The sequence below is a fragment of the Loxodonta africana genome, chromosome 25 (genome assembly GCF_030014295.1).
Source record: "Loxodonta africana isolate mLoxAfr1 chromosome 25, mLoxAfr1.hap2, whole genome shotgun sequence".
Classification (NCBI taxonomy): Eukaryota; Metazoa; Chordata; class Mammalia; order Proboscidea; family Elephantidae; genus Loxodonta; species Loxodonta africana.
The window spans coordinates 52,691,195-52,963,358 of NC_087366.1; the positions used below are offsets into that span (position 1 = coordinate 52,691,195).

Here is a 272,164-nt window from a genome sequence, read left to right on the forward strand (position 1 = left end):
TGAGAAATAATATGAGAAGCTGGACTATATGATGAAGAGCAGGGCATCAGGATTGGAGGAAGACTCATTAACAACCTGCGTTATGCAGATGACACAACCTTGCTTGCTGAAAGTGAAAAGGACTTGAAACACTAATGAAGATCAAGGACCACAGGTTTCAGTATGGATTGCACCTCAACTTAAAGAAAACAAAAATCCTCACAACTGGACCAATGAGCAACATCATGATAAAGATTGAAGTTGTCAAAGATTTCATTTTACTTGAATGCACAATCAACACCCATGGAAGCAGCAGTCAAGAAATCAAGAGATGCATTTCATTGGGTAAATCTGCTGCAAAGGACCTCTTTAAAGTGTTGAAGAGCAAAGATGTCGCCTTGAACACTAAGGTGAGCCTGACCCAAGCCAAGGTGTTTTCAGTCGCATCATATGCATGTGAAAGCTGGACAATGAATAAGAAAGACCGAAAAAAAATTGACGCCTTCGAATTGTGGTGTTGGCAAAGAATATTGAATATACCATGGACTGCCAAAAGAACTAACAAATCTGTCTTAGAAGAAATACAAGCAGAATCCTCCTCAGAAGCAAGGATGGCGATAGTACATCTTACATACTTTGGACGTGTTGTCAGGAGGGATCAGTCCCTGGAGAAGGACATCATGCTTTGCAAAATACAGGGTCAGTGGGAAAGAGGAAGGCCCTCAATGAGGTGGATTGATACAGTGGCTGCAACAATGAGCTCAAGCATAACAACGATTGTGAGGATGGCTCAGGACTGGGCAGTGTTCCGTTCTGTTGTGCATAGTGTTGCTGTGAGTCGGAACCGACTCGACAGCACCTAACAACAACGACAACAAGAACATCTTGGGCCCTAGGAGCCCTGGTGGCCCAATGCTTAAAGTAATCAACTGCTAACCAAAAGGTCAGTGGTTCGAAGCCACCAGTGGCTCCACAGAAGAAAGGTGTGACAATCTGCTTCCATAGAGATTTATAGCCTTGGAACCGACTCAATGGCAGTGGGTTTGGTTTTTGTGTATCTTGGGCCCTAGAGTGAGTGGTAGGGTCTAACTGTGGAAAATAGCAGGTAGGGCAATTAGTGTTAAATCGCTGAATGATCTCTCACAGCTGGCAATGGAAACTGCAATGGCCAACAGCAGCTGCTAATTGGTGTCCACCTCAAGTGGTGCCCAGGGCATGCACCCTATCTACCCCCCTCCACCCCAAGTTAGGCCTCTGGGGTGGCTCTGAGGGACTTTAGGGCAGGCTCTGAGGCCTCTGTCCCTGCTTTACCCAGAGCACCTCCAGTGGATCTGCTTTCTATATTGTGGCTCCTTATAACACCTCACTGAGAAAATTCAGGGTTCTTCTACTACACAAACGAGTTGAAATCCACTGTGTAGATAATAGCGGGGAGTCAACAAAAGTCTTCTAAATCAAACAAGATGTTAAGTGTTTTTTTTTTTTCTTGTTCATTTTTATTTTGGATAAACAATTTTAAATGCACTCATTTTTTGTTTGTTCTGTTTGGGCCAGTGATTGGTTTTATCACGTGTGGCTCAAAATACAATGGAAGAGATCAGCTTATGTGATATGCCAAACTTAAAAAAAATTTTTTTTGAACTAAAAAAGTGAATCGATTGGTCTATAATTTAGAAAGCTCCCCCTGGCAGAAATGTGGAAGATAAACTGGAGAGTGAGAGGAGGGAAATTGGAGGTGGGAGGCCAACTAGGAGGCTGGTTCAGCAATCTGTTGCTGTCGAGTCTATCATGACTCACAATGACCCCAAGTGTCACAGAATAAAACTGCTCCATAGAGTTTTCTTAGCTGTAATCTTTACAGAAGGAGAATGTGAGGCGTTTCTTCCACAACACTACTGGGTGGGCTTGAACCACCAACCTTTATGTTAGTTGAGTGCAAATCATGTGCACCACTGGAAGACCTTTGGATAGGAGGTGTAAATCAGAACAATGACAATGGGACAGGAAAGATTTTGGATTCAAGGAATAGTTGAAACGTAGAGGGACTGTGAACTGAAGGTTGATTATGGAGAAAGTTTCTAGTGAGTGGCAGCAACAAAAGGTCTTCAGGCTGAGTGACCTTAACCTTGAGTGACCTTGAAAACGGTGATCCTGGAAATTGGGTGGAAGAACCTATAGTAACTACTGAGCCCCACACAGATTAGCAAACAGAATGTCTGGAACAGACTGACAAAAATTGGAAGAGAAACCTTCTCCCCAGAGGGGCCTCGTGAGGAGACTCTAGGCCATATTGTACAGCAGTGCGCAGCAGACAACGCTCCTTCCTGCATCTTTAGCATCTGATTAAGACCCTTGGAGGGTCACAGGTGTGGATGCCACAGTCGGCTTTTCCACAGGGCAGAGGAAAGAAATGTTTGCAAATGTTAAGCTGCCAAGCATTCCCTTGATGCTAAGAACAATCAGGCTCATTTTTATTTGGCAGAAAAAGTCCTGAATGTACTTCACTGGATGCCTGAGAACATGGGCCTTCTGCCAAATGAAGACCCGGGCCTCTTTTCCTAATTTGTTGGAGACTTGGGAAAAAAATGGCAACAAGTGCTGTGTCCCCACAATCAAAATTAATCTACGGACTGAAAATTGTACGGTATGTCCTTCGTCAGAACATACAGTTAGTTGTGTTGTTATTGTTGTTGTTAGGTGCCATTGAGTTGGTTCCAACTCATAGTGACTGTATATACAACAGGACGAAACACTCATAATTGTTGCTATGTTTGAGCTCACTGTTGCAGCCATTTCATCAATCCATCTCATTCAGGGTCTTCCTCTTTTTCCCTGACCCTCTACTTTTCCAAGCATGATGCCCTTCTCCAGGGACTGGTCTTTCCTGGTAACATGTCCAAAGTATGTGAGACAAAGTCTCGCCACCCTCACTTCTAAGGAGCATTCTGGCTGTACTTCTTCCAAGACAGATGGATTTGTTCTTCTGGCAGTCTATGGTATGTTCAATATTCTTTGCTAACACCATAATTCAAATGCATCTGTTCTTCTTTGGTCTTCCCTTTTCATTGTCCAGCTTTCACATGCCTATGAGGCCATTGAAAATACCATGGCTTGGGTCAGGCGCAACTTAGTCCTCAAAGAGACATCTTTGCTAGTTGTGGCGACCTCAAATTCAATCTCTTAGCAAAGCTCCTCCATCTTGGATGGGTTAAAGGGGAGAAAGGCTACAGCTGCTTTGTTCAATATGGCAGCCAGTCGCCATGTACTGGTACGGGCGCTTGAAAGGTGAGTAGTTCAGATTGACATGTGCACTAAATGTGAACTACAGGCTGGATGTCAACAACTTAGCATGAAAAAAGAATGTAAAATAGCTGAATATTTTTTATATTGGCTACATATTGGGATGATGGTATTTCAAATACATTGGGCCAGATAAAATAGATGATGAAAATTAATTTCATGTTTCTTGTTACTTGTTTAATGTGGCTACTAGTGAATTTAAAATTGCCTATGTGGCTTGCAGTGTATTTCTGTAGGATAGCGCTGCTCTAGATAATTGAAGTTCCCCAATACCCATGCAGTTAGTGAAAGCTTTTAACATCTAGGTAATTCTCATTTGTATATAAATTTATTACCTTGCAACCACCTTTTCTAGGAAGATAATATTTGGATCAGAGGTTTTTTTCTCAATGGCTGGATGACAGGGTAAATGATTAATTTTCATAATTCAGCTTTGCAGTGCATTTTCACAAGATTTCAGCTCTTTCACACCCACCCCCATTTTTTCCTTACTACACAGGAAAACAGCTGCCCCTAAGTAACAGTGTCTGAGAATGTAGAACATGGCCACTCTCTCCATGTGCCTATGAGATATGGACTCATTAAAAATACCAGATCTACAAAACATTAAAAAAGAAAAAAAAAAAAAGGTAGGCAAACACCCAGAGCAGTACATGGAAAACTTACGTTAATGCAGTGCTAATCACGAAAATTGTAGCCTACAAACTTCGTTTAAAAAGGGGGAAAATGCCCCGGAATACGAAAGTTAAGTTTCCACGGAAACAGTAATCTACCCATTATGCATATATTCCATGTGGATGAGAGGTTAGAAGTGTGAAAATGGTGGCTGACACATATCGAGTATGTCTCAGGAACGTCGCTGCAAGTGCTTTATACGTAAACCTTATCACAACAACGTGAAGTCACAACAAAGTGAAGTAGGGACTGTTTTTTCCCGAGGCACAGAGAGGGAATTGCCCAAGATCATAAAGCTAGTCAGGGGGGAGTCCAGCCTGGATCTCAAGCTCTCACCCCTACCCTTTACACTCTAACATCTTCCATGTTAACCAGTTGTCTTCAAGTTGATTCTGAGTCATGGCAACCCCGTGTGTGTCAGAGGAGAACCGTGTTCCATAAGGTTTCCAATGGCTGATTCTTCAGAAGTGTATAGCCACGCCTTTCTTCCAAGGTGCTTCTGGGTGGAATCGAACCTCTAACCTTTTGGTTAGCAGCCGAATGTGTTAACCATTTGCGCAGCCCAGGGACTGTTCTTCCATGGTAGCAGTGCATAATTATAACCAGAGAAAACTGTGTGTGGACAAAGGAGCAATAGAGAATTTTAAAAATTTCTAGTTTTTTGCGTCTTAGGGTTTGAATGCTTTTCACATTTTTTACCTTAACGCAATTAAAAGCAGGAGATAGAAATTAACCGATTATTTTGAAGAAAGGGAGGACTGGAAATAAGCACTTTTTCAGAGCTGAAAATAAGTTCACTTCTACAGTAAGATACTGCACTGAGCAAAGTTACTGGGTCACTCAGCCGTGACACGGAAATACAAAGCTGATATTTGTTTTCGAAATGTCATCACAAATAGTTTTTAATTTTGAACATATGAGAGAGTTTTCCCAGGGGAAACTAGTTGCACTTAATAACTTATCCAATTTAGATTTACCTCTTTATTCCCAACATAATATAGGCATTATATCGAAGAATTTTTAAAAGAGAGAATGCGCTTTGTTGAAAAATTTTTTAATGTAATTTTTTGTTTTTTTAAGTTCTCTTTTGCTAAAATCGAGCCTGGGATTTTTAAGTTCAGAGGAAATTTGATTTGTAGAAGGTAGTAAGTGAATGAAGATAGCACCACAGTAGAAGGCGGGGACAGATGGCTTGTTGGGCCTGCTGACTGTGCCTGTATTGTAATGCAGTGTGTGCACTGTGAATCCTTCCTGAAGTCATCAGCAGAGTAGGGCGCCCTCAGCCCCTTAAGATTGCAGCCTCCTCATCCAGAGGCTTAGCACACTATGGAAGAATTGTCAGCGGGCAGTTCACAGTGTTCTTTTTGCTCAAAGCCACCCACTCATGGGCTGGAGCAGAAACTCAGCAACTATGGGTGGCTCTGTCTGTATACTCAGCAACCACTTATGTCCACAGGAACCTTACAAAGCTTCCTTTGTCCGCTTGCCTGGGTCTCTGCATAGCCACACTTCTGGAGAAAATTATTAACTGTCCTGCTCTCTGTAAGGAATGGCGCTCATTTAAGTCTCTGCTCAACAGAAGCCTTCCCTGGCCTCCCCGACTACATGAAAAAAAAAAAAAACATGAAATCCCCCCATTATACACTCTCATGGCCCCTTTATAGCACCGGTCTCTCTCCTTGATGGTATGTGTCCACTGCAGGGCTGCATTGGAGGGCTCTGTGAATGTAAGATTGACGAAGTCCTCCACCAGTGGACAGTAAGTTCCATGAGAGAATGGACCTTGTTTGCTTTTGTCTCTAGTGCTCACCAATGTATCTCCAGTGCCTGGCATATTGTGGGCGCTCAGTAAGTATTCGTTGAATGAATGAAATAAATGACTGACTGCACTAAAAATTCACAGTGTGTACCACAGCGGAGCCCTCACTGGTGGGCACCAATCCCTCTGTTCCTGCATAAGCAGCCACTGCACCTACTGCAGTGGTAATTTCCAATCTTTCCTACTCAGGAGTCCTTGGGTGGCACAAACAACTAAGTGCTCAACTACTAGCCAAAAGGTTGGTGATTCAAACCTACCCAGAGGCATCTCAGAAGACAGGCCTGGTGATCTGCATCTGAAACGTCACAGCCTTGACAACTCCAGGGAGCAGTTCTACTCCGCACGCATAGGGTCATCAGGAGCCAGAGTCAACTGGGGGCAGGTAACAACAACGGCAGTTTAGCTCAAGCCCCTGACCACATCTTTGCCCACTCTTTGTTTCTCTTCTCAGTCCCTGCGTTGTAGACAAGATCAAGGTCATCAAAGTGAACACTCCTAACTTGCCATTCCTCTGTACCTTCACTCATTTTCTCATTTCTTTCTGACTCAGAACAGAGATTGTTCCTGTCCCTTGACAAAGTCAAATCTCCCTACTCCGATTCTGCCTCTCCACCCTCCCCCAGGTCACTGTTCCCCAGGTCACTGTTCTAGCCTGTGTCCTCTATCTTGAATCTTCAGTCTTTCCATCTCCATTGGCTCCTTCCTCTACCTTAGAACCATCCTCAGGTCTCTCCCATATTCCCAGTACATTGACTCTAGACTAGCACTGCTCAGTAGAACGTTCTGTGATGAAAGCAATACTCTATATCTGCACTGTCCAATAGAGAGGTCACTAGCCACATGTAGCTGTTGAGCACCTGAAATGTGGTGAGTGTGACCAAAGAAATGATTTTTAAATTAATTTTTTTTCACTTTTCATTGTGGTAAGTATATATGTAATAAATCATTTGCTAAGTTTAGTTTAATTTAAATTTAATAGGCACATGTGTCTAGTGGACTTCACAATGGACAGTATAGCTCTAAAATAAGAGCCCTGGGGCCATATTGCAAAAAAAAAAAAAGATATTGCATAGGCCAAAATAAATGACAGCCTTACTACCTCCTAAACATGCAACCTTGAACAAGGTACTTAAGTTCTTTAAGGACTCAATTTTTTTCATCTGAAATTGGGATGAAGTACTGAACTGTGGGGTTGTTATGATGATTAACTGATGATTAAACGACATTACACTTAGGACAGGACCTGGTCCGTATAAACACTCAGTACGTGCAGGTTGTCATCATCATCACCACCATCATCATCAACATCTTCATGGTTACCCCGTTCTATTTAAATTAGTTTTTCAAACTTCAGGTCAAGATTCTCTAAGACCAACAAAATCAGCTTAGTGGGCTGTCTGAGGCTGGGTTCTCTGGAGAAGCAAAATCAGTGAAGTGTATATGCAGATACATACGTGTGTTTGTGCAGAAAGAGAGAGAGAGATTCATATCAAGGAAATGGCTCACAAGGTTGTAGGGGCTGGAAAGTCCCAGATCCGTGGGTCAGGCTTCAGGCTGGAGGATTCTGACTTAACATAGCTGCCGGGGTGATGAACCCAAGACTGGCAGGCCAGACGGAAGGCTGCAGGCTCAAGTCCCAGGAACCACAAGTCAGATGATGATGTGCCGAATATAGGATTCAGAGTAGAGCAAAACCCAGCGAGCTTTGCCAGAAACTCTACATATATTGGATGCAGGCCACACTCCCAAGGAAAAACCCTTTCAACTGCCTGGCTGCTCATGGCAGATCTCATCATGGAGGTGATTACATCATTACGTAACTGCCAAACCACTGAGAATCATGGCCCAGCCAAGCTGTCACACAACCTTAACCACCACAAGGGCCTTGATTAGATTTTTTTTTAAAAAGAAATAAACTAGACCAGAATAAAAAATGCCTCCTATGTAGTAGAAGTAGAATTAATTCACGGAACACCTGTTTCCATCTATGGATATATTGTGTACTGGGTGGTGACATAAAATGTATCTCTTACCATGGTGTCTCAGCCATCTAGTGCTGCTATAACAGAAATACAGGTGGATGGTCTCAACAAACAAGTTTATTCTCTCACAGTCTAGTAGGCTAGAAGTCCAAATTCAGGGTGTCAGTGCCAGGGGAAGACCCTCTCTCTGTCGGCTCTGGAGAAAGGTCCTTGTCATGAATCTTCTCTTGGTCTAGAAGCTTCTCAGTGCAAGAACCTTGGGTCCAAAAGATGCACTCTGCTCCTGGTGTTGCCTTCTTGGTGGTATGATGACCTCCTGTCTCTCTGCTCACCTCTGTCTTCGATATTCCAAAAGAGATTGGCTCAAAACACAATTCAATCTTATAGATTGAGTCCTGCCTCATTAACATAATTGCCACTAATCCCATCTGTTTAACATGATAGAGATAGGATTTACAACACAGGAAAATCACATCAGATGACAAAATTGTGGACAATCACACATTACTGGGAATCATAACCTAGCCAAATTGATACTCATATTTTTGGGGGACACAATTCAATACATGACACATGGGTTGCATCAGAAGGATCTGATAGTGTTGGTTTAGAGTTCAGAAGGTCAAGACTGATATCCAGAGGCCAAATCCAATGGCTCTTCTCAGCCTTATCTCAATTTCTCTGTTCTGTTGGACACTGAAGTCCACCTTCTGTTTGACTGACTTTCTCTCCTCCTTTGGCTTCCTCTATTTACCTTTTCTCTTTTCCATCCAGAGTTTCTCTGAGGGCCATTTGCATCAAAATCACTCTAAAGATATGGCCGCTACAATTTTGTCTCCTGTCACCTTGTGAACTTCCTCCTATATTGAATAGGACTCACCTGTGTAATGAATAGGATTTTGCAGAAATGACAAGTGTGACTTCTGAGACTGGGTCATAAAAGCTATTGCAGTTTTTGCCTTTGTTCTTCTGGATCACTCACTCATTCTGAGGGAACTGTGCTCCATAGGATCGCCAGGCTTGTCTTCTGTGGTACTGCTGGATGGGTTCGAACTGCCAAACTTTAGATTAGTAGTCGAGTGTAAACCGTTTGTGACCCCTAGGGACCAAACCATATGGGGCAGTTCTCTGTCCTATAGGGTCACTATGAGTTGGAATCAACTCGACGGAAATGAGCTTGGTTTGGTTTTTGGATTAGGGACCTCGCCTACAGTACAGCTCCCCAAAGTCCTGTCTGGGGCCTCTTTTTTTGTTATTGTATACTTGCTGAACGCGTGCCTCTACTCTGTGGCTTTAATGGACAGCCAGGGAGCAACTTGTGGGCCCCCTGTCCCACTTTGAACCCTCTTCAAAGCTCCCCGGCCCTAATTTCCAGCTGCCTCCTGGGTTTCCCCATACGGATTGCCCTCCAGCAGCTGGAACTCAACAAGTCCAAAACTGAATTTATCACCATTCTCACAAAACTGTCTTTTCATTTGTGTTCCCTGTTTTGGTTGGCGGTTTATAGCATAGCCTCCTAGACTCTAAGTCTTGGTGCCATCTTTGCATCCTCCTTCTCCCTCACCCTCAACACATACTGGTGCCTGAGTTCTGACAACCACCCTTCCTTGGAGACTCCCATGGCCACTGCCATCACCCTTGTTACCTGGCCTCATTAGGTCTATAATGTCTCAATCACACCTTACAGTTTTCTGTATCTCTTCTTATATGTTACCACTCCTATAACTCTCTCCCTTAAGAATGCGAAATCGTACTAGAAAGCCCACTGCAAAATACACTTGTGAGGCATTCTGCAGTCGTAAATGTAGTAGATTTCCCACCCTTCCATCCTAAGTCCCAAGCCAAGTGGGGAGGGTAGGGCTGTGGATGTAAGCCTCACTAAGCATCTGGGTTCTTTATTGATTCAGATAATGGAAGTGAAAAAAGCACTTTTGGCTTTCAGTGGTCTTCACCTGCTTAAGCTACCTTGGTTTGTGCTTTGTGAAAAGACACATTCATTCACTGAGCCAATAAGCATTTATTAGCCCTCTCCTAAGGAGCCCTGGTGGCTCAATGGTTAAGCACTTGGCTGCTATCCAAAAGGTTCGTGGTTGGAGCCCACCAGTGACTCCTCAGAAGAAAGACCCAGTGATTACAGCCTAGAAAACCCTATGGGACAGTTCTACTCTGTCTCATGGGGTCGATATGCGTCAGAATCACTTGACAGTATCTAACAACACCAACAGGGGAAGCGAAAATTAATACCTAGTCTCTGCTCTTCATCAACTTGATATACCTAGTAGACAGTAGCAATTGCCAAAAGAAAGGTTCTAAAATCTCAAGGGTTTTCCCAGTTAAAAGAAATCAATTGTAGGTTGGAGAGATTGGGAGCAGGGGTACGTTATGCCTGTCTCCCTCCACTTGAATATAACCTCCAGGAGGATGGCAGTCTTGTCTGTTTTGCCCAGTTCAGTTCTCAGCACCTAGAGCAGTGCTCGGCACAGAGTAGGTGCTCAGTACATATTTGTTTGGATGAAGGGGTGGCTGAATTAAAAAACTGTGTATAAGAAGTGGAGGTCTGGGCTTAGAGCTGTGAGCTCCTTAAAGGCTGAGATGAAGTCTATTTGCATTTTTATGGATTTGTTTTGTGTTCGCCTATCTCGGGCACTCAGTAATGCTGAGTGAACGTTGGATAGGCGATTCCATGGCTGAGGTTTTATTCTCTCCCACCCCTTCCTCTGGTGTCACTATATATTAGCCATCCTAAAGAAAATGTTCATGCCACACTGACAAGGGCTTTAAAGTCTTTAAGAAACAAAGAAAAAAAGGCAAGATGATAGAAGATGAGACAAAATAAAAAGGTCAGGAAAATAAAACTTCTCGTGTAATTAGCTACCGGAAGTGTTTCAGAAAGCACTAGGTTACCTTTACCTGGTAGTAACTGAAATGGAAATGTTGACTGTAAGTGGTGACATCGTTACACCTTCTCATTAACAACACTTGTCTGATTTAATCCAAGAACCAAATATTGCTATAAAGGCCAAGTCTTAAAGTTAATGAAAATTTATCCATTTCAAAATTCAATAAATGGGCTAAAGGCCCAGAAAATATTTCTGCTGCTGTTCCCCCTACCCCGCCTCCCCCAGTGTTCTAAATTTAACCACCTGCAGTTATATTCTAAGTATCAGATATTGACGCCAGACTCTGCACTGGCAGCTATCTTTGTATATTGAGCCTTATTTTAGTGACAGGCTCATTCATTAAGGATCCCGCTGGATGCAGGATTAATTGCTGGGGAAAGAATCAAAAGCAAGAGAACACCATGGTCCTTGCCCTGAAGGAGCTTACCATCTAAGCAATGAACACATATGGAAAAAACAGAAAAAAAAAAAAAGCGAAGAACTTCGTTAAGTGTACGTTCATTTATAACCTTGTGGCAGAGCCTGCTGGAAACCCTGGCAGTGTAGTGGTTAAGTGTTATAGCTGCTAACCAAAAGGTCAGCAGTTCAAATCCACCAGGTGCTCCTTGGAAACTCTTTGGGGCAGTTCTACTCTGTCCTATAGGGTTGCTATGAGCCAGAATCAACTGGAAGGCAATGGGAAAAAATGGGAAATGGCAGAGCCTGCTAGTTGCCCGTGGAAATCTGAGCTTCCCATCTCCCCCAGGAATAGAGTTGTCCCTGGGACTACATTTCCCAGCCACCTTTGCATCTATGTGTGACCATGTGACTAGTTAGCCAGGTGACTTGTTCTGGCCAATGACATAGGTGCAGAAGAGATGTGGGCCACTTCCAGGCCTGGCCCGTACACACTTTTCCCTTCTTCCTTTGTGGGCTGAAATGGCAAAGACCAGAGACTTTTGGAAGCCATGTGTTGAAGACACATGGTCCCTGCCTGAGTCCTTCAATGTCTGCAGTGGAAGATGTAGTTAGTTTCTCACCTTTCTATCCTAATTCCCAAACTAAGTGGGGAGAAGGCAGGGTGGGGGTGTGGGTGCAAGAATTGTGTGAGGTAAGTATTGTGATCATCTCCATTTAATAGATGAAGTGTCTGAGGCAAATACACCAGTGTTTCTTTAGGGTTGGATACCGAGTGGAGGCCTGGTGGCCTAATGGTTAAAGAGCTTGGCTGCCAACCAAAAGGTTAGCAGTTCGATTCCACCAGCCACTCCTTGGAAACCCTATGGGGCAGTTCTACTTTGTCCTATAGGGTTGCTATGAGTTAGAATTGACTCTACACCAATGGGCATACTGAGTGGTACAATTTTAAGGTTAAGGGGTAACCCCCCACCAAAAAAAAAAAAAAACCCAAACCAGGCACTGTCAATTTACCTTCCATTTAGTGGTAGTGAAGAACCCTGGTGGTACAATAGCTAACCAAAAGGTCAGTGGTTCAAATCCACCAGCAGCTCCACAGGAGAAAGACCTGGTGATCTCTTCCTGTAAAGGTTACAGCCTAGGAAACACTATGGGGCAGTTATCTGTCCCATAGAGTTGCTAGGAGTTGGAATTGACTCAATGGCATCTAACACCACCAACAAGATTACAACACACTGGTAGCAATTTACACTCCTACCTACCAACAGGGTATGGGAATTTTCTTTTTGTCCATCATCACCAAAACCAAACCAAACCCAATGCTGTTGAATCTCTTCCAACTTACAGTGACCCTATAAGACTGAGTAGAACTACCCTATAGGGTTTCCTAGGCTATAATCCTTATGGTAGCAGATTGCCACATCTTTCTCCCATGGAGTGGCTGGTGGATTCAAATCACCAACCTTTTGGTTAGCAGCCAAGCACTTATCCACTATGTCACTGGGGCTCCTTTTCGGTCATTGCCAAGCACTTGATATTATCAGACTTTTATGCATAGTCCATCTGATGGGTGAAAATGATGTTTGCTGTTTTAATTGTCCTGCTCCAATTAATTAATGATGTTGAGCACCTTTCATGTATCTATGGGATGATGATAAACAGTGCATTCCAGGCTCCGCTATCCAATTACTCCCCAGTTCTTGAGAGTCTTCTCCCTTTATTTGCAGACACAAGCCAGACTTCCCTGCGTGACTTTTTCCTCAGATCTCCTTGATATGGCCCAGCTTCTCAGAAGCTTTACATCTTAGCATTTCCCAACTCATGTTCATTAATAATTAATACACATATTGTTTCGTGACATTGGTTCCCAGCCCCACGACATGTGAACACTCTTCCCTTCTTGACCCTGGGTTCCCCATTGCCAGCTTTCCCGTCCCCTCCGGCCCCCTTGTATTTGCCCCTGGGCTGGTGTGCTCCTTTAGTCTCATTTTGTTTTATGGGCCTCTCTAATCTTTGGCTGAAGGGCGAACCTCAGGAGTGACTTCATTACTGAGCTAAAAGTCTGTCCCGGGGCCATACTCTCGGGGTTTCTCCAGTTTCTGTCAGGCCAGTAAGTCTGGTCTTTTTTGTGTGTTTGTGTGAGTTAAAATTTTGTTCTATGTTTTCTCCAGTTCTATCTGGTCCCTCTATTGTGATCCCTGTCAGAGCAGTCAATGGTGGTAGCTGGGCACCATCTAATTGTACTAGACTCAGTCTGGTGGAGGCTGTGGTCCATTATCCTTTGGACTAGTCTTTCCCTGTGTCTTTCTTTGGTTTTCTTCATTCTCCCTTGTTCCAGATGGGGTGGGATTAGTGGAGTATCTTAGATGGCCGCTCACAAGTTTTAAGACCCCAGACACTACTCAACAGAGCAGGATGTAGAACATTTTGTTTATAAAATATGTTATGCCAGTTGAGCTAGATGTCCCCTAAGACCATGGTCCTTAGCCCAGTAACTCTGTCCCTCAGGGAGTTTGGTTGTGTCCATGAAGCTTCTATGACTTTGCCTTGGTCTAGCTGTGCTGATTTCCCCAGCATTGTGTACTGTCTTATCCTTCACCAAAGTTACCACTTACCTATTGTCTAGTTAGTGTTTTTCTCTCCCCACCCTTCCCCTCCCTCATAACCATCAAAGGTTGTTTCTTTATGTGTGTAAACCTTTTCATGAATTTTTATAGCAGTGGTCCTATACACTATTTGTCCTTTTGTGATTGACTTATTTCACTCAGCGTAATGCCCTCCGGATTCATCCATGTTGTGAGATGTTTCTCAGATGCATCATTGCTCTTTATTCTTGCATAGTATTCCATTGTGTGTATGTAGCATAGTTTGCTCATCCATTCGTCTGTTGATGGGCACTTAGGTTGTTTCCATCTTTTTGCTATTGTGAACAATGCTGCAATGAACATGGGTGTGCATATGTCTATTTGTGTGATGGCTCTTATTTCCAACTCACATTCTAAATTCCATCCTTGGTCTCTGTCCATGCCTAGGTCAACAGCCCCTGTGGTCTTTGCACAGGTTGTTGCCTCTGCCTAGAAAACTCACCGCACTTTATTCCACACACATACACACACACTCTCTCTCTCTCTCCACTCACCCCCTCCTATGTGATTGCCAGTCTTAGCACTTATCCCCTGACACTGTAATTGCAGGTTTATTATTCAGTGCTTCCCATAGATTACAAACTTTTCGGAGACAAAGATTTTTTTCATTTTTTTTTGTTTTGTTTTTAATCCTCCATACCTAACACAATGACTGAAACACGTCAGGTACCCAGTAAGTGCACTTTGAATGGATGGAAGAATGGGTGAATGCATGAATGAATGAGCACATTTATCCTGTTCTTCACTCCAGCCCTTGAAGCTTGTCTCCTCACGGAGTGTGTAGTCCCTCTGGGGCGGATCAGGTGAGACAAGTGAAATAGTTTTGAGGATTCTAAATCTGCACCCAAACACAGCATCCAGTACATTGCTAGCATGTCCTGCACTTATTAGATGGTTTGTGGTTCACTGTATGTGTTTCCAGATGTGCAGGATTGAGGAAACCAACAGAGAAGAGAGAAGATGATCAGTTGGCTCCAGTCTCTAGCTTCCAGTCTCAGGGAGGGATTGGTGGGGAAGCTGTCCTTTCCTCTAGTATTTATTAATTCAGAAAAATAATTATTGATTGCTCTACTGTGTTCCAGGCATGGAGCTCAGCAATAGGGGGACTGAGTAGATAAGCACTGTCCTTGCTCTCAGAGAACTCACCATCTATTCAGAGGCATGGGCAGGCAAGCACCCCACTGCAATAGTCTGTGCTACATGAGATCATGGAAGGGTGAAGGCAAACATGTGGAGTGGTGGAGATGCTTCACAGATGTGATGTTTAGGCATTTAGGTTTGAGTAAGCTTGTGAAGCAGTGTGGCATCAAAGCTGAACAGCAGGCTCTGGGTATCAGGGGCACAGGAGCTAAGAGGTGCTTGGGTGGGAGGAAGAACGGGCCACAGGTCACACAGACATGGTGGAGTGTAGTCGATGTGATGCTAGACATACATTCTTTTCAGTGGCTTCCTGTTCACATCCCATCATTCCCTTTTCTGCTCACAAACCTCCTGTAGTTTCTCTTCTAACTCTGAGTAAGAGTTAGATCAGTGCTAAGGCCTCTAAGGTTCATCTTAACCCGCCTCCCTTGACTTCTCCGACCTCATCCCCTCTGGGTCTCCCTGTTCTACTCCAGCCATGCTGACCTACTTCCTGTTTCCTGTACATACTGAGCAGGCTCCTACCTTTTTGCTCTCCACTCTACCTGGAATGCTCTTACCTCAAGAAGCTGCACGACTCACTCCTTCACCTCCTGTGGGCTTTACTTAGAAAGTCATCTCCTCAGTGAGAGCTTCACGGTCCACTTTATTAAAAACTGCAACCTCTCTCCTTGCATAGGCAGAGAACCTGTCACAGGCTGCTAGTTTCCCTTGCGCCTCCATGCCATTCTTCTCTTCTTCCCAGTCACCTGGCTGCCCAATAAAAACTATATTTCCTTTTGGGAACCATACATCTGATAAGGGTCTAATATCCAAAATTTATAAAATACTTGCAGTGCAATGAATTCCTTAATATGGCCCTTCTTGCCATAGTCTGTGTAACTCCCACCAAATGATTGGGTGGTACCATGCTAATAAGGTATGTGTGTTATTGGTTGGAAACCCCAGGTTTTTGCTTGGCATGACTCATATTGGCCAATAAATGAGAGACCAAGGTGGGAGAACAGGAAAGCCACCTTTATTTAATTGTACAAGGGAAAGGAGTCAGTTGGAGCTGCCACTGCTAAGACTGCTCGCCAAGGGTGGGCAGGCAAGTTACTTTTAAAGTAGGGAGTTGATACGAGTTACACCAGCAACATTCTTAACCATCTGTGCAGGTGCAACGGGGTTTACAGAAGTAGGATTCAAATGCAAAGCTGGGGGAACCCAGCAAAGGAAACGATTTTTCAATATAACACTGTAGGAGAGGAAGCCAGGTATAGAATAGAGCACTGTGGGGGCTATGTCTCATATGGAACCCTAATGAGGGAGTTGGTCAGTTTTGCCATTCAGCTAGGCTTAAAATGAGCCATCCCAGAGGCAGGAGGGGAGGATCTCACTACCACCAAGGAAGAAGAGCAAGGAGTGGAGTGTGTCTTTGGACCTGGGATCCCTGTGCTGAGAAACTCCTGGAACCAGATCGAGAGAGAGAGAAAGAGAGAGAAAGAAAAACCGTGACACTGAAGACTGTAAGAGGCAGCAGCAGAGAAATAGCAGCAGCAGAGGCAGAGAGAAAGAGAGAGAGAGAACTGTAACACTGAAGACTGCAAGAGGCAGTGGCAGAGGAATGGCAGCAAAAGAGGCAGGAGATCGGCAGGAGGTGGTGCATCCTGGTCCACAGAACGAGAAAGCTGAGAGTCTCCAGGCAAGAGGTGGAGTGGGGTGCCTCCGGGCACATGGTGGAGCTAGGTTTGCTGACCTACAGGGCTAGAGCTGAGCGTCTTTGGGCTGAGGCTTACTGGCAGAGTGGGGTGCCTCGGGGCACTTATCGGTAGAGCTAAAAGAGCTTTGTAACACTTGCCTGGGCAGAGCAGAGGCCGAGGACTAGAGAGAGGTGTGCCTGTGGGCAAGGCTGAAAAGAGGCTGTCCTGATCGAATAATTGGATCCTAAGCATTCCTGAACCCTAATTGTACCCTACTTCCCTAATAAACTCCGTAATCGTGAGTACGTTCTTTGAGTTCTGTGTGGCCATTGCAATGAATTATTGAGCTCAGCAGAGAAGTACAGAGTGCTGTGGGAGGGACAGTTGGTGTCAGAACTGGTAAAGATGGCAGAGAGAGGAGGCATGTCTGACCTCCGCCTCGTAGGAATCAGCCTCAGGATGTTGATTTTGATTCTCCTTCCTCTTTGTGAAGTTAGGGGCGGTCAGACGCCTCTGCCATGCCATTTTTACAACAGTTGTACAACTTAACGATCAAAAGACAAAAAAAAACAGTAAAAAAAATGGGCAAAGGACTTGAACAGACATGTCATCGAAGAGCAGATTCAAATAGCCGATAAGCACATTAAAAGACACTCAAAGTCATTAGCCATTAAAACCAAAACCCACTGCTGTCAAGTCACTTCCTGCTCATAGCCACCCCAAAGTGTTTTCCAAGGCTGTAAATCTCTACGGAAGCAGATTACCACATCTGTTCCCCTCGGAGCCACTGGTGGTTTTGACCTTTTGGCTACCAGTTGATTGCTTTGACCACTGCACCACCAGGGCTACTGTCATTAGCCATTAGGGAAATGAAAATCAGAACCACAATGAGACGCCATGTCTTCCCCATTAGAATGGCAGTGATCAGAAAACGTTAGGCATTGTTGAGTCTGTGGAGCAATAGGAACCCTCATCCATTGCTGGGGGGAATGTAAATTGGTGCAGCCACTGTGCAAAACAGTTTGGTGGTTTTTCAAAAAATGGAACATAGAACAGGCCCATAAAACAAAAGGAGACAAAAGGGGCACACCAGCCCAGGGGCAAGGACTAGAAGGCAGGAGGGGACAGGAAAGCTGGTAATAGGGAGCCCAAAGTTGAGAAGAGAGAGTGTTGACATGTCGTGGGGTTGGTAACCAATGTCACAAAACAATATGTGTACTAATTGTTTAATGAGAAGCTAGTTCTGTAAACTCATCTAAAGTACAATAATTAAAAAAAAAATTGAACATAGAATTACCATATAACCCAGCAATTTCACTCTAAAGTATATTCCTCAAACACCGGAAAGCAGCTATGGGAAGAGACATACTTACCAATACTGACTCAGCTAGTCATAATAGCCAAAAGGTGGAAACAACCAAAAATGTCCATCAACTGATGAATGGATAAACAAAACGTGGTATACACATGCAATGAATATCCCATAAATACAACGCGGTATGCACAATGAATGAGCCATAAAGAGGAACAAAGTCCCGATGCATGCCACGACACGGATGAAACGAAAACATTATGCTGAGTGAAATCAGCCAGTCATAAAAAGAGAAGTACTGTATGATCTCATTTACAGGGAATAAGCAAATATATAAACCAAAACCAGACTCATGGCCATCGAGTCAATTCCAACTCACAGCAACCCTACAGGACAGAGTAGAGCTGCCCTATAGGGTTCCAAGGAGCATCTGGTGGAGTCGAACTGTCGACCTATTGGTTAGCAGTCGATCTCTTAATCACTGTGCCGCGAGGGCTCCAAGCAAATATGTAGAAACCAAAAATTATTTGTGTTTACCAGGGGCGGGAGGGCAAGGGAAAGGAGTAATTCCTCAGGGTGTTTTGAATGTATGGTCCTGGTAGGGGGATAATTTGTGAAAAGGTAGCAAGAATGCTTTCACAACTTGAAGAATGTAATCAATTTCACTGAATTTCACAAGAAGAAATTGTTGAATTGCTATAGGTTGTTGTATATAGAGGAGCCCTGGTAGCGCAGTGGCTAAGTGCTCGGCTGCTAACCTAAAGGTCAACAGTTCGAACCCACCAGCTGCTCTACGAGAGAAAGTTGTGGCAGTCTGTTTCCGTAGAGTACAACCTTGGAAACCTATGGGACGGTTCTACTCTGTCCTATAGGGTCACTGAGTCAGAATTGACTCAACAGCAAACGGTTTGTTTTTTTTTGGTTGTTGTGTATATTTTTGGAGCACCGGTGGCACAGTGGTTAAGAGTTACAGCTGCTAACTAAAAGGTTGGCAGTTCGAATCCACCAGCCACTCCTTGGAAAACCTATGGGGCAGTTCCTACTCTGTCCTATAGAGCTACTGTAAGTCAGAAAACTCTGACCGCAATGGGTTTGGTTTTTTTGGTTTGGTGTGTATTTTCGCCACACACACACACAAAAAAAGACTGCATTTCCCAGCTTCTCTTGCAGGTAGATATGACCATGTGACTTGTTGTTGTTGTTAGGTGCCCTTGAGTCAGTTCCAACTCATAGTGACCCTTTTTACAACAGAATGAAACGCTGCCCGTTCCTACATCATCCTCACAATTACTTTTATGCTTGAACCCCTTGTTGCAGCCACCATGTCAGTCCATCTCATTGAGGGTCTTCCTCTTTTTTGCTGACCCTCTACTTTACCAAGCATGACATCCTTCTCCAGGGACTGGTCCCTCCTGCTAACTTGTCCAAAGTATGTGATATGAAGTCTTGCCATCCTTGCTTCTAAGAAGCATTCTGGCTGTACTTCTTCCAAGACCGATTGGATTGTTCTTCTGGCAGTCCCTGGTATATTGAATATTCTTCACTGAAACCATTAATTCAGAGGCATCAGTTCTTCTTCGGTCTTCCTTATTCATTGTCCAGCTTTCACGTGCATATGAGGCGACTGAAAATACCATGGCTTGGGTCAGGCACACCTTAGTCCTCAAAGTGACTTCTTTGCTTTTCAACACTTTAAAGAGGTCTCTTGCAGCAGATTTGCCCAATGCAACGCGTCCTTTGATTTCTTGACTGCTGCTTCCAGGGATGTTTATTGTGAATCCAATTAAATGAAATCCTTGAGAACTCCAATCTTTTCTCCATTTATCATGATGTTGCTTATTGGTCCAGTTGTGAGGATTTTTGTTTTCTTTATGTTAAGGTAGGAAACCCTGGTGGCATGGTGGTTAAGAGCTATGGCTGCTTACCAAAAGCTCGGCAATTCGAATCCACCAGATGCTCCTTGGTTACCCTACGGGGCAGTTCTACTCTGTCCTATAGGGTCGCTATGAGTCTGAATCGACTCAACGGCAGTGGGTTTGGGTTATGTTAAGGTGTAATCCATACTGAAGGATCTTCATCAGCAAGTGCTTCAAATCCTCTTCACTTTCAGCAAGCAAGATTGTGTCATCTGCGTATCGCAGATTGGAGTCTTCCTCCAATCCCGATGCTGCATTCTTTTTCATGTAATCCAGCTTTTCTGATTATTTGCTCAGTGTACAGATTGAATAAGCATGGTAGAAGGATTCAACCCTGACGTACACCCTTCCTGATTTTAAACCACGTACTATCCCCTTGTTCTGTTCGAACAACTGCCTCTTGGTCTAAGTACAGGTTTCTTATGGGTACAATTAAGTATTCTGGAATTCTCATTTTTTGTAATGTTATCCGTAATTCATTATGATTCACACCATCAAATGCCTTTCCTTAGTAAATAAAACATAGGTAGGCATCTTTCTGGTATTCTCTGTTTTCAGCCAAGATCCATCTGACATCAGTGATGATATCCCTGGTTCCATGTCCTCCTCGGAGTTCGGCTTGAATTTCTGGCAGTTCCCTGTTGATGTACTGCTGCAACCGCTTTTGAATGATCTTCAACAAGATTTTACTTGTGTGTAATAGTCTTAGTCATCTAGTGCTGCTGTAACAGAAATACCATAAGTGGATGGCTTTAACAAAGAGAAATTTATCTTCTCACAGTCTAGTAGGCTACAAGTTCAAATTTAGGGCATCAGCTCCAGGGGAAGTCTTTCTCTCTCTCTCGGCTCTGGAGGAAGGCCCTTGTCTTCAATCTTCCCTTAGTCTGGGAGCTTCTCAGCACAGGAACCTCCAGTCCAAAGGGAGCACTCTGCTCTTGGCGCTGCTTTCTTGGTGGTATGAGGTCCTCCTGTCTCTTTGCTTGCTTCTCTCTTTTATGTCTCAAAAGAGATTGGCTCAAGACACAATCTAATCTTATAGATTGATTTCTGCCTTGTTAACATAACTGCTTCTTGTCCCGCCTCATTAACATTGTAGAGGTAGGATTTATAACACATAGGAAAATCACATCAGATGACAAAATGGTGGACAGTCACACAATACTGGGAATCACGGTCTAGCCAAATTGGTACACGTATTTTGGGGGGGGGGGCACAATTCAATCAGTGACAGAGATTAATGATGTTGTTCAATAATTTTTGCATTCTGTTGGATCACCTTTATTTGGAATGGGCATAAATGTGGATCCCCTTCAGTTGGTTGGCCAGGTAGCTAACTGTCTTCCAAATTTCTTGGCATAGACGAGCAAGCGTTTCCACTGCTGCATCCTTTGTTGAACCATCTCAACTGATATTCCGTCAATTCCTGGAGGCTTGTTTTTCGCCAGTGCCTTCACACAGCTTGGACTTCTTCCTTCAGTACCATAGGTTTTTGATCATATGCTTCCACATTACTAGGTTCTCACTAATGATGTGTGAGAGAGCTAGTTTGTGTAGCATTCGCATCACTTGCCTGAAAGGAAATTGTTGGCCTTGGACTTCCTCTCTTTTCCACTTTCCCTCAAGCTGAACTCCAGACATGCCAGTGACCCAGCTTCCACTGTACAGATGAAGACAGTGCCTTTGTGAATGGCAGAGCAATGAGAAGGAAGGAACCTGGGTCTCTGAATGACTCTGTGGAGCAAAGATGCCCCATCTGGCTAGAATGGTCAGGCAGTTAAATGAGAGAAACTAAGTTCCTGAGTGTTTGGGTCACTTTGTTACAACTGCTTAGCTAACTTACATATCTGCTGTACCTCTTCTTCAATCTGTTTATTTACTTTGCCTGTCACCTGACACCATTTGACATACTAAACGTTTTCCTTATTTTGTTTAATCATTTGTCTTTCTTAACTAGAATGTAAGCTCTTTAAGGGCAGAGAATTTTGTCACTTTGTTCACTGTGGCATCCCCAATCTTAAGAACAGTTTTTGGTTGATAATAAATGCTCAGTTAATGTATTTTGAATGAAATCCTTTGCCACAGAAAATGCAATTACAGACTCTATGCCACAATGAAAGAGCTTCAGTAAGCTTTAAGAAATAATCCTAACGTAGAGTGAGCAGGGAGAGGCTGGGGGATGGGAAGTGGAAAATGAGTGAAAAGCATTGCTGACAAGTGGATTCTGACTCCGAGTGTAGAACTGCCCCCATAGGGTTTCCAAGGAGCAGCTGGTGGATTTGAACTGCTGACCTTTTGGTTGCAGCTGAGCTTTTAACTGCTTCGCCAGCCCTGACACACACAGGGCTGCTGTAAGTCAGAGTCAACTCAGTGGCATTTAGTTCTTCTGGTTTGGTTAGCTACTGGCAAATCAACAGGCTTCCTCAAAAGGTGTTCAAAAAGACCGGATGACCACTTACAGAAATGTCAGACAGGGGCCTCAAGCAAAGATTGGGTGTTTGGACCAGACAACCTTGGATCTGCCTTTCAGTCCTGACATTCTCTGTACAAATGGATTGTGCTCCAGCTGAAGAAGAGATTTCAAAAGTACTTAGATCTCTGACCATCGTAAAAATATGTGCATGGCCACAGATACTTTTGAGCTTCGTTAATTTGATGGCTGTAAGAAAGTTTTTAGAATATTCACCGAGAAAAAGTGGAATAAATATTTTAACTGTAGAGGGCAGTCATATGACCTTGGAAATGTGGAAGGGTGGTTTACCAAGAACCTGGTGCCCCAAGATACAAGTTTTAGCAGGAACAAACTTATCCTGTGCTAAGCTGCCATCTCAATTTTACAAAGCAAAAACATACTGAACTTAATTTATCCCCTATAAGCTGATCTACCCTGACAAAATTTATTAAAATTATTCCCAGTAAGAGTCGACACAGTAAAAGCTGTAATTTCCGGGCTGCCATCCGTATGTGAGATTTTGGGAAAGCGGAAAGAAGCAAGGGATATGATTTGGTAGCAGTATCAGAAACGTGGTTTTCACATCCACAAATTGCTACAGAATAATGGAGTGCGGCTGGTTCTGAAGTGCTGCCTGCTGCTATCGCCTCATCAGCTCACGCCGCTTAACCGCCATGGCTGTCCCTTGGAGCCCGACAAGCTGAGGGGCCAATCCTGGGGAGAGCCTGCGGAGGCCAGAGCCCGTGGGGCGTGAGAAAGGCCCCCGCTGAGGGACGCGCTTGGGCACCAGAAACCGCGCAGGGAGACGGACTCTCTTCCCTGGACACCTGTCCCTACAGGGGCGGACTCTTCGGGTTTCGACCCCCGATCCCTTTTCACACGCCCCGCCCCGCCCCCAACCCTCGGCAGGGGCTCCGATCGCCCCTTGATTCCTGTCCCCGGGCTCCCTTCCCCGCCGAGGCTCCGAGGGGTCTGTGCACCTCCGGGATGGGGTAAGCGTGCTCTCGCACAACGCCAGCGGCTCGCAAACAGGAAAATGCCAAAGGTGGGGGTGGGGGGCAGCCTCCTGGGGACGGCTTTCCGGCGCCAGGGGAAGGAGCCGAGCCTTGGCAGGGGCGCGGGCTGTTACCGCGGGAAAACGGGAGACTTTCGCTATTGCTACCCCACCCCGCCCCGTCAGTAGCGAGGGTGCGGTGGGCAGGCGGCCGGGCCGCGCGCTCTCTCCGCCCCGATGGGGCCGCCTGCGCGGCAGCAGTCCCAGGAGGAGCCCTTCGCGCGCCGCGCCGGCAAGTGCCCAGGCCGGGGCATCCGCGGTCGTGCGCGCGCGTGCGTGCCGGAGCGGGCGCAGGACGCTGGGCGCCCCGACAGGTGCAGGCGCGCGGGCTTCCCATTGGTCGCGGCGGCGGCGCGGGTCCCTGCCCCTCCCCGCCCTCGCGGGCCCTCCTCCCTGCTGCCGCGCCGGCTGGGTCGGCGGAGGCGCGTGCCCGCGCGCGCTCCCGGGACTCCGCGCCCCGCCCCGCCCCTTTCCGCGCCGCCGCCGCCGCGCGCGCTCGCCAGCTCAGGTGCCGGGCGCGCGGGCGCCTCCTCGGGGGCGCGCGGCCGGGCTGCTGTCCTCCGCCCGCACCCGCCGGCTCGCCCGCCGGAGCCGGGGAGGGAGAGCGCGGGCGGGGGGGCGGGAGCCGGGCGCCGCCGCCGCCGCCGCCGCCGCCGCCGCCGCCGCCGCCGAGGCTTCCGTCTCGCTGGCTGGCTCGCGCCGCGGCGGCAGCAGAGGTCGCGCACAGATGCGGGTGAGACTGGCGGGGGGAGGAGGCGGAGGAGGACAGGAAGCTGCCTGCATGAGACCCACAGGTAAGCCCGGGAGCCCGGGAGCCCGGGAAGGGGCTTTCCCTCCCGGGGAGGCGCGCGCAGGCCGGGGGCCGGGAGTTGCTGCCTGCTTTGGCTCCCCAAGGAAGGGATTTTGGGACCGCGCAGAGAAATCCCTTTGGGGACTGGAGCAATAGGACCCATCCCGATCCCGGGGAAAGCCAGAGAAGTAGCTGGGGGCGAGGGGGCCCGGTGCCGCACGGGGAGATTGGCAAGAGTGAAATGCGTAGGCCCAGGGAAAAGTGGTCGCTCAGCCCCGAGATGCGGGAGGGCTGTAGACTTTCCTGTCATGTCACAACCGCCGAATTGCGGGGACCGGCGCAGAGCCAGTGTGCGCGAACCCCTGCCCTCCTCCCCTCCTCCATTCCTCCGGCGCGCGCAGCATCCCACGGCGGCTGTTACTCAGTGTCCTCCGCGCGGGGGGCGGGGAGCTCGCCGTGGAAAAGGGGGCGGGGGCCGCGCGGGGGAGGAGCGGGGATGGGGCCCCGGGCGGAGGAGGGGGAGCGTGGCTCCGGGCACCCGGCAGCCTGGGGCATTGTCGTGTTCCGCGCCTGGTTGCAGACTCTTGCAAGCCGGATGCCCTCTGTGGATGAAAGATGTATCATGGAATGAACCCGAGCCATGGAGATGGATTTCTAGAGCAGCAGCAGCAACAGCCTCAGTCCCCCCAGAGACTCTTGGCCGTGATCCTGTGGTTTCAGCTGGCGCTGTGCTTCGGCCCTGCACAGCTCACGGGCGGTGAGTGACACCAATGGGACGCGGGGGGGCGGGGGCGGGACAGCCCCGGCGGGGAGGGGAAGCCGCGCTGCCCAGAGAGCCCTGCCCCACTCACACACACCCAGACTTTAGGAGTACCTGAGAGCCCGAGGGTCGCTGTGTGCCAGCCTGAGACTACCCTCTTCAGAACCCGCGGAGTTCCTTGAGATTCCTCCGTGGGCGCACATATTCGCCCACCCACAGTCTGACTGTGACTTTCCGCCAGCCGCCCACCCTGGCTTCTTGGAAGGAAAAAAAACAAAAAACAAAGCCTGGCTCGTTATTCTCACTTCGGCCGAGAGAAAGGGGAGAAGAGTGGTGTGTCTGTGGTTCACGTGTGTTTGTGGACCTCTGACCCTTGCCAGTGCCCTCAGCAGACAGGGGCCAGGTTTCCCCACCTGGATTTAGGCGAGAGTTGCAGGAGCCACGTTTGTGAACGAGAAGGGTCTGACAACATGGCTGGTTGGAAGGACAGGTTTATTTGAAAGTTAACTTTCTCTTCATTTTCCCTTTACTTGGAAGGTGGTGTGTGCCAGCATGTCTGCGCATGTTGGGGGTGGGGAGGGAAACCAGAGGTTTTCCTTCAGTTGTGTGTCTGGAAAATTGCGTTGCCTATCTAGGTCTGATATACACGGGGGAAAAAAGTCAAGTGCTCGCCTGTGAAGGGGAAGTTAGCTGAAATAAAATTGATAGCCTCAGCCACTGAAGGCGTCTAATCTACAACATACTTGGTCTGGGGCAGGGGGCTACCTTCTGGTTTGGTAAAGGAGGACACATGGAGTTTCTATGGGAATTTCAGAGGCTGAGTGTCTCCTTACCCCACGCCTGGCTTCCATTCATCGTTGCTGTCCGTGGGTCTTGCAAATGTGGACCTGTTAAAAAGACAGAACCATGTTTCAGGAGCTGAACTACTACTGTTGATATTCAAGTAATTTATAAATGGTGGAAAAACAAGTATTGATTTATATAAATAAACCATTTTTAAAGTTTTAAAATATTGCTGTTTCAGGGAATTCGAAGGTGAAGATGGAAAAGTTGAAGAATTAGCGGGGGGAGGGGGGTGAATAACAAGTTGGGCTTTAACACTGAGTAATCAGTACCACAGGCCTTCCATTTAGAGATCTGTCCATAGTACAGAGATGTTGTGATGCCCACACCTGTCGGAATTAGTGGAAAAAACACTTGCCTGGGGACCTGGTGTTTGTTTTGTTTTATAGCAAGCGGTAGCTTTTTTGGTACTCTTATTTTCAGAGAAATGTTCCTAAGCCAGGCTTTCTCCTTATAAAAAAAAAACACGGTCAAATGTGAAGCTTACCGGGGCTCTGTTCTGCACTAGATGTTAGCTCTGCTTCATGGATGGGGGGGCACAGGTGGGCAGGGCAGGGTTCAGTAGGGCTGGGCCGTTTCCTCCCCCCTTCTCTTCTTTTGTCTCCCAGTTCTAGCTTTCATTCCCTCAAGCCAGGCGCATATGATTTTCCATCCTCTTGATCCATGTTTCCCATGTAGATGACAGGCTCATCCCCCTAGGACTTGGCAGTTCTTATTGGCCGTGTGAGGTCTGAGTAGAGCCCTGCAGGATTTGAAGGCTGTGCTCTGGGCTCCTCCCGCTTGTGTTTACGGAGCATCCTCTTAAAGGATCTCAGCGTTTGGTGCACAGCACAACCCCCTCCCTCTCATGTCAGTCACCCGTGAGGTTCAGACTATAAAACCCAAACCCTTTGCTGTCAAGTCCATCTCGACTCGTAGCGACCCTATAGCACAGACTAGAACTGCCCCATAGGGTTTCCAGGAGTGGCTGGTATATTCCAACTGCTGACCTTTTGGTTAGCAGTTGAGCTCTTAACCATTGTGCCACCAGGGCTCGGTGAGCTTCTTGCAGCACATGTTTTATCCCTCTCTTCTCAGAGGGGTACACATCAAACAATAAGGCCCGGAGCCTTGAAGAGGAGGGCCGAAGTGAGAGCTGCCTCTCGCCCCTCAGTTTCAGCGCTTTTTCTTTTTAGGTTCTCATCCACCGAAGAAAGACTTTCAGGCTGAGAGTGTTCTTTCTAGAAGAATATTGATCGTTTCAGAATTCCTCTATGAATAAACAGTTTGGCCAGAGAAGGGTGGAGGAGAGTGTCCTATGGAGTTTATTATACAAAGATTTTCATTATTCTGGGGAAAAAAACCCACGTGGAAGCTCCAGGATGGAATAAAAGCAGATTCACCTTCGCGTTCTCTAGACTTGTGCCTCTAAAACTTTTAACGTGCACGCAGGTCACCTGGGGATCTTGTGAAAAGGCAGATGGCGATTCCCTTCTGCCGTGAGGCCTGAGACTGCGTTTCTACCCAGCACCAGGTGAGGCTTTTGCCAGTGGTCCACAGACCATACTTTGATCAGGAAAGCTTTAGACTGAGGCATTCTTTAAAATAAGTTGGTTCTTATTCCGGATTTTCTGCCATCACTCTCAATTACCAAACTCAAATGGCATACGGGGGACAGGTCTCGCCAGTATCCAATCTTTGGGTGAGACGCAGAGCTGAAAACCAGCCGTCGGAGGGCACTTTCTTTTTTCCATCCACAAAAAGGTGCGTATTTAATAGACCTTTCTGAAATGTGGATTTTCATTTTTGATTGCTTTCAGTGGGAAAGGAACAGCACAATAGCAAGATACAATAGTCTCAGCTGGGAGAAAAATAGCATGTGCCCAATACAAGGATTATAGAAAAAGTCTGCACTAGAAAGGGGAAAATTGAGAAAATGATCAGACGAAGAAAAGGGGAAAAAGAATTCCTATCAAAAACAAAATGTGATGTCCTAGAAAACCAGAGATTTAGTTCCATTCTTGGAGCCCTTCCAGAGCTTTCGTGAGCCTGAGGTAGCCTGAGGTGACTTGTGGGTGGCTCTCTCCAGGTTGTCTTTGTAAATTAGGAAAAAGCGCTCTCATTTGGGGCCTCTGAGACCAAATAACCTGAGAGGACTAATGCCAGGTCTTTAGGGAGGCCCAGGACCCACTGTTCCCAGAGTCTGCATGGAGCATGGTTTCAGCTACTTCTTCCCTTTTCCACCCTGATACTGGTTACCAGAGGCTGGCTGGGTATTTGAGCGCTTGCAGGAAGAGAGCCAAGTTTGCTGTACAAGTAGGTCCTTGAAGGTGAACTCATTGGCGTATCCCTAAATTATCAGAGGCTCAAGGGCCGAATTTGAGGCCTGGCTCTGCCGCCTTGATAGCTTCAGGGCCTTGGAAGCCTCAGCTTCCTCATCTGTGAAATGAGGATGAAGAAGAACTCGGGTGGGTTAAATGTAGGCTGTAGTAGCAGGGAGGGGGCTGAGACAATGCCTGAATCTTGGGCCCTTTGCTTCATTCCCTCTGGGAATATTACTGAGTGTCCATCTTCACCGTGTGCCCAGTTCTGTTGGATATAATAGTCCTTTTACTTAGAGCTATCGTTTACTCTGCATTTTTTGCCCAATGAAATAATTTCTTTTCAAAACCTGACATAATCTCTTTTATATTTCCCTGGTCAGTAAGTTCTCCCTTCACCTGGGGCTCCTCTCACCCTAGGTATAACCTTCCATCATAGCATTGGCTCATTGACTAGACTGTAAACCCACTGAGGGCAAGGACCTTCACTTTATTCATTTTCATGCCTCAGGCACCCAGCACAGGGTCAGACCATAGATGCTACTAGTAGATGCTTAGCTAATGTTGGCTGAGAGGAAGAAAAAAGATACTCAAATTACTGCCATGTTTTGTTGTTAGCTGCTCTCGAGTTGGCCCCCAACTCACGGCGACCCCAAGCATAATGGGGTTGGACCGTGGTAAAATAAGATTTTCAGTGGCTGATTTTCAAAAGTAGTTCTATAGCCCTTTCTTCCTAGTCTGTCTTAGTCTGGAAGCTCTGCTGAAACTTGTTCAGCATGAGAGCAACACAAAATCCCCCACCGACAAGTGGTGGCTGTGCTTGAGGTGCACTGGCTGGGAATCGAACCTGAGTTTCCTGCATGGAAGGCAAGATTCCTTCCACTGAACTACCAGTGTCCTGTAATTATGGCTGTACCATCTGGAAAACAAGTGCCTTGGGTGAGCTGTAAAAGTGCAAGTGTTTTGTGGCAATTGCAGTCACATTCAATTAGAAGCGGTCCAGGAGGTTGGAGGAAGACTCAGGGAAGGCTCCAGGGAAGAGCACTTAGCTGGGACCTGAGGAAAGCAGGAGTTGGGACATCTCAGAGGGAGAGACACCTTGTATAAGGACCTGGGGGTAACACACGGTTGGACCGTTTTGAGATCGGAGGATCATCTGGTTAGCGTAGAACATGGTATACCTGCAGTGGACCAAGTAGGGTAAGAGGACAAATAGGTTAGAACCTTATCATAAGGGTCCTTGGAAGCCCCCATGAGGAGTCACACAGGAGGCAGCGGGGGCGCCCTGAACGGCGTGGAGCAGGAATGTAGTATCATTGAGTTATGCTGCATTTCCTTCCTCTGCTTCCAAGTCCCTGACTGAGGACAACCCCCCCAGTCTGGCTGCCCTCTCTGCACACCCAAGTTATGGCATTAGTCATGTATGGGCCATGTGGCTGCAGCCTTGGGCTGTGTGCCATTGGGCAGGAACAAATACCTTCCGGATGATTCACTGATTTGGAGATGCTAGTCTCTTGGAGTTTTATTAAGAAAAGTTTTCTTACGTGGTAGAGTGTAAGCTTTTCATGCAATACTGTGCATAAAAGCATGATTTCAAACTGTATTGAACTCAGTCTGTAAGCAGAGTCCCAACTCCTCAAACTTTTATGTTTCTTCCACAAAAGGCCACCTTAAAATAAGCGCATGGAAAGACTTTTGATCTAATTACAAGGCGAAATCTGAAAGCTTTTGGATTTCACGAGAAGGATTTCACACAGCAAGAAGCAAAGCTCTTGTCTTAGAGGCCTGAAGAAGCAAGTTGGAGAGAGAACCAGTGATTCCTGAACTCCGGAGAGTGTGGACGAGTGTAGGTGAAAATCTCTCTCCGGTAGATATTGATTGTATACATGAAGAAAATCACCTAAATTATACTCTGCTCCTACTGTCAGAGGCATATTTCAAAAACTTCCAAGAGACCAAGGAGGCTTGCCCTTAGACGGGAAGCTATGGTATGGCATTAAGACCTTGAGTTCTTTATTGGGTTGACTGAGTTCAAGTTCAGCCTCTGCCATGAATAGCTACGTGGCTTTGGGCGAGTTGACTTCTTCTTGACTCAGTGCCTTCTGTCTCACTAACATTGTTTGACAAGGCAGTGGTAGCATTCTCACCTTCCATACAGGAGACTCGTGTTCTTTTCCCAGCCAGCGCACCCCATGTACAGCCACCACCTGTCTGTCAGGTTTCAGTGGAGCTTCCAGACAAAGCTATAGACTAGAAAGAAAGGCCTGGTGAACTACTTCCAAAAAATCAGCTGATGCAAGGCCTCTGGGTGGGGCCATCCAATCTCCGACCAATCGTGGGGATGGCACAGGACCAAGCAGTGTTTCATTTGGTTGTGCGGGGGGTCACCGTGAGTCAGGGGCCGACTTGATGGCAACAAAACAATAACAACATTGTTTGATTGTGTGATTTTAGGAGTTCAATGTCTTCTGCATTCTGGGTAAGGCAGGCTCTGTTTTTTCTATCCATCTGTCCTTTGTGGGAGGAGACCTGTTGACGCAGTGGTTAAAGAGATCAACTGCTAACCGAAAGGTCAGCAGTTCAAAACCACCAGCAGCTCTGTGGGAGGAAGATGTGGCAGTCTACTTCTGTAGAGATTACAGCCTCGGAAACCCTGTGGGTTCGCTGCGTGAGCTGGAATTGACTGGATGGCTGTGGGTTTGGGTTTTGGGTCTTCCGTGGAGTGTCTGTTGCATGCTCTCGGGATACATGTATAAGTGGTTGCAGTCCTTGCTCATGAGTAAGTATGTAAGTAAGGGCCAGGTTCTTCTCCAAAGTTGGAATACAGGAAACTTGCATAAAATTATTTTTTCACATACATTTTTAATTTAGTTTAAAATTTAGTTTTATTTAGTGATACTGATGAGAAAAGTGATTTTCCAGGCTGCTTCTTGTTATCCTTGCCTTATTTTGAAAGCACATTGGTATTTTATAATTGAAAATACCCACATATAACAATAATGTATCTAAATACGTAATTGGGACCACAGCCTGTGATATGAGGGAAAGGGTCAGAAGAATGGGCTTTCTTACTTGTTTACCTGGCCCCAAAACTAGCCATAGTATCTAGGACAGACAGTAAGGTGTGTGTTCCCATGCATCAGATACATTTTCCCTGGATGTTTAAGAAAGGGAGCTAACCTCATGACTGTAATATCTTTATGAGGTTGAGGTGACATTGGTTTATTGGTCCGTTCTCACAGGAACAAGTGCTTCACCTGTTCCTAACCCTGGGTGATTGAAAAAAGATAGGGAGTTTTAAAATGGCCAGCGTCTGAGTGATTGATACAGATTTTCAAATGGCTGGTAATAATCATAAACAGAGAGTGTCACCGAGTGCCCACACTCTTCTCCCTGCTGTACCTCCGCGAACTCGTTTAACCTTTGCAGCACCTGTAGGAGGTAGGTATGCTGTTTATCCTCCTTGTATAGAAGAGAATCTTAGACACAGAAAGATTACGCAACTTGTACGGGGCCGCCCAGCTAGTACGTGAGGCGTGGTGACCCAGATTATCCTTCTTTTAATTAAAAGCCCTTCCCGGATCATGCCAAGGAGTGGAAATAGCATTGATCCCTAAATGCATTTTTTTTTTTTCCTTTCCATTTATTTCCATCCAGACATTTCCCTTTAAGCTGCAATTATCAAATGTCTCGGAACCTTGGTTCTCCCCACCCTGATATAAGGAAATTCTTTTGTGTTGTGACCAAAAATAAGAAACAAACAGACAAGCAAGCAAATCACAAGAAGAAAAAAAATCCCCCAAACCCAAGACAAAGCGAAGGCAGAGCTCTGGAAGCTGGTGATCTGAGTGAGGAAAGGTCAGGGGCCGGGACCCCGGGACCCTGCTCAGGTGGTAGCCCTTTGAGGAAGGTGGTCAGAACTGGACTTTCCCTGCTCCCAGTCCACCCTGCACTGCAGGGCAAGGTGTGAGTAAAGACATGGCTGGTCTCCGGGACGCTCTGAGAGTGAGAGTGACAGCCGCCACCATGACCGTCCCCTTGTGATGGTCCTCTGAACCGTTCATTCCCGTGGTGATCGCCTTTGTTGGAGTGGCTCTTTTCTGTGTAATTTGGACAAGCAGGGTAATAACTTCTGCTGATGCGTGCTGGGGTGCCACAGCTGGCACGGTGTTTTTACGTGTATCACCACCTTTAGTTTTCTTAACAACCCAATAAGGAAGATGATGTTTCCCTCCTTTTTTTTCGGTCTCACTGAGATTGATCTCGCAGGGTTCCACAAACAGTTAGAGAGCAAGGACAAGAGCGAGGCCTGTTGAGTCCGTTCTGTCATCTTGATCACTCTGGGCCAGACTTGAAGCCTGTCTTTTCAGTTGTATGATGGAGATGACACCCTAGTTAGTGTGTACCTGAAGCTAAGAGAGAGGATCGTATCTGAGGACCGTGAACTAAAGTAAACCATCGGTTGCTGGAGAGTTGATGCCGATTCATGGAGATCCTGTTTGTATCAGAGTAGAACTCTGTTCCCTAAGGTTTTCAATGGCTGGTTTTTCTAAAGTAGATAGCCAGGCCTTTCTTTGGAGGTGCCTGTGGGCAGATTCGAATCGCCAGTCTTTGGGTTAGCAGCTGAGCACTTAACCATTTGCACCATTCAGGAACTCCTCAGCACAAGTAGAAATTCCTTCGAAAAGCTTCAGTTTGAAGTAAGAGCAACTGATTTGATGGCTTATGACGCTGGGAGTCGCTTATTCTGCTCTTTAGGAAAATGGTGTTTGCTGGTGAGAACTTACGATGCTGTGCCTTAGGGAAGAATTTGCCCCACTGTTTCTCCTCCTTTAAGAAAAGGATGGCTGCGTTGCTATGAGAGAGAAGAAATTATCCACTCAAGAAGAAAAACAAATAGAAATAATTAAGTGAGTTGCTCATAAATTGGAATTAAAAGTGCATTTTAAAGTAGCTTCTTAATTGAGAGTGTTGTAATTGCTTTACTATTAATCTTAAACGAGGTAATCTGGGAACACCAGAGAAGTAAAAGAAAATAATTCTTAACATTGTTTGAAAGTGACAGTGAACTTGGGAGCACCGTGGTGGAGGAGCCTCTGTGCTGTGCTGAGCAGAGAGGGACCGGCAAGCCCGAGGAGGGTGGGGCTGTAGGCAGACCCAGGTGTGAATCTCCGTCAAGTGTCCGCTCAGTCTCCAGGAATGGGTTTTGGTTCTGAGAGGTAAGAGGAGTTGCAGAGCCTAGTAAACTTCATCAATGATCATTTCATCATTATCTCAGTAGACTGGCCTTGGAAAGAGAGAGGATGAGTAAGAATGAGCTTCTTTGGAAATGAAGGTTCTACCTGGTTATCTCCTGTTTCTGTTAGAAATTGGTGACTCTTATCTCCTGGAATTAGCAGGTGAGAGTGGAGCTGAACAAGGAGGTTCTCTCATGCTCTGCGTTGCTTTTCCTCAGAATAACAAAATACACAAAGACCTTATTTCTTGGGCCTGATTACATTTATAAGAGATAGATGTAGTTGAATTGGGGGAACAGGTAAGAGGAAGGTTCTTTTAAGGAAGAAAGAAATGCCTTCTTAAGGGGATTCTTTAAGTCCTGTGTGCTTATGGCATCGTTACTGATCCTGCTGGTTTTCACATTCTCAGTATGTGGAGGGAGAATCCTTTGGGCTTCCTCAAACACTTCAAGTCAGAAGATTCTGATTTTTCTTCAGGTGGGAAACAACAGGATCTGCTTGTTTTGCAGAAATTTGATAGGTTTAAAGGGTTAATCCGGTGAGAGGCTCTCAGTTCAATTAGACTGCTGTTAACGAACTCCGTGTCTTGATGTTAGCATCGATTCAGGGATGCATTTTAAGTTAGCAGTTTCTTTTTGGGGATGCATCTGCATATTTGGGTTGTCATATGACAGCATGTACTCGATGGCTGACTGAGGCCGCCGCTATGTTTAAATTATACTTACACATTTCAGCTGGAGCAGTGATATTTTAGAAACTTGGAATTCATCTGGTTTAGAACAATACAGCTCGAATCCCTATGTGACCTTGCCTGGAGACTTTTCCCTTCAGATTGTCAAGGGGAAATCAGGTTTTTTTCCTATCACCCTTCTGTCTGCCCTGCTCCTCTGTAGATGAAAGGTGCTCATTTGCTTTCTCCCCCTAAATTTTATTTATTTTGTTGCTGAGAATGTACACAGCAAAACATACATCAATTCAGTAGTTTCTCTGTGTACAATTTAGTGACGTGATTACATTCTTTGAGTTGTGCAGCCATTCTCACCCTCCTTCTCTGAGTTGTTCCTCTGCCATTAACGTAAACTCACTGCCCCTAAGGTTCCTATCTAATCTTTCGAGTTGCTGTTGTCAATTCGATCCCATAGAGATAAGTTCTTAAAAGAGCGTAATGTTGAAGGCAGATCTTACTGGTTAAGCTAAACTATTGTTCGGTCTTTGAGGTGACTTCAGGTGATGTTTTTGATCTAAAGTTTAAAGAGTATCTCACGGCAATAGTTTCAGGGGTTCATCCATCCTCTGTGACTCCAGAAAGTCTAGAGTCCGTGTGAATTTGAAATTCTGTTCTCCATTTTCCCCCTTTTGATCAGGATTCTTCTATGGAACCTTTGATCAAAATGTTCAGTAATGGTAGCGGGGCACCGTCCAGTTCTGGTCTCATGGCAAAGGAGACAGTTGTTCATGGAGGAAGTTAGCCACACATTTCATATCCTCCTCCTGTTCCTGACTTTTCTCCTTCCTCTGTTGCTCCAGGTGAATAGAGACCAATTGTTGTGTCTTGGATGGCTGCCTGCAAGTTTTTAAGACCCCGGGCACTACTCAGCGAACTAGGGGGCAGAACAGAAGCACTAAACACGTTATTAGGCCAGTTAACTGGGATGTCCCGTGAAACCATGACCCTTAACCTCCAAACCAAGGAAAAAAATCCCATGAGGTGTTCAGTTGTACGTAAGCAGCCTCGGCAGCTACTCTTTTATTTTTATCTTTGTTGTAAATATATCATAGAACTTCTGCCAGTTCAACTTTTTACAAGTGTGCAGCTTATTGATAGCACTTAAAATAATCGTCTGTGTGATCCTACCCTTAATCAGTGCAATCCTTCCATCACTGTTAACTACCCCCCCTTTCCCCTCCCTCCCACCTCTGGTAACAACTAATAAACTTTGGTCTTGATACATGTGTCTTTTCTTTTTTAAAAAAATTTTTTTTATGTAAGTGAAGTCATTCAATAGTTATCCTTTTGTGACTGCCTTATTTCACTCAGCATAATGTCTTCAAGCTCCGGCCGTACTGTAGCGTGTATCGGGACTTCATTTCTCCCGCTGGCTAAGAGGCAGTCCGTTGTACTATGGACCACATTTTGTTTGTCCATTCATCTGTTGGTGGGCATTTAGGTTGTTTCCACCTTTTGGCTATTGCGAATAGTACTGCGGTGAACATTGGTATACAAATTTCTGTTTGAGTCTCTGCTTTTAGGCCTTTGGGTATATGCCTTGGAGAGGAATTGCTGGGTCATGTGGTAGTTCTATTTTTTGTTCAAACCAAAACCAAACCAAACTCTTTGCCCTCGAGTCGATTCCTGCTCATAGTAACCCTATAGGACAGAGTAGAACTGCCCCATGTGGTTTCCAAGGAGTGTCTGGTGGATTCGAACTGCCAGCCTTTTGGTTAGCAGCCATAGCTCTTAACCACAATGCCACCAGGGTTTTCACATTTTAGTTCATTTGCTTTTAGTAATGACTTGGTGGATATGTTTTCATTTCTCAAGGTAAAGAGCTGGAGAGCTGTAGGATCCAGTAGAAAGTACGCAGGGCCAGTTTTCCTGGCTGAGTGACACTTAATTGATGCCTCAGTTTCATTATCTGTGAAGTGGTGCTAATCCTTGGCCCATCTGCCTCTCATGGTTGTTACAAGAAGCAAATACATTAATGGGGGGATGTTCCATAACTGTTTGAGGTAGCATCATCTTTACCAACAAACTTGATAATGAATGGTTGCGACATTGACTGTGCCCGGGTTAGCTCTTCTAAGAACTTCCTTTGTCCTAAAGGACATAGCATAGTGAATACATAATAATACAGACTGGCACAGGCTGAGGGAGAGGTGTGGTATAGACATTCAGTAGGTAGCCACTGATGTTTGAGCCCAGTAGCCCCATAGAACTAATTGGCCGTAATATGCTATGGTTGGTGGAGATTTATCACAGAGAAGCTAGGAGGGAGGAGGAGTAGGGGAAGTGAATAAGATGACGTTTGAACTACATCTTGAACAATAAACTAATTTTCTAGACAGAGAAGCTTTTGGGAGGTGATTTTTTTCAGAAGAGAAGATAGCATAAGCAAAGACTCACAATGAGAAAGCGTATGCATCGATGACAAGGAGTAGTTCAGGGCAGCCTACTGTGGAGCTGACCCCAACTCATGGTGACCCCATGCTTAGCGGAAGGAAATGCTGCCAGGTCCTGCGCCATCCCCATGATCCATTAGGGATCGGACCCTTGTGATCATTGATTTTCAGAAGTAGATCACCAGTCCTTTCTTCCTAGTCAGTCTGGATGGTCTGCTGAAACCTGTTCAGTATCACAGCACCACACACGTCTCCACTGACATACGGGTGGTGGCTACATGTGAGATGCATTGGCTGGGAATTGAACCTGGGTCTCCTGCATGGAAGGTGAGAATTCTACCCCTGAATCATTCCTGCCCTCAGGGCAGCCTTAAAAAAAAAAAAAAGCCAAACTCGTTGCCGTTGCATTGATTCCAACTCATGGCGACTCTATAGGACAGAGTAGAATTGCCCCATAGGGTTTCCAAGGAGCACCTGGTGGATTCGAACCGTCAACCTCTTGGTTAGCAGCTGTAGCTCTTAACCACTACACCACCAGGGTTCCTCATGGCAACCTTAGCAAGGTCAAGTACGTTGAGAAGAGACAAGAGAAGAGGCTGGAAGTGTAAGTTGAGCCCATATGCCCAGCTAACTATGATGCTTAGGAATTCGAACATTACACTGGAGGCAACTGGGAGCCTACAAAAGATGTTTCCAGGGGCATGCATGGTCTGACCTTGGTTTTAGAAAAGAACTTAGCAAAATGGAGAAGAGGGAGAGAGACCTTTACTTACTGAGTTTTTGCTGAGCTTTTATGAGGTGCTGGGGGAGAAGATGCAGCAGGCAGCAAGAAGACCCTGCCCACATGGAATTTATATTCTAGTGGGCCCGGTTAGGAAACCATTGTGTTGGCCCAGGAGGGACATGATGAGGGCTTTAACTAGAGAGGAAGAAATGGAAGGAGAAGACATGAAAGAAGGAGAATTAACTGAGGCCAGGCAGCTGAGTGGACGTGCGGATGGTGGAAAAGGAAGAGCGGTGCGGCTCCACGGCAGCGGTCACTTGGAGGCGAAGCTGGTGAGTTTGTTTTGGATCAGGAGGCTCCTGATGCCTGCAGGACATCCATTTGGTCACCATCTGTCCACCAGGCAGTTGAAAATTTGGTTAGGTGCTCAGGAGCGAGATTAAGGCTAGAGGCTCAGGTTCGTGTGTCATCTGCCTTGAGAGGGCTGCGGGAGCTGCGGCAGGGTTGGGCTTCCCCAGGGAGAGCTTGTGGAGGGAGCAGAGGGTTCCTGGGTGCAGCCCAGGAAACAGCCACATTTCAGTGGCAATGGGAGAAGCCAGTAGGGAGGCTGAGGAGTCATGGTGATAATCAGTATTGGAAATTAAAGCAAATACTTGATACCTGGCTATTGATTGCCCACTCCAGTTTGGGAGCAGGGTTTCACTTGCTTAATTTGTTGTTATTTGGATCTTGTCCAAGTAGTTTGAATTCTGGATGTACCTATTGTTGGCTGCTATCGGGTCGGCCCCCGACTCATGGTAACTCCATGTGTTCCAGAGTAGGACTGCCCCATAGGGCTTTCTTGGCTGTAATCTTTATGGAAGCAGATCCCCAGGCCTTTCTTCCGTGGACCACCGGGTGGATTTGAACTGCCAGCCTTTAGCAGCCGATCTCAAACGGCTTCTGGCACCCAGCCTCTTTTGGATGTACTTGCCAACTGGAAGGAAAGGACAACAGGGCCAGGAGAGGGGAAGGCTGTGGCCAGGCAGTGGAGAATCTCCACAGAGCTGTTGGAGGCTTGACTGCAGGAGAGTCGGAATGTTTTTTTAGCCCTCACTGGGAGGACAGGGCTAACAGGCAGAACCAGAGCTTGTCAAGGTCACAAGGTAGCCGAGGGAATTGAGTGTTTCCCGAACTGGGGATGCTGAGCCGAAGGGACTGGGTACCTGAGGACAGTGGTGGTGGCTGTGGGACTCCTCCCCTGCTGAGGCCCCTTATTTCCTACGCCTGGGGATGCCGGGAGTTCTGTGTGCTCAGTGCTTCGGAGGCATCTCCTTTCTGCACAAATCCTGTGGTAGCCCTATCCTTGAGTCCTTCAAAGGTTCGGTCTTCTCAGGTTGTCGGTTAATCTTCAAAGATGTGATTGTCGGGCAGTGTTCCTGTGTCACCCCCACCCCCGTGACCATCTCTGTCACCTCTGAAACAAGCCATGTAACCTCCACATGCTTTGGTTTCTTCGTCTGTAAATCAGGGCCATTAAGGGTCATTCCTCTACACTTCCCAGGGGCGCCGGAGGATACAGGGTACAGGAGGCACTGTCAGGAGATGAGGCATTTTATAAATACAAAGCAGAGTTATTAGTGCCTGTCTAGAAGGCGTCATCTCTCCGCAGCATCTAGGGCCATTTGTGCTTTTTGCCTCCCTAAGAACCAAACGAGGGAGGGGATGCTCTCTGCAGTACGTAGACGCCTCCCCGCGCGGGTTCTGACCCCTGTGGAAGCTCGTTCTGTGTGGATATGATGTCAGGCAGCTGCAACAGCTGTTCTGCGGCAACATGGGATATGCCAGTCTGTACCCGTCCCTGCTGCTGGCGTGATCAGAGAACAGTCGCATACGGAGGTGGAGAAGGTCCTTGTGCCGTTGATGGTGCGCTCAGCAGTCACATATGTACATGGAGAAGGTCCTCGTGCCATTGAGAAGGACTTCTCGATAGCTGTTGGCCCAAGCCCAGTCGGCCCCTTTCATGTGCCTCTGGAAAAAGAAATGACACACATGTGGCCGACAAATGATGTATTTTGGGTGCTTCCGAAGCCCACGCGGGAGGCCATCGCTCCATGTGGCCCTCCCTCTGCCTCCCCCCAACCTGCATGCCATTTATGGTGCTGGAAGTGGTGGGCACAGTGGACCAGCATCTTCAGGCTTAGGTAGGGCGGCAGGATGAGTCACTAACTGCCTTTGCATCCAGAGAGTCACTAAGTGCTTTATCCTTGCCGAATGCCTCCTCTCCCTTCCAGCTGCATGCTGTCTCTAATTCTTGGGAATCTCTTTATAGCTTTGCAGGTGGGATGTTGCTTCTGAGTGCCTGTGGGCTAGAGAGCTGGGATTCCTGGTCCTCTGGGGGAATGCCTGGAAATCCTCCGTCTGCGTTCCAGCAGCCTAAGAGCCCTTCAGGACAACAGCCTGTTTGCCTGCCCAGGGCACCTCACTCAGGGTCCTTCTGGCCCCTGGCTGTCCTCAGACCTTGGCATGAGTGGATTCCTGGAACAATGGGATCTGACTGGGGGGAAGGGTCCTTAAAGTGCAGTCTGATCAATGGGCTTTGCATTAATCGAGGAGGGTCTTGTATGGTTTTATTAGGTAGCAAGGCGTTTATCCCCTGGAGAGTGGCTTTGCTGCAAATCTGCTGCAGTTTTCATTTACATGGTAATGAGCACACAGAGCTGTTGCCTTCTGTCATCTCCAGATGAAGGAAGACCCAATTCTTTGGGGGCCCTCCAGACACGCCCAACCAAACCAAACCCAAACCCGCTGCCATGGAGTTGATTCCGACTCATAGCCACCCTGTAGGATGGAGTAGAACTGCCCCATAGGGTTTCCAAGGCTGTAAATCTTTACGGAGGCACACTGCCACATCTTTCTCCCACAGAGCAGCTGGTGGGTTTGAACCAACCTCTCGGTTAACAGCAGAGTGCTTTAACCACTGCACCACCAAGGCTCCTTTCCAGACACAAGAATATCTGAAAATGGGATTGAACCTGCTCTATCTTTGTAGCTGTTACCGTTGCACCTTGGATAGAGATCTGCAGCCGCAGTCAAGGGCTGGTCCTGTTGGTCTGTTGTTACTGCTGCTGTTAAAATTGTTCTTTTTCAGTCTATTCCATGCAGTGTGGTTACCAGGGTCTTTAATCAAAAGTAGAGACGGTTGCTAGTCTCTACCTTGACTTTGCTATGTGGTTCGTGTGCATGTTACCTCCTGTGTGCCTTGGTCTTCTAATACTTGGCATTTGCTTCAATGCCTGCTGTGTTGACGTTGTTGCTAAACTGGGTCATGTTCTCGGTGATGTAGCATAAACCAGCTTCCCCTGAAATTAAAAAGATTGTACCAAGCCCATTTCTTGTTAGGTCTTAAACTTAAATTTAAACTTTACTTTTTCAGTACTGTTACTGGGTTAAGATGCATACCCTGTCCCAAAGCTGAAGAACTAGGTGGCCAGAAGAAAGAGGATGTGCTGATGATAGCCTATTGAGAAAGCCATTCAACCCTTGTTATTAATTCTTTCTAGCCACACCAACATCTGAAGCTAATGAATGCCCCCGCCCCCGCTAGAACAAGAGGGACCACCTGGGGGTCCAATGTCAAATAGCCTTAGAGGCCGTGTTGTAATCTTCTCTGATCACTCAGTGAGGCCAATAATGATGCTGAGCACAGAGACTCAGAGGAGCTTCCTGGTTGGTGACCTTGCATGGGAGTGGGTAGCACATTCCTTCTTGGGACATGGAAGCTTCATGCTGTGACCCCTCTCAGACCTCATCCTCTGTGTTCCTTCATTTACAACCCTTTTTGTTATATTAAAGCTGTTATCTCAGGTATGGTATTTCCCCTGAGCTCTGTGTGTTGTTCCAGTGAATTATTGGACCCAAATGAGCAGGGGGAGCCAGGTAGGCAGAAGTGGAGAAAGTTGTATGGATTCCTGGGCTTGTGGCTGGTACCTTGAGGGAGTTAAAGGAAAACTTTAGGTTTGGGGTCCCTGGTCTGAAGTGGAAGGAGTCATGTGGACTTGCGAACTTGTGGCTGGTATCCGTGGTTGAGAGAGCGGAGGGCTGCGTGGGCAGCTGGCATCTGAACTGAACAGGGAAGGGAAGCTGAGATTCCCACAGGACACAGCTGGCATGTGGAGTGGGATTTGTTATTCACCACACAATTCGGTGTCAGAAGTGAGTGATTTTAGTCCCCCTGGACCAGTTTGCACAATTGGCACAGTCAGCAGGATTCGCTGGAGTGAACCTGATGTCACTCCGATTAACCTGGAAAAATGACTATGGAGCAAAATTCAAATAAGACCTGCTGAACCCACTCATTCGTTCGCCCCAAGCTACTCTCCTCTGATCTCCAGCTGGCCTTACACAGCTGTTCCTGGGCCTGGACCCCCCTCTGTTTCATTTCTACCACCACAGATCCTTCCTGTGATATACGAGGCAGCTTAGCTGTCACCTCCACAACCTTCTCTAACCTCTCAGATGGCCCCCGTCTCCCACGCTGGAAGCAGCCTCTCTGCTTAGACCTCTCAGATCTCTGGACTCATGGTGTGTTGAGCTGCAGAGAACCGTGAAGATGATCCGGTCTAGGGGGTTACATGGAGCCCTTGGCACCCCCACAGGGTCTTTCTGGGCAGAGTAGGGACTGAGAGGACCTTGAGGAAGCTTGCACCTGGGTCCCCACCGGCTTCCTCCTGAGCGTGCACCTGCTTTACGTGCTGTGTCCCCTTATGTCTTTTCACCAGCCTGTGGACGCACCGCATCCAGCCCAGCTACACTGTTCTAGCAGTGAGGAAGAAGAAGGTCTCTGTCATCCATTTGGCACTTAAAGGTAGTGACTAAGGACAAGGGGCCTGGAGACAGATCACTTGGGATCGAATCCCATTCTATGGCTTAGTTGCATCATATGTGGGGCAAGCTTCATAAGCTGTCTGTGCCTCAGTTTCTTCATCTGTAAAATGGTGATAAAGATAATACCCACGTCCTAGGTCTGCAGTGGGGGCTTGAATGCGTTAATACGTGGGAAGCACATAGTACAGTGCCCGGCACACAGTCAGACTTCAGCAGGTGTTGACCATCAGTCTGTGAAAAAACAGCCGGCGATCCATGTGTGTCAGAGTAGAACTGTGCACCGTAGGGTTTTTTTGAAATAGATCTCCAGGCCTTTCCTCTGAGGCACCTCTGAATGGGACTGAACTTTCAACCTTCGGGTTAGCAGCCAAGCGTGTTAACTGTTCACACCACCCAGGGACTCCATCAGTACATCATTACCCTTATTATCTTCATCATTATTATTGTTGTGTTTTTAGTAACGTAAGTTTCTTAAAGCTAGAGTCTAATTTTGTCTTTTTTTTCTTGACTACACTGTATGTGTTCTAGATATTCAATAAACACTTGTCTAGTGACTAATGAAAAAAGAGGAAGACCCTCAATGAGATGGATTGACACGGTGGCTGCAGCAGTGGGCTCGAGTATGACAACGATTGCGGGCATGGCGTGGGACCGGGCAGTGTTTCGTTCTGTTGTGCATAGGGTCACTATGAGTTAGGGCTGACTTGACGGCTCCTAATAACAACAGCAGCTGATTAATGAATGTGTGAAGGACTGAGGGAGTAAAACCTCCTGTCAGACCTCTGCAGCCAGATTGTAAATTCCTTGGGGGCAGGGGCTAGGCTTCCCTCTTGTTTCTTTTTATTTCTCAGAGCACAGTACACACGCGTAAACGCACATCCCCATTGCCGAGAGTCAATTCCAACTCGTAGTGGCCCTATAGGATAGAGTAGAACTGTCCCATAGGGTTTCTATTGTAAACTGTAAACTTCATGGAAGCAGACTGCCACATCTTTCTCCCACAGAGCAGCTTGTGTGTTTGAACTGCTGACCTTTCAAAACCCTATGGAGGCAGTTCTACTCTGTCCTATAGGGTTGCTATAAGTAGGAATTGACTTGATAGCAGTGGGCTTTTTCTTTTTTTTTTTTTACTGTTCTTGTAAGATTTTATCATCAAGGTCATGCTAACTCATACATGAGTTGGATAATGTTCCCCCTTTTTTTATATACTCTGGAATATTTTATATAAGAACAGAAGTAGTTGATCCTTAATTATTTGATACAACTTAAGCTTACCTGTAAAACTGGACCTTAAACTACCAATTGAATGCGTTTAATGTTCATAGGACTAGTCAGGTTTCCTAGTTCTTCTTGAGAGCGTTTTGATACAGGGACTAGGCTTTCCACTTGTTTGTTATCTCTCAAAGCATAGCACACACACAAAGACGAACATTCCCATTGCCATTGTGTTGATTCTGACTCATAACGACCGTATAGGACAGAGCAGAACTGCCCCGTAGGATTTCCAAGGCTGTGAACTTTATGGAAGCAAACTGCCACATCTTTCTCCTGTGGAGTGGCTGGTGGGTTTGAACCGCTGACCTTTTTGTTAGCAGCTGGGTGGGTCACCACTGTGCCACCAGGGCTCCTTAGGTGTACATAAACCCGATGCCATCGAGTCAGTTCCAACTCATAGCGACCCTGTAGGACAGAGTAGAACTGCCCTGTACGGCTTCCAAGGAGCGGGCGGTGGATTTGAACTGCTGACCTTTTGTTTTTTTTCCCTAGCACAAATAGAAGACTTTATTATTTTGTTTTTGAGTGTTTAAAATATATGTTTACAGTTTAAAGAGGGATAATAAAATGAAGTCTGTGTATGCACCATCTAGTTTATCAAGTGGAACCCTTAGAAGCTGCTGTGTACCCCTCCCCCATCATGTTCCCCTCCCTCCTCACCAGAGGTAATGATTATCCTGACTTTTATGTTGCTCATTCCCTTGCTTTTCTTTTTGTCTTTTTAATTGAATTTTCAGTGAAAGTTTACAGTTTAAGTCAGTTTCTTATATAAAAATCTATACACACATTGTTATGTGACCCTAGTTGCTCTCTCTACCATGTGACAGCACACTCCGCCTCTCTACCCCTGATTTCCCGTGTCCATTCAACCAGCTCCTGTCCCCCTCTGCCTTCTCATCTCGCCTCCAGACAGGAGCTGCGCACTTAGTCTCATGTATCTACTTGAACTGAGAAGCACACTCTCTACCAGTATCATTTTATCTCTTAGAGTCCGGTCTAATCTTTGTCTGAAGAGTTGGCTTCAGGAATGGTTTCATTTCTGGGCTAACAGAGAGTCTGGGGGCCATGCCTTCTGGGATCCCTCCAGTATCAGTCAGACCATTAAGTCTAGTCTTTTTACTAGAGTTTGAGATCTGCACCCCACTTTTCTTTGGTCCGTTAGGGCCTCTCTGTTGTGTTCCTTGTCAGAACGATCATTGGTGGTAGCCAGGCACCATCTAGGTCTTCTGGTCTCAGGCTGATGGAGTCTCTGGTTTATGTGGCCCTTTCTGTTTCTTGGGCTAATATTTTCCTTGTGTCTTTGGTGTTCTTCATTCTCCTTTCCGCCAGGTGGGTTAAGACCAATTGATGCATCTTAGATGGCTGCTCGCTAGATTTGAAGACCCCACACACAACTTACCAAAGTGGGATGCAGAACATTTTCTTAATAAGCTTTGTTATGCCAGTTGACATAGATGTCCCCCGAAACCATGGTCTCCAGACCCCCATCCCTGCTGTTCTATCCCTTGAAGTGTTTGGTTGCGTTCAGGAAACTTCTTAGCTTTTGATTTAGTCCAGTTGTGCTGACTTCCCCCCTCTATTGTGTATTGTCCTTCCCTTCACCTAAGATAATTCTTACGTACTGCCTAGTTAGTGAATACCCCTTTCCCTGCCTCCACACCCCCTGTAACCATCAAAGAATGTTTTCTTCTGTGTTTAAACCTTCTCTTTAGTTCTTATAATAGTGGTCTCATACAGTATTTGTCCTTTTGTGACTGACCAATTTCACTCAACATAATGCCTTCCAGATTCATCCATGTTATGAGATGTTTCAAGGATTCGTTGTTCTTTATCGTTGTGTAGTATCCCATTGTGTGAATATACCATAAGTTGTTTATCCATTTGTCCGTTGATGGGCACCTAGGTTGTTTTTATCCTTTTGCTGTTGTGAACAGTGCTGCGTTGAACATGGGTGATCATATATCTATTCGTGTGATGGCTCTTATTTCTCCAGGATATATTCCAAGGAGTGGGTTTGCTGGATCATATGGCGAACTGCTGACCTTTTGGTTAGCAGTTGTGGCCCTTAACCACTGTGCCATCAGGGCTCCTAGTTGTACACAGTCTCAGTCAAGTGCTCATAGCTTGATCAGGGATTTGAAGGACTCCACAGCCAGGTTCGCCTGCCAAGACCTGCTACTATCTGAATAACAGATATTGTCGAGCCAAGCATTTTATCATTTCTAAACCCCTTACCCTCTTGCTTTTGACACCTGGGTGAGGTGTCAACAACCGTACCAGGAATGGGCTGGGAGGTCAATGAGAGGGTTGATGTCTGGCACTGACTTAAATCTCACCCTTGGTGAGTGGTGGTACCTGGAGTGTCTGACCTTTTCACTTAGGCTGAAGGGGATTCCAACGTGGCCTTGCACTCCTCAGGTGAGAAAGTGATGCAGCCTTTCCAGCTTTTTATCTTCATTCACTCTAACATTTACTCACCACAAATATATTAGGCACTTACTATGTGCAAAGGATTGTGTTAGGCGCTAAGAGTAGAAATACAAACAAGACAGAACCCCACCCCTCAAGGAGCTCCATCTACATGGGATACCAAAGGAAGACAGATGTCAGTTCCAATGACAAGATGCTATGGGGACCCAAAGGTGAGTTCTTACTCCAGCCAGGTTAGGTCAGGGAAGGCTTCCAGGAGGATATGAGGCCAGGGCTGAGACCTGAAGGAAGAGTGGGAATTTATGAAGAAGGGGAGGAAGGAACAGCCATAGCTGCATGAAACCACTGTTGTGTGTGTGTATGATGTGTGTGTGTGAGGTGGCTGAGAAAAACCAGTTGCTGCTGAGTATGTTACGACTCATGGCGACCCCATGTGTCTCAGAGTAGAGCTGTGCTCCATACAGTTTTCAAGAACTGTGATCTTTTGGAAGTAGATTGCCAGGCTTTTCTTCTAAGGCACCTCTCGTGGACTTGAACCAACGACCTTTCAGTTAGTAGCTGAAGACTTAACCATTTGCACCTCCCAGGGATTTCAGTGGGAGGCAACTACAAGTTGTTTATTTACTTATTTATGTATTTCATTAAGTCATTCAACATACGTTTCCCAAGGTTTGCTGTGCTCAGACTACATGCAGATATTGATGGTGGGGTCCAAAGAAGACCTGGAGACTCAAAATTGCAGAGTCTTCCAAATTACAGAGCTATCACGTTGTTCTAACCTGATCAGCCTCCTGCTAGACACGCTCATTATTCCATTATAGCAGCTAGCCACTAAAAATCAATTGCAAGTCTGCTCCCCAGGCCACCCAGGGGGCCCAACCCCGGTTTAGGTCACATAAATATTAAATTATTATGGTGAGTTATCCTGCAGAGAAGTGACGGGCTGGTATCTGTAGTAATAGGAGATCATCTTGGATTTTATTTTGTAGTTAACGTCACATTTATTTTTTACTGGGCAATTTCTTCTCTCCTATTTGAAACATTTCCTTTGTTCTTTTTCTTCTTCTTCCAATATTTTAAGCTAAAATAGAGGCGTTTGTGAGTGACTTACGTGCCTAGGTTTAGTTGTGCTGTCATTCTGAGGGGTCTGTTAGGAGACCTGCAGCCCTTTTTGGTCAAGAAGAGACTCATCCAGACCGACAGAGAAGGCAGTGGCCAAGTCAAGTGTGAGCTAGCCCCCCTTCCTTAACCTTTCTCTGTTCAGTGCATCTTAAAGGTTCTCGGCCTAGTGCCCATTGGGATGAGCTTTGGGAGATCTGTGAACCAGCCTCCCACGCCCACTGCATCACCTCTGGGAATTCATGAGACTTGTGTGTACATTTCTGTGAAGAGGGTTGTCTTAGGCTGGGTTTTCTAGAGAAGCAAAACCAGTGAAGTGTGTGTATGTATGTGTGTGTGTATATATATGTATGGAGAGAGAGAGAGATTTATCTCAAGGAAATGGCTCACACAGTTGATGTAGAGGCTGGCAAGTCTGATGTAGAGGCCGGCAAGTCTGATGTAGAGGCTGGCAAGTCTGATGTAGAGGCTGGCAAGTCTGAAGTCCACGGGTCAGGCGTCAGGCTGGAGGTATCTCCTGACTCACGTAGCTTCAGGGGCTGATGAACCCAAGATCAGCAGGTGAGGTGGTGAGCAATGCAGCAGGCCGCTGGCTCAAGTCCCAGGAACCCAAGGTCAGATGATGGCCGGTGGTATGCGGGATCCAGAGCAAAACCCAGCGAGCTTTGCCTGAATGTCCATGTAGACTGGATGCAGGCCACATCCTGGAGGAAACTCCCCTTACAACTGATTGGCTGATCACATCAGGTCATAGCATGGAAGTGATGATATCAGATCACAAAATGGAGGATGACTACCTCACTATATAACTGCCAAATTACATCACCACACAACTTCCAAACTACATCATAACTGCCAAACCACTGAGAGTCATGGCCCAGCCAAGTCGACACACATCCTTAACTATCACCAGGGTCTCTGGCTTCCAGTAGGTTCTCAGGTGGGCTCATTACCCAGAAAAGGATTAAACATCACAGGCTCAGAACAAATTGCATGGAGTGAGCCCATGGTAAAGCTACTGAGAGATCATGCAGAAAAGGAAATTGTTTTCAGAAGATGGGGAGATTATTTTGCATGTTTACGATTTCCTTTCTCTTGAGGTTTTGGGTTTAAATATTGTTGATATAGGGTTCAAAGCTTACTGGGGAAAGAGGATCTAAAGACAAAAAGCAGAGTGTTGGCTCGCGAGTCATTAGTTCTGACAGCCATTGGCCAGCTGGCCCTTTAATTTAACCCTGTGTCTACCTTGGCAATTGTAAACATTGTGCAGTTTATCAGTGAAGAGTCATGTCTTTAGCCTCCATTGTGAGCAAGGCGCCGTGCTAGGCAGGGTGAGAGAATCAGGATGACTGATGGACGGGACCCTAGAGCTCGTGTTATGATAGAAGATTATGTGGGGAAAATATGCATCTTTATTTTTTTATCCCTTGAAAATGTGAGCAGAATGAGGAATATTCCAATAAACAGGCAAAAGCGATGCTTTTGTCTCAGTTTTCTCTGTAATTCAGCATGTTGTTATGACATATTGAAGCATTACAGACTTTATAACTGTGATTATGCTACAGTTTCCAGTGTTATAAACGGATGGCTTAGTAGTATATGAAAAGGGTTTTTTTTTTTTTTTTCGCCATAACGAATATTAGAAACATAATAAATGTCCCCTGTTGTTTAGATGGATGGTGCACCCAGTCTGGGCTCTGGGTGTGTTGTATTAGAGCTAGAAGGGGGTGGAGTCCCTGGGTGGCGCAAATGTTCAACATTCAACTACTAACTGAAAGGTTGGCAGTTCAAACTCACCCAGAGGTGCCTCAGAAGAAAGGCCTGGCGATCTGCTTCTGAAAGGTCACAGTCTTCAAAACCCTATGAAGCGTAGTTCTCCTTTGTGACCTGTGGGGGTTGCCGTGAGTTGGAATCAACTCAATGGCAACTGGTTTGGGGTTTTTTTTTTTTTTTAAGAGGTGCCTTATATTACTGGTGAGGAAGCGAAAGCTCAGAGAGGGGAGTGAGTTGCTGGTTTCACAGCTGGTTAATGGCAGAGGGGGGACAGGGATCCTCTATCCTTCTTTCAGGTGGGGCTTCGCTATAACATCATTTACCTTCCTTCAGACAACTAGGGGTTAAAACAATAGGACTCACTAATGGGGTGTATGAGGATTAAATGAGCTAATATGGAAAAGCACTCACAGCAAGATGTGGCACGGAACACACGTTCACGAAGGTTAGCCGTTATTACTTGCATTATTCTTTACCGCCGGTGGATCTTGTCCTCCATAAATTCATTTAAACCCTTCTTAAATAGGTTCTCCCCCCGGCCTCTCATGTCACCTCTTGGGTAATGTATCTCACAAGCTTGTGAATTGTTAAGTTGCTGTTCCCATTGAGTGCCATTGAGTCGCTTCCAACTTACAGCGACCCCATGTGACAGAGGGTTTTCTTGGCAGTACTTCATGGAAGTGGATTGCCAGTCTTTCTCTCTTGGACCTGCTGGGTGGGTTTGAACTGTCCACCTTTCAGTTAGCAGCCGAGCACTTAATCCTTGTGCCACCAGGGCTCCTGAGCTATTAAGTAGTTTTTTTAATTCCCCTTACCCCCCAATACATTTACCTCCGTTCTGGCTTCAGAAGGTGCCCCCAAATTATAGGGGATACTCAGAAAAGCCTTTCACTTTTTTGTAGACTATTGAGTATGCGGAAACCCTGGTGGCGTAGTGGTTAAGAGCTACCACTACTAACCGAAAAGTCGGCAGTTCAAATCCGTCAGGTGCTACTTGGAAACTTTATGGGCAGTTCTACTCTGTCCTTATAGGGTCGCTGGGCTTTTTTGGTTTATTACGTATGCTGTTTTCCTTCAGGTTACACCTTTCTGGGAAGATCACCCTCTGTTTGGCCTCCGTATCTCCTCATTTTTCCGTGGGCCTGATTCTCCCTCATCTGGGACCCTCCACTCCCTCTGAGGCTTGGCCGAGGGGCACTAGTGGTTAGTCTGCATGTGGGCTAGCCCAAGGCCAGACTGACAGGTTCCTTTGCAATGACGTCTAGCTCAGCGTTGGCAGCTCTGTTTCCGGCAACACACTGGTGATGTTATCTCCAGGGACCAGAAGGCCCAGGCCCTTTTCTGTGGTATGCTGATAGCTTGGAGCTCATTGTTTCATGAACACTGTACAGTGTGAATTGTTTTTCCTGATCCACATGGCAGAACCCAGGAGCAGACGTAATGAGAAAGCCTTCTCATTGAGAACTTCACACTCGTGAACATCAACGGTGAGGCTTCGCTATGCCTTAAAAAAAGAAGGATGGTGAAATCATCAAAGCCAATGCAGAGCCACAGCTAGGATGAAGAAATTAATGATTTAGTATTTCTCGTTTATTTGAGAATATTAATTCAGCCTCAACACGCTAAAAAAAAGTGGAAAAATGGTATTCATCATGATTAAGATCTTGTAACTAAGAACTGTGACTGTGTGAACACTTTCCTGTTATAGGTACGTGTTAGCAAGTGTACCCAGCCCAGTTCAGTGGAGACTGAGTATTCAGATGCCTTAAAATGCGTGCCTCATGCAGTGCGGTGGATTGCTTTTATATGGCCTTTCTAGCTATGGTCTTGTAATTCCCACAGAATGATTAGCTATGCAAATTGAGTGACTTACGGTCCACCAAGGGGATTAATCAGTTTACTATGCAAATTGAGTGATTTGTGGTCACACTGAGGAAGTTGACAAGAAGAGGCTTACACAAGGGCCAATTGCACAGAGGTTTGGGAGGACTTCACTACTGTCAAGAAGAAGAGTCTGGAGTGGAGCGTGTCCTTTGGACTCAGGGTCCCTGCTCCGAGAAACTCCTAGACCCAAGAGAGAGAGCTGTATCGTGGAAGATGGAGCTAGATGCCGACAGACAACTATGGTGGGCTTGCTGGGCCACGGGCCATGGTCCTAGGTGGCTGTGGTGGGCTTGCTGGCCCACGGAGGGAGAGCTGAGTGCCTTCAGGCAAGAGGCTTGCTAGTGTAGCTATAAGGGCTGTTAACACTTGTCAGTGCAGGGCAGAGGCCTGAGTGCGCCCCGTGTAGGGGCTGCCTCGGAGGATCCTGTGCAGGCGTCTTCCTGTAGCAGGACAGAGCTGGACGCCTCGAGGCAGGAGACTAACTAGTGGAGCTTAAAGGGCTGTAACACTTGTCTGTGCAGGGCAGAGGCCTGAGTGTGCCTGGTGCAGGGGATCCATGCCTCCCATCTGGGCAGCAGTGCCCTGGGTAGCATGGCAGCAAGAGAGCCCCGCAGGCCTGGGAAGCTTTGTGGGCGTGGCTGCAGAGGCCAGCAAGGCCCAGCAGCAGAGCAGAAGCCTTGAAAGCTGCGTAGGCCTCTCGAGCTGCATAGTGATAGCTGGAGGCGGTGGTGATGTGGGCACAGCATGTGAGAACCACAGAGTGCCTGCCCAGCAATGGAAGAATGGACATGGGTCATTTGGGGAGGGTTAGCATTCTTCCTTTGGGAAACTCTATGAGGCAGTTCTACTCTGTGATAGTGACCCTATAGGACAGAGCAGAACTTCCCCATAGGGTTTCCAAGGCTGTAATCTTTATGGAAGCAGACCGCCACATCTTTCACCTGTGGAGCAGCTGGTGGGTTTGAATTGCTGACCTTTTGGTTAGCAGCTGAATGCTTAACGACAGTGCCACCAAGGCTCCTTCAAAAGGAAGCCTAAGGTCCTAGAATGGCGGAGTGGTGGAGTTGGGATCCAAGTCCAAGCAGTCTTCCCCACTGCTTGCTTGGCTACCTCCAGGGCTTGGGTGCTCAGCCATGGCAGCCTCAAATGTCAGAGCAACTGACCTGGACACCACTGATGAGCCACTGAGGGCTTCTGAAAGGCAGCGTTCTCAGTCGGTGTGGCTTTGCCCCCAGGAGACATTGGGCAACGTCAGGATGCATGTTGGTTGTCGTGACTTGGGGTGTGGGGGACTGGGGGTACTACTGGCATCTAGTGGGTAGCAGTAAAGGATGCTGCTAAACACCCTACAATGCCCAGGACAGCCCCCCAAATGTCCGTAGTTCTGAGGCTGGGAAGCCCTGTTCGAGGGTGACTTGTTCAGCTGCGGCAGGCAGGGTAACCTGGAGAGGAGACACCTGGAGCAGGTGACCCACAGGGTGTTCCAGGTGAGAGATACTGAGGGCCCAGCGGAGGTATCGGCAGCAGGAAGAGAAAGGCTTTTCGAAGAATAAATTCAAGAATATAGAGGTGAAGACCAAGGCAGGAATTGCAGCCAGAGGTCTCTTGACTGGGAGCTAGAGAGAAGAGTGTAGTCATTAACTGAATGGAGATGTCAGCAAAGAAGGCTTCTTTTAGAAAGAGGATGAGTTTGGTCTTAAGATATTTAAATTTTGATGTGAGGTGATACTGCCCAGCAGGCATTTGAGAATGAGCGTTGGAAAGTGAGAAGTTGGGGCTATAAATGTGGGATTTAGGAGTCGTCTCACAGGAAGTGGTAATTAAGAGCAGTGCTCAGTGGTCTAGAGAGGAGATGAGGGACAGAGGGCTTGTGAGTGACCCCTCTGAGTGTGAGGAAGGGAGAATTAGGATGCTTGGATGTGGCTCTTGGCTCCATTTCTTAATAACCTCACAATCTGGGATGTTTCCTTTTACCTCTTTGTGCCTCAGTTTCCTCACAGGAGACAGGACATTCAGAGAGATGGCTGGGGAGCCAGGACAGTGCAATGATGCAGAAACCACCCACCACCAGTGTGTCTGCTTGTCATACGTGGTGGCTTCCATGGTGCTGTGATACTGGAAGCTATGCTACTGCTATTTCAAGTACCAGCAGGGTCACCCATGGTAGACAGGTTTCAGTGGAGCTTCCAGACTAAAAGTAGGAAGAAAGGCCTGGTGATTTACTTCCTAAAATTTACCGGTGAAACTCTATGGATCACAACAGAATATCGTCCCATGTAGCGCTGGACGATGAGCCTCCTCCGATGAAAGGCACTCGAAATACATAGTGGCTGCAACAGTGGACTTGAGCATACCAATGATCACAAGAGTAGTGCAGGACTGGGCAATTTGTTGTTCCGTACACAGGGTCACCATGAGTCGGAGCTGCCTTCACAGCAACTAAGAACCACAACTGAAAGCAGGGACAAGACGGTTTCAAAAAGAAGTTGGTCAGCAGTGTGAACTTCTGCAGAGGTCAGGGGGACGGATGAATGAGAGCTAAAAACAGCCCCTGCGTTAAGTGCTTATTAGAGACTCTGGGGGTTGCCTCTTTAGTTGGCAAGCTCCACTTTGATATAAGTTAAACTCAGTGGTGTTACCACAGTGGGTGACAAGAGTTGTATATATGAAGATTTAATATCAAATTACCAGTATTTTTATTTCTCCTTAAGAGGGATAACTAAAGAAGAGGAGAAAGAGAAGATAAATAAAGGAGAAGTTATAAACGAGAGGAGAGACAGCAGAGAGGAAGTTGTGATTATTTCCCCAGAATCTTTCTCCTAGCCCTCAGACTTCCCGAGTACAAGAAACAGTGCTAAATGTTCTGAACTCAGGAAAATGGTCCAGACGGCTTCAAGGAAGCAGTCTGCCTGCTGGCCATGAGTACATATCAAACTCCTCCTGGACAGCAAGACAGGCCTGCTTGTATGTGGAAGGGGAGTGCACCCAGCGCCAGATGGGAAACGTCCATCCTGACTAAACGAGGGCCATGGGGTCTGGAAGGAGCCCTGGTGGTGCAGTGGTTAAGAGCTTGGCTGCTAACCAAAAGGTCAGCAGTTTGAATCCACCAGCTGCTGTTTGGAAACCCTATGGGGCGGTTGTACACTGTCCTGTAGAATCACTGTGAGCTGGAATGGACCCGACGGCGTTTCCCCCCAACCCCCCGGTTGGCTCTTCCCTTAACCACAAATAAGTAGGCTCGTTTTATTCTCAAGAAAGGAAACCCACAGCAAAGTGGTCAGTGCAGCCTCACTGTGTTCAGAACGCTGGGCAATGGGGGTACTTGAACTCGTATGGAATTTATTTTTTAATTGTCTGAGACTCTGACCTGGGAAGCTAGGTCCCATGTCTATCCCTACCTGACCCCTGGCAGTGACACTTTGCCCTCCCCGGAACTTACTTATGTACAATACATATGAGACACATAAAATAGACCAATCTCTTTAAAATTATTGCCAGAATGACTTCTGGTGTTCCATTACTAAAACCTGCGCATGTTGCTTCCTCCATTTCATTAGGTGGTCAGTCAGTCCATGTGTATTTACTGAGCAGACACAGTCTTGAGGCTAAGCATAGACAGATTTCCAAAAAGCTGTCCCTCACATTTCATATTACCTCTTCTTATCTAGAGGAGATCTAAGGTTTCTTTTGGGAGCATTGGTGGTTTAGTGGTAGAATTCTCACCTTCCTTACAGGAGACCCGGGTTCAATTCCTGGCCATTGTACCTCATGCGCGGCCAGCACCCATCAGTGGAGGCTTCTTGTATGTTGCTATGATGTTGGACAGGTTTCGGCAGAACTTCCAGACTAAGATGGACTAGGAAGAAAGACCTGGCGAGCTACTTCTGAAAACCAGCCAGTGAAAACCCTGTGGGTCACAGTGCTGTGATCTGCAGCCGATCGTGGGGGTGGCACGGGGACCGGGCAGCATTTTGTTCTGTTGTGCATGGGGGTCATCATGAGTCAGGGAGCAACTCGATGGCCGCTAACAACAACAACAACGTTTTCTTGAAGTGCAGTGTGTTCATATGTTTAGTTTCTTATTTTTTCAGGATGGGCAACCTGAGCTTGGAGGTGGCTAGCAGAGTTCTATGTAGGGGCTTGGAGGGAAGAGATGCAGTCTTTCTCTTTCCCTGTTGGTGGAAATAGAGCTGGAGGGTGGAGGAGGAGGGTTGGGGAGCCTTCGTGTAAAGGGAGACCGCCATGGCTCCTGTGGCGATTGCACAGGGACCCCATGGATTTAGGGGAAAACCCGTAACTAGTTTTAAAGCAGTGCACATGCACGCATATTTACTGTTGGATTTTTCTAGAAAATATCGATCCGCAAAACTAAGGAACTAAACGTCACGCTAACCCTCTGATAACTTTGTGGTTGTATGTAACCACAGAACTGATGTTTTCTCTGTGTGTCCATCTTTTCCCCAAAACGGTGTTATACAAACTATTTTGTAACCTGCTCTTGTCACTTACCAATACATGGTGATACCCCTTTATAATCTTTTGGAGATAACATTTTATAACCTTATTTTAAATCACTGCAGTGTTTCATTTTGTGGACACCCTATAGTTTATGTAACCATTCTGCTGCAGTTAAAATGGTCAGCAAAAACAGAGGCAGTGTGCCCAGTGGGGGAGACAGACAGTGTGAAAATCACAGAAGTAGATGTATGATTACAAATGGTAAAAAAGTGCCCTGAAGAGAATGACTTGGTGTTGAAAGTGCTTTTAAGGAGGGAGAGGGAAGACTCTCACTTGGTCTGGGTTGAGGGAGAGTTCAGGGAAGACTTTCCAGGAAAGATAGCTTTGAGCAGTGTTGAAGGATTCAACTGGGTGGAGATAAAGGGAGAGAGGGTGTTCCCAGTGGAGGGACAGCTTGTGCAAAGATTCTGTGTCAGGAGGTAATATAGAATGTTCGAGAACCTCAGAAAAGGCCTGTGTGGGTTGGAGTGCTGAGAGCACGCCATGCTTTATTGGCTGTTTGTATTTATTCTTTTAAATTGTTGGCTCATGTTGTTTGTCAACTTTTTTATTATTCATTTGTAAAAATTTCTTACAGATACTTACACTTTCAGATGCATTGTGATTATTTTTCTTGTGGCTTTCACTTGCCTTTCAGTTTTACTTATGGTATTTTTATCAACCTTTTTTTCTTTTTTTCCTGGCTCCTGCCATTTGGTGTCATGCACAGAAAGTTTTTTGCCATCCCAAGGTTATTTATTCACCTGTATTTTCTACATTTTATTTGTCATATTTAAATTTTTAATCAATCTGGAAATTTATCTTTGTTTATTGAAAGAAGCGGGGATATCGTTTATTTTTATTGAAAGTGGTCAGCCAATTGTACCAACACTGTGTCTTGAACAGTTCATCCTTTTCCTGTTTTTGAAGCACCATGATGTGGTATACTAACTTCTTACAGATATTGGGATCTGTTTCTGGGCCTTCCATTATAATCCACTGATTTGATGTCTCTTCTATGGCAGTCCGGCACTGTTTTACTACTTCTATCTTTTAAAGTTTGATAGAGCAAATCCCCTACTCATTACCCTTCCTTTCCAGAGTGTTCTCAGCTCCTTTCCATGAAATTATTTTTCCAGATAAATTTGAGAATCATTTTGTTAATTGTATAGATTAATTTGGGGACAAATGACATCTTTTCAATACTAATAGTCTCAGAAAAATGGCAAGCCTCTCCATTATTTTAAATCTCCTTTTTGGGTTATTGGGTAGAACATTTTACAAACCACATCAGCTCTGAGGACATTGCAGTTTCACCTAGAATATGTCACCGACCTGGAGAACTTCCCTGAAATGAAAACTAGACAAATACCAGGGCCCTGAGCACCCTGCAGTGCTTTCCTGTGCCCCCTGTGCCACGGGCCCCCACGTATGGCCTCCCCATGGTTTCACTGAGGATGGTGTCCACCAGGGCAAACCCTCAGCTGTGACTGTTAGGGAGCTATGAAAGGGTAAGAGAAGTTTCTTTATCAAGACTTAAGTGTGCTGGACACCCTTCTCAGTACTTGGCACGTCACTTCATTCACTCTTCACAAAACCAGCAAATTAGCGATCTTTAGCTCTGTTTGACAATCATAAGACTCCGAGGCCCTGAGAAGTTACATAATTTGGCACTGCAGGAGAGGCCAGGGGACCAGCAGGAGGCACGGTGGTGTCTGCTGGCACTGGTTGAAACTGGGTTGAATTTAGGTCTCTCTGAAAACAAAGGCTTGGCTCTTTCTATTAAATCATGTTTGCTCTTCCTCCTTCAGGTCAAGTACTGTGTCTCCTGGGGTACTTAGCTGGGGGAGGGGGCGTTGTTGGGAGCACCCCCCAGGGGTGTAGCTGCACATGCCGTTGTTATCCTGCTTGGGACACCGAGGGGTGGGGGAAAGGGAGAATGTTACTTGTCCCCATGTTTGTGTATTTAAAAAATAGAACCCCATCCAGCGAACGCTGGGGGGCTCTGTCAGTGTTGTCCTGCGTGGGGAGCTGGGTGGGAGCCGGCCCCTTCTGCTTCCCCCGTGGTCCTAGCGCGGTGGCTCCGGGGAGGGCCTGAGGAGTGGCTGGGTGGGCGGACCCTCCCCAGGCTCAGCTCCTGGCGCTGCGATTCCTCGATGCCTGATTCCTCGGCTGGCAAGATGCAGCGGCAGCTTTGCTATTTTTAAGCCGTCCGCTGTGCTCCGGTGGAGGCTGCCGGTCTGATGCCGAACCATGATCCAACTTGCTAATTGCAGCAGCGCCTGTGGCCTGCCAACTACCCCGACAGACATCGAGCTCGGCGTTTTGGGTTCCCCTGACATAGTGGAGGCCAAGTAGGGTGACGAATGCTTCCCGCGACAGGTGTACCAGGCAGGTCCAGTACCACTGTGGTTTAGATACCTTTGGCCTTTGTAAATTTAGGACAACACTACTTCCTCAAGAACACCAGGTTATTATAGTATCTGGCTCAAAACGAGGACGCAATTTCAGGACTTTACACATCAAACGTGTATTTTAGCAATCAAAGTTGGTTTTATTCCCTCTTAGAAAAGTTTGCACCTACATACAAAGCAGATTAAAAGAATATATGTAACACACAGGGGTTAGATGTGTGAGGTCAAGTATGTCTTTTTTGAGACGTCAGTATTGGCTGGGGGCTCATTATATTTCTGAAACAATGGAGGTTTAAGAAATGTCTCTGTGGGAATTCTGGTGGCCTTTGACATCGTCTCTTTCACTCAAGGGCTTGTTCCACATGTTCTCTCTTTCTACCTACCTACCTTCCTAGTTCACAGAACTGAGAAGAGCCACATTCGCTGCCTGTAAAAGAGAGGTCAAGGTCTCTACCCTGATCTTTTGGCTGAAACCTCTTAGACCCAGCTGCCCAGCAGCCAAAGCAGGTTGAGCGTTGTGACCTCTGGACCAAAGCCCCTTTGGATTAGTAGGGATTTAAAGGGTGAGTGTCAACACCTCCTCCCTCACCTTTGAAGGTGGCACATCTACTTTTGAAGCCTTCTGAACACCACCATACTTTTCCAGCCTCTTCTGTAACATGAAACTGACAGCTGTTCTGAATCGCAGCTGCAGCGTGGTGTGTCCCCCCAGCTCTGCACCCCAAGAGGAGGCCTCATGGGGCTAGGGGATCCCCGTGTGTCTGCAGAGACCCCACATGTTCCCTCTGACCCCTCAGAAGGACTGACAAGCCTGTGGCTCTTCCAGGCTTCCGGAGCCTAAATTCTTATCAGTTTCGGGAGGCTGGACGAATGTCACAATTGATGAGCTGACTTGGGGAAGGGGTGATGGGCATACGTGCGGCTCCCCTGGTTCTCACACAAACAGGATGTGTAACTTTTTGACATTGTCAAGTCTTTTCTTGCGGTGCTGGACATAGCGCTGAGGGCCACATCACAATCCAGAATGTTCTTCCAGGATTTGTCTGTATGTAGTCATCGTCAGGGAATGTGATTTGAGCCGGGGAACCTTCTGAGAGAGCAGGATGATTGTGGGCTGTCACTTCTACCTGCAATTCTTCCTTGCCCTGTTGAGTGGAGGAAGACAGCTGGAAGGAGATGAAGGCTTCCTGTGTCATTGCTCTGCTGGAGAAGCGTTGCTGGAGCATCGGCCCCATTTCCTGCACCTGAGCAAATTAGTGTCTGCTTCTCTCAGCTCTGTCGGGAAAAGCCTTGAACAGTGTGAGGCAGAGGTGTCGGGCAGGCTGTTGCGGGAGAGAAATGGGATGAGGCCTCAGCCTCCTTTGGGGCCTTAAGAGTACAGCTTAAGAGGCTTGTTAAATTAGCTGTCTCCATGTGCGTCAGAAACCACTAGAGAATTTCTACAAATGAGATGCAGAGAAAGTCTGGGTGGAGCTTGTTTTTGTTCCCTGCTGTGAAGTAGGACCGTGACTCCTGGGCACCCTACGTACAACAGGACAAAATGCTGACTGGTCCTGCACCATCCGCATGATTGGTTGTGGATTGGGCCATGTGATCCACAAGGTTTTTGTTGGCTAATTTTTGGAATTAGACCACCAGACCTTTCTTCCTAGTCTGTCTTAGACTGGAAGCTCCACTGAAACAGTTCAGCATCGTAGCAACACACAAGGCTCCACTGACGGATGAGTGGTGGCCACACGTGAGGTGCATTGGCCGGGAATAGAACCCAGGTCTTCCACATGGGAGGTGAGAATTCTACCACTGAACCACCAATATGCGTCACTGAGTGGAGCATAGGAATATATGTATTTAAAAGTTGCCCGTGAGACTGTGATGGATAGCTAGCTAGGTTTGGTAAACCCTGCTTTACTGTCTTCCCTAATAACACACCAGATCCGGGAGGATTTGCCCTTCCCAAGGGAAGGTAACTGCATCTACCTGAATACAGAGAAGCACTGACCAGCAAGAGATGCCACAGACCCTTGGAGGACTGGCAGGCAGGGGTTCAGGAGATGGCATGGTGGAGAGTATGGGGAGAGGGGTCCCTCTGTTCCACCTCAGTACTGCCCCTCCTGTCTCCTTCCTCTTAGCTGACAAACAGATCCATCCCCAACCCTTTTGAATAAAAACCCTTCCTTGATCCTGGTCCTGCCTTACCCCTCCACAGCCGAGCTCCTAGGGATACTAGCCCATATTTAGTCTCTTTCCTCACCTCCAACTCAATCCTCAACCTACATCAATATGGTTCCCACCCCCATCACTGCACTGAAATGATCCTGGTAAATGTCGCCATCAAAAGACATGCTAACGCCAAATCCATGTACACGATGGAGTCTTAACTGATATTCATATTTCTCAAGCTCTTTGCAGCATTTGACTACTTTTTCTTGAAACAGTCTCTTCCCACGAGTGCTAGGACATTGTTCTTCTGTTTCTCTTCCATTCACCATTCCTTGCTAGTCTCCTTTGCTTTGAGCTCCCACTCTCTCTTCCAGAGTTCTGCTCTGGCCTTCTTCTCTTCTTACTTTGCACATTCTGCCTGTGTCAACTCACCCACCCTCGTGATCGAGTTACCACCTACAGCAGAGAAATCCTGGATGTATTTATGTCTCTCGCATTTTTTTCCTCCTTGAACTCCAGTAAGGATAGCCAGCTGCCTACTGGACATCTCTATTGAGTTGTGCCCCACATGCCCTTACATGTCTAAAACTGAATTATATTCTTCCCCAAACTGTTTGTCATGGATTGAATTGTGTCCCCCCCCCCCGCCCCCCAAATATCTGTCACCTTGGCTAGGTCATGATTCCCAGTATTGTGTGATTGTCTACACTTTTGTCATCTGATGGGATTTCCCTATGTGTTGTAAATCCTATGACTATTATGCTAATGAGATGGACTAGCAGCAGTTGTATTGATGAGATCTACAGGATTAGATAATGTCTTAAGCCAATCTCTTTTGAGATATAAAAGAGAGAAGCTAGCAGAGAGCCGTGGGGATCTCATACCACCAAGAAAGCAGTGCCGGGAGCTGAGCATGTCCTTCGAACCTGAGGTTCTTGCACTGAGATGCTCCCAGACCAAGGGAAGACTGATGACAAGGACCATCCTCTAGAGCCAGCATAGAAAAGAGAAAGCCTTCCCCTGGAGCCAGCACCCTAAATTCAGACTTCTAGCCTACTGGACTGTGAGAGCATAAACTTCTCTTTGTTAAAGCCATCTACTTGTGGTATTTCTGTTATAGCTGCACTAGATGACCAAGACACTGTTTCTCTCTCCAAGTTCCCCATTTCAGTGAGTGGCATTACTATCTGCCTAGTTGTCTTAGTGACCTAGTGCTGCTGTAACAAAAAATACCACAAATGAATGGCTTTAAAGAATGGAAATTTATTTCCTTAGAGTTCTAGAGGCTAAAATTCCAAATTAGGATCTTGGCTATATCAGCTCTTTCTGTGGTCTCCTAGTTTCTGGTGTCTGCTGGCAGTCCTCGGCCTTCCTTTGCTTGTAGACCAGTCCCCAGCTGGCACCTGTGTCCCCCTGTGTTTGTTGTTGTTGTTAGGTGCCGTCGAGTTGGTTCCGACTCATAGCGACCCTCTCTACGATGAAACGCTGCCTGGTCCTGTACAATCTTCACAATCGTTGCTATGTTTGGGCCCATTGTTGCAGCCAGTGTGTCAGTCCATCTTGTTGAGGGTCTTCCTATTATTCACTGACCATCTGCAAAGCATGATGTCCTCCAGCGACTAGTCCTCCTGATAAAAACCAAAAAACCAAACCCATTGCCATCAAGTGAATTCTGACTCATAGCGACCCTATAGGACAGAGTAGAACTGCCCCATCAGGTTTCCAAGGAGCACCTGGTGGATTTGAACTGCTCACCTTTTGGTTAGCAGCCATAGCACTTAACCGTTACGCCACCAGGGTTTCCACCTGGTAGCATGTCCAAAGTACATGAGAGGAAGTCTCGCCATTGTCGTTTCCAAGTTGCACTCTGGCTGTACATTTTCCAGGACAGATTTGTTTGTTCTTCTGGCAGTCCATGGTATCGTCAATATTCTTCACCAACACCATAATTCAAAGGCATCAGTTCTTCTTCGGTCTTGCTTATTCATGGTCCAGCTTTTGCATGCATACGAGGCAATTGCAAACACCAAGGCCTGGGTCAGGTGCACCTTAGTCTCTGTGTCTATTCTGCGCTTTGTATAAGACACCACACCAAGTGATGAGGTTTAGAACGCATACTCTCTGGTATGGCCTTATTAACATAACAAAACAATCCCACCTATTTCCAAACAAGGCCATGCTTCCACATACAGGGGTTAGGACTCCCACATTTCTTTTTGGGGGACACAGTGCAAGCTTTAACACCAGTCATCCAAATCAGAGGCCTAGGAGTCACCTCTGTGTCCACATCCAGAGTCTGTCCTGGCCACTCCCCACCAGAAATGCCTCCTTCCCATCTCCACTGCTCTCATTCAGACTCTTTTCCGGTTGCTCCTGGACCACTGGAAAAGCTTTCTAGCTGGCATCTCTGCCTCCAGGCTTGCCCCTTCTAATCCGTCCTCCCTGCTGCTGACAGAGCTACTCTGAAACACACATTTGAGTGTTATTTTGCTGCTCCAGTCCTTACTAGCTCCCTCTCGCTGCCGGGGAAAGCACAAACCCCAAAGCTTGGTACACAAGGCCCTTGCTTCTCCAGCCTCAGCTTTTGCCACTTACGCTGTGTGTGTCTCTCTCTCCGTCTCAACTTCATGAAATGACTGAGGTTTTTTGGAGCCCCTCTGCAGCCCTGCTGGCCCTGATTACAATGCAGAGGACCCAAGTCTCTGTCTCACAACAGTGGCTCCCAGCCTTCACGCATCTGCCTTCCTTTATTACTTTCAATCCAGTGACCTTCTGCTTTCAAAGATTCTGACTGCCTTTACTAAGCCATAGTTACTTCATTTCTCCCTTTGTGAATAAAACCTATTGCTGTCGAGTCGATTTCAACTCACAGCGACCCTATAGGACAGAGTAGAACTGCGCCATAGGCTTTCCAAGGAGTGGCTGGTGGATTTGAACTGCTGACCTTTTGGTTAACAGCCTGAGCTCTTAATCACTGTGCCACGCTACCAGGGTTCCAATCAAAAGCAACAAAACCTAAATTTTCACATTAGCCTGTGCAGATTTGTCCTGGATAAATGTACCATTTCCATTCACCTGTTTAAAGAAGTGAAAAATAGTTCACGTATCCCTTGAAGTCCAGGGACCTTGGTGGAGTGGATCTACCCCTGATTGAGAAAGAGACTTGGCCCAGAGGGCTGGGCGGCCTCCAGTTGGGCAGCGCGCCATAGGGCTCTCGATAACTCTCTTAAGGGAGTCGGTGCATTTGGCCTCATTTCCTCACGCTGAGCCTCCTTTGTTTTTGCCTCTGTGTGCTAAAAACAACAGTCCTTCCTCTTGGGGACAAGAACAGCCCTGAGTAGTGGCTCTGTAAGCTGATCATGTAGCAGGTAACTGCAGCTGACACAGACGAGGGGATAAGTGTGTCCTGACAATTTTATACTCAGCTCGCAGACGCGGGCACGTGGCTCTGGGCTTTGGGGCTGCGGTGCCCTAGTTGCCGTCTTCTGAGCAGATAGCTTCGTCCCTGGCTGCTTGGGTTGCAGTGGAGCTCTTCTGGCCCCCACCCAGTTGCAGCGAGAGCGTCCATGCCTTCCCGCCCGCATTTTCAGTAGTTCGTTGCTTGGATCCCTTCAGCTCTCCCTCACACCTTGAGCCAAATTTAAGGGTGTCGTTGTCTTAGCACAGCCTGTGGGTAGGTTCTGTGAAGTGTCATTCATTCACTCATTCATTCATTCATGCATTCTACTAATATCTGAGCACTGAGGGAGCCGTGGTGAGTAAGACAAGCACAGCCCCGCCTCATGGAGTTTACAGTCTAGATGGAAGATGGACAATAAAACAAGTTAATGCCAAGGAAGTCTGAGGAATCCTTTTAGGAAAGCACCTTTGCTGCCAAATGGAGACTCCATTGGCTGGAGCAGGACTGGAAGAGGGAGACCTGTTGGAAAGCTGGTGGTGGTGGCCTTTCCTACCATCTTGGTGGCAGCTCTCAAGGGTCCAGGCCCTTCAGGGGGTGTTTCTGGGCCATGCAAGGTGGAGTCATGATGTTATGGGGCATAATAAGCCACTCCTTCAACAAATACTCTCTGAATATCTCTAATGTGGCAGGAGAGCCTTGGTGGCACAGTGGTTAAGAGCTCAGCTGGCATCCAAAAAGGTCAGCAGATCAATCCATCAGCTACTCCTTGGAAACCCTATGGGGCAGTTCTGCTCTGTCCTATAGGATCACTATGAGTCGGAATCAACTCAGTGGCAACGAGTGTGTGTGTGTGTGTGTTTAATGTGGCAGCTACTGTGCTAGGAGTAGGTGAGATAGAATTCGCTTTAGATTCGGAATCAGAAGAGCTGAGTCCCAAGCCCACCTGGAACATTGGCTCTATGAACTTTGGCAAGTCCCTTCTGTATCTTTAGAAAGGGGATGATGAGACTAATGCAAGGGAAAGCATTAATTAAAAGGCTACGTAAGTATAAATACGGTAGTAGTGGCTACGATTATTATTGCTAGTTGCCAGCTTTGCCCATCAGGAAGGTTTTCTTCTTGGTGAGACAGTTATAACTGAGCCTTGATAAGAATTAAGGCCAACCCGTTATTTTACAGAACCACTTTAGCAATGTCATTGACATGCAAACACTGCCATACTTGTTACCGATTAATCTAATCTCTTTGCTAATGCTTTGAGTAGGTTCTTTAAGACCTTTATCACAACTTTTCATTTCCTAAAAGCAGATTTACCTTCAGTAGTTGAAAGTAGCTTTCTTATATGTCTTTAACAAGGTATTTTGCTGTTGTTGTTGGGTGCCCTTGAGTGGATTCCAACTTGTAGCGACCCTATATGACAAAGTAGAACTGCCCCGTAGGGTTTCCTAGGCTGTGATCTTTAAGGGAGTACTTCTCCAGGCCTTTTCTCCTTTGGAGTCGCTGGTGTGTTCGAATCCCCAACCATTTGCTTAGCAAAGTGCTTAAGCATTGTGCCACCCACAAGGGCTCCTTAGGTATTTTGCTAACTCAGACTAAATTTCTCTGTTACAAACACCCAGGTGCTACTGCATAAATGAATGAGATTCATACAAGTCTGTAGGTCCATTCACCAAATTCTTACCTGTTAAATAATACACGGGCAAGAATTTTATCAAGCACAGGACACTGACCTCTCGGCGAGGCCTATAGAACTGCAAGGCTTAACAGTCCCCAGCACCGCCACCTTCCAGTCCTGTGTCTCCTCCACAGAGGCAGCCACTTTTAACACTTCTGGCTGTTCATGTGGCTATCTTTATATTTCTAAGTAATTTGCTTATATTGATATTTCTTGATTTGTAAATTTTAGATATTATCTATTGACTCCTTACGTATGGAAGATGATGACAGTTCCCTTCCTTGATTCGCGTTCTTCCTTCTTCCAAGAGAGTTGTCTCCCAACTTTGGTTTAAATCAATAGTCACTTTACAGTATGATGACTTTTTAAGTACTGTTCACTACTGAACCGAGAAGTGTACTAAGGTGATACTTTCTTAATTTTTTTTCTGACTTTTTGTTTTTCCAGGAGTCAATAATCATTTGGTTTTTTTGGTAGTGTTTTCTGTGTCTGTATAAATAATTCTTGCCAAAATCCCCAAAAGAACTCTAAATCTTTCTTAATTACTATTTCCCATATGGTCAAATAGGCTATCAATTACATTTTTTTTTTTTTTCATGGAATCGTCATTCCTTAAGCCCTCTGACCACCATTCCAGTTTGGGCTGACTTTTATCTAGGTTTGCTGCCTAGTTATCTTGGAACTTCACTGCTCTTCTGTATTGGATTTCCTGTTTCCTAAATCCATATCTTCCTGTTTCTTGGATTACCTCCCTTGTTTTGATGGAGCACATCCTGTGGTAATTTCCTTAGTAAAGGGGTGTGAGAGGTAAATATTTCAAGATTTGACTGTTTAAAAGCATTCTTTTTTTCTACTCTAATACTTAACTGATGGTTTGATGAGGCATAGAATTTAAGGTTAAAGATAATTTCCCTCAGAATTTTGAAGACATCAGTCCATAGTCTTCCAGCTTCTAATGTTGTTGATGAGAAGTCTGATGTCATTCTGATTCCAAGCCCTCTGTATGTGACCTGTGCACACACCCTCTTCTCCTCAAAGAAGCTTAGGGTCTTCTCTTTATCTCGGGTTTTCTGAAATTGTACAATGGTGTACGTAGTAAGAGGGTCTATTCATTTATTGTGGCCTTTTTGGTTTGGAGACTCATTTCTGGGAAATTTTCTTATGTTACTTCTTGATAATTTTCACCTCTTCATTTTCTCTCTTCTTTCTGAATTTCCTGTAAGTTAGATGCTTGAATTCCTAGATTGATCTTTGTCTTAGTTACCTAATGCTGCCATAATAAAAAAACACCAGAGATAAGTAGCTTTAAAGAACAGGAATTTATCATCTCATAGTTTTGGAGGCTAGAAGTCTAAATCAGGGCATTGGCTCTAGGAAGTGTCCTTCTTGTTAGTAGCCCCAGGAGTTCGTTGGCATTTCTTGGTGTTCCTTGGTGTTCTTTGGTCTTCCTTGGTGTTCCTTGGCATTTGTCTTCCCTCTGTGTGTATGTCTCTTTGTCTGTTCTGCTCTTTTTATAACTCAGATGTGATTAGATTTAGGACTCATCCCTCTACTCTGATATGACTTCATTAACATAACAAAAGAAAACCCTGTTTCCAGACAGGATCACATCCATAGGTACAGAAGCCAAGACTTCAGTACATAATTTTGGGGGAACACAATTCAATCTACAACAATCCTTAAGTGTTCTTATCTTTTCTCTCCAACTTTTAATCTATTTTACATTTTGTTCTTTCTTCTGAGAGAGCTCTACAACTTTTCTTCCATATTTTCTGTTGAATTTTTTCAGCTACCGTATTTTAATTACTAAGAATTCTTTCTTTTTCTTTGATTGTTTCTTTTTAAAATAATCTGTACTTGTTTCATAGGTGCATTATATTCTATGAGAATATTATAGTTTTTTTTCTTTTTGTACTGTTTAATATTTCTTTATGTTCTGCCTTTCAAATTGGAGGCTGCTTTGACGATTCAAAATTAAGACTGAGACAGGAAGGGGTGCTCTGTGTGCTTGGGTGGGACTTGCCAACACTTGGGCATTACTGAAGATTGGGTTGAAATTTTAGCCATTTCACTGGGGGGAGGTGGTGCCTGGCTGTCTACATCTGTAGGTCTTTTATCTGAGCTTGTTTATTTTCTACAGAGGAGAGATCTCTAATTTCTTCCTGGGATGGGGAGTGAGGGAACACACCTGGATACCACCTTGGAGAGGGTGGAAGGGTTAGGCAAGTTTGCATTTAAACTTTTACTGAAGCTCCCTGTTTTGCGTAAGGTGCTTTTCCCTTGAGCTGTGCTGTGCCTGGTGTCCCCAAATCTACAAGCCTGGGGCTTTCCTGGTTCATTCCTTCACACAGTGAACCTCTCCTTTTCTGTGATAGGGGAGGGGTGGCCACATGGAGGCCCCAGACAGGAGAGAGGACTGGGGTCTAATTGCTCCTTACACACAGGCCTACCGGTCCCTCGGCTTTCAGCCCCAGGCCCACCCTACCTTCTGGCACCCCAGCCTTTCTGGGGTTCTGCGGTCCAGTATGGGTGCCCCTTACTTTACCTGTCTCAGCTTTGGTAACTCCTCTATCCACTTTCTGTTTTCCACAAAATCAGAGACATCTCATGTATTGTTGCTTCTCCCACTTGCCATGTTGTTGGGAGTTTACAGCTTTGCTTAGTCCTTTATTCTCATTGACTGGAGTTTTGGGAAAGAGAAAAATTATCCTGATGTCTGATCTGCCATGTTCAACAAGAAGCCCTAACTTCATTTCCATTTGTTTCCCAATATACTTAGTTGCGTGTACTGTGGGCCTGGTACTGTTCTAAGTGGTTCACATGTCTAATCTCAATGAATCATTGCAGCCACTCTAAAACCAAACCAAAAACCCAGTGCTTTCGAGTTGATTCCAACTTATAGAGACCCTACAGGACAGAGTAGAACTGCCCCATAGAGTTTCCAAGGAGCACCTGGCGGATTCGAACTGCCGACCCTTTGGTTGGCAGCCGTAGCACTTAACCACTACGCCACCACTCTATAAGGAGGTGCCAAGATCCCTGTTAACACCTGTGGAAGCCTAGGCAAGGAGAGCTTTAGTAACTGCCCAAGTGGCGAGTGGTGGAGTCTGGATTCAAGCGCAGTAGGTTCTAAGCTTCGACCACTGATGCACAGCATGTTTGGTGAAGTAGAGGGTCAGTGAGAATGAGGGAAGCCCTCCATGAGATGGATGGACACAATGGCCACAACAACGGACTGAAACATATCAACGATCGTGAACATGGCACAGGACCAAGCAGTGTTTTGTGCTCTTGTACTTAAGGCGGCTGTGAGTTGGAGCTGACCTGATGGCGGCTAACAACTGCAACAATGCAGTGCTGCCCCGCAGTACTGAGGGCACGTGCCCGTGTGCACGTATGAACCAGCATGTATTCACAGGGGAGGTGACTGTCGGTACCGGGGATGGAAGGGTTTTTCTTTGGAGCCAGAGAAGAAAGGCTGTACCAGTCTCTGGCTGTGGAAGGAGAGGCCCCAGGAAGTTGAGTTGGCTGGGAGGCTTTGAGCATCCCTGTACCTGGCACAGGCCAATTTCCCCAGGCTGGTGTACTGGCCAGGTGGTGATGGTGACACAGGCGGGCACTGTAGAGCAGTGGGTGGCAGAGGGGCAGTGGTCACCTGGGTGCCAGGAGCACATGGCCAGGGGTGGTCATGCCATTGATCAGGAATCCAAGGATGGTCCCCACCCTCCCCAGTGCCCTTTAGCCAGAGGGAGGTATTAAAGGCAGAGGGCAGAGGAGTGAGGGATCCAGATTCAAACCATCAGGCCGTGGGAGGAAGTTGTAACCCCAGGTTCTGTCTCCCTCTGGCCTGAAGAAATCACTGGTTCCCGCACACTGAAGGAGAGGCTTGTCTGTGGCAGCTGCCATCTTCCTACACGTACTCCCAGTCAGAGAATTGCAGAGTAATTCACTCCAGTGAGGTCGGGCCATGTTTCAGCACCTGGGATGTGTACTTTAAAGCCCTGAATCCAAATTACAGCATTAAAAATAACTAATGACCTCTAGTTTAAATGGACAGTTCCTAAGTAACTTTATATACCTTAGTGCAGGGAGCTAGGAAGGCTGGTGGTAGGTAATGCTAGTGCCTGAAAATTGTTAGAGATACCAGCAGCAGTAAATATTCCATTTTTGCAGGAGAGCTCACCAAAGTAATTTAATCCCTTTGATGCTTGTTGAAATTCAGGTGCCATGTCTGAACATAGATCTGCCATTTATACATATACTGTCATATTTTCTGTAGATGCGTGTATGTGATCACGTATAAAACAAGTTGCCTTGAGGTAGCCTAGTCGTGCTTCCTAACAGCATCCTCCAAATATTTTATGAACCACATCTTAGGTATTTTATGGCCACACATAGCGTTTCTGACACGCCACCCTGACTGTTGCTTCACTTAGCAATTGGCATTTGACCAGGAGGACTAGAATTCAGAAGATGGAAAGTAGGGGGCCTGTAAGGAGCCACATAGGTTCCTCAGTTCCCATAGCTCAGCCCTCTCTGAGTGGGTTCAAGGAAGCCTCTAGAATAGTGAGTGGGTGGGAAGCTAGAATTTCAAAATGTCCCTTTAGCTGATGGAAAAATCTGAGGACAGATAAGGCTGCATAACAGGATGAACATAACCACCAAACTCTACATGTGAAGGCTGGTGAGATGGCAGACGTTTTGTTACATGTATACATTTACCGCAGTCGTTGTTGTAAGTTGCTGTCGATCCGTGGCGACCCCATGCATGCAGAGTACATCTGCTCTACGAGGTTTTCAAGCTGTGACCTTTCAGAAGCAGATCACCAGGCCTGTCTTCTGAGGTGCCTCTGGGTGGATTCGAACTGCTAACCTTTCTTTCAGCTAGTTGTTGAGCACTTAACTTGCACCACCCAGGGATGGGTGTGGGGCTCTTGGGCTCCTTAGCCTCCAGCCTGCTTGGGGGAGCAGGTGGCCTGATCAGAGTATTTCCGGCCCGGCTAAAAAAGGCAGAAAGGTCACACAAATCAAGCACCGGCACGGCGTGTGAATTAGTCAGACAAGTTGCTGTCTAACAATCCTAGGTCCCAAGAACCCCACTTCCTGCCTTGTGCCTCGGGAATAAACCACGGCTTTTAGGTACCCAGTGCCGTCAAGTTGATTCCAACTCATAGCGACCCTATAGGACAGGGTATAAGTGCCCCGTAGAGCTTCCAAGGAGCGCCTGGCAGATTTGAACTGCCAGCCTTTTGGTTAGCAGCCATAGCACTTAACCACTGCGCCACCGGGGTTTCCGGCTTCTAAGTAGGCAGTGCGAAATTACTGTCATTTCCAGGCCATGTTTGCGTTTCCTTGAGGCCTTTTTCGTCGTGCTCTGCTCCAGCCGCGTGGTGACAGGTTCAGCTGTGTTTTTGCTGGAAATGACAGAGCACACAAGGTTTCGCAGCTGGCTTGAAAAGAGAAGAATAAGAAAAAAAGGGAAAGCTTGCATCTGGGACCTCAGGGGCCCAAGGGATGGTTCTGTGCTAGGGAGGTGGGTTTTCTGTCCTTGAGAAGTGCAGGCACCTAGTGAACACTGAAGTGCCTCCAAGCTGACCTACCACACTGGTTGTCGCCCAGTGAATTCTGATTCGTGGTGCCCCAAGAGTGTCAGAGTAGAACTGTGCTCTGTAGGGTTTTCAATGGCTGATTTTTTCAAAGAAATAGATTGCCAGGCCTTTCTTTCAGGACATCTCTGGGTGGACTTGAACCTCTAGATGTTTGGTTAGCAACCAAGTACATTAATGGTTTGCATCACCCAGGGACTCCAATCTAATCTAAGTTGTTGTTCTTATTAGTCTTTTAATTATTGGCAGTTGTCACCTGTCTGAGCAGTTGTACTTGCTAATGCCATTAGAGAAAATAGTTCAAATCTGATTTGAGGTATAAGTTTAGTAAGTGACCTCTGAGTGGATTCTTGTTAAAGGGTCTGAGGGACCCACCAGCCAACGTGCATGGGAGCCATGGAGAAACGCCTTCACCTGCAGTCAGTCAGACCATAAGTGCACCGTTAGCAGTGGTTGGGATGGGTGGGGGGGAGGAGGTGAGGGGTGCCGTGAACCACTGCAGTCGGTCAGACCATGAGTGCACCGTTAGCAGTGGTTGGGGTGGGTGGGGGGGAGGAGGTGAGGGGTGCCGTGAACCAGCGTATAGGTATAAGGTATTTTTACTGGAACAAAGATTCCAGATCACTGCTTAGCAGCACTCCTCACTCCATTCCTCTCTGCCGTTTTTACATCCCTTATTTCTGGTGAGTAAATACTTCTGTGATGTGTAGGAGCGAGCTGGCTACACGGGGCTCACCATCCATTTCCACTTGCTGTTGAGTCGACTCCGACTCATGGTGAGCCCGTGTGTATCAGAGTAGAATTGTGCTCCATAGGGTTTCTAGTGGCTGATTTTTCAGAAGTAGGTAGCCAGGCCTTTCTTCCAAGGCACCTCTGGGTAGACTTGAACCTCCAACCTTTCAGTTAGCGGGTGAGCACGTTAAATGTTTACACCACCCAGGGACTCCACCATAGGACTCCCGTGCTTTTACGTGAAGCCCACCAACTATAGTGAATTGTACCATGAGACTAAATGCTACAGTCAGCTATGTCTGCAATCTGCTTACTTGAACTTGTCTTCACTGTACTTCAACTGTGACTCCTATTGCCTGGGGTGCTAACTGTACGTTAGCTGCATGAGGCTGGAGACATGCACTTTTATTTCTATTAATGCCAGGAGAGAGAGAGAGTTAAAAGCAGTAACTGAGACAAATGGTGTTGTTATTGGCACATATTCCTCTTGCTGTCGACTAACCTATTTTATTTTTCTTAGCGTGGAGTTTATTTCCTCATTTGTCATTTTCTGAATCTCCTTGTTTAAGACTTAAAATTTGATGGGGGGGTCGGTGGGGAAGACAATGAGGGTCTTAGGCAAGAATGGAGATACTCCAGGAGAACTCGGAAGGCATATTAAGCAGGTGAGAGAAGAAAGGCCTGGGGAATTTTCTGAACAGATAACTTTTATTTCTTAAATATGAAATGCTATGTGGGTTCTGTTTTGGTCAGAAATCTAGCCTTTCAGGTTTTGGACCTTTGGTGGCTTTTCCCTGCTACAATGTGCCAATGTGCTTTTAATTTAGGGGTGGGAATAGAGAAATTGCAAAATCTCCTTAACTGAGAACATGCTTGGGAATCAAATGGTTGTGAAAATGAGGATGAATGTGAGTGGCTTATCCAAAGAAATGTGAAATGAGAACAAGTTGAAGTAACATGCATGACGGAAGAGTCTCCCTTCTTTCCTGTCTCCTTCCTTCTGCCCATCTGCCCATTCACTGAACAACTTTCATGTCCATGGGAAAGGGCCAGTGGTAAGAACTTTTGGAACTCAAAGTTAAAGCTGGAGTGTGTGCCTTCTAGGAGTTTGGAGTAAGACATGAGCACAAAATGCACACGGAGAATAGAGAGAAGAAATCCCCAAAAGGAATATGTAGAGGAAGCATGTGGTGGAGGGAGAGTTACAATCTTAGGGAAAATGACATTGAATTTGGACTCAGAGTGTGAACACATGGGGAAGGTCAAGTCCATTTCAGGCAAAGGCATTTCAGGCTCTTTGGAATGAGATTATAAAATTATGAAGTCAAAACAGACAGCCTGCCGTTATCCTTGTTCATCTGTTGGTTGAGAAAAGGGTAACTTGGGTAAATGAAGGCCATTGATAATCCCGAAACTTTACCTGCATGTGAGTTTCAGTCTTCCCCCTGATTTTAAGAAGGAAACCGGACTTAAAACCCCTTTTTCCCACTTGTCTCTGTATCCATTGGTAGGGCTGCTGAATTAAAGCAAAAGCCACTTCCAGAAAGTTCAGTGAGCTGGAGGGGAAACAGGGATGCTGGTGGACAGAGGGACACCGCCAAGTACTGGGACAGGACCATCAGCCTTCATACAACCGGAAGTCGGTGGTCACTAGTCAGGATCGAACTCAGAGGCTGATGTTGGCTTTCTTGGCACTTAGCTGTCCAGTGATGCATGCATCTGGAAGCCTGGTGGTCAGAGCGGAGTGCTGATGGTCGTCAAACTCTAGGCCAAGGTGAAAGTTTGTGGAACAGAGAAAAGAGCCAGATATTTCCATAGCTAGGACTTGCTTCCACCTGATACCACATCAGGATTTTTGAATAAATTGAATCTCACCTTCTAGAAGCCAGATTTGACCCTGAAATGGCAGAATCCTTGAAGGATTGTGAGGGTCAACTGGTCTACAAGTCAAGGCAGCGGGGGCTGTCCTGGAGGTACAGCTGTGACATGTGGGCTTGACAGCACTGGCTACCCAGCGAGCCTTGGTGACATGCCTGGAGCCAGGACTTGGGGGAATAATGAGGGCTTTGGGATGAGATTGATGAATGGCAGAGACAGCAGGACTCGTTGGTCTCCCTTTCCCTGGATAAATGGAAAAGGTAAACCTGTAAACCCAGAGGTACGTTTTGATCAGCTAAGGGGACCCTGATATTTCACCAGAGGAGTTGGGGACTCTTCCGGAACAGAATAGGTGAATTCTCATTCAGAGCAATTTAGATAACCCTGCCCCGGATATCGGATAGCCAGAGTGGTACGGGGACTGTGTAGGGGCTCAGTCCTGGCTCTGCCGCCGACTGTGAGACCTTAAGCAAGTCACTTAACCTCTCAGACCTCTGCTTCCTTATCTACAAAACAGAGCATATGAGGACTGAGCTGGGAGGACCAAGTAAAACACTGACCCGAGAGCCCTTTGTAAAACATGGAATGTCAAACAACTGTAAGATGTTAACAATAGCCATACTCAGACGTTTTGACACTGGGATTATTTTGTCCAGTTGCAGAGGTGAAAAACACAGATTTTCTTAAAAAAAAAACTTTAGCAAGCGCTGATTGCGTTACTTAAGACAAATGGCGTCACTCCCATCGTGTTCTCTCCCTTCAGTCTTGAGTGCAGAGGGAGAGATTGCCTTTGTGGACAAAGAGATTGGAGGCAGCTGTTGAGAACTGTCTTCTCTATACTGCAGTCTTCCTGGTGGTCCAGACCCAAACAAGAAATTACCCTTCAGTAAGATACATATTCAGCAAACTGGTATTTTCTGAATGGATGGTTTGATCAACGAGGCTATGTATGTGAGATGCCGTATCTTATTGAATCTTTGGGGCTGGTGACAACTCCCTGTGATAGGGTTGTGCAGGTGGCATCCTGCCCAAGAATGCTGGGCAAGGAGACAGCTTTGCTCATCAGGCATAGGCTCTGGCCTGAAGTCACATCTGCCCCTTTTTTAAAGACGCAAAGTCTTCAGAAGCCCCGCCTCGCTTGTTGGATTAGAGGAGCCCCAGAGTGAGCAGAATCTGGGCACTGTTCTCTAAGGGCACGCTCAGCCTGGTGAGCCCAAGCGTGGAGGGGCCACACAGTTAGGTTTTAACCATATAACAGGAAAATCATTTTCTCTTGTTCTCTGGGGCAAATGGGTGAAATCATAGGATGAGTTAAACCCAGTTTACAGGAAATTGCACGCATTAGTGAAATTTGGTATGAATTATGAATGGTCTTTCTTAGAACTCTGTAGAACTGCTGTAATTTCCAAAATTAATCTTCCCTGTCACCCTCAATGCAGTTTTGTGGCAGTCATGACTTTTCTGAGTTCTTTCTCATGGCTAACTTCAATCAAACGTTGGCATTATTTGGGAATTCTTTATTTTTTTTTTAATAAAGACCTTGGCTCTTGGGAAGGCTTCTCTCACTTTCCAGGGGAGACAGGAGAGAAGGGAAACTGATGCTGAGCCACCTAATGACAGCTGGTTTTAATTCCAGTCCTAGAAGAGCTCAGGGATGACCTAGCCAGGTCACTGAAACTTCCAGATGCTGCGGTTCCTTTCTGCCTTTGCAGAATGAAATCAAAGGAGTTATAGGCTCATCTCAACTGTATTGTGGGAGTGGATGTCACAGAGACACCCACGAATGAACTGCACGCTGGAGTCTGGTGTGTTGATCTTGGTGGGCATGAGTATGTGTTTATAAATAAAAACCCTGCTGGTGAAAACAGCAAATGTAACGAACTTGTTGTTGGTGCTAGCTGCTGTCATCGGCCCTCAATTCATGGGAACCCCACGCACAGTAGAACAGCATGCTGCCAGGAACCCCATGATTGGTTTTGGATTGGACCCTTGTGATCCATAGGGTTTTCACTGACTTATTTTCACAAGTAGTCACCAGGCCTTTCTTCCTAGTCTGTCTTAGTTTGAAAGCTCCGCTGACACCTGTTTAGCATCATAGCAACACACAAGCTTCTACCAACACACATGCAGCTGCGTGTGAGGTTCATTGGCTGGGAATTGAACCTGGGTCTTCCACATGGAAGGGGAGAAGTCTACCGCTGAGCCACCCGTGCTTGATAGTTCTACCTGGGGGTGCCCATCACCTCCTCATTACTTGTTTATGCAGACACCAGGTTCAGGCCTACCTTTACCAAGTGCTGATTTGGGTTGTATCTCATCAGCCTAAAATAATCCTTTGGGCCACTTTTTAAAAGTTTGTTGCCGTAGTGATGCAATGGTTAAGGACGTAGCTGCTAATCGAAAGGTTGGTGGTTCAAACCAACCACGTGGCTGCACAAGAGAAAGACCTGGAGATCTGCTCTGTAAAGATTACAGCTAAGAAAACCCTATGGGGCAGTTCTTCTCTGTACGCCTGGGGTTGCTATGAATCGGAATTGCCTGGATGGTGCCCGAAAACTACAGCTGCCATAGTAGAGTTGGATATCCTTCAAAGGTAACATCAAAGTGAATCCTGGAAAGGGAAATAACTATTTCTTGACTAATCTTGAGAGAAGGGAGGGTCAAAGCAAAGTGCCAAACCAAAACCCAAACCCATTGCCATTAAGTTGATTCCAACTCATAGTGACCCTTTAGGACAGAATAGAATTTCCCTGTAGAGTTTCCAAGTAGAGGCTGGTGAATTCGAACTGCTGACCCCTTGGTTAGCAGCTGAACACTTAACCATTTAGGGGAGTGGTAAGTTCCATGGAAATTAATTTTTCACTAGCTGAATCTTATTCCTTGTTCCTTTAGGATACACTAAAAAAAATAACCATTCGAATGGGAATCCTTCTAAAATATAGTATGTAACATATTTTTCCTATCTTCTTCAATAGAGAAAATTTTGTGTCTTGGGTCTTCATTGTGAACAGTCACTATTGTGTGATTCCCTAAGCCAGTGACAGCCTCAGCAGCCATTTGCCCAGACACCACATGGCCCCAGGAAGCTCTTAGAGCTTGGATTCTGTGCTTCGCTTTCCTCTTTCTCCGTGGCTGTCTGTGAGTTGTCACTTGGCACTGCTTCCTGAGCCCCTGTCTTCAGTTCACTGTCGTGAGCATTGACTGTGTGTTCATTGTGTGTCAGACACTGTACTGGACACTGAAAATGCTCATGGGAGATGTACGGACAGGGGAATGTGTAAAAACAAATGTTGTGTCCTTTATTTTCTGTAGTTTTTTACGTAGCAGCAAAGCCCTGCTTCCGCGGATGGTGAAAGACCCTAGAAGTTTATCTCTCTTAGGCTAAATTAGCTGCTTCAGTTTAGCTCAGTCTTTCTGATAAGTACTTGGGCAAATTAATTCAGGGTTTAAGCTTTCTACTTGGGCTGTTTCCCCCTTCTCAGAGGTTCTCCCTTCCCCTTTCTCTCTGAATGGCATCTGGCTGTAGGGGAAGCCTGGGTGGTCTCATGGCCGAGCGCAGTGCCATGCTGGGCCTTGAGCTCTTCTCCCAGAGACCCTGCCCTCTGACCACAGGCGCCTCCTGGCATCCGGCTGGAGTGCACACCGGGTGTAACTTTAGGTCTTGAGGTCTCTTGGCACAGCCGCCTGCTGACTGGCCCCTAGTCTCTGGGACTTGGCCTCATTCTCCATCTTGTCCATTGCCTGGGTGGCCCACTCTGCAATTGTGCTGTGAAGCCCCTCACCCCTTTCCAGAGCTGCCTCAGGGCAGGCTGGTGGCTCCCAGCGTCCCTTACCCATCCTCCACTGCAGCCCTTCATGCCAAGTGGAAGCTGAGGACTCCCCGGGGTGCTCTCTTGCGCCCCTTTTCTACCAAAAACCTACACACCACATTTCCTTTCTGTTGTAGCATCTTGTGTTGATTCTGAGGCATCTTGCAAGGTGGTCTTCTTTACACAGAGTCTCAGAAAGGAGGCAGGAAACAAAGGCCCTCAGCTTTTAGCTTCTTCCCCTCAACCTGTTTCTTTCTCCCTTCCCCTCCCCCTTCCCTCCCCCTCTCCTCCCCTCCCCTCCCCTCCCCTTCTTTCCTTTGCCCTCCCCTCCCCTCCCCTTCTTTCCTTTGCCCTCCCACACCTTGAGGATCAGCCCCCAAGATGTGGTGCTACCCCTCAGCCCCTCCCCTCCCCTCTCCCCGCAGCTCTCTCTGGGAGGCAAAGGGCTGTCTGCTTCATCTTCCTTTTGGGGTCAGTGGCAGCCTTCTCTGTCATTCCCTCCTCTTTCCCCCTCTGTGGCCTTCCTTGGTGCTTGCCCCTTTTCCCTAGGGAAGAGCTTAGCTGTAACTGTGAAGGCTGCAGTGATTGTAAGGGAGTGAAAAATACGTCAGTTTAATATTTCCAAAAGCATTCCTGTTACACAAACATAAATAAAACTTAGTCTTTGTCCATGAAAAGCTTGCTCTAATCTGGGAGATAGATTCATAACTTAAAATTTCCAAGTAATTTGATAAGTGCAAAGTCCCACTCAGTCCTCCATCACACACACACGTACACACACACAGTCACACTCACACACTCACAGTCACACATGCACACACACAGAGTCACACTCATGCACCCACACAGTCACATTCGCAAGCATGCACGCATACACACATGCATGCACACACACATACACCCATGCGCACACACACATATGTGCACACACGCACACATGCTCACACAGTTGCACACACATTCACACACATGCACTCGCACGTACGCACACACACATACACCCACATACATGCACACACACACTCGCAAACACACATACACTTCACACCCACATACATGCGCACAGACACACTCACACACACCCCCCAGGCCACCTACCCTTCTAATCTCCTACATTATGACATTTGCCAGCTTTTAACTTGTATCACAGTGACTTGTGTGTGTATTTTAGCTTCTAGAGGGCAGGAGCTTTATCTGTTTTGTAGCACTTGGCCCAGTGTCTTAAATTCATTAGTTAAAAAAAAAACAAAACAGTGTGTTTAGCCCTTCCTGCGTAACAAGCTTTATTCAAGGCACTGACGTTACGAAGATAAATAGAACAATGAACTGTTCGAAACTCACAGTCTAGGTCACGGTTCTCAACAGAATTCAAGGGGTACGTGGGCTTAGGTGAGAAAAAAAATGATCTTTTCATTTTCACTAATCTCTAGCTGAAGTTGGACGTTCCCTTTAATTATGAGCGCAGGGGATTGATCGGGATAACCTCGGCAGTGCCTGTGGCTTTGTCACCTGTAGAAATCACAGCCGTTTTCATGTCACTTGCAATTATTGTAGATATCTCAAAATACCATTTATGTTCATTACTCCTTCAAAATGAGGGTAATTATTAGACCCAGCAGTAAATCTTGTTATTTAATGTGTTACTGAAAAGGCTCATGTTTTAACATATCAGAGTTTTAAAAAAAAATTTTATTGTGCTTTAAGTGAAAGTTTACATATCACATCAGTCTCTCATACAAAAATTTATATACACCTTGCTCTCCCCCTAATGAGACAGCATACTCCTCCTCTCCACCCTGTATTTCCGTGTCCATTCAGCCAGCTTCTGTCCCCCTCTGCCTTCTCATCTCCCCTCCAGCCAGGAGCTGCCCACATAGTCTCATGTGTCTACTTGATCCAAGAAGCTCACTCCTCACCAGTATCATTTTCTGTCTTATAATCCAGTCCAGTCCCTGTCGGAAGAGTTGGCTTTGGGAATGGTTCCTGTCTTGGGCTAATAGAAGGTCTGGGGACTATGACCTCCAGGGTCCTTCTAGTCTCAGACAATTAAGTCTGGGCTTTTTACGAGAATTTGAGGTCTGCATCCCACTGCTCTCCTGCTGCTCCCTCGGGTGTTCTCTGTTGTGTTCCCTGTCAGGACAGTCATCAGTTGTAGCCGGGCACCATCTAGTTCTTCTGGTCTCAGGCTGATGTCGTCTCTCATTTATGTGGCTCATTCTGACTCTTGGGCTCATACTTACCTTCATATCAGAGATTTTTAAAAAATGTTTTGATAACTATATTTCAGTATGGTCAGTTTCCTTTATAATCCTATACATTTTATTTTATGCATTTAAAAACACTGTTTTGAGAAGGAGCCCATGAGCTTTACCAGATTGCTGGAGGGACCCCAGGTACAAAAAGATTTAGAACACCTGATCCAGCTGGATCAACAAACGCGTGTTTAAATAATCACAGCGACACGTAAGCACCAGGCTTGTGGGGTGAACACGGCGTTAGGGAGGTACAACGGAAGAAACGCATGTGCTGCCCAGAGAAGTCAAAAAGTCTTCCAGGAAGAGATGACATGTGCTTAGTAATGATGATGATAAAAATAGCTGGTATATGTTGATTACTTTTGCCCGGCAGAGTTCGAAGTGCTTTGTGTATAATACCTCCTTTACGCCTCATAACAGCCCAGGGAGATAAGTGCTTTGTTGCCCCCATTTTACAGTTGAGGGAACTGAGACCTAAAGAGGCTAGTTAAAGGTCATCCACTTAGGAAGTGGCTGATTCAAGGGTGAACACAGGTGGTCAGATTCCTGTGTCTCTGCCACATAGAAACTGTCTCGAAAAATGTTGAAGAAAAGCTGGAACGAAGACCTGAGCCTGAAGTCATGGCTGAAATCGATGAAATCCTGAAAGACGTGGAATGAGAGGGTATTAGAATAACGTGGAACCTTTGCCACTTGGAAGAAGTAAATCGGAAAAATTTAAAGGAAATACAGCTTCACACAGAAGCTTGTGTGTCATTTAACCAGTTCACCCAGTTGCCGTCGAGCCAACTCCAACTCGTGAGACCCCATGTGCGTTGGAATAGAGCTGGGCTCTGTAGGATTTTCAGTAGCTGATTTTTTGGGAAGTAGATTGCCAGGCCTTTCTTCCGAGACACCTCTGGGTGGACTTCGGCCTCCAGCCTTTTGGTTAGCAGCTGAGTGCGTTAACTATTTGTACCACCCAGGGACTCCGTGTGTCGCTTAAATGGTTTCAAAAACATTTAGGGCAAATTTGTGAATGACGGAGCAGTTAGTGGTGTGGGGCCGTAGTCCTGGGGTACAGGCCTGTGGACAACTGTCCATGAGCCCAGGGGCATTAAGGAAGAAAAGGTATCTTTATAACAGCCAACGTTATCCCCAGTCTCGGGCTTCGTGGACTGATGGGCAGCTTTTGATAGATTGGCGTGCAGAGCTGCAATGCCCTGAGACCTTCAGACTCAAAAGGCTGTTTTGCTCTTCCTGGGTTCCTGGCCAGGAGCTAAGGGCTGCGTTTCAGCAGCCTCCCATTTTCTAGAACTCTCAGCGGCCTGCTGCTCCATTGCTCTGTTCCACTCCAGGAAAACGTTAATGTAAGCAAGCAAACCCACCGCACCTTCCCCCATACCAGTCTATTTGATGCCCCAGGGCACTCAGGGTCACAGTGCCCTCGGCGTCCCTCTGTGTGGGCAGAGAGCAGGCCGCTCTGGCCAGGAGGGGGCCTGTCTTGTTCTGTGAGTGCTGAGCCTACCTCAGCTCATAAGCACCTGGCTGCCGTGGGTGGGGGTCTTTCTGCCTTCCTTAATCCCTCAATTAGGGTTTCTTACGGACCCCGCCCCCCACTTCCACCTTCCCTCCCCTCCCCTCACCAGGGCATTAAGCGCCGCCTTTGCCCTCTAACAGGGCAGCAGCCCAGGAGGCCCTGCCTGCTCTTTCGTACGTGAGATGTCTATTTAGTGGTGCGGACAGAGAGAGATGAAATGTCAGCAACTTTTCCTGTTTTTGTCCTACTTTAAGAACAAAACTGGGACTCCTAGAAGAAACAAACAAACAAAAATTTAAAAAACAACAGAAAGTCTCTTTCCTGGCTGAGGAAGGGCAAAGGGACGCCCTGTTGAGGGTTTCTGACGCGTCCGCCATCGTGCTGACCCTTAGGCAGGAGACTTCGTTGAACCCTCACCACAGCCCGGTTTAACTGACGAGCAGATGCAGCCATAACCACCTCGCTGGTAAGTGGCAGCTGGATTTCAGACCCAGATCTACTTGACCTCAAGGCCTTGCCTTTCCCTTTTCCTACCCATCCCACACTTCTGCGATGAGAAATGAAAGGCGGCGGGGGTGGGGGGAGGGGTGTTTCTGAACACATTTGCACCTTTATTTTCTGTGCTAGTTGGAAGTGTTCGTTACCATGAAGCTTTTGACTCTTTTGGAAAACGTTAAGAACAGTAGATTAAAATTCAGCAAGAAGAAACCTGCCCCTAAAAAAGAAGGTGACCCCGTTAAAGAACGGTGTTTTCCCTACTTCCGATGGAAGCCAGAGTGCAGTGTGCTCCCTGAATGTAAAAGCAGAATCTTCCAGAACCAGGTTGAGATCCGAGAAGTTCCAAAAGTCCTCTTGGGGCTTTATAACTGTGTGTTACTGAGTTGGGAACCATGTTCTCTCAAGTTTTATTTTTGTAGGGACCAACATTCCAGACGTTTGTGATGTCATACAACAGCAGTCAGACACACACACACCTTCCACGGGACCTTTGCACAGACCCATTGGGACTCTGCTGGACTCTGGGAATGCACGGCTGGCATCCCTGCAGCAGACCCTTCACTAGACGGTGACTTGGGTCCTTCTTCTCCCTGGCCACCTTGGTATTGTAGGATGTGGGAGAGAAGCCATGACAGATGTTTACGTAATGCCTACCGTGTGCCAGGAATAGTGCTGGAGAATCAGAAATGGCCCAGACATTATCATTGCTCTTAGGAGCTAAGGGAGACCTGGTGGCATAGTGGTTAAGAACTCAGCTGCTAACTAAAAGGTCGACAGTTCAAATCCACCAGGCGCTCCTTGGCAACCTTCTGGAGCAGTTCTGCTCTGTCCTGGAGGGTCCTCATGAGTCAGAATCGACTTGATGGCAATGGGTTTGGTTTTTTTTTCCCACATTCTTCGGACATGTTATCAGGAGGGACCAATCACTGGAGAAGGACAACATGCTTGGTCAGTGAAAAAGAGGAAGACCCTCAGTGAGATGGATTGACATAGTGACTGCAACAGCGGGCTTAAGCATAACTATGGTGAGGATGGTGCAGGACCACGCAGTGTTTCGTTCAGTTGTACGTGGGGTCACTGAGTCAGAACCCACTTGACGACACCTAACTATGAGGCAGACCAATAGCCAACGAGTCTACTATGGTGGGGGAAGGCCAGGAGGGTACCGACTTAGGTGTGGAATAGGCAGAACATAGGGACTGCTTCCCAGAAGAGGCAGTACCTTACCTGAGCCAGGCTCTCAGCACATGACCAGAAATCCCACCTCCCTGAGACCCCTCTATCTTTATTCTCATCCACCGGCACACTTGCTGCTTCTGCACCCACCACCTCATTGTTATGCACTGACGTGGTAGAAGAGCCTCCCTCCCCTCCCTCTGGGCTCTGGGTTTATGCTCTCAGGGACTCACCCCATCGATCTTTCTCTTTCATAAAACTCCTCTCCTTACTCTCTTTATGTGTATACACTTAATAAAAGTGTAAAAACTATTTTAAAAAGCAAACGAACAAACCCCTCGCTTGGCCCTGCATTCCCCTCTCGCTGTCATCTGAGTCCTCTGCCTCGTTTCTTGGCTGCCTTTCTGGAAAGATCCATCACTGGGACCATGTTTTCACTTTCCATTTGCTCTACAGTGCTTCCTCAGTCCCGCTTCCACCACTGCACAGACGCTCTTCTCAAGCCAGTGATGCTCTGTTAGTGCCATGGCCACCCTCTCAATCTCCTTGGTCTTCGTGTGTTCCCTGGCCCTGTTCCTCTTCTCTTCTTGAGAACACCTTTCCCTCTTCCCTGGGACTCAGCTTCTGGCGTTCCTTCTCTGTCTGTGGTTGTGTCGTCTTCTTAGACCACCTCATGGACATCTTTGCTTCTGATTGTCCCAGCTTTTCATTTTTAGTTTCTTCTTTACTCACTCTCTATTCTTTTCCTGCAGCGATGGGCTCAAACAGCCAAGATTGTGAGGATGGTGTGGGACTGGGCAGTCTCAAGTTCTGTTGTACATAGGGTTGCTATGAGTTGGAACTGACTCGAAAGCACCTAATAACAACAAAACCAGTAAAGCATATAAATATATATCAAGAGAGACTTATATCAAGGAACTGTCTCACACAGTTGTAGAGGCTGGAATATCTCAAGTCCGTGGGTCAGGATAGAGGCATCTCCTGATTCACATAGTTACAGGGCTGGCGAACCCCAGGTCAGCAGGTCAGGGAATGGGGCTCTTGCTCACAGGCTTCAAAGATGGACAAATCCCAAAATTGGCAGGCAAGACCACAGGTAAACTTCTAACTCAGGTCCCGTGAGCAGGAGATCAGACAAACAGGAGCCAGCTGCAGGATCCAGCGCGAGCAAAAGCCCCCCAGCCTTGCCAGAATGTCCACCTATATTCTATACCGGCCACACCCCCAAGGAAGCCCCCTTTCAACTGATTGGCTACTCACAGCAGATCCCATCATGGAGGCGATCACATCATAATCAAATCTCATCATGAAAGTGATCACAACATCACGCGACTGCCGAACTACACCATAACTGCCAAACCAGTGAGAATCGTGGCCCAGCCAAGTTGACATACAGCCTTAACCATCACAGTCGCAATGAGTCAGAACCAACTTGATGGCACCTAACAACAATAACGACATTCTTTTCCTAGGCGGTCTCACAAAACTGTGACCTCAGCCACCTCTTGGGTCACTCCCAAAACTCTGTCTCCAACCTGGATCTTGTCTTATGAATTCCAGACCCATACAGCCAAGTGCCTACTAGATACCAGCAGGTTCCTCACACTACAGCATGTGCCAAATTAAACTCTCCTTCCAACCCAAAAATGGTTGACTTCTTTGTAGACACGGCATCAGGCTTGAGCCCTTCACTGCCACACTCCACCTTTCATCAGTAGTAAAGTCCTGTAGATTCTGCCTGTTGGAAATCTCCACTCCCTGTTGTGATCCCTTCACCACTGCCACTGCCAGCATGCAGGTGCTAATAATTCCTGCCCTCCTGTCATCTCGCTGGCCTTCCTGCCTCCACACCTCCCTCTGATCTGTTCCTGGAGTGTGCCTGTGCAGTAGAGGGTTGGCCAGGTCATTCCCCTGCTCCCAGCCTTTAGTGAGTCCCCATGGCTTCCCTTGGTTTCTCACATATGGACCTTGGAGCTTGACCCCTGCGTCTCACACTAGCCACCTGAACCATCTCCTCATCGTCTTCCCTTTCTCCAGCCATGTTACTCAGTCTACTTCCCATGATGCTCGATGAGTATAAACTCCTTTGTGGCTTTTCCTATGCTGTTCCTTCTGCCTGGAATTCCCTTCCCTCCTTCTTTCCCTGGTCAACCCCTATTTATTAAGACTCAGTTCAAGCATTAGCTCCTCCGGAGTCCATGTCTCTGACTCTCTAGGCTGATGTAGATGCCTCTGAAGGCCCCTTTGCATACCTTATCACAGCACTTGTCACATCACGTTAATGGCTGAGGTCTCCTTCATGAGCTCCCAAGGCCAGGGATGAGCACTACTTATCTCCCCAGGGTCATTCATAGCATGATGATTTGGTATAATTCCCACATGTCTCACCTGGGTGACTAGGTAGATGGTGATGCCGTTAACCCAGATAAGGACAACAGGGGAAGGAGCCGGTTAGTTTTGGATAAGATGATGAGCTGTGTTTGGCTGTATTTGAAGGGACACAATGCAGGTGAAGCAGGCCAACCTCCCACAGAGTACACTGACCCTGGGCAATGCACTTCTGGAAGTTGAGGGGCAGCAGCCAGGGGCCCCATTTTTACCAGAACCTCCCCCATCCTTGAAATACGAAGAACTGAGAATCAAAGGACTGACTATTGGGAGTTAGGAGAGAAACTGGAGTTGACTATTTTAGCAGGCTGGACCTGGCTCTGCACATCCTGTGTCAAAGCCAGACTCTGTTGCTTCACTTGAGTCCCCCTGTCTGTTACTGCTCCACAAGATCCTCTCTGCCAGTCCATCTCTTCGGCCTTCACCTGCCCACCTGTGTGTTGTTGTTAGGTGCCATCTAGTCGGTTCCAAATCATAGTGGCCCTGTGTACAGCAGAACGGAACACTGCCCGGGCCTGCACTATCCTCAGATTCTTGTGCTTGAGCCCATTGTTGCAGCCACTGTGTAAGTCCATCTCGTTGAGGGCCTTCCTCTTTTTCGCTGACCCTCTATTTTACCAAGTATGATGTCCTTCTCCAGGGACCAATCCCTCCTGATAACATGACCAAAGTATGTGAGACCAACTCTCGTCATCCTTGTTTCTAAGGAGCATTCTGGTTGTACTTCTTCCAAGATAGATTTGTTTGTTCTTTTGGCAGTCCGTGGTGTATTCAATATTCTTCACCAACACCACAATTCAAAGGCATCAGTTCTTCAGTCTTTCTTATTCATTGTCTAGCTTTCACGTGCATATGATGCGACTGAAAACACCATGGCTTGGGTCAGGCACACCTTAGTCCTCAAGGTGACATCTTTGCTTTTCAACACTTTGAAGAGGTCTTTTGCCGCAGATTTGCCCGATGCAATCTGTTTGTTGAAACATCTCAATTGATATTCCATCAATTCCTGGAGACTTGTTTTTCATCAGTGCCTTCAGTGCAGCTTGGACTTCTTCCTTCAGTACCATCGGTTCCTGATCGTGTTAACTCCTGAAATGGTTGAACGTCAACCAATTCTTTTTGGTATAGTGACTCTGCATATTCCTTCCATCTGCTTTTGATGCTTCCTGTGTCATTTAATGTTTTCCCCGTGGAATCCTTCAGTATTGCAACTCGAGGCTTGAATTTTTTCTTCAGGTCCTTCAGCTTGAGAAATGCTGAGTGTGTTCTTCCTTTTTGGTTTTGTATCTCCAGGTCTTTGCACGTGCCATTATAATACTTTACTTTGTCTTCTCAGTTGGCCCTTTGAAATCTTCCGTTCAGCTCTTTTACTTCATGGTTTATTTTGCTTTAGCTAATCGACATTCAAGAGCAAGTTTCAGAGTCTCTTCTTTTTTTTTTTTTTTAGAGGCTTTAAACAATGCACATGTATTATCTCACAGTTTCTGTGGGCCAGGAGCCTGGGCATGGCTTTACTGTATCCTCTGCTTAGTGTCTCACAAGGCTGTACTTCAAGTGTCTATCAGACTCATCTGCAAGCTCTACTGGGGAAAAACTCACTTCCAAACTCAGGTTGTTGGCAGGATTCATTTTCTTATGCAGAATGACTGAGGGCCTTGGTTTTTTGCTGGATATCAGCTGGAGGTTGCCCTTAGGTTCTGGAGATCACTCACAGTTGCTAGAGTCTGTCCACAGTTCCTTGCCAAGTGGGCTTCACCAGCATAGCTGCCTACTTCATCAAGTTAGCAAGGAGAGTCTCTAGCTCCAATAAGCTAAGATATAGTCTTATATAAGGTAAGGTAATCACAGGGGTAACATCCCATCATCTTTTCTGTATAACATAAGTTAATCACAGAAGGATTTGAATGTAAATCCTTCACTTTTGCCATACTCTCTTGGTTAGAAGCAAGTCACAGGTTCTACCCTCACTCCAGGGCTAGGGATTATACAAGATACGATGTAGTGAATTACTTAATTTGGCCGTTTTAGTCATGCATGATCTCGTAACTCCCACACAATGATTGGGAAGGACCTATGCAAATAAGGTGTTTGTGGCCCACCAAGCGGATTGGACAGCTTGCAAACTATGCAGATAAGGTGCATGGAACCCTTGGGGTGGGGGTAGGACCATGCAAAGAAGGTGTATGGAACCCTAAAGGGGGGATTGGTCAGTTTATTGGACAGAGTCTCTTCTGACATCCATTTTAGTCTTTTTCTTTCCTGTTTTTTTTTAATAACGTCTTTCTTCATGTATGATGTCCTTGATGTCATTCTTCAGCTCGTCTGGTCTTCAGTCATTAGTGTTCAACATGTCAAGTCTGTTCTTGAGATGGTCTCTAAATTCAGGTGGGATATACTCAAGGTTGTACTTCGGCTGTCATTGACTTGTTCTAATTTTCTTCAGGTTCAACTTGAACTTGCATATGAACAGCTAATGGTTTATTTTGCAGTTGGCCCCTGGCTGATGATATTGAGCTTTTCCATTGTGTCTTTCCACAAATGGCAGTCAGTTTGATTCCTGTGTATTCCATTTGGCGAGGTTCATGTGTAGAGTTGCCATTTATGTTGGTGAAGAAAGATGTTTGCAATGAAGGAGCTATTGGTTTTGCAAAATTCTATCATGCGATCTCCTGCATCATTTCTGTCATCAAGGCCATATCTTCCAACTACCAATCCTTCTTCTTTGTTTCCAACTTTTGCATTCCAGTCACCTGTCACCAGTACCCTGTCCATTACTGCGCCACCAGATCTGCTCTGTTAGTCCATCTCCCAGGCCTCCTGCCCCGCCATGGGTGGATCTCCCTGCCTCCAATGCCCTCCCTTGCCTTCTCTGACCAACCAGATTCTACCATTCAGGGTCCTCTAGAGGCAGAGTTGAGCAGGAAGAAAGAGCAGTCCAGCCAAACCTGAGTTTAGATCCCGGCTGCCTGTGACCTACTAACTCAGTGACCTTGAGCAAGTTACTTGGCGTCTCTGAACCTCAATTCCCTCAGGTGTGAAATGGGTGTAAGGTGAGAGTCCCAGCTCAAGCCTAGCTTTTTGCCCTATACTGGGCATGTTGCTGATGTGGTAGGTGGGTCCTGGACCTTGCTGTGGTTGTGTGCCAATGAGTTGATTTTCGACTCAGTGACCCCATATGACAGAGTAGAACTGCTCCGTAGGGTTTCCTAGGCTATAATCTTTATGGAAGCAGAGCAATAAGTCTTTCTCCTCTGAAGCCAATGGGTGCATTAGAACTGCCAACCTTTGTGCCACCAGGGATCCTTGGTTCTGGACCAAGAGGAAGCCTTTTTGAATGAGAAACTGAAGTGCTTCAGGGACAGGCTAATCTTAAGGAAGTCAAGCAGGCAGACAGGCTTGACCCAGTGGCAGTTATGGGGTAAGGAGAGAGTCCTAGTGCTTTGCAGTGTTTGTCACAGCTTTCCTCCTTCCCCTTCTCAGGGTTCATTCTGGCCAGGGTCAGGGGAGGACATGGAAAGAGCTCTAAGTGAAGACTGCAGGAGATGCTTACAGTGAGACCTCTGGAAGCCATAAGGTCCATCCTCCTGGCCTAATACTGGCAGCCCCATTGGAGTGATGTAAAAATAAAGGCAGTCCCCCTTCCTTCTCCCCAGGGCACTGGCCTCGTACCTCCTTACTGAGTGCTGGATAAATGCTTGAATAGAGTCATTCTGCTGGTGCAGTCATTAAGAGCTCGGCTGCTAGCCAAAAGGTCGGCAGTTTGAATCCACCAGTCGCTCCTTGGAAACCCTATGGGGCAGTTCTACGCTGTCCTATAGGGTCGCTATGAGTTGGAATCTACTTGACAGCAACAGGTTTGGTTTTTTGGGTTTTTAGAGTCACTCTCCATCCCTAATCCCTTACCATTTTGGTCCTTAAGATTTTTGCAAGTCATTTGGGGTTTGCTCTCTTGTCACTCTTCTTCCAAGGCTGTACCACACCTCTGTTTTTGTTGGGGAGAATAATTTTTTCCTTTTTTAAAAATTGTACTTTAGATGAAGGTTTACAGAACAAAGTAGCTTCTAATTGAACAATTGATACAATATTGTTTTGTGACATTGGTCGCCAAATCTATGACATGGCAACACTCTCCCCTTCTCAACCTTGGGTTTCCTATTACCAGCTTTCCTGTTCCCGCCCGCCTTCTAGTCCTTGCCCCTGGGCTGGTGTGCTGGTTTAGTCTCGTTTTGTTTTACGGGCCTGTCTAATCTTTGGCTGAAGGTGAACCTCAGGAGTCACTTCATTACTGAGCTAAAAGGGTGTCTGGGGGCCATAATTTCAGGGTTTCTCCAGTGTCTGTCAGCCCAGTAAGTCTGGTCTTTCTTTGTGAGTTAGAATTTTTTTCTACGTTTTTCTCCAGCTCTTTCCTGGACCCTCTATTGTGGTCTCTGTCAGAGCAGTCAGTGGTGGTAGCTGGGCACCATCTAGTTGTGCTGAACTCAGTCTGGTGGAGGCTGTGCTAGTTGTGGTCCATTAGTCCTTTGGACTAGTCTTTCCCTTGTGTCTTTGGTTTTCTTCATTCTCCCATGTTCCAGATGGGTTGAGACCAGTGTACCACACCTCTTATATGCATCCTTGGCCACCTTGGTGCCTTCCTGCCAGCCTTTGTACACAGGTTTTAACACCTGAGCTCACTGAAACCACGTAGATTTCCCACTTTCTCAACACTTCTGAGCCATCTTTTCTTCTAGAGTCTCACTATGAAATTGGCCCTATTCGCTGACCTTTTGAAAGCCTGCTATTCTACGCGTAGGCTTTTAAGGCAGGCTTTATAAGTCTGCCATCCCTTCCCTTGCAATCAGGATTTCAGCCCTGATCCTCCCACTGTGCTGAATATTTCCACTCACTGAGTATTTGTCCAAGACTTGGTGTGGTATTTCATTCAATCCTTGTAACATGACATACAGATACTATTTCCCCCATTTTGCCAGTTAAGAGGCTGAGTATCAGGGAAATTAAATGTCTCGTAACCTGCCTAAAGTCACAGAGATGAGTGATGATGAAGCCAGAACTGACCTCCAAGTTTTCTGATCCCAATCTGGACCTTGATCGTTCACCGTGTCCACCACTATCTTACTACCACCCTTGGCTCTGAGGGCTCTGTCTGTTCTTTGTGTCTTGCCCACCTCTCAGACTCCACCTTCTCTGCATGGTCTTTGCACTTCCATCAGCAGGTTATCAAGAATTGTCACCAGGTAATGTCTTCCTGTTCCAAGGTTGAAAATCACCTCAGAAACACACTGGCTTTCACCTTTTCTTTCTCCACCTGCCTCACTGGCTGATGGATGACGCTGTAAGTAGAGATGGGGAAGGTACCTGGATGGTGCAGGTGGTTTGATCTCAACTACTGACTGAAGGGTTGGTGTTTAGAATCCACCCAGCAGTGCTATGGAAGAAAGGCCTGGTGACCTACTTCCATAAAATTGCTGTTGTTATTGTTGGGTACTGTCGAGTCAGTTCTGACTCAGCGTCCCCATGTGAGTAGAACTGCCGCACAGGGTTTTCATGGTGTGATCTTTACAGAAGCAGATCACCAGGTCTTTTGAGCCACCAACCTTTCAGTTAGCTTGACTGTTTTTGCACCACCAGGGCTCCTTTTTCTAGAAGATTACAGCCATTGAAAACCCTGTGGCGCACAGTTCTACTCTGAAACACCTGGGGTCTCCACGAGTCACAGTTGACTCAATAGCAGCAGGTTTAGAGACAGAGACCCCAGTGGGGTTGTGTCCACCCTGAATCTTGGAGACCCCGTGTGTACCAGAGCAGAACTCTGTGCCCTAGAGGGTTTTCAGTGGCTGATTTTTCACAGTATGTCATCAGATCTTTCTGTGCCTCCGAATGAACCCGAACCTCCAACATTTTGGTCATTGTCAGATTACATTTGAAACACCTTACAGAGTTTTCAAAGCACTGTGGATCCTTGGCTCCCTGGGTGCCCCATACCTCTTAGATAAGGTGACTAGGCTCTGGAATGCTCTGAGTGAGCCCGAGTGAGTGATTTGATATGGCCCACTTTTTTTCTGTCATGCAGAGCCGGGGCCCAGGCTGGTTTTAGTTCCCAGCCTATCCTATTTGCCAGCTAATGAGACAAATTGCAGGCTCCATAAAAAATTAAATAGCAGCTGGTTCATTTTCTTCCTGTCGAACTTTGAAATTATGACGGTCTCATTTGCATGGCAGCTCAAGGTATGAATATCTGGGCCTGCAGGATCCAGGAGTCCTTAAATTTAACCAGAATCATATGGTTTTTTTCAGATTGGCTGGCATAAAATATTTTGAGCACCACCATTCGTGAACCGAACCATTAGCCTTGCAATGGAGCACCTGACTCCTGCTCACCCTGCTGGCTGCTAATTAATAATAGCTTACAGGTGGAGGCACTACCTGAGGCTTCTCACTGGACTAATACCAAAGGGATGAAATTAGAAAATGGATTAAGCTTAGAGAAAATGAGCAAATGGCTGATTCGTAGAGCGTAAAGCTCCGTGTCGTTCTCCAGCAATAAGGGGAAGCAGACAGAGATGCTGTGTGGTCTAAAACTTACGTGCAGACTTTTCTGTTTTTTTGTTTTGTTTTGTTTTTCCTGGCCAGTAAGGATAGTACAGGCTGCATTGTGACTAAATTGAGGCAGATCTATCTGCTTCTGTGTCGTGGAGGTTTGGGGATTTTCTAAGATTTTGCAAAGAAAACAAACAGGAAAAAAAAAATGAGTATTTCTGAGTAAACAAGTATCTGTTTGCCATATTTTCCTTGCATTCATTTAAAATTAATTGATTCCCATATGTGACTGCTCACTGACACCCTCTGCTTCAGTCACCGCTGTAACATGACGTTTTCAGGGAACATTTACAAACCCTAGAAATCTGAGGGTAAAAGGTTCCAGGCTTTGGTGCCCTTTAGTGACTATGGTTTTTTTTTTTCCTGAAGCAAAGCTGTTCACCAGCAGCACAAGGCTGCCTGGAGGACACCTTACGTCATTTGTAGTGTCTGCCTTTATCCTTCAGGTAGCATTTAGGCTCAGATCAGAGAGAAGGATATTTGTTATGGGAACTGGTGGCATTTTATCAAACCGTTCCTGAGTCACCTCCCGCCTTCACAAACCGAAGAACTCCACTGACAACACATTTTTAATACAGTGCTTGGGAAATTAAGTCATTTCAGATAGGATGTAACGGTTCATTATCAATCCCAGCCAGGCGGCAGGCTTTTCCGCGACACCCATCTGTTTTGTTTCGCGCCCAGTCTCGTGGCGCCTGCCCGCGTGAGCACCACTGATTTTCAGTATTGAGACCCTCCTGGGGGAGGAGAAGCTATAAAGCAAACCCACAGCTTTCTAGATGTCAACAGCCCTTGGGTGCTTATGGCAGACCTGCTGAGGCTCGGGCGTCTCAGGGTTAACGCCACCCCGCACCCAGGGAAATGATTTAGGGGAGCCACTAAGGGGACGCTGTGTTATTTGCAGACGTCTCTGTGGAATTTAATACCCACCAGAGCAGAGCTGGTGCTCCGTGCCACGTTCCAGCGGAAACTTAATGTCTATGTGTGTGTGTTTGTTTGTTTTTAATCTTTGGGACTGTGGGTCTGTAGAGAGTCACACCGGCCATTTCTCAGCCCCCAATTTAACACTCCCTTGCCATCAGGGCTCATATTTAAAAAAAAATAACATTTGTTTCTTGATTATACATGTTCATTTTAGAGAACTTGGAGAAAACACAAACGTATAAAGAAAAATACAAAGATTACTCGTAACTCACAACCCCAGTAACACAGTTAATATTTAGGTATATTGCTTTTCAGTCTTTTTTTCTATGCACATGCGTACTTTTTCTATGTTTTACAAAAAATCACGCTGTATGCACGGTTTTGTATTTTGGTTTTCTAGGTACTTTCAAATGGAGGGCACTGTCCCATGTTTATTAACATTTAACGATTAGATAATCTTCAAAAGCATAGTTTTAACAATACTTTTTCAGAGTATTTGATCAGGTGAGTAGATCATTAGGGGTTGTGTTGGAACCGAACAATAGGGGGACCCGGTTCAGCGCTCCTGGGAAGGTGCTGCATGGCCAGTTTCCAGATCGGGTGCCACGAGGTTTCATTCAGGGGCCCCAGGGGAAGGATAACAGGAGTCCACACCCGTGCTGCAGGTCAAGGTCATGTCACACCACTTGTGCTTACAGAAGAATCACGCCAGTAACTGGTTGCCGTGGAGTCAATTCCAACTCATGGCGATCCCACGTGTGTCAGAGGAGAACTGTGCACCACAGGGTTTTCAGTGGCTGGTGGATGTTTCAGATGTAGATTGCCGGACCTTTCTTCCGAGTGCCTCTGGGTGGACTCTAGCCTCCGACCTTTAGGTTAGCAGTGGACATGTTAACCCTCGCACACTGGGGCTCTGTAAGAGTCACACAGCAGGCTTCAGAGGCTGACCCTGACATGGAGAACCCTGACTGGAGTCGTTTTCCTCTCTGCTTGGAACTCAGGGAGCTGCAGCCCAAGGGGAGACAGCTGTGCAGCACCACGAGAGCAGGAAAAAGCTGAAATGTGCAGTGCTCTTCGGCCTGCTCTCTAGGACCTCTGTCTCTGACTGACACAGTGAGCCACCAGTGAGGGCCACCTTCAGTCCAGCACGCCCTGGTGCCATCAGCCTTGTCCAGGGCTTGTGCTGGCCACCTGTTAGGTATAGAAACAGAACTTGGTGCCCTTGGTGTGGCACTTTATAAGCAACATAGAGCAAATGGAAAAACCAAATTACCCGTTTTGTGGATGATAAAATAAGGGCAGAAAACTCTCTACTAACCAAAGTTCTGCCAGGGCTTCTCCAAAAAGACAAGTCCTTTGGTAGATGTGTTTTGTCCTCAGGAAGGACTGTCATCTAGGCCTTGCACATTCTGGAACAGCTGCCACCACGGTAGCTCCACCTGTTAACACCACACGTACCAGGACTGAGGCTTAGCGTGGAGACGAGGCAGCAGGAATGCCGCCTTCCTGTATTTCTCCAAATCAAATGTAATCTGCTTTGAGCCCCCAACTACCTGGCTGATGAGTTCAGTTGTGTGTCTGTGTGTGTGCCTGTATGTCTGTGTGTATGTATCAGTGTGTGTCTGCGTGTCTGTATGTGTGTGTCTGCATGTCTCTGTGTGTCTGTGAGCGTATGTATGTGATTGTGTGTCTGTAAGTACCTATGTGTCTGCATGTCTGTATGTGAGTGTAAGTGAATGTGTGACTATGTGAGTGTGTGTATGTGTCTGTGTGTCTGCATGTGAGTGTGTGTCTGTATGTGTGTATCTGTGTCTGTGTGTCTGTGTATATCTGAGTGTCTGTGTGCCGGTATGTGAGTGTGTGTCTGTGTCTTTGTGTCTGTATGTGTCTGTATGGGAGGGACTGTGGGAGGAGAGGGCATGGACAGTTCTTTCACAGGGTCAGACAGGAATTCCAGGGATCTGGTGCCAGGCAGGGAAAGAACCAGGCCCTTAGTCCTTGGCAGCTGCCTTCACCATTGCGTCTTCCGCTGCACGGGGCGGCTCTCCAGGCAGCGTCTTGGGTACTGCTCTTGTGGGAGGGCTCAGGTTGTGTCTCCGAGCCTTACTCTGCTTATGCAGCAGCCCACGTCCCTGGGCAACAGTGCAGGCCCTGGTCTCTGTCCCCGAGTGGTCCCTAAGCAGCACTGCAGGCCCTGCTCTCTGTCCCCAAGTGGTCCCCGAGAAGCACTGCAGGCCCTGCTCTCTGTCCCTGAGTGGTCCCCAAGCAGCACTGCAGGCCCCGCTTTGTCTCTGAGTGGTCTCCAAGCAGCACCGCAGGCCCCGCTCTTTGTCCCCAAGTGGTCCCTGAGCAGCACTGCAGGACCCCGCTCTCTGTCTCCAAGTGGTCCTCGAGTAGCACTGCAGGCCCTGCTCTCTGTCCTGTCCTCTCCCACACTGGCCACTTTCTACTTCCTCAGTCTAAGTGAGTTTTCTTCCAACAGAAACCAAAAAATAAACCTATTGCCATTAAGTCAATTCTGACTCACAACGACTGTATGGAATCTGGGCCCAGGCCACCTTTCTGCCCTCTTTCTGCTGCTTCTCTGCATACACCCCCACGTCCTTGTTACACAAACCACACGTGGCTGCAAACGTGCCAGGCCCTCTGAGCCTCCATGCTGCGGCTCATGCAGCTTCCCCCGCCTAGTGTGTCCTGCTCATCTCCATCTTGTGATGTCCCAGTTGTCCTCTAAGGGTGAGCCCTAATGTCATCCTGCGGGGGACCTTCCCTCATGCACAACCCAGACAGAGCCAACCCCTCCCTCCTCTAGGAGCTCTGTGAAGGCTGCTGCTTGACCACTCCCACCCTGCATTTACCTGGGGCTGTGTCTCCTAGGGATGTTGTGACAAGGGCCTCGCAGTACCTTCCTATATTATCCTGGCCCAGATTTTCAACAAATGTTGGTGAAGACCGCGTCCTTTATCCATCACCAGCAGAAGGGGCTGAGATACACTTGTTCCACAGTGAATCCTGAGAACCTTAGAGGAAGCCCGAGGCCAGGGGCCCTGATGGAAAGCTGAGCCCTTGGTTCCAGTTCTGGCTCTGCCCCCCACCCACCCCCCAGCTCTCTGCTGTTTCCGTGCCCCTGCACAGTGATGGTAATGATCCCAATGGCTAATATTTATAGGGCAGCTGCCACGTGCCAGGCGCCACTGTAAGCGGGTTTCACGGGCTAACTCATTTCATTTTATGGACTGAAGGCTGAACCATCTATTAGATGGAATCCCTCTCTAGTTACATTTGGTCTGGGAGACCTTACGGATCACCTCCCACAGCACTGCCATTTCACAGGTGAGGAAATGGAGACTTGGAAGTGAAATGATTGCTCGGGGTAACTTGGCTGCTGGCAGAGCTGGCTGGTGGCAGGGCTGGCTGGTGGCAAGGATCCTAGCTCTTTGGCAGCTGAGCTTTCTCCCACATGACACTGCTTCTGTGGCAGGTACTGGCCTGGGTACTGGCCAGAGCCACACTTGTCTGAGCAAAATGCCTTACGAAGCTTCAACAGAGAGACGAAACTTTGGTATCAGCACAGCCTGACTCGTGGTTACCCCATAGAACAGAGCAGGACTGTCCCATAGGGTTTCCAAGGCTGTAAATCTTCACAGAAGCAGACTGCCACATCTTTCTCTCTCGGAGCAGCTGGTGGGTTTGAACCGCCAACCTGTTGGTTAGAAGCTGAGTACTTAACCACCGTACCTCCAGGGCTCCTTTCTACTAACAATGACAACTAGTAATGAGTTGATGGACAACACTTACCTATATCAATGGGATGCGTTGCAGCCACCGGAAAGCAGGAGGCTGGTCTGCAGGCAGCGGTACGCAGCCACCGGAAAGCAGGAGGCTGGTCTGCAGGCAGCGGTACGCAGGGACGTTTAGGACGCTCGGGGCAGTGTGGTGATTAGTTGCTGTTGAGTCAGCTTCGACTCACGGCGACCTGATGTACAACAGAAGGGAACGTTGCCCCATCGTCATGACCACTGGTGTGCCATTTTCTTTACGTTGAGGTGTAATCCATACTGAAGGCTGTAGTCTTTGATCTTCACCATTAAGGCTTCAAGTCCTCTTCACCTTCAGCAGGCAATGTTGTGTCATCTGCATATTGCAGGTTGTTAATAAGTCTTCCTCCAATCCTGATCCCCAGCTCTTCTTCATATGGTCCAGCTTCTCAGATTATTTGCTCAGCATACAGACTGAGTAAGTAAGGTGAAAAGATACATCCCTGCCGCACACATTTTCCAATTCTGAATCACGCAGTGTCCCCTTGTTTTGTTTGAAAGGCAGCCTCTTGATCCAGGTACAGGCTCCACATGAGCACAACGAAGTGTTCTGGAATCCCCGTTCTTCATGATGTTACCCTATAATTTGTCATGATCCACACAGTGAAATGCCTTCTCTTGCACTGTGCTACCTCTTTATTTTTAGCTTTATTTTGAATCCCTATTAGTCTGTTGCAGCCAGTTTTTTAATGTCCTACCCTGCTATGCTTTGAGTGCGTTTGTTGGCAGAGGGAGGAAAAACAAGTCTTTTATGCATAAGAAGAATGTCTCTCAAATATTTATAGACAGAAAAGAACTATATAGTCTATAAAAGTCTATTTGAATAAATTCACATAGTTATCCTTATTTAGAGGAAATCCTTTATATTTAAAGATCTCTGTACATTTTTCCAAAGCTCCCCGGCTGGCACAAAGGGTTCGTACTCGGTTGCTGTGAATTGGAGTCCACTCAACGGCACACAACAACGACAGCGCTAACAATAAGTTTGGCAGTTTGAACCCAATCAGTGGCATCATGAAAGAAAGACCTGGCAATCTGCTTCCATAAAAGATTATAGCCAAGTGTTAAGGACTGAATTGTGTCCCCCTCAAAAGAATTTATGTCAACTTGGCTAGTCCATGATTCCCAATATGGTGTGCTTGTCCACCACTTTGTCATCTGATGTGATTTTCCTATGCATTGTAAATCCTACCTCCATGATGTTAATGAGGTGGGATTAGGGGCAGTTATGTTAATAAGGCAGGACTCAACCTACAAGATTAGGTTGTGTCTTAAGTCAGTCTCTTTTGAGATATAAAAGAGAGAAGTGAGCAGAGAGACATAGGGACCTCATACCACTAAGAAACAAGAGCTAGGAGAATAACACATCCTTTGGACCCAGGTTCCTGTGCTGAGAAACTTCTAGACCAGGGGAAGATTGATGACAAGGACCTTCCCCAAAGCCAATACAGAGAGAAAAAGCCTTCCCCTGGAGCTGGCACCCTGAATTTGGACTTCGAGCCTACTAGACTGTGAGAGAATAAAATTCTGATTGTTAAAGTCATCTGCTTGTGGTATTTCCGTTATAGCAGCACTAGATAACTATAACATCAAGCGAACCCTATTGAGCAGTTCTACTCAGCAACGCATAGTGTCACCATGAATCAAAATCGACTTGACAGCAACGAATTTGGTTTGTTAGGGTTTTTTTTCTTTCTTTTGTACATTTGTCCAGAGATAAACTGTAGGGGCTCAAGGTATAAGTGCTCTCCTGTCAAGGTGCGTATTCCAGTAGGGGACGAAATACCATAACCCCTCTCTGAGGTTTGCTTTGCTGCCTTAGAGTAGGAAGAAGCCTGGAGTAGGGACCTGGATCCTGATGTTCTACACCCCTCAGAGCTCTGTGAGCTTGGACAGCGTCTTGGGCTGTGTTCTCTAGAGAAGCAAAACCAGTAAAGTATATAAATATCTGTAGAGAGAGATTTGTATCAAGGAAATGGCTCGTGTGGTTGTAGAGGCTGGAACGTCTCAAGTCCGTGGGTCAGGGTTGAGTCATCTCCTGATTCATGTAGCCTTAGGGGCTGGCAAACCCAAGATCGACAGGTCAGAGAACAGAGTTCTTGCTCACAGGCTGTGAGGATCCAGGAATCCCAAGATCAGCAGGCAAGATGTCAGGTAAGCTGCTCACTCACGTCCCATGAGCAGCAAGCAGGTCACATGATCAGGAGCCAGCTGCACGATCCAGGGTGAGCAAGAGCCCATGAACCTTGCCAGAAAGTCCACTTATATTGGATGCAGGCCACACCCCCAGGGAAAAGCTCTTTCAGCTGATTGGCTACTCACAGCATATTCCATCGCGAAGGTGATCACATTCCATCAGAACTCATTATGGAGGTGATTACATCATTAGGTGACTGCCAAACTGCGTCCTAACTGCCACAGCAGGAGACTCACGGCCCAGTCAAGTTGACACACAACCTTAACAATCACAGTCGCTTAAACTCTTTGGTCTCGGATTTTTCAGCTATGAAACAAGAGAAATTATTTGGATGATTCCTTCCAGGAATAAAGTTCTGTAATTTTTACGTTCCTAAAAAGTTTCAGTTTATATACTTGCATATTATTTTGTTTTCCCAAAATGTTTTTGTAAAAATCTCATTTGATTTAAATAACCCTGTAAGGGGTATAGGTAATAACATTTTGAAATTGCTATTTAAATAAATTATCCTGCCACATTCAGACAGAGGACCCGGGGCACAGTTACCAACTGTTTTGATCAGTGAGTGGCTGTTGTGGCTTTGCCCGAGAACTGCTGATTCGTATGGGGACAGAACGGGAATAGTGGTCACTGGAATATCTGGGCAGGTTGTTTATGGTGAATTTATATTGATGATGGAGGCATGATTGTTCTAAGCTAATCATCTTAAAAACAAACAAAAAACCCAGAGCCCTCATCTCTGTTATTCGACTAAGCATGTACTGAAATTCATCTGTCAATAAGACACACATAGACACACACAGTCACACACACGGACACGCAGACAGACACATAGACACACATAGACATGCAGATACGCACGAACAGGCAGACACACTCAAACACTCAAACATGCAGACCTGCAGACATAGACATGCAGACACACACACAGACACACAGACATATAGACACAAGTGTAGAATCATACGTGCAGACACAGACGTACAGACACACAGACATACACACAGACATGCAGGCACACACACAGACCTGTAGACACACACAGATGTGCAGACACAGACATGCAGACACACACACAGACGCACAGACATACACACAGACATGCAGACACACAAACACACATAGACGTGCAAACACATACACACGGACATGCACAGACATACAGACACATAGATGTGCAGACACACAGACAGAGAAACACATACAGACGTGCAGACACACAGACGTGCAGACACACACAGAGTGCTTGCATGCTACTTCCCTAAGTCACCCGGTAGTTTCTGTCCCACCCTTCTGTTTTGCGTAGTGTCCTGCTCTTTCTCCCCACTCCCCCACTCCCGGCCTTCCCCCCAACAAAGCCTGTTAGGCTTGCCCCGTGGTACCCGGAGATGTGGGTAGGGATTACCACCTCACAGCTGACCGGGACTCTAGTCTGTGTGTCAGCCACCGCGGAGGCACTGAACAGTACTTCTGAAAAGGTGGTTTTAAAGTTGTTACTTTTAACAGTTGGATTTTCATAAAGTGACTATGAAAACTAATCCTGTCAGTCGGTTGGGTTGCTCTCACAGAGTTGTTGTGTGGACAAAATGAGATCGTGTGTGTGAAACACTTGGTGAGCTGACGTTCTGTGCGTGTGGAACGTGGTTGTAGTACCGCTCTGACGCTGCTGCTCATGGAAAAGAGGAAATTTGATTTTGAAAAAAACTCGACAAATGGCTGTAGGCATTTTGAGAATGCATTTCGGAAATTATATTTGTGTTTTGAAACCACCCATGAATTGTCTTTTGGGCTGCTTCAGTCTAGATGCTTTGGGAGGTTGTTAATAATTTTTTTTTTATCAAAAACTGATTACGAATCATGGAATTCAGAAGCGGAAGGAACATGAGAAGCCATCCAACTGCCTCATTAACAAGAAATTAAAATCGGGGAAGATCAGGTTACTTGTCCAGAGTCAGCGACCCAGCTAGACAGGCCACCCGAAGTCTACTCAGTGATCTGCTTTAGAAAAGAGCCACGTCTTAAATTTGTCCCTGCTTCATTCAAATGCTTTGACAATTACTAATTCTAAAATCTATACGGACGGTAAGACTTCCTTGCCGCTCATCTTCCTGTTGAAGGAAGGAGTCGTCTGATTTTTCGGATGCGTGGTTTTCTGAGCTTGCTTTCTTTCAGATAGACCAGGGTTGCTTCTGCTTGTCCACGTAATGATGACAATCTGGAGTCATTGTGCCGTGTTAATGGGCACGCTGTCACGGAGCAGTATGGTGAGACTGGAGCCAAAACCACATTGTGAGAGCGCTTCGTGATCGGTTTTATTGGAGTTGAAACTAAGTGAAAGGATTTAGGAATAATTGGGTAATCAAAGCGAATTCAATCCAGAGAGGAAGCTATCGGCTCTGGCATTGAATGGGGAGCGCTGTGACTTCCGCATCTGTGGTCTGTATCTGTTTTAATCAACTCTAGATTATGCTATTAAGACTTATTTTTGCTACATGTACTTGCTCAGACGTAGCAGATTTTATTATTCATCTCTGGATATGTCCTGAAACATTAAAACACTCTCAATGTTCCGAGGGAAAGTTACCTCACTCAGTTACCATCCAAATAGTTGACGTTGCTATTGTGTGTATAACGTCGGGTCCACTGCTCCATGTGGATTCTGGGTGATGGAACCCCGATATGATGGAGCCTTCAGTCCTCATAGATAAATCCTGTGTGCCTCAACTCATTGTTGTGTCTTCCGATAGCTGGGTTTAAGTGAGGTCTCCTTAGTTTAAATTGGTAGTAATAAATAATACAGCATGCTATTGGTATTGCAGAAATATTACTACGTTAACTAGCTCAGTCTTGCCTCCTGGCCTTCCTTAGCTGTATTCCCTAAGAATCTTAGCCTAATGCATGGTAACAGTAATCAGCTTCCCTTCCCCCCGCCCATACCTCTTAAATATGTAACTGATAATGCACTGAATTATGGAATGACAGAACACTAAATTCGAAAACAAGAGAATTAATTTTAATTAACGTTAAATTTGTTGAGTTTTTGGTGTTGTTTCTCATTGGGACATTTGTCTTCAGCTTCCTCTTCTGCTCTGAGCTTTTTCTCCCTAGACCTTAGACTCCTCGGTGTGTGTGTGTTTGTGGCTTTGTTTTGACTCAGGGTGCCCAGGCACGTACACACATCCCACTGGCTGACTGAGGAGAGTGTTGTAGCTGGATGGCTCACCCCAAGAGGAAGCACTTGAGAGGTTTCTACCAGGAACCAGTCGTCTCTTAGAACAAAGGACAGAACTGCCTGAGCACTGAATGCTGCTGTCCCGTGATTCCCCCTCCTGGCTTGGCTCTTCATTTCAAGATGTCAGAGTTTAGGTCTCTGGAGCTTTGTGTTAACCATTGAGTACTTTATGACCTAACTGGTTGGCCAGAAGAGGACTCTGTTTGGAAGTGTGCGTTGTTCTTTCAGAGTTCAATGGTTGGTTTCAAAGACACTCCTAGAGTGAGTTAGGAAAGAGGATAACCCATTGCCGTGGAGTTGATTCTGACTCAGTGACCCTATGGGACGGAATAGAACTTCCCCATATGGTTTCCAAGGAGCGACTGGTGGATTCGAACTGCTGACTTTCTGGTTAGCAGCTGTAGCTGTAACTGCTGTGCCACCAGGGCTCCAGGAAAGAGGATAGGCTTGAATATTTTTGGAAATTAAGGTGGCCGTAGGAAATTAAGACGAAGTTCCTGGGTGGTGCAAACTGTTAACGCACTCGGCTGCCAACTGAAAAGGTTGGAGGTTGGGGTCCACCCAGAGGCTCCTTGGAAGAAAGGCCCAGTGATCTACTTCAGGAAAGTCAGTCATCGAAAACCCTACAGAGCACAGTTCTGCTCTGACACACATGGGGTCACATTGGCCAGACAGCGACTGGTTAGGAAACCAGGAGGCTGCCTCCCTGTGAAGGGATATGTAGCTGCTCTGTAGGGAGCTGGCTGGATATTAATGAATGGCAGCTTCCACGGACTCACCGTACACCTGCCGTGTCCTAGTCGCTGCTTCACATGTATGGACATCTCACTTAAACCCCACAGTAATCCTAGAAATAAATTAAAAAAGAAAACCCAAACGAAACATGTTTGCAAGGAGCACCTGGTGGATTTGAACTGCTGACGTTTTGGTTAGCAGCCTTGGCTCTTAACTGCTGTGCCACCAGGGTTTCCATCCTAGAAAGAGGCACTGTGATTTTACCCATTTTACATGTAAAGAGGAGCCCTGGTGGCACCACGGTTAAGAGTTCGGCTGCTAACCAAAAAAAAACGTTGGCAGTTTGAATCCACCAGCCACTCCTAGGAAACCCTATGGAGCAGTTCTTCTCTGTCCTGTAGGGTCACTATGAGCCAGGATTGACTCGACGGCAGTGGGTTTTGTGATATATAAAGAAACTTGAGACACATGCAGGTTAAGTAACCTTCCTCAGCTTACCCAGCTAGAAGGTTGCAGCAGAGTCAGGATTCAACAAAGCAGCTCATCTCACTCCGGAACCTGTGCCCTTTAAGCACCAACTACAGTATTTGAAGTAAAATATGTTTTCACATATCCTGACAGTGTATATATATTTAAAGCAGTGTATTTCAAACTTTTTGACTGTGAAACATACTTTACATTGCAAAGCAGTGCACGTGCACAGAGAACTAATAAAAACCACCCGAAACAACTCACCTTGACATGTGGGATGCACTCCGGCTTTTTTCTCTACTTGGTTTCTGAAAAAGGGCTGGTTGTGACCCTTAAAATTGATTTCAGGACCTACTATAGAGTCAAAATCTGCCAATGAAGAGCTACGGAAAGTTCTAGATGCAACTGGGTGCCTCAGGAGGTCCAGGTGCACGTTGTTTGCTGAAAGAATGGCTGTTGTCAGCACCTTTCCCCAGGGCCCAGCACCGTGCCTGTTTGTTGACTGAGTCAACGTGTAAACAGATTATAATTTTTCTTTCTGCATCTCTGTTTTTTTAAACGCCATTCTTCCCTTTTCTTTTTGAAAACAAAATCTGAAATATTGCTAAATTTGGAGGTGATTTAGACTGGGAACAGAGAAGATCAAGAATCCACTTAGTAACGATCTTGTTGTGGAAATACGTGTTACCAAGTGAATTTTTATAAAGCTAGTCACATTCTCCCGTGGATTTTAATTGTAATTTTAACAGTGTGTCTGTATCTCCTGCTATGTCTGGCACATGCTTGTTCTGGGACCTCCTCTTGTGCCTGCAGGGGTCGTCTCTGGCCCACACGGACATCTCTTTTAGGGGCAGGCTAGTTAGGGATGGGCTTGCCTCCTGTCCCACTCTATAAGATTGAAGGCATCCAGGGCAACCGTAGGGCCTGATTTAGTTCAGTTCTAGCATCTTCTGGAAGTGCTATAGATAGGGATGGATAGATAACCAGCTAGCTAGCTGCCTGTGTCCAGTCAACTCCGACTGTGGTGACCTTATGTACAACAGAACAAAATGTTGCCCAGTCCCGCGTCATCCTCATTGTGACCGGCATGTTCAAGTCCATTATTGCGGCTGTTGTGCCAGTCCATATTACTGAGGGTCTCCCTTGCCCTTCCTGACCCTCTACTTCACCAGACATGATATCCTCCTCCAGCAATTGACCCCTCCTGATGACACATTCAGAGTACCTGAGTTGGACAGTGTTCTATAAGGTTTTCATTGGCTAATTTTCAGACGTAAATCTCCAGGTCTTTCTTCCTAGTCTGTCTTAGTCTATAAACTCTGGTGAAACCCATCCACCGTGGGTGACCCTGCTGGTATTTGAAATACTGATGGCATGGCTTCCAGCATCATAGCAACGTGGAAGCCACCACAGTATGACACACTAACAGACGGGTGGTGGTGGAAGTTGTGCACCCCCCCAAAAAAAAAAAAAACCCATTGCTGTTGAGTGGATTCCTACTCATAGCAACCCTATAGGATAGAGTAGAACTGCCCCATAGGGTTTCCAAGGCTGTAATCTCTATGGAAGCAGACTGCCATGTCTTTCTCCCACAGAATGGCAGATGGGTTCAAACCGCTGACCTTTCCATTAGCAGCCGAGTGCTTAACCACTGTGCCACCTGGGCTCCTTGGAAGTTGTGCAAGAGCCCCTAAACTATCTATCATGGGTGGGGGTCCTCCGAATGGTTGAGCCTGGCCTTGGCTCAGGGCATAGGTCCAGAATATACAGAACTTCTCTAGAATCTCAGGCTCAGAAGGAACACTCCATCTGCTATTTGTGGAGAAATCTCGGATGGGCTGGTGAGCAGGTCATGAACCAGCCCAAATGTGTGGTTGGCTACAAGGTGGCTGGTAACTTCCAGATGCCAGGTCGTTCTGTGTTAGCAGACACCAAAGGCCAGGAGTATCGTGTTTTAAAATGTTGGCGTTAGAGAATTGGTTTACTAGGTTTCACCTAATATGATTCTTTAATGTTGCCTCTCTCTTCCTTTTCTTTTCCTTCCTTATGCCTTATTACATGTACGACACTAGCTCAAATAGTTTCGGGAATAAGACAGAGTAACAGAACATAGGTGCCCTGGTGGTGCAGCAGTTAAGCAGCTTGGCTGATAACCGAAAGGTTGGTGGTTCGAACTTACCAGCTGTCCCATAGGAGAAGGACCTGGCGATCTTTTTCCATAAGGGTTACAGCCTAGAAAACCCTACGGGATGGATCAGTTATCCTCTGTCACATGGGGTCACCATGAGTCAAAAATCAACTTGACGGTGTGTAACAACAATATGTCTGTTCATTAAAAATAAGGCAAGGTGGTTCTGCAAGCAACGGCTTTTTGAAGTGGTAGAGAAGCCCACAGGTGTAAGGTGAGGTGTGTGCTGGCAGTAAGGAGATGGTCTTAGTCATCTAGTGCTGCTGTAACAGAAGCAGCCCAGGTGAGTGGCTCTAACAAACATAAATTTATTCTCTCACAGCCTAGGAGGCTAGAAGTCTGAATTCAAGGAGCCAGCTCCAGGGAAGCTGGGGGAAGGTCCTTGTCATAAATCTTCCCTGGTGTAAGAGCTTCTCAGCACAGGGACCCTGGGTCCAAAGAATGCACCCCACTCCCGGCTCCTTTCATGGTGGTATGAGGTCCCTCTCCTCTCTTCTCGATTCTCTCTTTTATATCTCAAAAGGGATTGACTCAAGATAACAACCTAATCCTGTAGATTGAGTCTTGCCTCATTAACATAATTGCCTCTGATTCTTCCTCTTTAATATCATAAAGGTTAGGATTTACAACACATAGGATAATCACATCAGATCACAAAATGGTGGACAACCACACAATACTGGGAATCATGGCCTAGTCAAGTTGACACACGTTTTGGGGGAACACAATTTAATCCATAATAGGGAGTATCTCATCAGTAGATCCTCAGGACCTATGCAATTCATTTTAGTTTATGCTTGTTATCACTCAGTGAGTCCAGGTGACTAAACTTTCAGAGTCCTTAAAAATGAGAAAGGGTTTTTGAAGATTTTTTTCTTTCCCTTGCTGGTATAAAGGCTTATTGAAGCACAGTGACATTTTACTAGTTAAATGGTGGTTTAAAGGAAACTTTATCTGTGTGGCTGATGATGAAATAAAGGCAGATGTCAGCCCATGGGCCCATGGGAAGCTGGAGTTAGAATGCATCCCATGGAGGAAAGCCCTTCAGTGGTCGGGAAGGACTTCCTCAAGTGCATCACATCTTTCTCCTTATATTCTTTCACTACTGAGGGCAATACGCATTCCCGTCTCTAGGACCAACTCTAGCCCATGGAACCACTGTCTGGGGTTAGGTTGTCATGGCCTCAAGGGCATCTTTCATCACCAGAAACACAGAACAGAACCATGCTTTGATCAGCAGATGCTTGGTGATTGACAGGCTGCATTCGTAAATGTTTTAGGTGACGAGTCAGGCTCTGTAGCCCTAGCATACTGAGCTTATGCTGAGAGGTCTTGGCTTTGGGGGGACCCATGAGGATTGTTTTACCTTTAATTGTTAAACATTTGATCATTACTATTTGCTCAACCCTGTTTTAACAGATAGAGGGGCTCAACAACGGCTAGAATGGTTTTTCTCTCCAAGAGTTTACAATGCCATTCATGGGCCATTCACAATCTAGGTGGGAGTCAGAAGACGAGGGTTTCAGCTCCAGCCCCGCAGTTAGCAGTCAGAGTGAGGGTGGGCCAGTCTGGAACCTCCCCAGTCCTCAGGGTCCTCCTCTAGAAGACAAAAGATGACCTGTAAGGTGATTTTAACCCCAGCTGTCTGAGGCTGACAGTAAGTGTCGTGGGAGGTAGGATGGGGTTGCTCATGATTCCGGTTACGATTTGCAAATATTCCTCTTTAAGCTGTAGCAGGGACGCCCTTTCCCCCTAGCTCGAGGACCCTTTCGCTAGCTAAATGCATACAGAATCAATTTTTGGGTCTATATCCTGTTTCTTCCCTAAAGACCCATACAGCAGTTTATAGAGAAATGGAAACCCAGCATTAGTTCTAAATTGATTTAGCTTCATTTGATACACTCTTCCTTTCTAGAATATGACTTTTCAGTGATAATAACCCAAAAGATTGCTTTTCACACCTCTTTCATTTTTATGATTCCTTTTCCAAAAGATGTCTCAAGTAGCTCACAGTAAAACTGCCTGATAGGTTTCAGCAGGCTCAGAAGTAACTAAACGAGAAGTGTCAAGGCCTCGTAATGAGACTGGGGTTGAGGCGTTTCTTTGTGTGGGAAGATAGAGTGCTCTCAGTTCCCGTGACTAGCACAAGTTCCGGTCAGGAGAAAAGGATTGTGCCCTCCACTGAGAACCAGATCCACATGACACTCTGACGTGTTTCTGGGTCACAATGCTGGGCCGGTGATGGTGATGCCAGTACCAGTAGGGTGGCGCAGGCCAAGAGAAGCGGCTCGTTCCTGTTAGTGCCAGAGAGCACTGCCGCCTGGAGTTTGAACCCCAAGGTCCCACCCCACAGTCATTAGCGTTCTTAAAGTACCCAGTGCCTTTAGGAAGGCTCTCCTTTGTCTACAGGGGCTGCACACCAAATTGAATTTAGGAGGAACTGCTGTTACTTGCCCTTGACTGTGCTCCGACTCATGGCGACAGAATGAAACACTGCCCAATCCTACGCCGTATTCACAATCGTTGCTGTGTTTGAGTCCATTGTCGCGGCTGTCATGTCAGTCCATCTCATTTAGGGTTTCCCTCATTTTCGCTGTCTGCTTTTACCAACCATGATGTCCTTTTCTAGCACTTGGTTTTTCCTGATGACGTGTCCAAAGTAAGCAAGCTGAAGTCTCGCCGTCTTCCCTTCTAAGGAGCACTCTGGTCATCTTTCTTCTAAGGCTTGTTCTAGGGGACGCCACTTCCAAGAACTTACTACAACAGAATGTTCTCTTTTCCTCCCACTCCCCTCAAAAGCAAACACCTTGGAAATCATCCTGTGAGTTTTCTCTAAGCTGAGGCTCCTTATTTCCAAAGCATAATTAGAATTTGAAGAATGGGAGGGGGATGGGTTGAGACTTCAAGAATGTAGGTTCCTAGGGCAAGATTATGTGACCAGGCCCCCACACAGCCGGTTTCCCTCCTTTGCGCTAGCGTGTAAGGCAGCCCACCCCTTAATGGATGTGTCGTCTGACGGGGCTGATTATCGTCATTATGGACGGGTACGACAGAAGAGCTCTGCCCAGGCTGGGACTTGATCCGGAAGGGGGTAATTTGAAAAGTGGAACCCGAAGCTCTGGCAGACCCTAGAAAATTACAATCTTACTCAGTGAGATTAGTTGTCCAAGATGAAGAATATTTTCTTTTTGTACCATCCAGTCTTCAGATTGCTGTTCTCACCACTTGTTCTTCTTCCTTCTTTCTATTCCAATGCCGATCCCGCAGCCAGCAGCGTTCCCGTGAGTCACTACTGTCCCCGGCATGGACACAGAAGGCTAACTATGGTTATGTGAAAGCAGAGAAAGGGGGCGGAATTTTTTTTTTTAAAGGAAGGAATGAGCAAAGAAAAACTATAGAATTGGATTTATGAGGAAATCCCTCGGCTCTCTGTTCGTAGTTGTCGTGAGGCTCTCATCACTTATTTATTAGAGCAGGACTCGCTTTTCTGATGGATTCAGGGCTGGACCTTCAGTCCTTGATTGAATAATCTGTCCTCGTCTAAGGGAACAGCCAGTTGAGGGGGCAGTGGGCGGAGGGCCTGTGCCTAGGACACGGCAGTGAGCAAAGCTTGTTTGGTAGCAGAGGGTGACTTGGCAAGAAGGGTGTGTACGTGTGCATGCATGTGTGTGTGTGAGACGTGCGTGCGTGCGTGTGTGTGTGTAGGGGGGAGGTTGCAGTTGTCCCAGCCACGTGCCTACTATAGGTCTACCCCTGGCCCCCATGTTGGAGAGGGAGGAGGAGGGCCAAGGCGTTTGGGGCTGTGGATTGGGAGGGCCAACCAGTAACGAGGTGCCATGGAGTTGGCTTTGTCTCATGGTGACCCCGTGGGTGTCAGAATAGAACTGTGCTCCATGGGGTTTCCAGTGGTGCATTTTTAAGAGGTAGATTGCCAGGCCTTTCTTCCAGGGTCTTCCTAGGTGGACTTGAACTGCCGGCCTTTCGGTTAGTGAATGAGTACTTAATCATTTGTACCACCCAGGGTCTCCGGATTGGGAGAGGGTTGTGAAACGTTTTAGGGAATGCAGTCCACTCAGATTGGGAGAAGAGAGGAAGGTGAAAGGCTGACGACAGTGTGTCCTTTCCTTGTCTGTGGAATGCACAAGTTTCTGGAAACACTGGGGCAAGAGGTGTCACTGCGTGGTACGGCGGGTTGAGATGGCTGCCTGGCGAGTGGGTGGCACCCTCTCTCCTCACCTGTCCGCCTTCAGTGGCAGCAATGGAATGCCCACCGTGTGCACCATGCCAGGTGCTGAGGAGAGAAAGAACAAGACCTGGTCTCTCCCTCCAGGAGTTGACAGCCAAGTAAACCAGCGCCGACAGAGTGAGGAGCCCGGGGGGCCTTGTGGGACGAGAGGCCTCCTGCTCAGGCTCTGAAGGGTGAGGGAGAGCTTTCTGGAAGGGAAGAGGTGCTATTGAAGCCAAGTCCTGGAGGATGAGTGTGTTATGGGGAACATCCTTCTCTCAGTGGAGGCTCCAGCATAACTTCCCTTCCTGCCTCAGTGGAAGGCAAGTCCCAGCTGCAGGCTTTGGGTCTCTTCATGGCCAACCTCTGGGGGTGCTTTCCCGCCTGCCCCTCCGTCACTCACTCTCATCTGCAGCCTTTCTTTCTCTGCTGCTCTTCTTCCGACTGTGTAGAGACATTCCAATCTATTTCATCTTAAAATTAACACACACACACACACACACACACACACGACCCTAATCCATGTATAAACCAGTTGCTGTTGAGTAGATCCCAACTCGTGACAGCCCAAGTGTGTCAGAGTTGGACTGTGTTTCACGGGGTTTGCAATGGCCCTGACCTTTCAGCAGCAGATCACCAGGCCTTTCTCCTGAGGTTCCTCTGGGTAAACCTCCAACCATTTTGTTAATAGTTGGGCTCATTAACCATCAGCCCCACCCAGAGCCTTCTAATCCACATATACTTACGGCCCTAGCTCCTTCTGGTCACACTAAGTGTCTTAGAAGAGGAGTCCACACTCACTGCCACACTTCCCTCCTCACACATCTGCAGACAGGCTTCCGCCCCCAACTTTCCCTGAAACCTCTGGGGCAGGGTCCCAGCGTTCTTCAGCCGGTGGGTGCTTCCTGCTTAGCTGACCTGTATGTGACGCCTGACACTTTTGCCCATTCCCTCATTCCAGAAACCCTTTCCCTTGGCTTCAGTGATACATCCTCATCTTCCTTTGTGGTGGCTCTTTATTCTCGAAGTCTTTTGTAGTGCCTCTGTCTTTGTCAGCTCCTCAAATGTGTGTGTGTCTTCAGCCCTCCACAGACAGCTCCTGTCAATGTGTGCCATGGTCCCAGGAGAGTGCATCCACCATGCCTTCAGCAGTTGGCTGTGTGCAGATGCCCAGCTCAGAGCACTGTCGAGCTTCAGACTCAATTCTCCAGGTGACTGCCAGGCATCTCTGCCTGGGTGTCCCCCAGAATTCCCACCCACCATATCCCACACTGAACATGGCATTGTTCTCCTGGGCCCACTCTTTGTCTCATCCTGTCAGTCTAGGAGGATGGTACTACCATCAAGTCAGTCATCTAAGTCAGAACCCAGGATTTACCTTGGACCCCTCTCTTTTCCCTCATTTCTCCACATCCCAACCCCCATCCAGTTGGTCGCCAAGTTTTGTGATCCTATGTCCTTAATGTCTCTTGTTGTGTTCTGTTGAGTCGATTTCCAACTCACAGCGACCCTACAGGGCAGAGTAGAACTGCCCCATAGGGTTTCCAAGGCTATAATCTTTACAGAAGCCAATCACCAGGTCTTTCTCCTAAGGAGCAGCTGGTGAATTTGAACCACCAACCTTTTAGTCAGCAGCCCAGAGCTTAACCTCTGCACCACCAGGGCTCCTTAATATCTCCTGAAGCCCTCTCCATTCCACTGCCTTTGCCTTATTTCAGACTTATTTCTTACTCGGGTTACTGCCACAGACTTGAAATTGTACAGTTCTCAAATGCTAGTCCTCAGACAGGCGCTGGGTCTGGCTGTCTAAGTCATTCCGACAGCTTTGTAGGCGTACAGACCTCCGGTTCTGCACCACCCAGAGAGAGGCTGGGTCAGTTGGTCTGTATTTTTAAAAAGCTGCCCCCATGGCCCTGAGGTGCAGCCTGTGGGTGCGGGGGGCCATTTCTGGTGATCTTCCTGCCTCCTGCCAGGTCTGCACCAGCCAGCTCCCCACAAGAGAACTGTTCTCAAATGCAGACCAGATCCCAGTCACTTCCATGTTCAAATCCTGGGTTCCCTCTCCCCCACCCCCATTCAGGAGCAAGCCCAGTGACTTACATACATAGCTGATGTGCTGCTGGCCTTAGCTGACACAGACAACTTCATGATTGGCCTCCCCTTTCCTTTCTGCATCCCCAGAGCTCCACCTCCAGCAGGCACCAGTCCTCTAGCCTCTCAGAACTACCTCTTCCCTCAGACCCATTGTTCCCTCTAGGATCCCTGGTGGCACAAAGGTTAAGCTCTTGGCTGCTAACCAAAAGGTTGGCAGTTTGAACCTACCAGGCTCTCCTTGGGAGAAAGACCTGGCGATCTGCTACCGTAAAGATTACAGCCCAGGAAACACTGTGGGGCAGTTCTACTCTGTCCTATAGAGTTGGTTCCCCCTGCACGCAGTGCCCGCCCCCTCCTGGGTGGCCAGCGTCTGCACATTCATGTCCATAGGGATTGAGTGTGGGGCTTTCCCCGGAGGCTGACCCATCCTCTATGACAGCATATATCTTACCCTCCGTGTTCACCCGTTGTCTGACGCAGATACCCCTTCCCCAATATCATTAGAGCAGACACTGGTTTTATTTAACTCAGTAGCCCGTGTGTGTGTGTGTGTGTGTGTGTGTGTGTGTGTGTGTGTGTGTTCACCTACAACGTGCCAGAAATGTCCCCCCTCAGGCTTCAGTGGTGATGAAGTCAGGGACTCCATTGCTCCTGTTCTGCCCCGTCAATACCATAATGGATCCATGCTTAGAAAGCGCCTCCCGTGAGACTGCTCAGCCTTTCAGCTCTCCGAAGGAAGTGATTGACACTCGTCACTTTGGAAGCACTTGACGAACCACAGTACTTTCCCTCAAAATAAAACCATGAAGCGTCAATGGATGACATTCCGATAATTTACACCTCTCCTTCTCCCCGACCCCGGCATTAATCATCACTGCTGGGCTGGAGAGCAGCTCGCGCTGTCGGGGAGAAGGGGCCGGGCGGACATGCAGGAGCCGCTGTGGCCACGTGTGACAGGAGGGCTGAGAAGGCTGCGAGACGTCTCCTTTGTAAAGGCGGCGGTGGTTTGGTAGAACATCAGACCTGCTCCTAGGTAATAAGGGGAAAAAAAACAAAAAACCAAGCCAGCTGCCGTTGTGTTGCCTCTTACTCAGGGTGACCCCGTGTGTCAGAGTAGAACTATGCTCCACAGGGTTTTCAGTGGCTGATTTTTCAGAAGTAGATTGCCAGGCCTTACTACTAAGGCACCACTGGGTGAACTCAAGCCTCCAACCTTTCATTTAGTAACTGAGCACGTTAACCGTTTGCACCACCCAGGGGCTTCTGGTAATAATAAGTGGGGGTGTCAGATTTGGATGTGGTCTCTTCCCCCTGCTTTTCCTTTTGGCTTTTCCCCCACAACACAATCCCTCCTGATTTCTGTGTAAAGCAAGCACGGGAGCCTCACTGCCTTCTTTCTGCTTTGACTTCCAGCACACTGATTTGATTTTCAGCACAGTGGCTCTGGCAGAATGTCCGGGGTCTAGAGACCAGTTGAGGGGAGCAGCAAAGGAATCCTGCATGCACACACAAAAGTTGGGTGGGGGTGCATCCACCTACCAGCTGAGAATATCTTGCAAGCCCAGCATGTTAGAGAGGATCAGATACGTTTAGTCTGATATCTGGGCATCACCTAGAAACCAGGTAAATCCTGCAAGAGCTCCAGTGCTACTACTTTCTAGGTCTGGGCTGAGATCATTCAAGATGGCAAGGGCTGTTTCCACCCCTCTGCCATGTCCTGACGGCGGTCAGCAGACCTGGCACCAGCAGGCTGTGCTAGGGGAGGGGGTGATGGGCACACCATCCCTGACCAGGTAGAGTTCTTCATGTTTGCATAACTCTTCAGTAAGGACTTGTCGGATGACTGTGTGAGTAATAAAACTAGGCAGAGTGCCTTTGTAGCCCCCTGGTGTTTCCGGTTCTCTGGGAAGTTTGTACTCCTTCCCTGTGATGGTCCCCTTGGACCATTGTTCACACAGGATCCTTTCCTTACTCCTGGCCACCCCCCCCCCCGCCCCGAATCAGCTCCTGGCATCCACGTTTCTGTCAGAGATCTTGCTTCATTCCAACCCAGGGTACAAAATCCCACAGGCATCTCCTCACCCCAACATCCAGGCAGTTGACAGGGGGTCCTGGAATGCAGCGTCTCACACTTACTCCTTACAGTCTCCACCACTGTCAAGCCTTCAGGCTCCATCACCCTTTACCTGCTCTGGTCTCCTTGTGGGCTTCTGGGCTCACTGTCCTTCAGTTCACCCCTCAAGCTGAGGTACTCCCTGCCCAGCCCTGTGGCTCCACACTGGCCACCTCGCTTAGCCTGGCTTCCTAGGCTCACCCCAGTATGTCTCCAACCCGCTTTTCCAGCTGTCTTGATTCATTCACACACATCTGTGCAGCACTTTCTATGCTGGAACTGTGATAGATTCTGGGGACAAAGATGAAAAAGTCACAGGACCTGTCCTTTGAAGGGCTCGCAGGCTGGTATGGGAGGCAGCCATTCTACTAACTCAGTGCAGAGCCCTGCTCACAGACTGGTAGGGTAGGCGGCCATTCTACCAGTAACTCAGTACAGAGCCGTGCTCACAGACTGGTAGGGGGGGTGACCATTCTACCAGTAACTCAGTGCAGAGCCGTGATCACAGACTGGTAGGGGAGGTGACCATTCTACCAGTAACTCAGTGCAGAGCCGTGCTCACAGGCTGATGGGGAGGCGGCCATTGTACCAGTAACTCAGTGCAAAGCCATGCTCGCAGGCTGGTAGGGTAGGTGGCCATTCTACCAGTAACTCAAGACAGAGCTGTGCTCACAGGCTGGTAGGGAATGCAGCCATTCTACCAATAACTCAGTGCAGAGCTGTGCTCACGGGCTGGTAGGGGAGGTGGCCATTCTACCAGTAACTCAGTGCAGAACTGTGCTCACGGGCTGGTAAGGGACGCGGCCATTCTACCAGTAACTCAGTGCAGAGCTATGCTCACGGGCTGGTAGGGGAGGCAGCCATTCTACCAGTAACTCAGTACAGAGCCATGCTAACAGGCTGATGGGGAGGCGGCCATTGTACCAGTAACTCAGTGCAGAGCCATGCTAACAGGCTGATGGGGAGGCGGCCATTGTACCAGTAACTCAGTGCAGAGCCATGCTCACAGGCTGGTAGGGTAGGTGGCAATTCGACTAGTAACTCAGTGCAGAGCCATGCTTCCAGGTTGGTAGGGGAGACGACCATTCTACCAGTAACTCAAGACAGAGCTGTGCTCACAGACTGGTAGGGTAGGTGGCCATTCTACCAGTAACTCAAGACAGAGCTGTGCTCACAGGCTGGTAGGGGAGGTGGCCATTCTACCAGTAACTCAAGACAGAGCCATGCTCACAGGCTGGTAGGGGAGGTGGCCATTCTACCAGTAACTCAGTGCAGAACTGTGCTCACGGGCTGGTAAGGGACACGGCCATTCTACCAGTAACTCAGTGCAGAGCCATGCTCACAGGCTGGTAGAGTAGGTGGCCATTCTACCAGTAACTCAGTGCAGAGCCATGCTCACAGGCTGGTAGAGTAGGTGGCCATTCTACCAGTAACTCAGTGCAGAGCCATGCTCACAGGCTGGTAGGGTAGGTGGCCATTCTACCAGTAACTCAGTGCAGAGCTGTGCTCAGGGGCTGGTAGGGGAGGCAGCCATTCTACCATTAACTCAGTACAGAACTGTGCCCGCAGGCTGATGGGGAGGCGGCCATTCTACCAGTAACTCAGTGCAGAACTGTGCTCACGGGCTGGTAGGGGAGGCAACCATTCTACCAGTAACTCAATGCAGAGCTGTGCTCAGGGGCTGGTAGGGGAGGCGGCCATTCTACCATTAACTCAGTGCAGAACTGTGCCCGCAGGCTGATGGGAAGGCGGCCATTCTACCAGTAACTCAGGACAGAACTGTGCTCACGGGCTGGTAGGGGAGGTGGCCATTCTACCAGTAACTCAGTGCAGAACTGTGCTCACAGGCTGATGGGAAGGCGGCCATTCTACCAGTAACTCAGTGCAGAACTGTGCTCACAGGCTGATGGGAAGGCGGCCATTCTACCAGTAACTCAGTGCAGAACTGTGCTCACAGGCTGATGGGGAGGCAGCCATTCTACCAGTAACTCAGTGCAGAACTGTGCTCACAGGCTGGTAGGGGAGGCGACCATTCTACCAGTAACTCAGAACAGAACTGTGCTCACAGGTTGGTAGGGGAGGTGGCCATTCTACCAGTAACTCAGTGCAGAACTGTGCTCACAGGCTGATGGGGAGGCAGCCATTCTACCAGTAACTCAGTGCAGAACTGTGCTCACAGGCTGGTAGGGGAGGCAGCCATTCTACCAGTAACTCAGTGCAGAACTGTGCTCACGGGCTGGCAGGGGAGGTGGCCATTCTACCAGTAACTCAGTGCAGAACTGTGCTCACGGGCTGACAGGGGAGGTGGCCATTCTACCAGTAACTCAGTGCAGAGCCATGCTCACAGGCTGGTAGGGGAGGCGACCATTCTACCAGTAACCCGGTCCAGAGCTGTGCCCACAGTAGAGTGGTGAACTCTGCCCGGTTGACCTGGGGGTGGAGGGAGGTGGGATTAAGAGAGGCATTCCAGAGGAGGAGATATCTGAGCAGGCCTTGAGGAGTGGTTGATGGGGGGGGTCCGAGATGTGGGGAGCACGTGGGTGCATTCCTGGCACCCCTCTACTACCACACGTCCTGAGTTATAACGATCCTGTCCCCTTGCTGCTTCCTGAACACATTCACCCCCTCCAGGCCTCGGCATAGCTCATGCTGGTCCCCATTAGGGCGCCATCATGTCTTCCTTCCCACTGAAATCTCACCCATCCTTCCAGGTCAGGCTGGGATTTCGTCTGCTCTCTGAACCGTGCCTGCCTCCTCACCTGCCTTCAGCGTTAGGCACTTCTGCTGTGGCGCTGGATTTGTTTGTTTACCTTCCTTAGCCTCCCCACTCCATACCACCTCCTCGAAGGACCCTCTTGGCCACTGAAGTGAAAATTCTAAAGAGCACTTTTCTGAGCGAAGAACAAAGAGCAGAAGGAAGTGTGCACTAGACTGTGTATGATCTCGGGTTTTTTGTTGGTGTAGTTCAGGTGGTCCAAGATGTGTGAAATTATACAGTATCTGCCATTTTCCTAGGAAGACCCCTGGCATTAGGAGAATATACTCAGAAGCGCCTTTTCCTCTCTCTTTTGCTGTAGGGCTCGATGACCTTAACGTGTGTGCTGACCCAGGCATCCCCGAGAATGGCTTCAGGATCCCCAGCGAAGGGGTTTTCTTTGAAAGCTCTGTGACCCGGTTTCACTGCCAAGATGGATTCAAGCTGAAGGGCTCCACAAAAAGACTGTGCGTGAAGCATCTTAACGGGACCCTAGGCTGGATCCCAAGTGATAAGACCATCTGTGTGCAAGAAGGTAAAGTGCTTTCTTTCCTGAGCAAGCCGCTCCTGTGGCTTAGCTTGCACGGTACACATGTGTGTGATGGAGGGGTGAACGCCCTGGGCTCTTCTCTGTGATTCAGGGCTCAACCTACATGAAGGCTGGAGTGGGGATAAATTAATTATGCAGAGCATTACGAGTGAGAGACTTTCTTCTCTATCTCAGTTACAACTCAATCTATCACCAGTTTTGTCAATGCAAGAGAGCAACTCAGATAATATTAGGGCTGTTTGTTATTAGGCTGACAACACTCATTTCCATGTTACCCAATAAAAAGTGCAGGAAATATATTGTCCCCAAACTGTATATAATGATACAGAAGATATATGTTACTCAGAGGTTTAAATCAGTTACTACTTACCAGTCCTGCGTTCAGCGGGAGCCACTGAAGGAAAGAACGGTGGCAAGCAACAGCTGGAGAGAGTAGACGTTTATTTCCAGCAATTATCCGCAAATGTATGGGTTGTGACAAGATGATCATTTCTAGTAATTATCCCTAAAGTCTGTTTGCTGAAACAACTTAATGCTTCTCTTGTTTTTATTCTACGTAGATACATTTAGGGCTATAAAAAAATGCATTGAGTTTAACTCATTGAAATGCCAAGTTGTTGGTGACGTATCTCAGAGCACCAGCGAGGCTGACATAGGAAGAGGCATGAGTCAAGAATTCATTCTAGCCCCGGATTTCCGTGAGGCCTGGAACTTATATTTCATTAGTTCATTCGAAATTAGTTTCAATTTCCCTTCGTACTATTATAGATTTTATTTTGAGATGGTGCCGTTACAATAATGTTTTTAAAAATATTCTGATTTAGTGTGCATGTTCTTTATGACATTCTTAAAAAGAATTCACTCCTGCAAGCATATATTGAGCATCTATTATGGGCCTCCTTGCTGGAAATAGAAAGGATGGGTAAGATAGATCGTGTCTTTTCCCTTAAAGTATTTGCTGTCTTTGCTTTTATTTTCTAGGTTAAAAAAAGGGCAAAATTAATATAATAAGGGTTAAACCAAACCCACTGCCGCTGAGTCGATTCTGACTCATTGCAACTCTACAGACAGAGTAGAACTGCCCAAGGCTGCCGTCTTTACGGAAGCAAACTGCCACATCTTTCCCGTGTAGAGCAGCCGCTTGGTGGGTTCGAACTGCTGATTTTCCATTAGCAGCCGAGTGCTTAATGACTGCACCACTAGGGCCCCTTAAAATAAGAGTTAAGGTTTTAGAAAAGAAACCTTTTCCTGTTGCATGCAGCTCACGCAAGCTGTGGTTTTGAAGAGATTCTGTTTAATTAAAGCCTACGTGGTTCATACACCTTGACCTCCGTGATAGAACTCGTAGCCGGAGATCTTCAGTGCTTAAATTCCAGACACACTCAGGAAGGTCAGAGAACAAAGAATATCAAGATGCACCTCCTGAACATTTCCCAGAGATGAAGGTCCTGTTATTTTATTACCTTAAAAAAAAAAGCTTATCACCTTTTAGATGAACTTCTTTCCAGCGCTGTACACAGCTACATAATAGGTAGTAACGCCAAGAGAAGGAGCTAGCGCCTTGGAGCGGGAGGCTTGTCTTACAAAGATCTTCCACAGGATTCCTCACACTCAGCTCCAGCATGTGGAAGGGGCTGCGTAGCAGGGTGGTGGCTGGGAGTCGGAGCTTCTATAATGGAGTGCGAAACAAGCAGCCATGGTCGGGAGCTCTGGTCTTCATTTTGGAAAGTATGCCAGAACAGGTATTGCCTCTCTGAGCACAATAACTTATTTAATATTTATGATGGTTTTGTTGGACCTTGAAGGATCTTTTGTTTCCCTGACAGTGGAGAAAATCATCATTGTTAATACCCTGAACCGAAACCAAACCAGCTGCCCTCGAGTTGATTCTGACTCGTGGCAACCCCGTGTATGCACAGTAGACTGAGCTCCGTAGGGTTTTCAGGGCTGGTACCTTTCAGAAGCAGATCACCAGGCCTTTTTTCCGAGGCACCTCTGGGGGAGTTCAAACCACCACCCTTTCAGCAGTCGAGTGCTTGACTGTTTGCACCACCCAGCGACCCCATCAATGTCCTAGGCCTTCTTCATGTAGTTCACAGGTCTAAGATGGGGGTGGGGAGACTTCACGAAGTCTGTACCGCGGACATCCCGTTGCAGTGAAGGAGCAAAACTTATTTTCTCCTGCTTTGCTTCCTGGTTAGGATTTATGGCGGGAAAACAGTAAAGCCTGCTGAGTTCCTTTGTTTCCCTTGTCAGGTAACTTTAGAAGGCTAATGAAATGTTGTATTGGTGATTATAATAATAATTTATCCCATTTTATAGCTCATTCAAGCCTAAAGGCGCTTTCTGATTCCCTGTGTCATTTAACATGCACAACCACCCTAAAAGGTGAGTCTTACTGTCCTCACTTCCAGACGAGAGATCTGAGGCCCAGAGAGGTTCGTTTTGCCAAGGTCACACAGCTGATGAGTAAACAGCAGAGCCGAAACTAGCTTTAAGCCAGCATTTTTTCTCTACAGGTTTGTGTTTGACTTTCTTTGTGTCACGAAAGCACCGTCTAAATTCTTGCGTGGTGCAGATGGTTCAGCGCTGGACCACTAACTGTAAAGGCTGGTGGTTCAAACCTACCCAGAGGCATCTCAGAAGATGGGCCTGGCCATCTGCTTCTGAAAGCAGCCTTGAAAACCCTATGGAGTGCAGTTCTACTCAGCACACATGGGGTCTCCATGAGTTGAAACTGACTCGTGGGCAACGAACAACAACAATCAATTACACATGAAAAAAATGTTAAAACAAATGGCATCATAGAGTTTCAGGGATGAAAGGACTCAGAGAAATCATGTAATTCGTGCCCTTATTCTCATTTAGCGTCTTTGACCAAGAGAGAAGAAACTGAGGCTCAGAGAAGTTAAGAGCCTTCCCAGAGTTAAGCGATGATTTAGGGACAGGCCTGTTCTAGCCCCAGGTCTCATCACTGTCACCTGGACTCCTTCCAGTCTTCCAGCTCTGCCTTAGACACAGATTTTAAAAAAAAAAATTCATATGCACGAAAGTGCTTTGTAGCAGTAAGTGTCCTACAGATGCGAGGTGGTGGTAGGATCTCCTGTGCAGACCACAGTGACTCCCCCTCTTACTCTGCTTCTCTGCCGTATGCCCGAGTCACCCTCTGTTCTCATATGGCCCCTTGATCCCACCTATGTGGCTTATTAGACGCAAACTCCGTTTATGGCATTTGGATTGACAGACTTTTGATGTAGGGAATCAGTTCATTTTATAGACCCCCAAGCTTCTAACTTGAGAGATGTCAGTGCTGCTTCAAGCTGCTTTTACAAGACTGAGCCTGCCCACCCCTAAGCATGGCTGTAAAGGCGTATGGCCTTGGGAGCTTGGGAGGTGACCAGTATGGTAGAGGGGAGACCCTGAAGTTGGTAGAGAATTGAAAATGAGCCCCATGGACACAGGGCTTCTGACATGATAAGAACATGACTAAAGGTCAGTGTGACAGCCACTTCTTTCCAAAACCACTCAACTGGGGGATGCTCCCCCCAGGTAAAAATACCCCCACCACATCTTTCATGAGATAGAGGTGAAGTAAGATTGACTTTACATAAATGCACTTTGTTGTTGATTTTTGCCGTCAAATTGATTCCAGCTCATGGCGGCCTGTATGACAGAGACGGACTGCCTGCTTAGGGTTTCTTAGGCTGTAGTCTTTACTGGAGCAGATCACCAAGTCTTTCAAGGAGCGGCTGGTGGGTTCAAACCTCCTACCTTTCAATTAGCAGTCGAGCACTTAACCGTTGGGCCACCCGGGCTCCTTCAGTGTACTTTATAAGCACTTATGCAACACGTATGTCACATCAGGACATACAAAGATGTGGTCCCCACCCTGGAATCCTCACAAGGGGTGGGGTTCAGTGCTGTGATTCAGGCTATGGTCTGTTTGCTCATCATAAAGCAAGTAGTGTATTTTAAAGATAAATATCCTAAAGAGACTAAGATAAAATGAATTCAAGATCTATTTGTATTATGAACAGATATATTCGTGATGGGGGCAATAATCAGCCTGTCTTGCCAAAGCCTTTTTATTATCAGTATTAATAAAAACGTGTCTCTGCTTAACCATTTCTCGGTAGGGCTGTGATCCAGAATGCATGTCAGCTCTTTCCTTTTTGTATTTTTAAAAACTGTTAATATAATAAAATATATATATATCATAAACTTTGCCGTTTTAACCATTTTTAAGGGTACAATTCAGGGCATTAATTACATTCACCGTGGTAGGCCACCTGCACAACTATTTCCAAACATTTTCAGCACCCCAAACAAAGACTCAGCACCTCTTGAGCAATAACTCCCCGTGCCCCCTCTTCCCAGCCCCGGGTCACCTCTAATCTACTTTCTGCCTCTACCCGTTTGCCTATTCTAGATATTTCTTATAAGTGGGGTCCTTTTGTGTCTGCCTGATTTCACTCAGCATGTCTTCAGTGTTCACCGGTGTCGTAACATATATCAGAACTCCATTCCTCTTTATGGCTGAATACTATTCCATTGTGTGGATATCCCACGTATTGTGTGTCCATCCATCTGTTGATGGACACTTGGGCTGTTTCCAACATTTGGCTGTTGTGAACAGTGCTCCAGTGAGTATTGGTGTACAAGTATCTCGGCTCTTATGTCAATGGTTATACTAGCTAAACAGAAGTTTTTGTTGTAGGTTTTTTTTTTTTTTTAAACAAAGAACTAAATAAAAACTTGCAACATGGCTCCTGGGTAGGTGAGATCCTTACTTATGTTACTTTTGTTATGAGGCAGCGTTTACAACACCAGGACCCCCCTCCCTTAGAGGTCTCATTCCTGGGAAAGGGTATTGGTGATGTCTTTTAAAGCCAGACCCCTCTAGCTGGACCTTCTGCTTCTGGTGGGTGCAGGGTGTCACTGAGGCACCTTTGGATGCAGGCGACATGTTTCTTGCACGGAAACATGACCTGCTTTTCTTCTGTAAGTGTCCTTTCTCTCCTCTGTGCCGTTGGAGGTGGAGGGAGACAAAAGCAGAGCCACTGCAGACTTAGATTTTTATAAAATGGGGTTTTAATATTTTTAATATTTGAGGGCTTCTTCACGCAGCTCTTGTGAGGGTGGAGGAACCTTTTGTTTTTCCCAGACGTCTTCCACGAGTGGCCCTGAGAACAGTTAGTGGTTGCATCGGTCACTTGGTTTCAAGTAAATTTCAGAAAATCCATACTAAGCGAGTAAGAAGGTATTTTCATGGAGCGGGAATCCCGCAGATCTAATAGACAGCTTGTTAAAGGGAGAGTCTCCCAGAGCATGAGTCCAGAGCAGCTGAAAGCCAACGCGGGGCTCTGCTTCACATCCCAACATGGCGCTATTAAGAGGGCGTCCACGTGAGTCCACAGAGCTTCGGCTCATTTTAGAATGAACTGACCCAGCAGAGGACTTGTCAGGAAGCCTTTCTTCTGTAATTGGCCAGTAGTTCTTCTGAGCAAGAGAGAACAGGGAGCAGCACAAGTAGGGGACAAAAGGATTGTCTAAAGCACACAATTCATGGACATCCAAGGTGTTGCCCCAGGAGCAGAGCCCATACTCGGAGGGGATGTCCCAGCTGTGACAATGGACTTAGTTATCTAGTGCTGCTGTAACAGAAATACCAGAAGTGGGTGGCTTTCACAAACAGAAATGTATTTTCTTGTAGTTAGGAGGCTGGAAGTCCAAATTCAGGGTGCTGGTTCTAGGTGAAGGCTTTCTCTCTCTGTCGGCTCTGGAGGAAGGTTCTTGTCTCTTGGTGATCTTCCTACGGCTTGGCATCTCTCTTCTCCCATCTCATTCCTAGCTTGCTTATTTAATCTCTTTTATATCTCAGAAGAGATTGATTCAAGGCACAGCCTACAGTAATCCTGCCTCATTAACATAACAAAGATAACCCATTCCTAAATGGAATTACAACCACAGGCCTACCAAAAACCCAAACCAAATCCATTGCCGACCGGTCGATTCTGACTTATAGTGAACCTATTTTTTTATAGAACGGCCCCATAGTGTTTCCAAGGAGTGGCTGGTGGGTTCGAACTGCAGACCTTTTGCTTAGCAGCCAAATCTTAACCACTGAACCACCAGGGCTCCAACCACAGGCATAAACCAAAAACCCATTGCCGTCGAGTCGATTCCGACTCATAGCGACCCTATAGGACAGAGTAGAACTGCCCCATAGAGTTTCCAAGGAGTGCCTGGCGGATTTGAACTGCTAACCTTTAGGTTAGCAGCTGTAGCACATAACCCCTACGCCACCAGGGTTTCCAAACCACAGGCATAGAGGTTAGGATTTACAATACATTTTTTGGAGTAAGACAGTTCAGTCCATAACAGACCGCCCCAGTGTTGACATCCCTCCGTACAACCTGCAGCACCGTGTGAATGACGAGGGTTGAAGGTGTAATCTGCAGCCACGGAAAGGAGCTTTGCCTAACAACCAAAAGAACAACCTTGTCCAACGGTTCTGTGCCTCTTTGGGAAAGAGCCCACCACTTAGGAGAGAGATGTGGGTATAAACGACAGACTGTAGCCATTGTGCGTGTAATGGCCAGCACTGTACTCTCACTGGGAGGGCACCATTTCTTACCTGCTGGTTTGACTTGGCAGTTCACACCCATGAGGTGGTAGAGGGAGGCCCCAAAGCGCTGTCAGCTGTTTTCCTTTGGCTGCTGCCTGGCTTGTCTTTTTTTAGTCACAAGGTAGTTGTCAAGGAGCCCTGGTAGCGCAGTGGGTAAGAGCTCAGCTGCTAACCGAAAGGTCAGTGGTTCAAACCCACCAAGTGCTCTGAGGGAGAAAGATATGGCAGTTTACTCTGGTAAAGATTACAGCCTTGGAAACCCTATGAGGCAGTTCTGCTCTATCCTATTGGGTCTCTATGAGTTGGAATCAACTCAATGTCAGTGGGTTTGGTTTTTTGGGGTTTTAGCCCTTGGTCTGATGGAGCTCATCAGTCTCTGTTCTCACCTGCTGCTCCCCACAGCTTTGAGATAGGTGTTCTGGTCAAGATTTTGCATCCCCCGGGTGAGTTTTACCCACGAATATTCACACTGACTTCCTTCAGGAGTCGCTGAATTTTTTTTAACCTGGCCTTTTCACTTATTGCTTCTGCTGATGTTTAGCCTCCAAGTGCTGTCGGCGTCAACCGTTTGCAGTCGCTCATACACAAGGAAGCCACATGGGCGTTCTTTTCTTCCATACTTCTGATCGTCTTAGTTTATATTTTACAATTGCTTTTTGTGATACAAACACGTAAGCACTCAGCTGCTCACCAAAAGGTTGGGAGCTCAAGTCTATTCAGAGCCTTCTTGGAAGAAAGGCCTGGTGATCTACGTGGAAAAACAGGCCACTGAAAACCCTACAGAGCACAGTTCTACTCTGACACACGTGGGGTGACCATGAGTCAGAATTGACTCCATGGCAACTGATTTGGCCACAATTAACAGTATCACAACAGTTGAGTCAGATATTAGTGGGGCATCGTGAATTGAGTTGCCCGTCCTAGGTCATGTATTTTATAGACGCTGACAAAGATGGGCGGGGATTCAGAGAGGCATCAGCTGAAGGAGGAGGAGGAACATCCCCGAGACATGTACTGATGTAATCAACCCAGAACACTCCCACCCCCTGCCATCACTAAAGGCAAAGCCCCCTTTGTGCCCCTGCACCCTGCCCATCCCCGATGACTATACCTGTTCACGTCTAAACATTGCCTTTGTTTTCCTTTCCCCAACAAGATTGTAATATTGTAAGGAAGTCTATATCATATGTGTTGGGTACCTATGCTTTAATGTATTTCTTTAATTAAGGAGCCTGGGTGGCACATGTGGTTTGTGATAAGATGCTAAACTGAAGATTGGTGGTTCGAGCCTACCCAGTAGCTCTGTGGAAGAAGGGTCTGCCAAACTGCTTCCGTATAGATTACAGCCAAGAGAACCTTATGGAGTAGTTCTACTGTGTAGCACATGGAGTTGCCAGGAGCTGAGGGCTGACTTCAGTAGTACCTAACAACAACATCTTCTTTAATTACTACAGCAATCTATGAAGTTTGTTGTATCACCTTACGACTTAGTTATCCAGTGCTGTTATAAATAAGAGAAATGCCACAAGTGGATGGCTTTAACAAAGAGAAATTAATTTTCTCACAGCCTAGTAGGCTAGAAGTCCAAATGCAGGCCGTCAGCTCCAGGGGAAGGCCTTCTCTTTCTGTCAGCTCTGGAGGAAGGTCCTTGTCATCAATCTTCCCTGGACTAGGAGCTTCTCCGTACAGGAACCCCAGGTCCAAAGGACGTGCTCTGCTCTGGGCACTGCTTTCTTGGTGGTATGAGGTCCCCCTGTCTCTCTGCTCGCTTCTTTTATATCTGAAAAGAGATTGGCTGAAGACACAATCCAATCTTACAGATTGAGCCCTGCCTCATTAACATAACTGCCACCTGTCCCACTTCATTAACTATCATGTTGTTGTTGTTGGGTGCCGTCGAGTCAGTTGTAACTCATAGCAACCCTATGCACAACAGAAGGAAATATTGCCCAGTCCTATACCATCCTCACAATCGTTGTTATGCTAAAGCCCATTGTTGTGGCCACTGTGTCAATCCATCTCATTGAGGGTCTTCCTCTTTATCACTGGCCCTCTACCAAGCATGATGTCCTTCTCTGGGGACTGATCCCTCCTGACAGCATGTCCAAAGTATGTGAGACATAGTTTCACCCTCCTTGCTTCTAAGGAGTGTTCTATTAACTATCTAGAGGTAGGATTTACAACATATAGGAAAATCACGTTAGATGACCAAGTGGTGGACAATCACACAATACTGGGAATCGTGGCCTAGCCAAATTGGTACACATATTTTTGGGGGGCACAATTCAATCTGTGACACCGTATTTTACAGAGGAGAAAGTGGAGGGCTCAGAGAGGCAAAATTTCCCACAGCCTCATAGGTGGCAAGTGGCACATCCAGGTCTGTGTTTTCCAATCTGATAATCTCACCCGATCAAAGATGAGTCTTCTCAGGGGGCTGGGAGGGGGGAGCCAGTGACACATGTCATCATGGCCCCAGGCCCATTACTGTTTAGGGAGACACCTTGCTATAAATGCACTTGGCAAGAATCTGTTCAGAAAGGGCCTTGTTCCCAAAGTGTGTGCCAAAGACTACCTGCATGAAGTACTTATAAAAATGCCTGTTCAGCCCTCCTGCGTTAGAATGTGTAGGTGGGGCCAGAGAATCTGCATTTAAAAAAACACACACACGCAACTCCCAGCTGATTCTTACATAAAAAGTTTGAGACCCACTCATGCAGGGGGATGGTCTGATAATGCTTTACAAGGGGGAAGAGGACTTGATTTTCTCTAATGTTAAGCAGAGATCCTGGGAGGTAATCAATCCTTAGAATCAGAGCCCTGGTGGTACGGTGGTTAAAGCACTCAGCTGCGAACCAAAAGGTCGACGGTTCGAACCCGCCAGCCACTCCGAGGAAGAAAGATAGGGCAGCCTGCTTCCATAAAGATGACAGCCTCGGAAACCCTATGGGGTAGTTCTGCCCTGTCGACCGTGAGGAGGAATTGATTCGAGGGCAGTGGGTTTGGTTTGGAGAATCAGAGAAATGTCAGTGATGCCATTTTATAGATGTAGAAACTGAGGCCTGTAGAGTTTTAGTGGCCTGCACAAGTCACAAGGCAGGTCAGCAGGGATTAGGACTCCTAGTTCAGTGCTCTTACTACACAGGTGGTGTGTGATCCAGGCTGCACGTCAGACTCACCTGGGGAACCTTTAAAAATAAAAATGCCTGGCACCTACTGCGAGAAACTCTAATTGTTCGGGCAGTGAGCATAGATCTTCGTAGGTAACTACTTCAGTGTGCAGCCTGACACCCTGGCACCTGCACTTCTGCTCATTCTCCCTCCTTACCTGGCTGCAGCTAAAGGTGGCATAGGGCACAGGCGGAGAGCTGGCCTGTCACCACCCTTGTTTGGACTCTCCGCGTCCCCAGGCTTAACCCCTTCTTGCCCCAGTACCTTGCAGAGTGTAACAGGGAAAAAGTAGTTCATTTGGTAAGCATTATTTTAAATTACTTACTAAAATATTTTGGCTCTCATAGACCTGATCAGGATTGCTGTAAAAGATGAATGATTTGATGTTAAGAAGGTTTTTGGAGCTTCTGGGGGAAAAGGTGCAATGTGAGTTTAAGTATTATTATTACATTATAAATTTTTAATTAAAAGATTCAACTTGACTCATAAGCTAAAGCTGGCAGGAGAGTTGGCAGACATCTCCGATATTCATTGAAACTGTGGGGCACAGGCATCTTTCAAAGCAGGGTAGTCATACTCTTTCTCACGGTTACTCATATATTCAGGTGAGTTGTCTCTCAGCCCCAGAGGCTTCATTAAAACAGATGGACACTTTAAAAATGTTCTATTCAGAACCTTTTTTTTTTTCTCATGTGTATTTTCTGTCATCTAGAATTTCTTTCTTTCTGATTGCCTTAGACATGGGTTACCAGAAAGGGCAGGCTCTGCCCACAAGGGCAGGCATTGGCGCATCTTACCCTAAGGTTTTCTCTCTCATTTTCCATCTTTTAAGATGAGGAGGAGCAGGGAGCGTCTACCTGTGTCCAGGACCCTTGTCATGTCTTATGTATGCTTCTGTTAACAGAAGTCACTGCTGTCCCACACTCCCTCCCTGTGGCTTCTGTGTGAGTTTGGTTTTTGTTCTTAAAAAAAAAAAAATCTTGAACTTAAATGTGGTTATGACTTGGAAGGAAAAAGAAAAAAAAAAACAGAGAGGCAATAAGGACAGGCCAGACGGGGACAGATACAGCAAAGACGAGTGACAGAAATGATCAGTTATTCTCGTTGCGAGATGACAGCTGGACTGCCACAGACAAGGGCACGCAAGTCCCGTCAGAGCAGAGGAAGGTCTGAGTGATAGCAGCCACTTATTTCTTTACCAGGAGTCCCTGGGTGGTGCCACGGTTAACTCACTCAACTGCTAACTGAAACGTTGGAGGTTTGAATCCCTCCAGAGGTACCTTGGAAGAAAGGCCTGGCAATCTGCTTCTGAAAATTGAAAATTCTATGGAGCCCAGTTCTACTCCGACATACATGGGGTTGCCATGAGTCGGAATCGGTTCAACTGATGGTAGCTGTTTTTTTTTTTCCATTATCAGCTGTATCACGTATTCTTCCAAGTTAGGCCAGTGGTGAGATTTCACCATTCCTGTATAGGCGCCAAGAGAATAGGGAGTCATTTTAAGTCGAAGGCTTGTTAGGCAAATGAAGGCCAACAACAGACACCACCTAGCACAAGTACAGATCCTTGCTGGATCATGGATAAAGGTCACAGCGTGATTGTTAGCAGCCTCCAGCACCACGCTGACAGTGGAAATTCCCCAGAGAGCAGTTTTTCACCAGGTAGCAACTGAAACGACCCAGACTTAGGTTGGCTGCTTATGAAAAATGCAGGGCTACCCCCAGGGGTGTCCTTCCAAATCCACCATAGATGAAATCCATCTTCTTTCATGCCACTGTGAGCAGTTTGGGACCTTGGGAGCCCTGTTAGAAGTTCAGGTCTCCTTGGAGCCCCACGCTGGGTTTGCGGAGCACCAGGTCTCAGCCTGCAGAGCTGCCACCCAGCCGGGCTGGATTCGATTCCGTTCTTTATGACATTTGTCTGACATTGCTAAGGGATTAGGCCAGGGCTTGTTGAATTCTGGGCCAGCTTTGCTCAGGTAGACACTGCCTGCTTCTCCCTATCTTAGAAGACAGAAAATGAGAGAGAAAACCTTAGAGAAAGATGTGCCAATACCTGCCCTTGTGGGCACAACCTGCTGTCTGCAGTCCCACCAACACCTGGACTGGCCTTACCTGTCCCACCAAGCAGGACGATGGCATGGGATTTGCCTGAGGGGCATGTCAGAAATGTACATTCCCAGGCCCACTCTTAGAGGTATTTATGCAGTTAAAACAATAACAACAAAAAAAAGACACAGTTCCCGTGGAGTTGATTCCAACTTATGGTAACCCCATGTGTACAGAGTAGAACTTCTCCATAGGGGTTTCAATAGCTGTGATTTCTCAGACACAGATCACCAGGCCTTTCTCGCCGTGTGCCTCTAAACCAAACCACACCTATTGCCATCAAGTCGAGTCTGATTCATAGTGACCCTATAGGACAGAGTAGAGCTGCCCCATAGAGTCTCAAAGAAGCAGCTGGTGGATTCGAACTGCTGACCTATTGGTTAGTAACCGAAGTCTTTACCGCCTCTAGATGGGTTCAGACGTTCAACCAGGTGCTTAACTGTTTGCGCCATCCAGGGACTCCGCTTAGGCAGCATTGTTGTTGGGTGCCGTTGAATCAATTTCAACTCATAGCGACCCCACGTGATGAAGTAGGACTACCCTGCAGCGTTTTCTAGGCTGTAAGCTTTACGGAAGTGGATTACCAGGTCTTTATCCTGTGGAGCTGTTGGGTGTTTGAACCACGAATAGGAATCTGAATTTAGCAGCCACCTCAGGATAATTCTGCTGCCCCTTGAGATACTTGCCATGGCTGCTCCACAAGCAGATTAAGACGTGGGACAGGACCAGAGCCCTCGCCAGTCATCGGTCAGACCGTGAGAACGGCGTTCGAGATGCCACCATGCGCTTTCCGTGGGAGTTCACCTCTGGCTACAGAAGGCTTTGTATCACTTCCTTGTTGTTGAGAGTGAGGGCTACTTTCCAGAGGGTGGGAGGCAAGCTCAAAGTTTCTTTAAAGATAATTGAAACGGTTTGTATTTATCAAGAGAAAAGCAAGAAATCAGATAGGCTGCCTTCTGGTTCCAAACTCCCTGAACCAAACCCAGTTTCTCCAGTGGCCTCAAATCTTCAAATCTTTACAAGTCAAATTGCCTTCTGAAAACTTTCTGGCAAATGATTAAGGTTTTTTTTTGCTTTTGAGAATTTAAATGCCAACTCAATAGGTTTAGACTTTCATTCCACAGCGTTTTGTTAAGCGCATCTCATTTGCCAGGACCAGAAGCTCCCAGCTTAGCTGGAAAAGATCACCACGTTCGCATTCAACTGTCTTGTTCCTCTTCCTGTATTAGTTTTGGTTGTTGTCTCCTCTCTCCCTGTTTAACCCTTTTCAAATTCGTGAACTGCGTAGACATATGAAGAATAATAGAAATATATCGCATGTATAGAAATGTATTTTAAAAGCTGCTCAAAACAAAGCTGAACAATCCAGTGAATTATGACAAAGCAAACACCCACGTCACCACCATCCAAGGGAGGAAATGGAACACCACTAAGACCCCCGAGGTCCCCTCAAGCCCCCTCACACTTCTCCCCACCCTTTCAGAGGTAACCTCTTAGGGCTTCACTTAGCCCAGAAGCGTGTGTCCCTAAACATTGTACTATTTTAACTTACTTACTTCTGCTTTGTTTTTTACTTTATGCAAATGGAATTATAGATAAGTATTATTTTATGTATGAATCCTCGTATTTCATGTTTGTGAAATCCATGCTCATTGTAGCCGTGACGCGTTCATTTCCATTACTGCATGGTGTTGTATTACATGACTATACCATAATTTGAACATTCAGCTTGTTCATGAAGATTTAATTGTCCCCTCCCTTTCCCCCAGTTGGGATCTGTTATAAATAATGTTATGAACACCGTTGGACACAGCTTTGTGAACCTGTGTGCTCATTTCCATCGTTACACAGAGTGGAATTGCTGCGTCATACGGTGTGGAACATGAGCTCGGCCGTTAGTAGGGGCTGCCAGTTTTCAGCTCCCACCAGCAGAGTATCAGAGTCCCAGTCGCCTCCTGCCAACACTAGGTATTGTTAATATTTTAGCCATCTGGTGGGCATGTGGTGGTGTCTCATGGTTTTTTTGTACATTTCCCTGGTGAGTGATGAGGTTGAGCACCTTTTTATATTTATCGGCTGGCTTCTTACTCAGTCCTGTGAAGTAAGTGCCTGTTTAATTCACTCACCCATTTATCTATTGAGTTGTCTTGTTCTTATTGATTTGTAGGAGTTCTTTATATACACAGGCTACAAGCCCCTTGTTAGTTATATGTGCTGCAAATAACCATTCCCATTTTGTGACTTATAGTTTTACTCTCTTACTAGTATGTGTTGATAAGCAAGAGATTTTAATTTTAATGTAGTCAAACTTATCAATGCATTTTTTTTTTCTTCTGGTTTAAAAAATGCTTTCCTACTCTGGCATCACGAACATGTTCTACTATATTATCTTCTGGAAGCTTCATTGTTTTGACTTTCACATTTGGATGTATAGTCCATTTGGTTGTGATTTGTGTATGTGATGTAATCCAGCACCGTTTGTTGAAAAGACTGCTTCTCCCCACTGCTCTATAATGCTACCTTTGTCATAAAACCAGTGTCTTATTTCAGGACTCTATTCTGTTCCATTGGTCTGTTTTTCTCCCTTTGCATTGATACTACACTATTTTAATTACTGTAGCTTTGTAATAAGTCTTGAATTCTGGTAGAGAAGGTTTCCTACCTTGTTCTACTTCTTCAAGACTGTCATGGTTCTTCTTGGCCTTGGCATTTCTGTGTAAATTTTAGAATTAGCATGTCAACTGTCAAAAAAGTCTCAATTTTTAATGTTTACATTAAACTGATAGATAAATTTTGGGGGAAGTGATGCCTTTACAATACTGAATTTTCCAATCTAAGAACATGGAATATTCTCCCATTTAAGTCTTCTAAAATTTTTCTGAATGTTTTGTAGTTTTCTATATAAAGATTTTACATACCTTTTGTTAGACTTATGCTTTGATATTCAAAATCTTCTGATGCTATTGATATTTTTTAAATTTCTCTTTTTATTGCTGGCATATAGAAATTCATACATGCTTAACCTGTTGAAACCAAACCCATTGCCTTCGAGTGGTTTCTGACTCATACCGACTATATAGGACAGAGTAGAACTGCCTGTTTCCAAGGTTTCCAAGGAGCACCTGGTGGATTCGAATAGCCAACTTTTTGGTTAGCAGCTGTAGCTCTTAGGCACCATGCCACCAGGGTTTCTGTACATGCTTAACTCATTTATAAAACTTACTGTTTATCTGTGTGAATTATGAGAGACTTTTAGCACGTACACAGCCTTGCCATATGTGTATAATACAGCTTTTCTCTGTTTTTTCTGATCCTCACACCTTGTATTTTCTTTTATTTCAGTTTTGTTTTTGAATCCCATCTCCAGTGCAATACTGAATGGAACAAGCCTTGTCTTGTTCCCAGTCTCAAATGCAGGGCTTTGAACATTTTTGCTGTATGGTTTTTTAAAAAGCTATCCTTTATTATATTAAGGATAGTCCCTACTATTTGTAGCTTGCTAAGACTTTTTTTTTAATATGAATGGGTGTTCAGTTTTAGCAAATACTTCTTTTGCATTTATTGATATAATTTTTTCTCCTTTATTTTATTAATGTGGCGAGTTACATTGGTTGATTTTCACGTGTTAAATCAGTCTAGCATTCTTGAAATTAACCCAATTATGATGTTTTTCTCAGATAATTTACTGCTGGATTATGTTTGCTAATATTTATAAATTTTTCATCTGTGTTGATAAAAGGAATTGGCCTTATACTGCACTCATAAAACAAGTTGTTGTCTCTCTTTTCTATTTTCCGGAAGAGTTTGTATACAACTGTACGACTGGCGCAATTTCTTCTTTACATGTTTAGTGGAATTCATGGGTGAAGCCACCTAGGCCTAGAGTTTACCTTGTGGGATAGCTTTTAGCTCTGAATTCAATTTGTTTAATAGTTGAAGGATTATAACCACTTCCTGTTTTTTCTTGTGTCAGTTTTGATAAGTTGTAGTTTCTTTTTATTTGTGTTTTTAGGAATTTTCGGATTTCGTCGTACAAAGTTGTTTATAAACCCATCGCCATCAAGTCTATTCTAACTTATAGTGACCCTATAGGACAGAGTAGAACTGCCCCATAGGATTTCCAAAGCAGTAACCTCTATGGAGGCAGACTGTCACACCTTTCTCCTGCAGAGCTGCTGGTGGGACAAGTGCTTGACCGCTGTGTTGCTGGGGTTCCTCCAAAGTCGTTTACAACACCCCCTTATTATTGTTTTTTTTGTAAGACCTGTAATCATAACTTTTTTTTTTAACGTGGTTATGTGTGCTGTTCCTCTTAGTTTCTTGATCCGTTCCACCAGTGATTTATAAATTTCATCTGTTTCAAAGAAGCAACTTATGGCTTTGTTGATCTCTAATGTGTGTTTCTTTTCTGTTTCATTGTGCTTGCTCTTATTTTTATTATATTCTTCCTTCTCCTTTCTTTGGGTTTAATTGGCTTTTTTTTGTTTCTGTTTTTCTAATTTTTCTATAAGGACTCTTAATTTGAATATTTAATAATAATTCTAAATTTGTATGTGTTTAATATATCTCAAAATATAGAAAAATTAATAGAACTGAAAGACAAATCCACAATCACAGTGAGAGCCTTAAATACTTCTCTCTCAGTAATTTATAAAACAACCAGGAAAAGAAAAAAAGAAAGAAGGCACCCTATAAGGATATTTAAAATCTGAACAATCAATTGCAAGATATGCATTTTTGATTTTCAGATATTTCTCTTTTTCTAATGTATGCGTTTAGGGAAACCCTGGTGGCATAGTGGTTAAGAGTTGGGCTGCTAACCAAAAGGTTGGCAGTTCAAATCCACCAGATGCTCCTTGGAAACCCTATGGAGCAGTTCTCCTCTGTCCTATAGAGTTATTATGAGTTGGAATCAACTTTATGGCAACTTGATGGCAATGTACGCTTAGAGGGAAATTTATAGTCTTAGTTTTATCTGTGTACCATAAGTTTTAATATGTAGTATTTTCATTATTATTCAGTTCAAAATATTTTCTCATTTTTATTGTTGTATGCATTTCGACCCACAGGTTATTTAGAAAGGTATTGCTTAGTTTCCAAACATACAGCGGTTTTCTAGTTAGGCACTTCTATCTTAATTGCGTTGTGGTCAGAAAACATGCTCTGTATTATTTCAGTCTTTTGAAATTTGCCGAGACTTTCTTTATGGCCCAAGTCTGGTCAATTTTTGTAAATGTTCCATATATCCTTCAAAAGAATGTACAACAGCATTACTTCTTCAGAATGGGCAGCTAAGAACCCACAGGAACCCATTTATGTTTATCCAAGTGTTAAATATAAGAGTAAATACCTTAAGTAACAGAACACAAAGATATTAATTACCTTTGTCAACCACAAGTAAATAAAATATACCAATCTCTAGGTCAAAGGAAAACAAATGCAAGAAGCACGTTACTTCTCATAACTTTATTTTGAGCCAATGTCTTTCACATGGCTTTTTCTTGGTGGCTTTTAAACTAGGGCCTAATTGGTTTTTTAATGATAATTCCACATTAAACACTCAGGTGAGAGCCACAACTCTTACGTATCGTGATCTGATGGTTGTTTGTGTTTCCTAAGAGTCAGTATCCTTTAAAGAAGGAAGAAAGTGCTCCTGAAGCAAAACTTCCCCATGGTGGTGCCTCTTTCTCTATGAAGCCCCCTTTATCCCCCGTCCTCTTCTTTCAGAACGGCATCAGCTCTCAGCTCTGGTGTTCTCTGGCCTATACTGGCTTATGACTTGCTCAGTCGATTCCATTCAACTTCTTCGACCTGATCCTGAGTAACCTGTGATGTCAGGACAGTGATTCTGGACTTGTGTTTCATGCAAAGGTACGGTAGAGCAGCAGTGCCTGGGACAGCACTGTGGTGGAACAGTGACTCAATAGGAGGTTGGTAGGAAGTAACAGTGATGCGGTAGGAGGCTAGTAGGTACTAACAGTGATTCAGTAGGAGGTTGGTAGGAAGTAACAGTGATGCGGTAGGAGGCTAGTAGGTACTAACAGTGATTCAGTAGGAGGCTAGTAGGAAGTAACAGTGATGCGGTAGGAGGTTAGTAGGAAGTAACAGTGATGTGGTAGGAGGTTAGTAGGTACTAACAGTGATTCAGTAGGAGGTTAGTAGGAAGTAACAGTGATGCGGTAGGAGGTTGGTAGGAAGTAACAGTGATGCGGTAGGAGGTTGGTAGGAAGTAACAGTGATGCGGTAGGAGGTTAGTAGGAAGTAACAGTGATGCGATAGGAGGTTGGTAGGAAGTAACAGTGATGCGATAGGAGGTTAGTAGGTACTAACAGTGATTCGGTAGGAGGTTAGTAGGTACTAACAGTGATTCAGTAGGAGGCTAGTAGGAAGTAACAGTGATGCGGTAGGAGGTTAGTAGGAAGTAACAGTGATGTGGTAGGAGGTTAGTAGGTACTAACAGTGATTCAGTAGGAGGTTAGTAGGAAGTAACAGTGATGCGGTAGGAGGTTGGTAGGAAGTAACAGTGATGCGGTAGGAGGTTGGTAGGAAGTAACAGTGATGCGGTAGGAGGTTAGTAGGAAGTAACAGTGATGCGATAGGAGGTTGGTAGGAAGTAACAGTGATGCGATAGGAGGTTAGTAGGTACTAACAGTGATTCGGTAGGAGGTTAGTAGGTACTAACAGTGATTCAGTAGGAGGTTAGTAGGAAGTAATAGTGATTCGGTAGGAGGCTAGTAGGTAGTAACAGTGATTCAGGGGGAAGTTAGTAGGTAGTAACAGTGATTCAACAGGAGGTTAGTAGGAAGTAACAGTGATTCGGTAGGAGGTTAGAAGGTAGTAACAGTAATCCTGTAGGAGGTTAGTAGGTAGTAACAGTGATTCAGTAGGAGGTTAGTAGGTAGTAACAGTGATTCAATAGGAGGTTAGTAGGAAGTAACAGTGATTCGGTAGGAGGTTAGAAGGTAGTAACAGTAATCCTGTAGGAGGTTAGTAGGTAGTAACAGTGATTCAGTAGGAGGTTAGTAGGTAGTAACAGTGATTCAGTAGGAGGTTAGTAGGTAGCAACAGTGATTCAGTAGGAGGTTAGTAGGTAGCAACAGTGATTCAGTAGGAGGTTAGTAGGTAGTAACAGTGATTCGGTAGGAGGCTAGTGCGTAGTACCAATGATTCAGTAGGAGGTTAGTAGGTAGTAACAGTGATTCCGGGGGAAGTTGGTAGGTGGCAACAGTGATTCAGTAGGAGGCTAGTAGAAAAGGATTCTGTAGCAAACCGTTTTAGGATATAAATCAGGTATCCTGGACCGTGGTTAAGCTCCAGGACCTCCCCATCACACTAGAATAAAGCACCCGAATTCCTAACCGTAACCTACAAGGCCCTGCATGACGTGGCCCATCCATCTCCCTTTGGCTCACTGTGTTCCAGACACACAAGGCTTCCTTAGGGTCTTCAAGAACACTAGCCTCTTTTCTGCCCTTTGCACTAGCCAAGCCCCCTGCCTAGAATGCCCTCCTCCCAGGCACATGGGTGGATCCTTCTTGTCATTCCGCACTCAGCTTAATAAATGTCATATCCTCAGAGAGGTTTTTCTTATTTACTCAAAATGAAGGAGTCCCTATCATATCACTTTGTTTTATGCATTTATCATTGCCTCTTATTTTCTAGTTCATTTATCTGTTAATTTGCCTATTAGCTGTCTCCAGCCATGTAAGTGCCATGAAAGTAAGATTCTTGACTCTTTCTAAACCCCAGCACCTAGAATGTACCAGGCTTGTAGGAAGTGCTCAGTAATTCACTGAATGAGTGAATCAAGAGATGGAGGAATAAATAAGTCTTACAAATGCTGGTTTAAACAAAATTTGGTGTAGGATTCTTTGCTGAAAGACTTTCAGAACCTGTAATATGCTAATGTGAATTGTGAATCTCTGAGTGTGTATCAGGTACTCATGTTCCTGGGGACACTTTTTGGGGAGTGTCGATGTTGCAACTTGGCACTCTTAAGGAATTAGATTCATTTTTACATATACCTAACACTTTAAAGAGAAGTAAATTGAACCTATAGCACATACTCTTTAAGATTTCTTTTTACTCTTACCATTTCTGTGCCATCCTTTAGGACCCTGCTCTCCACTACCTCACCTGATAAATTAATTTGTATTTAGGTGTAAATGTATAATGCTGGCTTAGAGTCTTTTATCCCCTCTTTTACGTATTCATTATGTTGGACCTCTATTATTTCTAGGCCACCACCTACCTGTCAGTGAGAGGCTTGTGTGTTGATGTGATGCTGAACAGGTTTCAGTGGAGCTTCCAGACTAAAACAGACTAGGAAGAAAGGCCTGGAGATCTACTTCTGAAAATCAACCAATAACAACCCTATGGATCACAATGGTCTGATCCCATTGTTCAAGGGTGCCATGGGTTGGAGGTTGACCTGACAGCAGCTACCAGCTAGAATCAGGGTACAGAAATCATGACAGTGGTGGGCTGGTGAAAGATGATTTCTGGAGTGGAAGCCTTCGATACCCCTCTAGTTACGTACTGAAATTGCCTGTTTATGCCTCGTATCCATGAGTTCTGACTGTTGACCTGATTCTCCATGGCAGAGTCAGACGTGGTCTCTTTGATGACAATATGTTTGAAATGGCTTTTAAAAATTCTGTAGACTGGAAGAACTTGTGCTTTAGAAAATTCTTATTTCTATTTGAAACCTTAGAACTGATGAAGATTACACGTGTGTTTTCAGATACTAAGGATCCCGGATTATTTTTCCGTAGAAACAAGGTTCATGGTCATTTCCTTCCACAGACACTTGCTGAGGCCGTTCTCACCCCAGGTGTACTCTTCTTCCTACCCCACCCTTCTTCCATGGGGTGACACTTGCTGAGGCTGTTCTCACTCCAGGTGTACTCTTCTTCCTACCCCACGCTTCTTCCATGGGGTGACACTTGCTGAGGCCGTTCTCACTCCAGGTGTACTCTTCTTCCTACCCCATCCTTCTTCCGTGGGGTGACACTTGCTGGAGGCCGTTCTCACCCCAGGTGTACTCTTCTTCCTACCCCACCCTTCTTCCATGGGGTGACACTTGCTAAGGCCATTCTTACCCCAGGTGTACTCTTCTTCCTACCCCACCCTTCTTCCATGGGGTGACACTTGCTGAGGCCGTTCTCACTCCAGGTGTACTCTTCTTCCTACCCCACCCTTCTTCCATGGGGTGATTTGGTGCCGAACATTGCAGGTTAGAAATTATAGTGCCACTTGGGCGATATTTTCTCCTGTCAAGGTCGAGGTTTAGGTTTTGCTTTGTTCTTGATGTGTGATGTCCAGTCAATTCTGACTCCTAGTGACCCTGTCGGACAAGGTAGAACTGCTCCATAGGGTTTCCTAGGCTGCGATCTTTCCAGGAGCAGATTGCAAGGTCTTTTCTCCCTCAGAGCTGCTGGTGGATTTGAACTGCCAACCTTTCAATAAGCAGCCGAGTGCTTAACCATTGCACCACCAGGGCTCCTTTCAGCTAGGGTGGTCTTCTTTAGTTCCTTTCTTACTCCTAGAGTACAACCCTCCTGGAGTCTCAGCTGAAAGCCTGGAGTGTTTTACCAAGGCCTTTCTACCTTGGTGGGATTTGATCTCCAGCCTCTGACTCGCCACCTGATATGTGTCTCCTCTCCCATGGTAAATTGGCCCTCAGTTCCCCCCATGCTGACTCTTCTTTGAGCAGAGTACATAATTACTGGGGTTAGGGAGACTGTGAACTTCTTCCCTTTGAACCCTGAGTCATAGGCTCTCAAGAGTCCGCAACTTCTGCTTGTGGAAACTTGTAGCTCTGACTAGGTCAGGGCATCGTAGCCTTCTAGGCCACTATGCTGAGGAACCACCCTTGCCCACAAGGCTTGGACGCTCTGCTGCAGGCCAGCAGTAGCCACGTGGCTGAGATAGTTCTGCCCATTGACTCTGCCCACGGTAGTTTGCCATCTCCTGAATATACTAGTTAATTCTTGAGCAGCTCTTAAGTCAGTAGAGAACATAGTTGTTTAGACAGATAAATTACTGCCACGGGATCTGTTTACAGCCAAGCTTTTATAGACGGATGCCTTGATAAATGTGTTTTATTTGCTGTGAATAATTTCTGCATAGTGACATTGCAAAAATGTAATTCACATTTTCCATTAAAAAGAAGGCAGCAGTGTTAGGCAGAGAGTTGTCGGTGATCGTGTGACTCCAGTCAGGATTATTCTGGGGTTGATGTGGGGAGTTTCAGCTACTCTAGTAGGAAAACCATCAGTTTAACACGAACAGTTAGAAAACCCCTTTCCATTGCCCGAAACACAAAAATGAAAGGTAAAATTGGCATCCCAATACGGTTCTTCAGCCCAGACTCCGCGTGGAAATCCATGGGCAGAGGGAAGGACTGATGATAGGTTTCCTGGGGGAAGGTTAGCTGCACAGAGAGGCTGCTTATTGGGCCCTCTAGGGGCTGTGCACCCACAGGTTCTCGGGCAGAAGTTGAGAGGCGCCCCGTAGCATGTCTCCTTTGCCAGGTGTGCACAAAGGAGTGGAAGTGTGGGAGGAATGGCAGACAAGGTGGGTGCCGTGGCCTGTGCTGCCGGGCTCTCAGCCTGTTGGTGGTGAGCAGAACCAGTTGACGTCAAGTCAGTGCCGACCCCTGGCAACCCCACGGGTGTCAGAGTAGGACTGCACTCCATGGGGTTCTCAGTGTCTGGTTTTTCAGAAGCAGATCACCAGACCTCTCTTCTGAGGCACCTCTGAGTGGACTTGAACAGCCAACCTTTCAGTTAGCAGCCCAGCATGTTAACCGTTTGCACCACCCAGGGACGCCAGTGGTGGTGACAAACACTGAGGTAATGGCTGACCCGGGTTTACAAACACTTAACTTTGGATGACCCACACGATGGCCGCTGCCCCGCTGTTCACCGGCTGCTAAGGTTCGCCTCTGCCAGGGAGGCCCCCTTCTTACCCATTGTTGACATCCTGTTTTCTGGAGCCCATTGTTGTTAGAGTCTCCTTGGCTCCTGGTAATCCTGTGCCAACCTCACCTTACTGTTCCTGGGTTGTGCCCTGACTAAAGCCACCAAAGTTCCCAGCCACCAGAGCCATCCACTAGCCAGCCACTGCGTCTTCCCCTCCCTGCCACCTGTGTCAGGTCCCAAGGGCTCACCACCTCAGCGCTGCCAGCTTGAAGGCCGGGGTTCCTGCTGACACTATTTCAGCCATATTTGGGATTCAACAGGCATTTGGGCGTGGCTGAGAAACCTACGGTCTTTTAAGGCACTGACGTTTCTGTGATTGCCAAAGCACAGTTATTGGATTTCTCCTTGTTTCAAAAAATTAAGAACCAACAAACTTGAAACATAACCCATCTGTAGGCCAGGGTCCAAACCAAAACCAAACCAGGTGCCGTCAAGTCGGTTCTGACGCGTGGTGCCCCCAGGCGTGTCAGAGTGGAACAGAGCTCTGTCAGGTTTGCAGTGGCTGGATTTTCAGAAGCAGATCACCAGGCCTTTCTTCTGAGGCACCTCTCGGTAACTCGAACCTCCAACTTTTTGGTTCGCCACCGAGCACATTACCATTGTACCACCCAGGGACTCCAAGTCCGGCCCCCCCCCCCCCCCGCCCTTAAAAGCAGGAATAAATAGCTCAAGCTTCCAAGCATATGTGCAGGTAAAACAAGAAACTTTAAACAGAGATGTGCCCCTGAGGGATGGAGAGAGACACGCTGTGATCAATGTGACTTCAACCAAGATGGGACAAGTAGGGCAGTGGTCCAGGAGGAAGGGGAGGGCAGCCAGGGGAGCAGGGCCCCAACTCAGCAGCAAGGAGTGGAGTGGCCTGTGCAGTGAGTTGGAAGTAGAAGAGTTTAAAAAAAAAAAAAATTGCCATCAAATTGATTCCTACTCATAGCCACCTAGTAGGACACAGTAGAACCGCCTCTTAGGGTTTCCAAGGTGCAGCTGGTGAATTCGAACTGCTGACCCTTTGATTAGCAGCTAAACTCTCAACCACAGTGCCACCAGTGCTCCAGATAGAGTTTAAAAAAGAAGTGGATAATTATAAATGTATTAATTTTATCTTTTAGTCAGCTTGCTGCCCAAGCTCCTCGCTCCTCTAGCACCCTGCCCCTGAATCCCAGCCTTGCCGCTTCTCTGCTACACGTGCAGTCAGCTCTTGCTCCATTCTTAGGAGACGGTACAGCTGCTTGCTCTGGGCCTTTGTGATACTGGCAATAATACGTGCTGCTCTATTTTTTATCTTTTTAAAAACAGATAAGGTGGATGGGAAGTGCTAATCGCAGAGGCAACCAGGCTCAGCCCACCGGCCATTCTGCTAAGCATATTTTCTTATCAGGCTCAGGCCGGGCCCCACAAGCAGAGGCGGCAGATTGGGGCGGCTGTGAGGGCCAGCCAATCAGGCTGCCTTGTGTTGTGTACTGTCTGTAGACACAGCAGAATAACAGATGGATAGCATAGGCTACAACCCAGCCCTTGTCCTGCCTCACTCATTTCCGCAGTTGTCCGTAAGATCACCTGTGCTGTGTGAGTGTCACAGGCAGAAAATAAAGTTCCCTTTGTGATTCCATCTGTGCTGTCTCTGGGTCCCTCTTTCTGAGCGTCCTCTTCCTGTTACTCCTGTGAAGCAGGCTCTGCTCCTTGTCCTTGGGGCCCGAGCCTCAGGGTAACTGAGGTACCATCTGACCAGACTGCTGTGTAGGTCGAGACCAGGTCTCAATATAAGACCTCGCTGGTGAACTCTCAACCACAACTGTTTTAAATTCTCATAATGTGTAGTCAGTTGCCATTGAGTTCACTCTGACCCCAGGTGTGCGGAGTAGAACTGCTCCACAGGGGTTTTGAGGCTGTGACTTTTGGGAAGCAGATCACCAGCCTTGTCTTCCGTGGCGCCTCTGGGTGGATTCTGTTGTAGAGAAAAACTTGGAACAATGGTTCAAGTTAGATCAGAGAGGTTTATTAAGGGCTTAAAACAATTGCAATTGGGGAACTACTAAAATGGAACCAGGTAGTCCTGGGGCAGTTTTGTTATACAAGTATTCTTATGGAGTGAAAAGAGGAACCATTAGGAGGGCAATTATAGGAAAATCAATGGCTATGGTAATAATCGTACTCTGACTGGTTACTGATGGCTAGTACAGATCATTTCACAGGATGCTTACATCATGGTCACAGGATGCTTTGTCTCTCTTGCAGAAACACCTTGTTGGCCCCAGCACCCAGACAGACTCCTGAGTACATGCGTTTTGGGGGTGCGGATGGTCACTTGGTTCCAAGGCCCCTCGGGGCATATGGTTTCGCATCCTGGTTTTGACCATCGAGGAGAAACATGTTTTCCTCAAAAAACATAGCTGTCAGTCTAGAAATCGAGATTAAAATGAGATAGGATGGTGAGCTCACTGCACTGAGAGTGGCCCTTCCTGAGACAGTTCAAACCGCCAACCTGTAGGTTAGTGCCTAGCCATTCCCAGCGTAGTAACGTATTCTTCTTATAAAATTGCAGATTGCCGTATCCCTCAAATTGAGGATGCTGAGATTCACAACAAGACATACAGACACAGAGATAAGTTAATTGTCACCTGTCATGAAGGATTCAAGATCCGTTACCCTGACCTCTACAACATGGTCTCATTGTGTCGAGATGATGGAACATGGGATAATCTCCCCATCTGTCAAGGTAGGTCCGGAAGCTGGAGTGCTCAGTTATTCTTCACTCTGACTTTATTATAGACCAAGTACAAAAAAGCCAAACCAAACCCGTTGCCGTTGAGTCAATTCCGACTCATAGTGACCCTGTAGGACAGAGCAGAAGTGCCCCCTAGGACTTCCAAGGAGCACCTGGTGGATTTGAACTGCCAACCTTTTGATTAGTAGCCGAACGCTTAACCAGTGTGCCACCAGGGGTCCAGACCAAGTACATGTTTCTCTGATAGAGTGAGGCAAACACTGGGGGAAATAAAGCCATGCACCTACACGGACCCAGCTCTGTCTTCAGGGTGATTGCCAAAGCTCTCTTCTTGGAGTGTCATTGCCACTCTCTGTCATTTGCATCCTGTCCCCCTATGCCCAGTTTTAAAGTGCAAAGGAGGAATACCTTCTTCCTAAGGGTATTGAGTGTCCGTCCCCTTTACACTAAGAAATTGAGTCGTTTAAGAATTAGGAGACTTGTAACTGGGCTGTGAGCACCATGATGGACTATTGTGTATGTAATGGAAATAGCAGTGCGTTTATACTTATTTCAGTAGTGGTGAAAATATGTTTAAAGCCAATTTTACAGAGTCGATTTTCTCCTAATAATGTTATTCCTTTTTATAATGCCTGAAAAGTAGAAAAATAATCCAATTCAAATTTCGTCCAAACCGCAGTGAATATTTATCCTATTGCATTTTTTAAAATTTACCTGACCCAGCACAGAGGGCCCTGTTTGTGAAAATAAGCCCTTGCGTTCGCATTAATTCTGATTTTATTTTCTGACGTGTGACTCGGACGAGAGGACCAAGGAGCCGATGCATAATTCATCATCCTGGGGTGTGGGGGGCAGTGTTATCTGCTCCGAGGGTGCCTGCGTGTGAAACTTCAGACAAACGTTAACTTTGTGTTTGGAAATCACAACTGGCAGGCTCTGATATTGCTTTGTCTGCCCCACAGTTGGAAATAAATCATTTCCTTACGTGAGAGCTTGAGAGTCACGGCCCTTTGAAGAAACACGGCTGACAGAGGCAGCCCAGACCGTCAGACCCCCATCGTTTGTCCTCAGGAACTTCCTGTGTTGCTTAGCGTATTATATGTTATATTTTTCAAGGAGACACATGATTTATTTACACTTTCAGAGACTGTCCATAAAATAAGCAGCTGGCTTTTAGGTCGGGCTGTTTATTCAAATGAACTTTACTGACCACTGATTTGTTCCAGTCCTCCAGCCCTGACAGAGTAATGGCGGAGAAAATTACCTCAGACTCTAGCCACTTCTTGCCTTCATATTTTCCACTTATCCTTTCATTCTTCCAACCTTTCTATTTCTTTTCTGTCACCTAAATACAGTCTGCTTCTTTAGGAGTTCTTTTTTTCCCAATAATTAAAAAAAATATATCCTGTGGAGGCATACATTTCAGGGTGTCATCGTGAGAGGTTCAGATACAGGTTTTCCCGTTGCTCCGTCTACCCGCTCTTGCCTGTCCCCTCCACCATTCCTTACACAGATCTCAGTCAAAAAATAGCTTATATGCTTCTCCAGGAAGCAGTGGTGGGTCAGTGGTAGAATTCTCTGCTTCTAAGCAGGAGACCCGGATTCAGTTCCCTGCCAGGGCACCCCGTGCACAGTTACCACCCCTCCTGTCAGTGAAGGTTTGCGTGTTGCTATGTTGCTGAACAGGTTATAGCAGAGCTTCCAGACTAAGACAGACTAGGAAGAAAGGCCTGGAGATCTTCTTCTGAAAATCAGCCAGTGAAAAACCTATGGATCACAACGGTCCAGTTTGCAACTGACCAGGAGATAGTTAGTGCAGGACCAGGCAGCGTTTTGTTCAGTTGTGCATGGGGTCGCCATGAGTTGGGAGCCAACTCGATGGCAGCTGACAACAACTTATTTCGACAACGACAAAAGAGTTTACTGGCTGGTCTTGAGAGGTGTGCTTCTTCAAACAACAGTGGAAAACAGCTCAGCTTTCATTCTCCTCAGAGCCTTCTGTCCCCCCACTCCAGCCCCCCCAGCGGCGCCTGCTGTGTCCCTTGCTCCCCATTCTACCCGCTAAGCCTGGCTGTAGAGGCCAGAGGGAGTCAGTGCTTCCAGGACCCGGCGCAGAACCTTCTGATATTCCGGCTTCCTCCCTGGCCCTGCTGGCACAGCACAGAGAATGAGAATGAGGACTCACGGTTGCTACAGACAGCCCGACACTTCTCCAAGCCCCCTCTCCAAGCCCCCAGGGGGAGTGTAATTGGCCCTTAGTGTGACATTTCATTCTATAACTTTTATTTGCACCTATAGATCCAGGGGCTAGAGCCTGAGGAGCCTTTTCTCTTCTATCTAGAAGTGCAAATAGAAATCACGTTGAACTATTGAGTGGAAGCCAGTATTCTCCTGTTATATTTAGGACAGCCTGTCTCCAGGCGAGAGTGAGCATGTCTTTCCTCTCCTCTGGTTAACTCCACCAGTTATAACCCCTTCCATCTCCTTGGGGTGAGGGTAGGGGACTGTTCTGTGGCCGTTATTTTATGAGACCTTTATGTTTGGGAGCACAGTGCCCTGATGCCTCCTGCCAGTTATGGGTCCAAGCTCGTCTTCATTTGGGGGAAGCCATTTTATCAGTGTGGGTAACTTAGGACTACACCACCTTCCTAGGAGGGGTGAGGACGCTCACCTGTATAGCCAGCTCGTGTGAACAGTACGTATGGCTGCAGTATATCCACTTATTCACGTTCATTTGCTTATTTTCTCCCCCAGATTATTGATTTGGTTTATTCCTGATGCTCACCTTCCCCACACATACTTCACTTTTGCTGTGGACATGGTTGGTTTTCAGCTAAGAAAAAATAACAGTAAATTAAGGCCATGGGGGCTGTCCAAAAAGATGGCATGAGCTCTATGCCCTCCCAAGTATGGCCCCCTCCAGAGGCCCTTCCAGGTATGGCCCACTCCAGAGGCCTTTCTGGGCATGGCCCCCTCCAGAGGCCCTTCCAGGTATGGCCCACTCCAGAGCCCTTCCAGGTATGGCCCACTCCAGAGCCCTTCCAGGTATGGCCCACTCCAGAGGCCTTTCTGGGCATGGCCCATTCCCTAGGCCCTGAGTGCTGGCTGGTTCAGGATGGTGGGTAGCTGAGTCTGCAGGGCTGGTTTAGGGTGGTGGGCAGCTGAGTCTGCAGAGATCAGTGGCACCAGCATTGCAGGGTTGGCACTTACAGACCCCAACAGTGAGTGCCTACCTAACCTGCATCCTAGGCGCCTGACTCCCTTCTATCCCTCCCTGGTATACCAGCCAGTTGCTGTCGAGTCAGCTCCGACTCATGGTGACCCCGTGTGTGTCAGAGTAGGACTGTACTCCGATTATTTAGAAGGAGATCTCCAGGACTTTCTTCCAAGGTGCTTCTGGGTGGACTGAAACCCCCAACCATTCAGTTGACAGCCGAGTGTGTTAACTATTTGCACTACTCAGGGACTCCTGCCCTGATGTACAAGCCCCATGTGCTGAGGTGTTTTAAAAACATGCTGTTGATTCAACAGTTTGCTGAGAGGTCTTTTCAAGATATAATACCAAACAGAGTCCACTTTGGAGAAGGGTTCAGTCGTCTGTTACTGTGCCTATGAGATAATCTCTACTTGGTGATTGGAAAGGAAACCAGGCATTTTCATTACATGTTATTTACTTCACACACAATTAATTCTCCCCTGGAAGAGCACCATCTCTGCAGAGTCATTATTCCCTCCAGTGAAATTGCTGAAGCCAGAGAAATTCCATGATCACAGTGGAAGCCACACAAAATGGAATTCTGTGCCATCGCAGATGTTCTACTGGGTTGCACGGACTTAGAGAAAAAAAAAGGGAGCTAATATTTTACAGTTAACGTGCCCGGCTGCTAAGTAAAAGGTTGGTGGTTCAAGTCGACCCAGAGGTGTGTTGGAAGAAAGGCCTGCTGATCTACTCCTGAAAAAATCAGCCATTGAAAACCATATGGACCTCATTTCTACTCGGACACACAAGGGGTTGCCATGAGTTGGAGTCAACTGGACGGCGACTGGTAGTGTTTTACAGGAGAAGGAGTACAGGGTCCAGGTCTCACCTGTACCCCGTTATCACACAGAATTCTTTGGTTGATGCAAGGACTCACTACAGCAGTGGTTCTCAAAGTGCCGTACCCAGACGAGCAGCATCGCCACCTCCTGGAAATGCTAGAAATGCGAATTCTGAGGTTCCACCCCGGACCAGGGAATTAGCAGCTCTGGGGGTGGGCCCAGGAATCAGTGTTTTAACAAGCCCCCCAGGTGATTCAGAAGTATGCCAAAGTGTCAGATCTGCCATACTACAAGGCTTCACGCCTATTTTATATCCAACACACCTGAATTTTGCAAAATTTAATTGCCCTTTGGCAGGCATGCGTCTGTTCCGTGACCTTCTACGGTGGGATCACACGTGGATTATAACCTTCCCTAGCCACCTGACTCGCTACCAGTAAAACCGTTGGGATGCCTCTTTCTTCTCGTGGCACCTCTCAGTGGTTCTCAACCCTGACAGCACGTTACAGTTACTTGGGAGCGGTTCCTTGGTTTGGAGGTTTAGGGTCATGGTTTCATGCGATATCCCAGTTATTTGGCCTAATAACGTGTTCGGTGCTCCTGTTCTGCCTCCTTGCTTATTGTGTCGTGCCTTGGGTCTCAAAAGCTGTCAAGTGGCCATCAAAGACATGACAGTTGGTCTCTATTCACCTGGAGCAACAGAGGAAGAAGGAGGAGAATATGGAACGTGTGGCTAATTGCCTCCATGAACAACTGCCTTCTTTGCCATCAGACCAGTAGAACTGGATGGTGCCCGGCTACCAGTGCTGAACGTTTTGATCAAATGTTTTATAGAAGAATCCTGACCAAAAGAGGGGAAATGCAGAACAGAATTTCAAAGTTTCATGGACTGCAGACTTTCTAGAGTCATGGAGACTAGCTGAACCCCTGAAATGATTGCCCTGAAATAATCTTTAGACCTTAAGCCAAAAATATCCCCGAAGTCTTCTTAAAACCAAACAGTAGTTTAGCTTAACTAGTAAAAAATGTCTGCCTTGAACATTAAGCTCTTCTAAGAACTATCTATGTGGGATCAAAGTGATAATAGCAATTCGAAAGATTAGATAGGAACCTTAGGGGTCAGTTGGTTTATATTCATGAGGGAGGAACAACTCAGAAAAGGAGGATGAGAATGTTTGCACAACCCGGAGAATGTAATCAGTGCCACTGAATTGTACATGTAGAAATGCTTGAATTGGTGTATGTTTTGCTGAATATATTCTCAACAACAAAATTAAAAAAAAAAAAAAAAAAAGAACATTTCAAGATCTATCATGAAGTACAACACTGTCAGTGATAGGATAATATCCATGTGCCTACAAGGAAGACCAGTTAATAAAACTATTTTAAAAAATGGAAAGATAGCAATGCCCAGCCACTACCCAGATGAAACAGAGCAGACCTCTCGGCCTGGGGCTGGGGCATTAGTATTCTTCTAAAGCTCTTTGAGTGATTCTAATGTGCAGTTCAGGCTGGCAGCCACTGGGCAAGGGACGTTCCAATCCCTAGGCACACACTCACCACCTTCTTTTTTTGTAACTATTTATATATATATATATTTTTTTATTGTACTTTAGTTGAAGGTTTACAGAGCAAATTAGCTTCTCGTTAAACAGTTAGTACACATACTGTTTTATGACATTGGTTAACAACCCTACAACATGTCAACACTCACCCTTCTTGACCTTGGGTTCCCTATCACCAGCTTTCCTGTCCCCTCCTGCCTTCTAGTCCTTGCCCTTGGGCTGGTGTGCCCCTTTAGTCTCATTTTGTTTTATGGGCCTGTCTAATCTTTGCCTGAAGGGTGAACCTCGGGAGTGACTTCATTACTGAGCTAAATGAGTGTCCAGGGGCCATGTTCCTGGGTTTCTCCAGTCTCTTATAAGGCCAGTAAGTCTGGTGTTTTGTTTTTGTTTTTGTGAGTTAGAGTTTTGTTGTACATTTTTCTCCAGCTCTGATCGGGACCCTCTATTGTGATCTCTGTCAGAGCAGTCAGTGGTGGTAGCCAGGCACCATCTCATTTTACTGGACTCAGTCTGGTGGGTGCCATGGTAGATGTGGTCCATTAGTCCTTTGGACTAATCTTTGCCTTGTGTCTTCAGTTTTCTTCATTCTTCCTTGCTCCCAAATGGATGAAACCAGTGGAGTATCTTAGATGGTCCCTCACAGGCTTTTAAGACCCCAGATGCTACTCACCAAAGTAGAACGTAGAACATTTTCTTTATAAACTATGTTATGCTAACTGGGCTAGATGTTCCCTGACACCATGGTCCCCGCAGCCCTGGGCACAGCGATTCCATCCCTCAGGAAGTTTGGTTGTGTCTGTGGAGCTACCATGACCTTGCCTTGTACAGGTTGTGCTGGCTTCCTCACAATGTGTACTGTCTTACCCTTCACCAAAGTTACCACTTATCTATTGCTTGTTCAGTGTTTTCCCATCCCCATCCCCATCCCTCCCCTCCCTTGTACCCATCAAAGGTTGTTTCTTTTTGTCATCACCTTCTTTTACTACTGATCCACTTTGTCTGACCCACTTAGTACCATTTGCAAGTATAAAAGCGAATATCCACATTATAAATAGAAGAGGTAAATAGAATACACGTCATCAGGAGGGACCAATGGCCGGAGAAGGACATCGTGCTTGGTAAAGTAGAGGGTGGGTGAAAAACAGGGAGGCCCTCAACGAGATGCGCTGACACAGTGGCTGCAACATTATACTGAAACGTAGCTGTGATTGTGAGGATGGCACAGGACCGGGCAACATTTTGCTGTGTTATACATGGGGTCGCTAGGAGTCCAAACCAGCTTGATGATGCCCAGCAACAACACATAAAATAAGGAAGCCTGGGCGTTCAAGACCAAGGTGCTTCATTCCTCAGGCGGTGCCATTTTTACAGTGGGGGAACCCTATAGCGTAACAGTGTTGTGTTTGTCTCTTAGATGCACAAAGATGACCGAGTGAAATGTTTCCTAATAAAAGATCGTCTTTGCTGTTTCACAGGCTGCCTGAGACCATTAGCCTCTTCTAACGGCTACGTGAACATCTCCGAGTTCCAGACCTCCTTCCCAGTAGGAGCGGTGATCGCCTACCACTGCTTCCCTGGATTTAAGCTAGATGGGTCCCAGTACCTGGAGTGCTTACACAACCTTATCTGGTCGTCCAGCCCACCCCGGTGCCTTGCTCTAGAAGGTAACAATCTTATTCTTCTGGAAGCCATACTTTGGATTATTAAAGTAGATGTTTAGATAGGAAGTGAAGCCCTGCAAATTATGGTGAACAATAAATTTTGTTTCTTAGTAGACTTTGCATGTCTCCATCCAGAGCCGAGGAAGCAAACCAGATCCTCTGTCATGAAGCCATACTGACAACTAGGCATAAAACTCAACCCCCATCTTTAGCTTTAAAGGGGAGGAGGGTGGCTAAAAGGGAAAAGTTTCAGGCATTAAAGGCTAAACTGCAAGATATTGCAAAGTTAAATGAAATGTCTTCAAAACTTAATTTTCTCTGCACCCAGTGAAAACAGATTCTATTATGGCATCATTAATCTCACCCCTCGTTTTACTGTTGTGTCAATGTTTCTTCCATATTTCCAGGCACTTTATAGCTGAGCTGTCAGTGTTTTCCTTCAGACACACACGGGAAAGCCTGAAAGCAGGAGCTCTTTCCTCCCTGTTTCTGTTAAATATATGGGATCATTTTAGAGTACGGTGCCCTGTAATAGATCACTAAATCAATACTGTGAAGTCGTGAGGCAGACAGGTGTCTGTGGGGGTAGAGCCCACAAAAACTTCTGCTAGGCAAGACGGACATGCTTGCTCAGCCCTTGCTTTAGCTCAGATCTTGAAATTATGACCAAAAAGGCCCATCTGCCCAAAGCTAACAAACACCATGTGCCCTTGGCATCTGCATACAAGACGGGGTGGGAGGGTCAACATAGGTGTTGGTATTATGAATTGAATTGTGTCCTCCCGGAATGTGTGTTGGAATCCTAACCCCTGTACCCTGGATGTGATCCCATTTGGAATAGGGTTTTCTTTGTTATGCTAATGAGGTCATATCAGCATAGGGTGTGGCTTAAACCTGACCACTTTTAAGATTAGACACAGAGAGACCTGTTGAAAACACCGGTTGCTGTCAAGTGGATTCCAACTCATAGGGACCCTATAGGACCGAGTAGAACTGCTCCATAGGGTTTCCAAGGAGCACCTGGTAGATTCGAACTGCTGACGTTTTGGTTAGTAGCCGTAGCTCTTAACCACTGCGTCACCAGGGTTTCCAGACACAGAAGTGAGCACAAAAGGGGAAAGATGGATGTCACATGGAGGTCGCCAAGGACCCGAGGAATACCAGGCTTGTAGGAGCTGAGATGAGTATCTTCCCCTAGAGCCCACAGAGAGACAGAGAGCCTTCCCCTAGAGCTGATGTCTGGAACTGAGGCTTCTAGCCTCCTGAACTGTGAGAAAATAATTTTTCTGTTCTTTAAAGCCATGCACTCGTGCCATTTCTGTTACAGCAGCACTAAGAAACAATAGGAAAAGGAAAAATGAAAGGAAGCATCTGGTCAGAAGTCCCTCCGCAGCCTACCTTTAGCCTTGCTTGGGAAACAAAAAAGGAGGCAATAGTGTGTGGAAACAAGGGCGCTCTCGCTGCTAACAGCATCTCTACAGAGTGTACCTCAGCGTGGGAGGAAGTCAAGTTAGGAGCTGTAGTGTGGAGTGTGACTGGCCAGGGAATCAGAGGAAAAGCATCTCTTAAAGGCAGTGATGGGGCTTGGAGCGGGGTTGGTGGGAGCCTGGCGAGAGCCAAGGAGCCTCTTTAGAGAAGAGTGGGTGAAGAGGAGAAGCGGGGGGAGCCTGTCACGTGAAGGAGCAAGAACGCCAGGCCTGGACTGTTAATTTGCCATTCTCCTAGGCTAGTGGTTAGAGCCCCCAGCCACCCCCACTTCTAACCCATCCCAGATTCCCCAGGGGACCGGCGTCTGGGTAGAGTGGCCAGATAAAATTACAGGACACCGAGTTAGATTTGTATTCATTGAAAACAACAAATGATTGTTTAATACAAGCATGTCCCAGATATTTTGTGGGACTTACTTATAGTAAAATATTACTCATTGTTTATCTGGAATTCAAATGTAACTGGGAGTCCCGTATTTTTATTTGCTTAATCTGGCCACCCTAACTTGGAGGGATAAGGCTGTCTCCTTGGTTTCCACTGCGAACGCTTTATCTTCCATCTGGACAGCGCTGGTAGGCTGAGGTAAGGGCGGGTGGAAGATGAAAGGAGGCTCTTTTCTCATTCCTGGCGGGTTCTCCCCGCTCAGATAACTGGAAAAGGAGGATAGTTGAAAGATATCATTGTTATGATTACATCCATTTGAAATGCCTACTTTAAAAATCTTTTAAAATTTGATTTAAATGGGCTTCAAGGAGTCATGTTCTGATAGGTTTAGTTTTGGGACTTTGAAAGCAGTTTTTATTGAACGTAGAGAATATGATATAAATAGGCATAAAATAAAACTGAGCTTCAAGGGGCAATGATTTAAAGTAATAAGCAGGGAGCTATGACTGGCTTTGGACTGGAAATGACTCTTGGGGTTTAACAGGTGAGGGGAGACCACTGACCCCTTCCCCTGCCAGCCTTGGCCGTGGTTGGGTGAAGATGCTGTGCTGAAATCCCAGTGTCTTAGTCTGCGTTCTTCAGAGGAGCAAATCCAGTGAGACTCGTGTGTGTGTGTGTGTGTGTGTGTGGTGTGTGTGTGTGTGTGTGTGTGTAGATAGTGCAAGTGTAAAAGCACTTGATTTACTTCAAGGAAATGCCTCATGCAATTGTGGGGGCTGGATCTGCACACTAGAAACTTCTGTAGGCTTCTGTCCCAGGAGCCGGAGGTCAGACAAGGAGGAGCATGAGGGTTGAGAGCAAGCAGGCCCTACCAGAATATCCACTTATATCCCGAAGGTAGGCCACACCCCCAAGGAAACTCCCCTTTCAGCTGATTGGCCAGTCACATCGGATCACATCATAAAAAAAAAAAAAAAAAAAATCACGTCATAGAAGGTGATTATATTATCTTGTGGACGAGCAGCCAGTCCAGTATCTGCCACACCACTGAGAATCACAGCCTCGCCAAGTTGACGCATTACCCGTTACCTCCAGGGTAAGATCTACAAGTGCCAGCAAGGCAGCTTAATGCCTTTTCTTTTTCTTCAGGGTTTTTTTTTTTTTTAATAGTTTTTAAATCTTTATTTTCAATACATGTCCCTTTAAATTCTCGGATAGAATTAGTTTGTGAGTCCTTTAAATGCAACATTGGTTAGAGGCACAAAGGCCCTGATTCTAAACTGAGGGCTACGCAGTGGAGGAAAAATCACTTTTTTCTCGAGACTTGATGGAGACTGGGTGAAATTAAGCAATGGTTTATAAGATGTAAGGATTCATGCAAACATTATCCAGACGTGCCTAGGTGTTGGCATTTCTTTAACTTATATTTTAATTGCATATCATTTTTATAAAAAAGACAGTGCCTTATTTATGAAGTTACTGGGTGTTACAAACAGTTAATGTGCTTGGCTGCTAACTGAAAGGCCAAAGTTTGAGTCTACCCAGAGATGCCTCAAAAGAAAGGTTTGGAGGTCTGCTTCTGAAAAACCAGCTATTGAAAACCTTGTGGAGCACCATTGTACTCTGACACACATGGGGTCTCCATGAGTCAGAATTCACTTGATGGCAACCGGTTTGATGCTTTTTTGGCCTTATTTATGCAATATTGTCAGCGGGTGTTCAACACATGGAGCCCTGGTGGTGCAGTGGTTAAGAGCATGGCTGCTAACTAAAGGTCGGCTGTTTGAATCCACCAGCTGCTCCGTGGAAACCATATGGGACAGTTCTACTCTGTCCTATAGGGGCACTATGAGTTGGAATCAACTCTAAGGCAGTGGGTTTATTCAACATATACAGCCAGAACGCTCGTTGGAAGTGAGGAGGGCAAGACTTTGTCTCATGTATTTTGGACATGTTATCAGAAGGGGCCAGTCCCTAGAGAAGGACATCATGCTTGGTAAATAAAAGAGAAGGTCAGCGAAAAAGAGGAAGGCCCTCAACAAGCTTGATTGGCACAGTGGCTGCAATGACGGGGATGGGGCAGGACAGGGCAGTGTTTCATTCTGTTGTACATAGGGTCACTACGAGTCGGAAACGACTCAACAGGACCTTACAACAATTCAACATGGTGAGCTGTGAAGAGTGAATATACCCTTCTAATATTTACCCTTCTAATATTTACCCTTCTAATATTTACCCTTCTAATATTTACCCTTCTAATATTTACCCTTCTAATATTTCATCCACACTTTTTCCTCTTATTCCTAAGCATGCACTTTGATTTTTCTTGATGGTATGATGAAAATTATTGCACTGAGCTGCAGAATAATGATACTTTGGGGGTCTTTAGGTAGAGCGGGGCTCTCTGACCCCTAGCGTGGACGGGTCTGGCCAGCTCACTGTGGAAATCTTTCACTACCAGCCTTTTGTCCCTTTCCCTTTCCTCCTTCACTGTTAACCCACCAGCTGTCAGTATACCTGTCACTTTCAGAGTGCATTCCCCACAGCTCTCTCTACCCTTTTTCTGGCCTGCTGCATGCAAGGTTAGATCAGCAAGGTGATGATGGAGGCAGTGTAGTATTTTGACTAAGAGTAGGGACTTGACGTCAGACTGACTGGTTCACGTCCTGGGTCTCCTACCTAATAACTATGACCCGGGGCAAGTAATTTACTCTAAGCCTTCATTTCCTCATCTGTAAAATGGGGATGATGCTTACACTTGCCTTGTGGTATTGTGAGGATTCGGTATAACGGATGTAACGCGTTTAGTGAAGTGTCTGGCACATCGTCTGATGTCAGTCAAGTGTCCTTTGTTACTGTTCCTCTTAGAATTCCGTGTAAAGTTACAATAAATCAATAAGCTGGGATGTGAGGGTGATTTTCCTTGAATAAAGTGCCCAGGCTGTTATGCATGTACACTGTGACACCGTTCCGGTTGTTCAGATGCCTCTGTGATTAAACCTGCACATTCTGGGCTGTGTTCGTATACAGCAAGTCTCCGATGATGGGAGGGAATCCTGAACAGGGACGACTGGGGTTGTTAGCTGCTGTCGAGTTGATTCCAGCTTGTGGGCACCCCATGCGTGCAGGGTAGAACGGCGCTCCGCAGGGCTTTCGAGGCTGTGAGCTTCCAGAAACAGATCCCCAGGACTGTCTTCTGAGGCACCTCTGGGGGGGTTTGGACCACCAACTTTTCGGCTGTTAATCGTACTTGTACTTCGCCTACCCCTTTGTGCAACCCAGGGACTCTGTTAATTTTGCGAGCTCACTGCAAGTCAGTCTCTTGACCCAAATGTGTGACACAGTGTCTCGTTTAGTCCCCCTAACGTCCCTGTGAGGCAAACACTGTTATTAACCCCATTTTACCGATGAGCAAGCCTAGACTTATAAGGTTAAGTAACTTGTTTAAAGTCACACAACTAATGAGTGAAGGAGCTGAAACTCCACCATGGGTCTTTGTCACTTCCATGTTCGTGCAGTTAATCACCAAGGTACAGTGTCAAATTAACTTCTTCTGATCACTTTACAATCCAACAGGGAAAGCAGTTGGATATTTATATAGACATTTTTAAAGAGTCCAGAAACTCTAAAAGAATACCCACATAGGAAGGAATTTGTCTTTCTTGCCTAGTTATTCTCCTGGTAGAAATTCCAGCTGCAGGGGCTGCGAGACCGAGTAGAAGCCCTGTGTCCACAGGTGGCAGCGAATGCTTATTACTGTCACTTAAGAGTGTGTATTTATCTCCTATGTGACAGTGGAGCCTCACTCAGCCAGTGAGCTGCCCAGGGATCACTGTCCTTTTACAGACAAGGAAACTGATACCTTGAGAGACAGCCTTACTTGTCTAGACCCTGCAGCTCTTGGGCCATCGTTGCCATTTCCACCACGTGGTGCTGCCTCTCCCAGTGGGAGGGGGAGGCTTGTGAGAGCAGCTTCCCAGGGGAGAGGTTACAAGTGAGCCGTCACTCTCACATCCGGACAGTCCCATAATTGATGCCTGGCTTCATGAAGGAGTTTATAATTTAGAAGGAAGAGCTTTGGCAGTTTCACCACAGATGGCAAACATTCTAAGATTTGGTAAGAGGATGCAGGTCCTGTGTTTTGAGGCCTGCGCCCATCTTATTGAGAACCGAATATCACGGAGCATATCTGGTTTTCCATAGCTGTGTTGTGGAGTAGAGTACCTGAAATCACAAAGCCTCGAAACAGAGTGGGACCTACATCATCTAAAAATATATGCACATGTACACACACACGTGTGCACGCACACACACTATAGAGAGAGAGCAAGCGCGCACTGGTGGTCCAGTGGTAGAACCCTCCCTTTCCACGTGGGAGACCTAGGTTCGACTCCCGGCCGGTGTGCCTCATGTACAGCCATCAGCTGTCCATCAATGGAGGATACTGTGTTGCTATGACGGTGAAAAGATTTCAGTGGAGCCTCCAGACTAAGATGGACTACTTCTAAAAGTCAGCCACTGGAAACCCTATGGATCACAAAGGTCCTATTTATAACTGATCGTGGGGATGGCACAGGACCCGGCAGTGTTTCATTCCATGGGGTCGCCATGAGATGGGTTGACTCCATAGCAGCTAACAACAACGTGTGTGTGTGTGTGCGCGCGCACCTGGAGCCCTGGTGGCACAGTGGTTAAAGCATTCAACTGCTAACAGAAAGGTCAGCAGTTCGAATCCACCTGCACTCCTTGGAAACCCTATGGGGCAGTTGTACTCTGTCCTATAGGGCCACTATGAGTTGGAATCGACTCGACGGCAACCAGTCTGGTTTGTTTAAATGTATTTATATGTTGTTATTAGGTGCCATTGAGTTGGTTCAACAGAACGAATCACTGCTCAGTTCTGTGCCGTCCTCACAGTTGTGTCTATGTTTGAGCCCATTGTTGCAGCCACTGTGTCAGTCTGTCTTACTGAGGGTCTTCCCGTTTTTCACTGACTCTATCCAAGCATGGTGTCCTTCTCCAGGGACTGGTCCCTCCTGATAAGATGTCCAAAGTATGTGAGACGGAATCTCGCCATCCTTGCTTTCCAGGAGCATTCTGGCTGTACTTCTTCCAACACAGATTTGTTTGTTCTTCTGGCAGTCTGCGGTATATTCAATGTTTTCACCAACACCATAATTCAAAGGCATCAATTCTTCTTCGGTCTTCCTTATTCATTGTCCAGCTTTTGCATGCATATAAGGTAATTGAAAATATCATGGCTTGGGTCAGGTGCATCTTAGTCCTCAAAGTGACTTCTTTGCTTTTCAACACTTTAAAGGGTCTTTTGCAACAGATTTACCCAATACAGTACCGTCATTTAATTTCTTGACTGCTGCTTCCATGGGCGTTGATTGTGGACCAAAGTAAAATGAAATCCTTGAAAACTTCTATCTTTTCTCCCTTTATCATGATGTTGCTTATTGGTCCAGTCGTGAGGATTTTTGTTTTCTTTATGTTGAGGCGTAATCCATACTGAAGGCTGCGATCTTTATTTTTCTTCAATAAGGACTTCAAGTCCTGTTCACTTTCAGCAAGCAAGGTTGTGTCATCTGCATAATGCAGGTTTATGAGTCTTCCTCCAATCCTGATGTCCCGTTCTTCTTCATATAGTCCAGCTTCTCGTATTATTTGCTCCAGCATACAGTTTGAGTAAGTATGGTGAAAGGATACAGTCCTGATGCACACCTTTCCTGATTTTAAACCATGCATTATCTCCTTGTTTTGTTTGAACGACTGCTTCTTGGTCTGTGTACAGGTTCCTCATGAGCACGATTAAGTGTTCTGGAATTCTACTTCTTCACAATGTTATGCATTATTTGTTATGATCCATACAGTCGAATGCCTTAGCATAGTCAATTGAACACAGGTAAACATCTTTCTGATATTCTTTGCTTTCAGCCAGGATCCATCTGACGTCAGCAATGATATCCCTGGTTCCACGTCCTCTTCTGAATCCAGCTTGAATTTCAGGCAGTTCCCTGTCAGTGTTCTGCTGCAACCGTTTTTGAATGATCTTCAGCAAAATTTTACTTGCTCATGATGTTAATGATATCGTTTGATAATTTCAGCATTCAGTTCGATCACCTTTTTTTGGAATGGGTACAAATATAGATCTCTTCCAGTCAGTTGCCAGGTGGCTGTCTTCCAAATTTCTTGGCGTAAACACGGCTGCATCCATTTGTGGAAACATCTCAGTTGGTATTCCATCAGTTCCTGGAGCCTCGTTCTTCACAAGGCCTGCAGTGTAGCCTAGACCTCTTCCCTCAGCGCCGCCAGTTCCTGATCATGAGCTGCCTCCTGAAATGGTTGAACATCGACCAGTTCTTTTTGGTACAGTGACTCTGCATATTTCTTCCATCTCCTTTTGATGCTTCCTGCGTCGTTTAATATTTTCCCTGTAAAGTCCTTCAATGTTGCAACATAAGCCTTGAATTTTTTCTTCAGTTCTTTCAATTTGGGAAATGCCAAGCGTGTTTGTCCCTTTTGGTTTTCTGATGTCATACCACAGCTCCTCTGGTCTTCATTCATTAGTGTTCAGTACATCAACCAATTCTTGAGATGGTCTCCAAATTCAGGTGGAAAATACTCAAGGTCATATTTTGGCTCTCGTGGACTTGTTCTAATTTTCGTCGGCTTCAACTTGAACTTGCATATGAGCAATTGATGGCCTGTTCTGCAGTTGGCCACTAGTCTTGTTCTGACTGATGATATTGAGCTTTTCCATCATCTTTTTCCACAGATGTAGTCAACTTGATTCCTGCGTATTCCATCCGGTGAGGTCCATGTGTTGTTGAAAAAGGTATTTGCGATGAAGAAGTCGTTGGTCTTGCAAAATTTTATCATGGAATCTCAGGCATCGTTTCCATCATCAAGGCCGTATTTTCCAACTACCAATCCTTTTTCTTTGTTTCCAACTTTCCCATTCCAGTCACCAGTAATTATCAATGCATCTTGACTGCATGTTTGATCAATTTCAGATGGCAGAAGTTGGGAAAAATCTTCAACTTCCTCATCTTTGGGATTAGTGTTTGGTGTGTAAATTTGAATAATAGATGTATTAACTGGTTTTCCTTGTAGGTGTTTGGATATTATCCTGTCACTGACAGCGTTGTACTTCAGGATGGATCTTGAAATGTTCTTTTTGACAATGAATGCAATGCCATTCTTCTTCAGTTTAGTAGACCATATGATCGTCTGACTCATTGCCAATACCAGTCCATTTCAGCTCACTAATGCCTCGGATAGCGATCTTTATGCATTCTGCTTCATTTTTGACAGCTTCCAATTTTCCTAGCTCATACTTTGTACATTACGTATTCCAATTATTAATGGCTGTTTACAGCTGTTTCTTCTCATTTTAAGTCGTGCCACATCAGTATATGAAGATCCCAAAAGCTTGACTCTATCCACGTCATTAAGGTCGACTCTACTTTGAGGAGGCGGCTCTTCCCCAGTCACGTTTTGAATGCCCTCCTACCTGGGGGGCTCATCTTCTAGCACTATATATTAGACAGTGTTCCACTGCTATTTGTAAGGTTTTCACTGGCCAATTTTTTCAGAAGTAGACTGCCGGGTCCTTCTTCCTTGTCTGTCTTAGTCCAGAAGCTCAGCTGAAACCTGTCAACCATGGGTGGCCCTGCTGGTATTTGAAATACGGGTGGTGTAGCTTCCAGCTTCACAGCAACATGCAGGCCACCACAGTGTGACAAACTGACAGACAGGTGGTGGTGTGTGTGTGTGTATATATATGTATGTATATATGTATATGTATACACATACACACACACATATATATATATGGATCTCCATAGTTCCCTGTGTGTTGGCCTGTCTCACTGTAGGTCTGTATGCTTTTCCTTGTCTGTCAGTATCTTAATGTTTCTTAATGCCCTTGACCCTCTTCATCTGTAAGTCTTTCATCTTTTTCTGTCTCTTTTACATACACAACCACAAGGAATCCAAGAAATCTTTTTTTAAAAAATAAAACTTTTAAGAATGAATGCAGACAGTTTCTCATTTGTAAGTGCTAAGTCCTCAGTTGACGTTATTGGTGGTGTTTACTGAACACCTGTTAGGCACAGAGCAACCCCAGATTGGGCACTGGGGAATTACAAAGAAAGAAGAAGGCATCATTTCTTTCTTGGGAGAGTTTCCAGTCTGATGGAGATAGCAAACAGACAGATTCGGTTATCTAAAGAAATGGCACCGTCACAGATGGCGTCCACGTATTCACACAGCTGTTTTTACCAGGGCACACAAGTGCTTATGCATTTGGGAAAGGTGGAAGGACAGTTCTCGTCGGTCGGTGTTATCACAACGGTGAAATGAAAATTTCCCTTCAGGGATTTAGGACTTTTTCTGCTTATTTTCCCCAGAAGCATGTTTTCTGTCTCCGTTTTAGCTTTGGGAAAAGAGAGAGAGTGCACTTCCTGCTCATGGGACAAGGCTGTGCACTGTGAAGCTCTGCAGAGCTCTGTCAGCCTAGACAAGTGTCTCACCGTGTACAGAGGATGCCGGTCCGCTGCCCTGAAGGGTGGGAATAGGAGAGGCTATCCAAGGGCATAAAAATGAGCAAATGAAACACACGTGCAGTAAATGATGACACAGAGGGATCCATACACACACGGAGCAGTCTAGGAAGAAGAAGTGATAACCCGCAGAGTCCTTTAGGCACTGGGACCTTGGGGCTAAAGGAAACACTATGAGCAGCTGCAGAAAAGGGCTCTTTCTTTACATGGGGACATAACATTGAAAAGCCTTGAGTATCAAGTATCTGGAACATTCTCTTCACAGTCAGGTGTTCAAACACCTGGAAGTAGCACAGCATTGCTGGGTATCTGAGTACAGAAATTCCTAGGGGGGACCCCTTCCAAAGGACAGGTTAACAGCCGCAAAGGTCACACGACTAGACATCTTTGAGGCAGGTAACAGGGGTCAGAAGGACAGGTGATTGAAGCAAAACCTTGGAATTTGGAGTCCTAAGTTGTAGCCAGAAGCCACTTAAAGACCTCTAAGTGTTAAATTCGAGAACTAGATCCCTTCTAGATCTGATATCTTTTTCCTTAGAGCTATTCAAAGAAAGTGAGAATAGCTCTAAGGAAAAAGATATCAGATCTAAAAGGGACTAGTCAAGCATTTGGTTGAGATTAGTTTGAAAAGAAATCAAATTCAGTAGCGTATGCTGTTTTAAATAAATGCTTGTGAGAGTCATTTATTCATTCAGTAAACATTTCTTATGCTGATGTGCCCAGTGTTTTGCAAGGTACAGATTATACAGTGGCAGGCAAGCTACACAAGAGGGATACATATACAAGTCTCCACTGGGCTTATGTATTTTGGGAGATGTTCCTGAAATCTCACTTTCTAGGCAGATAGCAAAGAGCCCTGGTGGAGCAATGGTCAAGCACTTGGCTGCTAACAAAAGATTGGCAATTCGACCCACTAGCCGCTCTGCAGGGTAAAAGACCTGGTGATCTGCTACCATAAAGATTACCAAAAGCCAAACCAAACCCATTGTCATCAAGTTGATTTCTGCTTATAGTGACCCTATAGAACAGAGTAGAACTGCCCCATAGGGTTTCTAAGGCGTAATCTTTATGAAAACAGACTCTCACATCTTTCTCCTGCAGAGCAGCTGGTGGATTCGAACCACCAATCTTTTGTTTAGTGCCACCAGGGTTCACCACCATAAAGATTACAAACCAGGAAACCCTATGGGACAGTTCTACTCAACAGCACTTAACAACAAGTTCTTCAGGGCCTCTGGCAGCAGAGAGGATGGTTTCCTGTTCTAAGACCACCAAGAAGCCTTTCTAAAGTAGCATCTATGACTTTGAAAGAACTGGGAAGAATTGCATTGGTGTGTCCTCTTTTGTTGCTTTGGGTTGGCTCCCAGACTTAATGCCCTGTCTCCACTCCAGAGTTCCAGGAAAGCAGTGAGTGTGGCCCTGGGGCCCAGGGGAGCTTGGTGTGCTTGTTTGTCTGCTTTTCCCAAATAGGAGAATAAATCACTCCAGAACTACAGGTACTTCATGTTTCATTTGTAATGACTTGGGCAGAGGCTTCCCCGAAGCTGACATTTTCAAGGCCTTTCAGCCTCGTGGTTGGCATTTCTCCCAGGAGCCGGCAAAACTGACCTCATCAGAAGCTGAACGTCTCAAACTTTTTTGTTTATTAAATTCAATCTCAAACCTCGGAATGCCCTAAGTGGTTTTTTTTCTCCCCTTTCCCATTCGTTTCCGAACTCCCGGGGACCGAGATGGGAGTGTAATCAGATGGTTTCAGATACAATTACGGAGAAGCCAGCAGTGTGACCAGAGAAGAACCAACTAGTGCCCAGGGGTCCTTTTAGGTCTGTGTTCTTCTGTAAAAGGAGGAAAAATAAGAAACCGAAAAACCCTATTTGGCCAAATATGAAATAACTTGAAAGGTTCCAACTGGGATCAAAACTCAAAGCCTGTTTGGCTGTGGAGGGATCCTAGCTCCCAAGCTGCGTTTGCAGTTTACTTTGTTCCCAAGTCAAAACGCGTTCAGGTATAAGAGGCACCTGGTCTGAGAGGCGCCTGATGTAATTACTACCCCCAGGAGCCCTGCCTTCACTCAGAAGCGGCTCAGGACTTCAAAGTGAGTCCAATGTAGGGAACCAGAAAGACAGCCGAGAAATCTGGGCCTCACTAGATCAGAGACCCTGCTTGCCTCAGGAGGGTGGAGGGAGGCTCAAGGCTACCACACTCCAGGGGTGCCTGTGGGACCCACCCTATGCCCAGGGGCCCTGGGGAGATGCAGATTGATGCTGCCTTTCCTGTTTTCAAATGGAGCATTTAAAGCACAGAAAGGAGTCCTGGCTTCCCAAGAAACGTGCTGTACCTTACTGTCCACCACGCAGTCAAGTGTTGCTGTATCACTTCCAAAAACTCCCCAGGCCCTGGCGCTTATGCCCCCCCCCCCACCGCCGCCACCGCCTAAGCAAGGGGGAGTCGGGGACGCTCACCTTCTGAAGTTCCCATCCACACCTGGTGATCCATGATAAGAAAGCAATGAATTGGAGCTCTTCGTTAACTGGGACGTACTGTGCCTTGGATTTTAAGTGGAACAAGGGAAATGACAGAATAGTCATGTCAGGGATTTAATGATGCTGATTTTGGATCATTGGTCATAGAACATAGAGCTCAGAAAGCCTTAGACATCACTGACTTACCTCTCCACCCCACCCCACTGCTCCCCAGCACCTCCTCTGGGGAGAGAGGCTGGCAGTGCCGGAGATGGGTGGGCCTGTCCGAGGCCTCCCCGCCTGGAGTGCCAGCAAGCTCCTGCCTCCAGCCCTGGGCTTTGGTACCACTTACAGGTCAGGGCGTCTGTTTCCTCAGGTGGGAAGGGGAGAGATTGGGCTCTTGAGATTCCTCCTGGCAGTCACATTCTTAGACGTGGCTCTTCACCAGAACACCCGGGACACACCTGGGCGGCAGGTGGTGAAATGAAGGGCTGGGGGGCTGGGAGAGTTTCCCCTGGATGACTGCTGATGGAGTTTTGTGACGGACTCACATTCGCACAGTCAACCCATGAGCTTCCACCAGGAGGGGAGAGGCAGGGAAAGGAAGAAGACTGGGCAGTGTTTCATTCAGTTATGTGTGGGGTCATCATGAGTCATGGGCAGCTAACAGAATACCTGGGGTCCATAGGTGTTGCGAACAGTTAACATGCTCTGCTGCTAATCAAAAAGTTGGAGGTTGAGTCTACCCAGAGGCTCCTTGGAGCCTGATAATCTACTTCTAAAAAATCAATCATTGAAAATCCTGTTGAGCACAGTTCTACTCTGACACACATGGGGTCACCATGAGTCAGAGCCGAGTCCACAGCAGCTGGTTAGGGAACTGGCCCAGTGGTGTCTGGACTACGGCCCTCAAGCCCTGAGGCCCAGGGAGCTGTCCAGGAAGCAGGAGGCCCCAAGCTAGCTTTGTTCCAGGCCACCTCTTGAATGACTCATTTTACATATTGTGTTCCTTCTAAAGACTTGGAAACCCTGGTGGCATAGTGGTTAAGAGTTGTGGCTGCTAACCAAAAGGTTGGAAGTTCAAAGCCACCAGGTGCTCCTTAGAAACCATATGGGGCAGTTCTCCTCTGTCCTATAGGGTCACTATGAGTCAGAATCAACTCGATGGGAACAGGCTTTCTAAAGACTTATTTGAAGCAAGAGTTTGCCAATATGAAGTTTGAAAACCACTCATCTTAGTTCTGCCCCCTTAGGAACTTAAGACCAGAGAAATAGTCTCACAAACACTCCTTGTCCCCAGACTCCCTGCCTTCAAGTGTGTAAGTACATGACTAATTTGGAACCCTAATTACAAACCCAGCTTACATCGGTTAAAGCCGTATGGGATTTTTAGATCTTAGTCTTGAAAAGAACCTGACGTTCGCTTTGAAGATGGATGTGTGTTCTCTGGGCTTGGGAAGGAGGACATCTGAGCCTGCCCCAGCCAGCATGCCTCTTCTCACGTATTAACTACATTGGCTGGCAAGGCCGGTCTGGAAAAACATGGAGGTCGCCCTGCGAAGATGTGCTCTGCCATATTGGCCTGGAGGCTACTGCTTAACATCCCCTTCTGCTCCTTTGTTCCCTGGCAGTGAAAATCCTTGTACCCGGCAGTGTCTGCATTACAGCCACCTCATCTGTGACCCTGGCTGGGGTTTCTTATTGGTGGGAAATGCAAAATAGCAAGCAATCCTGTTAATTTTTTGTTCACAAGCAATAGTAAATTATTCTCATAACATTTCCATGTAATGTTCATACATTACAGCAGAGTGATTACAAGAAAATAGCTGCTTGCGTGGCAAACCAGCATTTCTCAGGGATCGCTGTGCTTAATATTCTTGTTAGGTTTTTTTTTAACAATAGGTAATTGCCACTGCAGCGTCTTCTGCCTCTTGGTAACACACCTCTCTTGTACTCAAGAGAAGATTGTGCCCATAGCATCAAGAAGCTTCATTATTTTTTTTTCCCTATATTGAATCCTGAAACACTGATCTTTCTGTCCTAAGAAAACCAAGGGACTTTGCTGTTATTTTTCAGGTAAAACCGAGTTCTACATTGCTCTGCTGTTACTTAAGAGGTTCTTTTGCTTGTGAATTTATGACGCCTGGCCTGATAGATGATCCTGAACGCCCCTTCATCCTCTCTCTCCAGTTCCACTGTTTACAAGTCTCAGCAACTTGCCTGGGCTTTAGCCTCTTTGGAAATATGGCCATCAACCCCCCCATCTGTCCTGGACTCCTCGAATTATCTTCTTCTTCTTTTTCTAACCTCATTTGAATGCAGACTTAGGATGAGGTCAAAGGAAGGAGAGAAGATGATTCTTCTCCCCACCAAGGGGAACAAAGCTGGCACAAGTCTGGACCAGCGTCTTCCACCAAATCAAGAAATGGAGGGAACACCAAAGGAGGACGGGAACGACCCCCTCCTCCCACCACACACCCACATTCAGAGATGAGATCCCACCAGATTCGAGCCCAGCCCTGATGCCCTGCTCGAACCTAGGCAGATAGCCCTTGCCAGGGCCCTGTATTAATGTGGGGGGCACACCGCATCAATTGCCACTGAGTCGACTCTGACTCATGAAGACCCCATGTGTATCAGAGTAGAGCTGTGCTCTGTAGGGTTTTCAGTGGCTGGTTTTTCAGAAGTAGATCCCCAGGCCTCTCTTCCAGGCCTTTCGGTTAGCAGCCAAGCTTGTTAACCGTTTGCACTGAGGCACGGTGGGTATGAACCCAGGGCCCCGTGGCTCATGTCTTCATGGAAATGTCTCTTGTGTACAAGACCCAGAGGTGGGGTGGAATCATCAGTCAGTGAGTAAATCTAAGGGTTTGAAATCCCCTCATGTGTGCGGGTCTCGAGAAGTCAGAGGGTGTCAGTAGGAATGCGGTGAGTTCTCTGCATTGAGACCCGTGTGTACACAAAAATGATACACACATCTTCTCCCTGGGCTTGCCATTGTGAATGAGTTCGAATTCCACATCCTCCTCGTTATTTTATCCTGCTGAAGGCCAGGGTGGATTTGTTTGGGGCAGAGGATTAGGAACATGTCCCTTTCTTTTACTGGGTTCGTGGTTGTCACCAAAATGTATTCCCAGTTTGCCCCAAAGTCTCATCATAGTTAGAAATTCAGAGGCATGCAAGCTGAGCTCTTCATTTTGTGACGTTTTAATGTCAGGTCACTGGAAAGAATGCAGAGCTGAGCACCAGCAGAGCTGTGACCAGTGGCTTGGAGCCACTCACTGGTGCCAGAGGGTGACTTCATTAGGCTTAGAAAATAGATGACCGGGACAAATGGGAAATTCTTGGTATTTGTCCTCAAATGCTAGATTGTCTTCTTCGTCCCTGCTCCAGGCAGAATTTATCTCCTTCCTTCCTGTCTGGGAAGTTAGGTGACTTGTATTTCATGGTCATAAAACCTCTCACAATCAGGTGCAGCACAGAAGGTAATAAATTCCCCCAGTCACTCTGAGGCTCTTTTTCAGGCTGGGAATCGCTCAGCAGTATTTGGCAGGGTGGTTTTGGGGTCATTCCTCCCACCTTCTCCTTCTTCTGTCTCCTCTCCAGCTCCCGCTCCTATCTCCACTTTTCTTTATAAGTGACTGCCAGAATTTCCTGCCTTTTTTCCCAAAGTAATTAGACATTTGGGATGATCAGTGCCCTTATTAGCTGCCATCAAGTTGCCCCTGACTCATGGTGACCCCACGCCCAACAGAACGAAATGCTGCCTAGTCCTGCGCCATCCCCATGATCGATGGCGGATCGGACCATTGTGATCCATAGGGTTTTCATTGGCAGATTTTTGGAAGTAGATAGCCAGGCCTTTCTTCCTAGTCCGTCTTAGTCTGGAGGCTCCGCTGAAACCTGTTCAGTATCATAGCAACACGCACACCTCCACTGACAGAATGGTAGTAGCTATGTATGCGGTGCATTGACTGGGAATCGAACGAGGGTCTCCTGCGTGGAAAACAAGAGGTCTATCACTGAACCACTGCTGTCCAACTTCTGGGGTGATAGACAGGTAAAACATTTATACCTTTCCATGTCTGTCTTTCTGTTTCATATTGTTCATTTTTTCATAGACTCTGGAACCACAATGTCTGTGTTTATAATGATCTCTTTCTGTACAGAGGACGGTTTTGTTTTTGTTTTTGCAAAGACATAATGCCTGACTCTAAACCGTGCCCAGATTTCTCTCTAAAGTTAGAGAGCTTAAAGAAGACAGTGTTTCATTTGATAAACCCGTCTCTTTTACAGTAACTGTGGTTTCTAAAAAAAAATCTAGCACTCTGCTTATATTCTGGCCAGTTTGTTCTTTAATGGATGAGAACCTAACACATTTTCTAACTCCATCTCTTCCACCGATGAGAAGATATTTAATAGGACAAGGCATTGAGAGGGTGGGAAAATAGCTGGCGTTAAAAAAGGAAGCCAATTACATTAGAATTCAGAATTTTAAAACTAGTCCTTAGCCGAGCCTATCACAAGCAAACAACTGTGTCTACGTCAGTCTGTCCTTTCATACCATAAATATCTTATCCTTGAAGAAATGTTCTTGAATTGGGAAGAGAAGTAAATTTGTAGGAAGCTGTGATGCCAAGAATTCTGCAGACGACATGGCTAAAATTAGGGGAACCTTTCTCTGCCATAGTACTCGACACGTTCATTGTCACTGTGGGTGACTCTCTACTCACCAAAGCATAAGGATCCCCAACCTGGTGTCTGCTGGCACTGCGCGAAGAGAAGAATGGGTGATATTCCCGCAAGAGCTCCTTGGGGTTCAAGGCCCGGGGTTGTCTTTCTGTGTCCGTTTACTCCACTCCAGTGCAACACATCTCGTGAGTTAGACCACTTTACTGTACACAACTGGTTTTTACTTCTGTTTGAGGAAATCTCGGTGTCTAGATACAGTGGCGTCACTAGGGTTGGTGTCACCAAGTGCAGTAACTCCGAGGTGTCACCCTCCCGCCCCGTGAACCTCCTCCCGTACCAGGATATACAGAATCCTTGGTAGTGTGTTTTTGTACTAATGTTACTTGTGAGTCGTAATTCCAATATATCACTCCTTCTTTTCCTTTAATTACTACTTCATTCTCAAAAAACTTACTGATGTTGGTTCACAAATACTAATTACCGTGATATTGTAGCTAAAACACCAGAAAATTTGACAAAAGCAGCAACTGTAGTAACTTTGGCAGCACCGAAAACAACAACGCTTTCTTACAGTGCGTGCAGATGAAACCACGTGACTCGAAGTGTGATTGTAACTGGGTAATAATGATAGCTCTGACTGGAGCACGTTAGGAAAGTTCAGAAAGTAAATTAGCATAGAGTTCTAGCTTTGTATGTATATTGATAGGATACACCACGTAAGCTGGGCTCACGAAAAATGTTTTTGTTGTTATAAGTAACTAAAAAAAAAAAACTCCAGTGCCATCGAGTCGATTCCGACTCATAGCAACCCTATAGGACGGAGTAGAACTGCCCCATAGAGTTTCCAAGGAGCGCCTGGCGGATACTAACTGCCGACCCTTTGGTTAGCAGCCGTAGCACTTAACCACAAGTAACTACAGGGATATTTTTATAAAAAATAATAAATTTCTGCTGAAACACTGCACAGAAATTTTATAGACAGTCATTTTGCTATCACCCCGTCTGACAGTGTTAACCCAATGTAGTCCGCACCCCCTGCGCCTCCCTGGTGACGCCACTGTCTAGATATTTCAGAGAGGCATTTTGACATTAGCCAGGGAGCTTGGCCAAGTTTGAAGCCAGAATCTCCTCTGTCTTACCCCTCTCCAGCTGGCTGCTTTCCCATGGGCTGGGCCTCCACCTCGCTGACCAAGGCTGGGCTCCTGCTCTTCCTGCCTTGGCTTGGGAAGAAGCCAACTCCTCTTCTGTCTGCGCTCTACCTCTTGCTTCCAGATTGAAGAGCTGTCTCCAAAGCTTCCGTAACCCCAGTCAGCCAGCATCCCTTGGTCTCTGCCCGCAGCTCTTTGCTGGGCTTGCCTCTCCTTGGCGCAGTACATGACATCCTGCTCATGCCCACTGAGCCAAATGGGAACACTCCTTCCCTGTCTGTCAGACTGCCCCAGATGGCCTTTCCTTTGTCTGTAAAGGCCCCTGGGCTTTTCCAAACTCTAACCCCACTGTATAGAATATGCATCTTAGTAGATAAAGAAATCCTCATTGCTGTGACATCAGCCCCCTGAGTGACCCTACAACCCCTTCCCCTCATGCGCTTAAAACCCCACGGCAGGGCTTGGTGAAAGAGCACAGCTTTGGAGTCAGCATCACTTAGGATGAAATCCCAGCTCTGCTGTTTATTTCCCAGGTGACCTTGGAAAAATAACTTCATCTTCTGGGCCTCAATTCCCTTGCCTGTATAAATGAGGCAATAACAACACCCACTCTTCAGAATTGGTAGCAGATTAAATGAAATATTGTATGTATGCTGCACACACTCTAGGTGCTTGGTAAATGTTGCAGTTACTGCTTGCATTTTATTTCATTGGCTCATAATAGAGCTAATAATGATAACTGTCTTAGACTGATCACTAGAAAAGGACATCATATTTGGTAATGCAGAGGGCCAAGGAAAACGAGGAAACGCTCAATGAGATGGATCAACAGAATAGCCACAAAAATGGACTCAAACATACCAATGATCATGAAGACGCTGCAGGGCTGGGTAACATTTCATCCTGTTAGGCTTGAGGCCGCTGTGCGTGAGAGCCAACTGACGGCCACTAACAACAACAGCGACTGTTTGTTGAATGTCGACTTTGGGGCCAGGTGCTGTGTTTGCTGGTTTACAGATATTTCTAATTTTTATAAGCCCACTGCTATGTGTTATTATTCTTGTTTTACAGATGATAGAAATTAAAGCCCAGAAAGAGGTTAAGTAAAAGGCCCGAGATTAGAGAGCTAGTAAGTGTTTGGGTCAGGATTTGAACCCAGGAAAGTGTACTTGGCGCTACGTGAAGCTGCTCCTGTGATCGTGCGTTTATCCACGGATTTTTTCTTCTGGGTCTTTCCTCTCTTGCTCACATTCTCACTCTCATGCTTCCTCCTTCTCTGTTCTCTTTCCTCTTTCTTCTTCTCCTTTCACTGTGCGTAACTTCTAAACCAAGGGTTCTCAAAGTTGCCCAAGTGCCAGAAAAGCATGGTACTTGCCATGGAATAGCACGCTTCCTTGCAAAACAATAATGCTGAAAAAGATTATACTGTAGAAAACAGAAACCATTTTACTACCAGAAAACATAGATGCTTATTTTCTGTGTATGCTATAGGACCATGCCTGCAAGCATGCATGCCTGCACGCACACACACACACACACTCACACACAGCTAGTAACAAAGCATGACCAGTTGCTTCCCACTGTTATTAACAGGATTAACTCCGCCTTCCACGCGGGAGACCCAGGTTCGATTCTCAGCCAGTGCACCTCATGCGCAACCACCACCTGTCTGTCGGTGGAGGCTTGCATGTTGCTGTGATGCTGAGCAGGTTTCAGCGGAGGCTCCAGATTAAGACAGACCAAGAAGAAAGGCCTGGCAATCTGTTCCAGAAAATCAGCCAGTGAAAACCCTGTGGATCACGATGGTTTGGTCCATACCTGATCGCACGAACATGGGGATGGCACAGGACCAGAAAGCATTTTTTCCATTGTGCATGGGGTTGCCCTGAGTTGGGGACTGACTTGACAGCAGCCAACAACAACATTATTAACTGACTACTCAATTATTTATTCCTTCATCTGCTAGGACTTGCTAATAGATGAGAATGAGAAGACACCAAAAAAAAAAAAAATTATGCAAGAAAAATTAGAGGTTCAGAAAATTTGGTACATTAAATTTATTAGTGTGACACCTTGTTCTAGTTTGTGAAGGAATAGTCTGAGAATCACCAGGATACACTGGCAACAGCCAACTCTGGTGTCATCTCTGACAGTGGAAGAGTCTGCTGGCTCCAGAGGGAGACAGAACACACTACTCTAAATGCTTAACTACGGGGCTTCCTGTGTGGTCTCACGGGACCAACCAAACCCACTGCCGTCGAGATGACTCCGACTCATAGCGACCCTATAGAAAAAAAAACAGAGTAGAACTGCCCCGTAGTGTTTCCAAGGCTGTAGATCTTTATGGAAGTAGACTGCCACATCTTTCTCCTGGAGTGGCTGGTGGGTTCAAATTGCCAACCTTTTGGTTAGCAGCAGAGCACTTAGCTGCTGCATCACCAGGGCTTCTCCGTATGGGACACACATACCTTTTATTTTTGTGCCTTTTTGAAAAATTAACATGCCCTGATTTCCATCAGGAATTTCAGCTGTAGGGATGATGTTTTGGGAAAGATTTCACTGACACTAGAGTGCTTTGAAGGCTGTGCTCGAGGTAGCCATGGGTGCACCTTCCTCGGCACCAGAAACACGTACCGGCGTTTGATTTCGGCACAGCCCATCCTTGCTGCAGAAGGCTGTCGGCAGAAATCACGGTTGTCCACCTGCTTCCTCACCTGCCTGCTCCTCTGTGGCTTCACGGCGACATCTGCAGAGCCAGGCTGGCTCCAGGGTTCTTACACGAAGCCCTATTTTTTTACACTCAGGGGTTGCAGTTGTCATCCGATGCTTTCTGCCCTTCTGCAGGGATGCCCTAATGTGGCGGCTCTGGGACGGGTGGCTCATCACAGCCCTCCCTCTGGGCCATCTGGTAATATTGATCTCACACTTAATCTGTCAGCACATCTCTGAGCAAGGCAATGCAAGGCTCCATCAGCCCAGGAAACGAGGGGACGTCCCAGCCTCATCATTTGCTTCCTTTGGCAGACGCGTTTATCGGCCTTCCATGCTGTTACAACAAAAGTGGAAAATGTAATGTGTTGTATAATGTTTATTGATTTTTCCCGAGCTAAAGCAAAGTTTCAGATGTAGCCTTGGAGACAGCTCTGACTTCAGCACGGAGGGTTCCTCCCACATTCCTGGGACAGTGGGTGCAGTGGCAGGGGGGATTACTAGAAGCCAGCAGAGCTCCTGAGGGCAGAGATATGGGTGATTCTGTGCACGTGGGAGCAGGACAGTCCTGCACTCCTGGTTCCTATCAGAGCAGCGCGCTGGGTGTCTGAGACCGTGCTGTTGCATTCAGTACACAGAATCACTGGCTTCCCCCCCGTCCCCGTTCTTCAAGGCCAGCTGGGACCGAGGTTCTGCATTGCCAGCTTTGTGTCCTCACACCCCCGAGCCCAGTGACAGAGCTTTCTCAGGGTCTGGGGCAGCTCTTCTCAAGCTGTAACTGCACATGAATCACCTGGGAATCTGGCTGCAGTCACCTGTTGGATTCCCTTGGTCTGGGCGTGGCCTGAGGTTTTGCATTTCCAATAAGCTCTCAGCTGATCCCGAAGTTGATGGGACAGCACTGGGATAACTAGGATCTGGTGGAAGTGCAGGGTCCCTGGGTGGCCCAGATGGTTAAGCAAAAGATGGGCAGTGTGTATCCACCAGAAGTTCCTTGGAAGAATGGCCTGGGGCCTGGCAATCTGCGTCCTAAAGATCACAGCCAGTAAAAACGCTGTGGAGCACAGTTCTACTCTGGGGCACTTGGGGTCACCATGAGTCAGAATTGACGCAAAGGTAACAGGTTTGGTTCGGGGTTTTTTTTTTTTTGGTGGACGTGAAGACCCAGACCAAGTACCTTGACAATTCAGTTCCATCCAGAGCTTTAGAGCAGTTCAGATTTGCATTTCTAAAAAAGTTCCCAGGTGATGCTAATGCTGCTGGTTAGGGACCAGTTCTGAGGAACACTAGGAGAGCAGAGGGTCTCAAAATTTATTGTATATAAGAATCACCTGGGATCTTGTTAAACTGTAGACCCTGATTCAGTATATCTGTGGTGGAAATGCAAATTCTCAGCAGGGGTTCGAACTGGAAGGAATGCTTTCTTAGCCCTGATTCTAACACTGACTGTTGAAAGTCATTCATCCCCTGTAGTTGCAGAACAGAGGGAGTTTCATTGTTCCCACTCTCTTACAACTACCTCAGGCAGTGCTTCTCAACTCTGACTATCGGTTAGAATCACCTGGGGAGCTTTTAAGACCTGTGATGCCCAGGGTCATCCCAGACCAATTAGACAAAGCGCCCCAGGTGGGTTTACTGTTCAGCCAGCGTTGAGGAGCCACTGGCTCAAGGCATTAAGATGCTCCCCAAATGCAGTGTTAATCTGGCAGAGAGGGTGAGTGCTGGTCACAACGGCGGCAAGCACCTGGAGAGTGCTTGGCTGTTTTATAAGGCAGTCTCCCCTCAGTTATTTATTCCTCACCAGGGACGGATTAGTCAATAAGCAAGGCTGCACGGGCTTACTGTGCTTACTTACGAATCTGTAGTGCACAGTTTCGCCTGTTTTTCACCACGTCAAGGATGGGATGGAAACTGCAATTTGTGCAGTACAGATTTGTAAGTAAGCACAAGCCCATGTGTACCTTGCTTACTGGTTAATCCACCTGTTTGTGCCAACTGTATGAAGTCCCTGGGTGACGCAAATAGTTAACCCATTCAGCTGCTGAACAAAAGGTTGGAGGTTCTGTTTCACCCAGAGGTGCCTTGGAAGAAAGGCCTGGCAGTCTAAATGGGCACACCAGCCCGGGGCAAGGATGAGAAGACAGGAAAGCTGGCAACGGGGAACCCAAGGCTGAGAAGGGAGGGTGTTGACATGCCGTGGGGTTGGCAACCAGTGTCACAAAACAGTATACGTATGAATTGTTTAATGAAAAACTAGGTTGCTCTGTAAACCTTCATCTAAAGTACAACTTAAAAAATTAAAAATAAAATACAAAATTATTCCCTCAAAAAAAAAAATCCAATGGTCACTCTTCTGTCCCATCTTTCTCAGCTTGAGAGGAACCACACCTTCCTCCTCAAAACATTCTCCTCTCTCGACTTCCGTGACACACTATGCCTCCTATGCCAGTCTCTTTTCCCCCTATACTCTCTCAGGATTTGGGCTGGGACCCCCTTCTCTTTTCTCTTGACCCTGTCTCCTTAGATGAGCCCAATCCAGTCCCAAGGCTTTAAATATAACCTCTGTGCTCATGAGGTGTGTTGGCCAGGAATCAAACCTGGCTCTCCCACACGGAAGGTGAGAATTCTACCACTGAACCTCCGCTGCCCTCAGAGTTTATGAATTTGTACAAGTATAACACATGCCATGTGTACAGAGCCCAGCGATTCCGAGTTCCCTGACTGGATGATCGGGGTGGCTTAGTGAAGGAGCTGGTGTTTGTGCTGGAATGAAATCTGAAATCACCAGAGGGGGTGAGGAGAGGCCCTGCTGGAGCAGAGAGAGGAGGCCGGATTGGTAGGCAGGCTTCCTCGGGGAAATTACAGTCCGAGCACAGCTTTGACTCCTATGTCTGCTCCAGCTCAAGCCATTCGTAGCCAACAAGGCAGACTGGGGTTCCCAGTGCCCTGCACCCCATCTTCCTGTCCCCTCACCCCCACAACTTAGCCCACCCCTGTCAAATTCCAAGAGAGACTGCGTGTGATGGAAACACGTACGCTGTAACCATTTGCATAGGTGTAGATCTTCCAGCTTATCTGAAAGGCACCGTCGCCCTCCATCATAAGACAAGGAGCAAAGTGAGGCGCTGGAGGGAGGGTGATCACTGCTGTCTCTGGCCGCGTCTCCGCACAGCCTTGCTACATTGCCAGGAACCACCGAATGCCCAGACTTCAAGCCTCACAAAACTAATAACTGTGGTTAGTAATTTAGAAAATTGTGAGAAACAAACAAAAAAGAGTAGAGTTGCAGTGCCACGCCGTTTCCGCGTGTCCACCTGTCTGTACAGATCTGCCTGCCCCTCGGGGGAGACGGGCGGCAGAACTATGTTTGGCCCCAATTGTTAGAGGCTGTCTTGGCAGGTGGAAAGTCCCCTGAGCCTGAGGTGTTCCTGCACTGTCGTTTTTAAATAAGCTTCCCCAATTTTATAATTAGCTATACTTTTGTTGTTTACTTCCAAGTTAAATGAAACACTCCCCACCCTCTGCCCCGATGGTGAAACGGGGGTTCGCCTGGCAGCAAAGCTAACGGTCTGCCAGGTGCAATCATTAGAAGCTCTGCAAAGTATGAAGATAAATGTTTCCACTTGGGGGGAAAATGCATCTCCATTACAAGCCGATGATGACAGCCTCGGCATTAAAGCCTCTGCCGTGGATGGTTTTTATCTGGCCTCTGAGAAAACGTGGCCCCAGCGCGGTCCAGGCATCCCGATTTCATAAAGAGACTTCCAGCTCCCCGGCACAGAAGGGGCATCATGGGAACTCAGCCGCTTTGGCACCAATAATACTATGTTGTTGTTAATTGGTGTTGAGTCAGCTGTGACTCATGGCAACCCCGTGTACAACACAACGAAACGTTGCCCTGTCCTGCATCATCCTCACATCGTTGGTGTGCTCGAGCCCACTGTTGCAGTCGGCCACTGTGTATTTTGAGGGCCTTCCAACCTAGGGGGCTCACCTTCCTGCAATATATTGGACAATATTCTTTGTGATACACAGGGTTTTCACTGACCAATTTTTAGAAGTACTTCACCAGGCTTTTCCTCCTAGTCCGTCTTAGCCTGGAAGCTCCCCTGAAACCTGTCCACCGTGGCTGACCCTGCTGGTGTTTGAAATACCAGTGGCAGAGTTCCCAGCATCACAGCAACATGTCACTCACCACAGTATGTCAAACTGACAAACGGATGGTGGAATAATAGTAATGGCTGTTAAGTGCCTGGTGTTTTGGTTAAGCTATTTACATACATCTTCTAACCCTTACGACAAACCTAAACCACAAAAACAAACCTGATGCCGTTCAGTCGATTCTCACTCATGGTCGACCCTATAGGACTGAGTAGAACTGCCCCATAGGATTGCCAAGGAGCAGCTGGTGGATTCGAATGTTTAACCACTGAGCCACCAGGGCCCTCCAACAGCCCTACAAAGAAAAAAAAAAAAAAAACTTGTTGCCGTTGAGTTGATTCCAACTCATAGTCGACCCTATAGGGCAGAGTAGAACTGCCCCATAGAGTTTCCAAGGAGCACCTGGTGGATTTGAACTCCCAGCCTTTTGGTCAGCAGACGTAATAACCACTACCTCACCAGGGTTTCCCCCAGCAACCCTAGGAGTTAGGAATTGTTTTCCCCCATCACGCAGATGAGGAAGGTAAGACCCAGAGAAGTGAAACACGCTGCCTGGCCCTGGAGCGCCTGGCACTGGAGCACCTCAGTATCGCAGCTGGGATTTGAACATAAAGGAAAGCCTGCAGCGCGGCCTTCGCACACCACATGGCGCTGGCTCCCTTTGCCTCCTTCAGGGATTGACCTATACACTACAGTCGTTTTTTAGCATACCATGGGGCCATTGGCCTCAGGGCTAATGCATTGATTTGAACAGTCCTTTATCCTTCAGGCCAAGTGAGAAAAAAACCTGCTGACAACAGATTCGCATACATTACTGGGCCCCTTCCAACCTCTCCTGTTGCTGTCTGAGCCTTGAAGCAGTCCTCCTGGCCATGTTCTAATCCTGCAGTGGCCCTGGGGGGCCTAACAAGAAAGTCCTACTGCCCCGTGGGCCTTGAACACAGGCACGGCCACCTCTTCCAGAGATGCTTCCAGGGGGCAGCGTTGGGCGTGGGGCGCTCATAGATAATATCCTCCACACCCCCCCGGGCAGCCAGAGGAGCCGGGTCAGCCTGGAGACCAGTGGGGTGGTGGTTGTCACAGTTAAGCACATAATTCAGGTTCTCACAGCAGAATCTAAATCTGCCTTCTGCCATTCTGCCTTCACTTTGGGGCAGGGGATGTCTTCGGCCAAGGGATACAGTTCCTGGAACCGCTTTGTCCTCCCGGCCTTGGGGAGGCAGTGGTTTCCTGTGGCTGCTCATCCCTGGGGCCCTCGTTGTCCTTGGTGGTGTCACCATTTTCCATCACATGCACAAGCAGTTACCTCGTTCCCTCTCTCTGAGTCCTCAGGCCCAGTCTGGTTGTCCCCCAATGGACCCGCTTACAGCTTGTCAGGCCCTGGGCTAAGCCCTTCCCAGCACTCCTCAGAACAACCCTCAAGACCCCTGCTTTACCAGTGAGGACATTGACGCTCAGAAAAGAAGTGGCTTGCTCAGGTCACTCGGCTGGTGGATAGAATTCCGTCTTGGGTCTGCCTAGGCATGCCTGAGCTCTTAGCCACCCCTCCAGGTGCTTCTGGAGAACTTGAACTCTGAGTTTCTGCTTCTTCATCTCTAAAAAAACCCAGCAGTATCTCTGTTGCAGGGCTTTTTGGAGGATTAGCGATAGTGTCTGTAAGGGCCTCGTTGCCTCCCGCCTTGGAGCGCCTCCATCAGCGCGGGCCTGCTGGGAGGGAGGCCCGTCTTGTTTCCTAGCCTCGGTGGGCACAGACCACTGACAGCAAGCTCTGCCAGCTTCTCTGTGGCCTTCTGGCGGCCTGTTTGGGGTCAGTGGATCTCCACAAGGACTCAGACATGTGCACGGATGAGCCCATTCAGGGCAATGCCATGGTCTGCAGTGGCTAGGGTGTTGAACTCCCCCAAGAAAGGAGCTCAAAAGTTAACTTCTTTTATTTTTGGTTGAGGTTCTTATTGGTTTCCACAAGTGTGAGTTTGAAGCCGGCCTTGGAAGAGCCCATGGTTTGATTATTTCTCGAAGAATGTTAAAGCACTAGAGCTGTGTATTTCTAAGTCCTTCTTCAGGAAAGAGGGCCCTTTGTGGCCTGGAGTGAATGTACCTAACACCACTGAGGCCATCTTTCTGCTCTTAGAGATGGAACCCTTCTTCCTCACAGCCCAGAGTGGGCCCTCAAGATAGGAAACTAAAAACATTTTTTCTTCCCCCAAAATCATAGGATATTAGTGTCAGAAAAACCCTACAACATCATCCAGGGTAAAATAAGCTTCCATTTTACAGAGGAGACAAGCGAGGCTCAATGAGCTTAGTGACTTGCTTAAGGTTACACAGTGGCTTGGTGGCAGAACCAAGCCTAGCACCCAAGACCCCTAACTATCCACCCATTGCCCACCCCTCCTACATCAGGTCAGAAGAATCGCTCCATGCTGGTCACTAGCCAAGCCCCAAATCACTTCCCAGTGATTTGAACAGTCCCAAATTACTACCGTAGTCACAGACACAGATTTGGGATAGCTGTTCCTTTTGGTAAAGATTTTGTCCATAAATATCTTCATTTTATTTACTAGGTTGGCTGGCACATAATAGCATACATTATTAGTAGAGTCACTTACTATAAATATCTATTAAAGAGGCATACTCTGCATTGTAAAACAAGCCTCTCTTCTATGATGTACTTTACAGCACCGAGTGAGAGCCACGCATGCTGGGAATAGTATAATAGGCTTCCGTTTGACTTCATAGGAAAATACAATAGAGCGGCCTGTCTCTAGTATGACTCAGTAGTCTGTGATGAATGGATCCGCACCTCTTTAAGGAGCGGTGACTGCTAGGCATGTCTGTATCTGGAGGGCTCCAGGCAGAATAAGCATGTGGTTCTCAAACATTTATTCTCCCCCACTGCCCAAGTTTGTCCGCTCCCTCCTATGGTGAGTCACGGAGATTTCGTCTGCCATCCTCGGCCTTGTGAGCGGTACAACCACGGCACGGTGGTGGAGTTCTACTGTGACCCTGGTTACAGCCTCACCAGTGACTACAAGTACATCACCTGCCAGTATGGAGAGTGGTTCCCTTCCTACCAAGTCTACTGCATCAAGACAGGTGAGCAAATCCAGAGGCCTCGCCTTGGGGGAAACGCCATCCTCCTTGGACAGGACGTCCAAGTTCAGACCGCACACCATGGTCTGCGCTCCAGCCCTCCCTGCCCCCACGCGGTGTTAGGAACAGGATCTCGAGAACGAGTCTTGTGGACATACGTGGCTGGTGTTGATCTCTGGGCTGGATGATGCTAGGCCCTGTTCAGCAGGCTGGAGTATTGGCCTGTCCATTCCCAGTGAAAACCCTGACCCTCTGAACAGAATACCTAGACTTCTACCAACCTCTGTCCATGCCGTTACCCACCAACCTTTTTCCCTCCACTTGCAAAAGGCATGCCTTACTTATGCAGGACACAGGCCCATGGATGTGACCAGAATTATGCACAATGCCCAGGACTCACGCTACACCCAACCCACCTTTCTTGTCTACTCAACGAAGCACTTCACAATACAAACGATATTATTGTGGGGGAAATCCTGCTCTCACTTATAAAAATGCAGGCATTTGCAAACTTTGGTGATTTACAGTTAATAGCAAATTACTCGCAAACCAGCCTCACAGCCTCGTCCCACTGGTTACTAGCCTGCCCTCACCGTCTGCTGCCTTCCCTGGTCCTGCCCGCTCTCTCCAGCATCTTCCAGGCTGTGGCCACAGCCACCTGCCCTGAGCTGTGGGGATGGCTACACACGTTCCCCTGCCCTGGACACAGCACATGGAGAAAAGCGTTTATTAGCTCAGGGTATCCCTAGGCGTAAAAATGGTAATATTAACAAATGAGGGGAGAGAGTGAAGGTTGTCTAAGAGTGAGGCTATGAGCGAGATGTGGGGAGAGGGAGGAGGCAGCCTCAATGGAAGAAGAAGTTCAAGAGACAGGGTGGCTTGTGCCAAGAGGGTCCACTCTTGCTTCCCTTACCTGGCAGAGGTAGGGAGGCAGGGGAGAGTAGCACAGAGCAGGCATGTCTACGTGACCTTCTGTCCCTCCCATGCTTCACCCCAACCACTGACATACCCCAGAACACTCATAAAGGTCTGTGGCCCAGCCTCTGTCCCCCCACCCTTGATCCATTTCAGAATAACCTTTCTGCAGGAGAGAGGGACCCCCATCATCCCCTTCCCCACTCCAGGCTCATACCAGGTCTGCAATGGGAACTTGCAGGCAGAGCCCACCCTGGGGACGGGTTTTAGCACAGTGTGGATCCGAACGTGATGTCACGTATGCCAGCTCACGCACATGGCACCTCTGCCAGCCCTGGGGTCGAGGCTGGGTGCTGGGGGCATCTCAGCTCGCCAGATCAACCCAGCAAACAAGCACATGGGGAGCCAGTGCGCTTCCCACCACGGTCTGCGAGCCTCACATGCAGCTTTGTTCTCTTTCTCACAGAGCAAACATGGCCCAGCACCCACGAGACCCTCCTGACCACGTGGAAGATCGTGGCATTCACAGCGACCAGTGTGCTGCTGGTGCTGCTGCTTGTCATCCTGGCCAGGATGTTCCAGACCAAGTTCAAGGCCCACTTTCCCCCCAGGTCAGTGCTGGGCCTTGATGCCCTACGTCTGATCCGGTCAGTCTCCTTGCAGCCACTTTGAGCAGCAAAGAGAGAAGGTGCAGATTTGATTAAAGGGGGGAATGGACTACTGGGTGGCACAGACAGTCAAGCACTTGGCTGCTAACCAAAAGGTTGGAGGTTTGAATCCACCCAGAGGCCCCTCAGAAGAAAGGCCTGGCAATCTGCTTCCAAAAAATCAGCCACTAAAAACCCTACGGAGCACAGTTCTGTTCTGACACACATAAAGTTGCCATGAGTTGGAATCGACTCAACTGGTAGCTTTAAGGGGGAGTAGGAGAGAGAACTGCAACCACTTTCCTGGGATGCTAAAGTGTCTGGGGGCCAAGCACCAATCTGGAGACAGACCTCACTTCTCGCCTTTCTCCCTCTCTGCTTCCGTCCATATCTCGTTCTTGGGGCAGGCGTTGTGGGGTATAGAGGGGAGCACAGAGTCAGGGCTGCGGGCTGGGCACCGCCCTGCCATGGGGCACCGTTCCCATCATCTCTCCTCGCCTGTGCCCTGCGGTTATGCTCCAACAAGCTGACAGCCCCCAGGGAGAACAAGACAGTTCACAAAAGCTCTCAGAATACCAGGTAGAGGTGTGGGCCATGGCAGAGGCTCAGAAATGACACACCGTGGGAGTTCTCTGGAAGGAAGGAAGGCTTTGGGATGGGGCACTGCGCATGCACCTTGAACTAGGATCTGAACGTGGGACATTCAGAGGGCTGCTCTCGAGCCTCCTGGCCGCACGGACTGTCTGTGGTTGGTGTCTTCACGGTCACCAGCACAAAGCAGGAGCTGCTGAACCCTCACACAGGCAGGTTTGGCCCCATCATGGAGAAGCCTGGGCCCTTCTCCCCCAGCTCTGACAGCAGCCGGGAACCCTGTGAACACAAAACCGTCACCCCACACCACTGCGGGCAGACACTGTTCCTGGAGGTGGAAACAAGTTAGAAAGCAAAGGAAGAGCTTTGTGAATATGAGGTTGGAAGACCAAAACTTCACAGAACACTGGCTGGGTGTCTCTGACACGAGCTGCCTTTTACAAACGAATAACAATTACTACCTTCACTGTCTTCCCTCCAGGAAGATCTAGTTGTGTCTCGTGCAGCTCCCAGAGGTTAGGAGTGAGGAAACGGGGTGGAGGTGCTGGAGACAGCCTGCACCCAGGGCTGGGTTACCCAACAAGCAAGGTAGGCACAGCCCGATTGTGCCCTCTCACCAGTCTGCAGCATACAATTTCACTGTCCCCTACCACATCAACGACGTGGGGAAACCCAGGAGAAATTGCTCACCGCGGATTAGCAAGTAAATACAATTAAGCCCGTGTGTACCTTGCTCAGTGCAAGCCAGTGCATACCATGCTGGCTGGTTAATCCGCCCCTGCTTCCGCCCACCCTCCCTCATAGCCTCCTGGTTCCCACAGCGGTCCCCCTTGCTTAGCGACTTTCCCTGCCTAGCAGCAGAGGCCCCCATCCTTGCAACCCAAAGACACCTCACTCTCCCACCCATGAAAACTTTGCTAGGAGTGGGGGCCACCTTTGCTCCTGACCAGGCCCGTGTCAGTGCTGCCCTGGGGCCTTGGCCGAGCCCTTGCTGAGGTGCCGGAAGCTCCATTCCTCTCAGGCCTGCCACCTACTTTCCCAGTCCGCAGCTTTATTATTTATTAAATCGAGAAACTGTGTTCCGTCACCGAGCAACGACAGTATCTAAAGACAGCTTAAGAATTGCAAAGAGAAGGCTAAACGGCACGGCTGTGATGTGTAGTGCATTGGAGTACTTTCAAGGAGCAGTGCTTAAGCGCTCGGCTGCTTACCAAAAGGTGCGCAGTTCAAACCCACCAGCCTCTCTGTGGGAGAAAGTGGTGACGGTCTGCTTCCGTAAAGATTTACAGCTTTGGAAACCCTGTGGGGCCATTCTACTCTGTCCTACAGGGCTGCCAGGAGTTGGAATTGACTCAATAGCGGTGGGTTTGGTATGGGGTTTTGGAGGCCTTTCAGGGGTCCATATGGCTATTTTTCTACATATGATTGGAAGAAAAGTTTCCAGAATATTGACTAAATATTAAGATGTTTTTTTAAATGTTCTCAAAACTCTTTCACTTGATTTTTACTCCTCGAGTATATTCCATCTTATATCAGTCTCTTTTTGTTTTGGAAAAGTTGGTCTCATGTATCCTCAACTGGTAACCTAAACGGCAGTTCGAATCGACCCAGCAGTACCATGGAAGAAAGGCCTGGCGACCTACTTCCATTAAGATTATAGCCAAGAAAACCCTATGGAGCAGTTTAACTCTGTAATACATGGGGTCGCCATGAGTCAGAATCAACTTGACAGCAGCTAACAATGACAACAACATCCAAATAGATAATAAGATTCTCAAGGACAAGCCAAGAATTTTTTTTTTCCCTCCAGGTCCCACGAGAGTAGACACTGGAGCTTGGTGAGTGGGTGTGTGGGAGCTGACATGATGGTTGGGATGTAATAGAGGAGAAGCCACCGGGTCGTGGGAAAGCCACGGCCTGGGCTTGTGAGGGTGAGAAATGCGGAGGAGAGCCGTCTGGCTGCCCTGGCCTGGACGCTTGGGGAATGGTGAAGAGGCGGGATGTCCTAAGTGAGAAAAGGGGGCTGACCTGAGATGATGGGGCGACCAGAGGAGGAAGGGACTCAGCTTAGCGTCTCGAGGATCCTTTCAGGATTGGCTATTGGTGGAGAGCTGAGGAAGTGAGAGAAGTCTGGTTCAGAAGGAGCTCAGCTGCAGAGATTCCCAGCCTCTTCTTCCCTCATGCCTCCTGCCTTCTGGGCTGCATGGGCTTTGGGGGTCTCCCCTCCCTCTCTTGGTAACCTCTAAGAATGGTGGGACAAGGAGCCCCCACCAGAACACAACAGAGAACTCCTGAGGGACCAGGAGAGCAGTGGGATGCAGACCCCATATTCTCATAAAAACACCAGACTTAATGGTCTGACTGAGACTAGAAGGACCCTGGAGGTCATGGTCCCTAGACCTTCTGTTAGCCCAAGACAGGAACCATTCCCAAAGCCAACTCTTCAGACAGGGATTGGACTGGACTACGGGATAGAAAATGATAATTGTGAGGAGTGAGCTTCTTGGATCAAGTAGATACATGAGACTATGTGGGCAGCTCCTGTCTGAAGGGGAGATGAGAAGGCAGAGGGGGACAGAAGCTGGCCAAATGGACAGGAAAATAGAGGGTGGAGGGAAGGAGTGTGCTGTCTCATTAGGGGGAGAGCAACTAGGAGTATATAGCAAGGTGTATATAAATTTTTGTATGAGAGACTGACTTGATTTGTAAACTTTCACTTAAAGCACAATAAAAATAATAATAATAAAAAAAGCCCCTAAGCCTTTGAAAGACATTTTCAAAAGTCAGTGGACTTGAGACTGTCCTTCAGGTGTTAGAGAGCGGCAAGGTCGATGCTTATCTCCACCTCAGATGTCGGAGCGCACATGTTGCGTTCCTCAAGCTCTGGAGCCACTTCCGCTGGTGCTCAGTGATTCAGAATCTGCCCCCAGGCTTTCTTCTCTTCCTGCGACTTTACCTTTTGGCGGCATCACTCAGCACCAGTCCCCTGCAGAGGAAATAAGAAACCAAGCCTAGTACTGCTTGTTAGCCACTCTGGGGTCCTTTAGGGGGGCTGGGAGCAGAGTGTGGCATTGGATGGAGCCTGGGCTTTGGCTTCAGACACACTTGGGCTCAAATCCAGCAGGTGACAAGATGCCAGGTGGTAAGGCCAGGAGGGTGCTGGTGCTCCACATAAAGGGACGCCTCCGGAGGGTAACAGACTGACTTCTCAGCCGCCCTCTGGGGTCCTTCTACCAGTCAGGCAGGCATTACCAGCTGCCGCCAAGTCGATTCTGCCTCATGGTGACCCTGTGTGTGTCAGAGTAGAACTGTGCTCCATAGGGTTTTCAATGGTTGGTTTTTCAGAAGTAGATCACCAGGCCTTTGTTTTGAGGCACCCCTGGGTGAACTCGAACCCCCAGCCTTTCCATCAGCAGCTGAGTGCATTTGCACCACCCAGGGACCAGCACAGGCTTAGCTTTAGATTGAAATGGTTGCTGAGTAGGGAGGTGGAGGCGGGCCCACATGACCTGAACGAGGCAGCCGAGGTCCCTCTGTCAGATGGCGTGGAGAGCTTTCCTTTGTTGTTGTTCTGTCTTGACTGGAAATTAAGAGACTTACGCTATAGGAGAAAACAACAAGGAAGCCAGCACGGGGGGGCGAGCCTTGTGGGCACTTAGAGACCACAGTAACCTCTACTTTCAACAGTCTGTCAGCCCTCCCTCGAGACATTGCAGACACTCGTTGGGGTGCTGTGTTGGAATGGGCCGCGTGGCCCCTTTGCCCACCTGTGTATGGCCATCAGGCCAAGCCCAGAGATTAGAGGGGGGAGGAGGGAAGAATGAGAAGGTAGCAGAGTCCAGGGGCAGCAGGGACGAGTTGCAGGGAGAGGAGCAGTCACAGCTCTGCTCCCTGGAGTGTGGCCACCACCTGCCAGAGGAGGGCCCTGAGGGGGGCTGGTGCTCCCCCACGCCCACATCCCTGCAGGCCTTCCCTGCCCGTTGTGTGCCCTGAGGACTCCAGCCGAGCTGGGGAGCACTAGCCTCTGTTCCTGGCAGGTGTCTGACATGTTGGGGCTGCTTTCCTCTGCCGTAGGGGACCTCCCAGGAGCTCCAGCAGCGACCCCGACTTCGTGGTGGTGGATGGCGTGCCTGTCATGCTCCCGACCTACGACGAGGCTGTGAGCGGCGGGCTGAGTGCCTTAGGCCCCGGGTACCTGGCCTCTATGGGCCAGGGCTGCCCCTTACCCGTGGACGACCAGAGCCCTCCAGCATACCCTGGCTCAGCAGACATGGACACGGCCCCAGGGGAGTCAGAAACCTGTGACAGCGCCTCGGGCTCCTCTGAGTTGCTGCAGAGTCTATATTCACCTCCTTTGGGCCAGGGTGGGGCCCAGCCCACTTCGGGCAACCCCGATATGATGGCAGGCACGGCGGGGGAGGTGGCATCCACCAGCCCAGGCATCGACATCGCAGATGGTGAGTGTGGACCCCAGGCCTGAGCCCTCTTGCAGACACTGCAGCGCCCAGCACAGTCCCTGCACCCAGCTCTGACAATGTGCAGCCCCTCCCACACCACCAGCACAGAGCCAAATCAATCTGCTCCCCTCACACTCAGCTTAAATTGCTTCTTTGTCTCGCTCCAAGTAGAGGCCATTGGCAGGGCAAATTACTATAAAGGGTGATCATCATCTCACAAGTAATGAGCCCATTAGCTGAAATTTCAGGAGACACCAAAGGGTGCCAAGCTACCCAGAGTAGAAAGGCCAGCGAGGCTGGCACCTTGTTTCTGTAGCTTCCATGTGATCCAGAGTGTTTCTCTCCTGCCTGCCTTAATTGGTCAGGACTTGTGCATGGGGAGCTTCGGGCCGGAAAAGCACACAGAGGCAAGGAGAGAAAGTCCAGATGCTGCACCGGGGCCCAGCCGTGGCCCCAGTCGCCCCGTCCCCTGAGGACGTCTGTGTGCATCTAAGTTATCTTTACCAGATGGGAAGTAAAAGGCGAATGTGCTCCTGTGGCAAGGAAAGGCAGACTGTAGCTTCCAGTGAAGTGGGAAAATACATTGGAGTAATTAGAGCTCTGTTTCCCGGGCGAGGGAAGCACCAGCCCCACTTTACAAATGGGGGCACTAACTCCTGGTTCTTCCCCGACCCCGTTTTCTGCAGCGCTGCTTCTCTGTTCTTGCGTTTTGTGACCTGTTGGTTTGTATGGCCATTAAGGCAGAAGGTTGAAACCTAAGACCTTGTTTTTTATGAACTGGGTAGATGACTGGTTTTCCAGTCCCACATGTTGTATGGGAGGATGGTTTATTTGATTATTAACAGATATGTGGAACTTAACGTTTTCTTCACGTCCTCATTAATTTCAGGAATTGTAGATATCTATCTTAGGTTCCTGGTGACGCAACTACTGTCCTAAAGGCTGGTGGTTCAAACCCACCCAGTGGCACCTTGGAAGAAGGGCCTGGCCATCCACTTCCGTAATGATTGCTGCAAAGCAGACTCCGTGCAGCCGTTCTACTCCGACACACATGGGGTCGCTGTGAGTCAGAGTCAACTTGACGGCAATGTGTTTGGTTTATAGATGTTTTAGTGGGGCTCGTAACTCCAGATGATTCCCATTGGGTCTCAGTCCACTAAGCCAGTGACCACCGCTTGTTTTACAGAGATCCCTCTGATGGAAGAAGACCCTTGACCAGGCAAAATGCTGATGATTCTCCTGCCCACCCCACCCCCGGAGACGGGAACCTTGTACTGTGGAGTGAGGTGACAGGACAGAGCTGGGGGGCGGGGGACGTTCTCTAACTTATCTCCATGGTGACAGTGATCCACACGTACATCTCGGACTCAGCCGTGAGGCTGACAGACGGCAGCGGCAGCGCTTTCAAAGAGACTCGAGGACTTGCGAGAAGGATGGGGAAGAAAGGGCAGAGGGGAAACCCCCAGCCCGGCCCTGGATGAAGGCGTTAGCGTGTCTCCGTGCTGCGGGACATGGGACCATTCCATCCACATCCCACTGAATTCCACATCCCACTGATTATGTTATGAGTACTACCTGCCTCCTTGAAAGCATGTCACATTGTGTAAATTTGCTTCTAAAATCTGCTTAAAGCTGTCTCTGGGCTACAAGTTAGGATGGCTCCACCTCTGCAGAGGCTTTGTGTTGAGCTGCCGAAAGGGCAGTCGGGCCCCCTTGCCCTCGCAGGAAGGGGCAGGTTCCCCACGGGGAAGGTTCTTGTGTAACTTTGTGGACAATCTTCCCAGGTCTGAACAACTCCACTCAAGACTAGAGCAGGATGTGGCAGTTCCAGTGGAAATGGAAGGACTCAGGCTGACTCTGCTTTCTGGAACTTTCTTCAAAAAGTAGAGTCGATGTACTCTGTTCTGTCCTCGGTGACATGTCATCAGTATTTGTATTCATGGTCTGTTACCTGGGTCCATGGCATTGGATAAACCCTGTTACTTTTCAAACGGTCAGAACGTGTGCAAATACATTATCTTACGGTGGAGAAAGTTACCAAGGCGATGTTTTGTTTCAGCATCTCACAAAGATTCACTTAGCAGTTTATCTCAGTCGTGAGTCCCTCTCCAGGTAACTGTTAATATTGGTACCCCTCCCCAAACTTAGCCACACTTTTATTTTCCAAAACAGAAATAATTTCTGCAAATATCCTCTGCTTCCGGGTAAAGCAGGAGGTTGGGTTTTTTGTTTTCCCTCCTTTCATTTTGTCCGGCAAAGTCAGGAAGCTGGCCTCCCAGCCCGCAGGCAGCGCTCCCCTCCTGCTTCAGGGGCCTTTGGCCGTCTTACCCACCTGCCAATCCTACTATCCTCTTGGGCTGGTCTCATGGTGTCCAGTGGAATCCCTGGGTGGTACACAGTTAAGCACTTGACTACTAATGGAAAGGTTGGAGGTTTGAATCCACCTAAAGGTGCGCTGGAAGAAAGACCTGGCAATCTACTTGTGAAAAATCAGCCATTGAAAACCCTGTAGAGCACAGCTCTACTCTGACACACATGGGGTCACCATGAGTTGGAGTTAATTCTGTGGCAACTGGTCTTTTTTTTGGCTTGTGGTGCCCAGTGGAGGTTATTTCTAAGAAAACGATTGATAAAAAAACACAGTAAATCCCGGGTTATGAGCATCCGGCTTATAAACAACTTGCCCTTTAATGTTATATAAATTTGCCCTCACTTGGAAACGATGGAACCAACCCCTACTGGAAACAAAGTCTTCATCACAGTTAACTTCCACTTGCTGCCCTGCAGTTTTTAAATCATTGAAAAGCCTTCGAGCCTTTTCTTACACTAGACCAAACCAAACTTACTGCTGTCCTGCCGATTCCAACTCATAGTGACCCTATAGGACAGAGTAGAATTGCCCCATAGGGCTTCCAAGGCTATAAATCTTTACAGAAGGAGACTGCCACCTCTTTCTCCCACGGAGCAGCTGGTGGGTTCAAACCGCCGACCTTTTGGTTGGCAACTGAGCTCTTTAACCACTGTGCCACCAGCGACCCTATAGGACAGAGTAGAACTGCTCCATAGGGTTTCCAAGGAGTAGCTGGTGGATTCGAACTGCCGACATTTTGATTTAGCAGCCAGCTCTTAACCATTGTGCCCCCGGGGCTCCTTTGCGCTAAAGGAAGGCTGAATAAGAACCGTATGCATGTGCTTCAACTTACCTATAAATTGGACTTAAACATACTGTTAGGGGCGAATCTGGTTCGTAATCCGGAGACTGCCTGTATCCACAGTCCTGAAGTGTCTCTTCAAATACGTGTTGATCTGTGGAGTTGCTTCCTTTCGTCCTCTGGGTTTTAGACAAGTGTAAACAAAGCTCCAATCCATAAAATTGCTATGCTGATAGAGCCATGAGAGCTGGAAGCTTGATCAAGTCCTGCTTTATTTCTTGACACAGACTGATTAAAAATTGAAAAGAAAATGACAGCCGAGAGAGCGTGGCTTTGCTGGCGGAGTGGAGCTAGCTGAGCAGGGAGGGGGAGGTGGTGACAGCAAGCCTGGGAGGTGGAAATAAAGTGTAGGATTAAGAACCTGAGGCCCAGCAAGCTGTTGTGTGGGACGTGCTAAGCACAGTGCCTGGCACGGCTGCCCTTGGGCAGTGATACTGGGCACGTGGGTAATGGGGTTTAGTGATTCTAAGTCGTTTATTGAGAGCCTCACCCCGCCACCACACACCTTCGTAACACAAGCCTGTTAGAAGGGCTTGGTTTTCACAAGTGTTTGTGGTTAACCATCATGTGGTACGATCAGAAAGACGGCGTGGGCGGGTGGAAGTAATGGGAAACCGAGGTCCACAGTGGGCCAGCCTCCACCAGCCAGCCTTCCCAGGCCCCTATCCTGCCAGGTCTCTGCGTCCCTCCACTCCACGCCTGTTCTGCCTCACATGCACCCTAAATGTAGGCTGTGTCTCAGATACTCTTGTTGGTTGCCGTCAAGTCCACTCCAACCCATGGCGACCTTACGGACAACAAAACGAACCGTTGTCTGATCCTGCATCATCCTTACCACCGAAGGCGTGTTTGAGTCCCTCATTGCAGCCACTGTGTCAGTCCATCTCACTGGGGGTCTCCCTCCCCATCACTGGCCCTCGGCTTCACCAAACAGTATGTCCATTCCCAGCGACTGATTCCTCCTGATGACGAGAACCCAAAGCAAGCCTTTTAGGCAGCATTTTGTTGTGATCCATAAGGTTTTCATCGGCTGATTTTTGGCAGTAGACCGCCAGGCCTTTCTTCCTGGTCTGCCTAATCTAGAAACTGCGGAAACCTGAACACCATGGGTGACCCTGGTGGCATTTGAAATAGTGGTGGCATAGCTCCCAGCATCACAGCAACACTCAGAGCACCACGGTAGGACGAACTGACAGCCGAGGTATCTGGGTGTCTCAGATACCACCAGGTAAGTACTTTATTTCCCCCTAGGCTGGTCCACGGAGGCTTGTGGGCTGTCTCTGGGGCCAAGCCTCTCCTTCTAGGAAAGGTTCTCTCTTCCAAAGTAGACAGCAGGCAGGGGGCAGCCCCTTCACCTGCCAGCCCGGGGGACGTAGGATACCTCTCTAGCCCTGGCACCTGTGGAGACAGATACCACATGTGTCAGGGTATCAGCAACGACATTGTCCTAAACACAGAGGCTGGTAGGAAGGGACAACACAACCAGCTGCTGTGGAGTCGATGCGGACTCATGGAGAAACCCTGTGTCAGAGCAGAACTGTGCTTCACAGGGCTTTCAACGGTGGAGTTTTCGAAAGTAAATTTCCAGGCCTTTCTTCTCAGACACCTCTGGCTGGACTCGAACCTCCAACCATTCAGTTAGCCCCTGAGTGTGTTAACTGTTGCACCACCCAGGGACTCCAGAAGGAAGAAAATGCCTGCTTCCTTGCTGCATCAGATGTCTCACCAAAGCTCCTGAGTCTTCCCCTCAGTCCCTTTAGTTCATAGACACATCAGAGTCCACCCACATAATTGTTTAAGGTCATCTTTTTTTTATTATAGATTCCCTGGGTGGTGCCAACAGTTAACATGCTCAGCTGCTAGCTAGAATATTGGAGGTTCCAGTCCCCCTACAGGCAACTCAGAAGAAAGGCCTGGAAATCTCCTAAAAAATCCACCATTGAAAACCCTATGGGGCACAGTTCTACTCTGACACACATAGAGTTGCCATGAGTTGGCATTGACTTGATGGCAGATGTTACTTGAGGTTACGTGGCATTCGTGATATTCCCAGCATGTCATGATTCTGACATTCTTTCCTTTTAAAGATCCCACGAAGCTCTCTGGGTATGACTGAACTTGATTACTGTCTCATGTCACCTCAGAAAAAAATAGGTACAAGAACAAATTGGGCAGCACTGTGAATTGAGGCCATAGAGGCGTGGGGTGTAAGGGAGAACCACCCCCAACCAGAGTGCTTTGTTTTTTCGGGAAAAGGGTATACTTTCAGGAGTGTGTCGAGGAACATGCAGCTGAGGACCCAAAGGCTGTCCCGCAGGGTCAGGCTGAGGTGTTTACCCAGGTGTTTGTTTCAGAGAGCTGCAGCAGGGCGGCAGTTTTCTGGCCAACTGTCCCCCATCCGGAGCCCAGCGGAAGTCACAGGGCATCTTCACACTTAGGACCATGTAGCTTTTTTTAACTGCGAGGTTGTGATTTGCTGGTCTGGAAACTATAGAATGTTTCCCACCTGATTAGACCGGTCCCAGCAGCTGGCACACCGACAGGCTGCCCCCTCTTCCTGCAGAAATACCTTGCCTCTGGCCGCACAGCAGGCCCAGGACGGTCAGAATTCCAGTGACAAGGCTGGTGGGCCACAGCCTGCCAGGTCCAGCTGCTTCTCCCACTCCTTTGCTCCCTGCTTCCATGCCCAGCAGGGAAAGGCAGCTTCCCCCCGCAACCAGTAGCTCCCCGTCTCCAGGTATTCCCTGCACAGGCAGCACCGTATCGTGGAAGAACGTGGAGGCCAGGCGAGGCCTTTCTAAATGATCTCCTCCAAAGTCTCCCCGAGGACTCTGAACGCTTCGGATCACCTCTGCAGACGACCCCGAAGATGAGTACTAACCTGCTTCCCTAATTTTATTGTCCGTTTTGGATGGAAAGCATAAAAGTTAATGCCTGTACGCTTCCAAGGTGCTAAACGGAAAGGTCCACATGAAGATGTCTGGTCTAGCAGGTCAGACGGCCCCAGGGAGCAGCAGTCGCTTGTCAGAGAGGCGGCACGGAGCAGGATGGTGTTGAAATCATAAAACTTAACGCAGAGTGCACACGACATCAGTGTGCTGTCTCGGCTCTGGGCTGGAAACCCATGTTGCACCGTTTGAAGTGGCGAGGAGCGGCACCAGCCACCCGAATGCTGTTAGTTGCCACTGAGCTGTTTCCGTCTCTCGATGACCTCGTGTATGCAGAGTAGAGCTGCTCCGCAGGGTTTCCAAGGCGTTCAGAAGCAGATCACCAGGACTGTCTCCTGAGGCACCTCTGGGTGGGTCTGAACCACCAACCTTTGCTAGTAGTTGACCACTTAACCACTTGTACCACCCAGGGAGTTGCCACCTGTATCAACCAAACCCATAGCTATCAAGTCAACTCACAGCGACTTTACAGGAGAGAGTAGAAGTGCCCTACAGGGTTTCCAAGGCTACAATCTTTACAGAAGCAGACTGCCAGCCACATCTCTCTCCCACGGAGCAGCTGGTGGGTTTGAACTGCCAACTTTCTGTTAGCAGCTGGGCACTTTAACCACTGGGCCACCAGGGCTCCTTTGCCACCTGAATAGGACCCACCAGTCTGCCATGCTGAGAGCTCACCAGCATGTCTGGTCCTTCGAGGCCATGGGAAATGAAAACTAATCACCAGCGGGCACATAAAGGGTTTGGGGCAAGGTGGACTGGATGAAACTTGAGAGAATTAAGTGAAATAAATATTTTCTGCTTGGCACCTGTAAGAAATATTTACAAACCTGTTTCATTCAATAAACATGTATTAAGACCTGTGATGGGCCAGGGCTGTCTATGCTCGCCAACCCAGTGGGAGAGGAGGACTGGTAAACCGGCAACCACAAGGCCAGAGGTGGGGCTCAGGGCACCCAGCCCAGACTGGAAAGGGCAGCCAAGTGGGGAGCAAGGAGCGGCCAGCCAGGGAGGAAGAGAGAGGTGGTGGGCTTGGGGAATGCAGAGTCGTTCTATGTGGTAAGTGGAGAGAAGGCTGGAGGAGGAGGAGGGTGTGGGCAGAGGGAGAGGTGGGGCTGGAGAGGTAAGGAAGGGCCAAATTGTAAAAGGCCTGGGGCTCCTGTGTTAGGGAGCAAAATGCTTTCCCTTAGGGGAATGGGAAGCCCCTGGAAGGTTCGAAGCAGAGAAGTGGGAGGGTGAGGAGAGAGACTGAGCAGGTCTGGCAGCTATTTGGGAGGCCAGCTCAATTTTAGGTTTGGTGAAAAGAGCAGCCCTTTAGGAGTTGGGGACATCAGAGCCTAGCTAGGGGCTGCCACTGGGTCTCGGGGTGACCCCTCTGGGCCCCGTTTCCTCAGCTGAACAGTGAGAGAGCAGAGCAGATGGTCTTGAAAGCTCTCGCAGTCCTGACAGGGTGAAAATTCTCTTCCTTTTTTTTAAACCGGTGTCAAACAGTACCCAGCTCCTTACCTGCAGTCTGAGCAGCTGGCTGCCTGCTTCTCCACCCCTGCCTACAGCCATCTGACCTGAATCCCAGGCCCTCCTCCCCCTGGGCACTCAGAGGCAGCCCCTACTCCACTGCCCTAAGGAGAGGCCTCCAATCTAGGAACTCTGCAGCTGCCCTGTGGGGATGTGGGTGGGAGTGATACCCACCACAGCCATCCTGGCCTCCTGTGGCTGGGAGCGACACCCACCACAGCCATTCTGTCCTCTCGTGGCAGTTCCCCTACCCCAGTGCATTTGGCCTGTGGCCAGAAGGGGCAGACACCCGCTAACCCTCCTGAAGTCCATTTTTCCATTTTAGCAGAATGACTTGAAACACCTAAAAGCCCAAACAAGTCCATTAGATAGATTTTGCCCACAAATTCTCTATAATTTGGTAGCATTTCCCGTTCTACACAGCATTATCACAGACCGTGTCCTGTGTGTGGAGTTCCTGGGTGGTGTGAACAGTTAACACGCTCCGTTGCTACCTGAAAAGTTGGAGGTTTGAGTCCACCCAGCGGTGCCTCAGAAGAAAGGTCTGGCAATCTACTTCAGAGCATGGTTCTACTCTGACACACATGGGGTCGCCATGAGTCGGAACTGACTCGACAGTAACAAAAGACGTCTGCTACCTGCTAGCAATGAGAATGCTCTCTGCCTCAGTTTTCTCAATTGTAAAATAGGGGAAATAATAGAGCTTACCTTATAGGGTTGTTGGGAGGAATGAAATGGGTTAATTTAGGTGAAGTTGTTAGTACTGAGCCTCGCACAGAGTCCATATTCAAAATGCGTTAGCTATTACTCAATCCAGCCAGTTCTGTAATCGCGGCTCCCTCCCCAGTGTCCCAGACATTAGGTGATCTGCTTGCTTCAGCAGCTTGTTTTCTCCACAAGCATGTCTGTGTCACAGTCGTACTGCCACTCTGATTATTGAACCCATCTCCAGTCGACCCCTGAGACCTCTTGGGTCACAGCTCTTCATCCTGAAAGCTGCCTGCCCTGAAGTCACCCAGCTCATTTTCCCACATCTTATCTTCCCAGATATCGTGAGAATTTTGAGTAGACTTTCTATGGAAAGTCATCCACAGATAGCCCTCCACCACCATGGCCTCCGACCCCTCAGGAGAGAGCTTCCCCACAAAGAAGAATGAGGCTAGTCTGGCCTGACTTGTTCTTCTAGGATCTCACAGTGATTTTTATCAGCCACCACTACTGTATCCAAGGACTGACAAGCCTTATGTTTAATAATTGAAGCAGATGCTTATCTAACGTCAATACTGAATTTACAATTTCATGGGCCACAGAAGCCACTTTCTTCTCTATTTTTGTCAGACTCCTCAGATTAGCATCTCCAGTCACTCGGAAGCACCCCTGGCCTCTACGGTTCCTCACGGCCACTCATCTGGTTCAACAATACCAAGGTGGGTTCTCTGGGTGCCTTGGACGGGCCCTGCAGCAGTGTTGTCTACTGGTTAAGCTCTCGGGCACTGAGATTGAACGTATCTGGATTCGGATTTTAGCTCTGTCACTTAGAGAAGCAAAAGGCAGGCCAGATATAACTTAAGCTTATATTCCTCACCTGCCACCCCCATCTGTCAGTTTGCCATAATATGGTGACTTGAGTGTTGCTATGATGCTGGAATCTATGCCTCCAGTATTTTAAATACCAGCAGGATTGCCCATGGTGGACAGGTTTCAACAGAGCTTCTGGACTAAGACAGACTAGGAAGGAAAGCTTGGTGATCTACTTATGAAATTAAGCAATGAAAACCATATGGATCACAACATAATACTTTCGGATACAGTGTTGGAAGATGCGCCCCCTAGGTTGGAAGGTGCTTATAACACACAGTGGCCGCAACAATGGACTCGAGCATCCCAGTGATCACAAAGATGGCGCAGGTTGGGACAGTATTCCTTCTCTTGTACATGGGGTTGTCATGTGTTGGAACCAACTTGACAACAACTAACAATAACATCCTTCACCTGTAATAGTACCTACCTCATAGTTTATTCTAAGGATTAAATGCAATGATGCTATAGACTGTTCAGACCAGCGCCTGGTAAGGAGCAAACGCTAAAAACTATGATACCTGCTCTCTATATTTCTGTCGTTTCACCTTCCGAGCTCCAAAAGGATCCAGAAGTGCCTATTTCTCTTCTGTCGGTCCTACACCATCTACCCCAAACAGCCGTGTGTCCCCACCGTTCTTGTTCTTTACCCTTAAAGAACCAAGATGCAGGAAGCACCAACAGAAGATGGGAGGAGTACACGGCGCCACTGTACCAAGAAGAATTGGTGGACATTCAGCCATTTCAGGAGGTAGCATATGATCAAGGACCAATGGTACTAAAGGAAGTCCAAGCCACACTGAAGGCACTGGCGAAAAACAAGGCTCCAGGAATTGACGGAATACCAAATGAGATGTTTCAATAAACGGATGCAGCGCTGGAGGTGCTCACTCGTCTATGCCAAGAAATTTAGAAGACAGCTTCCTGGCCGACCAACTGGAAGAGATCTGTATTTGTGCCTGTTCCCAAGAAAGGTGATCCAAAAGAATGCAGAAATTATAGAATAATATCGTTAGTACCAACACAAGTAAAATTTTGCTGAAGATCATTCAAAAACGGTTACAGCAGAACATTGACAGAGAACTGCCAGAAATTCAAGCTGGATTCAGAAGGGGACATGGAACCAGGGATATCATTGCTGATGTCAGATGGATCCTGGCTGAAAGCAGAGAATACCTGAAAGAGGTTTACCTGTGTTTTATTGACTATGCAAAGGCAATTGACTGTGTGGATCATAACAAATTATGGATAACACTGCAGAGAATGGGAATTCAGAACACTTAACTGTGCTCATTGAGGAAACTGTAAACAGATCCAGAGGCAGTTGTTCAGACAGAATAAGGGGATAGTGAGTGGTTTAAAGTTAGGAAGGGTGTGCGTCAGGATTGTATCCTTTCACCATACCTATTTAATCTGTATGCTGAGCAAATAATCCAGAAAGCTGGACTATATGAAGAAGAACGGGGCATCAGGATTGGAGGAAGACTCATTAACAACCTGCATTATGCAGATGACACAACCTTGCTTGCTAAAAGTGAAGAGGACTTGAAGCACTTACTGATGAAGATCAAAGACCACAGCCTTCAGTATGGATTACACCTCAACATAAAGAAAACAAAAATCCTCACAACTGGACCAGTAAGCAACATCATGATAAATGGAGAAAAGATTGAAGTTGTCAAGGGTTTCGTTTTACTTGAGTCCACAATCAATGCCCATGGAAGCAGCAGCCAAGAAATCAAACAATGTATTGCATTGGGCAAATCTGCTGTGAAAAATCTCTTTAAAGTGTTGAAAAGCAAAAATGTCACATTGAGGACTAAGGTGCACCTGACCCAAGCCATGATATTTTCAGTTGCCTCATATGCATGTGAAAGGTGGACAATGAATAAGGAAGACCTAAGAAGTAATGCTTTTGAATTGCGGTGTTGGCAAAGAGAATTGAATATACATGGACTGCCAGAAGGAACCAAACTGTCTTAGAAGACGTATAGCCAGAATGCTCCTTGGAAGGGAGGATGGCGAGACTTCTTCTCACCTACTTTGGACATGTTATCAGGACGAACCACTCCCTGGAGAAGGACATCATGGTTGGTGAGGTAGAGGATCAGCGAAAAAGAGGAAGACCCTCAAGGAGATGGATTGACACTGTGGCTGCAAAAATGGGTTCGAACATAGCAAGGATTTTGAGGATAGTGCAGGACCAGGCAGAGTTTCGCTCTGTTGTACACAGGGTTGCTATCAGTCGGAACCAACTCAACAGCACCTAACAACAACCATCCTCTGGGTCAGGTTGGGCCTTTTCCCCAGGCTGCTGCCCACCTGGGGCTCAGCCCCTGGCCTCTAGCTCTCAGGCCACACCCCTCCGGCAGCCCGAGGTCTGAGCTCCTACCCCACCTGGATCTTCCCCAAGGCTCGCCTCCCCAGGAGCCCTGGTCAGAACTACCAGACACTCCAGAGGGGAGTTCCTTGTAGAATCTCAGGCTGTGGACCTACTGAACTCTGGTGTCCTAACAGGGACAAGACAAAAGCCTCCTTGGGTTGAGAGCTTGGTTGTGTAGACCGTGCGCTGACACCTTCCAGGCGCGACCAAAGTTAATGACCTATAATCCCACTGTCACACCGTGTAGCTAGTACAGCGGTTCCCACCTGGGCACCGCCCCGCCACGCACGCACTAGGAGACGTTTGGCAATGTCTGGAGCATTACTGGTTGTCACAACAGGCCAGTGGAGGTTGCTACTGGCATCTAGTGGGTAAAGCCAGGGATGCTGCTTAACTTCCTACAAAGTGCAGGACGGGCCCCCCAACAAAGAACTCTCCAGGTCAAATATCAATAGTGCTGAGCTTGGGACACCCTGATTTAGCAGACGAGGTTCCTGCGGCTACTAACTTCCTCAAGGTCCTACAGCTGGTGAATGATACCACCAGGATTTGAACTCAGTTACCCTTGCTCTGAGTCACGGCATCTAAAAGCTTGCGCTGGACCCCTTTAGCAGTAAGATCAGGCCTACAGACCCTTTCTCAGAACAATATTTTTAAATCATGAAGTAAAATAAGACAAATGATTTACATTGAAACCAGTGCAAATGGTTAATGCTCTCGGCTGCTAACAGAGAAGTTGAAGGTTCGAGGCTACCCAGAGCACCTCGGAAGAAAGGCCTGGCAATCTTCTTCCAAAAAACCAACCATTGAAAGCCCAGCGGAGCAGAGTTCTATTCTGAAACACATGGGTTTGTCATGAGTAGGAGTCGATTTGATGGCAATTGGCTTTTTAATTACATTGAAGCACAGTTACCAAACATTTTAAAAAACAAATATGTAACAGTTTTACATTTATATATATATATTTTATTAACACATTAAATAACAAGATCTAGCAGGAGATCTAATAGCTGCAAATGCCAAGCAGTAATGAGCCACACAAACAATATTTTGAGATATCTGCAAACACTGTAATGTGCTATGAAAATATCTGTAACTTTTTTTTGGTGACAGTGTTGCTGGTACCTGCTAGAACTACTGTGGTTTATTACCTACGTGACAAGTGAAAGAAATGCTGAATTCCACTAGGGGTTAGTGAAGATGAGATGTCTGTCTTTCTCATCCAAGTCCATGGACCCCATGAACTCTGTCCACGGACCCGGGTTACAAGCCCTTGCTCTAAAGCCTGCATTCCTAGGCTGAACTTTGCATCCAAGCGGCCTCCTCCCCACCAGACGTGAGTTCTGGGTTCAGCATAGAGACTACAGCATCTTATGAACTGTCATGAGCCCCAGAGCAGCGCCTTGGCACTGAGTCTGTAGTTGAGTGGAAAAGCACGGGCTGTGGAACGAGAAGACCTGAGGTGATATCCTAGCTCTAGCATCTACTGGCTGTGTGAGCTTGCGTTAGTTACTTAACCTCTCTGAACCTGTTTTTTCTTACATAAATGTGAGGAGAATCCCACCAGCACTTTGTTGTGAAGATTAAACAAGCCAGCAAATGTAAGATGCCTTGTACCATGTTTAGCACATAGATTGGTGCTCAAGAAATGGGTGGTTGTTGTTAGGTGCCGTCAAGTCAGTTCCAAATTATAGTGACCCTATGTATGACAGAACAAAACACTCCCTGGTCCTGCAACATCCTCTCAATCGTTGTCATGCTTGAGTCCATCGTTGCAGCTGCTGTCAGTCCAGCTCCTTGAGAGCCTTCCTCTTTTTCACTGACCCTCTACTTTACCAAGCATAATGTCCTTTTCCAGGGACTGGGCCCTCCTGACAATATGTCCAAAGTATGTGAGTGGGAGTCTTGCCATCCTTGCTTCTAAGGAGCATTCTGGCCGTACTTCTTCCAAGACAGATTTGTTCGTTCTTTTGGCAGTCCATGGTATGTTCAATATTCTTTGCCAACACCGTAATTCAAAGGCGTAAATTCTTCTTTGATCTTCCTTGTTCATCGTCCAGCTTTCACATGCATACAAGCCAACTGAAAACACCATGGATTGGGTCGGGCACACCTTAGTCTTCAAGGTGACGTCTTTGCTGTTTTAACACTTTAAGAGGTCTTTTGCAGCAGATTTGCTCAATGCAATGTGTTTGATTTCTTGACTGTGGCTTCCGTGAGCGTTGATTGTGGATCCAAGTAAAATGAAATCCTTGACAACTTCAATCTTTTCTCTGTTTATCAAGATGTTGCTTATTGGTCCAGTTGTGAGGATTTTTGTTTTCTTTATGTTGAGGTGTAATCCATATTGAAGGCTGTAGTCTTTGATCTTCATCAGTAAGCGCTTCAAGTCCCTTTCATTTTCAGCAAGCAAGGTTGTGTCATCTGCATATCACAGGTTGTTATTGAGTCTTCCTCCAGTCCTTATGCGGTGTTCTTCTTCATATAGTCCAGCTTCTCGGATTATCTGCTCAGCATACAGATTGAATAGGTATGGTGAAAGGATACAACCCTGACACACACCTTTCCTAAGTTTAAACCATGCAGTATCCCCTTGTTCTGTTTGAACAACTGCCTCTTGATCTGTGTACAGGTTCCTCATGAGCACAATTAAGTGTTCTGGAATACCCATTCTTCACAATGTTATCCATAATTTATTATGATCCACACAGTCGAATGCCTTTGTATAGTCAATAAAACACAGGTAGACATCTTTCTGGTATTCTCTGCTTTCAGCCAGGATCCATTTGACATCGGCAATGATATCCCTGGTTCCACGTCCTCTTCTGAATCTTGCTTGAATTTCTGGCAATTTCCTGTGTATTCCTTCCATCTTCTTTGGATGCTTCCTGAGTCGTTTAATGTTTTCCCTGTAGAATCCTTCATTCAGTATTGCAACTCAAGGCTTGAATTTTTCCTTCAATTCTTTCAGCTTGAGAAATGTTGAGCGTGATCTTCCCTTTTGGTTTTCTATAGCAAGAAATGGGTAGCTATTATTATTATTAAAGGAAGTCAAGAGTTTAATACCATTTTCAGCAAGATTCTAGATAGTTAAAATCCTCCATCCCCGTGATATATCATTCATTTCTTTCACCTGGTCGACTGGCTTTTCCCAAATTCTGACACAAATTCAGCCCTTCCCCCACTCCTGTCCTGTTACTCACATGTAAATACTTTCTAGGTCATTTTATCCAGATACACACCGTCATTCATGCAAGTGTGCCTCCTCTGCCTGCACACTTCTAACAGGTCTGGCTCTTTCGACTGAAACGCAGCCACCAAAGGATGCTTCCTGCAGAACCTCAGTGACAATACCGAGGTTGCATTTTCTTTATTTTTTTTACTGAACAAAAATTTTCTTTTTTCCTAACCAATTTTTTGGAGTTTTTGTTGTTGTTGTTTAAGATTTCCGAGCCTCATTCAATTTTCCAGACTGTTTGGACACTAATCCTGCCCTCAACGTTTGGACCTTCCTCCCACCCCAATGTCACACAAGTTCTGTACCCAGCAGTGTGGACCTACCTAGGTGTTCTTCAACTACTTTGAAAAAGTTAAGTCTAAACTTGTCAGGTGAATGTCAAGCTCATTTTAGTCCTTTGTTAAATGTGACGTTACTGAAAAAGACATCCGTTTTCTGGTGGGCTCTCCTTCTGAGGGTCTTGAACATCAGTCACCCCCACTTTTCTCTGAGAAAATCATTACATGGCAGCATTTCCCGGAGTGCAGGGATGGATGTTAATAGATGTTAGGTGAAAGAAGCGTTCTGAAGTTTCAAATAAGTTTGGGAAATGTTTTGTTAAGCCAATAAGTTAGGTTTCTTTACTGAAGGACTTCTCAGAATTTTTAATATGATTATTGTGGATTGAATTGTGTGCCCAAAAGAGATATGTTGAGGTCCTAACCTCCGTTACCTGTGAATGTGACCTTGTTTGGAAATAGGCTTTATAAAGAATTATGACCTTGTGAAGCTAACATGAGGTCATATTGGATTAGGGTAGGTCCTACTCCAACTGGAGCCCTGGTGACACAGTGTTAAGAGCTTGGCTTAGTAAACAAAAGGTCAGCTGTTCAAATCCATCAGCCATTTCTTGAAAACCATATGAGGCAGTTCTATTATGTCCTATAGGGTCACTATGAGTCGGAATCTACTCAATGGCAATGGGTTTGGAGTTTCTCTAGTCCAATCTGAATAGTGTCCTTATAAAAGAGGAGAAGAGACACAAAGATGGAGGGTCACATAGGGAGGACAGCCACGTGATGATGGAGACAGAGGCTGGAGCGATGTGTCTATAAGCCAAGGAACGCCAAGGATTGCAGGAACCACCAGAAGCTTGGAAGAGGCAAGGAGGGATCTTCCTCTAGAGCCTTCAGGGAGAGTGTGGCCTGGCCAACACCTTGAATTTGGCTTTCTGGCCTCCAGACTGAGATGGTAACTTTCTGTTGCTTATGCCCCCCACTTTGTGGTAATTTTTCACAGCAGCTGTCATGGGTTAAATTATGTCTCCCCCAAAATGTCTGTATCGATTTGTCTGGGCCAAGATTTCTGGTACTGTGTGATTTTCCTATAGGTTGTAAATCCTGCTTCTATGATGTTAATGAGGGAAACTGGGCGGCAGTTGTGCTAGTGATCAATTTACAAGATCGGATTGTGTCTGGAGGCAATTTTTTGAGATAAAAGGAAAGCAAAGCAGGCAGAGAGTGGGGGACCTCAAACCACCAAGAAAGCAGTGCTGGGAGGTTCCTGCACAGAGAAGCTCCTTGACCAGGGGAAGGTTGAGGAAAAGGACCTTCCTCTAGAGCTGACAAAAACAGAAAGCCTTCCCCTGGAGCTGACATGCTGAATGTGGACTTCTACCTACTAGACTGTGAGAAAATAAATTTCTCTTTGTTAAAGCCATCCACTTGTGGTATTTCTGTTATAGCAGCACTAAATGACCAAGACAGCAGCCCTAGGAAACGAAGACATAGTGTTTCCCATGAAACTCTTTCATCGTCACAGAGCATCCACTCTGGAAACACTACCTCACATCAGAGGCAGCTACTGTAAGGCCTCCAGAGCCCAGCCACACAGCCCCACACACAAAAGCCTTACAGAGTACCAGTGTCTTCTCCTCTGGGGGTAGTTCCAAGGCCACACTATCCCAGCTGGGGTCACACTACACTCCCCAGGGGGACCCTGGGGCTGCAGTCTGGCTCTACCCCATAGCCCTGGTGCACGCCTCATCAAGGTGGCAGATGCTGTGACCCCAGGGAGAGAGACCAAAACAGTATACTGCTCAGCTCCCTCTCCTAGGCCACCTGCCCCCATCCCAGGTGTCTTAGACTGGGTTCTCTAGAGAAGCAGAACTAGTAAAGCATATAAATACATGTAGAGAGAGATTTATTTCAAGGAAATGGCTCACGTGGTTGTAGAGGCCGGAACGTGCCAAGTCTGTGGGTCATGATAGAGGCTTACTCTGATTCACGCAGCCTCAGGGGGTGATGAACTCAAAATTGGCAGGTCAGAGAGCTGGGCTCTTGCTCACAGGCTGTGAAGGTCGGTGAATCCCAAGATCAGCAGACAAGACCACAGGTAAGCTGCTAGCTCAAGTCCCAAGAACCAGAGGTCAGGCAAACAGGAGCCAGCTGTGGGATCCAGCATGAGCAAAAGCCCAGGAGGCTTGCCACAATGTCTGCTGACGTTCGAATGCAGGCCACATGCCCAAGGAAACTCCCTTCTGACTGATGGCCTACTCACAGCGTAGACCATCATGAAAGTGAACACAACATCATACAACTGCCAAACCACTGAGAGTCATGGCCCAGCCAAGTTGACACACAACCCCAACCATTGCACCAGGACTAGACCAACAAGGGCAGGCAAGGGTGATAGCCAGGTGGGCAAGGATGCAGCTGAGTTGAAGCTGCTCCTGGAGGGTTGCCTATGAGCCATACAAAGTAGAGACCTGGGCTGAGACCTCCCCAGGCCTGCCCATGCCAAGAGCTCACACACCCGAGCAGAGGACAATTCAAACGTAGCATGACCGGTGCAAGCAGAGAAGCTGAAAGAAATACAGTTTAAAACTATGGATGATAGAAAGCAAGATTGGGATCAATAATGCTGCAGGAAAGACGGAATTATCTTCCTATTTTCTCTATAGGAAATGATAACACAAAATTGTTGTCCTATAAAGATGAGATCAAAGAATAAGCAGCCCAAACAGGCAGAATAAAAGCATCACAGATGACAGTCCGCAGATGATCAATGTAACAATTTATAAAATATTTTGTTTTTCCCCCCCCCCGGGTTTTTGTGATGTCTATGTTGTCAGCTTTTTGACATGTGTAATTTGTTGTGATTCCTCATTCCGAATAAATACTCATTTTTGTATTAACTTTCTATTTGTAGTTTTGTATTGTTTTTCCTAAAGGAAAAAAAAAAGTTGCCATCGAGTCAATTCTGACTGATGGCGACCCCATGTGTGTCAGGGTAGACCTGTGCTCCACAGGCCACTGACGGCGACCCCGCGTGTGTCAGGGTAGACCTGTGCCCCACAGGCCACTGACGGCGACCCCACGTGTGTCAGGGTAGACCTGTGCCCCACAGGCTCCTGACGGCGACCCCACGTGTGTCAGGGTAGACCTGTGCCCCACAGGCCACTGACGGCGACCCCACGTGTGTCAGGGTAGACCTGTGCCCCACAGGCCACTGACGGCGACCCCACGTGTGTCAGGGTAGACCTGTGCCCCACAGGCCCCTGACGGCGACCCCACGTGTGTCAGGGTAGACCTGTGCCCCACAGGCCACTGACGGCGACCCCACGTGTGTCAGGGTAGACCTGTGCCCCACAGGCCACTGACGGCGACCCCACGTGTGTCAGGGTAGACCTGTGCCCCACAGGCCACTGACGGCGACCCCACGTGTGTCAGGGTAGACCTGTGCTCCACAGGCTTTTCACAGGTGATATTTCAGAAGTAGGTTTCCAGGCCTTTCTTCTGAGATGCCTCTGTGTGAACTCCAACCACCAACCTTTCCTTTAGCAGCCAAGTGTGCTAACCATTTGCACCACCCGGGGGCTCCTTTCCCTAAGGAAGACCCATGCATTGAACAAGCTTCAGGCCCCCAAGATTCTGGACCTACCCTACTGGAGCCCCGCTGAGAGGCTGGGACGTCTGTGTGACCTCCTGGATCCCTCCCCACTCTTTAATCTTATCAAGCTCCATAAACCCCGCATTTGAAGGATGCAAGCCTTCTGATAAGAAGGTGACAATCAGACCTATAATTTGTAGAGCTGATCAAGTTTTTAAGGAGCCCTGATGGCGCAGTGGTCAAAGCACTCGGCTGCAAATTGAAAGGTGGGCAGTTCCACCACCACCCACCCCCCCAGCTGCTCCACGGGCATCTGTAAAGACTTACGGCCTCGGAAACCCTATGGGGCAGTCCTACCCTGTCCAGTAGGGTTGCTGTGAGTCTGAGTCGGCAGCAACAGGTGTCAAGTTACTACATCCACTATCTTGTTTAGTTCTCCCAAGAACTGCAGGTATGTAGGCAAGTCACTCCACCGGTCTACATAATCAATTCTAAAAAACAGTCAAATAAAACCAACGTGGCTTGAAGCTGCAGCATTGCCTCCGTGGCTTTCGCGAGTGCCTGCCTCCCCCCTCTCAGCGCGGCGCTCCTCTGCACCACCAACAGCACAGCACGCTCAGGTAGCCTGGCTGCCATTTCTTCTGTTCGTTTATTCACTGACAAATGGCGTCTGGTGAGCCTGGAGGCCTGGTTTCTGAGCCCTGCGTTGTCACTGAAGGCACGGCCCTGCACATCTCTTTCCCTCCTGGGGCGTGTTTCCCACCTGCCGAGTGGGCGAGTTGGGTGAGACTGATAACCTCCCGGTTTAGATTGTCCAGCTCGCCCCACGCCAGTGTTTTCCAGGCCTGAGTTAGCTCCACTGCTCGCAGAAGGCTGGGCACTCAGGCCCCAGGAGCTGCGTCCTGCCCCTGCCAAGCCATGTGGGCCAGGACCTTGACTCCTTTGCTTAGCCAACGAAAGACCCAAACCCCGACAGAGCCAGACCGAGCGCTGCTGCTCCTGGTTCCCTTCCTAGTCCCTCAGCGGGCAGGAACTGGGCGATAGAGGCCACAGAGGGGCACAGCGGGCGGCAGGGATGGCAGGGAGGCGTGAGCTAACCTGGGAACAGAGGCTGTCTAAGGCACACCCAGCCTTCTCCAGAAGTGCCAACATGCAACGTATAAAAACTTCATGCAAAAATACACGGATCCAGTTCTCCACTTCCTCTCCTGGACAAAAGCCTGGCAGGGACCGTAGGACACCCCTGAAGGAGGAACCAGGGGCCATCTACAGCCCACTAGTCAGCCCCTGGGGAGCCTGGAGCTGCTGGGACTGGACAGAGCCCCTGAGCTGGGAGTCCTGGCTTGTGGCCGCCCCTGGAACCCTTCCTTTCATCCCTCCTTCCACAAGTGTCATCAACAAGTGCAGAGTGCCCCTTCTCAGGCCCTGTGGGTGGCTTATTTTCCTCACACCCCTTGGCCAGGGCCTGGCCGCAGCCCCACTTCCCACCCAGCTAACCCCATGGCTTCCTCACTGAGCAACACCCGCCGCCCTCTGCCCTTGCTGCCCTGACCTTCCCCACTGCCGCCTCTGCCAGGCCCAGGGACTCAGACCCCCCATGGCCCTGGGGCGGGCTCAGAGCCAGCCTGCAAGCCGGGGACCTGGAACCTCTCATTCAGACAAGGGAGGAAGCAGAGGCCTTGCACCCGACCTGCACCCAGAAGAAAGGGGCAGACAGACTTTCTGAGGTACAGGATGGGAGAAGGTCACCACGGAGAACAGCTCTGGGGCTGCAATTCCGTGTTACCTTGCCAGTCCAGGAGTTGGGAGGAAAAGGGAGAATGGGGAGGGAAGGGGGAGGGAGAGAGCGGAGCAGAGCGGAGGGAGGGCGTAACCCTGGGGGAGAGAGGGTGGACTCTGGCAGAGGAAAGGACCCCTCCCAGGCGGCCCTGTGGCCTGGCTCTGTCTAACAGATGGAGGTGGACCACCCCACCTGGCTTCCCGCACAGCTGCTTTGTATTCTAGTCACTCCCTGTTCACCATTAGATCATCAAGGTGGCACCGTTATTCATGACTCCTTCTGCTGGGCTGTGAGGCGAACTCCCTGCCAAGTCCTTCTCTCATCCACAGATGGAGGGAGGCACTCTGAATGCTGATGGAGGCTGTGAAGAAGAGAAATGGTCCTCCCGTGTGTGAAAATTCAGAGGTCAGGTGGAGTCTGGTCCCATCTGCGTCACTATTGATTCCCCTCCTCCGCAAACCCTCAGATCCGGGCGGTGTTGGAGCTTCAGAAAGGAGCTGGGGAGGCAGCCGGGGACGTGAGGGAGAGCACTGGGTGGGAAGTCAGGAGACCGACCCCCACCCTCCTTCAGCTCTCTGGGCCTCAGTTTGCCCATCTGTAACAAGGTGGTGAACACAGAAGATTCCCAGGGTCCCATCTGGCTCTGGTTCCACTTTACTCAGTGCAGAGGCCAAGTCCAGCTCCCAGGGCACAACGACGATATGGCACAAGGACACAGAGCTCAGCTTCTAGAGACCTGGAGGGCCTCATGTTACCGGGAGCAAGCGGTTAGGTCTGGGTGCTGAGGGTGGGATGGAGAAACATGGGTGGTGAACTAGAGACAGTGTCACAGGTCACCTGAGGAGCCCACCCCCTGGTGTGCCTGGCTTAGCTGGGTGGGCAGCTATGGTGTGGGGCACTCACACTGGGTCCCTCTGAGGCCTAGAGAGAGTCCCAGGAATGGGATAGACAGGGGTGTCCCAAGCGGATGTCGGCAGGCAGGGTGGAAGGGGTATAAATAGCATCCTTGTTGGTAAAATGGTTAAAAGTCCAAACAGAATAGCAGGTCTGCAAAGGGCCAAGTTAGAGAACGTGAGAGGAGGCACGCTCTGCCCAGGCCGCCATGGCTCCTGACACTCACTGTTTCCGTGATCCCATGGTGTCCTCATCCCCATCGCACAAATGCAGGAAGCTGGAGGCTCTCCATCTTGTTTAAGGCCACACTGTCACCCTTGAATTCAAGTCTGACTTCGAACTGTTTGTCAGAACTAAATGGGCTAAAAGTGGCACCAAAAAAAAATAAATGTGAATTAGCAATACCTGGGCTATGCTTTGCTCCTCAAAAGGCTGGGGCTCAGGGTAGATTCCCAGGGGACAGCCTAGAGGAAGGTGCACATTACAGGCCTGGCACCAGCAACACTAGGTGATGTACGTGGAAGGGCTGTGTTAGCTCCACCAAACTCTCCTCGGTCCTGTATTTATTGGACAGTGTATAGGGAGCACCTACCTTGTCCCACAAGGCATTAGTGGTTCAGTGGTAGAATTCTTGGCATCCATGCAGGAGACCCAGGTTCAAATCCCAGCAAACGCACGTCATGCACAGCCACCACCCGTCTGTCAGTCGCAGCTTGCGTGTCGCTATGATGCTGAACAGGTTTCAGAGGAGCTTCCAGACTAAGATGGACTCTGAAGAAAAGCCTGGTGATCTACTTCTGAAAATCAGCCAATAACAACCCGATGGATCATGACAGTTCAATCTCAATTGGTGATGGGGATGACTCAGGGCTGGGCAGTGTTTTGTTCCATTGTGCATGGGGTCAACAAGAGTTTGGGACCAACTTGATGGTGGCGAACAACAGCAACACCTTTTGCTGGCGTTGTGCAAGATACGGGAGGCATGGGGATGAGCAAGAGTGACTTGGCAGCCCTTAGACTGCTTGGAGTCTAGCAGGGAAGATAGCGCTGAGTGAACACAATCACAGGATGAGTGCTGTGAGAGGGATGGAAAGTCTGCTCAGGGTCTCAAGCAGAGACCCCAAGGCAAATCCAGACTGCAGAGGGCCTTGGGCCATGTTGAAGGCAGTGGGGAGCCAGAGAAGAGTCTTAACTAACAGTGATGTGGTTTTGGGGAGATCCTTCCAGCTGCAATGTGAGACGAAGCCACACTAGAGAAGGAGGACCAGAGGGGAGGCTGTGGGCATTGATGAAGTGGCCTGGACCAGGCTGACAGGGGAGAGGATGGGCTGGGAAGACAATCAGGAGGCAGCACTGGCAGGCTAGGGAGCTAGTGGCAGAGGGGGAGGTCAAGAGTCTCTTCTAGTGTATGGCTTCAGTGTGGCTGGAGGGGCACCTGTCACAGTGATTGGGAAAAGCAGGTCTGGAGTGGGAGATGGTGAGGTGGCTCCACCGTGTTGAGTCTGAGAACCTACAAGACTTAGAAGTGAACTGCAGAATGGGCAATGGCAGGAGCAAGAAGGAGTTGGGAATTTGGAGTCACAGTATGGGATTTTGGCCCGGTGAAGGGCAGGATAGCCCCAAGAATGCGTGAGGAGGGAGAAGAGCAGGCAGCCAGGGTTGAGGCAGTGCATCCAGTCAGTGGGCGCTCAGAGAGCAGCGAGGAAGCCAGGGGAGCTCAGTGCTGTCTGGCAGGGGTGCGGGTTGGAGGGAGGGAGCAACCCCAAGTGCTGACAGCCAAAGAGGAAGCCCCGGAGTTTCTCATTGTATCTGGTGCTGGTGTGGTCATTTCTGGAATGTTCTGTGATCACAACAAATTGTTCCTGCAGGCACTGTCTTCAGAAAGGGTGCCTGGTTTCACAACTGGCCTCTCACAACCTACTGTTCTGGTGGGAACCAAGAGGTCCATCTCCCTTCGTCCTCTTCAACTACTTACACCTACTTGCTACGGGGCCTGGGCAGTCACTGAGCACCCTGGACCCGGGTGATGGCCTCCTGCCTCGTGGCCCTTCCTCCCTCTATTACCGTTAGAATAATCCTTCCTGAAGGCAAAAAGGAGTCCCCGGATGATCTACATCGGAAAATTGAGCACACTTCTACCCTGACACACATAGGGTTGCCATGAGTCAGAGTCAACTAGATGGCAACTGGTTAACAGTAAAAAAAAACAAAAAACTACAGTGTTAAGTCCTAAAACCTTCCCGAGGCTCCCAACCTCCTGGGACAAAAGCCAGGCCCTGGGGACTCAGTAGTGCCCGGTGGCCTGCTCTGTTGGCCTCTCTGGATCTTCTCCAGTCACTCACTGACCCGGGGCCCCTCAGCTCCCACCTCAGCCAGGTGTGTCCTCAGCCCACATCACCCCCACTGTCCTTCAGGATGAGGCTGGAGCCCGGCATTGTGGAAGCCTTCCTGGGCCAGCCCTACCTGCTGGGTGACTGACCACTTCCTCTTTATTGTCCTCCAGCCCTGCCCAACCCCTGTGGACTCTGGCCTCTTCAGGTCAGGGGCAGCCCTGCTGCATGATGGGAATGGGGGGGGTCTGTCCTCCCCAGCTGTGTGCTCTAATGCCCCAGGATCACTGGTGCCAGGAGCTTCACCCAAAAGCTACTAGATCCAATCAAACCGCCAAAGTGGGGTACATGCACCTGCTGTGGAACGTGGGCTGATTTTGTGGGGCGCATGGACAAATTTTAATATTTAGGCTTTTATTTTTACCCTCTATTTTATTTATGGAAATTGAACATGGTTTTTCACTATACAATAATAACACATTTTTCTATTTAAATCAATGTGTTTGATTTTAAATGATTCCATTTTTGGGAGGGGGTATTAAAACACACACACACCCCAGCAAATCACGGCATGCTCCAAGAAGATGGACACAGTAAATGAGCAATGTTGGAACTGTTGAGAAGAGAGCTAAGCTTTGGGGTCCCTCCAGGCTCCAGCACTCGCCTGTCTGTGGCCATGTCTGCAGGTCCCAGAAAAGGACCGTTGCTGCTCACAGAAGAGCACCTGAGGCGGAGCCAAGATGGCAGAATAGACAGACGGTTCCTGCGAGCCCTCTTTACAACAAAGACCCAAAAAAACAAGTGAAACGAGTATATTTGTGACAAGCTGGGAGCCCTGAGCATCAAAGGCAAGCTTAGACAACGAACTGAGGGGCAGGGGGAGGAAGAGACCGTTCAGAAGCGGAGAGGAGTTACCGGACCTGAATCACAGGGACCCCTCGGGCACCATTCCCAGAGAAGCGGCAGCGGTGGCGGTGGGCTGATCCTAGTGCTCGGCCACAGTTTCTTCAGGGAGAAGCAGCAGCCACACAGCCCACTCACACCTCCGGAGCCTGAGGAGAAGGGCGCTCTCGGCAAAAGCTAAGGACTTGCGTATATTTTACCGCGCCCCACCCCCACCCCCAAGTCGGCTTCAGCGGCTGAATCCCTGGGCCTGAGATAGACCCTGTTGAGCACCTGGAGCCGTCCTCCCAGCCTTGGGGAAGGAAAAAATTTCCAACTGGGGGGAAAAGATAATTTGCTAGCTCCATTAACCGGAGGAGCTCAGGACAGAAGCAGCTCCTGTCCAGGCATAAACCGTCCATGGACCTTGAGCACCTTTCCCTTCTGCACGGACCTGTGTGGGCCTATTTTGGGAGAATAGGCCCTTGTTGGCAAACTCCAACCATTTCAGCGGTGCGGTGGAGAGGTGGGTATTTGATGTTTGACATTGCTTTGCCTATTAAACAAGGTCCTCACCTACCCACATCAGGGACCTAAGGACTGGCAGCTCCACGCAGGTCACCCAGCCACCTGCGACAGGGATCCAAAGATAACTGGTACCTCCCAGTCCTTGCAACCAAAAACTGTGGGTGCCCATGGTCCCTCTGCAGAACCCACCCACCAGCACCCTTTAGGGAACAGAGATGTGTTTTCCTCAGAGACACTTGGGGGTTGGTTCTCAGCCCCCTGCCTTGTTCAGAGTGTGACCCCCTGCTGCAATCAGTTACCGGTATATATGCCAATCACCCCTGCCCCTCTAAGACTGTTGGACAGAGCCTGTAGGACACACTTGATATCAGCTACCTGGACACCTGAGCTGAATTCATACAAGAAAACTGAATGGACTTCTAGACTGATATACCTGATAATAGCTCTAGCCAGCTGGGGACAGGACACCAGAGCTCCAAAGGCGAAAATAATCAAGCTAGCTCACTTAAGCAACCCATAGGGGTATACCAAAACAAAACAAAGCAAGCAGCTATGACACAGTAAGCAAGCATAAACTAATACAATAACTTATAGATGGCTCAGAGACAATAGTCAATATCAAGTCACTTAAAGAAATAGACCGTGATCACCTCAACAGGCTCTCGAAACAAAGAATCCAGGGATCTTCTAGGTGAAAGTGCATTCCTGGAATTACCAGATGCAAAATACAAAAGTTTAATATACAGAACCCTTCAAGACATCAGGAAGGAAATGAGGCAATGTGCAGAACAAGCCAAGGAACTCACAGATAAAGCAACTGAAGAAATTAGAAAGATTATTCAGGAACATAATGAAAAGTTTAATAAGCTGGGAAAATCCACAGACAGCAATCAGAAATTCACAAGATTAACAATAAAATTACAGAATTAGATAACTCGATAGAAAGAGGAGCATAACTGAACAAGTAGAAGCTAGGATTTCTGAACTCAAAGATAAATCACTTGGCACTAATACATTTGAAGAAAAATCAGATAAAAGAATTTAAAAAAATGAAGAAACCTTAAGAATCATGTGGGACTCTATCAAGAGAAATAACCTACGAGTGATTGGAGTATCAGAACAGGGAGGGATAACAGAAAATACAGAGAAAATTGTTGAAGATTTGTTGGCAGAAAACTTTCCTGATATTGTGAAAGATGAGAAGATATCTACCCAAGATGCTCGTTGAGCTCCACAAAAGGTAGATCTTAAAAGTAAGTCACCAAGACATATTATAATCAAACTTGCCAAAACCAAAGATAAAGAGAGAATTATAAGAGCAGCAAGGATAAACGAAAAGTCACCTACAAAGGAGAGCCAATAAGAATAAACTCGGACTACTTGGCAGAAACCATGCAGGCAAGAAGGTAATGGGATGACATATTTAAAAAATTGAAGGAAAAAAAATTGCCTGCCAAGAATCATATGTCCAGCAAAACTGTCTCTTAAATATGAAGGTGAAATTAAGACATTTCCAGATAAACAGAAGAGCACCGGAGCCCCTAGGGCATGTCAACAAAGTGCTCCTTCTAGTTGGACTGAGTGTGTGGGTATGTGCAAGGGGGAAGTGGGCTGGGAGTGGCTCTGGCATAGTCAAGCTGACCTAGCGTTCCCATCAGCCTCAGTCGTAACATATCAAAAGACCAGAGGAACTCTCTGTCCCGGGAGGCCACTGCCTGGGTCACAGTGACGCCACCACAGACAGGCTTGCACAAAGCCATTGGTGTCATCAGCTTCCACATTGCAGACGCGGAGGTTGTGGTCTGGCCTGGGCTCAGAGGCCCTGGGATGAATAAGCAGTTCAAACAGCCTCTGCCCCCCACCCCCAGGCACTGGCTGGAGAGGAGAGCAGTGCACTTGAGAACTAACAAGGGTGGGCCGGCCCCGTCCCGGTGATGCTCAGGGTCCTGGCTGTGTGCCCAGCCAGTTGAAAGCCAGCTGTGTCTGCTCCTCTGATTCTGTGAAACCTCCTGGCTGGTCACAGAAACCACCTTACAATTTCCCACTTCAGAGCATCCAGGGCCTTCCCACCACCCTCGGAATCTGCCCCAATGTCCTTCACATGGCCACAAGGCCCTACCCCGCCAGACCCAGCTCTTGCCCTCTCTCCCTCACACTCCACGCTCCCTGCACTGAACTTCTCTCAGGTCCTCAGATGTCCCCTGCTGTTTGGGCTGCAGGCCATAGCACAAGCTATTCCCTCAGCCTGGAACACTCTTCCTCCACTTCCCCTTTGCCTGGCGAAATTTGTTTAGCCTTCCAGTCTCAACTTGTTATTGCTATGTGCTCTTAAAGTCGATTCCTGTGCGTAGTGTCCCGATACGACAGAGCAGAGCTGCCTTGTTTTTGTTTTTGTTGTTAGGTGCCATTAAATCAGTTCCGACTCACAGCCACCTTCTGTACAACAAAACAAAACACCGCCCGGTCCTGCACCATCCTCACAGTCGTTACGCTGAGCCCATTGTTGCAACCATTGTGTCAGCCCTCCTCTTTGAGGGTCTTCCTCTTTTTCGCTGACCCTCTACCAAGTGTGATGTCCTTCTCCAGGGACTCGTCCCTCCTGATAACATGTCCAAAGCATGTGAGCATTCTGGCTGTACTTCTTCCAAGACAGATTTGTTCCTTCTTCTGGCCCTCCATGGTACCTTCAATATTTTTCACCAACACCATGATATAAAGGCATCGGTTCTTCTTCGGTCTTCCTTAAAAAAAAACAAACCCATTGTCATCAACTTGAATTCAACTCACAGCAACCCTATAGGGCAGTAGAACTGCCCCATAGGGCTTCTAAGGAGCAGCAGCTGGATTTGAAGTGGCAACCTTTTTGTTACCAGCCAAGCTCTTAACCACTGCACCACCAGGGCTCCCAGTCTTCCTTAGGCATCACTAAACATCTTTCCTGTCCTTTGTGCCCTGGGCCCTCCTCCCTGCCAGAGGGCTCATCCAGCTGTGCATCACCACCTGACCTGTGTCCTCTCCCCCTCTGGCCTGTGAGCTCCTCCTGGAAGGCAGGCCAGGTCTGCTTCTGTCCTCTCTCCCTGTTACCTACAATGTGTCTACCATGTGGTAGGCAATGTATATTTCTGAATGAATGGGAAACCATTGTGTTTCCAGTAATTAATTATAAATAGCAGTCATTTGTGTATATTGCACCAATGAATGTTTGGGGACTGGACTCAGATTTTACATCATCAAGTCAAGAATTTCCAACATCAGTCTGTCCTCTCCAGACGGGGTATCTCCCCTCCGAGTGGGGAGCCTGCACCCAATGCTCCATGGAGCCCAGAGCCTGTGTGACTTAGACAGTGTGGCTGAGCCTTTCTGCTCCCCATGAAAGGCAGCCATGGGGGAGGGGGTGGGGGCTACATCATTGTGCTCAGGCAGTTCTTCCTCCGCTCCTTACTCACTGTCTTAGCTCTCTAGTGCTGCTGTAACAGAAATACCAGAAGTGGATGGCTTTAATAAACAGAAGTTTATTCTCTCACAGTCTAGGAGGCCAGAAGTCTGAATTCAGGCTCCAGCTCTAGTGTTACTGGAATAAGGTTCCTGCCTCTCACTGGTCAAGAATGAGTAGGTAAGGCACGTCTTTTTCCACACAAGCAAAGCTTTATTGAAGAGGCTTGCAAGCGGAGACAAGGAGGGCCTAGAGCAACGCTTACCCTCATCTCACAGAACAAAAGATGGGCAGAGTTTTTAGAAGTTCTTGTGCAGGAAAAGATTCATGTTTATTCGTAGACACAGGTGGGGATATGTTAACTAAGGTGCACGAGCAGCAGCTTTCCAAGATGGCTCCTGTCCTGGGGCCTCTGGGATTCGTAGCAGGACTTGTTACGGGGTGACGTGCCTACGCAGCCTCCCGCTCTCTGGGTTTGATTCCTGTGGGGCTGTAGCCCCTCGCTGCCCATGGTGGAAGGTCACACAGTGGTCACAGATGGATGTTCTATGCATGTCCCTGGGCCTGGTTTTCTCCAGCTGCTTCTGAAAGGCAACTTTAAAGAAGTTTGTGGGCTATTTTTAGATTCCCTGCCCCATTGTTCTGGGGAATGGCTTTGTTTCTGCCCTGGCCCATTTCTTGTTGTTGTTTGCAGATTTGGGGGCCTCTCTGTTCCTTGTCTTACTAAGTCTCTAGGTTCCACACTCAACCCCCTATTACCTCCCTTATAGCCTATTTCTCTTTTACTTGCTTCTCCTCTAACCACACCAGTCTCTTCACTATTTTTCAAACAGGCACCCTCCGATCTCAGGGCTTTTGCTCTCTGTCTTACTAGGGGAAGGCCTTCTCTGTGCTGGCTCTGGAGGAAGGTCCTTGTCATTAATCTTCCCCTGGTCTAAGAGCTTCTCAGTGCAGGAGCCCCAGGTCCAAAGGACACGTTCTGCTCCTGGTTCTTCTTTCTGGGTGGTAATGAAGTTCCTCTCCTCTCTGGTTGATTCTATCTCGAAAGAGATTGACTCAAGATACAACCTAATCCTGTAGATTGATTCCTGCCTCATTAACATCATGGAGGTTAGAATTTACAACACATAAAAAAAAAAAAAAAAGTTTTTTTTTTTTAGGAAAATTACATCAGATGACAAAATGGTGGACAACCACACAATACTGGGAATCAAGGCTTAGCCAAGCTGACACATATTTTGGAGGGACACAATTCAATCCACGACACTCACCAACTAAAACACATGAACCCTCCTCTCCTTGTGCTATGAGACGTTTAGTGATGCCCAAGGCAGAAGCACAGGCTGAGCTGTAGATGGTCAGATGTTCTCTCTGACCCCAAAGGTTTCTCTGATGCTGCCTAAACTGCCACAAAGCTAGTCATTTAGGTTAACAACCAGAGGTCAGCAGCAGGAGAGAGCATTAGCACAGACTATTTTAGTCAGTTCTTCCTGACCCTGGATGCCCTGGGCCAGCCCTCAGAATGCCCATTGTGACGGGACAGAGTGTTGAGAGAGGGTGCCTACAGCCTGCTTCCCAGATGCCAACTCCAACCACCACCCTGGCCCTGGCTCTTCACTTGTCTTGCCTGCAGCCTGTGAGCTGAAGTTTCTCAGCCCAGCTTCTCCCAGAAAAGCCTGAGACAAGGGCTTGTTTACAGGTAGTTAATGTGAGAGTAAAGCCAGTGAGCAGCAGTGGGGGATGGAGAGAGTAAAGCAGAAAAAGAGGGAGAGGCAGCGTAAGGGTTTGTCACTGTGTCGTCACCACTGGGACCCTCTGAAATGCTGGGGAGAATGTGCCTCAGAATTCGCCTCCAAGGGCCAGAAGACAGAAGCACTCTCCACCGACTTCTGTCCCCCCTTGGTCAAGAGTTGCCCCTGGATTAGAGGAACCCCTGAGACTATGGCCCCAGATACCCTGCTAACTCAGAACTGAAGCCACTCCCAAAGTCCACCTTTCAGCCAAAGATTAAGCAGACCTATAAAACAAACCATAAAAAACGTGAGGAATGTGCTTCTTAGTTCAAGCAAGTATATGAGACCAAATGGTCAACGCCTGCCCAAAAGCAAAGACAAGAAGGCAAAAAGAGACAGGAAAACTGGATGAATGGACGCGGGGAAGCTGGGGTGGAAAGGGGGAGAGTGCTGACACATCGCGGGGATTGCAACCAATGTCACGAAACAGTTTGTGTATAAATTTTCGAATGAGAAACTAATTTGCACTGTAAAAACTTTCACCTACAATAAAATTAAACAACAAAACAAAAAAATATATAAAGCTGCACTGAAAACTTGTCTACAAAAAAAATAAAGATTTGCCCCTTGAACTGTTAACGTCCTTGTTCGTGCAAGTTGCCCGTGCGTGAGGTTTTCGGGAGATATGGGGCACAGCAAGGCTAAGTGCTGACAGGTACACCTGCATGAAGCTGATGGCCTTTTCTATGGCTGGGTTAAGAGGTGGGTCCAGAGGCCGTGAAATGAGGACATGAGGTGTCTGCTACCACACTTCACGCCTCGTTTCATCGCTAGCACAGGGATCTGGCTTAGTAGTGATATTCCCTAAATATGTCAAATTACTGATAACAAACATTTATGCGGCACTTGGAATCCCGGGGTGGTGCAAACACTTAACACACTTGGCCACTAACTGAAAGATTGGTGGTTCGAGTCCATCCTGAGGTGCCTTGGAAAACAGTCCTGGGGATCTACTTCCAAAAAGTCAGCTATTGAAAACCTTACGGAGCATAATTCTGCTCTGACACCCTTGAGGTCGCCAGGAGCCAGAGTCAACTCACCAGCAGCTCATTTGATTTTTGTACGGTACTCACCATACGCCTGTCCTGAAGAAGTACAACCAGAATGCTCCTCAGAAGCAAGGATGGCGAGACTACATCTCACATACTTTGGACGTGTTGTCAGGAGGGATCAGTTCCTGGAGAAGGACATCACGCTGGCAGAGGGTCAGCGAAAAAGAGGAAGACCCTCCGTCAGATGGATTGACACAGTTGCTGCAACAATGGGCTTAAGCGTAACAACGATTGTGAGGCTGGCCCAGGACCAGGCAGTGTTTCATTCTGTTGTACACAGGGTCACTATGAGTCAGAACCGACTCGATGGCACCTAACAACAACAAACAATACCCCTAAAGAGCCCTGGTAGTACAGTGGTTGAGCACTCAGCTTCTAACCGAAATGTCAGTGTTTCCTTCAGGCAAACGACAGGCGGAAGATGTGGCAGCCTGCTTCCACAAAGATTACAGCCTTGGAAACCCTGTGCTGCAGCGCCTCTCTGTCCTGTAGGGTTGCTCTGAGTCAGAATCAACTTGGCAACAGTGGGTTTGCTACCATATGCCTGGCACAGTTACACATATTTACAGATGTTAACTTATTTCTTTCTTACAACAATCCTATGAAGAATGTCCTATTATCATCCCATTTTACAGGTGGGGAAACAGAGGCAGAGACAAGTTCAGCCATGTGCCCAAGATCACACTGCGGCAAGATGGCAGAGCAGGGGCTCAAAGCCGCTCCCAGACCGCCCATCTACAACACAAATTAGTCAGATGAATGTTGAGCACATGTCCCGTGATATACTTGAATTCCCAAGCCGCACCAGGCCAGGGAAAAACGCAGGCTCAGAAAGCCAGAAAAGTATCACAGTGTGATAAAAAAGCTTTTGGGCTCTCACATCAGACACATACGGCTGAGTTCCAATCTTAGTTCCACCCTCACTAGCCGTGTGACCTTGGTTCAGAAAGCCGCTTTCCTAATCTCTAAAACGCAGATACGAATGTATTATTATTCATGGTAACCAAATGTGGATACAACGCAGATGCCCATCAATAATAAAAAACCCCAAACCCATTGCCTTTGAGTCAACTCAGAGGCGACCCCATGTGTTAAGAAGCAGAACTGCTGCATAGGGTTTTCTCGGCTGTAATCGCCACAGAAGCAGATCACCAGAACTTTTCTTTCGCGGAGCTGCGGGGTGGGCTCAAACTGCCAACCTTTAGGTTAGTAGTCTAGTGCAAGCCCTTTGTGCCACCTGGTGACCTTCCCATCCAGAGAATAAATTAACACGGGGGGCAAATCCACAGAATGGAGTACTACTCAGCTATGAAAAGGAAAACAACAACATGAATGTACCTCAAAAACATTAAGCTCAGTGGAAGAAGCCTAAAGTGAAAGAGAGCATATTGGATGATTCCACTTACACAAAGTTCTAGAACAGGCAAAACTAATCTACAGTGGAACCACCAGTACAGTGGTTGCCTTTGGGATTGGGGCAGGGGTTGACGGGAAAGGGCATGGAGGAACATTCTGTGGTGGGGGTAATGTTCTGTTATCTCCAGAGAGGTTTGGATTACACAGTGTCTTAATTACCCTGTGCTGCTATAACAGAAATACGTACCATAAGTGGATGGCTTTAACAAACACAAATTTATTTTCTCACACTTGAGGAGGCCGGAAGTCTGAATTCAGAGTGCTGGCTCTAGGGGAAGTCTTTCTCCCTCTGTCTGCTTTGGAAGAAGGTCCTTGTCTCTTTGGCTTCTGCTCTCTGGTTCCTTGCATGTCTCCATGTGTCTTGGCATTTATCTTACCCCATCTCTCCTCTGCTCAATTGTTCAACCTCTTTCATATCTCAAAAGATTGACTCAAGACACACCCTACACTAATCCAGCCTCATTGACATAACAAAGACAGCACGTTCTCAAATGGGATTATAACCACAGGCATGGAGGTTAGGATTTACAACACATATTTTGGGGAAACAAAATTCAATCTGTAACAATGGTTGTTTACATTTGTCAAACTCAATAAATATATACTTAAGATTTGAGCATTTTAATGTACGCACATTTTGCTTCAAAGGAAAAAAAGCTATAAACAAATATTGAATTGTAGTGAAGGTCTGCGTGTTGAATTTAGGGGGATGTGGACGAACGTGTGCAATTTACTTTGAAATCCATCAATATCAGGACAGATTAATGGATGGACAGAGGGATGAACAGATGGATAGATTATGTGACAAAAAATACAGTAAAATGTCAGAGGTAGAATCTACTGGGGGTAGGTATACAGGTGCGATGTTCACTGTGAAATTCTTTCAGTTTTGCTGTTATGTTTGAAATTTTTTATAATAAAAGAGGTAGAAAAAAATGTATAGTGCTTCTCTCATGGGGTTGTTGAGCAGATTACGTGGCATGAAGTAAAGTGTAGAGCTAGGCACCTGCTTTATAATTGCCCACTCCCCATAGACTCTGAGCGCCAACACTGAACCTGGGGCTTTTCTGGCCCCCCAAGTCTAGGCCCCACACTTCCTCGGCATCCTTATAGCAGTCCCATTGCTGTCCTTCCTGGCCAGGGTTCCTCATAGCAGTCCCATTGCTGTCCTTCCTAGCCAGGGTTTCCTCATAGCAGTCCCATTGCTGTCCTTCCTAGCCAGGGCTCCTCATAGCAGTCCCATCGCTGTCCTTCCCTGCCAGGGTTCCTTATAGCAGTCCCATCGCTGTCCTTCCCTGCCAGGGTTCCTCATAGCAGTCCCATCGCTGTCCTTCCCTGCCAGGGCTCCTCATAGCAGTCCCATTGCTGTCCTTCCTAGCCAGGGCTCCTCATAGCAGTCCCATCGCTGTCCTTCCCTGCCAGGGTTCCTCATAGCAGTCCCATCGCTGTCCTTCCCTGCCAGGGTTCCTCATAGCAGTCCCATCGCTGTCCTTCCCTGCCAGGGCTCCTCATAGCAGTCCCATCGCTGTCCTTCCCTGCCAGGGTTCCTCATAGCAGTCCCATCGCTGTCCTTCCCTGCCAGGGCTCCTCATAGCAGTCCCATCGCTGTCCTTCCCTGCCAGGGTTCCTCATAGCAGTCCCATCGCTGTCCTTCCCTGCCAGGGTTCCTCATAGCAGTCCCATCGCTGTCCTTCCCTGCCAGGGCTCCTCATAGCAGTCCCATCGCTGTCCTTCCCTGCCAGGGCTCCTCATAGCAGTCCCATTGCTGTCCTTCCCTGCCAGGTTTCCATGAAGCTTCCCTGAAGAGGTCCTTGCAATTGCAGAAGTTGTCGTTGCTAGCTGCTGCTGAGTCATCCTCTGACTCATGGGGACACCATGTACAGGGGAATTGGACCTTTGGGATCCACAGGGTTTTCACCGGCTGATTTTTGGAAGTATATTGCCAAGCCTCTCTTCCTAGTCCATCTTAGTTGGGAGGCTCCGCTGAAACCTGTTCAGCACCTCATCAACAGGCAAACCTCCACTGACAGACAAGTGGTGGCTGTGCTTGAACTGCATTGGTCAGGAATCGAACCTGGGTCTCCCGCATGGAAGGCAAAAAGTCTACCACCAAACCACCACTGCCCTCAACTGAGGGAGAGATTTTCCTTTATAACTACAGATCTTTGGGTCACACTCTGAGAAGGTGGCACTCAGTGAATTACTTCTAAACTTTTTATTAACCCTATAAAACATGGCCCAGCTTCCTCTCCTGACAGGTCCTTCTCTGGAGGAAAAACAGAAGGACATGTGAACACCACCACGCCGAGTGACACCTAGAGGTGCCCTCCCCACCAGCACAATCACCAGCCCAGGCCCAGCTCCCCCTATCCTGGGGGAGTGCCCTGCTTTCAGGGGCCTCTCTTCACCCCACACTGCCTCTCTATTCAGGGGTTGCTTTGTCTTCTCTTCTGTTCAAGCTTATCTCTCCATGGTCTCTTCTTCAGTTTCCCTGGTAAACCAATAATAAAGTCCCAGAATTCAGCCACTGGAGTGACAGGAACTGGAACACTGCTGGGCCAGCCTGGCTGATGGGGAACACAGAAGGAGGAAGCCGGGCAGGACCAGTAGCCCTCACCCCACTCAGGAAGGAGGACGGATGTCTCCCTCCGCACCAAACTGTGAGTTCCTTAAAAGAAGGCACTGTTACAGATTGAATTGTGACCCTACCAAATATGTGTTAGAATCTTAACCCTTATACCTGCGGATATAATCCTATATGGGAATAGAGTTCTCCTTGTTATGTTAATGAGTCTGTATCAGTACAGCATATGTCTTAAGCCTAAGGATGTTTGAGATACAGAAAGAGGAGATGAGGCTAGAGAAGCCGAGAGGAGGTTTTCCTCCAGAGTGAACTGACAGAGCCTTCCCCTAGAACCAGTGCCTTGAACTCAGACTTCCAGCCTCCTAAACTGTAAGAAAACAAATTTCTTTTCGTTAAACCACCCATTTGTGGTATTTCTGTTACAGCAGCACTAGGTAACTAAGACAGGCACTGAGTCCGTTTATTTGCCCCCAAGTCTCCGTGCTGGGCCCAGGGCCTAGCAAGAGGTGAGTGCTCAACAAATACAAGTGGAAAAGATGACTGACCACCTGGGAAGGTGATAGTGATCAAATAATCAGGGCAGGAGCTTATAACAGGGGCTTGGCCTTAGTGGCCAGCTGCCAGGACTGTGACACCAATTAGCTCTCAGATTATCTATGGTTGTTTAACAAATCTCCCAAAAGCTGGGAGCTTAAAACAATAACAACATTTGTATTATCCTCTCTGACAGTTCTGAGGTTTCTAGGTGGTTCTCACACAGCCAGATGGTAGCTCAGGCAGGAGTCATCCTGAAGGCTCCCACATACTTTTCTGGCTGAGACCTCAGCTGGGGCTATCAGTCAGGAGATCTACATGCAGCCTCTCCACGTGGCCGGGGCTTCCTCACAGCATGGCCGTCGGGATCCAAGAGCCGGTTTTCTTTTATGAATGAGTCCCGGAAGTCACATAGAATCTCTTTTGCCATAGTCACAGGCCCTCCAAAATTCAAGGGGATGGAACATGGACCCCACCTCCTGAAGGGAGGAATGCAAAGTACACATTGTTAGATGGGCTTGTGGGATGGGAGATCCTGTGGGGACCCTCTTAGAAAGTATATTCTGCCAACTAAGGGCAGGGCCAGACCAGTATCACAGGAGACCTGATGCTCAGCCTAGAGGGGCTTAACCTTTCACCAGTCAGGGCAGGCTCTCAGGTGCCCAGGCAGGGGAGGCTGTAGGTAGGGGTCAGGAGGCCTGACTTTGGGCCCAGGAATGTGGAAGGGCCTCCATGGAGCTGGCTGTGAGAATAAGGGACAGCAGATCTGAGAAGTCAGCACTGGGTGGCTCTTATGGATTGAATTGTGTCCGCCCCCAAAATATGTGCTGGAACTCTAACTCCTATACCTGTAGATGTAATCTAATATAATGCAATGTAATCATCTTCCATAATGCTATATAATGGGATGTGATCAACCAGTCAGTTGAGGTCATGCCGGCGTAAGGTGTATCCTAAGCCTACTCCCCTCTGAGTTATATAAAGAGCAGCAGAGACATGCACACAGACACAGGGGAGACGGACACTGTCTGACAACAATGGGAGCACACGTTTCTACTAGCCCAGGAGCTCCATAGGTGGCCGGCAGCTACTCAAAGCTGAAATAGACAAAGAAGGACCTCCCCGTAGCGCCGACACTGAATTCAGACTTCTAGCCTCCTGAACTGTAAAATAAATTTCTGTTGTTTAAAGCCAACCACTTATGGTATTTGTTACAGCAGCACTAGATAACTAACACAGTGGCACAACCAGCTGGGCAATCGAGAGGACCTCAATAAAGACTCCTTGTTGTTGTTGTTAGCTGCCGTCAAGTTGGTTCTGACTCATAGTGGCCCTGTGTACAACAGAACAAAACACTGCCCGGTCCTGCGACATCCTCACAGTTGTTGCTGTGTTTGGACCCATTGTAGCCACTGTGTCAATCCCATTTGTTGAGGGTCTTCCTCTTTTTTGCTGACACTCTACTTTGCCAAGCATGATGTCCTTCTCCAGGGACTGGTCCCTCCTGATAACACGTCCAAAGTATGTGAGACAAAGTCTCGTCATCCTCACTTCTAAGGAGCATTCTGGCTGTATTTCTTCCAAGACAGATTTGTTCGTTCTTCTGGCTGTCCATGTTCAATATTCTTTACCAACACCATAATTCAAAGGCAATGATTCCTCTTTGGTCTTGCTTATTCATTGCCCAGCTTTCACATGCTTATGGGTCAGGCGCACCTCAGCCCTCAAAGTGACATCTTTGCTTTTGTAACACTTTAAAGAAGTCTTTTGCAGCAGACTTTCCCAATACAATACATCATTTGATTTCTTGACTGCTGCTTCCTTGGGCATTGATTGTAGATCCAAGTAAAATGAAGTCCTTGACAACTTCAATATTTTCTCCATTTATCATGATGTTGCTTATTGGTCCAGAGTTCAGGTGGCACAATGGCTTAAGCGTTTGGCTGCTAACCAAAACCGCAGCAGTTTGAATCTACCAGCCACTTCTTGGACCCCTTTTTGTTTTCTTTATGTTGAGGCGTAATCCATACTAAAGGCTGTAGTCTTTGATCTTCATTAGTCAGTGCGGCAAGTCCTCTTCACTTTCGGCAAGCAAAGTTGTGTCATCTGCATATTGCAGTTTGTTAATAAGTCGTCCTCCAATCCTGATGCCTCGTTCTTCTTCATATAGTCCAGTTTCTTGGATTCTTTGCTCAGCATACAGACTGAATAAGTATGGTGAAAGGATACACCCCGACACACACCTTTCCTGATATTAAACCGCAAGTATCCCCTTGTTTTTTTCGAATGACTGCCTCTTGGTATATGTACCGGTTCCTCATGAGCACAGTTAAGTGGTCCGGAATTCCCATTCTTCACGATGTTATCCATAATTTGTTATGATCCACAGTCAAATGCCTTTGCATAGTCAATAAAACACAGGTAAGCATCTTTCTGGCAGGACACAAATCTGAAAGGCAGTATCACAGACACCTCCGGCCCTGCAAGCCACCAGGGCCTCACCCACAGGAATTCTTCTCAGAAACATCACCTGAGGCCACACAGGGCGGCACCTGCATGTACAGGATGCTGTGGGCCTGGCACATCCCAGTGCTTCCTACAGTGCCTCCTAGCCCAGGCGACACCTTTGTGCAAAGTGAAAAGCACGCCTTTCCCAGACAGGCTTGGCTCTGTACTGGGCACACAGCTCAGCAGGCAGAGCATGAGCTGGGTTTCAGCCTCCACAAGACCCTTTCACCACTTTGTGCAGTGCACAAACTTCTCCACCCTACCGGGTGGCCTTGAGGGTAGGGCCAGGAAGGAGGCTACTGAAGAGGTCCCCGCATGACAGTTGTCATGCATTTAAATGCCCTGGTCCGGTCACTTCCTGCCCTCCCTTTTTAACTGGGCATGTGGCAGCTCTGGAAGGAGCCCCTGTGCCCTCACGGAGGTGAGACACAAGGCACCTTGTACGAAGGATGGCAGACATGGCCACATCATTCATTTTCTCACCCCTGCTGCTCTCTGGAGGCAGCTGAGTCAAGCAAGGCTACCAGAGCCCAATCAGCTGATAGAGCAATTTCCCCAGCTGGATGGACTGACCTCAAACCCCAGTTGGGACACCTTGTCGTTGTCCTGGAAACTGTGAGGGCCAACACGTTCCCTTCGTGAAGCGGCAGGGCTCAGCAAGAGGCACGATGTTACCATCTGGGGCCTGACACATTTCAAAGTATGTCCGTTAAGTTCCGGTACCAGTTGCTCTTTGGCTGGCTCCCACTCATGGTGACCCCATGCCTGTCGGAGTAGAACTGTGCTCCACATGGTTTCCAATGGCTGATTTTTATCAAGCAGATCACCAGATATTTCTTCCAAGGCACCTCCGGGTGGACAAAACCTCTAACCTTTTCAGTTAGCAGCCGAGCGTGTTAACTGTTTGCACCACCCAGGGACTCCAGTCCCTTAAGTAGCAGGCTGTGGAATGTAGAGCCCAGAGTCTTCCCCACAGTGAGGCTCTGAAGGAGGCAGGAACCCAGAGATAGGAAAGGAGCTGATTTGGGTTGAATGCCCTCCTCAACACCCACTTCTCCTGAAGAGCCTCTTGTAAAGCTTCAATTAGCCTTCTGCAAAGCTGACAGATGGCTCGTGTATCTCCTGTCTGCCTATTAATCCCAGCATTTGCTGCGGCCTTATCTCTCTGCAGCAGGCTGCGGTGCTGGCTGGAGCCCTGCAATGTCAGGTCAGCACAACCTTGCATCCCTGCACTGCAGCCTCCAGGGGCAGCACAGCCAGTGAGGGGTGCTTGAGGCTTTCCTATAGAGTCAACCTGAGTGGCTCTCCAACGTCAGCATGCGTCGCAATCACCGGTTGTAGTTGTTAGGAGCCGTGAGTCGGCTCCAACTCATAGCGACCCCATGTACAACAGAACAAGACTCTGCCCGGTCCTGCGCCACGTTCACAATCATTGTTCTGCTTGAGCGCATTGTTGCAGCCACTGTGTCCATCCATCTCCTTGAGGGTCTTACTCTTTTCCCTGACCCTCAGTCAGATTGCCAGCCCCAAGCCCAGAGTGTCTGATTTGGTGGGTCTGAGGTGCGACTCAAGAATTTGCTTTTCTACCAAGTTCCCAGCGCTGTGGTACTGCTGGTTTGGGGACCACCCACTGATCTAATGCCACGGATCTAATGATCAGCTTCCTTTGGGCCTGGAGGTGATTTCCCAGCCTCATTCTTTTTTATATATATATATGTGTGTGTATATGTATGTATGTGTGTGTGTGTATATATGTATGTATGTGTGTGTATATATATACACACATACATACATATGTACACATACATGTGCACATACACGTAAACATAGACATACACATACATACACGAGTTGTGTTCTGATTCGGTTAACCCAGTTTGTTTACGTTTTGTTTGTTTTGTTTTTATTGAGTTTTTGGTGAAAATTTACACAGCAAGTTAGGTTCCCATTTAACAATTTCCACACAAATTGTTCAGTGACATTAGTTATATTTATCACAACGTGTCAACCTTCTCTTTCGTTGTATTGTGTTTGTTCCATTTCCAGTACTCTAGTTTCCCTGCCTTCTTATCTTCTCATGTTTGCTTTTGAGTAATTGTTGACCTTTTGGTCTCACACCGATGGTTTTTAAGTAGAGCACTGCTCTTACGGGTAATATCCTTTATTTTGTGTGTCATTCTGCTATTTTGCTAAAGGGTCATCACAAGGCATAAGCTCTGTTCTAGGTTTAAAGAGTGTTTCAGGGTGATAGTCCCAGGGAGTCCTCTACTATTCCAGTTTGTCTGGCTTTTTTAATAAGAATTTGAGTTCTCCTCCATGTTTTTCTTCCATTCTATCTGGAACCATCTATGTGGCCCTTGTCAGCACAGTTAGTGGTGGTAGCTGGGCACCATCTAGTTCTTCTGGTCTCAGGGTGGAGGAGGTTGTGGCTCACATAGACTTGTCTCTTCTCTGAGCTTTTGGTTACCTTCTTACTGTTTTGCTCCTGGTGAGTAAAGACCCATAGTTGTGTCTTAGATGGCCATTCTCAAGCTTGTATGACCCCAGACACAGCTCACTTCACTAGGATACAGATCATGATTTTTGTGAACTATGTAACGCCAACTGACTGAATTATTCTATAAGACTATGGTCTTAAGCCTTCAAACCCAGAAAACCAATCTTGGAAGGTGTTTGGTTACATCTGTGGAGAATCCGTGTCTTCAATGACTATTTGTGCTTGCACCCACATATTTGTGTTTATACATACCTATAGATACTTCTGGAAACCCTGGTGGCATGGTGGTTAAGTGCTACGGCTGCTAACCAAAGGGTTGGCAGTTCGAATCCGCCAGGTGCTCCTCGGAAACTCTATGGGGCAGTTTACTCTGTCCTATAGGGTTGCTATGAGTCGGAATCGACTCGATGGCACTGAGTTTGGTTTACAGATACTTCTATTTGCTCTCACCTGTGTACACACCTGTACCTACACATATACCAATGTGCCTATACCCATCCATATGTGCTCAAACACTCGTTTTTACTTTGGTCGTGCTGTGCTCACTACATCCACATGTGGTGCCACTTTTCCTATTACCGAAAAAAAAAAAGCTCCTATTAGCTAAAGCTCACTTTCCCCTCCCCCCTCCTCTGCCTGGTAACCACCAATGAACACTGGTCTCTCTATATATGTCTATTCTTGCCTCCTTATAGAGGAGGGGTCATACAATATTTGCCCTTAAATGCTTGGCTTAGTTCACTTAGCATTATGCCCTCCAGGTCATCCAAATTATAATAGAAGTACATACACTCTTGCCACCCCCGCCCCTACCCAAATCTCACTTCTTTCTCTCCTGAGCCCCCATACGCAAAGTCGGCCTGGGATTGGACGTTGCCAGGATATTGCCGACCCTGGAGCACTGGTGGGGTGGGGGTGGGCAATGAGTCAGGGAGGCGGCACAGAGGGCCCTGAGGTCAGGCTCACCTAAGACACCTTAAGTTCATTGAACCAGTTGCTCTCGAGTGGACTCCAGCTCACAGTGACTCTGGGTGTCGGAGTAGAACTGTGCTCCCCAGGATTTTCTGTAGCTGGTTTTTTTGGAAGTAGACAGCCAGGCCTTTTTTCTGAGACACTTCTGGGCGACTCGAACCTCCATTCTTTCAGTTAGCAGCCAAGCATGTTTACCGTTTGCACCACCCAGGGTCTCCTTAAGTTCACAGACCAAAAAAAAAAAACCCAAACCTGTTGCCATCAGGTTGATTCCGGCTCACAGGGACTCTATAGGACACAGTAGGACTGTCCCATAGGGTTTCCAGGGAGAGGCTGGTAGATTTGAACTGCCAACCTTTTAGTTAGCAGCCAAACGCTTAAACGACAACACCAACAGGGCTCCCCTTAAGTTCACAGAGCAGCGAAACACAGGTTTTTCTTTAAAAGATTTCCTGCCCTCACTGGTCCAAGACTTTGCCTACCTTCCACAGGCCTTGTGGGTCCTACACGATTGGCCGTTCCCTGACAGACCAACTGACCTGTAGACTACTTTATGTGTAGCAATGACAGGAAGCTAAAGGAGATGGGCCGCAGATTATTTTTAATTATTATTTTTTCTAAATGGAAAGTTTATATGAGCTTTATAGATGAAATGGAATAATCAAAAATGAATTTAAAAAAAGGATAGTAGCTCTTACTCCCACCCCCCAAAAGAAACAGTACAGTCTTCTTCTACCCTCTCCGAGGTCTCTGGGTGGTTTTCAATCAGCTGCTAACCTAAAGGTTGGTAGTTTGAACCCACCCAGAGGCACTGCGAGACAAATGCATGGCAATCTGCTTCCGTAAAAATTACGCCAAGAAAACCCTCTGGAGCAATTCTACTCTGCAACCCATGGGATCACCATGAGTTGGAATCAACTTGGCAGAAACAGGTTTGGTTTTTCCCTACCCCCTCCCCAGGTAACCAGCGTTAAAAGCCTGTGCTACTGATGACTTTCTCCAAGCTCATTAGAAACACAGACTTGGGGACAAGAAGGCTAGAGGTATCCAAATTTGCATTTTAAGTACAGGTGGTCTCCATCTTATGACAGGGTTCCATTTCGACAACTCCATTGTAAGTTGGTTCTGATGTAAGTTGAATATCCCCCTTTTTTTTTTTGAGTTTTCATTATTATTACTTTTATTATCAGTATCTTTATTAATCTGATCTTTATTTGTCTTTCGGGTTCGGAAACATTACATATGAACTTACAGCTTCAACAGTGGCGCTTTCTGCTTCCCCAGTTATACACATGTATCTAAGCTGAAAAAAAAAGAAACAAAACCAGACGGTCATAAGTGGATAGTCATAATTCCCATATGTCATAAGTCAAGGACTGCCTATAACTCATTGTACTGCTGAAATCATTTCTGCCTCCCAGGGCCCCCAAATCCCTTACTGATGACAAAATGCAAAGCTGCTAATGAAAGGCAGCTCAGTTTACACGGGCTCCAACTGAAAAGTCTTTGAGTTAATCTCATGGGGTAAGTATCCGGTGCTGTCAGAGTTCAAACTCTGTAGTGGGACTTTTCTTCCTTCTCTTAAGAGCAACCGTCCTGGTTACCCTTCAGCTGGGGGGCTTCCCAGGTCTCGGACTTTCAGTGCTAAAACCAGAAGAGTCCCTGGGCAAACTGGGACAAGGTGGTCACCTTACAACCTGGGTGGAAACGCTACCTCGTTTGTTTAGTCTTTACTCCCCGACAGCTAGTGAGATGGAGCCTCTTCCCCTATATTTATTGGGTACTTGGATTGCCTCTTCTGTAAATTGGCAGCTCGTACTCTTTTCTCATTCTCTTACTATGTTTTTATTCATCTTTTTAAACAATATAATTAATCTTTAGAAACTCTTTCAATATAAGAGATATTAGCCCTTTATCTTTCATACTTTGGGAATATATTTCCTTGTCTATTGTTTGCTCTTTGATTTTGCTTACGGAGATTTCTTGCACAAAATGTTTAATTTTTACGTAGTCAAACATATCCACCCTTCCTTCGATGGTTTCTGAGATTCCTACCTTGTTTAGGAAATGCTTCCTCACCCCAGGTTATACAAATACACCCCTAAATTCTATTCTAATATGCTGAAGTTTTATCTTGATACTTAAATCTTTAATTCGCCTAGAATTTGTTTTTATACGTGGTTACAGTAAGGTCTCCCCCTTTTTTTTTAAGTGGGATTACCAGTTGTACCCTGGTGGCACAAATGGCTGTTAACCTAAAGGTTGGCAGTTCAAACTCCATGGGAGAAAGACCTGGTAATCTGCCTCCCTAAAGATTACGGCCAGGAAAGCTGTATGGGGCAGTCCTACCCTGTCACACGGGGTCACTATGAGTCGAAATCTACTCAACAGCAGCTAACAACAATACAGTCTTTCCGTTTTTCTTAGAATCAGATCATCAGTTGTACCGGTACAATCTACCAAATCAGCCGCTCTTTCTCTCTGATAGGAAACACCACCATCGCATTTAAGACTCCTTTGTGTACTGTGTAAGGCCCCGTGTGGCGAAAATGATTTGCACCCCACTGTTATTTGGGTTCACCTAAGGAAACCCTGATGACGTAGTGGTTAAGTGCCACAGTTGCTAACTAAAAGGTTAGCAGTTCGAATCCACCAAGCATTCCTTGAAAACCCTATGGGGCAGTTCTACTCTGACCTATAGGGTCACTGGGAGTCAGAATCAACTCGAAGGCAATGAGTTTGGGTTTTATTATTATTATTATTAACCTAAAGGAGCCCTGGTGGTGCAGTGGTTAAGCACTTGGCTGCTGAGGGAAAGGTTGGCAGTTTGAATCCACCAGCCGCTCCATCAGAGAAAGCTGTGGCGGTCTGCTTCCGTAAAGATTATAGCCTTGGAAACCCTAGGGGGCAGTTCTACTAAGTCCCATAGGGCTGCTGTGAGTTGGCGAGGACTTGATGGCAAGAGGTTGTTAACCTACCCACAGCCACCTCGAAAGAAAGGCCTGGCAATCTGCTTCCGCAAAGATTACAGTCTAGGAGCAGCTGGGGGTCTTCATCAGCTCAAATGGACTCAAGGGCAATGATTTTGTTTGGTTTGGCTTTTTTAAATATTGTTTTCAATCAGTTCATTTCCGTATCTTATTGTATTAGTTCAAACCTCCAAAGTCGTGCTGATCACTAGCGGTGACAGCAGGTACTGTACCTTGTTCTTGAATTACAGAAATTATGGAGCATAAATCATATTTCTATTTGTGCTAAAGCAATCTGAACCTCGTCCATTTTTATAGTTGGAAAATTTAAAACGAGAGAAATCTAGGGGCACTTTGGAAATACCCAATCTCACCATTATGGGAAGACTCCCACTACCAGGCCATGGGCCACCTGAATGGCTCAAACACAGGGAGTACTCGGCTGCTAACCAAAAGGTTGGAGGCTTGAGTCCACCCGGAGGCTCCTCAGAAGAAAGGCCTAGAGATCCTCTTCCGAAAAACCAGCCCTTGACAACCGTATCGAGCACAGCTCTACTCTGACACACAAGAGGTCACCATGAGTCAGAATCGACTTGACAGCAACTAGTTCTACGGGCCCCCACACTCCCGAAGCATTTGAGACTTACCTCGCATTTGCTGAGCTCAGGGGTCCAGCTAATTGCTCAGCAGCCAGAAGGCAATCCACATAGTGGGCTTCCAGTCCAGAGAGACGACAGGCAGATGAAGGCAAAGGGTAGGGCAAAGAGGTGGACTGGAGCAAAGGGGAAGTATGGAAGAGGCTGGGGTCCCAGGCGGGTTGGTGGGCCAGAAAGGAGAGGACAGAAGAGATGGAGGGTCACTCGATAGCGATGGGACAAAACCTGTGCAACTCTGTTGATAAATAAGCTGTCTTACTCCCTGGGAGGAAACGAGTGGGACTCCCACGGTAGGCAGGAACTTGTTGACCCTTTAGTCCATTCCCAGCTCTCAGGAGGCTGCCCTTGAGACGCTAGCAGAGATGGGGACCTTCCTATGCTATTCCTCACCCTTCCCCTGAGGTCCCAGGCAGTGTCTCGGGGTCCACTGCCTAATCGGCCCCACGGGGTGAGGGGGGACACAGTCCAGCTCTCACAGCCATCTGGTAGAGGGTGCAGGCAATCAAGCATTGGCCTTGGGGCTTCTGGCTCACCTGTGAGCTGGCCCCCACTGCCCCCAGCAGGACACTTTCTGCCCTTTCCCTGACTCCCTTGGTTATTGCTGACCCTTTGTCGCCAGTTGGACCTGTGGCCATCAAGTTGATTCCGACTCATAGCAACCCTATAGGGCAGGGTGTAACTGCCCCACAACGTTTCCTAGGCTGTAATCTTTACAGAAGCAGACTGCCAAATATTTCTCCCATGGAGCTCCCATGGGTTTGAACCACTAAACTTCTGGTTAGCAGCTGAGCATTTAATCACTGTGCCACCAGGACTGTTCCCCCCAGTTGGTACCAAAAAAAACCCATTGCCATCGAATCAATTCAGAATCATAGCGGCCCTATAGGACAAAGTAGAACTGCCCCATTGGGTCGGTTCTGGTGGAGCGGCTGGTGTAGATTCGAACTGCTGACCTTTTGTTTAGCAGCCATACTGCTTAACCATTGTGGTCCCCCTAAACCAACATCTTTCCTGTTCTTTCCTCACCCACTGCCTGTGCCCCCCTTTAATCCACCCTCTTTGGGGAAGGGCTGACAAGGGAGGTGTGCAGAGAACATCCCTATCCCAGGCAGATTCTTGGGAAGCCATCCCTCTTCCTTTTGCCTCCCTCATCTGCCCTCTTCTGGGACAGGCAAGGTCTCGCTGATTTAGAACCACGGGACAATCCCACCACCCAGGCCTGGGTGTCTGCGGGGCACATGACCCTGTGCTTGGGCTGCGTGGGTACAGGTGGAGCAGGAGAGGGACACGAGAGCTAGAATCCCCCACGTGTAAGGGTGTGAGGAGGGAAGGAGCACTCCCATCCAACAAGGGAGCAGAACAGGTGTCTGCAAGTGCCAGACGCTGTAGGAGCAGCTTTCTGCGCACAAGGGACCCTTAAGAGAACACCCAGACCTGTTACCGTGGAGTCGGTTCTGAGTCATGGCCAGCACCTGTGTTACAGAGTAGACCTGCTCCACTGGGTTTTCTTGCCTGTAATTTTCACAGAGGCAGGTCACCAGACCTTTCTCCAGCAGCACCCCTGGGTGGGTTCAGGCCTGCCAACCTTTAGGTTAGTAGTCCAGCCCAGGGACTTTCACTACCTCAGGAACCTCAGAAAAATACACAGACTTGGTTTCTGCTTGGCCCTCAATCAGTGTGCCTGAACACAATGCATTTCTCGTCTTCCTGTCTCCTTTTCTGCTCCTTCTCCTTTTCCTCTTCCTCCTCCTCTTCTCTTTTTTGTGTTTCTCCTTTTCTTCCCTCTCCTCGTTATCTCTCTCCTTCCCCTCCTCCTTCTCCTTCTCTCTTTCTTCTTTTTCCTTCTTCCCCTATCCACACTGCCTGCTCACAGGATTTACAGCTATCTCTTTTCATCTAGTCACCCATCCAACTTTCCAACAAATATTTACCAAGCACATATTTTGTGCTGGGCATGGGGCCAGGCATAGAAGACAGCAAAGACAGATGTAGTCTCTGTCCTCACGGCACAAGAGTAGGGAAGGTAACAAAGCTGATGGAAGACTACCAACACAGGTGACACAGTGGAAGCCATGAAAGCATTGGTGGCCTCTGCAGGAAAAATCAGAAGGTTCCCTAAGACCCCATCTCTTAGCAAGGGATGCACACTGGCCTCGCCCTGGGAGGGGAGTTTCCCACTCAGGCCCCTCTGCCCAGGCTGAGCCTCCACTTTTCTCTATTTATGAATCAGGATGTACTTAACACAGGGTAGTTTCAAAACAAGAAATGGCCAGGAGGGAACTCATGTTGCTTTCCCACGACTTCCAGGTCCTGTGCTAGACACCTGTATCATCTCCTCGAGCCCCCATAGTAAATTCACTTTGTAGAAGAGGAATCTGAGGCTCAGGGAAGCTGAGGAACCTGTTCAAGGTCACATAGCTTGTAGATAGAAACTCAGGAGATAAACTGAGGACTTGCGTGGCTCTAAAGCCTCTTCTCTGCATCACACTAAGCAGGCTTCCCGTTCTCCATTCATGCCACCTCCCTCCTGCAGCCCTCTGGGTAGCAGGCAGGTTTTCTCAAAGGCTACAGGGGAAATGCTCAGTTATTCTCTCTAAAATCAAGCCACAAAGCCCAGAGATGGAAAACAGGAATAACCCCCTGTGGGAGGAGCCTTTATACTCACAGTCTTATATATCTAAACCAGAGTGGCCCCTGCACCCAGCCATTTCTCTGCCTGGGCTGTGCTCTGGCAGGAGAAGGTATTGGGTCAGCACTAAAATTTCATCCGTCCCTTCAACATCTGCCCCACCAATCCCAGGGGCCCCTCCGGGACCCAAAGCATGAGTCTGCCGGTGGGCTCCAGGACCTCCGGGGAGAGATTGGGGGAGAGGCCTACTGCTGGGACAAGGTGAGCTGAGCTCCCCATCTGACCGGCCAGCGCTTCAGCCAGGCTCCAGAAACAGCTGGGTGTCAAGGAGGGGTTCCCCCCAACCTCGGGCCTCATGAGGGCTGGCTTCTCCCACTGCAAGCGTTTGTTGGGAGGGGGCACAGAGAGGTGGCACAGCCTCCGGGGTTATTAGGGATTGGCAGTATGCTATGCTATTCTGCAAGGTTCCTGGGTGGTACAAAGGGTTTGTGCTTGACTACTAACCTAAAGGTTGGCGGTTCAAACACACCCAGTGGCTCCATGCGAAAAAGCCTGGATCTGCTTCCACAAAGATTAAAGCCAAAAACAAACCCATTGACATCAAGTCAATTTCAACTCTTAGCGACCGTATAGGACAGAGTAGAACTGCCTCATAGGGTTTGCAAGGCTATAAATCTTGATGGAAGCAAACCTCCACGTCTTTCTTCCACCCAGCAGCTTGTGGTTTCAAACCACTGACCTTTCGGTTAGCAGCCAAGTTCCGTAACCACTTTGCCACCAGGAATCCGTCATAAAGATTACAGCCAAAAAAAGTCTATGAAGCACAGTTCTACTCTACACACACGGGGTCACCAGGAGCCAGAATCAATTCCAAGGCAACAGATTTGCTGTTCTGCAGGTAGGGGGCCCTCACTAACCAGGGGGAGCCCAGCCGCCTGGTCCGTTGTTTGGGGAAGAGGTTTCCAAGACTCCAAAGTTGAGCACTCTAGAGGACTCTCTGGAGTCAAACTGGAGATGCCCACTCTTTCCAGAAAAGAGTTTAGTGTTTAGTAAGGGCCCGTGACTTTCCCAGAATGGGCCTACTAGACACGTTTATTATCTCATTTAATCCTCTGACCAATCCCATAGGGGAGGTATTGTTTATAAGGGTGAAAGTTCCCATTTTATAGACTCAGAGTTGCCCCCAAATTCCCAACCCATTGCCGTTGAATCTATTCATAACAACTCACAGACAACCTATAGGACAGAGTAGAACTGCCCCATAGGGTTTCCAAGGAGTGGCTGGTGGAGTCAAACTGCCAACTTTTGATTAGCAGCTGAGCTCTTAACCACTGCACCACCAGGGCTCCCACTGTCACCCAAGATCACTCTACTGGTCAAGGTTCAGTGCCTGAAGCAGAAAGAAATTTAACCAGGGAATTGGGGGTTTACGTCATCATTTAGGGATGATTCCCCAAACGATCCAGAACCATCGGAACCACTGACTTCAAGACACTTCTCTGTGGCTGCAATCCTGGGATCAGGAAGCCGGAATTAGCAGATGCCACTGTCCCTGCCCCACATTACCTGGAGGCTGGAGGGTGGATGCTGGGAACCTGCTGCTGGAAATCCTCATTTTTTCACTCGCTTGCCCCCCAGAACTGTGAGAAAGTAAATTTCTGTTCTTTAAAGCACCCACTTGTGGTATTTCTGTTACGACAGCACTAGATAACTAGACACTCTCCTTTGCGCCTTCAATCTGTGTGACTGGTACTGGAACAATAATGGAAACTACTCAGCTTTTTAGTTGGGAACATAAAAATCAAATGTCCAATTCAGTTATTTACAGTTGTTTTTAGGTGCCACCAAGTTGGTTCTGACTCATAGCGGCCCTGTGTACAACAGAACGAACCACTGCCCGGTCCTGCGCCATCCTTACAACCGTTCTGCTTGAGCCCCTTGTTGCAGCCACTGTGTCAGTCCATCTCATTGAGGGTCTTCCTCTTTTTCACCGACCCTCTACTTTACCAAGCATGATGTCCTTCTCCAGGTACTGATCCCTACTGATAACATGTCCAAAGTATGTGAGACATAATGTCTCCATCCTTGCTTCTAAGGAACGTTCTGGCTGTACTTCTTTCAAGACAGATTTGTTCTTTCTTTTGGCAGTCCAAGTTTACAATTAGAAATTAATTCTAATTCTACTTTGTTTATGAGTCAAATTTTTTAACTTTGTGTCCTTATTTCTAGCCCTCTCAAACCCCTAGTTTCTCCTACTCTCTTCTTCCCTGCATTCATTTATTAAAAAGAAAATAAAAACTATTAAGATCATTTTGGAGTCAAAGCTTCCCGCATTGAGTAAAACTCTAGTGCAATAAAACAACTAGGATACTGGCACTGAGAGAGTCAAGATGCAGAATACTTTTTATCATGCTGCCCTTTTACAGCCACACCTACTTCCCTCTCACTCCCACCCCCTACTAGCAATCACTTCTCTGTTCTCCATTCTATAATTTTGTCATTTCAAGAATGTTTTTAAAATGGAGTCATACACTCTGTCACCTTTTGGGATTGGCTCTTTTTGCTCAGCATAATTCTTGAGCGATTCATCCAAATTGTTGCATGCATCCAGCTTGTTTCTTCTTATCGCCGAGTAGTATTGCGTGGTATGGGTTTATCACAGGTTGTTCAACCACCCACCGCTGAAGGACAACTGGGTTGTTTCCAGTTTTGAATAAAGCTGCTATAAACATTCACGTACAGGTTTTTCCATGAACATAAATCTTAATTTCTTTGAGATAAATGCCCATCAATGCCATTGCTTGGTGTCGCAGACTGAATTGTGCCCCCGCCCCATCCCCAGAATGTATTGAAACCCTGACCCCTATACCTATAAATATGGTCCTGTTTAGAAAAAGGGGTTTCTTTGTTATGCCAATTAGGTCATACTCAAGTAGGGTGGGTTCTAAATTTAATCACTTCTGAGTCATTAAAGGAGCCCAGGTGGCGCAGTGGTTAAGAGCTCAGCTGCTAACCAAAAGGTCAGCAGTTGGAATCCACCAGCCGCTCCTTGGAAACCCTACGGGGCAGTTCTACTCTGTCTTATATGATCCACTTTGAGTCAGAATCAACTCCACGGCAATGTTTTTTTTTTTTTTTCTCTTGAGTTATAAAAAGAATGGACACAAAGACATGAACAGGGAAAGATACATGTCACGTTAGGATCATCTCAGAGCTAAGGAGCCGAGGGATGTCTGGGGCTGTGAACAAGGACGTAATCAACGCAGCTGAGACCCTCATTTGGACTTCTAGTCTCCGGAACTATGAGAAAATAGACTTTTGTTCTTTAAAGTCGCCTGCTTGTATTCATGTTACAGTAGCACTAGGTAACTAAGACACTGGGTCATATTTTATGCAGTTTAATTGTTAAAGAAATTGCCAAAGTGCTTTCCAGACTGCCTGTACCATTTTACACCCCCACCAGCGATGTGTGAGGAGTCCGGTTTCTCTATATCTATAAATGCAGTAGTATCTCGATATGTTTTAATTTGCATTTCTCTGATGGCTAATAAGGTGGCCCCGGACAGTACAAATGGTTAAGCACTGGACTACTAGCCGAAAGGTTGGCTTTTCGATCCCACCCAGAGGCTCCTCAGAAGACAGGCCTGGCGATCTGTTTCTGAAAGGTCACAGCCTTGAAAATCTTAAGGAGTAGTTCTACACTGCATACGGAGTTGTTGTCATGAGCTGGAATCGACTTGACAGCAACTCACAACAACCACAATGGCTAATGAGGACCAACATCTTTTCATGTGCTTATTTGCCATCCATGTATCTTCTTCAATGAAATGTCTCTTGTGTCTTTTGTCCATTGTACCTTTAGAACTACGTTAGATAGTGTGGAGCAGTTTTTGTCTGAAAGTGTTCTCTCTTGCTTGGCTTCCCCTTTCCTTTTTCTTTGGATAGAGAGACCAGGTTTCACTGAGTGTTTTTTATTTGTTGGTTTTTGTCTGTGCATGTTGCTGGCTTCTTCAGCCTCAGGTCTGGGATACACAAGGCAAAAAGGAAACTCACCACCGTGTTGTTCCTCAGACTCCACAGTCCCTCCTGGTCTGTCTGCTCTCTACCTCTCAGAATCTTATGTTTGCTTTATACATATGTACGTTGTCCAGGGTTGTTAGTTGTCCTTAACAGGAGGAATGGGAAAAAAAAGTATGTCTACTCAATCTTCCCAGAAGTGGGGTCCCTTACCCTCCCTCCACCCCCACATTCATTTTAATATTGGCTCTGAACTGAGCCCGTAACTTCATTCATGTTCTTTCTCTTCTTTTGCCTTTCTCTTCCCTTTAGACCCATTTTCCTTTCCCACCCCCTGCCCTCTTGCTCTTCTTCTCCACCCCCCACCTTTATTTTTTTCCCTTTATGGCTGCGGAAGTGTCAATTAAATTTAGCAGAATCTAACAGGCAACCATTTAAAAGTGGTAACACCTCAACATAAAGGAGCAAAAATTTTCACAAATGAACCAATAAGCAATATCACAATAAACGGAGAAAAGATTGACATTGTCAAGGATTTCATTTTATTTGGATCCACAATCAACACCCATGGAGGCAGCAGATGAAAAATCAAAAGATGCATTGCATTGGGCAAATCTGCTGCAAAAGACCTCTTTAAAGTGATGAAAACCAAGACGTCACTTTAAGGACTAAGGTGTGCCTGACCCAAGCCATGGTGTTTTCAATCACCTCATGTGCATATGAAAGCTGGACAATGACTAAGGAAGATGGAAGAATCCATGGCTTTGAATTACAGTGTTGGCGAAGAATACTGAATATAGCAGGACTGCCAGAAGAAGGAATGAATCTGTCTTGGAAGAAGTACAGGCAGATTGCCCCTTAGAAGCAAGGATGGTGAGACTTCATCTCACACACTTTGGACATGTTATCAGGAGGGATCGGTTTCTGGAGAAGGACATTATGCTTGGTAAAGTAGAGGGTCAGCAAAAAAGAGGAAGACCCTCAACCAGACAGATCGACACAGTGGGCTCAAGTATAACAACGATCATCAGGATGGCGCAGGACCAGGCAGTGTTTCCTTCTGTTGTACACAGGGTTGCTGTGAGTCGGCACCAACTCGACAGCACCTAACAACAGCAACAACCCTTTGGTTCTAACCTTGTTCACCTGCAGACAAGTGGCCAGGCTGGGATTCCTGTGAGATGCAGGAATCAGTCTGTCTCTCAGGGGCCCACAGCCCTCTGGTGGCCCCTCTAAGCATCCCCAGTTTATATTATCCTGCAGTTGCATGTTTTCCTAGTCTTTAATTCCTGTGACTAATTTTTTCTCTTGTCCCCTGGTGTCTGGTGCTTTATCCTTTCCACATTTCATTCTCTGAAGCTTTGATTGCTTCCTTACACTTCTTCCCCATCCATGTGGATTCATTGCTCATTACAAGATCTGGATTGCGAAGTGATTATAAAAGTCTCCAGCCAACAATTAGCACCTTCCAGTCTCCCTGACTACCTACGCCCTTTCTCTGGACTTGCTTCATTTAACCTGTTTCGGTCCTGCTGAAAGTGATGCTCTAAAGTATGGTCATTCCATAGACCTTCGAAATTGTGCTTCGAAATTCAACTTAGCCAACTCTGTTGTGCCTGCTGGGTTTCTGAAGGGGAAGCCGAGTAGCTAATAGTCTTATTTATTTTTCTATCTTCTCAGGAAACAAATTCATACAGGGCACATGTATGCGTAAAAGAAGTGGCAGCTACACTGTCCCAGCTAAAGGATAAAGCCACATTGGTGTGCTCTGTGCGGAAGTGGAGGCTGGCTTTAGGTCATAATTGGTCTGTTCTTCTGACAGGACTATGTCTCTGGAGATGTTAAGGTTCTCTGTATGTGGGAACACTCATTCAGCATTGTGTAAATGGACTCCGGCTGAACCCACGTAGATCAGTCAGATTTCTATGAAGTGAGCAAAGTGTTCACTGGAATAAAGCAAAAATCCAAACTCAGTGCTGTCGAGTCGATTCCAACTCATAGCAACCCTATAGGACAGAGTAGAACCGCCCCATAGGGTTTCCAAGGAGCGCCTGGCTGATTTGAACTGCCGACACTTTGCTTAGCAGCCGTAGCACTTAACCACTACGCCGCCAGGGTTTCCTCTAGCTTTCTATAATTCTCTAACAACAGGCTCCTGGTATGAAGGAAAAGCTGAACTTAACACCATGATTCTCCCCGTAAGAGAATTCCAGAAGAGATGGCATTAAGCCTAAATTCCAGGGCTTTGGAGAAAATTTCACATTTCTAAAAGGGACTGTGGTAGACAATGGCACTCAGGGGTTATCCTCAAGTTAGCAAAACTCTTCCCCCAGTCAGAGGGAAAATAAAGGTAAAATTTAAATAAGCAAAGCAAGGCAGCTAGCAAGACAACAATAGCAACTCTGGTTTCAAAAACATCTGAAGAAAGAAGCTTCACTCAATTTAAGTCAAACTGATAGAAAGATTCCAGTGTTTCTTCCCCCACATGGGCTGTAGTGGCCAATGTGAAGAGCCCCTGGTTTAGTTTATGAGCTTAACTCACATGGTGCCATTTATCAAGGTCACATGGAGACTCTCATTGGAACCTACCCAGGATGAGGGATTTCAGGAAGAAAAAAGTGTATGCATTGGTGAGGGTGCTTATATTTGGGATATGGATATTCTTGGGTCAAACGTGCTCAAAATATGCTGATCCGCACACCGTCTTCCTCCTGTCCAGAGACCTTACAATATATAAGTCTATTTTTGACTGGTGGTCAGTCTTGGATCCATAACCAGATTGCAAACTCAATGAAGACAGGGACTGCCTCTCAGTTATCAACATTCCCCAGGACTTAGCTCTGAGCTGGGCCAGTAAGTGCTCCATTGACTCAAAAGGGCCTGACCTTTTGTAGTAGTTCCCATGGGCAGCCTGGGCAGGGGGCAGCCTGCTGGGCAGTGAGAGGGGCCAGAAAGGGGGACCAGGATGGCCTAACTGAGATGCTTCATTGAGAAGGGCACTTGGAAAGAGACTGAAATCTAAGAAACAGTCACAGAGTAAAGCAAGTAAAGGAAATGCTTAAATCCAACCCTCCAGTAGAGCTCTCTACCCCAGACTGCCCAGGAATTGTTTCCCTGCCTCTATCAGTCAGGGTGCTCCGGAGAAACTGAACCAATGGGAGATAACGCGTATATATGTACATGAGACAAGTACAGCGTGAATGCCCCTTAGAAGCAAGGATGGCGAGACTGCATCTCACATACTTTAAACATGTTATCAGGAGGGATCGGTCCCTGGAGAAGGACATCATGCTTGGTAAAGTGGATGGTCAGCGAAAAAGAGGAAGACCCTCAACGAGATGGATTGACACAGTGGCTGCGACAATGGGCTCAAGCATAACAACAATTGTGAGCATGGTGCAGGATGGGGCAGTGTTTCCTTCTGTTGTGCATAGGGTTGCTATGAGTCGGAAGCGACTCAATGGCACCTAACAACAGCAACAATAACATCAAGCCAAAAAACAGACCCGTTGCTGTTAAGTCAATTCCTGCTCATAGCAACCCTGTAAGACACAGTAGAACTGCCCCCATAGGGTTTCCAAGGAGAACCGGGTGGATTGGAACTGCTGACTGGTCGGTTAGAGCTGTAGCCCGTAACCACTGTGCCATCAGGGTTTATATATATATATATGTTGTTTTGTTAGTTGCTGTCAAGTTGATTCTGACTCATGGCATTGCGACCCCATGTGTGCGGAAAACTGCTCCATAGGGTTTTCAAAGCTGTGATATATGCACATATATATATATTTATATATGTGTGTATGTTATACACACACACACACACACACACAGACACGATGAAATCTGTGAGACCCGGAACTTGACAGAACTGCCTTGTTTTGCCAGGTCTCGAAAGTTTTCCTCCTTTGACAAGGTGCAGGTTTACCACTTTTCTATTTCACTCTGTTAGTGGAAAATATTTTGAGTTTTCCTTCACTGACAGTTTTCCGCCTTACACAGGTTCTGGCTTTTGCAGGTTTTACTATATTTTTATGAGTGTGTGTGTGAGAGAGAGAGGTTTATTTTAAGAAATTGGCTCACAGAGTTGTGGAGGCTGGTAAGTCCAAAATCTGTAGGACAGGCCAGCAGGCAGGAAATTCAAGAAAGAACTGATGTTGCAGTCTTGAGTCTGAAACCGTGGGGCCAACAGCAGGCTGGAAACGCAAGCGGGATTTCTAGGTTACAGTCTTGAGGCAAAATTCCTTCTTCTACTCAGTTTTTGCTCTTAAGGCCTTAAACTGATTAGATAAGGCCCGGCCACATTATTGAAGGTAATCTCCTTTAATTAAAAGTCAACTGATTGTAAATGTTAATCACATCTACAAAGTAACTTCTTAGCAACATCTAGACCAGCGTTTAACCAAACAACTGGGCACTGTAGCGTAGCCAAGTTGACACAAAAAAGTAACCATCACATCAGATCCCAGATACACCTCCGAGGGAGAGATGTGGTTCATCTCTTCGGCTTTCTGAGGTAGATCAGTGAGGGGTGCTTGGAAGGGGATGGTTCTATTTCCAGAAGATCTGCTCTAGTCACTGATGGAGCCCCTTCTTTGGGACCAGGATACCCAATAGTCCTTCCACTTTCATCTACCAAAGGTGTCTTTACTGCCGAGTAGTTGGTAGTAAAGGTTGCCAGGTGGTGCAAATGGGTGGCCCTCCAGTGCTAACCTAAAGGTTGGCAATTCAAACCCGTCCGGTGGTAACGGGAGAAAAGGCCTGGTGATCTCCTCCCATAAATTACAGCCAAGAAATCCCAGTGGAGCAATTCTACTCTGTAACACATGGGGCCGCCATAAGTTGGAATCAACTGGACAGCGACTAACAACACTAAAGTTTACAGTAATCTTTAAGGATGAAGGGAGAGCTGACTGGAGAGTGAGAGTGTAGGGATCCATGCAAACCTCTGTGTAGGAGAAGAGAACCAGCTTGATTAGGTAGAAACCAACAGCCACTTGCCATCAAGTCAATTCTGACTCATGGTGACCTCGCGTGTGTCAGAAAAGAACTGTGTTCCATAGGGTTTTCAATGGCCGATTTTTTAGTAGATCACCAGGCCTTTCTTTCCAGGTGCCTCTGTATGGACTTAAACCTCCAGCCTTTTGGTTAGCAACCAAGCATGTTAACCATGTACAACACCCAGGAATTTGGATTAGGTAAAAAAAGAAGGGCTGTAATGCAAATGGAAACCCTGGTGGCAGAGTGGTGAAGAGCTTGGATGCTAACCAAAAGGTCGGCAGTTCGAATCCACCAGGCACTCCTTGAAAACCCCATGGGGCAGTTCTACTCCGTCTTGTAGGGTGGCTATGAGTCGAAATCGACTTGAGAGCACTGGGTTTTGATTTGGTTTGGTAATACAAATGGATTTCACGTCCTCTCTCTCTCTCCCACATACAGATACACAAACTCACACCCCTGCCTACAGCCCAGGGCCCCTTCACTCCTCTCAGGGATCACCTGTCTACCTGTACTGCCTCTAACCTGCCTCTTCAGCTTATCACCCTCTGCACCCTCCATCCCTGCTGATGCTTCAGCTTCTCTGGGCACTGTCTGCTCTTCATTTCATTTCACGGCCTGCATGGTGCTGTGACTTCCAGGCAGAGGGAGGACGGAGTTATTTATAAGCCTCTCCCGCTGCTCCCCTCCTTTCCATCCCCCCCCTCCGCTGGCCACGGGCTCTCAGTGACCCGCCCTCACGTCCAGACAGGGTGGACAGGGTTCTTCCCTGGTGCACTGAGCTGTCAGGGTCCCACATGCTCTCCTCTGGATTAAAAAATAATCTTTATGAAAAATCCACCGGCACTGAGGGAGCAGCCATAGTAAAGGCTGATGTCTTGTGGTTTGGCTGGGCTCAGCCTTGAGGAATTGATATAATTTAGGGAGCGGTATGGGTCAGACTTTTTGCCTTCTTAGGTGTAGGAACCATTTCAATGTGTGGCCATTTCGAAAACAAAACAAACGCTGTTCTTTGGAAACTGTGGTCTTGGTCATGTTGTACACTGTGCCTTGGCTGCCACTTTACCCTATTTTGTGTGTCTTCTACTTCTATTCTTGCGCTTCCCTGAAAGCATTCAGGAAGTTCTCAAGTTTGAGCAGCCATCTTCTCTCTCCCACTTCCGGATTTCTTGTTCCTCAAATTCCCAAAACAAAGTGGCTGACAGGTGCAGTGGTGGTTCACCGGTAGAATTCCCCCCCTCATGTGGGAGTGAAAGGTTCAAATCCTGACTAAGGCACCTCATGTGAATAGCTACCACGTGCCTGTCAGTGGAGGCTTGTATGTTGCTATGATGCCGAACAGGTTTCAGTGGAGCTTCCAGGCTTAGATAAACTGGGCAGAAGGATCTGGTGATTTGCTTCTGAAAATCAGCCACTGAAAACCCTAGGGACCACAGCAGTCCGATCCATCACCAGTCATGGCGTGGCTCAGGACCAGGCAGCATTTTCTTCTGTGTGCCATGAGTTAGGGACTGACCAGATGGCCTCTAACAACAACTCCAGTGGCTCACAGAATTGGAGGCTTTGAGTCAAGCCAAGCTCAAATCCTGGCTCTGCTATTTAGTAGCTGCGTGACCTTCGGTGAATTCTCTCACCTCTTCCACTCTCAGTTTCCTCATTTGTAAAGCAGACTAAAAAAACTAGGAAGAAAGGCCTGGTGATTTACTTCTGAAAATTAGTCAGTAAAAACCCTATGAATGAGAACAGAACATTATCTGATATAGTGCTGGAAGATGACCCCCCAGGTTAGAAGGCACTCAGTACACACAGTGGTCACAATGGACTGGAGCACACCAATGATTGTCAAGATGGGGGAGGACCAGGCAAGGTTTGGTCTGTTGTGCATGGGGTCACTATGAGTCGGAGCCACCTCTAGGCCAGCTAACAACAACATCAGCAAAGCACACCTATGACAGTGCCCGCCTCAAAGGGTTGAGATGATGACCTTATAAGGCTTGGCTGGGTGCCCTGGGTGCCCCATAATGTCATTGTTGTTAAGTGTTATATGATTTGGAAAGCAGGTTTCCAGTGGCAGAGCAGGACTTGTACACCTGAAAGATCTCTAGAGCTGTGGGACATGCAGGGTCTGGGGAGTTAACCGCAGGGACATCTGTGGCTAAAACTGACCCTTAAGTACCCTGGGCCTGTCCTTGAGGGCCGAGGGCTGTGTGGTGGGGGCGGTAGTAGGCAGGGGGAGCAGGGCTGAGGAGCAGACAGACATTGCCCTGACACCTGTCTCCCTGAGTGACTGGGGGCAAGTTTCTCCTCTCTGAGCCCCTGCTTCCTCACCAGGAGATAAGGGTGTTAATCCCTCACTAAGCACAGGTTAGGTGTGGTTTAGCGACCACGTATGCCAAACTTGTAGCACCTGCCTGCACAGAAGGGGTGCCAGGACCTGACCCATTTTTTGTTAACCGTATTGTGACACCCACTTGCCCACTTTGGGATAAACATCACTTGCAGTGCTTTGCCAAACTTTTGTGGAGAAGGAAAAGGGTAGGGGGAACGGGGCCACAAACAGGGACACGATCGCTTCCTTTTAATAGCACATTAATAGTTTAATAAAACACTGTCAGGAACACGCTCCCAAGCAGCTTTGAGGCAGGGAGGGCATCGTCAGCCCTCAGGCAAGTGGGGAAACTAAGTCAGGGGTGAGGATGTGTGCCCACAGCTACGTAACCTGAGAGGCAGAGACAGTCAGTCACGTGCCTTCTCTTCCACCCCAAGCCCAGCACTCAAGTCACAGCCTCTCCCTGGGCCTCTATGGGTGTTCCATAACAAGAGGGAGGCTGCATCACAGAGGGTGGAAGGGGATGGTGTTGAGCCAGCATTTTTTAGAAAGAATAAAATCCAAACCAGTAGCTGTTGAGTCAGTTCCAACTCATGGAGACTTCATATGTGCAGAGTAGAACTGTTCCATAAGGTTTTCACGGCTAGGACCTTTCAGAAGCAGGTCCCCAGGTCTTTCTTCCAAGGTGCCTCTGGGTGATTTCAAACTGCCAATCTTTCATTTAGTAGCCCAGCTCTTTGACAGTTTATGCCACCAGGGACTCCTTAGAAGGAGTGGAATGGAGTGGAATGGAATGGAATGGAATGAAAAATTTCAGAGTGCATTGTACCTATTATAAGTCAGTATTGTTTCATAAAACTTTTGTTTCAGTCGCATCTATGTGTTTGTGTCTATGTCTCTGTGTACTGATATAAAATGTATTTTTTGGTATGGGTCACCATCAAGAAAAGTTTGAAAGCCACTTTATTGGATATTGAAATGTATACTGGTTTCTGACTGTTCTATTCAGAGCAAACAGGTGTTTTATAACTGTCCCAGTCCTCTACACTGGGGGAGTCAGCAGCTTTTCTTGCTCACTTCCTCACTCTGGTGCGTTGATGTGGTTTCTCCCAAACCTACTTTCATCACTTGGCCTCTCCCCTCCCGCTCTGAAAACTCTGGGCCTCCTCAAGCCTTGGAGGGTAAACCTAAACTCCTGTTGGCTCCCAATCCACCACATTTCTGGCCTTATCTTCTCCACACCCCAATGCTCAAGCCCCCCACCCAGGCGTGTCTTCCCGGGGTGCCTTGGGTCTGCTCTAGCCATCCTCTAGGCCCTGTCCTGTCCAAGTTTCACTTCTCTCTGAAGTGTTCCTCACCCCCTGGCCACGACAATCCCCCACCCTGGGAAGGCATGGCATCTGTCACGCAATGAGCCCACTGGGTCCTGGGTCACGTGTTGCCTGGGCCAGTTGTTGGATGGCTGCATTAAAAACCACTGTCTCTCGCAATAATGCTTTCAAGATCCATCCATGTAGCACATGTCCACATAGTACATCAGTAGTATATTCCTTTTATGAATCGCTGGGTAATATTCCATAGCATACACCACAATTTGCTGGTGGAACCTTGACGTGTTTCCAGCTTGGGGCTGTGAGCAATAAAGCTGATGATACATGCAACAACACTGATGAATCTCAAAAATACGAGGCTGAGTGGAAGAAGCATGTGCTTATGATTCCTTTCATGTGCAACTGTAAAAAAGGCATATTTAAGCTGAGGTAATGGTAGGACCAGTGGCTACAGCTACGTAATTTGTAGAACTCAGTAAGTTTTATTGTGTGTAAGCTATACCTCAATAAAGTTAACTAAAAAAAAAAACATTCCCATTTACTGAGTCCTTGCTATATGCCAGCCCCTTTGCTAAGCACTTTATACTATTAAAGCATTTATGCTCAAATAACACTGCAAGGTGGGTATTATAATGCCTATTTTACAAATGGGAAAACTGAGGCTTAGAGAAGTAAAGTAACTTGCTCCATGTCTCACCTGATAAATGACAGTGACTGGATTTGAACCCAGGCCCGTTAGCGACCAAAAGCAGTGCGCTTAACAACACTGACCTCTGCTTAACTCCTCCCTAGGTTTTGCTTTGGCTTTTCATATGTGCTGTCCTGGTCTTGCCATCCACTACAAGTCCCCAAGAGTGGAGATGGCATCCACAGTGAAAGGAGGGGGACATGCTACGTGGTGCACTGTGGACTTCTTCTCAGACTGCTTTATCATTTGCGTATATGTATCTTCCACTACATGTCTGTCAGTGTGTCATACTGTGTTGGCTTACATGTTGCTGTGATGCTGGAAGCTATGCCACTGGTATTTCAAACGCCAGCAGGGTCATCTATGGAGCACAGATTTCAGCAGAGCTTCCAGACTAAGACTAGGAAGAAAGGCCTGGAGATCTACTTCTGAAAATTAGCCAATGAAAACTCTACGGATCACAATAGAACATTGTTGGACTTGTTTGCTTTGGACACGTGATTAGGAGGGATCAATTGCTGGGGGAGGACATCACATTTAGGGATGTAGAGGGCCAACAAGGGCATGGGAGACCCTCGGTGATATGAATTAGCACACTAGTCATAATGACACACTTGAACATGCTGGTGGTCATGAGGATGACATAGGACCAGGCAATGTTTCATTCTTTTGTACATAAGCTCACCATGAGTAGAGATCAACTCAATGGCCACTTTCTATCCATCCATCCATCCATCCATCCATCCATCCATCCATCCATCCATCCATCCATCCACCCACCCATCCAACAATCTATCTCTCCATCCATCCATCCATCCATCCATCCATCCATCCATCCATCCATCCATCCATCCATCCATCCATCCATCCATCTATCCACCCACCCACCCATCCATCCACCCATCCATCTACCTACCTACCTGTCTCTCTCTATCTACCCATCCATCCATCCACCCACCCATCCAACAATCTATCTCTCCATCCATCCACCCATCCATCCATCCATCCATCCATCCATCCATCCATCCATCCACCCACCCACCCATCCATCCATCCATCCACCCATCTACTTACCTACCTATCTCTCTCTCTATCCATCCATCCATCTATATCTTCATGCACAGATAAGTAGTGTTTTTTTTAATAAAATTGAGATCCTACTATACAAACTCTTTGTAACATAATTTTCATTTAATAATGCTTTATGAGTTAATATTTCCTCAATTCTTAGTGGGTGTTCGAGTTACTTGTTGCTTGAGCTTTCAGAGCAAGGAGGAAGATAAATGAAAATTTTCTAAAGCGTCAATGTCATCCTGTAGAGGACAACACTGCAGTCATGCTGCACAAGGCCCTCTTGGTACAATTTAGGTGCAAACAGTTAAGCGCTTTGCTGCTAACCGGGAGGTGGGAGGTTTGAGTCCACCTAGAGACACGTCAGAAGAAAGACATGGCAATCTACTTCTGAAAAATCAGCCACAGAAAACCCTATGGAACACAGTTTGTTCTGCTCTAACACACGTGGGGTCGCCATGAGTCAGAATCGACTGGAAGGCAACAGGATTTTTTTTAATACATATTGACACTAACGAAGATCAGTAAGTTACAGAAAAAAATTATCAAGTACATTTAGCTCTGGTTTTGGAGCACTCGCATTTCCGTAAGGACAACCCTAAAGGGTGAATATTATACGCATAGTCATGGACGTTAATGTTGTACAGGAATGTAGTCTTGAATGGCTGCATGTGTTCCAGGATCAAGATGTACCAAATTTATTTGGCCAGTCCCCCTTGTTAGCTGACCACCTTCTTCCCATTCTTTCGGAACTGTAAACAACGCTGCCATGGCTCCAAACCAAAAACTCTGGCTGTCAGTCGATCTCAACTCACAGAGGCTCTGTAAGACACGGTAGAATTGCCCTACAGGGTTTTCAAGGCTGTAAATCTTTATGGGAGCAGATTACCACATCTTTCTCCCACAGAGTGGCTGGGGGGTTCAAACCGCTGACCTTTTGGTTAGCAGCCAAGTGCTAACCACTGCACAACCAGCAGAGCAAGTTAACCATTTGCACCACTCGGGAACACCTACACAGTGTATACTTGATGTATTTCATTTTCTTTCCGCCCTCAAGGTCCTGAATGCTCATTTTATCATTCTATCATTCAGACAAAAGGAGCCCTGGTGGCACAGTGGTTAAGTGCTTGATTGCAAACTGAAAGTTCAGCTGTTCCAACTCACCAACTACTCCACAGGAGAAAGATGTGGCAGTCTGCTTCCATAGATGACAGCCCTGGAAACCCTGTGGGGCAGTTCCACTCTGTCCTACTAGAGGGTGGCTACAAGTAGGAATCAACTCAACGGCAACAGGTTTTATCATCTGGAGAAAAACGTTGGGGTGTGGGGAAGGAGGTTCCCCCATCGCGTGAAATGTTCTCCCAGGCCTGCACCCCCTAAGAACAGTTCTGGTTGATGGAAGAAAGGAGCTTAAAATAACCTCCAAAGATCGGATAAGTTGGCTCAGAGACTTGCCATCTCAGGAGACAAGAGCTTGGCGTGAGCTTAACTGAGGCTCAGAGTAACTGAGTGAGGTGACCGTAGCTCAGGTGGGCTTGGAGAGCTTTCACGTGTTTGCCCCTGGACGTTCGCTGGGCGTCCAGACTTCCCTGGTGGATTTTGCCATCAGCTGCTGTAGAACGAACTCCAGCTCACGGTACCCCACGTGTGTCAGAGCAGAAAGGTGATCCACAGGGTTTTCAACGGCGGGTTTTTTGGAAGTAGATCACCAGGCTTTTCTTCTGAGGCACCTCTGGGTAGACTTGAACTGCTGGCCTTTCAGTTCGCAGCCGAGCATATTAACCGTTTACGCCACCCAGTGACTTCTGGCGGCTCTTGGCTCTGCTGTATTCTGAGTCTGTGCTAGTTTCCCTTTATGTTCTTTACAATTTAGTTTCTCCTGAGACAATAATTGGCCCTTAATTCATTGGTTCATAGAGTCATTTATTTAAGAGACAGGTTAATATCTCAGTCCTCTTAGTGAAAAGAGTCAAGAAAAAATAGAGTTCTAATGCCAGCTCTACCACCAACTAGCTGTGTGAAGGGAAATTCACTTCATCTCCTGAGCCTCAGGGGCTGGAGGATGTAAGGGCTGAACATTTTTTATTGTGACACATTTAAAACATACGGCATTTTATAGAGAATTATATACACTCAGGTACTCACCACTAAAAACCTCACCACTAAGCTTTGTCAAACCTCAGCATCTCGCCATCTTTGCAGCCTAAAAAAAAAGGAGAGAGAGAGATTAAAAATAGAGTGGAAGCCCCCTACCTAACCTACTCCTTCCTTCCCTCTGGAAAGGTAACCATAACCTGAATTTGCTGTTTATCTTCCTCTGCACGTTTTTACACTACAGATCTATAATCCCCTCTCCACAATTCTGAAATCCAAAACATGCTGAGAAACAAAAAAGTTTTGGTAAATTTGTGACAAACTCCTTTGATCATAAAACCTGAACTTATGTGAAGCTATTTATAGACTTTATATATCTCCTTTCAATTGACTAGCCATATACTTCACCGCATAAATATTAATATGTTTGAACAAATGTTGCTGCCTGTGGTAGATTAAACTGTGTTTCCCCAAAATATGTCTTGGAACTCTAACCCCTCTAGCTATGGTTGTAACCCTTCTGGAAATAGAGTTTTCTTTTTTACGTTAATTAGATTATACAGGAGTAGGGTGGGTTCTAAATCTAATCACTCCCGAGTTATAAAAAGAGCAGGTTAGACAGAGATAGGAAGGGTGGGAGACAAATGCCATGAAAGAATCGGCTACAAGCCAAGGAGTGAAGAAATGCCAGGGACTGCATATAAGGAGCGAAGTGACACGGCTGAGACACTGAGTTGGACTTTCAGCCTCCAGAACTGTGAGAAAATAAGTCTCTATTATTCTTTAAAGACACCTACTTGTGGTATTTGTTATAGCAGCACTAGAAGACTAAGACTTGCCCAGGCTCTGATGGGGGGGTGTTCCAAAATACACAGCACCATGTGACCTTTCTAAAAATTCAGTGACTGGGAATATCAAAACCTGCTTGGCCCCAAGGGCTTAGGATAAGGTCTATGGCTCAGAATTACTGCGAATTACTGCGTGCAAACCACGTAACACCCCTTTTGCCACATGTATGTATACGGCATCGTTCTGCCCTGTTTCCAGCTTTTATTTCAATGGTGTCATATGCTATGTATCTGTCTACAATTCATTTGTATTCACTCAATATTTTCTTAAATGTATCCATATTGACAAATGTAACTGTATAGCACTCCACTGTATGACTATAACAAAAAAACAGCCAGTGCCGCCGAGTCAATCCTGACTCATAGCAACCTTACAGGACAGAGTAGAGCTGCCCCATAGAGTTTCCAAGGAGTACCTGGCGGATTTGAACTGCCGACCATTTGGTTAGCAGCCATAGCACTTAAGCACTACACCACCAAGGTTTCCAATAACATGATTTATTTATTCATTTGCCTACTGATGGACACCTAGGATGTTTCCAATTTTTCACTTTTAAAAACCATGTTGAAGGAGCACTCATGTCAATGTCTTATGCACATGTGGGAGGGTATCACCTTGGAAGAGGATGGAACTGCTGGCCCTAGGGAACCAGTATCTTCAGGTTCAATAATGCTGAATTTCTCTTCAACATAGTGTATCAGTTTATCTTTCTGCCAGCAGCATGTACAAAGTCTTGTTGCTCTACTTCCTTCTCAAGGCTTGCTATCATTAGGTTTTGTGTTCATTGTTGCCAACTGATGGGTACGCTTTGAGGGACCCCAGCCAATACGACTCCTCCTCCTTGCTCAAGATCTGACACAGATGGAAAATAAGACAGCACTCAATAGATGGAGACTCAAGGATCACCTTTACCAGCGATCACATCGGCTGAATATGAGAGCCAAAAAGGGCTTGCTAGACCTTGGAATGGAATCCCCAGGGTGGTGCAAACAGTTAACATGCTCAGCTGCTACTGAAAGTTTGGCGGTTCGAGTCCACCCAGAGGCACCTAGCGAGAAAGTCCTGGTGATCTATTTCCAAAAAAAATCAGCCATTGAAAACCCTGTGGAGAAAAATTCTACTCTGACGCACATGAGGCCACCACGAGTCTAAATCAGCTTGAAGGCAACTGGCAAAAAAAAAAAAAGACTCTATGACAGCCCACCGTGGGGAGATTAAACCTGAAGGGTGATCGCACGGACCCGAGCTGCTGGGTCATGCCGGTGGACGTGGAGACGGAGGGAGAAAGACACCAAAACCCCTGCACTCGGGGTCTCTTTTAATTAAGTTCCCTGCAGGAGACACGTGGGCCAAAGGCTCTCAGCTTCCAACCAGCAACCCTATCTCCAAGGGAAGGAGAGAAGGTGGGGCAGAAGGCCGAGGGTATTTAGGAGAACTCTCTCTTCTTGAAGAAAACATCAACAGTTGGGAAGAAGCATGTTTCTTGTATGAAATGGCATCGCACTGCTTTGTGATGTGTTTCTCCGATCACTGCTGAGGTTAAGCCAATTTTCCTAAATTTATTGCCCGTTGGAAGTTTCTCTCCTGGGAACTGCATATCCATATTCTTTTCTCTTGTGTTGTCTTTATTCTATTGGTTTGTAGGCATTATTTATACATTCAAATACCGAACTTTCGTCAGCACTGTACGATGTTAATATATTCTCTCAGTCTTTGCGTTGTGCTTTCACCAATTCATGGTGAGATAGAAGCATGTGAAAAGTGACGTTTTTTCGTTTTCATGTAGTCAGATCCCCTAGCAGTTGGTTCTTCCCTTTAAGTTCATGGTTTCAGCATCTGGTTTAGGATACCCTTTGCTACCACACAGGCTAGGGCGGCAAGAGTGTCAGAACAAGCCTGGGCTAAGCTGCCTTGGTCATAATTCCCCAGGATTGAATTACGCCCCTCTAGAGATAGGTGTTGGAATCCTAGCCCCTACACATGTGAATGTAATCCTATTTGGTAATAGGGTTTTCTTTGTCATGTTAATGAGGGCATATGGGTGTAGCTGTGTCCTAGACCTAATCATTTCTGAGTGATAAGGAGCAGCATAGAGAGAGACAAACAAGCACAAATGGGGAAAGACAGATGCCACGTGAAGAACACCGAGGAATAAATGCTAGAGAAAGGACCTTCCCTGCCAGGGCCGGCAGAGAGACTCTCCTAGAGCTGGTGGGGTCCTGAAGTTGGACTTCTAGCTTTCTGAACTGTGGGAGAATAAGTTTCTGCCCTTTCAAGGCACTGCTTGTGGTATTTATGTTACGTAGCACTAGGAAGCTAAGACGGAAAGTGAAAGTCTGTAATTCTGAGGGCCAAGCTTGTGAAGAGGAGGGGTGTGGAAGAAGAAGAAGTGGGAAAGCTGGAGAACTGTCCGCCTCCCCCGCTGAGCTAGTCCTGGACAGCACAGTTCTCCAGAGTTCTACCGGGCTTGGGCCTGCAGCCCGGGAAGCCCCCAGGTGGTGATAAAGCTCCACTGGCCACAGCAACCAACAGGACAGAGAAAACTTCTGTCTTCAAAGAGCAGTGAGGACCTCCCAAGACAGACCCACAAGGTTCAGGTGGTGCTCAGGGAGGCTCGAACAGGAGAGGGTGTGGACATGCCGGAGGCTCCTCTGGGGCTCGTTCAGGATGGTCCTTCTGAGGACAGAGTTTTTCCCACGCACAATGAATTCTCTTCCAATGAGATGCCTCTGAGGGGTTTGGGGTGGGGGGTAACTGAGACTTGACAGCCCTGTGTGCACCCAGGTAAAAAGGGGCCCAGGGGGACCTGGGTGGCCTTTGAATCCAGAACTGATGAGCTGGGTGACTCCAAGCTGAGTGACTTCCTGCAATAAGGGCAATAAGGAATAATGTGCCAAACTTAGGTCTGCAGGGCTCTTTCCTAAACTGCCACCTCAGCTCAGGAGTTGCTCACACAGTCCCTCAGGTGCGTCCATGAAATTATCTTTCCTCTCTCATCTATGCTTTCATGGCCTGAAATCACTAAGGCCAGTGCCTCCGGGCTGGGTCCCCACCTTCACCTCTCCACCACTAGGGTGAGCTCGGGAGCAGCAGCTGGCTTCATTGTCTGGCTGAGGGAAGTTTCCTCACCCAGCATGGACTAGACATCCCTCCAGGGACAGTTTTCTGGTGTTTTCTAATCCCTCTTAACAGTCCCGTGCTTAGTACCTAACCCATTGCAGCCCTTCTCCCCCACCAAACTCTCTAATTTGCATCACAACCCAAATGGTTTTTTGTTTGTTTGTTTTTTGCTGCATTTAACAGATTGTCTGTGTCATTACTTCCCAGGGATGCAACAACCCCAACTCTCATCTGCTACCACTTCCCACCTAGCTGTGGTCCATCTTCCCCAGCACCCATGTTCCCCATTAGTGAACTCAATTTAGCTGGGACACATCAGGGGGCATTAATATCCCGTGAATTATAGTGGGTTTCCTAAAGGTTATAGGAGTCGAACTATAGTGACCGTATAGGACAGAGTAGAGCTGCCCCGTAGGGTTTCCAAGGAGCGCCTGGTAGATTAGCAGTCATAGCTCTTAACTGCTACGCCACCAGGGTTTCCTTTGGGATTTCTCTAGCATAACAAAAAGGAATGAGGAATACAATTTAATGTAATAAAAGTATGCTTTGTAATGGGTAAGTCTGTCTGTAACTTGCTCATGGGAGTGAGTGCTCAGCTGGAGCTCTGTCGTCTCTTCCTCATCCTCTTTCTCCCACCTTCATCCTGTAGTGTGTCATGGTAACCAGTAGCTACAGTTACACACATGCACACACACCCCAAGTTATTCATTTTCATTTACAAAAAAATAAATGAACGAGTGTTTGGATGGATGGATGGGTGAGTGAGTGAGTGACCAAATGAACAAATGAGTGAGGGAATGAATGAGGATAAAGGAGAGGATTTTTTGACAGGAAGAGACTCAGTAGCAATGGACAACATGATGGTTAGTGTTTTGTGGCAATTTGGCTAGGCTATGACGTTCCGTGGTTTGGCTTGTGCTCTTCTACAATGCAATCACCTTCCATTTTGAGATCTGACGTGAGCAGCCAATCCGTACAAAGGGAGTTTCCTTGGGAGTGTGGCCTACCTCCTGTATATAAATGGATGTTCTAGCAACACTCGCTCTCTCTCTCTCTCGACCCTGCACTCTTCTTGTCACCTGGCCTCTGGTTCTTAGGACGGAAGATCACAGAAGTCTCCAGCCTGCTGCCTGACCTGCAGATCGTGGACTTGCCAGCCCCTGAAGCCCGGGAGCCAGCAGACATCTCCAGCCTGCTACTGGACCTGTGAATCTAGGACTTGTCAGTCCCCATAATTGCGTGAACCATTTCCTTGAAGTAAATCTCTTGTCTATATATTTTTGTATACATTTCACTGGTTTTGCTCCTTTAGAGAGCCCAGACTAAGACAAACACTAAGATTGGATTTTTAAAATATACCCCAATGTTCAGAATGTCAAAGAACCAGTCAGTGGGAGCCACAAAGCTTACCATTTCAATCCAGCAGTAGAGAGTATCTGAAATAAAGAAGAGAAAAAGGAGATCACAAAGATAAAAAAAGAGAATAATACAAAGTAAGAGGAAAGAAAAAGCAGTTTCTATAGCTAATTCCAGGACAGACTATACATTAATAGGTGTTGTTGTTGTTGTTGTTAGGTGCCATCGAGTAGGCTCCAACTCATAGTGACCCTGTGTACAACAGAACGAAACACTGCCCAGTCCTATGTCATTCTCACAATCATTGTTATGCTTGAGCCCATTGTTGCGGCGACCGTATCAATCCATCTCATTGAGGGTCTTCTTCTTTTTCGCTGACCCTCTACTTTACCAAGCATGATGTCCTTCTCCAGGGACTGGTCCCTCTTAATAACATGTCCAAAGTATGTGAGGTGTAGTCTCACCATCCTTGTTTCTAAGGAGCATTCTGGCTGTACTTCTTCCGACACAGATTTGTTCTTTCTTGTGGCAGTCCATGATATAGTCAATATTTTTTGCCAACATCACAATTCGAAGGCATCAATTCTTCTTCAGTTTTCCTTATTCATTGTCCAGCTTTCACATGCAAATGAGGCCACTGAAAAAGCCATGGCTTGGGTCAGGAGTACCTTAGTCTTCAAGGTGACATCCTTGCTTTTCAACACTTCAGAGGTGTCTTTTGCAGCAGATTTGCCCAGTGCTATGTGTCTTAATTTCTTGACTGCTGCTTCCATGGGTATTGACTGTGGATCCATGTAAAATGAAGTCCTTGACAACTTTAATCTTTTCTCCATTTATCATGATGTTGCTTATTGGTTCAGCTATGAGGATTTTCCTTTTCTTCTGGAAACCCTGGTGGTGTAGTGGTTAAGAGCTACGGCTGCTAACTAAAAGGTCAGCAGTTCGAATCCATCAAGTGCTCCTTGGAAACCCTATGTGGCAGTTCTATTCTGTACTATAGGGTCAATGTGAGTCGAGATCAACTCAACGGCAATGGTTTTTTTTTTTTAATGTTGAGGTGTAATCCATACTGAAGGCTGTGGTCTTTGATCTTTACTTTCAGCAAGGAAGGTTGTGTCTTCTACATAATGCAGGTTGTTATTGAGTCTTCCTCCAATCTTGATGCCCTGTTCTTCTTCATGTAGTCCAACTTCTCGGATTATTTGTTCAACATACAGATTGAATAAGTATGGTGAAAGGGTACCGCCCTGACACACACCTTTCCTGACTTTAAACCATGCAGTAACCCCTTGTTCTATTCAAATGACTGCCACTTGATCTATGCATAGGTTCCTCATGAGCACAATTAAGTGTTCTGGAATTCCCATTCTTTGCAATGTTATCCATAATTTGTTATGATCCACACAGTCAAATGCCTTTGCATAGTCAATAAAACACAAGTAAACATCCTTCTGGTATTCTCTGCTTTCAGCCAGCATCCATCTGACATCAGCAATGATATCCCTGGTTCCATGCCCTCTTCTGAATCCAGCCTGAATTTCTGGCAGTTCCCTGTTGATATACTGCCGCAGCCACTTTTGAACGATCTTCAGCAAAATTCTGCTTGCCTGTGATATTAATGATATTGTTCGATAATTTCCACATTCAGTTGTATTACTTTTTTTGGAGAATGGGCATAAATATGGATCTCTTCCAGTCAGTTTGTCAGGTAGCTGTCTTCCAAATTTCTTGGCATCGACCTCTGAGCAGCTCCAGCCCTGCATTCGTTTGTTGGAACATCTCAACTGGTATTCTGTCAATTCCCGGAGCCTTGTTTTTCGCCAATGTGTTCAGTGCAGCTTGGACTTTTTCCTTCAGTACCATCAGTTCCTGATAGTATGCTACCTCCTGAAATGAACATCCACGAATTGTTTTTGGTATAGTGACTCTGTGTATTCCTTCCATCTTCTTTTGATGCTTCCTACACTGTTTAATATTTTCCCTATAGAATCCTTCACTATTGCAACTCGAGGCTTGAATTTTTTCTTCAGTTCTTTCAGTCTGAGAAATACTGAATGTGTTCTTCTCTTTTGGTTTTCTATCTCCAACTCTTTGTACGTGTCGTTATAATACATCACTTTGTCTTTTCTAGCCACCCTTTGAAATCTTCTGGTCAGCTCTCTTACTTCATCATTTCTTCCTTTTGGTTTAACTACTCAATGTTCAGGAGCAAGTTTCAGAGTCTCTTCTGACATCCATTTTGGTCTTTTCTTTCTTTCCTGTCTGTTTAATGAACTCCTGCTTCCTCCATGTATGATGTCATTCCACAACTTGTCTGGTCTTCAGTCATTAGTGTTCAATGCATCAAATCTATTCTTGAGATGGTCTCTAAATTCAGGTTGGATATACTTACAGTTGTACTTTGGCTCTTGTGGACTTGTTCTAATTTTCTTCAGTTTCAGCTTGAACTTGCATATGAGCAATTGATAGTCTGTTCTGCAGTCAGACCCTAGCCTTGTTCTTTCTGATGATATTGAACTTTTCTATCATCTCTTTCCACAAATGTAGTCAATTTGATTCCTGTGTATTCTATTTGGCAAGGTGCATATGTATAGTCGCTGTTTCTGTTGTTGAAAAAAGGTATTTGCAACAAATAAGTGATTGGTCTTGCAAAATTCTATCGTGCAATCTTCTGCATCGTTTCTATCACCAAGGCCATATTTTCCAACTAGCGATTCTTCTTTGTTTCCAACTTTTGCATTCCAATCACCTATAATTATCAATGCATCCTGACTGCGTATTTGATCAATTACAGACTGCAGAAGTTGGTAAAAATCTTCAGTTTTTTCATCTTCGGCCTTAGTGTTGGTGGGTAAATTTGAATAATAGTCATATTAGCTGGTCTTCCTTGTAGGTGTATAGATACTATCCTATCACTGACAGCTTGGTAGAAACTCTGGTTGTGTAGTGGTTAAGAGCTATGGCAGCTAACAAAAAGGTCAGCAGTTCGAATCCGCCAGGTGCTCCTTGGAAACTCATTGGGGCAGTTCTACTCTGTCCTTTACGGTCACTATGAGTAGGAATTGACTCACCAGCCACAGGTTTTTGGACAGCATTATATTTCAGGGTAGATCTTGAAATGTTCTTTTTGATGATGAATGCAACACCATTCCTCTTCAACTTGTCATTCCCAGCATAGTACACCATGATTGTCCAATTCAAAATGGCCAATACAAGTCCATTTCAGCTCACTAATGCCTAGGATATGAATGTTTATGTGTTTCATTGCACTTTTGACAACTTCCAATTTTCCTAGATTCATACTTCTTGCATTCCTCATCCCAATTATTAATGGATGTTTGCAGCTGTTTCTTCTTATCTTGAGTCGTGCCACATCAGCAAATGAAGGTCCCGAAAGCTTGACTCCGTACACGTCGTTAAGGTCAACTCTACTTTGAGGAGGCATCTCTTCCCCAGTAGTATTTTGAGTGCCTTGCAACCTAAGAGGCTCATCTTTCGGCACTGTATCAATGTTCTGGAGCTATTCATGAGGTTTTCACTGGCTAATTCTTTTCAGAAGTAGACCGCTGGGTCTTTCTTCTTAGTCTTAGTCTTGGAAGTTCAGCTGAAACCTATCCATCATGGGTGACTGCCGGGGGCCAGCCTCAGCAAAGAACAGGGTCACCAGAGGAGGGGTAGAGTTTGGCGAAAAAGAATGAGACGTAGTGTGTCTTATATTTTCATTCTGCAGAAAAAGAAAGCCTCCTCTTTATTTTTTACATGGTTTTTTATATCATAAGCTTACAAAAGCATAACATCGCATGATCAACAAAGGGGCAGTACAAGATATAATCATCATAGATAACATCACTTTCTAGAGACATAATTTTCCAAGTGACACATAGTACAGTTCCGCATGCGCACACAAGTACAATGAGTTTTTGTTCAATTGAAGAGAACATTTTGTTGATTTATTTTTACACAAAGTAACAATTGACTTCATACTGCTTTACACTTATGCTTAATCTTGCAATACCTTTCACAGTTTTTATAATAATTAATCTTTTTGCAAAACCATTGCCACATAGGCTTTGTCCATCTTGTCCAGGGTGGCCAAGTTCTTGAAGTCCAGCCACTTTGGGTTACGTCGTATTGTCCACGATTATGCCAAGGACAATTAGCCCAATCTCTACACCCCCAAGCCGGTTTTGGAGTAATAAAACTTCCTTCTACTCTATATGGTCTCCAATCAGCGTCATAATCCCAATTTCTTGCCAATAGAAATTCAAAATATTGTTTTTCCACTTTTATGGGATCATGTGTGGGTGGTGGTTTAATCACAAAAGGGCCTCGGTAAGTACCAGGATTCCACCATCCTGTTTTTGTTTTCCATAGTCGAGCTATTCGTTTTCCCCCCTAAGACAACTTCATGTTGATCCCCAGGTAATACACGGGCTGTCCCTATCCGGGATTTCACCAGGGGATTATGAGTAGGACGCTCCCCTCCTTTAGGCCAAAGGTCCCTAAATCTATAATGGAATTTTATGCTTATACATTCTGCTATACACAGGCTGAAAATGAAACAGAAACATGACACAGATGACAGAGATAGTCCTGACTTTTCAGGAATTCTTCGATGTTTATGCTGGGGGCAGTGGGTGCAGAGGGGCCGCCCTTGCAGCCTGGCTCCCAGCAGGTGACCCTGCTAGTATTTGAATACCAGTGGCATAGTTTCCAGCAACACAGCAACACACAAGCCCCCACAGTATGACAAATTGACAGACAAGTCGGGGTTCCCCAATGTACTACCAATAAATATACATTAAAAAAAAAAATACAAAAATACATTAATACCTATTAAAGCCCCCAAAACAACCTTTTTTTTTTTTTTAATGTGTATTAAATACCTACTAGGTATTAATATATATTTATACCTAGTAGGTATTAATGTGTATTTATTGGGGAACACTGGTAGTTCATTGGTAGAATTCTTGCCTTCCATACAGGAGACCTGGGTTCAATTCCCAGCCAGTGCACCTCATGTACAGCTACCACCCCTCTGTCAGCAGAGGTATGCATGTTACTATGGTGTTGAATAGGCTTCAGTGGAGCTTCCAGACTCAGACTAACTAGGAAAAAAGGCCTGGTGATCTACTTCCAAAAATCAGCCAGTTCCACAACTAATCATCAGGATGACACAGGCCTGGGCAGCGTTTAATTCCATTGTACATACCTGTCACCATGGGGTGGGAGCAACTAGGTGGCTGCTAACAACAACAAGGAAGAATGAAAACACAGACTGGATTCCAGGCAAAAGTATGCCTTGACACACTTCTAGGAAACTTTTGGAAATAGTTTTTAATCATAAGGAAATACAAAAAAGAACTATAAACATCCAGGCTGGGGAAATTTTTTACCTATATTGTAAGCGAAGGAAGAGATTTTATGTTAGCTTCAGACTTCTCAGCAATGCTAAACATTTTTTAAAAATTAGTAACATTCAGAACATTTTGGTCCTAGAAAGTAAGGATTCAAGCATTTTATTCCCAGCCAATTGATATGTAGAGATAATATATTCTTAGATATGGGCATAGAAAATGTAACTTTTATGGGAAAAAATAACATGAACATATGTTCCATTCAACCAAGAGATACATTTAGAATGAAAGTTTCATGAACTGATACATAAAACTATTTGTAGGTCTTTTCTTGCTTGATTTGGATCCCAATTTTAGTAATCAAATCGGATTAACTGTTTACCTAGAACAAAGCTTGGCCTGGCAGGGTTCCCTCGCTTCTTCCTCTTCTGCCCTGCTCCATTTTCAGCACCAGGAGGTGTGGTTTTGAGCCATATCCATCCCTCCATAATTGAAATGATATCTGTTGCCTTGCTCAATAGGCAAGATAAACAATAACCGCTGGTGTTCTTTTCCAGCAGCTGCAAACAATAGTAAACTACTAACATGGTAGAAGACCATGCCAGAAGAACGACTAAGCAAAGGAAAAAAAAATTTTTTTTGCCTTCCATTAAAAAAAAAAAGTTAAATAGGGCTACATAATATTAATAAGGAAGTTGAATAGTGATTTTTCTATACCTTGAATGGTATGAAATTTTTGGTTTTAATTTAAAAAATAATAATCAAACATCAGGAAGCAAATAATATATTACTACTTTCTATTTGTATCATCTTTCACCTAAGACATATGAATGTTCTTATGTCAATTATTCTTTTTTATATAATTTTATTTATTTTGTTTTTTGTTGTCGAGGTGAGAATAGACACAACAAAACATACACCGATTCCACAGTCCCTACGTGTACCATTTCGTGACATTGATTACATTTGAGTTGTGTAACATTCTTAACCTTTTTTCTGAGTTGTTTCTACCCCATTAACACAAGCTCACTGCTCCCTAAGGTTCTTATCTAACCTTTTGAGTTGCCATTGTCAATTTGATCCCATATAGATAGTCCTTAAAAGAGCATAATGCACAAAGAAGACATTTTTTCTTAGTTAAGTTAAACTATTGTTTGATCTTAAGAAGACTTCAGGGAATATTTTTGGCTTAAGGTTTAAAGAGTATCTCAGGGCAAAAGTTTCAGGGGTTCATCCAACCTTTATGGCTCCAGGAAGTCTGAAGTCTATGAGAATTTGAAATTCCGTTGTGCATTTTCCCCCTTTTGATCAAGATTCTTCTATGGAATCATTGACCAAAATTGTTCAGTAATGGTAGCCAAGCACCATCTAGATCTTCTGGTCTCATGGCAAAGGAGGCAGTTGTTCATGGGGGCAATTAGCCACACATTCCATACCTTCCTCCTATTCCTGTCTCTCCTTTTTTGTCTGTTGTTACAGGCAAATACAGACTATTGTGCCTGGGATGGCCATTTGCAAGGTTTTAAGACCCCAGGCACTACACATAGAACTAGGAGGTAGAACAGGGGCACTTAACATGTTAATAGGCCAATTAACTGGGATGTCCCATGAAACCATGACCCTAAACCTTCAAACCAAGAAACCAAATCCCATGAGGTTTTTGGTTGTACATAATCAGCCTCAACAACTACTCTTTTTTTTTCTGTGTTGTAAAGATACCTATTGCACAACTTTTGTCAATTCAACTATGTTAATTATTCTTGAAACGGGATATACGTAGTGTGATCTTGAGTAAGTAATTTATACATACACATACAAATGCATGTATATATGTATATATGCATGTATATATCTAGAGAGAGAGAAAGAGATTGGGAAAATAAGAAAGCAAGACAAAAATGAATCTTATTTTCCAAGCAGCAGAAATCCTCTTCAGAAAAATATTTTCTTATGTTAGAAGGTTACCTTGATGAGCCTTAGGTAGACACCTATGCATGTACTCGCATGTGTATACACACACACACACACGTTACATTTGGTAGTTGTAATTTTTCTAATCATCTGACTTTTGTTTTGCTGAGTAGGAATAAAAAATAAGGTGGTAATTGAATTGCTCCAAACCATAGCAGGAATTGGGGGAGGCGAAGTAGAAGAACAATGACACCTAACACTTATTATGTGCCAGACACTGTTCTGAGCATTTTTTAAAGTACTAACAACTTTGTGAGGCAGGTACTTTATCCCTACTTTATAGACGAGGAAACCGAGGCAGCTAGAGGTTAAGTAATTTACCCAAGGTCCTATAGCTAGTAAGTAGCAAAACGTGGGGGTGGAGCCAAGCAGTTCTGACACCAGGAAAGGGAACTGGGGGAAAGAGAGGCATCTGATAGGAACGTGGCCAGGTGTCTGCTTGACCAAGGCCAGAGTGTGTGATGTAGAGTCTCCTCCCTGCACTTTAACAAAATCTTCTGTAGCATATTTATTTCTCCTCAATGTGTTGTAAAGTTGAATATTTTTGTGTGAGATACAATGAAATGCCAGGTATGGTGTATGCGTGTGTCTCTGTGTATGTGTGTGTCTGTGTGTGCATGTTTGTGTGTAGGAACAAAAAGAATGTGAGACGAACGTAGACGAATCTGAGTAATTTTTTTCTTCTTTACATTTGCATTTAATTTTCTGCAGTTGAACATGTACACTTTTATAATCAGGAAAAAAAGATTGCTTCTTATAGATCAATTTATATAATTTTGTATTGACCATAGGATGCTTACATTTAAAATATTCATAGCAAATAGCCTAGAAAGAAGCTAATCCGCATATTGGCAACGATTATTATCAAATGGAACAAAGCCGGAGATTTCTTTGCCTTACTCGCTTTGCTAAATTTTCCAGTCTTTCTACAATGACCTGTTGTCGATTTCGGAATGGAAAAAATAAATAAATAAAATCAAGAAGAATAATTTTCAATGCACAAAGCAATGAGATGTCATCAAAGAGGAATGCCATGACAACAAGAAAGTTTGCCTGGGTTAGAGTTGGCCAGAGAGAGGGGAAAGGCCAGTGACTGCCACGTGGAGGGTCTCACCCATCCAGCCTTGTCAGCCATTCTAGCCCCAAAGGGATCCCCACAGTGTATTCATTTACTCAACAAATATTTGTTGAACAACACCCTGTGTTATTTTGACCCTGACAACAATCCAATAAGGTAGGTATTATTCTTCCCATTTTACAAAAAAGAAATTGAGATTTGGAAAGATTGAAAAACTTGTCCAAGGTCACATAGCTAAGAAAGAAGACAGCTGAGTTTTTAATGCAGATCTAGTTGGCCCTTGAGCCTACGTCATTATTGAGTAGGGATTCAATAAATGAAGTGATGAGGGCTGTCTTAGTCATCTAGTCCTGCTGTAACAGAAATACCACAGGCCATGGTTCGAACAAACAGAGGTTTATTCTCTCACAGTTTAGGAGACTAGAAGTCCGAATTCGTGGTGCCAGCTCCCAGGGAGGGCTTTCTTTCTCTGTCAGTTCTGGGGGAAGGTCCTTGCGCCAGAACTCCAGGAGCCTAAAGCTGCCACAGAGAAAGTCAGCTCCCTACATTCCCAAAGAATGGTCCCTGACTGACGTAATGAGGTGACAAGAGTCTTCACCATTCATCGGTTCACTCCTTCGGGCAACATTTATTGAATATTTGTCGTGTATCAAGCTAAAGGCTAGGGACCAGAGACATAAAGGTGAACTGATAAGGAGTCCTGCCTTCTTGAAGCTCACAGCCTGTCAGGGAGCGTGAACAGGATCAACCTGGGTTCAAGGTGAAGACCAGACATCAGTGGCAGGAATGATGTGCTATGGTTGCACGGGGTGGAAGGAATTCTTTATCTGAGCCAAATTGTGAAGGGTTTTGTCAAGTAGCAAAGCAAGGGGGTGGTTATTGAATCCAGGCAGAGAGACCACAGGGGCATGAAATTACATCATGACCCTATTCTAAAGGCCTGCACAGGCACCTCTCAATGACCGACTCTGTGCTTAGGTCATCAGTGACCTGCTGTATTAGTTTTCTATGGCTGCATAACCAATTACCACAAACTTAGTAGCTCAAAACAATACCCATTTAGCTCCTCAAAAAGTTAAACACAGAATTACCATAAAGCCAAATCAAACCCACTGCTGTGGAGTCGATTCTGACTGATAGCAACCCTATAGGACAGAGTAGAACTGCCCTGTAGGGTTGCCAAGAAGCAGCTGGGAGACTCAAACTGCCGACCTTTTGGTTAACAGCTGAGCTCTTAACCACTGTGCCACCAGGGCTCCAATTACCATAAAAAAAAAAAAAAACCAAACCCATTGCCATCGAGTCGATTCCCACTCATAGTGACCCTATAGGACAGGGTAGAACTGCCCCCAAATTACCATATGACCCAGCAATTCCACCATTGGTATAAATCTAAAAGAACTGAAAATAGGGACTCAGACGCTTACACACCAATCTACGTTGCAGCATTATTCACGATAGCCAAAAGGTGGAAACAACCCAGATATCCACCCGCAGATAAATGGATCAACAAAATGTGGAATATGCGTACAATAGAACATTACTCAGTGGTGAAGAGAAATGGAATCCTGATACAAGCTACTATGTGATTAAACCTTGAAAAGATGATGCTGAGTTTTATAAATGAGACAGAAAAGGACAAACACTGTATGACCCCACTTACAAGAAATATCTAGAATAGGCAAATCCATAGAGATAAAAGTTTATTAGTAGTTATGGGGGCGAGGGAAAGGCAGATGGGGAGTTATTGGTTAAGGGGTACTGAGTTTCTGTCTGGGGTGATGAGAAATATTTGAAAATGGATAGTGGCGATGGTTGTGCAACTTGGCCAAAGTAATTAATGTCACTAAATTATACGCTTAAAAATAGTCAAAATGACAACTTTTTGTTTTATATATATATAAAAAACAATATATATTTAACCACAACTAATTATATGTATATATAAAGCAATACATATATATAACCACAATTTTAAAAAAGACTACGCCCATTTATTACCTCACTGTTTTCTTGGGTCAAGAGTCCAGGCATGATGCAGCTGGGTTCTCTGCTCAGGGTCTCACAAGGCTAAAAAAAAAAAGGCGTTGGACGGACTGGTTTTCGTTCTGGAGCTTGAGGTGGTTGGCAGAATTCAGTTCCTTGGGGCTGCCGGATTAAAGTTGCTGTTTTCTTATTGACTGGCGGCCAGGGGCTGCTCTCATCACCTCGAGGCTGCCCTCAGGTCCTTGCCATATGTCCCCCAACCCCAAAGACAGTTCACAACATGGTTGTTTGCTTCTCCAAGCCAGCAGACAGATCTCTAAACAGTGTGTTCAGTCGGAGTCTCATATAACATAACCGAATTAAGGAAGCAAATGTCTCACTATATTCGCCCTACACCCAAGGGAGGAGGATTATACAGAACAGGTGCCTCAGGGGCTGGAATCCTGGGGACCGTCTCAGAATTCTGCCCACCACACCTGTAGTTTGTCACATCCAATGGGAAAATTTCACTCCTATTGTATTTGATTTCTAGAGTAGTTGACCTGTTGACCTCTCACCTTCTTGAAATCCATGCAATCACTTTCTTGGCTTCTCTCTTCCTTGATTTTCCTATTTTTATTTTTGCTTTCTTTGCCTCTTCCTCTTTTTTTCCTCTTCCACTTTTTTTTTTTTAATTGTGCTTTAGGTGAAGGTTTACAGCTCAAGTAAATTTCTCATACAAAAATTCATATGCATATTGTTTTGTGATATTAGTTGCAATGTGACAGCACCCCCCCCCCCGCCCCTTCCATCCCGGGTTCCCTGTGTCCATTCAACCAGTTCCTGTCCCTTCCTGCTTTCTTATCCTGCCTCTGGTCAGGAGCTGCCCATTTGGTCTCATATACCTGATTGAACAATGAAGCAAACTCCTCACATGTATTATTTTTTGTTTTATAGTCCTGTCTAATCTTTATCTAAAGAGTGGGCTTCAGGAATGGTTTCAGTTCTGTGTTAACAGAGAGTCCAGGGGCCATAGTTTCGGGGATTGCTCCAGTTTCTGTCATTAAGTCTGACCAGACCATTAAGTCTGGTCTTTTTACTAGAATTTGAGTTCTGCTCTGCACTTTTTGCCCCACTCTGTCCTGGAGTCTCTGTTGTGTTGCCTACCAGGGTAGTCTTTGTTGGTGGCCAGGTACCATCTAGTTCTGGTCTCAGACTGATGGAGTTTCTGGTTTATGTGGACTTTTAGACTCTTAGGTTAAGATTTTCCTTGTGTCTTTGGTGTTCTTCATTTTCCTTTGCTCCAAGTGGGTTGGAATAAATTGATTCATCTTAAGTGGCCGCTTGCAAGCTTTTAAGACCCCATACGCTACTCACCAAAGTGGGATGCAGAACATCTTCTTAATAAAGAAGCCAATTGACCTATATGTGTCCTGAAAGTATGGTCCCCAGGCCCCAGCCCCAGCTACTCTGTCTCTCAAAATGTTTAGATGTATCCAGGAAAGTTCTCAGCTTTTGCTTTGGTCCAGTTGTGCTGACTTCCTCTGTATTGTGTGTTGTCCTTCCCTTCACCTAAGATAATTCTTGTCTACTATTTAGTTAGTGAATTCCTCTCCCCGTCCCTCTCCACTCTCGTAACCATCAAAGAATGCTTTCCTGTGTGTTTAAACCTTTTCTTGAGTTCTTGTAGTAGTGGTCTCATACAATATTTGTCCTTTTGTGACTAATTTCACTCAGCATAATGCTCTCCAGATTCATCCCATTTGTGAGATGCTTTGCGGATTCATCATTGTTCTTTATTGTTGCATAGTATTCCATCGTGTGCATGTACCATAATTTGTTTATCCATTCATCTGTTGATGGGCACCGAGGTTGTTTTCCATTTTTGCTATTGTGAACCATGCTGCAATGAACATGGGTATGAATATGTCTATTCGTGTGACAGCTCTTAATTCTCCAGGATATATTCCTGGGAGTGAGGTTGCTGGATCATATGGTACTTCTAACTTTTTATTAATAATGTTGGATTTCCCCTTTTGTGAAATATCTGCTTGTATCTTTTGCCCATTTTTCTATCGTCTTGTCTTATTGATTTCCGTGAGTTCTTTATATATTCTGGATACTTGTTCTTTGGCAGTTATATGTGTTGCAAACAACTTCTCCAGTTTTATTTCCTGCCTTTTTACTCTCTTTATGATACAATTTGATAGAGTTCTTAATTTTAACGTAGTTGAATTTACCAATCTTTTCTTTTATGAATTCTTCACCTCTTTCTTGGGCTTTGACTTTGCTTGTCTTCTAGATACTGTTTTTCACCTATGTCTTCAACTTCCATCTCTACTTTGATGTCTCCCAATTCTATCTCCATATAAATTTCCCCCATACTCTGGACTTATGACTTCATCTGCCTGCTGGATGGCCCCACCTACATACCCCAGAGACAGCCCAATGCCATTTTACCCCAAACTGAACTCAGTCTATACTTTCCAATGCACTACCACTCCAAACCTGTGTTTCCTATCTACTTGACTGGTGCCACCATGCACCAATCACAAAGACTGTGAAATAACCCAGACATCTCTTCTTTTGTAGGGGGCAAGTTTTTCTGATTCTACAACCTAAATCATGCCTCGGTCTGTCTTCTTTGCATTGCCAGTGCCAGGATGCAAGACCCATAAAACCAGAGGCAGTCCAGCGTGTTCACTACCACGGTATCAGTATAGGACAGAGGTTAAGAGCGCAGATTCTGGAGTCCGGCTACCTGAGTCAAACCTGTGTCATTTACTGTGTACACACAGACAAGTTACATAACCTCTTCTGTTTCAGTTTCCCTGTTTGTAAAATAGGGATAATAATAGTACCTAATTCACAGGGTTGTGGTGAGGATTAAATCAATGCATACATGGATAGTGCTCAGGACAGAGCAGGGCCCATGGTAAGCACTCAATCAGTGTTGGCCTGTTAATATTATACCCTGCCACCTAGCATGGGGCCCAGCTCAGAAAAGCATCAGAAAACAATTATTGGCTGAAATGACTAAACACCACTGCTCTTATGTAGACTGTTGTTATCTTTGCTTGCACAACCACATCAGCCTTCTAGCTGGGCTGATTTCCCACAGACCACCCCAACCCGTTCACTCCAGGCACCGCTGTTAGGCTTCTACTTCTAACGTAGGAATATGAAGGTGTGGAGTCACACCACTGCTTAATACATCCAATGGATTCCCCACCCCCACAGGGAGCCAGAGCAAAGTCCAAACCCCGCAGGGATCCTGTAATCTAGCCCTTGCCTCCCTCTTTACTCACTCCACTGCTTCACACAGCTCACGCTCCAGTTACACGAACCACTGGCAGTTCCCCAAATGTCACATTCCTTCACTCCTCAGCTCCTCTGCTGGTTGGTCCCCTGCCTGGAAAGCCCCCTCTCTACCCTGCCCAGCTGACCAATAGCCTTTATTCTTTTACTCCAGCAACTTCATCATCACGTCCATGAAGTCTTCCCAGGCTTCCAGGCAGAGTTAGGTTCATATGTTATCGTAGCATTTATCCAATGATACTATAATCATTTGTTTACCTCCCACACTGGGCTGTGGGTTCCTTGATAGTGAAAGCCAGCTATTATTCAGATCTGTTTCACCAGCAAGAAGCATAGGGCCTATAAGCCAAAAAAAAAACACCACACCCGTTGCCCCGGAGTCAATTCTAACTCATAGCAAACCTACAGGACAGAGCAGAACTGCCCCACAGATTTACCAAGGACCGCCTGGTGAATTTGAACTGCCGACCTTTTAGTTAGCAGCCAAACTCTTAGCCACTACACCACCAGGGTTTCCGCAAGGCTTTTGCAGAAGCTTAATATATGGTTGATGGATGGATGGTTACCTTTTTTTTTTTTTTTAAATAATACTTTATTGTGTTTTCAGTGAAGGTTTACAGTTTAGGTGCCCATTCAACAATTTCTACACAAGTTATTCGGTGACATTGTTACACTAGATGGTTAGTTTTAAGAAGTACCTAATAAACCGTGGTATTTATATTTCTCGGAATCTTGTTCTGGTTGTTACCCTTTTTTAAAAAATAGAATTAGTTACTAATGCATGTATTTACAAGTTTATTGAGCTCTAATTTGGTCCTTTAGAATGAAGACTGCTAATATCATTCATTTACCAACAAATATTCACTGTAGGCAGTTGTTAGATACTGAATTTGAAGTAGTGAACAAATCACACACAGCCCCTCCTCTCATGAGGCTTCCAGTCTAATGTGGAGGGTGGGGAGAGAAGACCTTGAACCAATAAATGCAAAATTACAAATTGAGGTGAGAGTTGAAAAGGATAAGAACAGGGTATAAGGAGACAGTAGTAGGAGGGATTTAAGTGTAGTGGTTAAGTGCTACGGCTGCTAAACAAAAGGTCGGCAGTTCGAATCCACCAGGCGCTCCTTGGAAACTCTATGGGGCAGTTGTACTCTGTCCTATAGGGTCGCTATGAGTCGGAATCGACTCAACGGCAGTGGTGGTAATTTATATAGTGAGCCACTGGGTGGTAGAAAGAGTTAACACATTTGGCTGCTAACCAAAATGTTGGAGGTCCAAGTCTACCCAGAGGCATTTTGGAAGAAAATCCTGGTGATCTATTCTAAAAAATTTGCCACTGAAAACCCTGTGGAGCACAGTTCTACTCTGACACACATGGGGTGCCATGAGTGTCAGAACTGACTCAAGGGCACCTGGTGGTGGTAATATAGATAGAGGGTCTCGGGAAGTTCTCTTTGAAGAATCGACCTTAGAGGGAGACCAAATGATGGATAAGACTGAGCCATGCAAGATCAAGGGGAAAAAGTATTTCAGGTACAAGGAGTGGCATGTGTGAAGACCCCAACGCTGCTGGTGAAGCTGGGGCCTGAGCTCACCGCTGGAGGCAGTTGGCAACAAAAGTCTAGAGAGGCTGTGAGGGGCCAGACCATGGGCCTTGGCCTGCATCTGGATTTATTCTCAGGCCATGGGGAAGCCGCTGCAGGTTTGAATGGGGGGGTGACATGGACCTCTCCCAGGGCTCTGCCTGGAAGCACCTTGTGGTGCCCCACACAGTAAATACCTCATGTGTTACCCTGGATTTTAGGGGAGAAAAGCAAGTGATAGCCCCTCTGGCCCTGATCAGCCAAAGGCTCACCATTTCTCTCCCTGCACACCCTGGAAGCTCACTTAAAGGGCCATGGGTAAGAAGACTCTAAACTGTCCTGGCCATTCAGGAGGAAGTTGTCAGTTCCCTCATCTGTGGAAAGGCAGAGCCACCTACACAGTGGCTAAGGTTCCTTCCAGGTCTAACATGAGACCCTGGAGCCCCATGACTGGAGCCTCATGTCCAAAGCCAGGTCGTGCCTGGGGAGTTGAGGGCTGGCAGGGAGGCTTGAAGTCCCTGGGAGTCTACACCACCGAGTGCTCCTCCTTCCCCACATATTCATAGGCTCCTGTGACAGACAGGAGTGGTCCTGTGTGGGTTTTGTGGTGTCCACCCATGAAGTAGGGAATATGTGCAGTCGTATCAAGCATGCCCCCACCTTGCCTTGCTTGGTCTGATAAAAAGAGACCACTGGGTCCCACAGGGAACCCCTGGTGGCTAGTGGTTAAGAGTTCAGCTGCTAACCAAAAGGTCAGCAGTTGGAATCTACCAGGTGCTCCTTGGAAACCCTATGGGCCAGTTCTACTCTGTGCTATAGGGTCACTATGAGTGAGAATAGACTCAAGCACAATGAGTTTTGGGGCCCTATGGGGGCCTGCCCCAGCAAGGCATCATTTAGGTCCATTTTTGGCCACGTGGCTTCTAGTTCTCAGAAGTCCTGGGGTGTGCTTATGGATGCCCCCCACTCACCCTGCAGAGCTCCGGAGCATGATTGCCCCATCCATCTGCACAGCCCCCCACGATGGGATTGGGGAGCTGCTACCCAGGGAGATGTGAAGTTGGTTCCCGACTCCCAACTCCGTGTGCAGCCCTTGGAGACTCAATGGAGGCACTTCAAGCTGGCAGCCAAGGAGGGAGCTGAGAAGACTCCACAATGAGAAGACTCCACAATGTGTAATGAAGTGCCAGGCTGTGTTTTACGCCTATCTTTACCTTCTTACTCGATCTGTACCGCCAAGCTCCACCCCGCGGCGCTGGGAAGACACCCAGCGCCCAATCGCGGGTTATGGGTAGAAGCGCTCACCCACCTGCACAGTCCATGCCCCCACCCCCACATGCCCACCCTCACAGTCTGACTCAAGGCAATGCCATATCTGTCCTCCAACTAGGTTTCACCCCAGAAAACCACTCTGCTAAGAAAAAAAAAAAAAAATACACTGTAGTCCAGTCGATTCCGACTCGTAGCGACCCTATAGGACAGAGTAGAACTGCCCCACAGGAAAAAAAAAAAAATTTTTTTTTCGAGTTTCGGATGAAGTCACCCGTCTTAAACCCTTTGGCTTCACGGAGCACTGGGAAACTGCTTTTCTTTTGACAAATCCTTTTTCCTGAAAGTACAGCAAAACCCAGCACCGGAGGAGGTGGAAAAAAGAAGGAACACCGTGCGCACAGGACAGAAAGACCTCTCTTGGCTTCTCCAGGCAAAACCGGAGCTTTCTTCTTCAAGCCACTCCGGCTCCCACACGTACAAAGTAGCACTTGCTGACCGGAATCTACCATTAAGATCTTCAAAACTGTTCAGGAGGCATTGAGTGTCTGTTCATGGCGATGGTTGCAGACCACGATTAATGTAACTGGTGTCACTGGACTGTACAGTAAAAAATGTTGAATTGGCCAGAGTTGCACATATTGTTTACAATAAAAAAAAAAAATGTGGCACGCTAAAAAATCTTCTAAATTAAGCCTGAGGTTTGGCAAAGCGGAAGGGGCAGTGGACCGGAGTCAGAGCACGGCACTGAATTCCTCTTTGGCCAGCTGCTGGCTGTGTCTTGGGACAATTATTTCAGGTCTCCGGGCCTCCGTTTTCTCATCTGACGAAGGAAAGGGCCACCGGTGGCCCGGACGACCTCGATGAAGGCTCCACGAGTCTACAGAGCACGACCTCTGCCCCCTCCCCGCCACCTGCCGCCTGCTGCCCTCCGAGGCCGCTCCCTCCCGGGTCCAGGGCGCCCCAAGGATCCAGGCCGCGTCCCAGCGCCCCGCCTCCCAAATCTACCCGCCCGCTATCCACACCCAAACGCCGGCGCTGGAGGAACGCCCTCCCTCGGCAGCTGCAGGGTCCCCGGAGCGCGTCCCAAGGCCCCAGGGGCT

At 46.9% G+C, this 272,164-nt stretch overlaps 1 protein-coding gene across 1 annotated transcript; it reads left to right on the forward strand.

Annotated features, from left to right (window-relative positions):
- The first annotated feature begins 23,745 nt into the window (after positions 1–23,745).
- On the forward strand, positions 23,746–189,036 carry SUSD4 (sushi domain containing 4). The gene is made up of 9 exons (XM_064276853.1): positions 23,746–24,043; positions 24,620–24,796; positions 116,049–116,261; positions 141,709–141,882; positions 148,973–149,161; positions 177,674–177,865; positions 179,244–179,388; positions 184,090–184,472; positions 185,659–189,036. Exons 2-9 carry the CDS (start codon positions 24,655–24,657, stop codon positions 185,685–185,687), a joined length of 1,467 nt encoding a protein of 488 aa, XP_064132923.1. The 5' UTR covers positions 23,746–24,043; positions 24,620–24,654; the 3' UTR covers positions 185,688–189,036.
- Positions 189,037–272,164: the final 83,128 nt, after the last annotated feature.

Bases quoted from the DNA above. Each gene is read 5' to 3' on its own strand.
- SUSD4 (XM_064276853.1), top strand. From the start codon at position 24,655: ATGTATCATGGAATGAACCCGAGCCATGGAGATGGATTTCTAGAGCAG. The intron at 24,797-116,048 runs GTGAGTGACACC...CTTTTGCTGTAG, and splicing joins CCCTGCACAGCTCACGGGCG to GGCTCGATGACCTTAACGTG. The intron at 141,883-148,972 runs GTAGGTCCGGAA...GCTGTTTCACAG, and splicing joins TAATCTCCCCATCTGTCAAG to GCTGCCTGAGACCATTAGCC.